The following is a 241,109-nucleotide window of genomic DNA, read 5'->3' as shown; positions in this document are numbered from 1 at the left end:
GTCGCCCTGGTGATGACGCTCCCCAATCATGACGATTAGAATAAAGTTGTTTGTTCAAATTGTGGTTACATTAAGCCTGTAATGCCTTATGGCACGCACCAAAAGGTAAAAAAGCCACTCATTTGTTGGCAGCTGTAAACTGTGGCACAATATTTGTATTTGGCATAACAGCTGTACATAGATATTAACAATCACAACTGCTGTGTAGAACACCATACATTTTTACTAAATCCTGTTCAAGTTTCATAACATACAAGTAATGCAGTTACAAGTCATTCCTGCACAGAAAGTGTTCAAGAACCACAAAATGAGTAATGGGCCTTGCATACAACCACAGTTTTACAACCATATCAAAAGTGCAAACAATCTCCTCATCTAAGCAGCATATTCACCACGAAAGCATTTGGCAATTACAGAGTGAAATGGAGTGGTTTTTCCGTTTGTCACGTTCAATAAATACGAGGTATTTAGAAAAGAAAATATTAAACGTATAGAAGAGAAATTTACGTTCACCCCAGATTGCTCATGCTGCAAAATTGCGCCTTCAGGAATGTTAAGTAGATAACACAAGTTAAGTCACATGCCTCGTTGATCTCGACGGAAATTTCATTTTGAGTTGGCAACCGCGTTAAAAAATAGCTTCCTCTTTCCATTGCCAAACATTGTGTGCGCACATTTTGAAAAATCTGCTTTCTACGTTTGTTATAACATGAATTTTTCTGCACCAATATTACGAGTAAGACAAGAAATGGAGGCAGCACTATAAAAACGTGCGATCATGTATATTTACACATGGTTGTTTGTTTTACACTCATCACAAAGGCACAATATGTACAAGCAGAACAAAACACATGGTGGAGCACTTTCTTGCTATCGTGGCATGGATGATAGAAAAAGGGCTTCCTAATTGTGGCTTTTTATAGCTGTAATAATGTGGGCATTTGTACAAAAGACTCGCGTCTACTGATGTATGATTGTTGACAACTCGATTCACATTCAGTGCTTGTGTATGTTGCGTCAACACTAACAAGCTCATCCCTTCTGTTTCAACATTTGTTCATTTTGACATTGACAAGAGCCTGTACTGAAGAAACAGAAGAGTAAACATGAGTATAAGTGAGAGTACACAGAATAAAAAGAGTATAGACTGGCATGTCTGAATAATTGTTTTAAAACCAAAGCGAATGCGAAACAAAACAATAGCTGTACCGGACTGGATACACATGCAGCACATGTATAGCGTGTATACGCGATATATTCATACACATCAAAATATCAAGTATGCAGACATTTTCTTTTATGTCCTTACGTGCGCAGCTTACTATTGCAATATATTTAATTAGAAAGAAACATCAAGTTGATTCAGTATTTGAAAAATTGGAATATTCCAGTTGATTGGTATACCTGAGCCGAAGGTACCTATATGCAGGTAGAATTTCAGCATTTCACTCGCAGCAAAGTTGAATTTCTAGCCACAGGTAGCATCTAGTTGCCACGAGTAACATTTGTTTAGTCCAAACAAAATGGCTGTAATATACAGACACCATCACAGTCCCACACGTACTCCATAGAGTTATTAATGTATAACAGCTGCCAAAATTTCGGATGTCTCGTTGCTCCATTTTTGACTTTGTTTTCCCCCAGTATGTGCCCAACTAGGTTTCCTGCCGCTGTAAGGTGCGGAAAAAGTATGTCCCGCTTATGAACCAGGATTCTTTTCCATACATCTCGGGAGATTTTTAATGTTTCAGACATTCTCGATACCTCTTCTTCTTATTTCACAATTACTCTGGAATCTATGAGGATGTCAGCTATGCTATCCATGGTAGTTGCGCATCCCAAACGTGGCACTGCTCTGACTACTCGATGCACAAGATTGAAATGATGCTTGGCATGCGTGCAGGGTTTGCGAGGAAGACAGTCAATCGTTTCACAATTACAGGAGGGGTTGTGGAGTGTCCGAGGAGTGGTCAACCTCTATCCGCTATCATCAGGTGCAACATTGAAATGCTAAGGAACAAGTTGAAACACGATCCAAGATGATCAACGAGGAAAGAGCTGCACATTAGTGAAAAGTCAGTCAGAACTATTGTAACCGTAGTTATCAACAACAAAAGTGTCATGCACTTTCAGAGGCCAACAAGAGGGCGAGAGTGTTGAGGTGCCGCCCATCATCAGATGCTCATCTTTTCAGACGAGAAGCTATTGACAATTGAAGCGACACGCTCTGAAGAGGGCTCATCTGGCAAGTGTGCACCAGTTTGATATTCATGGATCCTGGAGAAGCCCATTTTGGCAACAAACCATGCGTGTTCCAATGTAATTATAATGCGAGACTGGTGCAAGGGAAATACCCATCCATCTCAATTACTCTATCTGAGGAGTATTATAAGAAAAGGCCATTCCCTCGAGTCTTGTTTGACAAAGGCAGGGAACAAAATGGACACTCCTTCCCACCTCATCTCTACGCCAAGAGAGGCAATAGAATTGTTTATTTTGAGTACTGCCTATATATTATGTATATTATTAGCGTATATATAAATATGTTGCTTTGATTAAAAAACCAACCTGAATTATGCAACCGATGAGTCATCAGTGAGCTCATAATTTTTCCGCACCCCATACGTAATTTCTTTGCTACAGAATAGTATAAAACTGGGATAGTTGATAACAGTTTATCTTAAAATGATAAACTACAGAAGGAAACAGGAAGGCCTCTCGTGCTGTTGTCCCCTTTGTGTAGTTTTCGATTTAAAATTATGTGTTACAGACTGCTATGCCCCCATTGGTTGCAACTATCTTATTGCGAAAAATTCTAGTCCTCGATTTAAAGAAACATTTTCATTCCATAAAACACTTTTCATGCAATCTCCACTATTAAATACTGAACCAAAGTTGGCACGAGGTATTATGTACTGTTGGGGATACGGCTGTCTCAAGTCACCTGTTAGTAGTCCTGCAGCCCATATTACCTTTGTTGTACTTGAAAGTGTTGTGCCAATATTGTATTTGATGGTGGACCATATGCCGCACATGTTTATTACTCAAAAGAGACAGTCTTGCCACACCTGGATATTTGAAAGGAGGTAAACCACGAGTTGCCGATTTCAGACAACAATGTCCCCAACAGTACATAGTCACTTAGTGAGTAAATGCATTTGTACAAAAAGGAACACACTGGTAAAAAAAAATTTAACTGCCCTCCCTTAATGGGCAACTAACACGAAACTTGCTCACAGTACACTAATTAGTTTCATAAAACGAGGTACAGAAAAGTGAAACTGAGAAGAGCAACTTCCTGCATTCTAACACCAGTTAATGATATGCTCTTCTTGATCTCTCGGACATCATCATAGGCAATCCATTGCCTCAGTGGAAAGAAGGTGTTGAGAAAATTGGAAAATTGGCCTCTTGTTGTGGGCCCGTTAAAATGACGGCGATATCATGAACAGTATTTTAAGAAGTGCAACTCATTACACACACCTTAAAAGCAGACATGAACAACATATTCGATTTTATACGTCCTTTTGCGTGCAGTCAATGAGACAACAAAAACTAGATGTTGGATGCTCAACAGTGCGGCAATGCCCTAAGTATTCATAGCAAGTACAAAAAGGAAGGAAGGAAACCAGTGTTGAGCCAAACCACAGTCTCCCTAAGCTGTACACTATTCCTGTACGCATTTCTCTTTGGCACACACCAATGGCAATTCCAGGATAATTATGTTCGTGTCACGCAGCATGGATGAAACCCATTGTCCTGTTGACCATTTGCACTTTGGCACTGAGAATGATGCCTTCTAAGGAGAGATGCAGCCAGCACTACCTTGCATCAGCTTCTTCACTGCTGGTAGTAATGTGACGTGGGTTGGGGTCAACCTGTTAGTAAGAGATCCCCGTTAAAGCTGCATGTCACGTGTGTCCAATGCAAAATCTGCAAGAAGAGAGCTCTCATGCATGATGAGACTCGGTGTTCCTAAGTCTCGAGGTTTTATGTTATGCGTCAACTTCACCAGCTCGCTTGCTTCTTAGTCATCTTTTCATAGAGCTCTAATGTTGTGACTCATGACGAAAAGGTGCATAGGCTGTTCAGTTGGATAAACTATATGGCTATAGACTGTATAGTTTATCCAACTGAAACTTATACAGCTTCGTGGAAGGCAGACTCAGACCCGCCTTCCATACTGCCTTCACTCCAACTGCATAAAGATTTTACTGTTTTTGCCAAGTCCAAAAGCAATTTCGCCTGCCACTGCTCTTGTAACGACAAGCTGCGTTGGACTCTTCTTCGAAAAGCCGTTCGCAGCTTCTGGTTTGCTGTATCTCTTTTGGTTGTCCTTTTGCAACGTCTTTGAAAAAGGCCACCGTGTCTTGTATCTGCCACATGTTGCCATAGCCCGCCAGAGTTGCTGGCTCTGTCCACAAAGCGCTATGAAATGTGAAAAAAATGAGGAACAAGGCGTTTCCTCCTCGCCCAGGATCATGTGCCATTGCGCGTGCTGACACAATGCAGGCGTGCATTTGTTGAACCAACGACAGCGGGAGTAACAAACCTGCGCTTGCACGCTATTCTTGTAGTTGCTTCAGTGTTTACTGCCGCTCAACAGGTTATGAGCCCAGAAGACTACTGCGTGTTGGACACATATGGCTTGGGACTGTGGACTGCATTAGATAAAGCTTGGAGGAGCTTGCAGCAGTCAAGTTTGCAGCGGCGAAGCTCACCGACACGAACTACCAGGGTGTGGAAATTCAAAGTCATGATGCTACTGGTACAGTAAGGAACACGGACGTACGTGGAGGAATCACCAACAGTGGGTACAAACAGAGTGCAAACCTCAGCAACGAGCTCTACCTACTGAGGAAGTTGCATCAGTCACGTCTCGGTGGAGGGCATGCAAGACAGCATTCAAAGAATTCATTAAGTCAAAAGCACACACAGTAACTACAGAGCTTTTCAAGGTGTCCGTCAATTTCTGTCAGCCTATTCATATCTTGAAACAGAATGTGTCCACTGTTCATCTCTTCTATGTTGTTAGCGGCAAGCCCCGTTTTAATAAGCTTCAAATGCGCTCAAGGAATTATTTTTGCTCACTGAGCTTCGACGCTCAGAGTAGATTACGCGAACGTCAAGTTTATGTAAACGAGGTCTGGATGTTGCGCCTGCAGTGATCTTCCACTTTCTGCTCTCAGCGTGAAACAACAAATAGCTGCTACTGGTACGATCTGACTCGATGGTCCAGCGATCGACACACATTAGAGCGCGTTAAGTCTAGTCAGGCCAAGTTTGTATTGCCAATTGTAGGATGTGACGGGCAAATCGAGTTGACAGTCTACGCAACTCACTTGTGTAAGCTACATTCTTTGTGCCTTACCCTACGCGCGTGCCATGTACATAATACAGTGAAACCCGCGTATAACGATATTGACGGTAGTCACGAATTCCATCGTTATACGGGGTACATCGTTAAACGAGGGCTGAGCTAAACAGCACGTCCTCGAAAAGTCGCGCGCCACACTGCGTGTAGCAAAAAAAAAAAAAAAGAAGAAACAGATGCTAAAAAAAAAAAAACGCGAAGCTGTGTGTCATCGCAGTGGCTTGGGAAAACAGCAATCAGAACTTGTGGAGGGAACCAGACAACATAGCAGGACAACTTCTGGCAACACTACCCGTCACCATTCCGCAAGTCGGCTTCACCTAACGCCTGCGTGCTTTAGGAGGAGCTCGCTTTAGAACACTGTCGCGCAACTCGCGGGTGGAAAGCACGTGCTAGGCCTTTTGAATCATCTCGCGAATTTGAGCAGCATTGGCCAAATACGGAGACATAAAAGCGTTACCACCTACCTCTTTCACTGACAGTATTGGGAAATGAACAGTCGCTGTCTATTTTCTTGCTTGAATTTTTATTTTGGTTTAATTCTTTTGATGTGAATTTCGGATTATACGAATTTTTTCCGCTACCCCGTGAGATTCGTAGCATCGAGACTCTACTGTATCTTATCGCGGCGAAAATCGCCGCGTGGTTACGCGCACGGGACAGCGCATTTTACATCGTTATACGAGTACTCGGAACCGCGGTCTCCATCGCTATACGTGGGTCGTTTCCCCATAGAACCAATGTATATTTTGACGGTAAAATCATGAACCACCGTTTTACGAGGGATATCGTTACACGCGATATCGCTATCCGCTGGTTTTACTGTACACTGCAAACAAGGGAGGCACTGTTTCTCATTGCACACACACAGCTCGAAAAGTTTCTCCTCACAAATGTTTTCCTCGAGAGTTGGAAACTATATAAGCGGCGATAACGGGCACGTGGAAAGGAGGATCATCTCACCCTCTCCACGGTCAGCGTTCCAGCCACCAATGGCCAGGTGGGAGAAGATAGCACGCTCTGTTTGGACCGCTTTAGCACAAAATTTGAGATTTTTATCAGGACGGTGCAAAATAGCGCATTTGGTGCAGGCGTGGAATCACTGTGCTTGCTTGCTTGCTGGGTATGAGACTGCCGTGGGCAGTTTTCCATGATTATCGACAACTTCAATGACATATCTGGAGTCTCCATCGAGTTAAGGACAATCCAAAGTGACCATGTAGCAGCATTCAATTATCATTCAATTACCATCAAAACGCCTGTGTAGCAGGGGCATAAGTTACAGTAGCTTGTTTGTTACAGTAGAAAGAATTTGTAATCGTATTGTTGTGCATATGGGATACTGTACCATTGCACAAACAATTTACAGTTAAAAACGAGGACGTAAACATTTTTCCTGTGCATGCATCGTCAAGTAAGGTATGAAATACCTCTGAGTAGGCTGGTGGAGGCTGGTAGAGGTAGTCTCGAACATAGGCATACATGGGAGTGAACCTCGTATCACCAACAACATCTTCATCATCGTCTTCGTCTCTGATGTCTACCGAGCCATCAATACACTCTGCATACGTGGGTGGCGCTGCCAAGAAAATGCCCTTTTCTGTACATCCTCAAAAGTTGAGGAAATTTAGGTCAATAAATCGGGACGGATATTTGAGAAAATAGTGAACATTAAATTAAATTAAATTGAATTGAGTATATCGATATCTTGCACACACTGCAAATTGAATTTGAATTATTTCTTTCAATATCGAATATTGAGGAAAAAAACTTAATATCTAACTTTGTAAATTTTGCAACTCCACAAGAAGTCCCTCTACTTGAGATATGGGACCACATCACTCGGACAATCAACATGTTCAGTCTTCTTTATGTGCACTTTTTGGAAACTATAGATTTCCCTGTAGAAGTTTGCATACATCCATAAAAAAACCTTATAGTCACCAGGAACATATTCTGGGCACAGCTACAGTAAAACCCCATTAATTTGGACCAAATACGGAGATACACGGACCATCCAAGTATGGAATTATTGAAGAGGTTGCCGCTTGCCATTATGAAGGCATTTAAGAAGGAACTGTATGAGCGTGGTTAGGTGCGTCAAGAGGCATTCAAGCAGAAACTGTCTAAAACAGCATTCGTCGTCCAACGATAGTTTGTGTGGAATAAGAAGTGAAATCTGGGAATACCTGCCTGCAAGTGTTGTAATAACTTACGTTCAACTTGTGAGTACGGTGGAACTGGTGGATAGATATGTTGCTCTCCAAGATTTCCCAGTAGTGACCTCTGTGGGTGGTAGTGGGGTGGCCTTGATCGAAGGGGCACTGTTCCAATGACCACAGGAAGATCGACAAATAGATTGTAAGCACCTGGTATCTGTAATGTGATCTGAAATTAAAGAAGGAATATTGTGAGGAGACAACAGGACAGGTGCTAGACTTCCAACAAAAGCATTTAAATATGACACTCAGAAGGTTAAGCACTCCCAGTGCTAGTTCGTCATGCAAGATCAACACGCCCGCTTTTTCACCTTGAAGAAGGAATATTCTGTGGGTCACAACCTCGCCCTCGCTAGTATATGTTTTGCCAAACTGCACACTAAGATAGTGAGGATGCTAAAATAAATTGCGCTCTGTGAAACTCGTCCAATACAGGTACATTTTTCTATTTTTCGAGACTTTAACTTTACTCACTCTAAGAATACCTACATATATGCTACACTGCTTACGATAAAGCCTCTAAAAAACACGTCAGGATTTGTATCATATAGTACATTACATTTACTACATACATTATCTGGATTCACATCAGTGTGTCGTAATCATATTTACCCTTTTCTCATCATTTGCGCTCTATTACGTTTGGATGAACACTGAAAATAGGTTGCGAACAGCATTTCGATCGCATCAGATACTCGTTTCATAATCAAAATTTCAAATATTCGCGCAGCTCTAGTTATATGGCGTATCCCATTGGCAGAGCTGGGTCCAAGTTTTCGCCAGGAAGAGGCAAAACTGTTGCACTGGTAGTACTGGTGGAACAGGCATGGAGTATTCCATTAGCAGAGCAGGGGCAAAACATTCCCAAGACAAGAGCAACTTGAAATTAATACAAGTTACTTCCAAGAGGGACTAAATTTGCGGGAAATAATGACAATCGTACTGTAAACGTATTTCTACTCGCGATGCATTCATTTTCGCGAATCGCACATTCGGTCATTTGCCAAGTTATTTGCAAATATTTAATTTCATCCAGGGCTATTTACTTTCACGGGATAAACATTGTATTTGTGAGTACAAATTTTCAAAATTTTTTACCGGTCGCGAAATTCACAAAAATTAACGCATCAAGAATTAAAATATGTTTACAGTACATGGAGCACAGTTATAATATTGAGCATAACGTTAATACAGAACATAGCTCACACACGAAAAAAGTTAGTCAAACAATTCTTTGCTGCGCATAACTGAGGTCAGGGGATGTGACTCCACTCTTGTAGTGTTTGAGGCAAAAATACCAATGAAAATACCTTGCTGAGCACGTAGTTGATGATCAGTACCGAGTGAAATATCTCGAGTGACTAGTTCTCAAGCCTAAGGTAGTTACGATAAATTCTGCTAAATAAATGGAGCAGAATTATTTTTCAACTAACTGAAAGGTGAGCCAGATAAAGGTTATTTTTAGGGGTGTGAGAATCTGAATATGAATCGATTGGGAGAAGAAGAAAGCCAAATGCTAAATCAAATGTTGAATATTTGTGCGAATTTTACAATATATGGTTCTTGCACTAAAAGTTAGCAATTTGTAGTCCATGGCTTTAGTATTATTTTTCTGACATTCATCGTCACAAGAGGGACACAATTGTCTACACGATACGCGATATAGACAAGCCCCGTTTATCTGGATCCCACGGTATCCGGACAAAAAACCCATAACAGATTTTGCCCCATGTATTTTGTTCTCGTTTATCCAGCTTACAGACTCGGACGAGAATTCCAGGGAAGAAAAATCGAAAATGCCCTAGTTCTAGCTATGTCGTCTGCTGGTTGACCGTCTTGTGCTGAGTTGTGCAGACTGAGTAGCTGTTTCTGGGCATCCACAGGTCACTTGTGAAACAAACAAATTTGTGTCCTGCCTCAGCTTCGTAATGAACGTCCTTTAGCTCCTTTGCTGTAGTGTGTGTCCCCCTAAAATTTTGATTGTAAGGAACATCTGTAGGACACATATCAGTTTGATAGCTGACAAGAGTAAAAATGTGTCCGATACATTAGTGCCCTTTCTCACCCTGACTGCATACTGTACATGGATGAGGCAACAGTTGATGATGGATGGTGCTAGAGCCGGAATCTTGAGGAGTTGCGCGTCCCAGTTTGCGGCCCGGCCCGGCTGGATGGCCAAACCGGTGACACGGGTGAACTCGCAGCGGCGCGACCGAGATTTTCCTCCAGCCAGGAAAGTTTGGGTTTGCTGTAGGGTAGCCTGCGGGACCACAATGCGGCCAGAAAGGTTCTCAAAGTCTGCCGTGATGGCTATAGATTCTCCTGCAAGAGGAGAAGGCACATCATGGAGCGGGTAATATTTCATCAGCTCACATTTCAGGCGCGAGACTATAGGAATACAAATGCAGGAATAAGTGTTTTCCCACGTAACAATTATTTTGCTCTTTCTGCCCATGCCCTCCAACACTCATTAGACACATGACAGCAATGATTTTGGAAGCAGGGCCCAGTCTTCGTGGTACTTTGGTATCGTTTGTACTGTTTGCTAGAATGCCAGCATCCATTGCTTAGCAAAAAATATTTCAGACACATTAGAAAGTCTGTGCACATCCAGTGCAGCCACCACTCAATTTCAACTATGAGACCCCTTAAAGGGATCAGGAAGAGATCCTCAAAACCTCCGTAGGCATCTTGTTAGAATAGTGGACCCCCCACTACATGTGACATCAGGAGCAGGTGACCTACCCTGAGCTGCACCCATGCAGAATGGAACATGGAAAAAGTCATCCATTCTCCATAGAATCTCTTCATCGTCCCTTTAACGTAATTATGCAATGTGAATTGTGACCCATCATAAGTGTTAGACGTTGGGTTCCACAGATTTCTCCACAGACCAGTTTCTCACGCAACGCTTTAGTAGTGGTGGTCATCTCCATACGCCCACTATGCAATCCTGTTCCATCGAGACAATTGCTCCCACACCATGCTGCTGTGGTTAACCATCTATGTGCTTGCTAGGTCTTGTACCATTACACTTCCATCAGTTCCCCGTGCCAAAAACATGAACCGTGAGCGTACAAACTTGCTAGGTTCACCACTGTTATAGCGTGGTGTCTATTTCCCAATGACATTGACGTCATTGATGCCATTTTTTTAGGACGAGAGTTTTTTTTTTTTTATGCACTGGCACATTTTTAGTTAAGCGTGTGGATGTTTGTGGTGACTACATCGTCCAAAGAATTTGCCCTTAGAAACCTAAGGCGTCACTTTGATCTCGTTACGAGAGTCGGAAGGTCTCCTGGGTAGCAGAAGAACGCTGCTAACGTGTAGACACGCACTGTCTCTTGACGCCCAAATTGTGATATACGTTGAAAGATAACGTTGGCTCATTCACCTCAGCCATTTCCTTCTGGGTCAGGCCGAGAACTTATGGGACGCCTCTCATACTTGCAAGGCAGGACGCGATGTGTGTTGCACTTCACTTACAAGTGTAGAAAAGCCTGCGTGATACAAATTGCAAATGAAGCACAAAAAAAATTTATAATGCACACAACTTAGAAATTGCATGCCAGGAAGTGGGAGGACGCGTAATGGCAGGCATGAAAAACAGTGGGCGCATGTAGGTGACATGAACGCCAAAACTTTCCACAGGAAACTGCCCTCTAGAATAATTTGTGGAACCAAGCGCCAAATACTAATGACAAAGTATGACACGCTTTGCATAAGTATGTTTGGGCACATAGATTTCTTGGTCAAAATCAATCTGCTGGAAGTATTTTCGGTGGCATTTTGCAAAAGCCCTTGGAGTCCGCATTCCAACAACAACAATCTCTCACCAGGGCAGTATCCCTTTCGGTCTGTCCTGGCATAGAGTGAAATGGGTCCAGATGTACAGCACCAGCAGCACAGTGTCTTTTCCACACTGTTTTCAACGGGCATCTGAAAAGCAAAAACTTATTCACTGGCCGTGCTCCGTCAATGCGCGTGATGGTTCGATGTTGTGTCAGGGGAAGCTGCTGAATGCATTTACAAAGTTTGCTGAGATGTATGGCGCATTGTAAAGTACCGAAGATAACCAGTACATACAACCAGATACATAAGATATCCCTTCGACTTGAGGGTGTATGAATAGATTCACTGTGCTTTGTGGTATGCTTACGAGGTACTCGTTTCTGTTGATATCTGTGGGGCAGATGACAGTGAATGCTTTCTTGGTCTTGTGGTTGAAGGCCCATGGTTTGTCCACTTCTGCCTTGAGCCAATAGCGGATGCTCCCATACTTGCCCTCGAAGGACGTCGGAATCCCACTGAAGGCCAATAAAAAAAATTTCTTTCACACGCGGAATTGGACAAAAAAGAAAAATGTTATTTCCTCCCATTTGCTATGCAAGTCAGCTCCACGCGTACCAAAGGCAAATACCTTGTGGGTAGCTGGAAGGAGAAGTTGAACTCGTGATGCCCTTCATTGAGTGTGTCTCGTCCATCACCCGCTTCTGCAAGGACAACCTTTTATCTTGTATACCGGACAAATAAAAACCTTGCTTGCACAAAAGCTTGCAACATTCTAAATGGCTTTCTCAATACCAACACTGGCAGCCTTCCTTTTTTTCACCATTGCTAAGTACATTTGTTGCAATATATTGTGAGATCCTAAAACGACATCTCAATGTACCTGCAGCGGCAGTAACCAGCACAATCGTGCGCAGGGTATAAAATCAAAGAGCACGTACAAACTGGCCACCTTTTCGCAAAGTGCTCGCTGTATCCGAAACTTGTGTTCGTTTCTGAAAAAGAATCTGCGTGCTCCAAAGTTCCTGCAGACAAATAAGTGCTAATGCACGGGATAACCATGGCCTGTGAAAGGGCACGTTTTCCATTCACACGTTGGTAGATATGCATTATGCGGTTCCGGCATTTTGTCTAACGCTGCTTCATAGTATTGCTGACCGCCTTTTTTAATCAAATCGTTTTTTATTTTGCTCGAAACATTTTATTTGTTACAGGTACATTCGAGTTACTTAAAATCTGACTCCAAGCAAGTTTCCCCAGTTTGCAAAGAAAATGCCTTTAGTTACTGTCGTAATGTAATGTAATTTGAGTAGATTTGCTATCATGAAGCAGTGTCTCTGATCATGAGCCTATCTGCCGAGAAACAGTAATGTAAAGGTAATGACAAATGCTACAGATTTTGCTACTGCTAATGATTTTACTGACGAGTAAAACAGACATTCATATGGAAACAGTTACACAGTTACTTACCCTGTCGGCTACCTTACACTATATCGTATACAGGGTGTCCCAGAAAATGTGTCATTGATTTATAATAGAAAAACTACACCACCAAGAATCACACAGTCAACGGCATTCGTTCTTGCTAGGTCTTTGCCACCTCCTGATGCGACTGTCATATAACGCAAGTTTATTTGCGAACTGAACTCGAAAATTCGTTAAGTAAAGGTCACTATTTTACCCCACCAATATGAAGAGCGTGCCCAATTTACTCAAATTCATGAAAATTGACAGGGATATTGAGGCGCTACCCCATCGGAAAAAATAGCTGCACATCACGCTTTTCGGGGCACCAAGAGCATGGTGCTCGACGACTTTTTGAGCGTAATCGTTGTCAGTCAGACGAAAGGAGGTCGCCAACCCAGCACATAGTGTGACAGTAAAAAAAGTCACAGTAAAGAAGTGACAGTTCCTAAAATTGGGAGAGGGAAGGCATGCTACTAGCAGAACCCGTATGCGATAAGACATGCCTGTGTTATCTCTTTCTACTATCACTCTGTGGGCTGGGTTTACAACCTCCTTTCGTTGGACTGACAATATTTGCGCTCAAAAAGTCGTCGAGTGCTATGCTCTTAGATCCTCGAAAAGCATGATGTTCAACTATCTTTGCCGATAGGATCAATTATCATGACACGCTCTTCACATTTGTGGGGTAAAAAAGTCACCTTTACTTAACAAATTTCCTTGTTCAGTTCGCAAAAATTTACATAACACACCTTATGTTACATGGCATTCACATCAGGAGGTGGCAAAAACCTAGCAAGAACAAATGCCGTTGACCGCATGATTCTAGGTGGCGTAGTATTTTTATTATAATTCAGCTAAATGTTTTCTGGGACATCCTGTATAGCAATGGTCAGGAAGACCATTATGACAATCTTCAACGGAATCAGATTAGACTGTCAAATATCAAGAGTTGCGCAGAAACATGAGCATTTTCTGCTAACTAAGGGCCCGGAAACGTATCTGCGTGTCTTGCACAAGCTGGTGACTTGTTTGATTGAAGTGGGATTCGATGAAATGGGTGGACACCACATCATGTACGTGAGAATTTATTATTTTTCTACGTGTCGTAGATAGAAACCCAAGTCATGCTTTGACATAGCTTGGAGAAAGCCATGCCCATGAATGCTTGCCATGATGCCAAAGCCGGATTGGTTTTTGTATTTATTGTGCACCCATTTGCTGTAAAAGTATTTGGTGTGCAGGTTCACAGCTCTGGATATAGCAGTCTTTTCTGTTTATACGAACACAACCGCCTCAAATGTGTTATCAGTATGATGCCTTTCTTCAATGGCATCTAGTTTGTCTCAATTTCAAAGACATTAAGCATGACTTGAAACCTGTTCATCGAGCTGATTACCTGTCAGGAGCACAACATCTTTCATTTATGGAGTTTTGTCAGCTAGTGCATAATTAAATTTACACAAATGCCTTTCTGGTGTAATGCTAAGGAGGTCGTTCACATCCAAGGTCTGTAGAATATACATGATGGAAGGTATAGTGTTACAGGATCGATGCTCCCTTCCAGTACAGAAACTGTTGGAATAATGACCGTGTATTCAGTTTCTTCTAAAACGATTCACAATTGGAACAGACTGCCCCAATACTGCCAGCATTGTGTGTAATGAAAATTTATTTTCTATCTTATCTGTGTTGTGTTGCATCATTCAATTGTTGCTGGCCACTTTCTTTTTTGCAGGATGTACTGAAACACCCCCACTGTAATTCTGTAACAAATTCAATGTTGAAAAAAGGTGCATATTATTTTCGTTAGGATGCCTCACGTGCTTTTCAATGAGAACATGACGATCTAATAGATGGAATGACTCTATAGAAACTCCTGAGCTAATGAGTGCATTCTTAGACAAATGCTTATATTTGTTCTTCACCTCTAGCCCTTTTAGATACAAGGGGATGGGAAAAACGCTTATTTTGGCATAAGCACCTCACTCATTTATTCCTCACAAACTGCCTACGTGGGTTTACGGCAGAAAGCAACGAGGCTTGTGGAAGACATCATTTTACGAGACTTGGCTCTCGGGCTGTTTTGAGCTCATTTATCAAAACTGCCGATAAATAATGAGCTTGGGGGTTGATTGGAAATCAGGCAATGGCTCCTTCGTTGCAGCACATCGAGTGTCTATTTGTATAACTGGTCACATCCTTTACTACAGCGTTCCTATAATTTCTGACATCCAAGAATGCGTCAACAACCTGCCAAGCTGCAGAGTAGCTGATAGAGTGAGGATGAAACTGCGGAATATCTTGAGGCATTTCTCTCTGATAAAGACCGTGATTAGTAGAAATAATGGAGTGGCTGTATACGACTGTCTGCCATCCAACATTTCATTGAGTTTCGTGGAACACTAACTCAATGCTTACAAGGTGGTGGTCAGTGACACACAACAGAGCTTCCCACCCACACGTGTCTTACTGTTGACTCAACTCAAGTCATGCACGATATCTTTCTTTGCTGAAGAGCATCGCTACAAGTTTTTGTCACCACTATTCTCAGTGCACTCCTTCATGAATGACATTTGGTTGAAAAGCATCGTTTTTAAGGTCCTCTACATAGTTCTTTGTATGTCCGACAGCCCAGATAATAAAAACGTGACCATAGTTGAATGGCAAATTTTCACGTGTTATCGTGAAGAGGAAAAGTATTGCTTTCCACCTTCGTAGAGCACAAAAAATCGTCGCATTTATGACGTCTATAATCCATTTTTAGTGCTGAGATTTTTTTTGTCTTTTTATAGGCACCCAAAGCCAACATCTTACACGCATAAGCATCTGGACTCTAGTAAAGAGTGTTCATTCAAATCCAGACGTGACATGTTCTTTCAGGGTCAGAAGAGCGAGTTCTGTGGATCATAGTTTTACAACGATAGCAGTTAGTGCGTCGTTTCCCCGAGATCGCGGTATCTGCAGAGCAAAGGACATTTACCCCCTCGTTTCACGTTCCGCATAGAGGGCGCTTTGTCAACTGCATTAGATCATTATTTATTAGTGACGACGACAGTGTTAGCATGACAATGGAAAAGTTTGCCAAAGACACCCTTAGTGATTCTGCTTCAGACGCCACGGAGATACTGGGTCCTGCTGACGCACAAGAGCGCAAACGGAAGCACAAAGCTCGCGAAGACTCAGCTCATCGTGCAGTCAAGACCACAAACGAGAGAGCGCTGGATCCCTACATGTGTCCCCCAGAAGAAGAGGCAAGGCAAAAGCCAAAGGAGACATAAAGAGCTTCACTAGGCAATACAGGGAGAGTTGGTCAGTGTGTGATCACTTGTGGTTCAAGAATGATCTCTCACAGTGCTGCCATTGCATTGCCACGCTCTGCTTTGGCTAGAACTTCCAACTGTCGACCTTACCACCTTCTGCATGCTTGTGTGCATCGTGTCTCCAGTGGATCCACAGGTGGCCTCACTTGTCTTGTGGGTGAGACGCAATTTGAGAGTGGACTCATCGTCGGACACTCTTTGCAACAGTTTTGCGAGTTATAGCGTACCTCACCAATGCCTTAACCGACCACATGCCATCGCATATACTGCTGCTAGGGCGCTTTAATGCTGACACAAACATCACCAACTTCATCACCAGCCTACAAGATGGGCTGATGTTGCAATTCGCCACCAGAACACGGACCGTAACGGAAAAACTTGCATTGACTTAGCCTTCCAAAACTGATACCTCGTCAGGAATATCGACCACATCAGCACTCACTTCACAGATCACGAGGCAGTACTCATCATTCTAAAGTAGTTCTCCATACAGCAGCAATAAAAGTGTCAACATTCGCTTACAACAACGGTCGCTGAAATTCGTGTTACACAACCATAAACGTCCTCCAAATTTTTTTCTCAAACCAAACTGCAAATCTGAAAGTATCAAATTTTGCGTGAGAAATGATAATAACCTACCACGAATGAGTTTTTCGAAGCCTTTTGAAAATATGGGTAGTTAGTATGGAAATGCATACTTTTCAATCATTCTCTGGGCTTGTCACGCCCGGAGAAGTTACACAAATACCTCGCCACTGTCACCACATCAAACAAGGATAGAGTCACGAGTTCAATCACACAGCGACTCGCTCAGATTCTTGAGAAGCACCCGTCGCTATTCTCAAAATCCCAAACATGTACTGAATATGCACTACGCATCAGTGCCGGACAAAGAAGAGATAGACAGGTGGATTCGCTTCTCAAGGAAAACTTGATTTCACCATTCCAATGACAGTAAGCTTCCCCGAAGGTACTTTGCAAAAAATAAAAAAATAAATGGGAAGACTACCGCAAACTCAATGCCATCATGCAACCTGACCACCAGCCAATCCCCAGAACTGATGACTGATTGGATGCCTTCGATAATACCAGTACACTAGATGTCGGGGTACTGGCATGTGCACATGACAGAAGAGGACATAACAAAAAAGCTTTCGTCACTGCTACTCCTGCCATGTAATTTGGACTTGCATTGAGAAACATCACCCCCAAAATGTACTCAACTACGGTACTTTGACAGCATACCCATACGCTCTCAGATAAAAGAGCAACATCTCGAGCATGTTGCGGCAGTCTTAAAGCCCCCAGAATCTGAGAATGTCTCGCTTAAAGGGATCGTGAAAAGATGCCCAAAAATGACCTTTATCTGAAATAGATGCGCCATACTGCATTCAACACGGGTACAGTTCATGCATGACACACCACCTACGTGCGGCCATTTTCCCACTCCAAAGTTGCTCCAAGAAAGAAGGTCGCCATCTAATTTCTCCAGCAGCGGTCAGGTTGCAGCAATATCTAGCCAGGGTTTTTAGTTAGTATCTTGGTTATTCTATCTAATGCTTGGTTCATACCCCACATGGTCATTATATTAGGTATGTGTTACATATGCTTATGGAGGTTTTGAGGATCTCCTCGTGGTCCGTTTAAAAAGAAAAAATGCAAATTTGGCCCTACAGCAATACAATCTCTGCGGGGAAGCTGCTACCACATGATGAAAATGTTGCTCTTTGGCTAGCTGCACGTATATGTTTATAAGTATATGTCTGAAAGTATAAGTACACAAGCATCACCACATCAACACTGGCCAGTTGTTTCAACCTTACGGGGCTATTGCCAGCAGTGCGCAGGTAGTCAGACGCTTTTTTCCCCTAAATATGTAAGGTCCTCGGCCTGGTAGGACGACGTCATGTTCTACGTGACCACCCACTCAAACATTGCCCACCTGTGCACTACTGACAATGGTCCAATAAGGCAATTAGATTAGATTAGAATTTGAGAAGAAAAATACGAAGAAACCGACAGTTAGCAGCCTCGTGGCCACATTTCGTCCTGACGAAGGTGGAGCTTCCGCCGTAACGTAAACGTCTCCCCTAGCTTTTATAACTTTTAAGTTTTAATAAACCCTTTTTTTGTTACTTCCTCTACTTTTGTCTTCTGTCTCTCATTTATCTCAACGTTCACTATAGTTACGGAACCGTCCGACCCAAACTTCGACTTTTCAAGACGTCCGCCAAAACGTTAATTATGTATATATATATATATATATAATTCACGTTTTGATAAATGCTAAGGAAGTAAGGATTGATCCCTAAGGATAAAATAAAGGAAGGGGGTTGAGAACCACCGTATTCGCGCTACGAAAATGAACGAAGGACAGCCGAAACGCTGAGCTTTGTGGCAATGACACAAAAAAACGATGAAGGACCCCGTTTGTCGATTAATTTATCTTTATTTATTTATCACTTTCCTGTTAGGGTAGAAAAATAACTTATCTGGCAGCCTGCCCACCAATTCATAAACAGACGTGCGTCAGACTAGGCATCCACGAAAACGCTAGCTTTATATCCAACAACAATTGTTCCCAAATAGCGTCAATTTGCTCTTGGTGATCTTGAATTCCAGACCGTCTCATCCGGATGCGGTTTCGGTTTCGTTATCGCCCTCGGTTACTTGTTAAATTCGAATGCATCTTCTCCTGACTAAGGAATTACGGCTCCAGAGCTTCCTTCCCAAGAAAAAAATGCTCGGATTCCACGCACAGCATGCAAGCGTACACAGCGTGAGTCACTCCCTGATTTTTGCCTCGTCGTGGTACGATAAAAACAAACGCCCACAGTTTTAACTGGTTTTAACACAAAACGTCACACAAGCACATATGTTCACAGTAAAGGTGTTGGCCGAAACTGCGGCGTAAAAATGAAGTTGGGTGTCTGTGACCACGAGTGATGACTCACCTGACCCAAAGAGCGTTTGTCCCTTGAAGAAGTACTCAATTTCAGCGTTGTAATGTTCCGTGTAAGCCCCGAGTCTGTTTCCCGTGCTGCGGGACTCTGTCCAATGCACTTTAGCCACTCCGCGCATGAAGACGCGCAAAGCTTTGAGCTTCATGTCGCCCTTGAGGTCCACCGCACATTTGCCACTCACTTGCTGACCCGGGTAGAAAACATTCTTGAAGCCGTCAAATACAATGTCGAAAGCTTTCAGTTTTCCCATGGCGTCTGAGATTTTGTCCAGTCTTATCAGCTGTAGTCGAGTAACTCCAAGGTGAGGTCCGTTCTCACGAGATTATGCGAGAGTGGCGCCAAATTTGAAGCCGCCTGAAAACGGATAATCCAAAAGGGACGAGAAGCAGCGTTTATAATAATAATTCGGGGCCTGACGTCGCGAGACAACTGCGACGCCACAGTGGTTAATTGAGTGTGTGGATTAATTTTGCCCACCTGAGCGTTCTTTAACGTGCGCCAACATCTCCCCCTTTTAAATAGGCCCCCAAACAGATAATGGTACCCCATGGGGTTCTGTTCGTGCCAGTTCAGTGACCCATATATATATAGCTTTCAAAGATGAGTAACCAGCGCGCCTCTCTCTCCATTATCATCTGTGAGGCTCCGTTTGTTTGTGTGATCAACTACGTACATTTTGCGCTCCACGGTTCCGAAATTCAGCGTCATGACATCTCCAACATCTTCGGCTAGCGCAAACGTCAACAGATGGGCTGCTATCATATGACTCGATTCGAACCCAGGTACCTTCCAGTCACGACGTGACATGGCGAGCATGCTGACCATGTGCCACCGCCACGCGAGGCTCAAACCAATAGTACGGCAGCCCTGTCGTCGGAAACATTCCAAGATAACGAAGAATCATCGAAAGTAACCCTAGTCGGATGAGCCATCGCGCACCTGAGATTCCGGAACTGTAGCGCCGAATATCCATTCGCTGTCCGCTGCGTGGTACAGCGCGGAAAATGTAGTGCGCCTGTGATATCTAAATTGAACGCATTTCTTTTCCAGTTTGAGGTTGTAAGTATTTTGATTTTGACTCACATTCATCTAGTCCACATCAAACGACGTAAAGTTGGAGCGCAGGGCGGAGCTAAGCGAAAGAATGCAGGGAATATTTCTTCCGCATCAGGGGCGGATCCAGACCCTCGGTTTAGGGGGGGGGGGCGGTCTCTTTGTCGGAGCGCGTAGTGGGGGAGGGGAGAGGGAAATCCAATGTATAAACTGACGTTTTGGGGGGGCGATCGCCCCCCCCCCCCCCCCCCCCCTTTGGATCCGCCACTGTTCCGCATGCAAGCGTCTTTTGGTTATGAGCCCTAGCAATTACAAGGAGCTTTCACTGCCTGAGTTGCAACGCAGAGAAATGCGGTATATCTGTTTACGGCCCTCGCGGAGGATCTTGGGACCAGCATGCGGACACGCTACCGCAACGTTTGTTCATCATGATTCAAGAAATGTTTTTGAAACATATGGCAGTCCCCGTCGGACCCCTTTATTGGCGGTCTGAAGTGCGCCCATACATGCGCATCAACACAGGACGAGGGACAAAAGAAGAGGAGGTTCTTGAGTCTGAGCACAGGATGGGAGTTCTTGTCCTCATTTCGTCACCACGTTACTCCTCAGATGCAAGTAGATATATGTTACCGTTCAACAGAACGAGGGATTTCTGTTGCCACACACGCATAGTGGCAGATCCAAATCATTAGGTTTTATATTAGGTTCTCACAGTGGCCAGCAGGAAGGTGTTTGCGGGTTCACCACTACCCTCGAAACCGTACCCCTGGTGGTGCCATTTGGGAGAGGGAATTAAAATCCTCCTCTCCCCCTGTAAGTTCCCGTAGAACCACTCCCGAAATATGTTCCTGGCTACGTTACTGGGTTGCCCCCGAAATCGTACCTTTAGTAGTGCATTTGAGAGAGGGTATATCCTCTCCCCCGTGTAAGGTTCCCTCCCAAAATATACGCCAGTGGTCGTCAGTGCAGAGAAGGCACTTCCACGAAGTTTCCAAATGACTTAATAGTTTCGGGTTCTGCAAGAGCAGGTGACGTCACTGGAGCAACAGCGTGCACACATCCACTCCCTACCCTGCGTTGAAAGAGACAGCGCACCCTATCACGTTATACTTCTCAAAGCTACAAGTTAACTCTACGATACTTCCAACCAAGGCTGGGCAATCTATATTGGAATACTTTATCTATTAGTATTACGTGACAGGAGCTTGGAGAAAGTATTCGCATTAGTACTACTCAAAAATGTGTAGTATCGGTGTGTTACTTTATCGGACAGCGGACCCCTGTATGTCTCAGCTCTGGTAAGTGACAACGAAGAAAACCCGGGTAGATTCATTGTCATTGCGCTTGTGGAAGAAAGATCCAGCGGGGGTCACGAGATGGAAGAAACAAAAAAAAAAAAAAAAAAAAGATCCAGACGAGAAGGAAGATCCACGCGGCAAAAATATCCATAGGGAAAGAAGATACAACCGCTTGCGGCTGTGTATATCCGGCCGTATAGAATGCTAGACCGAAATAATTTGAGCTAGTTTGAAATAATTTAATAGTAATTTAACGAACTATAATGTTCGAGTGCGCTCGAAAATTTCGCTAGAGATTACGCATACGAATGGATGCCGTGGCGCGAAGAATTGGCGAAAGTTTGTGGTCGCGAGGGACCGACTTTTTAGAGTTCTACCCGATTACGCCCGATATTTACCCAGAGTGCGGCAAGGGGGAGGGGCGCGTTGCCCCCCTCTGGAACCAGATATCACAATAGGAAGCTCTCAACACCCGCAACGTCTGTCTCCAGAAAAAGAGGTGGTGGGGTTGCCCCCCATTTCCTGATAGAAAGTGAAAGCGTCCAACCAGAACTGAACCAGTTCCACACCCTGCGAGTATTATTTACTTGTCTAAAAAAATTGACTGTTAGCAATCTACGAAATAAGCAGAGGCACCTTGGAGTGGACATTGTTTTTTTAGCAGGAAAAAAAAAAAATATTACGCGAGGAGCGCACGTACGTGAAAACGCTGGGAAGTTCCAACGGGGTCAACGCGTGCGCTTGGAGACTGGGAGGTCCGCAGTTCGAATCCGCGGGCCGGCTGTGCCGTCTGGGGTTTTTCCTGGGTTTCCCTCAGATGTGTAATAGGCGTATGCCGGCACAGTTCCCCTGAAGTCGGCCCATGGACGCAGCTATCCTCCCCCCGAGCGGATTCCGCTCGGTCTTCCACTTCACCCTTTCCTCTCCTCCTCTCCATCACCTTTCCCTTCCCGAGAAACATGCCGCCTAATCAGGCAGGCAGACCTCTCGGGTTCCTCCCAACGACACTCCTCTTCCTCCCCTCCTCCTCCGGTCACGCAACGAAGGGGAAAAAAGATCCAAACGAGAATGAAGATCCATACGGAAGAAACCTCTATAGGGAAAGAAGATCCATACGAAAGAAACATCCATAGGGATTAGGGAAAGAAGATCCCCAGAGAAATCCCCCTGAAATAGTGTCATGTTAGTGTTCCACTTTTCCCTCTGGTTTATGGTCGAGACCATTTGCGAACCATTTGCTGCGTAATAGTGTACGTGCTGAAATAAATGTTGCACGAACCTCGCTCTTTTCCAAATCAAACTTTCGAAGGAATACACACTCCCTGCATTACCAAAGTATTATATAGTACAGAAAAGTACGTATTATTATTAATGACTATTACGTACTACAATACGCGGTTTCAAAAGTGTTACTCTATATTATAATACGGGTCCTCGTTCAGTATTACGAATTATTAAAATAGAAAAGAAACCTGTCATAAAGAAATAGTATTTTGGGAGAACGTCATGCGATGCATGTAGATAAATTCTGTAGTTGGATAGCTGGACACAGTCCATGCACACACACACGCAGAAAAAAAAAGGAACTGTCTCGCCATTGTGAAGCGGAAAAGTACACACAATACAGAGCCGAGGAATGCGAGAGATTTAATAAACGAACCTGCTACATACTGCAGAAAATATTGAAAGTGAGAGGCGTGATAACAGACGACGGCGGTGATTACATCACCCAGCCAGTATTTGCAGATGCAGCAGAGTCCACTTATTGGACCGTTGAAACTGCGAAGAGCGAACTACAAAGGAGGGTAGGGTAGGGATAAACTCTCCTAAGCAGAGTTCCCGGCGGCTGGAAACTGCCACTCAATATCTGGCACGTGGCAGATGACGGTCCAAATACAACAGTTCCTACAGCTGGCTAATCTTTCATCGTTCACAGTTTGTTCAGCCTTTTTTCAGCTTCGTATAGGATGCAGGCTAAACACCGCCATAGGTGATCTTTTCTCAAATCCCAGGAATGTAATATTTCTTCCAGCGGTCTTCCATGCCGTGTTCGCTCACTTGAGATCTCTCAATGTTTTTTGTCTCCGGTAGCACTTCTACTGTACATTTCGTTATTATTATTTTTTCGCGCCCTCAGTCCTCTCTAACAAGAATGTATATTTCCTCCACTTTCTCTGATGTAGATTAGTATAAATATCTGTACCAAGTGTTCAATGTATCGCACCTGATGAAGAGTTTATTTTCTTTCTCTTTTTTAGCAAAATAAATTATTTGAATGTCTCAATCTCTTTAAATACTTATCTTATTTATTTGCGAGTGCTAAACTGTTCCCATTTTTGCCTGTTAGTTTACATACTACCTTTTTTGGCGCAGCTTAGTGTGAAATTCATTATGCGATTGCACATGGTGATTTCAACTTGGTACTTGATTCTGTCGTCAGTAGTGTCTTGATCATGAGTAAGATGACAGGATCAGATCAATCTCGCCACTGTTTGTTGCCAAATGACCCGGACAATGATCACCATTGGCTTCTTTATTGTTACATAATTTTTACGCGGGTACAATGTCTGCGGTCCCTTCTAAGCCGACTCTTTGCCTTTTCCTTTTTTTCTTAATAGACATATACTCCCCTCTTTCTAAGCGCGCAATATGTTTTGGGAAATCCGCGTACTTATTAAGCATTACTAAAAGGTCAACACGTAACATATCTGAGTAACATATTTGAGCAGCTCCCGTGGTGTATCCCATATTTTTGTTCGCGTGGTAGGTACTTTCTTTAGGAACTTGCATCCTCCTTTCGAGTATTGTGATCTACAGCAGGTCTGTGGATGCAATGCAATCCCTGGGTGAAGTCGGCCCCACAACATCAGCAATACTCTATTAACATATGGCGGATGGGTGTCACTCTTTCGTACACATTCTTATCCAAATACCACATGGGTCGAGAATATGTCTTTCGAATAAAACGCGACAGCAAAGCTACTTTTTCTCAAGTACCTGTAACAGGACATCTACCCATTTATTTGTAACTGATTTTAGAAGTAAACGCATTTCTGGCGGATATTTTTATGCAAGATACGGGGAGTTATGCACTGCGTTTCACAGCAAACTGTATGTGAAGCGAACGATAACTTCTTGACTCGTACTGAACATATCGTGACACATACCTCAAAAAAGGTTACAGCAAAAGGGGATCTTCATAGACAAGCATGACGAAGGAATAGGACGCTTGACGTAGAAATGTAATTTATATAATATAGTCATAATAGTGACGTAACTTATGTCTCCCCATTTTGTTCGTGCTATTGTCATAAAGTAGTTTAAGTTCTGTAGAGAAATCACTGATACGTTCATGACAGAAGAACGCCAGCAAAGTCACGCTTCTTCCGGGTTGGCCTCGCTCTGCTAATTGGTGATTGGTTAATTGGCGTCACTCCAAATAATGACGCCCTGCAGACAAGTCATCTGGTTTGGCCATTTTTCAGGTCACATCCGGCGCATAGCTCGTGACATTTTCCTCGAGCGAGTACTTTCTTTACAACTTTCTAACGATGCGTTTTGCTTTCGAAAGAGAAAGCTTCGACAGTTGCAAATGCAACACCGGCACTGCAACAATTCATTGGCCTTCGCTCAATATTCGTTCACCTGCCTAGCAGAAACAAACAAATAAATTGAAAAAAAAAAAAGAAAAAAAAGCTCCGTAAGCGGTAGAAACTGCGCACCCCGCTCAGTTCACGTGATCTCTGACGCGCGTAGCCTCGCACACAGCCGTCCTGTCGCACGTCAGCACCGCGCGGTGGCCCTATTGGCGGAAGCCAAAAGCGCCGATCGCTTACCCGTTCGCTGCCTGCAGTGCGGAGAACGCTTTGTCCCTCCACCCGCTTTTTGTAGGAAAAAAAAAGAGGAAAACTGAGGAAAGGAAGCCGTTGGGGAAGAAACATCGGTTCTACGGCGAAATTTTCAAACCTTCTTGTCAAGTGTCTTCTTCAGTGCCGTCTGTTAAGAAAATCGTTGCAACGTGTGTGTGCTCTTCTATCTGCGGATTTGGCGCTGCCTTTCTGATATATATTTAGTACCGTCCCCCTTAACTTGTGGAGTGGTATAATCCCGCTGGATGTTGTGTGGTTCATTGCCGAGAGATACCTTCTTACTGAACGCTACTCGAATGACAGAGGCTGCTCTACCATCCACACTAGGAACTAAAGCAGGCGTGTTACGTTAGCGTACGTAAGTACCGTCTCTTTAATATACCGTGACGTCGCATTGCTTGTGACAGTATCGATTTGCTGAGGTCGTTTCAAGGGGAATGTGTATCACTTGAAATGTGACATAGATTTCAATGATTATGCAAAGACGTTGTGTATCGGGAGAACATCGGGCGCAATCCGCCGCCGGTTAACCTGCGTTGCCAGGGCGTAGGCTGGACCTACTTTCCTTTTTTCGTTTTCTCTATGCGCTTCTCTCTCTGCCGGGTGTCCATTCTCAATGAATGATTTTCTTCTTGCATCGTCATACAGCTGTGTCATCATTGTTTCCACCGAATTGGTGGACACCACGAGGCACTTTTTCCAGTGTTGTGTGAACAGTTGTAGAGATGACATTGTAACGGGGCTTTGTTGTCCCCGTCTGTGACGCTTTAAAAGTTGCCGCGCGCGAAACTGGTTTTCATCCGCATGTGTTGGGGATGACCAACGATAATTCAGGGTTTCCCGATTAGCTCACAGTGGTTGTCACAATATTGTGACAATATTGTGAACATACAGTGATCTGACAGTTATGGTCCCCAGACAACGGCAGAAAGGTGCTGTGAGAAGAAATAACGGTTGAGAAGCCATTCCTTTCCAGTGACTTGGTCATTCTCGCGCTTGGGTGATGACGCGATCGAAAGACAACGATCAAGTGATCAATTTGAAACCATTCGTGGTTTTCTATCAACATTGTTCCTTATACGTCGGCACCTCGTTGTGTCTTTCAAACTAGGCTATGTCTGGACGTCTGGACGATTGGAAAATGTACCGCGTATTACATTACAGCGTTTGCTGTTCATTGATTCGTCATGAAGACATTCCGCCGTCTGGCTTGTGGTTTTCCCTCAGAGGGGTAGGTGGCGCAACGCTCTTGGGAAACGCAGTGGCAGTCTGTGCTCATCTCTTATGTGTTGGCGTATATGAACTCTATGCAAGAAACTCAGTTAACCAAACAACATGAATTCGCACAACTTCAGGGAGATGATCCCATTCTTCAAAGATAACTTGTTGTAACCAGGGCCGGTGCCAGGGGTGTGCGGGACATACTTGATGCATACTTGATATTTAAAGAAGAAAGTAACCACTGGTTGAGGGCATCGTGCGCGGGGCCCCCCTATCGCCGGCCCTGGTTGTAATGTGTGTGATGGGAAATCGGACAATATCAAAAGAACGAGAATGGTACAGTTTGTAGATATCTTTCACGAGAAGCAAACAACGATTTTTTTTAACGAAAAAAGAAGCTCTTTTGGGAGCGCGTAGTGTATGAGCAACTATTAACCAGCAGCCGTTTCGGAAAGTTCGAAACAGCTGTGCAATGACGACACAGCTGAAGGGTGATGCATATTGAAGCCTTGCACGATTTTTTTTTTTTTTTGTACACGTTTGAGTTTATGTTTTCATGGGGATGGGGATGACAACAATTATATGCCACCCATGGAATTTTTTCCGCAATAACAACTTCAGTTCTGCTGTGCGTTAGTACAGCAAAGCTGCTCTATGTGATATTTCCAAGATAAGTTGTCTGATATGAATGCTCCTAGAAACTTGTAATGACTGACCCTTTCAAGTGCATCTCCTCCAAATACATAGTTTTTATTCTCGTAAATAACTTTCCGTTCACTTCCATATGCCATGCCTCAGGTGGCATTTTGTTGCAAGGTGTCATATTCACAAAATCATCTGCAACTTTACAGTGAAGATTTTACGGTCACTGATATACATTAAGAACATATATGTGGAACCTCACAGAATGGCAGAAAAAAACATTTGACCAACTGCTTATTGAGTTGTCCCCAGGGATTTCCCTGCCCCCCTAGAGTTTTGCAACACCTCCCCCCGGAATTCCTGAGATTGCCTAATGCAGCTTGGCTACCAGTGCATATTCCCATATAGACACGTATCCACGGACATATACCCCCATTGGAAGCTCAGACCCCCCCAATAGGTGAATTTCTTGGTTCATTACTGATTGCCCCATTTCAAGCTGTCCATGAAAATAGGAACCCGCAAAAAAGGGGTTCCGGATGTCCTGACCCCCCTCACCCTCTTAAATCCACCTCTATATGAGACCATTGTTGGTGTATCCAAACAAGAAAAATCTGTAAACAAGTTCAAAAAGCTGCATGTGAAAAATTTCTCCTAAGAGCTGTATTGCTTGCGTAATGTTATAGTTGTATAAATGGTTCATGACACAGAATGTTTGCAATATTCCGCAGTGATGCACTCGGGTGGAATTTTAGGAAGGCGTATCTCCGGCCCACAGGAATTTCTGTACATTCGAGAGATTGATGTAAGAGTAATGGAGTATTAGTGCTAGTGGAGACATTTTAACAGCCTGTGGAGGTCGAGAAAAAGAAATAAAGAGAGAACTAGACTTGGAGTAGCTTGTCCCGCAGTGTTTCCGTTTTCTTTTTTTCTCTCCTATCATCATGAGAAGAAAACTTTGTTTTGTACTCCTTGGCGCTCTTTTTATCGGCCTGTCCTTTTAACTGCACAGAATACGATGGAGAATTAGAAGTTAAGTTGATGCGTAAACTAAGTTACTAACTAGCAACTCGCAAGTTATGTTCCTAAGTTTTGTTGATCCAAGTTACTTGCTGCGAAATATAGTTGGGTATAATTAGGTGATGTCAGAATGCAAGACGTTTCACAACAGTTTTAATGCATCAATATGATGAAAGAAGCCATCCTTTAGGTTAGAGTTTGACAGCCGTCGTAAACAACTTGTTCAATGGAGACAGGCATCGTGACATGCACGGGAGATGGAGCTGTCATCTCATTAGTGAGTTGAACAAAAGTTTCAAATGACATCTAGCTTTCATTTACATCATGCAGCGTGTCATGAAACACTTCCCAGACGCCTTCTTGTAGTCTAACAGAGCTTTTGTCTTGCCTAGCTCGTATTGTATGTTCTTTAGAGACGAGACGAAATTGGAAAATGAAAAAAGCTCCTTCGGGACTCTACTCAAGTACAGGCCGTTTCTTCTTCCTTTTTTTTTTATTAGAGCAGCACAGATGTGGTTTTTGCGGCCAGGCGGACATTCCCTCGAAGATAGCGTGTGACTACAAGATGAGTAATTACCTAAAATTCATGAACTCTTTAATTACGGGGATTTCCAGGCAAAAACGAGCAGAATGGGAGATAACTCTCGTTGAAAGCCGTTCCTTTTTCCAAACACCCTGAAACGCTCGTTGAAATACCCGAATTTTGCTATGCAAACGAAATGAAAGGAAACTGCGACGACCGAGAGGTCCGGGCGGTTGGAGTACCGCTGAGCTCAAGGTCGCGGGTTCGATCCCGGCCGAGCAATGTGGGGAGGTAAACGTGTAAATCTACTCTATTTTTACCAGCGAAGGTGATGCGTTCCAGAGGCTCGCTGTGTCTTTTGTCCCGAAATTCCATAATTATTGGGATAATTAATGAATTTTTAGGGCCTTCTTGTAGTTGGATACTCCTTTCGATACTCAACTGCAGAAACGACATTTCTCGCTGCGTTGTTAATAAAAATTCCGTAATATACAGAAAATGTGGCTAACGGCACTTGTTCCTACTTTGCCACCTGCCGATGTGAATGTCGTGTAACGTATGTAAATTTTTGCGAAATGAAGTCGGAAATTTGTCAAGTAAATGTCACTTTTTTACCCCACCAATGTGAAGAGCGTGTCTAATTTACTCAAATTAATTATAATTGACAGGGATATTCGGGGCTATCCTATCAGAAAAAATAGCCGAACATCATGCCCTACGGAGCTACACTCTTAAAAATGAACGTCACCACATAGCACGCTCCTAGCCAACCATCATCTCAAATGATATCGTTATCTGCCCTGATTTGTTGAAAACGGGGGGCGTACGACACTTATGCTGTTCATAATTGTCACAAAAAAGGCGTACGCCTCCCGTTCAGGGAAATCAGGGCAGGTAACAATATCATTTGAGATGATGGTTGGCTAGGAGCGTGCTATGTGGTGACGTTCATTTTTAAGAGTGTAGCGTGCGACAAATTTTTCAGGGCATCCTTGTCAGTCCGACGAAAGGAGGTTGGAAACCCAGCCCACACCTGTAACGCAGAAAGAGATAACACAGGTACGGCTTATCGCGTTCGACTTTCGCACTTTCTCTCTCCCAATTTCAGGACTGTCACTCTGTGGTCTGGGTTTGGAACCTCCTTTCGTCGGACTGAGAACGATTGCGCTCAAAAAGTCGTCGCACATTATGGTTCGGTGCTACGAAAAGCATGATGTTCGGCTATTTTTTCCGATGGGATAGCTCGTAAATATCACTGTCAATTACCATCAACCCGAGTGAATTCGGCACGCTCTTCATATTGGTGGGGTAAAAAAGTGACCTTTATTTGGCAGATTTCCGAGTTCAGTTCGCAAATATTTGCATAATTAAACTTACGATACATGACATTCACATCAGGAGTTGGCAAAAACCTAGTAAGAACAAATGCCGTTGACCGCATGATTCTAGGTGGTGTAGTTTTTTTTAATTATAATTCAATGACACGTTTTCTGGGACACCCTGTATATACTTCACAGTTAAATCCCCGGGCTAAATAATTGGCGAACGGGTGCACCAATGAAAGAAGGTTCTTTTTTAAAAGTATATGTCCGGTACTACCTACAAGCTGCGCACCGTGCGAATGAGTGGGAGGCAGTCATTATTTAAATACAAATTCCAATGAGTTTCGTGAAAAACAAAACTTGTAAAGCAGGGCGCCGTTAGTATTAAAATGGGTACTACCCGTTTTGGGACCTTCCGTGGGCACCTTTTAGAGAAAAATCTGCCATCGAAGTGGGTCATCCGCGACAAAAATATGGAAACCGAAACCAATTAATTACTGCAACAAATGACCGGCCAAGGCCATAAATTCCAGCTTTACCACCATAGCAAGCTCCTAACCAAAGATCATCTCCAATGATATCGTTATCTGCCCCGATTTGTTGAAAACGCGTCGAATGACTCGTATCCTCTCCATCGAACCACCCTCGGAGCGCGTGAAAACAAATTCACGTGGGTAGCACAGACCGACGAGCCATCTAGTGAAGACAGAGATAACCCTCCCCGGCGCCTCAAGGTCATGCGCATGGACCGTTGTAAAAAAGGTGGCAAAAATGGCGTCCGTTTTCAACCAATCAGGACAGATAGCGATATCAATCGAGATGATGGTTGGCTAGGAGCGTGCAGTGCGGTCAAGTTCATTTCTAAGAGTGTACATGACGTATGCAGTCCGCACGGTTATCAGTGTTATCGAGAGACTGCAATTGCAAATGACGTCATAATGTTGGACAGTGCCACGAGTTCGGTAGAGTTGAACTACGTTCAAAGCTAGTCTTGAGGGGAAAACAAGGTCTTGAGGGGATTACGACCTTCGATCCTACTTTTATTTCAATGGGTGGCAGCTCTCCCTTTCCGATCTCTTTTGGTTTCAGTGTGTCTACCGCTTTGTCGTTAGTTCCATAAAGAGTGTCGCATTGTAGATAATTGGTAGCGTGCTTTCACTTGCCGTTGGCTCCCATGTCTTTGACGCAGTAGTACTTTGATAGCATATATGGAGGACATTCCATACTTGTGCGTAAAAAAAGCCCGCCTCATATTTTGGGCCCGCGTAATGTCAACGAATCCTCATCTGGTATGATAAATCATCTCGTTTTTCGAGGCTCAAAATCGTTTATTTGTTAGGGGTATAAAATCACCGAGCATGAGACATCTCGATAATCCAAACACGGTACGAGCTTTCTCAGGTAGCGGAGACTATCAAAAACTGGAAATAAATGCCGTAAGAAGGGCTCTAAAAGTGAAAACAAGTTTCGTATGAATGAGGGAAAGTAAGGGAATTTACGGCAGAGTCCACCGAGAGCGTAGTTGATACTTTTGCTTTTATTTCTTTTCTGTCAAAGATACAATAGATTATGTATGAGACTCAGTTGGAAATCACATCACAAACTCGCCCATTCTATAGCTCCTTGCAAACTGTTGTAGAACATCGATATCCTTCTTTTCCCTGATTTGTTGAAAACGGGGGCGTACGCCTTTTTGTGACAATTACGTAGTTATTTTAATTGTCACAAAAGGGGCGTACGCCCCGTGCTTTCCACAAATGACAACGTGCAATGGTTGGCCTTCAACGTGGAGTATATAGGAATGGCAGGAAGTGTGCTCAGCTTGTATAGTGTGTGCAATGTCGCTTCTGCAAGCAAGGAAGCATGTCAGGAAAAAAAGGGAAACACCGACATTTTCTTGTTAATAAGGACCTCGACAAAAAAAATAAAAAAAAAATAAAAAAGCTCTATATATATACAGGGTGTTTCACCTAAGGTGATAAAAAAATTATAACTAGCTACGTACTCGGAGGATTGTCGGACTTTCGGCAATTTCTTTCTGAGAACTTTTGCCACCATGGAGGAAGGCTTTGAACAATTTGTAATTGACGAAAATTTATTGTTTTCAATTGAACTTTGAAAATTGCCAAGCGAACCTCCCTTTCTTCTTTACATAAATGTGAAGAACTCCACGGATAACCAGACACCCAACCGCGAAGAAATGCGCACAGTATGGAGAGGAGGAAATGTTCTTTCTTTGGGCCGCGTTGAGCTTGATACTGGTGACAACTGACTTGTCACAAAGAACAAATGAAGGCACTTTCTCGTCTAGACGCAGATTTCTCTGCGCGCGCTTCTCTGCGAAAATCATGCAAGCGGGGCTAAACTAAAGCGTAATTTTTACTAATTTTTTCGACAATTTCTGTGGCGATAATATGCATAATTTTTCTTGAGTCTGCGGTTATCCGTGGAGGACATAATATTTCTGTAAAAAAGAGTGGGTTCGGTTGGCAATTTTTTAAGTTCAATCGAAAAAATAAATTTGCCGCAATTAAAAATTGTCCAAAACCTTTCCCAATGATGGCAAAAGTTTCCAGAAGGTAAATGCAGAAAGTTGGACAATCCTCCGGAGAGTACGTAGCCAGTTATAATTTTTTATCACCTTAGGTCAAACACCCTGTATATACAGGGTGTTTGCTCTAACGTGACCCGGAATTTTATTTAAAGCGAGCGATAAAAAGATACTTGCTTTTCTTTTATCGCTCACTTTAAATATAATTTCTGGACACGTTAGAGCAAACACCCTGTATACAGGGTGTCCTAGGAAACGTGTCATTGAATTATAATAAAAAAACTACGGCACCTAGAATCATGCGGTCAACAGCATTTGTTCTTATTAGGTTTTTGCCACCTCCTAATGTGAATGTCATGCACCCCAAGTTTAATTATGTAAATATTTGCGAACTGAAGTCGGAAATTTGCCAAGTGAAGGTCACTTTTTTACCCCACCAATATGAAGAGCGTGCCAAATTCACTCAAATTCATGATAATTGACAGTGATATTCACGAGCTATCCCATCGGAAAAAATAGCCGAAAATCATGCTTTTCGGGGCACCGCACCATAACGCGCGATGACTTCTTGAGCGCAATCGCTCTCAGTGCGACGAAAGTAGGTTCCGAAGCCAGCCTACAGAGTGATAGTAGAAAAAGTAATAGTTCCTAAAATTGGGAGAGGGAAAGCATTATCTCACCGAAAGTCGGACGTGATAAGCCGTGCCTGTTTTATCTTTCTCTGCGATGTCAGGGAGGGCTGGGTTTCCAACCTCCTTTCGTCGGACTGACAGAGATTGCGCTGAAAAATTCATCGTGCGCTATTCTGTGCGACCTCCGGAGAGCATGATGTTCGGCTATTTTTTCCGATGGGATAGCTCCTGAATATCCCTGTCAATTATCATTAATTTTACTAAATTAGACACGCTCTTCACATTGGTGGGGTAAAAAAGTGACCTTTACTAGGCTAATTTCCTACTTAAGCTCGCAAAAATTTACATAATTAAACTTACGTTACACGACATTCACATGAGGAGGTGGCAAAAACCCTGTAAGAACAAATGCCATTGACCGCATGACCCTAGGTGGTGTAGCTTTTTTATTATAATTCAATGGCACGTTTTCTGGGACACCCTGTATATATATGCACGTCTTGTACACGTAGCATGGTGGCAGGTTCGATGAAATGGGTTGGCGAGCGTTTACGAGTTTATTTGAGTGTAGTATTTATTGAGGCAACTATTTAAGCGAAAATTGTACGCCAACAAAAATGGTAGGGAAGTGCAAATTGCACGTAGAGCCTCGTTTGAACGTAAAGAAGGATTGGAGACGACGAGTATGATGGTGTCGTTCATGCAACACGGAATGTGATTGATCCAAGGTCTAGTAAAAGAGGAAACCCAATACAGTCCAATTCTATCCAACAAGGATATGCCTTCGATTGACTGGCTCCTTCAGATTACCGTCTTCAAGTTGCTCGTCCAAAACTGTTTTGTCCTATATACTTGAGTCTCACTCACTCGCTCTTTTACGAATATACCGGGTGTTTCATGAAGGTCTCCCTACTGAATAATTTGTGCGACGCTTTTCAGTGAGCACTCATTTGCATACGCTTATTATTTAAATAAATCTCCCAAGTCATAACCTTTAAATGTTACTTGGGACGCTTTTGGAACCTCTGTTTTAAGTGTCGGAACCTTGAGCAAAAACCGTCGAAAAAGAATTTGTGAGTGAAAGAATTGGTTTACATATTTCTTGCGTGAAGCAGCGCAAAATAACGAGTGGACAGAAAAGGGTACATTCGTCACCCCTGAGTGGTAGATGAACACAGGTAGCTGAGGGAAATTGCGTTTTTGTTCCCAAAGTGTCCGAAGCGAAATTTTAAAGTTTATTTAATTAATGAGCGTACGCAAATGAGCCGCTGAGTCCTTGGCCTCAGGGATGGCATGAAAAGAAAGTTTTTGGATAGCGTCACCTATTGGCGAATTGTTCAACTTTCGTGAAACACTCGGTGTAGGTTCTTGAGTGAGATTGAAAATGGAGGATATGGTCCATCCTGTCCTAGGAGGAGCTCTCAAAGAGCATTCATCGACACATGCAAACACAGAAACGGACCGACGCAACGAGCACTGAAAGGCAGTGCTTGTTGCGTCTTTGCGCTCTTATCACGAATACTTTGATACGTGTAGCCACCATTCCATTATTCAGAGATCATGTTTGTGGCTTTCACCCACAAATTCATTCGCGCTCCCCAAACTAAAAATTCTCGTTTTAAAAATCGAGATAAAAACGCAGGGCACAGGATTGGGTCGTCATAAATTCTTCTAATGGACCTAGTGAAATGCGTCGCGAAATGATTGAATTTTTTCGCTTCTTCGTCTTCTGGTCGGCTTCTTTGGAACGAAGGCCGGGAAAGTTTCCAATGATGGAATCAGATGCTGTCAGTCATCGACGATGGTCAACTGTCTATCACAAGAACACAAAGTTGTCATTGTGACGCCAAGGCTGCAACGGTGTTTTCCTATTTTTTAATAGACGTTCTCAATTTTCTCCACCGGGGACAACACACCTTGAAATGGCCTACAGTAACTGGTCCGGTTATGATACCTAAACTTTTCTATAGTTTTTTCCTAAACTCAAAAGCGTTCTTCCTCTTCCACAAAGATGTTGAAACATTATCAATAGGTGTGATGTGACGGAAGAAGAAGAAGAAAAAAGTCAGACCTGCTGTTGAAAAAAAAAGGGGGAGGGAAAACACAGGTGACAAACATCCCGAACTAGTGCAGGGAACACTTGTCACAACGGAGGGACCAGAAAGTGTCAGATGTGTTTCGCTTCTGAGCGCTTTCAATGCAACCGCTTGATGATTGAATAGCTGAGGACCCAGGAGATTTACAAGGTCAAATGGCGTCCATTACTTCTGCGACTGTCGACATACTTGGAGCACCTGAGGAGGATGTGCTCTGTGTCCTCGACAACATCGCACTCACTGCAGTTTGGAGATGGGGACTTGGCCAGTTTGTAGAGCAAACCTAATTCCTAGGAATAAAATAAAAAGAAAGCACACTGTAGCGAAGGAGCCCGACTTGCATGGATAATGGAATGGTCGGAGCTTTCATCGACCCACCATGGGTGCTACTTGCTCCATTGCAAGAACTGTATAGCTAATACACCCCCTGAATCAAAACAAATCACATCGGGATCCCTGATCGACATTCTCTCGAGCAAATACGGTGTCAGCAGTTGGCACTTAGTGTTCGCAACACAGTTGTGAGACCAGTTTTACTCAAGAAGGCTACCAGCAGACGGATTGCCTTTCGTTGATTGTGCGGAGTATCCCAAGGACCCAATAAATGAGTCATGCGTAATATGCTCTCTGATCTCAAGTGGTGGCACTCCAGCAAGACGTGACCGCTGTTATCCACAATGGAGACTCAACCAGACCCATCCTGCGCAGTAAAGAACGGCAGAACAGGAAGCCAGCTCGAAGACTGTCTCAGCAGCACGCCGGCAGGCACGGAAAATCTCCGTCTGGGTTACGGCTACTGTCTGCAAACCACATGCAGTCGACGTTGTGAATGAAATAGCACGATATCTATGTGCCTCTGTAGCGAGCCTTTTCATTACCGGGGTTACCGCAGTGGCTGGGTACCCACTGGAACCTAACCTCGGGACCGTCCTGGACAACAGCGTCTTGAACAAGAAGGGCACGATGAGAATGGGTCGCGGCAGATCGAGCGACTTTGCTGTTGCAGTAGACAACCCAACGAAGAGCAGCAGACCATCACATGTTTTGATTTCATTTTTCTTTCGTGCGTTACCGCACTGGATGGCATCGTTTGCGACGTCATTGATGAAGGGTTGGTTGCTCAGCATACGACAGTCCTCGAAACGACTCCTTGTCGACTTGAGGAGGCTTTCTGGTAGCACCCCGATTCGTCCAAATGTTTATTTCGTCCAAGTACTCACAACGTCCAAGTACTCAGCACGTCCGAAAAAAATGGACGTAGTGGGCATTGGACGAACTGAACCAAAGGGGGCAAAAATTGACCAACCCGTCCAAATAACCGTACCGTCCAAACGCTTGTATCGTCCGAAAAGGGAGAAGGATCTCCGAATGCGAGTGAACAATTGCTTCGTTTACGATTGAAGGTAGGATTTAAACATTCACACCGAAAGATGCCATGCCATACACCAAGTAAAACGAAAAACAAATGCTCAGCCTGCTCTGTTTATTTATTTTTCTTTCTCTGTTTTTTTCTCATTCCAACAACTGACTTATTAGTTGAAGGTAAGATTTAAACATTCCCACTGAAAGATGTTATACACCGAGTAAAACGAGAAACAAATGCTCAGCCTGCTCCGTTTATTTGTTTTTGTTTTGTTTTTTCATTTGCACAACTAACTTATTAGTTAGCATGGCCCAGCAAGTGGGACATGCGCTGCAGGTATGCCTTGATGACATGAGCAAACTGCTCTGTTACGTCCGTGAAGGGTACTTCGTTTCCCAGTATCATTTCCCCTGAGCTGTATTTTTCGTACGCCCATGAGAAGGAAGAGCGAACCTCTTGTATCGCCGCGTTGTTCTCCACGAAATTGCGTCGTCTCCTGTTTGGCGAAGCCCCGTTCAGCAGCAGCCGAATGCGTACCTGCAAATGGCGGTAAGAAGCATGAATACAAAGAGAACAAGCGAGGAAGTATATATGCTATATTCTATTAATTATCATGATGATGTTCCCTGCTTACCTGGTTGTGCTTACATTGTGTATGGTTGACTCAAATTCGACGAGGAACTTCGAAAACGTCATGTGGGGTTGGCTCTTCAATTTCATGTGCAGCGAATTATGCCACCCTTCGGCGTGATTGTTTGTGCGGAGATCGTCCTCATCCGCAAAATAATTCCAGAGATGAACGTTGGTAAGCCACGACCGCTCGAAGTAGTCTACGTAAAGGCAAAGTGACGCAAGTTTCCTTTCAGATCCCTAGATGTTTCCAAGAAAGATCACTAACATTGGGAAACGCGGCACTCAGCGAGAACAAAGTTATAGAAAACAACACATCGTTAACTGGACGGTCACTTAAATGGGTGTAGTAATAACGTAACACCTTATTTACAACGTCCACTGAGCTCGGGTGTAAAAGAGGCGTAAAATGGGTGTACCGGGCTTAGAGCTTTTACATGAACTGTATTTCTTTTGAAAGCACAATGATATGCTTCATGTTACCTACAGATGCATACAATAGGGCACCTCAGCAGAAATGTTGAGTCTATACTCTAAATCCTGTGACGAACATGTGCCGGTTAAAAAAGTTCTCTCAGAAAGTACAGCCGGTACACAGCCGTAACCGTCTGGAAGCAGCCGTAGCAGCTATCAAATAGCAAGCTCAACGATCCCTATCGACAAATATGTGTGTCCCGCTGAATATATGTGTGCCTCCTGAGCCGTCGCTGGACGGCTAGTGTCCGCTCCTTCGCTGCGTCGTGAGCGGTGAGAGACGTGGCACCGCGTATTCTACCGCAGTGCATTCGTCGCTGCGTTCGTGCCTGTTATGTGCGCTGCAACCTCGCCTTTGAAAGGACGACAACCTTGCTTTCTAATTACAAGTTTAATGTTTGCTTAAGGTAAGTCAACCTGGCTGTGATGCAACGTACGACGCCTGCGTTTTACTTGTGTTTAACAATCGTTCTGTTGCAGACGATGGACACATTGCAAATGGCGGCAGGAGTGGATCGGCTACATCGGTGAAGCGACGATTTATATTACAAGAGAGGCTAATTGTATTCTTTCGTTACAGGTGAACGTGGGACTGTATCGACTGCAAGGACGTGAGTTACAAAAAGCTGTAATATTCTAGCATTAACGTTTGAACAATACCAGCGTGATGTTCACTTCGGTTTCTTTACAGGTAGTGTCCTGTCTCAACGGTCACGCATATGCGTGCAAAACTGCAACTGCTTCTCACATCGAAGAGGGGTCTGGTGCCACATGCTCGGACAATTATTCGTCGGCCATTTCGTTTGGGGAACTGTCGTGTTCGTCACTAAGGATGGCCTTGGTTGAGCTTTGCAGTGCCAGCCTGGTGCATCGGAGGGGTTGTGTCCATGCAACGTGTGCTTCATATGTGTGTGTTGGGATTAGTGAACCGTGTATGCTTTCCATTCAGCCAACGATGATGTACTGGATGAAATTTAAAGGTATGTGCACGCCAATAAAATTTGGTGTTTCAAGTTCAATGTCCTTGGTGGATTTTTTCCCCTATTTTCTTCTTTTTTTCTTTTTTTCCCCGAAGCCTGGAGATCATTTTCTGTTAGAGAACTTGAAAGGCATAATGTGTCTCGCGTATTAGTTGGTACAAGTATTCCTTCATTACGGCCGGTACACTGTGGCTCCCGACGTCAGCAGCGATGTCGTACCAGTTGTCTCAGGGGGCACAGGGCACCTACAGCTTTCGCAGGCTTCCTCTTGAAGTCATCTGGTGCACTTTTTGTGAAATGTACCAGTTGATCAGGCGGCACCTATCCGTCAATGGGTTTAGAATGTACATTGTACCTATTTGAGACGTACTTGTCTGAAGTTTGGGTTTCGGGCTTTCACAGCATTCTGCAGCTTCTGTGAAGAGTCGTTGCAAGTAGTAAGCAGCAGGCAGGTCGGGAAAAATCTGCTGTGCCAGTTTATTACTCACTGCCTGCAGCATGCCGCAGCAAGCAGCGAAACCATGAAACCCAAATGACAGACAGTATGTCGCCAGCAGTACATGTCCAGCTCAATATGACTTTTTTTTTCAGAGCATTCAAGAAAACCTGTGAAGCGAAAAAGCCGCTGCTCCTTGCTCGCTCTTTCGCTGCTCCTTGAGGGCACATTAAGCTTTGGCACACTTTGATATACTGAATTATGTATGAGTAATTCAACTCCTCATTTATTGGACTGCGTACATGTACATAGATTCACAGTTTCTGGCTGCTGGCATTTGTGAGAACTATAGCATCTATCTCTCAAGTAGCACATGTATTACTTGACAACACCTTTTTGAAGGGTGTAATATTACCAGGGGTGTTAAATTACACCCTAAAGGGAGTTGTAGGTCAGCGGTCCTGTGAACTGGGTACGGGTGTGTGTTTTCTGTGATTCCCCGTTTGACCGATAATCCATTTGCTTTCATGAATACAGTCACCTGCCATTCACCCAGTGTCAGAATGGCCTGTGCTTTCATGAATGCAGCCAGGCAGTCGCCTGCCGAAAGGAGCAGAGCCTTTGGGAATTCCCCCCATTTGGACGAAATGCGCTATTGGACGGTACGGGTATTGGACACGCTGGGCAAGTTTCTCCTCGCCTGTTCATTTCGTCCAAGCGTCCAGTACGTCCGATCTTTTTCGGACGAATTAAATATTTGGACGTTGTGAGTACTTGGACGAAATAAACGTTTGGACGAAATGGGGCGTAACCGGCTTTCTACATGGCTTTCCATAGCACGGCAGCCAAATTGAGGCATTTTCCTTATCTCCACGTTTCTCGGCTACTGTCCTCATTTACTCAATTAGTTGGACTCTGCTTGTTCTTTGTTACGCTTTTTCTTCACTTGTATCGGAGACCATTATTTTATTTTTCAGCCAATCAATCAATCAATGGTAATGGTAATTGGTGTATATTTACACGTAAGGTGTGTGGCGACCCTCACATCGATACCGTCGTCGGCAGGGATTGAACAGTTGATTTCAAAGTGAGATCTCTGTTTGGCAATTTGGGATATAGAGTAGCCAGTTGGACACATCCCTGTGTGGTATAAGAGCGTAGACCCGTTTTCATGAACCCACTGGACGAAACGGATTCCGCTCAAGTATCTCCCATCTTGGTCCATTCGTGCTGGCTGGCCACCTATTCCATGAGACAACTACCATGGATGGAACTGAAACTGGCAAACCAAGCACTGTCGTTATCCATCAAAGCTACGGCGGCTACCTCGAATGGCTTCCGTGCAATACCGGGACGGGGCAAACTGTTTTCATGCGCGTTTACCCTCAGGAGTGAAATGCTTTCATCGCACGTCATGATCCGATCAAGGAACGGCAGTGTGGTGCCTTAGCTCTTGGGAGCCGGTCAAATAAGGAGAGCTGCCTCGGGCACTAACTTTCCCAAACTGGAGGTGTTCATGAATGATAGTGTTCAACGTTCCCACAGAAAGGTCCGTCTTTCGAGCCAGTTCGGGGCATGTTATCCGTCGGTCCTTGAGGATCCACAAGTTGGATGTTCTCGGGAACTCTGACACCGGGCTTTGAGCCGCCCCGGCCGGGATCGTCCTGCACTGGTGTACTGCTGTCTCGGAACCGTTTGCACCACTCAAACGCTTTGCTGCGGCTAAGTGTATCGTGGCCATACTGAGCCTCAAGTCTTGTGTGAATTTCAGATGACTTTACGCCTTCATTCACGAGAAACTGCGCGCTCACCTCGTTGTCGACCATCTTGTCCAGCACTTGTTTTGCACAAACTTTGGACCACCACGTGGTGAACGCGGAGGCCTATCGTGTGTCCAAATGATGAAAAAGAAGTAGCGCGAGCCATTTGTATATTCAGGAGCCAGAAAGTTCACTTGAACGCCCCTCGTACAAGTACATTTCCCCGGAAGTGCAGAATGAAATATAAGAGCTCCCTAATGAGAGATGTTTTAGGCGGTGATTGCTGACGAGGCTTCCGACATGAGAACAGCTTTCGTTTTCCCTCGATGTCTGGAAGTTTATGTGACAGCGGACATCCTCTTCTCGATTCTGTGCATTGTCCATTAAATGTTCCAATCGGAAACTGCAATTCTCGGACGTTGCTGCAAATGTTTCCGGCAAAAGCCATGGCCTTGCACACACACTGAACCTGCATGGGTGTTGCGAGATTTGTGCATGAAAATTGTGTGTCGTGACTTCGGAAGCTTGCTCACAGACCTGGTAAATTTTGTTACAACTTCTCCGAAGCGCCTCGGCTGGTTCGAGCAGTTTCGAAAGGAAGGGCACACGGGCGATTCTTGAAAACCAGCAGATCCTCCGGTGTCAAGTAACCATTCCGAGCGATAGTCACGCTGTCATCGGAGCTGGTGCATGGGTACGCAAAGGCGATGCATATTTCATGCTTAGGGATTTTTAAAGATTGGAAAGTCTGCTCTTCGGAACAGTTTTGCTTTTGGAGCCACGTGTTAGCTAAGGTTGGGAGCCCAAGCACTACGTCGTTATGACGAAGGATCGCAACCACACGAGGTTACTTCCCTGCAAGATTTCTATCGGCAGCGGATTGTTCGGATATCTCTCGGACCATTCATCTTGAGGGGCTTCTTGGAGCCCCAGCGCAGTCGGCGCACTTATTTGTACAAAGGAGGCCTTGATGCAGGTCGTCTTCAACTTCGCCGAGATATGCTAATTAACATTGCAAAACGGTGTGTCGCAAGCCATTTCCGGACGTGAAAGGAAAGCGAACCACTTCTCGTGCCTCTTGCGGGTTAAAACTTGATTCTCTACAAAGAGCGCGCAGTGGATCTAAATGTTGGAACGAAACACGTTTCAAATTATAGATTAGACAAATAAAAATTTTTCGTACCTTCTAAAGAATATGTTACGTGGGTCTTTCGGGTGTAAAAAAAATTGTCCCGGAAAAAGTGGTCCTGCAGGCCCGGCCAAAAGTACAGGGGCGTAGTTGCGGATAACTGATGAAACACATCACAGCCGACCGAGTGTTATCATTCGCTCTCCCGATTTGTTAAAATTGGGAGACATAGTATATATATATATATTTTTTTTTCATGTGTTAATGGAGAATGAAATGTACGCGCCATTCAGTGAGTAACATAAAAGCAATGTCATTCGCTGGATGCAGTATTTTTCTACTGTGGCTCAGACACGGGATTTACAGTTGTCCCCCGCATATTTTCCGTGTCGATGTTTATGGACAATAAAAGCTGTACACCCATTCATTCATTGTTTTTCTTTGCCCTTACAACTCTGCTTCTGCTGAAGATACGGTTCATCGACATATTCAAAATATATGTCTGACCAATAATAGGAAACCAGCGAGCCGGCCATGACACATAGCGAGCGTCAAGTCGGACCCATCTGGCAGAAATACGCAGAAGGTAGAGTGAACACTAATCCTCTCGCGTTGCCTGTACCACGCAAAATAAAATAAAAGAGCCAATATAACCGCTTTTATGTTGTGCATCTTTTATTGTTCATTATAATTAATGTTGATTAAAAAGCATCTCTCCCAATTTCAACAAATCAGTAGATGGAATGGTCGGCTTCATCAGCTGTCCACAACGAAGGTCCTGTATTTTTGGGACCTATAGCGTATGCATTATTTCCGGTCACGCAACAAGGGAGCATTTTCTCCGAAACTTGTCACCCCTATATGAACCCCCCGGGACAATCATGTCTATGATTTGTCTCGGTAGTATGAGAACTGCGTAGCAGTCAAGAAATCACTTGAACAAGATCTAATTATTATTGCTATAGCGTGGAGGCACGGCCACGGGCATACAGGAGTGTTTTCAGATGGCTGGCTGAACCCCTGTTGGAGATAACCTTTCAGATGACGTTCGTCTCGAGGCTCTATTTGAAGGACTCACTCCGGACTGGAAGGGGTAATCTCTCGCCGGATTGGCTATCGTATGCGACGCACGTGACATAGTTTCTAAACTGCTCCCTCATCCACATACACCAGTCATCTTCCCGGCTTCAAGATGCTTAAAGGAAGCATTAAAAGGTACAATTTTCCTTCCACTTTGAAATCCATTTAACTCCGTTACTCGTATTTTCTTCACCGCTGCCGTAGAAATCGGCCATTTTTGCGCTACATAAACTTGGTAAACACCATCAGAGCCGGGACTGGCTAAACCTCTTTGCATAGTTTTAGTTAGTTGGTAATTTCATTCGAAAGAGTTGACACTTACTTGGTTTCTTTGGACAACGCTCGTATCAACTATGATTCGCGCAAGTTTTAATAACCCTCCAGAAGGCTTTTTGTTATCTAACCATAATGGTAACGAAAACTAGTTTCGTAACTTTGTGGTTTTTGCATTTCCCGCATTGGTATGCGCTTTTCGTATACGGCCGTCAGAGGAGTTAGCCTTGGAAAGCCTTTCGACAGCCATGAATCCGCTGTTGTCATTTTGCGGGTATTTTTGTGGGGTACCTTTTTAGGTGATCGTTTGTGTGAACACATAGTCGTAGTAGTACGGTCGCTCCCATTCAAAATTCGTATAGTCGCTAGAATGGAAGTGAATTTTTTTCTCCAGAGGTCTAATGTTGCAGCTGCGTGAGACGATATCATCCACCGAATTTAGTGGCGTAGCCAGAAAACTATTTCGGGAGAATTTCCCCCTCGTTTCCATCTTCCAAATGCATTACCAAAGGTACGACTCCAGCCCTGTGCTCTTACACCATTATGACGTCATCTTGTGCCATTTAACGTGAGGCCTTCGAAAGGCGACCTCAAAAATGGTGTGTATACCAATCTGGAAAACTTGGAAAACAGGAAATTTTGATGTGACTGGAAGAGTCGGGGGATTTGCCAAAAAGGCAGCTCAAGTCAGGGAGGACCGCGATCGCAGTCATGGTGATTTATCCAGACCCCCTAAAATTTTGTGAGATTGCGCAATGTTTCATCAAAAGCACCTAAACACTCCCAAGTACGAAATTCTGGGCAAACCACTACGCCGTGAATCTGCTGATGCGTGAATAAATGTGCTGATGTGTGGTTGAGCGACCACGCTGCAGCAACATTGCAGAAAAGTCTTACTAATTTCTCAATAAATGATCCGTTTTGCGTTGGGTCTCTATTAAAATGTAGCAGTAGGCCGCAATTTCCCTTTTGTTGTGGTCGGAGAACTCGCCTAAAATAGCCATGATAGGCAAGCCTGAGCGATGGGCAAGAACACGTAAACAAACACAACCACGAAGGCTCAAAACCAGCAAGACGTTTTTTGAGCCTTCGTGTTTGTTTACGTGTTCTTGCCCATCGCTCAGGCTTGCCTATCATGGAATTTATCCACCAGCTAGCCTGCATTTACGCCATTCTGTCAATCGCCTAAAATAGCCAGTGAGAACCTGGAAACGTCGGGAAATTTGAAGGCTACAGTTTAGTAGACGCCCTGATAGCGGAACAATGTTATGGCCCACTCAAAGAAGGCGCCTCAAGGTGGAATAATTATTGAATCACATCCGGTAATTCTCCTCGTACATGGAGCAGGGATCGGAACCGTAGTTTTTATTGTTTTGTGTGTGTTCGATTCGCGTTCAGGCGTATTGGTTCGATTGTTCAACTCCGCAGCAGCGCAAAATGTCGGTTAGAACCGGTTCATGAAGGTTAATTTTGAGCAGATTGCCACGGGTTAAAATCAAGCACATCCTTACGAGTCTCAAATAACGCAAATGTACTCTCGTTGTTACGTTGCCGACACAGCAGTGATTAACAACAACAACAATGCGTGTTACAGATCGGCATTTCATGTGCAACGTTCCTGCACAGGAATTTGCCGTTATTTTCGCAACTCAAAATGAAAACTTGGGGTTGGTGGATGACGAAAATTGCGTACAAGGAAGATTGCAACTGCCAAACTAAAGGACAACCTCCAAAACTAAAGCAACTGAATTAACGCGATACTTAGCTTCACTTTCGCTTTCCAATTTGTTTGGCAACGCCGGCTGAATCCTAAATTTATTTCAGTTCAGTTCCGGTCTTTCTTTTTTGTTGGGTTCAGCTTTGGTTCCGATCCCTGACAGTCTTTCCGTGATATGACCATCGCCATCCCACTGATGTCGCGGAGGTGAAACACCTCATAGTAACGGGATTCTGAAAAAAATTACCCCATGACGAATTGGTCAACCTACATTTAACCACATTTACGTATTGTCATAGTTTGGTGAGATTGGCATTCCTCGGTTTCAATATCGTGCATGGTATTACCAGAAGCGAGGAGAAAATAAAAAAGTGCTTTACGTGCCTTGCCTGTGCAATACTTTGGATGTATGAGGCAACGAGTCTTTCGTGGCGGCCACGTTTTATGTTCGACTGGCGCCACCTGGCATGTTTCGATAGTTAAACCGCTCTTTTTATATGTTTTTAGGATAGTGAATGTTGGAAATATGTTTGTGCCAAGAGAGACTGTCGTAATCGACGCCAAGGCCAACGTTTTCCGAACAAGAGCTTCACTAATCGATATCCCCGGATTCTCATTCTGGTGACGACTGCATATAAGATGAGAAATGGTAGAGAAAAAGAATGTTTCCTGGGACTCGTTTGACGAGTCCCGCTCCACTGACTACGCCGGCAGAAAATACCGGCCCTTTCTTTTGCTCAAACAGACATCGAGAGTGAATCTTGTTTGGTGACTTGACCCGTTGCTTGAAACGTGGCTACCACGTGGTGCTGGTGCTGAGTCAAGCTTTTTCCTCAAGTGTATCGCTCTGAATAGGACACGCAATACGCGACAATGAATGCGAGCAAGGAGCCCCTATTGGCTAAACAGCAGGTGGTGTTCGTCAGCAAACCGAGGTAGGATAGGAGGACATTGTAAAATTTCATTACGTAGCTTTATACTTTGTACACACGAAGGACTACCGAGGAGGAAGGGGGCCATTTCACGTAGAGAGTTTTTATTCGCTCCGAAAGTGGGTGCATAATGTGCTCTGTCACTATGAAAAGAGAAAGAATCACTAAAAGAAAAAATCGCGTGCCTTCTCAAGGAACAATTCCACAATATGAACAGGGTAGTTTTACCGCGGCATCTGCTTTTCCTCGTCAAATTCGGAGCGTAAAAGTCGATGTAAAAAAGAAATGTTTTCGTCGACACCTCGGGGCCTGCGATTGAATACCTCGAGAAAAACTGATCGAAATCCCCGTTACAAAATAAATGTTTCGTGGTCCCCCAATTGAAAATACACTGCCACAGTCGCGCGCGGGAAAATACCTACTTGGACTAACACGATAGAGAATGCATGACTAACTTGATAATAAACTAACCAACGGGCTGTTCCGTCGTGTACGCCCTGCCTGCTGCCGTTGCTTTCATTCGCTAGAACGACTTGGACAGACATGGAAAAGCCGTCATGTGTTCAAACATAGCCCTCGAGGTTAGACTAAGAGGCTATGCTTCAACTAGTGACTTATATACTGCGCTTAGAAGCATGAGCTATAATAGGGCGAGCGGCACGTGGATTCTTCGGAGTGAAAAATCTCGCGCGAAACCCTGTGTGGCCACTGTGCTTAGTGGTGGAAGAAGAAGAAAAACCTCGGTTACTTGGGTTGGCAACGAAGGACAACAGCCACGTACCTCGGAGCCGTTCGGTCCGAACAAGCCGGTCACCTGCGACTGCTATTTGAATGCGAATCTTGGAAGTAACGAAGGAAGACAGTTTTCCTAACCCTTTGCTGCTTTGTACCGGCCCCGGTAGCTCGGCCAGTAACGTGTTGGCTTGCTGAGCTCTGAGGTTCGATCCCGACGCAGACTTTTCTCGGACGTCGGAACAGAACTATCGACCTAAATCCTCCACAAGTTGTTCTGATCGAAGTAGATGCAAGAGATTGCTGCAGGGACCGAAAATGATTAGACGGCCAGAGTTTGGGCACCAGGAGGAAGACGTCAAGCCCTGTGCGCCGTTCGCAGATGCCCATACGGAGTGGTTGTCTGTTTTGGGCTCAAGGGCACAACTTTGCACTCAGGGCATGCAGGTATCGTCCGAACAAAGGCTTTAGCGAGGAGTTTTGGATGGTGAGCTGGTATCGAGGCAGATATCGAAGCCATGGTTAGTCAGTGCTCGCACTGCCAAATAACACGAATTTTGTCACAGAAGGATGACTTCGCAGAAACCATGGTCAAGAGTTCACGTGGACAGCATTCCAAGGACACGCTTTCCCTGTGACGTTTTTTAGTGGCCAGATGTCATAACCGTTTCATCCGTGTCTACAGTAGAATTTGTCCGACGCCTACAGCGAGTATTCGCGACTCATGGTTACTCAGTGGGTTACTTATGGGTTTGTCCTTTTGGACAATGGCAAGTCGCTTACACCCTCTGAGACCGCCAGCTTCCTAAAAAAAGGAAATGTTGGTTTGCTCTGCCATCACCCGCAATGAAACGGGGCGTGGAACGTGTGGTGCAGACAGTCAAGAACAAGGCTACAACGCGATAACATCGACTGTCGTCTGTCGACCACTGGGATGTCACCGGCGGAACTGCTAATGCACCGCAGCCTGAAGACGTTGCTGCGTGCAATTAAGGCACAGACCTCGCGCATCGTCAGTAGTGGTCAGCAGTCACCAGTAGGCAAGCAGCAGTTCCAAGCTGGAAAGCGTTCTCAGTCGGTAACGTGTTGGCTCGCTGAACTCAAGATCGCGGATTCAATCCCAACCTAGGACGGTAGATGTGTGTAGCAGATTTCGGGCACACGTCAAAAGAACTCCAGGTGATGGAAATTATCCGCAGTCCTACCCACGTGTCGTCGAGACGTGTAAATCTACTCCAATAGTCTATCCAAGCTGGTGGAGATGGACGCAGCCAGCAATGCGACGCTAGCGACCGTGCGGCGATCGAAAAGTGCGTGGCTTTTATGCTTTTATGGGGGTGGTGTGTGTGTTCGTTTTCGACTAAATGGAAACGGCTGTTATGTGGTTATATGTGGTCAAACAATGTGTTCAAATGTGCCGCGCATGAGCTAAGACCAATTGCTTCTTTTCTGATGGATCGGGTAACCGAACGATGAACGATGGTTGGTTGCAAGTCCGGGCTCAAAACATCCGTTTCTTCAGTTAATTAGATGGGATTTTTAGACAACGGCATATCAACTTCCGAAGCAGTCGGCTTCGTTTTTTGACGGAGAATTTCGCAACCGGAATATCGAGACTCTCCCGTCAAAAATGGCGTTGAGCCAATCGGCTTTCGGATTGTTCCTGTTTTTGAAGAATGATGACAACGATTGCGAGACAAACGTACGTTTTTCCACGAGTCACGTACAGTGAAGCACTTTTCTGAATTTATTTCTCGTTTTTAAATTGGTTGCGTTGTCTACGATTGAGGCTCCGGTTGCCTTATCAGCGACAGAAAGATAAGGGTCTGGCGATGTGATGTGCGGGGCATATCCTACAACTACTTCCTTACTCCAACCATGCCCCTCCTTTCCAAAACGTAAGTTCGAGGGCCATTTTTGGACAGTCTTTCGAGTAGTGTTTGTCTTCATGAAGATCAATGATGGAAAATGCTACGTACCATATCTCTTATCGCCGATATGCTCCCGGCCATCGCTCTGGTTCTTTCAGAAGGATTGTTTGCGTCAAAGGGGTAATTTAATAGACTGTTTTCGCGGAGTTGGACTTTATTTCAGATTTCTACAGTGGCAGCTGGTCACCACAAATCTTTCTGGCAAAATGGAAATCCTTCAATACACATGAGATTTTTTTTTCTGATTGCGTGTTAGCGCCGCGAAGCAACTGTGGCTATGAGCGACAATACATCTAATAAAGTACATGACCTATAGATGTGTATGAGCAGGGAACTGTGGTAAAGTTGCCACCTGCACTGAGGTATTGGTGGTCAAATTAATGCATAGGTGGAGAGTTTGCAATTTGCCAACAACAACCCCCCCCCTCCCTTCATACACATACGTCAGGCAGTGTGTCGGGATTTCCGTGTTGTGACAATGTGAGGCAAATTTTTACAGGATTTTCACAATCACTCGCACGAAACACACAATTCGTAGGATATCCCTCGAAACGTTCATCTTGAGTGTCAGCTGGATAGACTTCTCGAAGGGGGGCATGACCCTCCCCTGCATTCGGCGCCTATGGATATAATGTGTCGCGAATATGTCGGGTAGAAATTGTGCAACAATAGCTGGGCGAACTGTAGCTCCAGAATTTACTTGCGAGCGCATCATATTTAGCGACCCACACATTCCAGTCTATTTTGTTACATAAATATTGCGCGCTACAAAATATTCTCAATTTTAAATGTAGAGTAAAAAAAATCTGAGATAGTGACTGCCCCACCCTCTGGTGGCTCTGATTACTAATAGCTAACTAACTAAATAGCTCGAGGAGGAACTTTCCTAAAGATATGCAGGCATTATGAGACCAGCAACCTGAGTTTTCCCATTTGGTTCAATGCTCTCGGGACATCCATCTTCTGCTTAGTTCCTTCCCTTAGTTCCTCGTTAAGGTCAACCCAGTACCTTAGACATTCTACAGAGGCAAAAATGAACATTTACTATCTCAGGCATTCATCTCAATTTGCTTTAAAATGAGTATGTCATTATTATATTATGGGTTAATAACGTCGCTTTCAATAAGTTTCCAGCACTCTTTCTTTGTGAAGTACAAATTGTGCTGATCCAGATCACCAATAAAATTAGTGCGTGCTTAGAATAGTGTGCCTGCTCCTCTGCTTGAGTGTGAATAGTTACGCTGTTATCTACCAGCAATAATAATAATGATGTCGTTCCCAAGAATGGAGTGAACCCCTTTCTCTTATTAATTGCCATGGTTATTTCAATTTGTATCGGGAAGTTCTTTTGGGAAGCCAGGAACAAGTTCTACAGCAGGACTTCACAGAAAGTTCAAATTCAAAATGAAGTATGATACCGATGGCACTTGGTTTTCATTTCAAACTTAATCAAAGATTGCGAAACATTGTCAATTTCCACACAGTGCGCAGTGATTCGTAGGATATTTACTCGAGAGAAGACTGGGGCACCAGTGACTGTACAGTCACAAGTGGTTGATGTACTATAAAAAGTAAATTAAGATTGCCATTTACGATGATGGATGGTTGCTGGGAAATTACGTTAAAACGAGAAGCAATAGGTGTGGGTCATTGATGAAGGATATCTCCTTTGTGTCCGTAAAATGTTTCACGCGTGGAGTTTGGTGTTTCGCTGACATATTGTACATTGCATTTGATACGGAAGATTGTGTGACATACATTGTACAAATAACAGTTAAGAGTGTGTTTGATTTTCTGCGTAAAATTATTCGTGGAGCGCGTATCAATATGCACTAAAAACTCCCGAAATATGTGTGGAACTATGCACCGAAAATCTTGAAAATATGCAGTAAAAATCGTCAATATATGCGACGTTTTTCATTATTCTTGGTACGAAAGCAATGCACCAAACGCCTATTAAAAAAAAGTGAGTAGTTTATTAGGGATAACGAAGTAAAATAAAGCCGACTTGGTTCTGCAGCACACAACAAAGAATACTTGTGCCACAGATATAATACACGGAGCTGAAGGCATTGCGTTCATGATTGGTAAAATTTGTGCAGGCTAGCTGGTGGACGAAACACCCCCAAAACAAGCAGGAGCATAGGCAACATGAAAAACGTGTACATACACACATGTTTGTGTCTTTCGTGTTTCCCATGTTCAAGCTTGCTTCGTCATGACTTTGAGTGGTGCACTGCATCATGCCGACTGAAATGCAAACTTTGGAGTGGTAAGGCAGCGAAGGTGAAGTATGGCCCATCAGTCATGCTCATCCTCAGTCATCAGGATACAGCAGCCAGAGCACTGGCTGAACACCGCATCTCACCCCACTGAAACCTGGAAAATATTCCATTCCGACCAGAATTTTCACGAAAGATGTCCCCATGCCGTCCCGAAATCTACAGAACCATCAATGAAAAATGAAGTAATGTCTCGCACCTGAAAAGATCACTTTTCATGCACTTGCACGCGAAATTTGCCACAACGTGCAAAGTGTGCATTTATATGCACCATAGAACCCTTCTGATAGGTCCCAAACCAAGACGAAAAGTGTTTTTTCATCGTCCAGATACGAAACCATTTCGAGAAAAAAACATGCATCGCACGAAAACCTGCACTCTATTTGTGTAGCTGTAAACCTGCATGCGGGACATAATAAATTTACATGTTTGGCACCGTTCCTTGATGCACAAGAAGTGCAGCCAGGAGGTTGTTGGTGAACGTGCGCAGATAGGGGTCAACTTGTTCTGTCGTCTGAATGTCACGGTTGGAGCTTGTGGGAAGATTATCTGTTAAGATGGCGATTTAGGGTAGATTTGCAGCTGTTAAGAGATATATCATAAGCGGGTGTGAAAAACATATTTCAACATTGGCTGAATCTTGCCCTCTGGTCTATGTGTCAGATAAACTAGGAATTTATCGGTGGCTCGGATGTTACTCAACTCTTGGAATTACTCAATTTGGAATTTGTTTGGAATATGAACGATGTCAAAGGCGGAAGTTTGTGGTTCTTATATCAACTTGAAACTTCCTGCCGTTACCTCCTAGATTGGATCGAATTGCATGCAGTTCTTTACACCAAGAGACGCATGGGTGTGCTGTTTTCTTTTTGTGTTGTTGTTGTTGCCTCAAAAGAGCTAAAGCCCAGGTACGCAACATTAATAGATAAATGCTGAAATGTGTAGGACGAGGTAACCCACATTAAAGAATTAGGTACTCGTAGAGAGAGCACTGAAGGCACTTTGATTATAGGAGCATACTCCTTTTGGGAAATGTCATTTGGGAATCATCTTGTGTCATCAGGTTATTGGAGCTGCTTCTATTGGCTGCTGAGAATCCTCTGCAGTTGGGATGGGCGGTGCCAAATACAAAAGCAAATCCTCACTATTGGGCGGATGAGGTGATGTCATAGACTGGTCTGCTCACCAGGGTTTGCACTCATATGTGTGGATGTCCTGACATGGAGCTCTTCTACGATCCTTTGAAGAGACAATAGCATTTGGTTCTTATCAAATTGAAGCCATTTAGCTCTGTACTACTGTTTGGACTACTTCGGGCCCACATGATCGTTCAACTGTACCATCCCTTTGATTTCCAAGTGGTTTCAATGTTACTCATGTGAGACCCCCAAATGTACCTAGCCCGATACAGGGTGTCTACCAACCTGGAAAACCGATAATTGCCAGGGAGTTTTGATGTGACTGGAAAAGTTTGGGGATTGTCAGGGAATTTGCCAAGAGGAAGCTCGAGTCAGGGAAAATGGCATACAAGTAGCATGGCGATCAATGGTTGAGCGGCCGTGCTGCAGCAATTCACCAATACGACAAGCTCGGAGGCAGAAAAGTAGGGAAACCTCATTCGTACTGATCGATATATGATCTGTTTATGAGGGATCGTAGGGGGTATCACAACGTAGCAGGAGGCACCAACTTCCTTTTTGTTTTAGTCGAAATAAACGGTGAAAAGCTGGAAAAGTCCGGGGATTTGAAGGCTGCAATTTGGTAGGCAACCAGAACTAACTTTTGTTTCATTCTGTGCACTGTGACTTGCAAGTGGTTTCAGGGTGTTCCATTTCAAAGTCCATATATTTTCACCTGAAGCTACATACAGCTCCGACTAAACCCACGGTGACTTCCATGTGGACATACTTTGGCAACAAAATGAATCCAGTTCATGCCACTGCCTTCAAAGTGGTTCCATTATATCTCACTTCGTCTTTTGCACCTGGTACGCGTACAGTATTTAATGAACCCATCATCGCAAATCAAGTCTCCGTACGAACAGCACGCACATACACATCTCCATGTTCAAGAGCAAAGGCGTTAAGAGAGATGTGAAGGTCGCCTCCACTTGTCAGCTTTGTCGACACTCGTTTTCCTACATAAAGCTGTAATGAGTGGCACATAAATTGTTGCCAAAATATTCTCCTTAAAATGACAGCGACGCAAAAAGAAGACATCACCATCTTGGGGGTTGTGCATTGCCAGTATGTAAGAAGTGTCATTTGTCTTCGTTCTTTGCAATGGACCTTGAGACCCTTTTTTTGCCAGACCTCGACTCTCGCTACAATCTTAATTTGTGGCAATTCTTCGCGTGGAACAATTGTTGCCAACCAATCACAAAGCGCCCGGAGGATTTTTCTTCTTCTTTTGGCTCTGATAGGATAAAATGATGAAGCGTATTACTGAACAATTTATTTGGTTTAGCCCCTTTTTTTGTCCCACTTGGGAAGATGACTTAAATTAAGTAGTTTTTTTTTTTACATCCCTCACATAAATGTGGTTATTTCTAAAAGATGTCTCGCGATGGTTGTATCTTACGGCAAAACATGTTCTTTTTGAGCAGAATTTCACGCGTCCCAATGTAAAAGTGCACTTCCCTTAACATTTCCTTCTACTTTCTACAGATGTGCTACAAGAAGTTACTTATTACGAGTGTACTAGCATAGGGACTGTATGATGAGGAGCAGATACACTTTGCTTTCCTGACCTAACATCCATCTCACAGTTGGTTATCCTTTTTGTATTGTTTCCCAAGTTCTGGATCACCACGTTCCTTTGGCCATATTAGAGGCTCGTGTTCACTAACCATAAATGATGTTAATTAATACTCGTGAGTATCTGAGCTGGTTTTATAAGATATAAGGAAGAGTTGGCAGAGGCACCTTGAGTGTGTCATTGTTGCTTCTGCCAAGATTACACCAGCTTGCTCGTATCCTGCGTTTCACTTGAACAGGGAAGAGTTGTTTTGGAAGGTGGGTCACACGATATGACACATTCTTTAATTTGCTCACGGGTAGGAGACAAAATGACGTTGCAGATACTAACTGCTATATGTTGGTTGAATTAAATTTTACATCCCTTATGGAATGCTGAGTAATAGCAAAATTTGGGAATGTTGCCCTTAAGATGTCCATGGTGAGAGGAGACCTCAACATCTGTCACATACAGTTCTTTTTACTGTGAAAGTGCTTGAAAACCCTAGATATTGTGTCCGCTTATCCGGAGTCACAATTAATTTGGAAAAATTAGCAGTTAGCACTCATTGCAATAGAAATGATAGCGGGTATCGGAAGGGCTCTCCTTGGTATTCATCAGCCTTCCCTTCATTCACTTCATTCACGACATTCATTAGTAACGTTTATGGATGAATCATTATTGCATAGTCCCCTCGTATTGTGACGTGTGATACCTGTATCCTACAAATATCTTTGCGAAATATTCGAGTCCCGCCTATAAACCATATTTTACAGCTCGGCCAAAATAACAACTGAGCCTCGTAAGGTCTTTAGAGACCCTCGAATTTTTCTTCCCAAATTGACTGGGAACCATATAACTTACCTAATGTGAATGGAAATGATGATTATAAGAGCGCGCAACTTTAATTATATATAGGGCCCGGAAATTTAGGCACTAAAAACGATGCAAATAGGCGGGCATTTAGACCCTCAAAATGCAAAAATAGGCACGTTGATCTGGTACGCTCTTTGGCTTTGTGTTTCAGGATGCCTCATTGAGGAAAACTAACTCATTTAATGGCTACGGTACCATAAAAGTTTTAAGGTCTGGTACACAAATGCATATCGAATAATACTTTTGGTTCTCAGCCCTGGAAGATCTTGAAAGGCTCAGAGAAGTCACATCTTTTGATCAAATGTACACAAACCCCTTCTAGCAAACCAAGGTACTGAAGGAAAGCACACGCAAAAAAGGAACAAACGGTGCAGCACTCAGCACAAGCATGAAAGGCTTTAAAAAGGGGCTGTTATGGCATCCACAATTCAACGAAGTCGACAATTATATATTACCCAGGCTCGTTGGTTCATGCTTCATGTTCACGATGGCCTGTGTGAGCAATACACCCAAACTTTTGAAACGTACGTTTGCCCTCATCTAGCCATAGCACATGCTGGCAACTGAAAGGAGAAATGATTATGACTACCTGTGGACGTAGCTCGGGTAAGCCCAAATTTTACCCCTACCCGGCAGCGTTGCTGAATTTTTACTCGCAAACTGCGAAGCTGCGAAATGCATCAGAAAATACAGATATATCATTCTGAATGACGGCTTGCTTTTGAGCGTGTCATGCAGTCAGGTTCTGTTTTTGTAGAATCTGCATGGGAAAACGATGGACGTGGTAACAGCTCGTGCAATCTGACCGGGTAGAGTTGAGCTGAAAGGAATGAGAGCCACAGGCGCCCCACGTCAAATAACATCTTTCACACATCTTATTTTTTCTCTGAAAACTGGTGCCAAAATTAATGAGTAAGTAAGGTGGTTAGTTTAGTGGGCCAAATATTTTTTTTTAAATTCCACGTTAACACCGCAAAGCAACTGTGGGCAGCGTACAGATGTGGACGGATGGAGGGAGGACAGCAGGAAAGAGTGGGGGACAGGGAGGGGGTGAAAGTACTGCGGGTTTACCCACACCACCCGCAAACGCATTGCAGGCACGCCCGCATTTTAACCGCAGCAGCACTGAATTTCTACCCATAAATATAATATTATTTTGTTTTATTCCTATTATTCGGGTGCCCATGGACAGCAAAAGGGCCTCCCTAGTGGTGCACCATACAAACATCAACGTGAGAGAAAAATAAACGATAATTTTAAGTAATTTAAGTACCGTAATTACGTAAAGATGAAACAAAGAGATTGACGCAGACAAAAGACAAATTTTAAAGTCAGTAAGGCATCAGCTGGCTTAGCTTAAGACCTGCCACGAAGGAAGCATCCAAGTTGGCATACGACGTCAAATAAGTCACCATTGAAAAGATTAAAAACCTCAGAATGAGAGTTACACACAATCTGAAGCCTCAGAGAAGGCAATTTCTCATAACTACTACCAGAGACATAAAATGTTCTGCGACTTCTAGTTTGCTTGTTTGTAAGGAGAGCGACATATAATTCTAGACTCGATACGACAGTATAAGTGAATCGATTTGGCTATGTAAATATTTGCACTCCTTTTGGACAAAAGAGGAAGTGAACTGCACGTGCAAGAGTCTTAGGAGTTGCCAAAAATTTGCATTGCACGCTCTCTAGTTTCTCAAGCACGCACGTGCGTGGGTATCTGCGGGTCAATTTTATCATTTTTTGCTCCTTTGCAGATCGTGGCAGAAGCAGAAGAAGATGGAGACAGGGAACCAGGAAGAAGCACCTAAAGACCCAGGGGCCCTAACATCCCATCCTAGCTATACGGATAAAGACTTTGAAGGTACATAAAGTGACACATAATGAGAATAAAAGCGATAAAAAAACACATTTGGACCAAAGACTGAAGAAAATAACTTTATTTTGTGCCCAACACGGCCAAATAGTCTCATTCCCAATAAGAAATATTTACACTCTCGTTGCTTTATCAATAACGCTTCCATTATCTCCCTTTCATATACCTTCTTTGTTTGGCAAAAACAAACCTTCACACATATTCTTACGCTCCCTTAGCCTGCCCACAACTCTGAATAGAGTGTTTGTACTTTGCAGGCCATCGTGCACACACGGTCTATGTGGGACTCCACGTTCCTGGCTATCGGCGTAGGGGACACCGCAGACACCACAAGCACCATCACAAAAATGGCCGCAAAGACGATGTCACTGGGGTCTCAGGAGACGCCAACCGTTCAGGTAACCTTCGCTCCTTCTTTAATTTGTCCCAAACAAATGGAGCAAAGGCTCAATAGTCTCGCTGTGTGCAGTGACTCCACCGGCGGAACGAGTGCACTTCATCCTCGGCGAAGAGGAAGATGGCCTCCACGAAGCCCATCCGCTCTTTAGCGAGATGGAGATCCTCTACGCAGAGGGTGATGACGTGGAGTGGAGAGAAGCTGCTAGGTGATTTTGTTCACCTACGAGTAGTGCCCAGTCCCACTGATGCAGGTGAATTGCAGGTGGATCAAGTTTGAAGAAGACGTGGAAGAAGGAGGCGACCGATGGTCTAAACCTCACGTATCCACCATTTCTCTACATTCTCTAATGGAGCTACGGAGCTTCATTATCAATGGAACTGTCATGCTCGACATGGAGGCAACCAGTTTAGAAAACATTGCAGGTCACTATTCTACTTGATAGGGGTCTTGTAGGATTGCTAGGGGTCTTACGAGAGCACCAAAACAGGCACAAGGCATTACACATGCTGTCAATCTTCATAGGAAGATTTGTCCTCTGCAGAGCCAGACTAAAAAGAAAAGAAAGGCAGGTTTTCGGCCTTAGTGTTGTGCCTGTTTTGCGCAGTGATGAAACCAACATATTTGTGTACAGAAAAACTCTGTAGGGCAGAAAAACGGTTGCATAGTGCTGGGTGCAGACACTGAAATAACATAAATGAGCATCCATGTGGGACTTGATTTCGGTTTCTGCGCGACTCTTCCAAGACTGCGTTGACATCGGTAGAGCCAATTCTTTTGTTAACTGCAAGTTTCATTCCTACGATTATTTTGTTACACAAAGTTTAATTTGCACGGTTTTTCTGCATGTTCATCTGGCATAAATGCACGGCGGTGTCACGTGCCCCCGGAAAATCGTTCCATAAGTAGGCAGTTAGTTACGTCTGTACACAGCCTGTACAATATGATGGCAAATCCACATACTTGATCATATCTGCGTTGTATAAAACCACCTGCCTCCGATATAATATACGGAGCGTTTCTTTTTAGTTGCAACAAATTTTCATAAAAAGGGGAGTTGCCTTAAGACGCTTTTACTTTTGTCACTGGATTACTTGACGGGGCTGCTACTAGGAAACCAGATTTTTTCTCAATTATGGGACCAATTAACGGAGATATTTTAATCAACTTTTTAATTATTGACTTTAGGGAGAACATTGCAATCGCAATATTAAAGCCTGATTGCCCCATGATCCGCTCGAACCACTGATGAAGCACAAAAGTAATCGCGGCACACGCTACGGACCTAACTATTTCAGCTCTGCCGTCTGCTGCAAAGCGCAAGTGATCAGCAAAAGATCGACAGTGGCGTCGATATCTCCGCCCTCAAGTAACGTCACAGAAAAACGTCATACGCGATTCAGGCAAACCTTATCGCGATATGTTTCACACAATCTTTGTTTTGTTTTCCTTTTTTGCTTTCTTTTCTTCCTTCATGTGCTCTCAGTCGCTTGCCGTATCAGTAATTTCATCCTGCTGGACACGGCTCATGCCCTTCACCGGTACGATAAGCGCTGATATGTAGTGGTGATGTGCAAAGCTCCTTGCAAGTAAAAAAGAAAAACAAAACAAAGAGTGTGAAACATACTGCAATAAGGGTTTGCCCGAATCTCGTATGACTTTTTTCTGTGACATCAAGTGAGGGTGGAGATATCGACGTCACTGTCGCTCTTATGCCGATCACTTGCGGTTTGCAGCAGACGACAGAGCCGAAATATTTAGGTTTGTGGCACCCGCTGCGATTACGGTTGTGCTTCATCAGTGGTTTGAGCGGATCATCTGGACATCAGGCTCTAATATCACAATTCCAATGTGCTCCCTAAAGTCAATAATTAAAAAATGTGATTAAAATATCTCCGTTAATTAGTCCCCTAATTGAGAAAAAATAACAGTTTCCTAGTAACAGCCCCGGTAAAAGCGTCCTAAGGCAGCTCCCCTATTTATGAAAATTTGTTGCAGCTGAAAAGAAGCACCCTGTATATTGAATGAGACAACATTTTGATGTAGATTCAGATAGCACAGGTGGTCTGTGTAGGGAATGTGAGGTTCATGATCCCTGTTTTCTGTACAGACCTAGTCCTAGAAAGCATGGTGAACGGCAACCAGCTATCAGCTGGTGAACAGTTAGAACGCACAAAGGAGGTGCTGTTACGGCGGCATCGGCATCAACACGAGCGACACCGCATGGACAAGGGTTCAAGGCTGCCCCTCATCCGTTCACTGGCTGACATTGGCCGCAACTCCTCCAAGAGCATGTTTGGTGCACATGGTAAGGAGACTTTTCATATGTCCCGATTTAGGTGTATTTTCAGTCGCATCGGTGGGACAGTTTTGTGTCTTGGATGAACTTCCAATGGAAGAAACATTCAGCAGACGCAACTTGCCATTCCCATCTAAAACTTTGTCCAAACCGGAGCTTCCTTGTGCAGTCTCGGTGGGAGCATGATCTTGGTTTAATGACCAATCACCACGGCACTGATGATAATACATATGCAGTAGCCGACTGACTTTTCGGACTCCCATGGGCAACGCTGACCTTCGCCATAGGATTAATACATTTTGCCACTGCTCGATTATCTGTACCAAAATGCTTACGGAGAAGCACCAACACCTATATTTTCGGTACTGCGGTGGCGATTTTTAAGACCACCATTTTAGAATCCTAGGCGAGACTGCCAGAGCCTCCTATATTGTAAGATGCCTGCTCAATCGCCCCAAAGCGGCCGTTCAACCTCCTTTCCTAACCTCCTCTGCACCGAACCGCCAGAGGCGCTCGCAACCCAGAATCGCTCCCAATGCAAATCCTACGGGGATTGTTCGTTGTGGGCACTAAAACTTGTCAAAAGACTGCCTACGACACTATGAATTGTTCAGAATCGGCTCGTATGACTACAGATAATATTTTGCAAAACTCCCGATAGTTTGATCTGCCGATTTTAAGTTGTATCATTCCGAAATCGCTTGCTGCAAAAAGCTAGAACTGAAAATAATCACTTTTTACTTCGTAAGCGCGGTAAATCATTTGGAAAACACGCAGTTTGGCAAACGCATCAGTCATCAATAAATCAACCAGTTTGACAAAGTGAGTCTCGATGACTCCCATGTCGGGAGCCGGTCATTGTTCTTGTAGAGGAGGCGGTATATGCTACTCCTATATGGTATTCCCTTACTAGCTGACTTGTGTGCATTGTCATCGTCGTTGTCCACGGGCCGCAACACTGTGTACTCGCATAAAATGTACACCCATATCTAAAACATTTTGTGGATGTCTAGAAACGCCTGGCATACATAAAATCTTTACACAGGACGATGCTCCGCATGAGAGCAACGGACAAGAACGATATGGCCAAGATGTTTGCCAGCAAGCCCCTGTCACGGAAGGCTCTTAAATTGTAAATTTATATTTTAATTGTGTTATAGAGCTGCCACGTGCCTTCATAGGATTAGCTGCTTTCTCTGACGGGTCAGTGTGAACGTCTTGTCTTCGCTTCAATCAAAACAATCTTTAACGTTTCGAGGGCCAAATCTCTAAATACACAAAGTAAAACACGTTCGTGCTGCATTACCGCTTGTTTTCAATGCGCTCCGCGCAAAGAAGCTTTCCGGGAAGGCAGCACATCTTGCGGAAAGCGCCAGAAATGGACAGGACGGACGGTGCCCATAGCTCTCGGCGCGGATGAGCTGGCATCTTACAATATAGCAGGATATGAGACTGCTCTAAAACTTCCGAACCATACCTCTAGGTGACGCCACAGCTGGGCACTTTCAGGAGTCTGGACGTCAGGACACTCTCCAGAGTTTCTGTTTGAGCACTCTGTACGCAGTCGCTGTTCATCAGCTTTCAACGCTATGGTAATGTCTGTTCAGTAAATTGTGCAACCGGAAAGTGAGTCAGACTCTGCAACGGATCTCCCTGACCGTCCACAACCGTCGACTGCAGTCATGCTGCACGTGTTGTCGCTATTGTCAAATGTTTGCAACAAACCTATGACGCTCGTACAAAGGCAAGCGGATAGCATGACTAAGGCCCCGGGTTTTCCGAGATTCCGCAAAATATCGCGGAATCTGGAATTCATCGTGGAATCCTTCGTTTGGCACGGAATTTCGCGGAAGCCCTTATTTTTAGGGGGTTGCGGTTATTTGAGGTCTCAAATTAAAATCAAATATCAATCACTCGAAGTATTCCATTTGCGAATCAAATACCCAATATTTGGATTTCCGAATATTGGACAATTTGCCGAATACGAACGACACCTCTCGAAAGTGGGCTTCACCTGAGGCTTCCCTGCATGGTGTGAAGCCTGCTTTACGAAGCTGCCCATGCTGCAGGACCAGCACGGACAGATTTTAGTTGAGCTTAAGATAGCGTCAGCCCAAGTTTATTGCGCATACTTCGCTTGAGGAATGGGTGGTGTCCCTCCTGTGTGCAGTTTAGCGGTGGGGGACTTTGATTTGATGTCCGGGAGTTTGCCTTTAGAGACTCTAAAATAATGCCTACAGCCGAGAAACAAAAAGGGCGTCCTGTAACTTCCCCCAGGCATGTATTGTAAGCTCCTTCCTATAATCTTCCTATAAAGCCCCTGTAAACTCTGTAGATGCTGAAAGATCTTTCAGCAGGTATAAAATCATTGCAGGTGACAGACCTTTGCCTTTGTCAGAGGAGAACGCAATCAAGATATCCCAAGATATCATGATACCATGATACTAAGATATCAAACTATCACAAACAAGATATCATGTATGTAATGCTGAGCCACAACAGTGCTTCCAATCTGTAATTTTATAAAATATTTTTGTTCCCACGTTATTCAAGAAAATGAAATGTTTCCCATTTCAAGCAGCCGTTGACTGCTTGCCGTGGGAAATCACGGAATTTACGAGTCGATGCCGCAGAATTTTGAATTTGCCGCAGCAGAAAACCAGGGGCCCTAAGCATGAAACGCAAGAGCCAGATGCGGCAGGGCACTTATTATAGATTTCTTTGGTGCAGCTATGGTGAAAAAATGTTGAATTTGGCGATTGTCTGGTTTTTCGGACTGTATTACGGTCAGCGTCAAATCCGGAAAATCTGTCTGCTACTGTACCTAAATAGAAGTGTAAGTTGAGGGAAGAGTTAGGATTCCCTTCATATTCGCGAGTGTGAAGATACACTAATGATAATACATTCTAGTCAAAGTACCGTTTTATCTGTAGTACATAAAATAAAATGAGTTTGGTCCCCCTGAGGTCGGAGGAATATAGTCAGTTTATGTGTGCATCAAGACCTAGACTATGACTTATGGCTAATCCGACTGGTCGATCTGGAGCAAGTACCCGAATCGGCTATGGAGAAGCAAAATCTAGCACAGAGGAACCAAATCTGAATCCACCACCAAAGAACAATCGTGCTCCAGGTAAAAGTAGGACGGAAGTCATTGGCCACATCCGGCAAACTTTACAGGTCTTTCCAACACTTACTGTTGCTTGGCCTTGAAGATGCACAAGTTACAACAAAGCTTCATTGGGGTTGCGGCCGAATCTGAGTGGTGGGGCAACGAGGAGCACTCCGTCGCGAAGCAAGTTGATATGAAATGACTAGTGAAACATGCTTTTTCCGCCGCTGAGCAGAAAAATGTGCTCCAAATCGACCAGTCAAATTGGCCATTATTATGTGATCCTCACTTTGAGCTGCAAATGCAACTGTGATATCTATATGAAGGCACATTTCATTGCAAGTTCTTCCAGCTTGATTGTTTCTGGCATGAAACAGTGTAAAATAGCAATACCTGCATTTCCTGTGAATGGTGAAGCAGATGGATCATCTTCCTCTCCTTCCTTGCATCCCAATCCATCATCCCATTCTCTGGGTCGTCTCTCCATCCCGGGGGATCCGGGAGGACAGAGGAGAGCCTCTGACTGGGGAGGCAGGAGGCCTTCTGATTGGGCCCCAAACTTTATCAAGAATTTCTTGAATGTACCTGGTAAAAAACATTTTCTCCAGCAACACTGGCTCCAGGTGTTGGGAATCTGCTACTTTTCTGCTCAACTGGGTTGCTGTCTACTAACCATTTTCTTCACTCAGCGGAACAAATTATTTTGCTGCAGTGCACTCAATGCTGTGTCAGGTTTTGCTGTGCAATTGTAGTCCTGCTCATTTCTTGATCATCAGATGTGTCAGAAAGCAGTGTAAATGTTCTCAGGTTCCATTTACGCAGAAACAGATTTAGATCATATGTGTTATAAAAAGATTCTTGATAGTGTGAATAGCATACTAACAGTTATTTGCTCAATGGTGGCAGCGCAACATTAATTACTCTTGAGCCTTTGCTTTTGGTGCACCGTAAGAACCATTGAAACTTGATCATAGAGGAGAATCCTTAAATTGAAAATGCGTCCATTCAGAATATCAGTAATCATTGCAAAATTTTGTTTGCTGTTATGTAAAATTGTGTGAGTATCAGGTAAATTCACCTAACGAACAACTTGCATAAATTCCAGGAAGCAGCGTGCACTGTGGGGGTTCTCTGTGAGCTTTCTCTCGAAATTGATTGGGTTGTGCACAATTGCTGCAACCGCATTTGACACAGAAAGGTCAACAAGAAAAAGATACCCGAACAAGGCAATGATTCTGTTTCCACGTTGACATATACGAAACAACTCTGTTCTTGGTAAAGAACGTATCGAATTTACTTAAATAATAACACTCAGTCTGAGTAAGCATTCCCAACATGGCAAAGCAAGAACACGATGTTGTGTGATGGTGCTGATCGTTGACAATCCTGCTGTGCGATGTACAACAAAAATTTTTAGCGTAGAGAACAAATGACGTACAACAAAACAAATATTTTCTTATAACGTCACGCCAAACATCAGTTGACGTGCCAATTGAGATTATGCAAAAGAGAACATTTTATGCGAAAGAATGCATTTATTTCTCGTGATTCCGGCAAGCTCTCATAATATGTATGACGTCAGATGGCACTACAAGCTATTGTCCAGAATACCTACGGAAATTAAGCATGCTTTTCTTGGAAACGGACCTCATGAGTTGCCCACACAAAAAGCTAGTCGTATGGAAAAAGCGGGACTTGTGGTGACAGATTGTGGTGGCTTTTTGTATGAATGCTGCTTGCGCTCAAAATAACAAGTGCTATTGTGATTACAAGAGTGCTTTATTTTCCTCTGAGATATTTAGTTTATTATGTATGCAGGCTCTAGTAACAACACAGAAGGCATGACCCAAAGCCCCAGTTGCAACTCTCTGCACATTCATGCCCCTCATCCTGCACTAGCTCACAGTGGCTCCACACTTACAGAAACTATGGGCAATGCCAGTTCACCCGACCTTCAACACAGGGTAAATTGCATTTTAGGAAATGTATTTTCACGTCCGATACTTTGGACAGCCAATATTTTGGATGTCTTCCGACAAACAAACTGTGCATTTCATGGATGCTGCCGAGTCTGTTTTGGTCGACACAATGTGATCGTTGAGCCTGCCTGCTATAGAGTGCATTTTTTGTGCACAAGCGCGAGTTCCTAGAAATAATAATAGCAAGCTCTCACAGCGGCCAAAGTGGCTACGAACAAATGTCATTGCCCAACTTGCAACAAATTAGAGAGACCAATAAATTTAGCTCATTACATGTGGTTTCTCAGAAGCCTGCTTAATTCATCAAGTAGCCTGTGGCCAGAGCTGTATATGAGAGATAGTCGTCAAGTTTTAATTATCACCTCGAAAAAGTCAAGTTGTGACCATGAAACTTGGTGATGGTGTTAGTCTTTCTCTACATATTCACCCTTGAATGCGACACATTTTTCCCAATGATGGATGACTTGGCGGAGACCTTGGTTGTTGAAGTGAGCATTTTGGCTGTTGAGGACGCTTCCCATGATGCTTCATCTTGACAGCCTCCTGCAACCTTGTCAGGAGAGTGATGATGTGCCTGTGATGATTTGCAATTTTTATGAGCATAATCTGTTAGCACCACACCACGGCAGTCCCAAAAAACACTCAGCATCACCTTGCCCGATGATAGTTGTTTCCACCGCTTGCTTTGCTCCTTTGTCTCGGGGTCATAGTGATACACCCAGCACTCGTCCATGGTAATTAGCGGCTAAAGAAGTAATCTGGATTGGCCTGACACAGCTGCAACATTTCCGCTGCTGACTCGATTCAGCAGGGTTTTTGAATGAGTGTGAGCAGTCACGGAACCCAGCGGGCGGCAATCTTTGTCATGTTCAAAATGTCGTGCAAGATGTTGAAAACTGATCCATGACTGATTTTCGCTTTTTCCTCTATCGCCTCGATTGTAATACGCCGGTCTTGGAGCACCAGGTTTCCAGTTCTCCACAGAGAGATGGTCTGCCACTTGGTTCTTCGTCATTCAGACTTGTTTGACCACTCTGGAAGCGTCTGTGCCACCTAACCACTGTGTCATATGACACTTCCACCAACTCAGCATGGATTGTTGCAGTGTTTTTCCCCTTCAAATGCAGAAAACGAATTACTGCACAATACTCCACAATACTCCACTTTATCAATGGGCTGCACCATTTTGTTTTGGCTCCTCTAGCGGCGTGCTGCGGTACTGTGGTGCGGGGATTTCAGTGTGTACCAAGACTGCAGACATGTACCCACAAACAAACAAAAAAATAATTATGTAACTTAATTTTTTCGAGGTGATAATTAAAACTTTATGACTGTCCCTTATAAGAAGATGAAACTAGGTTACGTGACTCAGAAAGTAATTTACATACAGGAAAAGTTACCAAACTGTAATTCTGTTGCAGTTACTCATCAAATGGAATTTAGTTACTCCAGGTAGTTGTCCTTTTAAAGGGACTGTCGCATCCGGGAACGTATGTATGATACCGATAGGATAATGTACGTCTCCGATTCAGAGTCAATGTGGCCAAATTTCTCTTCCGAAAACAGCTTGCATATTAAATAAACGAGTTTTAAAGGTTCGCATTCCATCTGCAGCCAATACGAATGGGAGCGCAGAGCGGGCGATTGTCTCCGAGGTCGTCTGCTTGGCGTTCGCATCGCAATATACTAAATGAAAAGTCCTCGGTAAATACGCTGACTTTCGCTTACCAGTGTGAGTCCTGACGTAACCATGTTGCGTGAAACACGGTGTTACGCTCCTGGCTGTATGAACATGTTCGACGCTAACCAGAAACAACATTCCGCGAGCCGATTGCAGAGAAGATGCCGTCCCCCAGCATTCCGACTGTCGGTTGGTCGGCTACCAAGATCCCTCCAGCTGCTCCATGATTGGTCTCCTCCGTGTGAAAGGGCGCCCAGTGACATCTGCACAGGAACAACGCCACCAATTCGCGTTGGGTTTTCGGCGTTATTATCAGTGATGAACGCGGAGTAAAACGGCACTACAGTTTCGGAATCGACCGGTACGGATGCGATAGTCCCTTTAAAGTAGGCCAGATATTACGACGTCTCCCACAACATATCTAAAGATAATGTTCTTCATGCCACAAGTTGGTAAATTGCACAGTGAAGTAGATGTCACATGAAGAAAAGCACATCTCGCATCTACCTTAAATTAATTGCTACTAAGCACTGATACTAAAGCCATTTATGGGGTTAAAAATCTCCACAATTGATTCAGTTACTTTACAACCTTGTTTGAGTAGGTCATGTTTTAAACACTCGCAGCTTTTAACCTTACACAGTCTTTACTCGTATTTTCTTGCTGTACGGCAGGGGTTCTCAAACTGGGTTCCGCGGGCAGTTACCGCGAGCTACTGTATTTACTCGCATATTGAACGCGTATAGACGACCGGAGCCTCTACGTCGTCGATTACGTATCGCCGCCGCACAATGCATGCTGGTGGGCACCTATGAGCCTTATCGGCCCTCTCAGCAGACGCGTTCTTCCCGCTTCGTGCCCGCCTCGTGACATCACGTTTGTAAACAGAGGGTCGTCTATTGAACGCCCCCCAACTTGGGCGCAGAAATGCTTGTACTCTTTTTGTTCCCTGCACAATAAACGCACCCCGACTTTAGTAGCACAGCCGGATCGTCTCGTGCAGCGCTAGTTAACGTATCGCGCTCGTGCGGCTGCTCCTATCGCGCAGTCAACGAGATGGGGAGTGATGAACCATGAATGCGACGGACATCGAGGTGTATTTCGTCCACGCTTGATAGAACGGAAGACCATTTGATGTGGGAGAATCGCGACGTTCGATTCCCGGGAGTTCGCTGCGGATATCTCAGAATAAATGGCGACGATGATGCAGAACAACGACGTTCGATTTCGGGGAGATCGCTGCGGATATCCCAGAATAAAACGGGAGTTAAGTGTACCTTAAGTGTTGGGTTCCAATTTTCCCCCACGTATTGAACGCACCCACTCAATGGTGCAGTGTTTCTGGGTAAAAAATGTGCGTGTTATACGCGAGTAAATATGGCATAAGGAATGCGCACTCTAGCACATTACAGTCACGGCTAAATCCCAACTGGGGTTGTCCTTCGATGGAATAAAAATAAATGTATAATGTAAAGAGACTAGGGAACACGAAGGGACAGACACAACACGAAGTCTCGTGAGTCTTCGTGTTGTATCTGTCCCTTCGTGTTTCCTAGTCTAGGGGTTTTACATTATGCATCAACTTGACCAGCACGCTTGCTTCTTAGCCATCTTTTCAAAATAAATGTGTTCTCTATGATTAGTTTTGTGTGATCCCACTTGTGTTCTTTCAAAGGTAGATCTGGCGAGCTGGGTGGGGTTTCCTCCAGTGTACCTGCAAATGTGCAGGGGTTCCCTGGGCCTGCTAAGTTTGAAAACCCCTGCTGTTTGGTACAAACTCACTTCACACCTGTCTACACTTTACGATCTACAGCGAAATGGAAAATTCCTTGTTTACGCATCACTTTTGGACAATAAAAGCTTAAACACACCCTTTCATTCTTACTAAACACATTTTACCATCATAACATAAACATAGAAAACATGACAAAGAATAACTACGAGGTCTAACTTAATTACCTGTAATTAGATAAGATTAATTAAGATTATATTAATTACTTGTAGGAAAAATACTAAGTAAAAGCCATCAAGTGTCCTCGAAAATGAGGTTCATTTCGGTCCATTGGTCAGTGTCGGCACCTTATTGGCAGTATTGTGACGAGCTGATCTCTCTCAAGGGTTTCTAGTATGCAAGCAAAGACGCCTGTTGCTCTGGCATAAAACATGTATTATGGACAAGGTGATGACAAGACAAGAGATATGTTTTGTTGGTAGTTGGACCAGTGAGCATCAGATGGTAGTAGTTTTCGCGGGGATTTGACTCGTATCATTTGATGCATATTTTGCTTTTTCTTTCAGTTGAACCAGGCCTTCATGAAGAAAATCCCACCTGGTGCACAAGCCTCAAATATTCTAGTTGGGGAAGTAGAGTTTCTAGAACACCCTATAGCAGCCTTTGTACGACTTGCTTCTGCCGTACCATTAGGGGATCTGACTGAGGTTCCTGTGCCAACACGTTTTCTCTTTATCCTGCTCGGGCCCCTGGGCAACATGGTGCGATACCACGAAATTGGACGTGCCATCGCGATTCTTATGTCAGATGAGGTAACAGTGTTTTCCTTTTCTTCTTCCAATCTCATCATTGGTCATGTTTTCAAGGTCTTCCACGATGTGGCATTCAAGGCAAAGAATCGTGACCACCTGCTGGCTGGAGTGGATGAATTTTTGGATGCTGCAACTGTGCTGCCCCCTGGAGCCTGGGACCCTTCCATTCGAATTGAACCCCCACAACACGTACCCTCACAGGCAGGTGCCATTCATTTCTAACTTGTTCAATGAGGCATGAAAAAAAGAAAAGAAACAAGACTCTTCTCATTTGCCTCTTGGCATCCAAAGAGCCAAGAGCACAGTATTTGGCAGTTTCTAAATGTGTGTAGCGCACATTGAGACACGCGCATGAGAGGCACCAGTTGAAAGTGATCTTTAGCTAGACAGTTTTCTTGCCATGTTTTGAATTCAGTGAGAATTGGAATTAATAGAGGAGAAATTTATTTCATCCAGGAGGGCCGTAAGAAGCAAGAACCATCTAAAGAACCAGCTTTTTCTCCGGAGGAAGAAGAAGAGAAAGAGCGAGAGGAGAGTGGACTTAAACGAAGTGGAAGGTGAAGGTTTTTTTTAGCGACAACTACGGAAGTAAATTGAAAAAAGTGCTCGTAAAATGATGCAGGTTATTTGGCGGCCTAATTAATGACGTGAAGCGTAAGGCTCCCTGGTACTGGAGTGACTTCAAGGACGCATTTGCCCTTCAATCGGTGGCTTCTGTGTTTTTCCTCTACTTTGCTTGTCTGACTCCAATCATCACCTTTGGAGGCCTCCTGGGCTCAGCCACTGAGCAGCGCATTGTGAGTGGCGTTTTTTTCCTTCTTAATTGGCACACACAAATATTCATCCTAAAAAATACTGTCAATACTAGACACGGGACATGATGCATCATTTTTGCTAACACAGGGCATCAAGTGACATTGCAATTGCACGTGGGTGTTAATGCGAAAGTTGGTCAACAATTATACGCATTGAAAAGAGTTAGTCATACTTACATTAGTTAGTTAGTCATACATAGGGGTACAGAGTATCGCATTCCGATTAGGCTGATCGTGTCACGCGGTTTGTCCTTCCAAGAACACGTCGTCCACCCCTCCATTCAAAACTGGTTTCCTTGGTTGCGAGCTGGCGCACTGTTTTCCCCCAGAGAAGGGGGTGAGATTGGAGTCCCATTGCTCGGCGACGCAGTCTCGCTCGCGACACAACACCAAGTCTTGTGAGACTTCGTGTTGTGTCTGTCCCTTCGTGTTCCCTAGTCTCGGGGTTTGAGGTTATGCATCAACTTCACCAGTTTGCTTGCTTCTTAGCTATCTTTTCAAAGAAATTTTACTTTATTTTCTCGTTCATCCACGGAGGTTTTCAATCCACTGAGCATTTTAGTGCACCAACCTGCCCAGCTCTATTCTGCTCTTTTCTTGGGTTATCTATATTCCCAGTGAACAGGACTGTGTCTTCTTGATTCATATTATACCCAGTGATCAGCACATGATAAGCCATGATAAGCCATGATTGTACATTTCCCTGTGCTTTCTTGTGACATATAACGGGCTTTCTAACAAACAGAATGAAAGAAAGCCATGAAAGGGCAGGTGCCCTTTATGCTGTTGTTGCTTGCAACAAAATTCTGTATGGTAGCATATAAAAAATGTAAAATGTAAACATATGAAACGAAGCATGTGCACCTTCTTCCCATTCATCACATAATGATTAAAAACCAGTCATGAATTATGAAATGGTACGATAACTGCACTGAAAACTGAAACGAGCAATGAAATCAGGTCCTGTGCATGTCTGCCATAATGCTTTCTGTGTTTTCCCGCTGTCTATATGGATGGATTGATCGTAGTGGCAACCCTAGTAGGCCTCTTTGCAACGAGAGTCCAGCACTGAGTGTGCGGACGTTCCGATTATCTTGCCGATTTCCCTGCCCCTTCTGATGTTTGCTTCTTGATGCTTTTTTCTTCATGCTTTATGTTCCTCCAGGGTTGTCGTGGCGTATCATGTTTGCAATGGTGACAACATCTTTGCGGTTAGCTTGTGAGTCTGCAAACAACGTCAGCGTATACCTGCGAACGTTCCTGACATCCCATCCTGGCAAATATTGTGTTTTTAGCTCAAGCTACCGTCTATAATGTGATTACTTGGTAAATAAATTAGGAAACCCAGAAATGTTCCCTTTTGTTCGTGGCGGACATATGCGACGTGTGTGACCTTTGTGGGACGTGCCTGGGATATTTCTGGTTTACCGGGCTGTTCCTGACTCCTTCCTGCTGCCCTCTCTTCATCTGTCCACATCTGTACGCCGCTCATAGCCACAGTTGCTTCACGGCGCTAACATGGAATAAAAAAAACAAATTAACTACATGGAATGTTTATTAAAGAATTGAACACTGCACCAGTGGGTGTAGGTCTGTCTCCTGCAGAAAGGTTGACATCTGCCGCTTGTTTCTTCCTCATCCCCAGAGTCTCTGGAAACTTGTGACTGTCATCACCACTGTGCAAACTTTTTCTTGGGCTGGCATTGAGTATATTTTGTTGCGACAAAGGGCTTGCTGGTCTTGAGATACCACGATGTACGACCTCGGTGCGAGGACTTGTTTCACTTGTGCCTTTGTGAGCCACTCTTTTACTGTCTTCTATCCTCACTTTTCCCCCAGAGGTAGAAGGGATCACCCCTTGGGTTGAAGGTGTTGCGAGTAATTTGGGAGTCGTGACCTTAGTTGTCTTCCCATCAGTAACTCCAATGGTTTGGTCCTGTAGCTCAGCCAAAAGTCCTCTCTGCTCTCAGATGTTTTTCAGTATTCTTTTGACTACTTGTACCCCTTTCTCTGCCAGCCCATTCCGACTGGAAGTGTGGTGCAAAACGCTTAAACTCGCTACCTCGTAGGCAACCATACATGTTTTCCTTCCGTACGTGAACACCTCCACACTGCCATGGGTATGGGTATGGGTCCCTTGCTACCAGAGAGAGACTGCCGAGTTTCATATGTTTCATATTTGTTCATCCCCTCCTTGCTCTAGCTTTGCAATGATTATTAGGGCCAAGGTGTCTCTCGTGTATTCTAGAGAGTATCACTTTGCGTAGCCCTGCTGGTCCGACGACTCTGGCACCCCTGAATATGATGGCTCCAACTTTGGTGAGGGTCAGTGATCTCCCTCCTTTACGGCATCATTTTAGTCTTCTTGTGGAGGTGCTGACACTGTTGGAGCCCTGGACAGTGTGTCTGGTACAGAGCCCTGGACATTGTTGCAGCACAAACTGCAATGTGAAGCTGTACTGCATCAGTTATGTGGTGCCATTGCTCCAATAGCCTTCTTGGAAATTGTGTCTGCCGTCCACAGATAAAATTGTGCAATCTATCTCAGCTTTTGTTAGTGAGCAAGATGCATTACCCACAAGTTTCCATCATGCCTACTGGCAATGCTGCAGAACTGCTCCTAATCCAGACATTCAAGTATCCACTGAGACCTTAGTGTCACATTTCTGTCCAGTCATTCAGGTTATCCTGTTGCCAGGTTGTGACCGTGCATCTCCCATTTGTTTCTGGGCATATCGCCTATACACTCTGCTCTAATCCTGGGTTTGGCCTTATGCACATCCCCAAGAAAGTCCGTCATAGCTATTTTGCACATGTCGACATTGAGAGTTAGGCTGTCTAGAACAATCTCTTGTCACGCTCCACCTTGCATGCTCCACCGCGGATGTCGTTGACATACACTCTTTCTAGACCTTTCAGTCACAGTATATTGGAACACCCCTGGGGCTGAGCATATTCCAAACTGGAAACCTGGATATGGTGTCGTGAATGTGCACACCTTTGTCATCTAAGGGAATTTGGTGCAATCCTGAGTTGGCATCTAGAGTTAAAAAGTGCTGCGCCTCAGCCAGTTGAGACTCAATCTCCTGTCTGATGGGGAGCTGGTGTACCTTGGTGCAATCATTTAGTTTCTTGGGATCCAAGCACACTCTTAGTTTACCCTTGTTTCTTGCGACACACAACGGATTCAACTACAGATTACTGCGATGCCTATTGGAGAATATTAAGGTAGTAGTAGTTCTGGCATACTAACATTTCAAGCCGGTCAGCACTGCATTTTTGTTCTTCTGAAATGGTCGTACCAGACACTCAAGTTATTTACTGCCACGTTATTTCTTCTTTGTCTGCATGGTTACTCGATGGAAAAGTACCGAGCTAGAGTACTTAAAGTAGAATTTGAAATGTAGTTAAAGTAATGCTTGAGTACTTGGTGCTTGAAGTACTCCCATCACTGGTCAAGCCTTACATTATGCTGTGAGAGTTATCATTCTACCTGAATATCATCCTTCCGTTTGAACAGACCACATTACATATGTGAATTGTTGAACAAGACTACCTATATGTTCTCGTACATTTGACTATTTGCCTGGTGCATATCTTTATTTTGCTGATGTATTTGAGGTATGTGTAATGTAAGATGGGGTATCTTGTCTGTATTGCATGTGGCACGATGGCATAGGCTGCCATGGAGAGTCTCATGTCAGGGGCTGTGTGCGGAGTTCTCTATGGACTCTTCAGTGGTCAACCGCTCACCATTCTTGGCAGCACAGGACCTGTACTTGTCTTTGAAACCATTCTCTATGACTTCTGCAGGTTTGTAAATCATCTTTGTGTTTCATCAACTGGAATATTCCTTCTCTCAATGGTGCTTGCTCACTGCTGTGGTCTTATTCAAACATCAAGTGTACATAAGAGCAGTGATTTCCCCAGAAATTCACTGCTGGGGGGGGTATGCTTGGTGAAGGTTCCATTTACAGAATTTTTCTTAGACACGGAAAGAATCGTGGCACTATGGTGACATATCTGCACAGCTTTCCCATTTTATTTGTACATCTTATTACGTTAGAACAGTACAGTATAATACAGTTTCATTATGAACGGCATTTCAACATTAAGATGCATAATCACACGACCGATAGAGAAAAAAGACTAGCACCTTGTCTCACGAAGCTTAATGAATACCTAGCAACCAACGGGGAAAGCCTTAGACGAAAAAAGCAGAATACCTTGCTTGATTGAGTTGGGCACAAATGGTTTTGATGATCCACATTCAGTTTGCGTGCCCGCACACATTTTTGCTTGTATATGCGCGCAATTAATGCATTGAACAGTCACTTTCAAATGATTTTGGGCAAATGCATGGTACGATCATCTGCATGACTGCGGTCCTACGGCCCAAGTTTGACAGTACAGGATGTAATTCGCTGCGCCGGACTAACTACCAGAACGTGTTGGTGGCCGAGCTGGGTGGGGTCACCTGAGGAATTTCAGGGGGTGTTGCAAAAGTGCAGGAGAGGGGTAGGGAAATCCCTGCATAAGAGGCACTTCTGTTTTTCAGTGACTGCCATATTTCACTTGATCATGTGCACATTGTGTTAAGTCTGTTGGATTATGGTCACCAATTTTTTGGAGATAAAATCACATTATTCGGTTAAATCCAACCTTTATTTTCCCATTCACTGGTGGGTTGAACCGTAGAAAAAATGCTGCACAGAGCAGCTTGACAGTCTTACCAGCTGCAAGTTTTAATAAAAGGCACATTTTTTCCGAAGCATTTATGCAAAGCAGCCCAAAGAGGCTTGAAGCCATAAGTTTGCTGTGCCGAATGCGAGTCTTCTTGTTCGTCGTTGTCTTCCCTCAATCTCGAGGAATGTCATCTCCATCCTACTTTTATGACAAGGATGACGAGGCTTGAGAAAACAAATTCCTGCAAGTGTAGCTTTATTGAGGTACACGCGATGGCAACATATGCTGTGGTTGATGGGGCAGTGCAACGTTTGCCTGCCTTTTACCATTTACCCAGCTTAACCTGCTGCAGTGCTGAGTAAGCTGCCATAAATATCCAAGACATAGTTGATGGAATTGCATGCATTTTCTTTGCACCCTGAAACTGACAAAACAACAATAATTTCTAAGAGGTTTATTGTACACATTGTACATACAGCATTAGTATAAATTTGAAGGTAAAACTTGCAAAGTTTCTGGCAATCCTGTCACAGCAATGAAATGACTAGACATAGGAAAAACTAAACAACTGTTGTTCAGAGTTACGTGGCACAGAATAAAAATGAAAATGTTGCGGCTTAGATAAGCATGCAGTATTTTGCCAACACAGTTGAGGGAGTCTTCTCACTCCGAGAATTGAATAACTTGCATATGCAGTCTAAAACTGGCTTCTTTATTGCCCATCACGTATATTGTATTCAGGCTATATGAGTTGAAAAATTGACGGTGCAGTGTCGAAGGCCACCCTATTTCCTCCAGCACTTACTGCAGTGATTCATTGTTGCCAGAAAATAGGACCAAACATGCCTTTCATTGAAAGCAACAATTTCGGACTTTGTAGTGCCCGCCTATTGTAGGTATTTTAGCCAAACTGGAAGTTGAAATGATGAATAATTTTGTGAAGCTTGCATCACATAAAGTGTATATGGTGGCATGTGTCACTGGGATTTGTGAACCTTGAGATAACACGGACACATACTTTCTGCACACATCCACCTGCGTCCATGCAAGGCCCTGTAAAGAACAGATCCCGACCATATTGCAGCACGTCCAGGAGCACATTTTAGATCGTGGAACAAAAATAGAGCAAACACTCGTAAATTTTGGAGCAGAGTTGGAGTACGGTGTCCAGCCTGTTTTCTTTAAGGGCAAACTATCGTAAACAATGATTATATATGATGATGATGATGATGGTGATGATTGGAACTCCATAATAAATACATACCGCATAATGAATCTACATGTGCTTCCGAATGGAAGGGCCCCGAACTTGAACTCTCACTTAACAAGCGTTATCCTCATAGTAGTACATGTATTTAAAGTTTGCTCCAAAGCCATTTTGGTAGGCTCGCGCAAGAGCTCGTGGCGGATCACGGGCGAAGCGATGCATTTAATGCGAGTTATGGGATAACAACAAGTTGAAGATCAGGCTCCTGGTTTCAGAATGGAAATTCAACTGCACTACACCCATCATCATGGAAACAGCCATGGCCAGCTTCAGGCTGGTTCAATAGTTGATCCAGGCTGCTTCTCTTTTTTTTTTTTTTTCCGGCTAGAGAACTGTTGCAGCGGCTATACTGAAAACTTGTTTGGGGGTCACTATCACTGGATGAGAAGCATATGTCATTCCTCAACCTGAGGGTTACTTGAGTTAAAATTAAAAACTTAAATTTTAAAAAAGCAGCCTATGTAGACAACGCAGTCATGTGATGAGATCATTCGGGGAGTGCTTGATGGATCGGACCAACTCAGAGGGTGATGGTACTTTCATTGGTGTACGGTGACCTTTGATCAAGTACAAGCGGACATGATTGCACCGAAACTGAAGAGCGTTCATGAACAAAACATTGCCAAGTTTTTGTGTCATTGAACTGAACAATTGCATTTTTTTTTAGTCAAATTCGTTTTTTGGGACGACTCGATTATTTTGACTTTTGAAGGAGTGCAAAAAATCACTGGGCGACTGTATTAGAAATAAGGTGCAGTAGACTCAAATTAATTTGATGGGAACACAAATACATTTTTGCAAGATGAAATTAAAGAAATAGCTAGGAAACTGCTTAACTCAAGGTCACTTTCGTTTGCCTGAGCAGTTTGAGGTTGCCTCGCGAAATGTGAGCAAAAACATGCTCTATTGCCTCCCAGTGTGCATGATATCTCATCGTTGGCATTGGGATTGGCACCGGCATTGCGACGGCTGCTGCTTGTTGTAAAGAGTAGACCAACCACCACGGGTTCCCTTGCGCAACATAAGTTGAGAACCACTATTCTATTAAAAGAGTGTTTCTCCTCACCCTGTAGTGGATGTAATGCCAGCATGCCTATTTCTTTGAACGTAAAATGCAGTCTTAGGCTCATGTTCCGCATTTCTAGCGCAGCCAGGGGTGGATTTTTCAGAGGGGGGTCCAGTTTCGAACAGCATGCTACATGCACTGCAGACAGAAATTGGGGAGTGTCCCACCCACATCTGTATGTATCAACACTTGCTCCTTCTTGCCAACACGTGTGTGACAGGCTGTCTCACAGTGGCACAGGTTTGTCCCCCCTGAGGAAGGAGCCGAACTGGCTCCGAAACGTCGGGTATCCCCGTCCTGTAACTTGGTTGGAGATTTTCGTTACTATCATAGTTCTCACCCAACCAGACACACTTGTGTCGAATATGTTCACTTTCAGTTATTGCTTTGTATGCAGGGTGATGAATTCACCTTAGTTTTCTGCCAATTTCACCGCCCCTTCTACGTCCTGCAAAGGCTGTTGAATGCGCAGGCTTTGCAAATAAGAGCAAGCTTATGTAAGCGGCTGTTATGTGTGTATGTATGCTTACATAGGATACCAAGGTTATGTAATATACTTTGAGCTTAGTTGAGGAGATGGGACAACTTGCATTGTATTCTTCTCTCCATCTCATAACCATCATCACCATCACCACCATCACATGATGGTGATGTCCTCCAAATCAAGTATTATCCTTCCAGCAAGAATAATAAAATGCATGATTTATCAAATCAGTTAATGAAAGAAAAGAGAATTAAAAAAAAAATTGTGGAGCTCTTTTACCTTTCCAAGCTCTTTCAGTGCAGTAGTCAGTGTATTGTGCCTATGCATATATGTATGCACATTTGCATGGGTCGAATTATCTGATGCAGGCTGCTTTAACGAGTCTTGTGTATTCACACAAATGGATGGGTGACTTACTGCTATGCCAGTGATCTAAAACAGCCAGTAAAGGCAGTTAATAAAAATAAACATTGTCCTATACGTGTAATATGGAAAATTGTTTGGTTTGCTTTTCAGGGAACACGACATAGACTACTTGTCTCTACGTCTGTGGATTGGGCTATGGACAGCACTCATCCTACTCATCCTGGTAGCTTTCGACGCCAGCGCCCTTGTTTGTTATATCACACGTTTTACTGAAGAGAATTTTGCAACACTGATTTCGCTCATCTTCATTTACAAGGCTGTTGAAAGCGTATGTATTAATTGTGTGAAATAGTAGAAAGTATGATGGGAATGGCATAAACAAATCGTAGGAGGAAGAAATTGTCATCCTATTGTGTTTCCTTGATAGGTCTTTGAAACAGGTGCTTAAAATATAGTTTTTTCATTGTGTATATTTTAGGTGCTCAAAATTGGCAGCAAGTATCCGATGAACATGGATACGGACCTGAAAGTGGAGTGCTGGTGTGAAGCACCTAATGCAACGACGTATGAAGGAAACTTGACGGCCATCAACTGGACCTCTCTAAGCACCCACGCATGCCATGACCTTGGTGGCATTGTCCGTGGCAACGGTTGTCAATACGTGCCAGATGTATTCCTCTTCTCTGTGCTCGTCTTTGCAGCAACCTTCACCCTAGCAGTATTTCTTAAGGATTTCAAAGTGACTAGCTACTTCCCAACGTCGGTACGATAGTTTACATCCTAGTGTAATTTTTTGCAGTTGCTGTCATATTTATCTCATTAATGTGAAAATGTTCAGGTGCGTATGATGGTGAGCGACTTTGCAGTCGTTATTTCCATCTGTCTGATGACAACCACCGACATGCTGGTCGGGCTTCCCACACCCAAACTGGAGGTGCCAGAAAAATTTGAGGTGCGCTTGTTTTCAGTGCAAGTGCTGGGAATAACTTGTGGGCAACCTTGCAGCCCACATGGGAAGGACGCGGTTGGCTGATTCCATTCTTTGGGCGCAATCCTTGGTGGACAATGCTGGCAGCCGTTGCGCCAGCACTGTTGTGCACCATCCTCATCTTCATGGACCAGCAGATCACCGCCGTCATTATCAACAGAAAAGAAAACAAGCTTAAGGTACCTTCACAACAGTTAGGATATATATATGCGTATATTTTCCTACATGATTCTTACCTCCAAATTAGCAACATTTAGAGATAATCATGGTGAAGGGCACCGAGAGACACGGTCAACCAAAGACAGTTGTTGCCGTGTCTCTCAGTGCCCTTCAGCATGAGTTCATACCGGCTTGCCTGTACGATCTTCCTTTAGTATTTTGAGGTAAATTTGCACAAAAGAAGTTATTTTGTTTCACCAGGTTTTCTGCATTTTTCCTTCTGATATCTAACCTAAATAAATCCCGGCACTAATTAGTGTGACGTACAATAGAAGTAAACCCATTTACTTTCCAGAAAGGCTGTGGCTATCACTTGGACCTTCTTGTACTGGCAATCCTAATTGCCGTCTGTTCCATTCTTGGCCTCCCCTGGTTTGTGGCAGCTACAGTGCTGGCCATGACACATGTCAACTCTCTTCGCATGGAATCCGAGTGCTCCGCTCCAGGAGAAAAGCCCCAGTTCCTTGGAGTGCGGTACGTCTTCCTGTCATCATCATTTTCTGTAAACTGTTGATTCTCAACACACTCGTTTATTATAAGAGACTAACATTCTTGCACGGGATGGACAAATATTAACATAATCTACAACGAAAGAACATTTTATTACTGGTACAACAGATGTTGGTCGTTCCTCTGCAATTTCTGGCGTCTCTATAACACAGTCGGAATGTCCGTTCCCCTGGACATTGGTCACGAGGCGTCATATTAACAAACACAATGTGTCACGAGTCATACCATACCTTTACATACTGAGGTTGAGCTTGACAAACTCTAGGGGACCAGTGATTTTTGTTTGAATTATTGCAAGTTTGAATTATCAAACATGCATCTAAATGTATGTCACAAGAGAACACTATTATGTTGTGGAGGCATACTGTTGTAGTCCTGTATGCTGAAGGATAGTGACATTGCTCATGGATACTAAACCATACTGTTCCTCACGCCACATAAATGGACTATCACTAGATTAAGATTAAGATTTTTTAATGCATCTTAAGGCGCAACACACACGGACAAGAGGGAGACACACAACGCGCCACTTGCAACTCAGTTTAATAGCAAAAGGCACATACCGTGTTTACTCGATTGCAAGACGAGTTTTTTTCCAAAAAAGCTAGTGCCGAAAATCGGGGTCGTCTTGGAATCGAAACCATGTGATTTCCGCGACACGTTTCGAGCGGGCGAGGGGACGGGGTAGGTGAGTCATGGGAGAAAAGGAGAGGGGGAAAGGAGACGCAGCGAGAACGGAGTTTGGTACCACGTGATTCGCTTAATTCGCTCTCTCCTTTCCTCGTGCTTTTGTTCGCGGTGCATTTGACTGCCGTGCTTTCGTCAGTTTCCCTTCGTCTTCGGTGCACGTGCCACGTAGTAACTAGTGTTTCCTGAGTGATGGCTCCAAAGCGGACGTTCTACTCGGCGGTCTTCAAACGGAAAGTGATAGAAGTGGCCGAAGCTACCAACAACAACGTTGCGACAGGAAGACGCTTCGGAGTTTCAGAGGCCAACGTGCGCAGGTGGTTGGGACAACGCAACGAAATATTCAACTGCTCAGGAACGTGGAAGGCTTTCGGTGGCCCGAAGTCTGGACGGCAGTCCGATATCGAGAGAGCTGTTGTCGACTACATCAGGCAACTCCGGAGCAAGTGTGTCACGGTAACAGCAGAAATGATACAACTTAAAGCTCGTCTACTGGCACGTGAGAAGAACATCCCACCGTCGGACTTCAAAGCCAGCAGGTGTTGGGTCCAGAAATTCATGAAAAGGTCAGGATTCTCGTTAAGGAGGAGAACATCCGTGTGCCAGCGGTTACCGGCTCACTTCGAAGAAAAGCTTCGAGAATTTCAACGGTATGTTATCCGACTTCGAAGAGAGCACTGCTACCCGTTGGGGCAAATCGGGAATGCCGACCAAACCCCGGTTTGGTTCGACATGCCGGCGAACGTCACAGTGGAAGAAACTGGAGCGAAAGAGGTGAAAGTGCGCACAACAGGATGTGAGAAACAAAGAGTTACAGTAATGCTGTCCTGCACCGCGGACGGTCATAAGCTCCCTCCGTACATCTTTTTTGCAAGAAAGACCCTCCCGAAAAAGGAGCAGTCCCCGCGTGGTGCCGTAATATGATGTAATGAGAAAGGTTGGATGACCTCCGAGCTCTTCGACGACTGGCTGAAGACCGTATGGTTCCGCCGCCCAGGCAGCTTACTGTGCCACCGTTCCATGTTGGTTGTTGATGCCTTCAAGGGGCATACTGGTGATCACAGCAAGGAGATCGTACGGCAGAACGGCACTGACCTCGTAGTGATCCCGGGCGGCATGACTTCACAAATTCAACCTCTGGACGTTGGAATCAACAAGCCGTTTAAGGACCAACTCCGGAAACTGTACAATGAGTGGATGGAATGTGGCGACCAACAGTTCACGCCAACTGGACGTCTGAAGCGTGCTTCGCTCAGCCAGGTGGTGATGTGGATTATGGACGCGTGGAGGGCGATACCAGATGTCATCGTAGCTCGCGCGTTTAAGAAGTGTGGTATTTCGAATGCAATGGACGGTACTGAGGATGACGCACTTTGGGATGATTCTGACAAGGAAGCTAGTGACTTTTCTGAGAATGATGAAATGCCAGAATAAAGTGCTTGTCAATACCCCTCATTTTTCTTTTTTTCCCCAATTTTTGAGGCTGTAGTCCGGGGGTCGTCTTGCAATCAGCGTCATCTTGTATTCGAGTAAATACGGTAGACAGGAACAAAAAAGAAGACCATTCATAAAAACAACCTCCCGCCCCTACTAGAAACATCGCACAACAATGCAAACAATGCATCGCAAACAATGATGTTTCTGGTAGGGGGCGGGAGGTTGTTTGAGGTTGTTGTCATAACAATATCAACTTCTGAACACCCGCTTCAATCTGCAGCTTAAGCACGTTTTGCCCCCTTTCCCCCCGTATCATAACTGCCGATACGATCCACATCTTTTGAGATGGATTACTTCATCCAAATAAAATAAAATCTCATATGTTATAGACACACATGCAGTGCAATATGTCAGACTATCACACTTGACAAATTCAACTGACAGTTGCGACATATGATTTACCACTAGTGGACTGATTTTTCGAAAGAGTCTAGTTACACTTTTTCAGTGGGCACTGTGTGAGAATTCTTTAGATGGTTGCCTACAATACAACGTCAACCTCAACATTGTACACTTTCTGCTTACTGTCACAAAGTTGTCTTCTGAGAATTTGTAGCTTGTTTCCTCATGCACTAGACTATCCTTGCGTTTGCTGACCAAGAGTGAGGGAGGCTCCGCCTCCTGGATGCCGGCCAATAGGAGGACGTGAAGGGCAGGCACTTCCCAGGCCTCTGCTCTCGCCTACGAGATGGCGCAGCGTTGCCATTGTTTCGTGTGTCGCTAGGCTTCTGCCATGGCACAACAATCTAACCAACGGCTGAACGAGGCTTAGACAGGAGTGTAGCTACCGTTGTGTGCCGCAAGGCTTCTGCCATGGCGCATCAATCTAACCAACAGCTTCGCCGTTCGTCAACCTGGGAACAAGGCCAAGCGGGAACAAGGCCAAGCGCTTGTACGCCGGTTAACGGATGGCGAAGCAGTTGGTTAGATCGGTGCGCCATGGCAGAAGCCTTGTGGCAGGCAAAACAGCGGCAGCTGCTGGTAAACGGATGGCGAAGCAGTTGGTTAGATCGGTGCGCCATGGCAGAAGCCTCGTGGCAGGCAAAACAGCGGCAGCTGTTGGTTAACGAATGGCGAGGCAGTTGGTTAGATCGGTGCGCCATGGCAGAAGCCTCGTGGCAGGCAAAACAGCGGCAGCTGTTGGTTAACGGATGGCGAAGCAGTTGGTTAGATCGGTGCGCCATGGCAGAAGCCTCGTGGCAGGCAAAACAGCGGCAGCTGCTGGTAAACGGATGGCGAAGCAGTTGGTTAGATCGGTGCGCCATGGCAGAAGCCTCGTGGCAGGCAAAACAGCGGCAGCTGTTGGTTAACGGATGGCGAAGCAGTTGGTTAGATCGGTGCGCCATGGCAGAAGCCTTGTGGCAGGCAAAACAGCGGCAGCTGCTGGTAAACGGATGGCGAAGCAGTTGGTTAGATCGGTGCGCCATGGCAGAAGCCTCGTGGCAGGCAAAACAGCGGCAGCTGTTGGTTAACGGATGGCGAGGCAGTTGGTTAGATCGGTGCGCCATGGCAGAAGCCTCGTGGCAGGCAAAACAGCGGCAGCTGTTGGTTAACGGATGGCGAAGCAGTTGGTTAGATCGGTGCGCCATGGCAGAAGCCTTGTGGCAGGCAAAACAGCGGCAGCTGCTGGTAAACGGATGGCGAGGCAGTTGGTTAGATCGGTGCGCCATGGCAGAAGCCTCGTGGCAGACAAAACAGCGGCAGCTGCTGGTCAACGGATGGCGAAGCAGTTGGTTAGATCGGTGCGCCATGGCAGAAGCCTCGTGGCAGGCAAAACAGCGGCAGCTGTTGGTCAACGGATGGCGAAGCAGTTGGTTAGATCGGTGCGCCATGGCAGAAGCCTCGTGGCAGGCAAAACAGCGGCAGCTGTTGGTCAACGAATGGCGAGGCAGTTGGTTAGATCGGTGCGCCATGGCAGAAGCCTCGTGGCAGGCAAAACAGCGGCAGCTGCTGGTAAACGGATGGCGAAGCAGTTGGTTAGATCGGTGCGCCATGGCAGAAGCCTCGTGGCAGGCAAAACAGCGGCAGCTGTTGGTCAAGGGATGGCGAAGCAGTTGGTTAGATCGGTGCGCCATGGCAGAAGCCTCGTGGCAGACAAAACAGCGGCAGCTGCTGGTAAACGGATGGCGAAGCAGTTGGTTAGATCGGTGCGCCATGGCAGAAGCCTCGTGGCAGGCAAAACAGCGGCAGCTGCTGGTAAACGGATGGCGAAGCAGTTGGTTAGATCGGTGCGCCATGGCAGAAGCCTCGTGGCAGGCAAAACAGCGGCAGCTGTTGGTCAACGAATGGCGAGGCAGTTGGTTAGATCGGTGCGCCATGGCAGAAGCCTCGTGGCAGACAAAACAGCGGCAGCTGCTGGTCAACGGATGGCGAAGCAGTTGGTTAGATCGGTGCGCCATGGCAGAAGCCTCGTGGCAGGCAAAACAGCGGCAGCTGTTGGTCAACGGATGGCGAAGCAGTTGGTTAGATCGGTGCGCCATGGCAGAAGCCTCGTGGCAGGCAAAACAGCGGCAGCTGCTGGTAAACGGATGGCGAAGCAGTTGGTTAGATCGGTGCGCCATGGCAGAAGCCTCGTGGCAGGCAAAACAGCGGCAGCTGTTGGTTAACGGATGGCGAAGCAGTTGGTTAGATCGGTGCGCCATGGCAGAAGCCTTGTGGCAGGCAAAACAGCGGCAGCTGCTGGTAAACGGATGGCGAAGCAGTTGGTTAGATCGGTGCGCCATGGCAGAAGCCTCGTGGCAGGCAAAACAGCGGCAGCTGTTGGTTAACGGATGGCGAGGCAGTTGGTTAGATCGGTGCGCCATGGCAGAAGCCTCGTGGCAGGCAAAACAGCGGCAGCTGTTGGTTAACGGATGGCGAAGCAGTTGGTTAGATCGGTGCGCCATGGCAGAAGCCTTGTGGCAGGCAAAACAGCGGCAGCTGCTGGTAAACGGATGGCGAGGCAGTTGGTTAGATCGGTGCGCCATGGCAGAAGCCTCGTGGCAGACAAAACAGCGGCAGCTGCTGGTCAACGGATGGCGAAGCAGTTGGTTAGATCGGTGCGCCATGGCAGAAGCCTCGTGGCAGGCAAAACAGCGGCAGCTGTTGGTTAACGGATGGCGAAGCAGTTGGTTAGATCGGTGCGCCATGGCAGAAGCCTCGTGGCAGGCAAAACAGAGGCAGCTGCTGCTTAACGGATGGCGAAGCAGTTGGTTAGATCGGTGCGCCATGGCAGAAGCCTCGTGGCAGGCAAAACAGCGGCAGCTGCTGGTCAACGGATGGCGAAGCAGTTGGTTAGATCGGTGCGCCATGGCAGAAGCCTCGTGGCAGGCAAAACAGCGGCAGCTGCTGGTCACCGGATGGCGAAGCAGTTGGTTAGATCGGTGCGCCATGGCAGAAGCCTCGTGGCAGGCAAAACAGCGGCAGCTGCTGGTCAACGGATGGCGAAGCAGTTGGTTAGATCGGTGCGCCATGGCAGAAGCCTCGTGGCAGGCAAATGCGGCAGCTGCTGGTCAACGGATGGCGAAGCAGTTGGTTAGATCGGTGCGCCATGGCAGAAGCCTCGTGGCAGGCAAAACAGCGGCAGCTGCTGGTCAACGGATGGCGAAGCAGTTGGTTAGATCGGTGCGCCATGGCAGAAGCCTCGTGGCAGGCAAAACAGCGGCAGCTGCTGGTCAACGGATGGCGAAGCAGTTGGTTAGATCGGTGCGCCATGGCAGAAGCCTCGTGGCAGGCAAAACAGCGGCAGCTGCTGGTCAACGGATGGCGAAGCAGTTGGTTAGATCGGTGCGCCATGGCAGAAGCCTCGTGGCAGGCAAAACAGCGGCAGCTGCTGGTTAACGGATGGCGAAGCAGTTGGTTAGATCGGTGCGCCATGGCAGAAGCCTCGTGGTAGGCAAAACAGCGGCAGCTGCTGGTCAACGGATGGCGAAGCAGTTGGTTAGATCGGTGCGCCATGGCAGAAGCCTCGTGGCAGGCAAAACAGCGGCAGCTGCTGGTTAACGGATGGCGAAGCAGTTGGTTAGATCGGTGCGCCATGGCAGAAGCCTCGTGGCAGGCAAAACAGCGGCAGCTGCTGGTTAACGGATCGCGAAGCACTTGGTTAGATCGGTGCGCCATGGCAGAAGCCTCGTGGCAGGCAAAACAGCGGCAGCTGCTGGTCAACGGATGGCGAAGCAGTTGGTTAGATCGGTGCGCCATGGCAGAAGCCTCGTGGCAGGCAAAACAGCGGCAGCTGCTGGTTAACGGATGGCGAAGCAGTTGGTTAGATCGGTGCGCCATGGCAGAAGCCTCGTGGCAGGCAAAACAGCGGCAGCTGCTGGTTAACGGATGGCGAAGCAGTTGGTTAGATCGGTGCGCCATGGCAGAAGCCTCGTGGCAGGCAAAACAGCGGCAGCTGCTGGTCAACGGATGGCGAAGCAGTTGGTTAGATCGGTGCGCCATGGCAGAAGCCTCGTGGTAGGCAAAACAGCGGCAGCTGCTGGTCAACGGATGGCGAAGCAGTTGGTTAGATCGGTGCGCCATGGCAGAAGCCTCGTGGCAGGCAAAACAGCGGCAGCTGCTGGTTAACGGATGGCGAAGCAGTTGGTTAGATCGGTGCGCCATGGCAGAAGCCTCGTGGTAGGCAAAACAGCGGCAGCTGCTGGTCAACGGATGGCGAAGCAGTTGGTTAGATCGGTGCGCCATGGCAGAAGCCTCGTGGCAGGCAAAACAGCGGCAGCTGCTGGTTAACGGATGGCGAAGCAGTTGGTTAGATCGGTGCGCCATGGCAGAAGCCTCGTGGCAGGCAAAACAGCGGCAGCTGCTGGTTAACGGATGGCGAAGCACTTGGTTAGATCGGTGCGCCATGGCAGAAGCCTCGTGGCAGGCAAAACAGCGGCAGCTGCTGGTTAACGGATGGCGAAGCACTTGGTTAGATCGGTGCGCCATGGCAGAAGCCTCGTGGCAGGCAAAACAGCGGCAGCTGCTGGTCAACGGATGGCGAAGCAGTTGGTTAGATCGGTGCGCCATGGCAGAAGCCTCGTGGCAGGCAAAACAGCGGCAGCTGCTGGTTAACGGATGGCGAAGCACTTGGTTAGATCGGTGCGCCATGGCAGAAGCCTCGTGGCAGGCAAAACAGCGGCAGCTGCTGGTCAACGGATGGCGAAGCAGTTGGTTAGATCGGTGCGCCATGGCAGAAGCCTCGTGGCAGGCAAAACAGCGGCAGCTGCTGGTTAACGGATGGCGAAGCAGTTGGTTAGATCGGTGCGCCATGGCAGAAGCCTCGTGGCAGGCAAAACAGCGGCAGCTGCTGGTTAACGGATGGCGAAGCAGTTGGTTAGATCGGTGCGCCATGGCAGAAGCCTCGTGGCAGGCAAAACAGCGGCAGCTGCTGGTCAACGGATGGCGAAGCAGTTGGTTAGATCGGTGCGCCATGGCAGAAGCCTCGTGGCAGGCAAAACAGCGGCAGCTGCTGGTTAACGGATGGCGAAGCAGTTGGTTAGATCGGTGCGCCATGGCAGAAGCCTCGTGGCAGGCAAAACAGCGGCAGCTGCTGGTTAACGGATGGCGAAGCAGTTGGTTAGATCGGTGCGCCATGGCAGAAGCCTCGTGGCAGGCAAAACAGCGGCAGCTGCTGGTCAACGGATGGTGAAGCAGTTGGTTAGATCGGTGCGCCATGGCAGAAGCCTCGTGGCAGGCAAAACAGCGGCAGCTGCTGGTTAACGGATGGCGAAGCAGTTGGTTAGATCGGTGCGCCATGGCAGAAGCCTCGTGGTAGGCAAAACAGCGGCAGCTGCTGGTCAACGGATGGCGAAGCACTTGGTTAGATCGGTGCGCCATGGCAGAAGCCTCGTGGCAGGCAAAACAGCGGCAGCTGCTGGTTAACGGATGGCGAAGCACTTGGTTAGATCGGTGCGCCATGGCAGAAGCCTCGTGGCAGGCAAAACAGCGGCAGCTGCTGGTCAACGGATGGCGAAGCAGTTGGTTAGATCGGTGCGCCATGGCAGAAGCCTCGTGGCAGGCAAAACAGCGGCAGCTGCTGGTTAACGGATGGCGAAGCAGTTGGTTAGATCGGTGCGCCATGGCAGAAGCCTCGTGGCAGGCAAAACAGCGGCAGCTGCTGGTCAACGGATGGCGAAGCACTTGGTTAGATCGGTGCGCCATGGCAGAAGCCTCGTGGCAGGCAAAACAGCGGCAGCTGCTGGTTAACGGATGGCGAAGCAGTTGGTTAGATCGGTGCGCCATGGCAGAAGCCTCGTGGCAGGCAAAACAGCGGCAGCTGCTGGTTAACGGATGGCGAAGCAGTTGGTTAGATCGGTGCGCCATGGCAGAAGCCTCGTGGCAGGCAAAACAGCGGCAGCTGCTGGTTAACGGATGGCGAAGCAGTTGGTTAGATCGGTGCGCCATGGCAGAAGCCTCGTGGCAGGCAAAACAGCGGCAGCTGCTGGTTAACGGATGGCGAAGCACTTGGTTAGATCGGTGCGCCATGGCAGAAGCCTCGTGGCAGGCAAAACAGCGGCAGCTGCTGGTCAACGGATGGCGAAGCAGTTGGTTAGATCGGTGCGCCATGGCAGAAGCCTCGTGGCAGGCAAAACAGCGGCAGCTGCTGGTTAACGGATGGCGAAGCAGTTGGTTAGATCGGTGCGCCATGGCAGAAGCCTCGTGGCAGGCAAAACAGCGGCAGCTGCTGGTTAACGGATGGCGAAGCACTTGGTTAGATCGGTGCGCCATGGCAGAAGCCTCGTGGCAGGCAAAACAGCGGCAGCTGCTGGTCAACGGATGGCGAAGCAGTTGGTTAGATCGGTGCGCCATGGCAGAAGCCTCGTGGCAGGCAAAACAGCGGCAGCTGCTGGTTAACGGATGGCGAAGCACTTGGTTAGATCGGTGCGCCATGGCAGAAGCCTTGCGACACGCGAAACAACGGTAATGCTGCGCCATCTCTTAGGCGAGAGCAGAGGCTTGGGAAGTGCCTGTTCTCTGCGTCCTCCTATTGGACGGCATCCAGGAGGCGGAGCCTCCCTCGCTCTTGATCAGCAAACGCAAGGATAGCCAAAACTTTTTCCAACTGGTACCAGTTCGAGCTGTGTTATTGAACAATCACCGGTTTGAAGTGGTCCCACTTTGTACACCACTTAGCAACTGGTCACAGGTCCAACTGTTCCCAGTTCAATAAACCACTTTGGAACTGGCCCCAGTTCTAACTAGCCCAGTTCAATAAACCACTTTGGAACTGGTCCTAGTTCTAACTGGCACCAGTTTGTTAAACCACTTGTCGAGTGGTTTCCTACAAAGTGAGCTGTACAAGAACTGAAAGAAGCAAAAAACATTTTATTAGTTTCCAAACATATTTGAATTGCATGGTACGCTGTCTTTTGTTCTGTTTCTCTTAATATTTTTTGCACATTTTCTAGCACTAGCTATTCTGAACTTCGAAACACAGAAAAATAATTTTTCTTGTCTCACTCTTTTGTGCAATAACCAGTACCCTGTGCAATTTGACATAACGTTCTTTTCCTCACATTATGATTTAAAAAATTGGACGTGCATGCAGTCATTGCTTAGATGACAGAAACAAAGTTTGAAAAACATATCATGCAGGAGTGGTCAGCAGGTGAAGGGGCTGATCGGTTCCCAGGAAGGAAGAGAAAAAATTGGATGCAATCGCAGACTCTCAAATATCTAGACTTGGCACCCATAATAGGTTCACTTTAGATGTATGAATGTGAAAGCACTGGCCATTGTGCAGTTTCTAGTCAAGTCCCTGGTATATACCTATGCCAAAACTGAATACTTCTTATTACCTTTTATTTATTTTATGTGCCCGCAACGGACAATACACTACCTCTTGAATTTTAAACATTAAAACAGGAACGTCCCAACCTCCCAAGCAATTTGTTTCGTCATTCCTAAACATCCACAAATGTAAATATATTGCAATGAAAATGAGCTAATAATGAACACAATTGAACATACAACTTGCAACGTAAACAACGAAAATTACCTGCGTTTCGATGACAGATTTCCAGTGGTTTATCCTCACCCCAATGGGAAGGTTAGTTCAGAGCTGCATGAGTTCTACAGTCTGTCATCCACACCAGCAAGGTCCTTTCGCAAAATTTGTGTGTCATCTCATTGTGCACTACACCGGTGGCAAGTTCACCACCTCACCAGTTTCAAAACTGCCACAGATTGTCAACTGCCAATGGTTGACTGCTGCATGCACAGCATTTGGGTGATGGTGATAGCGATAGGGCGACAGTGTTTCATGTGATGACCACCGAATGTGGTCTCAATTTCCAATTCGTTGGCCACTATTTGTGTGCAAGGTGTCGCATTACGGTTGCATTAGGTGTCGAGTTTCTGTGAGGCCTTCGAGACCCTGTTTGAGCTGGTGCAACTAGACCCCGAAGTGGAAAAGCATGATTTCCAGTAAATCCCACTTTGGCACGAAGTGGCACCGTTTGCTCATAGATGACTCAGCCGGTATTCCCAACTCACGCCATTTGGGCTTCAACCAGTCGTAGTTGGGCCCCAAACCGGTGCCAGCTTAGCTCCAGTTCTGACCGGGCAGGCCTTAACTGGCTTCGGTTGGCCCCCAACCGGAATAAGGTCAGCTCGCGGTTTACACCAGTTAGGTCTGAACTGGGACCAGTTGGTACCACTTGAGCTCCCAGTTGACACCAGTTGTGTTGAAACTGGCACCATTTGAGTTCCCAGCTCATTTTTTCATCTGGGGTGTCAGTGCTAAGAGGAGTAACATGGGTGAAATAGGCCAAGTGTTGTTTGCAGGGCACAGGGCCAAAGTTTTCCTTCCCTGAGTGGAATTAAACTGCAGAATCTCCTTTTGCATTTTCTTGAAACAATCCGCCTATTCCCTATATGCAGTAGCACCATCATGTCCTACGCAGAATTAAAAGCGTGTTATCTTAATAATAGTTTTAGTGTTCGAAAGGTCAGCTTGAAATCCTATACAGCGGAGTCTCGCTAAATGGAAATTGCAGAATGACAGTTTAAACGGAACACCTGGTGCAAGTTCATTCGTGCAATGCAAAAATATTCCTGCTTATTGGAAACTAAATTTTGGCATCTTGGAGTAAATGAAACTGACTTGAATGGTTTCTAGGTGCTCTTCAACTCTTCCGAGAGCGATTGCTATGCGCACCATAGTTGTAGCCTTTCCGCTTCCGGAAACCCCTCATATTCAAGACTGAACTAGAACTGCACGCCACGCCGATTCAGACTGACGCACCACTCCTTTCCATGCTGCCGCAGCCACCAATTTTTCGAGGCGTTAACGTCTGACAGTTTTACTGAGCAACTTGCGAAGGATCATTTTGAGCATTTTTTATTTTTGCTAATAAAAAAGCACATTACAACGATGCAGTTCATCGCGAATATTGAAGTAACTTTTGAGAAGGAACGTGAGAATTAGGACTTGCAGTTTTATGTTCAATAATGTGAGAGGTCACATTGAGCAAAGAAATCCCGTTTTATATCCATTTCGAACTGAGAGGAGGACACATTTATTTGTAGGGTTGGTTGGTGATGTGTTACTGCCAAGCAGACTGCCTGCCGGTGGTGGTGGTGTGTTGCTCGGGGATCATCCTTCCTGGGTTGACTTCCTGGGAACTGCACCATTACGCATATCAGGAAAACTCAGGGAAGACACCCAGACAGCACAGTTGCGCCAACACATTTAGCATTTAGGTTGACTGGCTGTATATTAGTTGATTGCACGTTGCCGCCGCCATAAACGCGGGGCTGGTGCGCTGCCAACGTCACCTACACCTATGAGACTCCGCCACCACCAAAAAATGTGCCTGGCGTGTAAAGCTCTAGATTGGACACACTCTGATCTAGCACTGGGAACGAGGCCAACCAGAAGTTGCACGTGCCCTCGTAATGAATCACGCTGTGATTAATACATTTCCAAGTGAGGTTAGGTCACTTAGGTCAGCTGACAGCGAAGCCATTGGTTAGGTTGGTGCACCATGGCAGAAGCCGTGCTGCAGGCGAGGCAACCGTCAGCTGCACTTTCATCTAAGCCTCGTTCCCAGTGCTAGGTCTGAGCACGTTCAATCTTGAATATGTGCTCCAACCTGTGATCGCGAGGAGCACCAGTGGCACAAGGTTAGTTTAAAATGGTGTCACAAAAATGGGAGCAGCATGGTGTCATTCTCACAACAAAGATCGACCTGCTGATCAACAATTTCAAAGGTTGTTTCGTTAGCAAAATGGCACTCGCAAAAGGTACGGGATTCCAGAAAACACAGCCTCATTTTTGACTCGGTGTCAGGAGAAGGTGCAGCTGCTGATGCTACTGCATGCACTGACTGGCAGGCACAATGAATTGACAGATTTTTTGCTTCCTAATGAGTAAGCACTGTAAGAACGACGTTAAAACCCAGCTCGCCTGCACCCTTGCACTTCTACTTTTGAAGCACTGTAAGACTTGTCACATGCAACAATAAACCTTGTCATTGTAAACTATGTTTGCTACAGTGTTTCTACACCTCTAGAAGCAATCAGCGGAAGCATTTAACATTCTGCACCACATCTTTTCAGTTAATGGAAGTCGTGATAAATGGAACGTATTTTTGTGGTCCCTTCAGATTCCGTTTAATGAAATTTGGATGTGGCTGTTGAGATGGTTTTACTGTGTCTCATTACACTGACTATTTTAAACAGGGAACAAAGACTCACTCAAGTGGCCATTTTCGTTTTGGTTGGACTCTCCGTATTTTTCACTCCAGTCTTGAAGGTAAGGTTTCACCCATTATGTGGTTCCTTGGTTCTATGACTCCTTTTTCAGCGCATACCAATGCCAGTATTGTATGGGGTCTTCCTGTACATGGGAGTATCATCCCTTAAAGGGTCCCAGGTAAAAATCCCAAGCACAGTTACGTGACATGACAATGACATAAGATGTTGTTTCAGTTTTTCGACCGCATTCTGATCATGTTCATGCCTCAGAAGTATCAGCCGGATTATATGTTCCTGCGTCATGTGCCTACAATGCGCGTGCATCTTTTTACGCTCATCCAACTCACATGTTTGGTTTGCCTGTGGCTCATCAAGTCCTACAAACCTTCTTCCATTGCATTCCCACTTATGGTAAGATAAGGCACAGAATACATCTCAGTTTGTTAAGACATTGTCATCTTTCAGTTGGTGGTAATGATTGGTGTTCGGAAGCTTCTCGACTTCATCTTCACTCAGCGGGAACTCAAAGTGCTCGACGATGTCATGCCTGAGCACACCAAGAAAAAGAGAGAAGAAGAATTGCAAAAAGAGGAGGCAGAGCAGACATTTGAAGAAATAAAGGTATCTGGCTTCTTGTCATTTTTCTTGTATCTTTTCTTCTACCCATTTTTTTTTAAATCTGCTTTAGAGCTCACTGCTGCCAAATGACAGCGCATCCAACGTCCAGATTGCTCTGGTCAATGGCGATATCCTCAAGGTGCCCATTGAGAAGTATAAAGAAGAGCAGGAGCTGCCCCCCATCAATATTTCGGAACAACTGGCTCTGACGGGGCTCTGGAAGTCCATCGACCAACAGAACCAGAGCCGGAACCTGCCAGGTTCTGGTGCTGCGGCCGACGGAGGATCCAGGTCGGTTGACGTCACTCCAGTTTGATCACTTGACTGTCGTGTGTACAACTCCTTCAAGTTTTTACAAAAAGTACCTCCTGCGTCCTGTGAGGATGAAACCTGTAATTACTCGTATGTAGTGCAGAAAGAGACACTGAAAAGGAACTGATAGTTATAGGCTCATGGCATACTTGATCGTATGTAGCTCCAAGTGGATATTCTACAGTCACTTTGAGCATTCTATCTGCACATATCCTTTAATCTGTCGTTATTCGCATAGATAATAATTAGGAGTAGATTTACACATGAGGTATTCACGTAGGTCACGTAGGGCACAGTCATTGAGGACTGTTCTGTGTCTTTTATGTGTATCTTTATGGATGCTAGATGTCGTCTCATTGAACAAGTCAAACACTTAATTAATGCAAGAAGAGCAATTTCAGTAATCTATGCGAGAATAGTGATAGCATACTGGTTTGTGGCGTTTCTACTTCCTACCTTTATCACATACAACGATAAACTCTATTATTGCACATGCCTTTATACTCACTGCATTTCCATATCTAGAGTAGGTGGAGTAAAAGAGAGTGAAATGAAACAGAGATGATGCGGAACAGCAGTCTTAAAAATAATGCATTTGCAAGCTTTTTTGATCTGTTTGCATAAGGCTTTGTGTTGCTTTAGATGCATGAGAAAGCGTTTGATAAAAGAGTTTTGTGGCAGGACAAAATATTGACCAGTAGCTATGAGGAGTGTTGTGTCTATTATGACTTTCAGCAGGAATACACATATACTTACATGTGAGCCTCGAACAATGTGAAATTTAGCACTTTGGTTTTGCGCTATAGGTGCCATCCTTGTAATATGTAACCAACTATTAAATGCACGTTATATCGATACATTCAAAATACCTTTTCTTTTTCATTTCTTTCCAGTGGCATTTGTTTCTAATATATCTTTGTGTAGTTTGAAAGAATTGCTATACACGTTTCACGTTTTAAAATAAATCCTTCGGAACATTTTTACTGTGAGGTAGGAGCTACATCATCTTTAACAATGGTCACAGCAAGAGATAACTGGGTACATTACATATTTCACATGCAGCAGCATGAGTATTCAAGTACTTACCGTGAACAAGTATACATGTTTGCAAGTAGATCATGCAGAACATTATTCGAGGCAGTTGTGCTCTAACATAACGCTGCAGAGACGGGGAGTTAACCGTTTCTAATCGCAGACGATTTCTAAATTGTAATACAGTCAATGCTGCATTATCAGTGTAACAAATAAATAAAAGCTTGAACTGTAATACCACAAATTTTTTCAAATTCATTCGTGTATCTCTGCTTGCTAACACATTTTTGGGTCTGCAAGTAATTAACTGACGTTGATTTGTTGCGATGGCTTTGGTATGCTAACAGTCTAGCAGGATTTTCATCTTGAGAAGATATTGGATGAAAATAGAATCAGTGACTCTTAGCACTAGCTGGTGTACTGTGAGATGGTGGTATTGTGAAGCCTCAAGAGCCGCTGATGTTTTCAACAGGCATTGTTGTTTTTCTTCTTCTTTTTTTCTGCTCAGAACAGAACTGGAAATATCAGCAGCTGCTGAGGTATTCTGTCACCGAATTGCTGCTTTTTCAGTTAACCCTCTTTGTGTCAATTCGGGTCTACTGACTTTTTTCATAATCTTACAAATGACTTATACCAGCTGTGTGTCCAGAGGAATCTTGTGAATGCTTGAAATGAGAAAGCTTGTGCTTACAAATGCTTTTTGCATGATACTTCTGCCAATGTTCTACCATTGGAAGAACAACCCCAGCTGCAGTCCACTATCCAGCTGTGCATAATTTTCAAAAGCCTTCATTCAGGTCCTGAGTCGGTCACAGAGAAACAGTGCATTTGCTAGCACTCTGTATTTTACACCAACTCTTAACTGCATATTGTGAAGATGTGTGCACAGTGGTCCTTTCATCGTTGATTTCATTTCACCATTTGATTTGTTCTAATGGATGCAATTTCTGCCTGGTGTCTTGCATTGTGTTCCAGATTTCTTCTAGGTGGCCTTTTTTTTTGTGCTTGTGTGTTTTGGCATTTACTCTGTTTTGTTTAATTTTTTTAAAATCTCTTTTACCTTATCCTCGCACCGTTGTCAACCACAAAAAGACAGGTAGGTTTGATACAAATTGCATGGCTCTGCTATCCTCCAAAGACTAATTGTGCCCCAGTCTGCTGTAAACTGCTTTGTGTCTGGTGGTTGTGCACACTAGTCAGCAGGTAGCTAGGATTTTGTGGTTGGCTAACAGTGGTGGCTAAAGTGAGCGCTTTCTGGTATGCGGGCATTTCTTTTATCATTTCTCTATTATGGCACTAACCAAAAGTGGTTTGCTGTGTCACCCAATTAGAGTTCATCTGACAATTATATTACTAAAGATTTAGCGCGAATAAGCGAGACGTACACACAACAAGCGCTAAACCTTTAGTAATCATGTACCATACACATTTTGAAAAAAAAAGGCTAATTTATACTGGGCCCATTTTATGCACAAGACAAAGCACATGATTACCGTTCGGGAGGCTTTAGTGCGTAAAAAAGAAAGAAAAAAAGATTACAACAGTGCTGATGGACGCACGTATAGCACTTTATGTTATTGTGATGGGTTTAATACAGAAGTAACTAAATTTCCTCCTATGTATACTGTTATATATCCATAATCAATTAGTAAATTAACCTCACCTATCAACATATAAGCAACCACAATGACGTTGGCTATTTTCGTTGTACTAATGATCATCATAACAGTAATTGTGTCAGAAAAAGAGTTGAAGATATATCGAACTGTGTCTGTCTCTATCAAATGCACCTATTTGATTTGGAGGGTTGCATCACCTTTTGAGGCCACACATATCTTACACTGAAATTACTGAGCCTTTTTGTTTGCAACACACATGATAGAAGTATGTGCAAGTGTTACAGTAAACTTAAGTTAATTCGACCCTGACGGGAACGCAAAATCTGAATTTTTGATCCGATGGAATGATCCGAAGGTCAAAATAAAGAATAGGCAGAAAAATGACCGTCACTTTTGTGTGATTGTCTGCTGTCGCTTGCGGTTGAAACGCGCATCTGAAAACGTGCCATGTAGAGCACACGCACGCACACTGCATGCTCTCGGTGAAATAATCTTCAGTTTTGCTTCCGCCATCTTGCGCGAGGCAGAACACGTCAACAACGTCCGACAATGCTGTTGTCCACTTCCACGAAGTCATAAAATCTTGCGAAGTGCATGTTGTATATCAGACTGTGAAACAATATGTGAAACAAAAAACTGAGAGAAAAAACGAGAAAGGCGACGTTTTCTTCTCGCCCGAGACTCTCCAGAACCGCCACCAAATGGATTGAGTTTTAGTGCATCGTACGCTATCACCTTTGCATACGTAAGGGAGAGGGTTCTGCGCAATACGCAAAGCTCTCTCTCTATGTGTTGCATGTGTGCAGAAGCACCAATGCTATGGGTTACGTGCGCAAAGGCGTTTGTTGTACTAAAGCTCGCAGTTACTGGTATAGAACGGTACTGTTCAGTCGCCACCTGAGCTTTAGGGTGAACTTTTCTGTTGCTATGTGTGGTGCAACACGGGCGACACAGGTGCCCGGTTCGCGGATGCATCGGTCGAATGATACAATGTGGACTGCTTTCACGTTTGAAATAACAATTTTTTTTATCGATAGAAACATATGGGTATTTGACAGGACCTTCGAAATCGATGGAATTAAGCTGATTATCGGAAGTGGTATTAACGCGAGTCTACTGTACCTTCTAAACCAGTAGGTGCTTGAAGCACTGCTTTTTGTCCAATCTGGTTTTGCACGCCTGTTACACTGCTGCGTGTGCTGGGTTAACGCACATTGCTTAACCACGCCTACCTTAAGGATTCCATAATAGCTCACTTTTAAGAACTGCATTTAACTTTGTCTTAGTGTTGTGCTAGTGTAATTAGCTTAAATTTGGGCTCTCTATGTATTTCTTTCTGCGTGATATCCCTCTTTGAATGAAACGTTAAGTGTGCCTCTATATTCTTAAAAGTTTTGCTTATGTATTGTTAAATCGATTGGCTGTAGTTGTTCTCAGCTAAGTGTTTTGCCTAGAGAATCTTATTATGAAAGAGAGTTGTGCAATGAGCATAACATGGTGGTTCCTCTTGGTGGTGGTAGTGTCATATTTTTTGTACAAAAATACTTTGAGTGTCATGAATAGTGGTAAAAGGTTTTGTGGGGTGTCTATGGGACATCCAAAGTGATTCCACACCATTGTAGAGACATTGTGGAGACCAAAGTCCTGTTTCATGCGTAAAGTAATTTCTAAAACACACGTCTGTGGCAGATGCAGCATTTTACAAAATTGTCTGCACAGGATAGGTCTGTGAATGACACATGCCAATCATCTCTGTTTTGCACAAGATCAGCTACCCCATCTTTTAGATGGCATTATAAAATGTTTTGGGGAACCATAATTTGTAAGCATAATTTGTATCCACAGAAAAAAGAAGAGGGGCAGCAAAAAGGATGCCCTGAATGAAGAGGAGCGGAAGAGGCTTTCAACCATGACAGAAGAAGATGACGAAGAAGACTGCGGAATCACCATCCGAATTGATGCACCCACACCGGTTCCTTCCAAGCAGCCTTCACCGCAAGAGGCAAAAAAAGCTTTTCCCAATGGAAACGAAACGTCCGTTTGACACGAGGTGAACCTTTAGTTCCCTTTCTTCTGTTCTACGGGGCTTTATTTATTTATTACCCAAATTCATGTCCTACCCACGACATTCATCTCCGTCACACCACTAGTTTCAAGTATGAAATTTATACAAAAATATATAAAAGTATATTTAAAAGATATACTTTTCTTGTGTGTTGGGGGACTTACTTGATCATCTGCAGAGATGATTGACACTCTTATTCTGTAGGCACAACTTCCTGGTTGTGCCCAAAAAACAAAGCAAAACAAAAGAAAACAAAAAATTTGGGACATGCAAGGGGTTCTAATTATATGGAATGAATTTGTCTCTCCAGACAACTGATGGTCCTTAATTAGTTTTCTTCTGTGGCTTTCTTATTTGAGCTTAAACACCCGCTTCACTTTTATTTGTTGTCCTACAGATTCAGGCTAATATTTGAGTCGTTAAATAAAGCTCTTACTTTATTTTAAGTGTGCCACACATTATTATTTGTATGTCTAAGGCTGCAGTACAGTATCAAATATTAGGACTATACTTCCTTAACAACAAATGCGCGTCAATAAACTTGTGTCTCCTCATACTTTTCTCTGAGGAGTATCAAATTCTTTTAAAAATTTTTTCTTTGCAGGATATCATTGTTGTCTGGTAATGTCCTGCCCTCCTCTCCCCCAATTTATAGTTATGTACACTTCTTGGGCACTCAAACAAACTCTCAAACATCTTGTCACCGAAGCAAGAGTGCGCCCCATATTTCTCGGATATTCTCTGTCGACAGAGGTCTCGCATTTTGTCTGAGTAACTCCACTGCTCTGTCACATTGTGGAAAAACGAAGGACGTCTGAATCACCAATGCCAAATCATCTCTTGCCGGGTGCCTTTTCTTCGCAGACATGCAAACAACAGACACACACAGTGTTATGGCTGTGTCCTCTTTCCATGCCTTTTGACATTCTTCGTGAGCGGATGTTGCGCTAAAACATGGCCGTCTTCGTGACACAGTTCCAGTTTATGAGCAGTAGATGAGACGGAAGGATTTATTTATGCTTTGATCTCTGCAAATGTGTTTCATTCGTCTAAGGACAGTGAGGTGGTGACCATGTTTTGTTTCTTTCTGTAAAAGAGATGACCTTTGCTCTGTTGTCTCTATAAATACTTTGCCAATGATGGTCTCCAATGGTTGCTTTGACATGTCCATGAAAGTGCATACAACACAAGGTGCGTAGGTCCTAGTAAAGTAAACTGCACTCTCAATGCACGTTTCATACACTAGATGGATCGTTAAGTATAGAAACTAGCAGGAATTGTTCCGAGCGAATATAGCTGTGCAAAGAAATAGCAAATTCCTCGTAGGTCATTTGGTGTTGACTGTCAAGGTGCCATAATCAATGTCTTTGCGGTAAACCTTATATAATCTATATACAGAGTAGAGGTGCAATCATATTTTCGAGTAAAGAGAAGGTTTCAGGAAGCATCAGTTGCCACTTGGAAAGCTGCACATCTGTGTAATTTTATGACTTTTTGGCTGCAGGCCATATTTTTGTGCCAAGAAATCATCGTTTGTAATTCTAATCTTGCAGAGCATCTCTCATTGGCTGACGAATAGTTTTAAAATGCTGTCTGTTTGGATTAAATTTTTAAATGCGAGCCTTACAACTAGGATTTTTGTTTTTATTCACAATTGTCTGTAGTGATTGTCACCCAATATGACTTTCTTGTGACAATCATCTTTGGGTGTTTCACCTCCCGTGTGCATAATAAAATACAGCCAAATGGTGTACTTAAGTTAGTCACTGAAAGAAGTAGTTGATCACTCACAAACATCACTTAAGCATTACAAGTTAATAGTAATTCTGCACCAGCCTTAAAGTACTACAAAGACAAAGATAATTTTTTCTGTGTTTTGTTAGCATCCGTGTTACTTTATCCATATGGTGCTGGGTGCTCATTTGCGGCACTCTCAGATTGAGCTTTTGTGACATCAATTACAAGAACATTGAAATGCCTTTACGTGGATGTACTGGATGTGTGGATTCTACTGATCTTTGGAAGAGATGTCTCTTCACTGGAATTATGAGCGAGACTGTTTTCTCTTTTCTTAGTGAAGAATGCTCGTCTATGCATCTGTGGAAACTTTGCATCGAGCAGAAACGTTGTTTATTTGTTGCAGCACTCTTAGGCAACACCATATGATTGGCACAAGATTCAACAGCACTAATTAAAGATATGTCATAAACTTCCTTCACATACAGCAACTTATTGCATTAACATTTCCTAACCTGTTAGCTGGATTTTCTACCCTGCTATATTGAAAAGAGATGTTTTTTGTGCACTTTGTTTCACGCAAATGATTTTTAACCCTGACAGATGGCACATGAAATTTTGCATTTCAGACACTATCTGACACACTTCAATTTTGTATAACATTTTATTGCTCACAAGAAGAAAGTTGTTGGGTTGCTTCGTTGGACCTGTTCCCCAACGGAACACTTCTTTGAAGAAACCTTCTGACACAATAGTCTAGTCTAGTCGTTAAAAAGCGAGCAGGCTTGTAAAAATTTGGGAGATCATCATTATTGCACTCGCGTTGGAGCAGCTTTAGGTTCCATTGGGTACGTTAAGTAGGTGCCCTGGAGCGCACATGTTTCATAGTCCACTCGCTTTAATGCGACACCCTGGAGTGTCAGACATCAAGGAGTTTTTCGTGCTCCCATCTCAAAAGGGTGCACCGAAGCAGACAACATGCGTGATCCACTGGGAGCAAGTAGCTGGTGCTGGCAGAAAGGGAGTTCTAATCTATTGGAAGGGTACGCTTAGAAGCAAAATACAGACGTACTATGTTACCGAATTCTCTGATTTCAGGAAACTATCATCTTTTTTTAAGACTACCATTGTACTTTCCTATTACTGGGCAACTTCCATATAGATGTCTGCAATCATTCGCGGGTTGTGCCCACGTCAAGCGGTCACATTCCTCGAAAATTGCTCCTACAGTAGACTTGGGTTAATACGACTTCCGCTAATTGGCTTTTTAGCTTAATTCGATGGAATTAGAAGGTCCCGTCAAATATCCATATGTTTCAAATGATACAGAAGTTTCCACATGCGAGTTTCAAGTGCGAGCGACAGCAGACGATCGCACAAAAGTGACATTGACCTCATTCCTTTTCTGCCTATTCTTTAATTCGACCCTCGGATAATTGCATCAAATATCCTTCGTTCCCGTCAGGGTCCAATTAACGCACGTTTACTGTATTACAAATTTCCATAGTTTGCGAGAAAATGTTCTAAAAACTGCTGTCGTCCAAACAAAGCCGGTCTGAGAACAGGAAGTGGTATCACCGAGAAACAAGTGTAATGCTCCAACTGTGGGTGTCTCATACTCCCAGTGGCGTATCTAGGGTGTGGCAGGTGTGGACAGGTGAACAGGGGCGCCATTATGTGGTCGGGTGTGAATGTGCCAGATCGGGCACTCAGCCTGGCACATTCGTACATTATCTAAAGCACCCGCTATTAGGGAGGTTGTAGTGTGAAACCTAGTGCGGACCACATGAAAACGCATCCCCAAGGACATCATGTTAACCATGTTGCCATGGGCGCAGGTAGCTCTAGATACGCCACTGCATACTCCTCATGTGGGTGCACCACAAGAGGGGCGCCTACTTAACGCACCCATTGCTAACATGTGTATAGAGCTGAAATAACAAAGGCCCTACCTGTAGGGGGGAAAGCAAATTCATCTCGTGGTGCAGTGAGGCTGGTTCACTTGCATGTCTTTGCGTGGACAGTTTCTCGCATTGTGAGCATGTACATAGCATATTTTGAAGCTCGCGTTTGCTTCCACCATATCTACTGAGCAGCTGTATTTAGACTTCCATTGTAACCCTTAGCAACAGTATGTATAAACTGTACAGAAGTTATGAGTGCAAGAGAATGGTGTATCAGAGCACAGGAAACGATCAAGGGTTGTCCTGTGCCACTTTGCAGTCTGTTTCATGTGATGGCACAGTATGGTGGGCAAGCCGATCAACATGCTGTACATAGTCAGTGTGGTGTTTAGCGGTAACCGTTGTAGAATTATTTGCTCAGAATTAGGTACACCCAGCAGAGGTAAGAAAAGGTGCCTCCTACCCAAAGGCACTCCTTGTTGTTTCTCCTGTGTTGAGGGAAAAGTATGTAAATGCAATAACAGTTGTGGAGTTGCACTCAATCCTTGTAAATTTTTTTTCTTAGAAACCATGTAGATTTTTTTTAGATTTTGAAAATAAAAAAAAAGTATAATTTTCAGTTCTCCGTGCACGGACTTCATTTTCTGTGTCCAATCTGTCCGAGTTATTTGTGATGGAAATATCGGTTTAGTTGCAGTTGCGGGATGGCATTCTCTCAACCACTACTTGTTTGTAGCATGTGCACAAGTTTTCAACTTGACAGTTGATGAGCCTCGTGATCAGAGGAGTGAAATGTCAACTGCACTCTCAGTCACTGATCCTCAGCCACTCTCATGTTCTATTGTTTCAGCCAATGTAACACTGCAAGACACCCAGGGTTCAAAAACAGTAAATACTGAGGTCACCCGAGAGCGAGTGGGAGTGTTGTACAGCAGACGACAGAGTCCCTGTAATCGTAAAAGCGAGCCAGGTAGGCGTTTATGGAAAGCACTGCACAGCTGACTCTTTGACAGCAGCTTTTCCAGCTGCACAGTTATTTGTTTTACATTCAAAACAAAATAAAAAGTGGACATGAATTTGTACTAACTCTATGTTACATGTGGGTGAAATTAGGTGCTCTATTTTTCGACATATTCATTCCCAGTGTTGATGCACTTGTGCAACTTGCGCGAATATCTTGCGAAAAAAAAAATCTTTAGGACATGTGCACAACAAATCATGCAAGACATTCTTGACTTGAACATAGTCTTGAAAGTTTGAGAGCTGCAAAAAATGTGAAAATATGAAGGTCTAGGAGTGTGCAGTTGGAAGATTGTGGATGGTTGTGACCCAAGAGGCGAATGATTGGTTGGCTGTCTGGCCGACTTGACAGGGAACTGTGCAAGTTAAGCACAGCTAGTGGCAGGGTTTCAACTCTGGTAACTTATGGTTTTGCTGGTCACTCTGGAGCTCAAGCCGTCCGTCTCAGAACAAAGTGGGCATCACTTTCTCAGCCAACTGTTGGGTCCCAAATTTCTTTACTTTTGGTGGACCGATCCCTGGACACAGTACAAGAGTAGAGCTCTTTCCCACTGTAGCAAATTTCTCACAAGCATTCACCTTCCTATTCTTGAGCCCCTCATGGATGATGGCTATGTCTTCACTCATCTGAACTGTGATACGGCTCCCCAATAAGCTAACAACTTGATTTCCTCGACACACAAAATTTCTTAACTTCTTATTTCACTTGTAGGCTTACCTCCGAGACATGCTTGATGAATTGTACAGTAAATTTCCAGTGGTGGAAAACCTGATGACATAACTCTTGTTTTGGCATGGTATACCATTCCGCCCTACTCAGCCTTGGATATTTGTTGGCAGTCTTCTTTCAAATCACGATCGTAAAATAATAATTGCAATTTTTTACTTTCTCCTTAAATTTTTCTTGCGAAAAAATTGCCGGGAACCACAATCGTGGGTAAAACCCCCCTGCAGGACCATTTAATTGTGAAATGTTTCTGAGGATTTGTTATCGGTATCCAATTGAACCTCTGTATGCAATAAGGGGATAAGTCGAAAAACCACAAACTGAGAAAACTTGGAGTGAATATTTGGTAAAGTAATTGCAGTTGGGTGCCCTCGAATAACGCAAATGCAGATTGTGTATGTGTCTACTCTACAAGCATGTCCTGTTAGCATCGTTCTTGGGTGTGTGACTTAGCAGAAGTTGGACAAAATCCAGGAGCATGACATATCCCCTTCTTCAATATAACACCGCACGCACAGGGTTTTCGTGCAGAAAAGAACGATTTTCGTGAGTCGGACTTTGATGGTGAACAGCGTTGATGCCCGGTAGGGTGAAGTGACTTATGTGTAGTAGAGCAGCCATGATCAGGCTTATCGTGCTGCTAAACGAGCACAAATAATGTCCTAGAAGACCAGCGTACTTAGAAGGCGACTTATTAGTTTAGCGCGCCCCTTTTTCCAATTCCAACGGTCGGTAGCGCTGCGGGCACGGTCACGTGGGGTAGGAAGAACATGTTTCTCGAGTGGAAGTCAAAGTTCTTGTCCGCAACGCAGCAAAATTTAACCTACACCATTTGTATGCGTATAGAAAAGGCGTCCGACCTGACTGTCCCCTCCCATTGACACACATGCCTTTCCTGTTTTTTGCCCTCCTCCAGCAGGTCAATAAATTGCAGTATGGTCCTAAATGTTCTTTGGCAGATACATACTGGTATATGGATGTCATTGCAGCAAAAATACTAAACAAGGGATAAGTTGATTTGTGCCCTTGCATACAGAGGATCAATTGTTGCTTCTTCCAATAAAAACATACACTGCTTTTTGGGGAACCGTTTTCAATCCTACTGTGATATAAGTTGTCGATATATGCCCGAGTTGTGCATATACAGTCATGTCTCGCTTATCCGGAGTTGAGATATCCGGATAACTCGTTATCCGGGCTACATTACCGGGAACGAAACTGCTACCATTGGATTTTGTCTCGGTTATCCAGAATTGGTTATCCGTATCCGGACAGCAAGCACAAGGACTAATCTTCCAGGACCTAGGTCATTCTGACCTGCTTATCTGGAACAGTGTCAAAGTCCTCTGTCCCTGGCATATGCTGTGTTGGCATTATTCCGGAAATGGGTCACATTCCACCGGGGCATTCTGTCACTGTTGGAGGTCACTCCCCCTTGGAGTGTGCGGACACACAGTAGAGACGGCAGACGATAAGCGGAAGATCTGCCCTGTATTCACATGTGAACGTCAGCGTCCGGGCCGTCCAAAAGCATTGCCTGCCTTTTGGCCTTTGCCAAAGACAGTTGCATCAAAATCATGTGCGTGGGACTTTCTGAGACATTACCCTTGAGGGTGATGCAGCAGGTGCTGTGGCTGTGACCAAAATTCTGTCACACGTTTGCCTACTAATTTGAAGCCGCTCACTTTGCACAAATTTTTGAAGTAACGACCTTTTCCTTGTTCCCATTTCTGGAGCAATAAAGAGGTCTCCCAAATTTTTCAGGCTTTCCTGGAAGATTGCTCGATTCGGTTATCCGGAAATTCGAAATCTAGACGAAAAGGGACGACTCCCGAGGTGTCCGGCTAATCGAGACGTGACTGTATTTTAATTGTAAGTAAAAAGTATGCGCCCTGCTTTTGTGGCAAATCTTGAGGATAACTACCTCACCTATTGCCCTGAGCATGCTAAATGGTGGTGCTCTGCAGCTCCACCACCCAGTTAAATCAGTAGGGTATGGAACACCTGGTGTGGCAGCACTTTGCTCCCCCCCCATTAACGCATCCCTTTCCATACTAGGGGCATACACAAAAAGAAAGAAGAGGCACTATCATGTTGCGTTTGGAGGAACGGGGTAAGCGGTGGCCCCTAGAGACACTACTGCCACCATCTGTACATTTTCCATGCATTCCACGCCACTAATCACTTGTCATTATGATATTGCTCAGCCCCAATTTGTTCAAAACATCAGGGTGTGACATTTTGAATGTATGTGAATGGTTTTTGATTGCAGTTGGTGGCATCACTGGAACACACATAGTCATCCCAGGCAATTCTGATCATGCTGGCTCCATTGTCAGTCATTATGCTGTATACCTGTTCCAAGCAAACTTTGTGTACACATTGCAAGTACATCAGTAGTTCCAATACTCTGCATGGCCAAGGTTTGTAACACTAGCTTATCACTCTTACTCCCTCCATGAAGGTCCGGTCTATATTTAACAGCTGTTGAAGAATCTTGGAAATCGTTTACCTCTTCCTTGTGCGCTCAACTTTTTGGTGTATATGCCGCAGATTTTGTTGAGCCAATTCAACATAAGATGAAAAATTTTTTTAAATGCAAAGTCCTCCACTACTGCGAATGGTTGAGCAGTTTTCATAATTATTGCGACACGCCCTTCCAATAATGTCAGTCATTGCTGCCTGTAGCGAGATCCTAATTGTGAGTTTTTTAAATATTTTCCCGGGTGGTTGACCACAACGGCTTTCATATTCCTCCTTGTGGTGTCTCTGCACATGCTGGTTCTAAATTGGTCGCCTGGCGTCAAGTGCTACCTGTTCTACAGGCTGACACAAAAAGCTTTCTCACTAGATTGTCTTTGTCTTGCTTGTGCTCTAGTGTCTGCCACCTGTTGACAATATATTTCTGGCTGTATGTCATATTAGCATAATGCACTTGGGTACGGCAGTTGTGGTGCAGTTAGGGATACCATCACTAGCAACATGCATGCAAAGCTGTTGGCATTGGCTCTTTCACCGCGCTCAGTTATCTCCATAGATGTGAACCGTTATTTGAACCAGTTAGCGAAAAATTTTTAGCAGTTGAGTTCCGGCTCACCAGTGGTGGCACCAATAGTTGAGTTCTGGGTTGGCTAAAAATAGCGGTTCGACTCTGCCCCTATCATGGCAGTGGTGTTGAATGGTAGCCATTCTGGAATGCTCTACGCATATTCCGTTCCTTTGATATGCTCTTCATTGTAGAACACCCTGGTTTGTTGGGCTTGTATGAGTTTAACCACATGTAATATTGACTTTATCCGGTCGACTGGTTTCTTTCCACACAGCCCACTGAGGAAGGTAGAGATATGATTGTTTTATTGGAGGTGGCGATTGAATTGTTTATATTCTCTTGCAAGCTTGGTTATAAGGCCTCACAAATTGATGATGGCAAGACACTACATTGTGGGCCATGCAAACACTGCTGAGAAATGTGAGAAACTTTTTTATTTTCAGGAAGCCCTTTCTTTGTGAAGGCAGCCACTCTCTACCAGTCAGATATCATCATCATCATCATCAAAAGCAACAGTTCCAAATAGTCCCAAAATCCACATAGATGGCCGCTGTCAAGAATCATATACTACTTTGTGATTGAGCAAGAATTTGGCAGTAAGAGAAAGTTGTTTTGGCCGGGTAAATACATTATTTACATTAAATGACACCCCATGTAAATTGCTTTTCTCTTTGCTGTTGCAGACACTAGGATATTTTTACATGTGTGCAATGGTAAATTACATGCATTGGTCCCACTTTCAATGAGTGGCTCACACCTCTACTTGCTTTGTCCTCAATATGTTATGGAAATAGATTGCCAACTGGTGTTTGCTATTTCATTTTCTACTCGAGTTATTCCAAGGTTTTCTTTGGACTTGAAGCAAATACGTAGTATATTGTGTGTCTTTTGGCGATACCAGATGACAGTGTTGTAAAATGGACAACCCTTATTTCCACATCATATTGCAGCTTCGTTGTCGATATTGCCCTACATTTTCAAAGTAACAGGCAGTGTGCAGCAACAATGCGATGCTCATGCAATGACAATGACAGAGAATGATCTAGAGAAAGAGTAATACAACAACTATTGTAAAAAAAAAGAAACAAAATGTCCCTTTGTCCAAATGATTTTGCCGAAGAAATCCTCTCTACCATTGGTTAGGGACTGGCATTGCTCCGACAGAAAAACAAGCATTTCTCCTCGTTACAATGTGAAACATCACTCGTGATTGAACTTAACGTTAACACTTGACAGTATAATAACATTTACAGCATGTATACAGTGAAAAGGCATGTAGAGCTTGGGACAAAAGTTCACGGAACACGGCACTGGCATATTTCTTCATCGGATCGGTCCCCTGCTAGTTGTCAGGAAGAGATGGAATAAGAAATCCATCTCTCAGTATGTGCGTCCGCTTCTGTTTGCTGCTAGGGTGTCGCTCCAATGGAAAAATGCGACACCCCGGTGTTGGGTGAACTTTTGTCCCAAGCTGTACACTAGAGGAAGACATCTTGTGGGCACTCGAATGACTCAGTGGCGTGGCCGGAGGTCATACCTGTGGTAGGGCATTTGAGAAAAAGGAAAATGCCTTCATGTAAACTTTCCATAGGATCCCTCCTGTGTAAAGCCACAAATTATAGCTATAATTATACGTATGTGTTACTGGAATGACCTGATAGGTCTATCAATTTTGCACAAGGGCTCTGCATCTTCAAGGTAGTTCCATTTGAGCAAAGAAAAATCAAGGATACTCCAAAGGTGCTGTTATTTGTAGGACAAATCCCGAATGCATTCATTTAGATTTTATCATATAAAACAGGTGATATCTGTACCCTCGCCCTAGAAATGCAATTTTTGCTTACTAGTCGACCGCACTGTATCCTGTAAAGTGTTTGGCGACAACTTCATTGGGCTTCAATTTTGGTAAAAAGAGAAGAGTGCGCTACATACAGCATAATTTTAAATAGATGTAGTAAGTAAGTAAGTACTAGCGTCAACATGTGTCGACCTTGAAATGCAGAAACTGACATATTGAACCAGGATTGACAACAGAGCATCACATATATCTGGAAGATGACATGCAGAAAAATAGATGTATCGCGAGGAGTGTCCATGAGAACCTGCAAGAGAAGACGTTTCTTGAGCACTGCGTTTCAGGCACAATGAAACACTGAAGCAGACCATGATGTGTTTACACCCAGTACTGATTCTTCCTGAGCACAGTAGTAGGTGGTGCAGCAAAACCTCCCGCATGGTCATTCCATTCTTCACTCTCGCTGGTCGCGTCTGAAGAAGGCAGACCATAAGCTGCAGCTTCCCGTCCCAATGGAGTCACCTTGCACGTGGGCACTGCAGGACTGATTTCAACCCCCGCGTAGGGTGGCGGCAGAGAGTCAAAGTCTCTCTGTTCGCTGCTTGTGCTAGACGGAGAAGTCGGCGGCACAGCCGGCGGAGTTGAAGCTGGAACGTCGTCCATGAGGACTGCGCGCTGAGGTTGAGGCTCTCTTTTCTTGGGCGTCTTGGATCGCTTGGCTCCACAAAGTAGAAGGACAACTACAGCTAAGACTGCTAGGAGTAGAACGCCTGCTCCTGCTGCTATCGCGAGTAGATGCTCATTAGTAAGGAGCAGAGGGCCCGGCTCAACAACTGTTGGCCCTGTTGGTCGTGCTGTAGATGTCTGTTGCTCCTTTGTTGCTGCTGTGGTTGACGGAGGTCGTCTAGGTGGTGTCAGGGTGATGGAGAAGCGACCTTGACCTGGTTGCACTCCCGGAGCGTACAGGAGGTAATCAAAACTATCTTCTGTGTCTTGAGTGAGCCTGAGCTGGCTCTTGTACGAGATGGTCTCGTTGATGACGTCTTCATGAGAGAATGAAGTGACTTGAGTATAAGTAACAGCTCGCTGGGTTCGTTTATCAGCACGCCGAATAGATCCAAGGTGCGGTGGATGGGTGATTTCATATCTGCGTAAACAAAAGTAAGCGCAGTTTACACCACTTGGTGTGTTTTTCATGCCTGCTGCAATGCACTGTTGGTAAACCTGCTTCAACAATAAAGTGTGTGTGTGCGCAAATACCGCACGCTAGAATTCTTACAAAATATCCACTTTTTGCGAGCTCATTCAGCTCACCGTGAACTAGTAGAGAACGACTAGTATAGGACGTTTGAACACATGCTTACCGGGGGTTGCTGTTAGTCTGTGCTGCCAGCTTTGACGCATCGAGGAAATCTGCAGTGATGAGCGCAGACAGGCCGGGTTGCAATACCAGCATTCTCTGTCGCACTAATGCTCTGACACTCACGTTAACTACATGGCCTACAAGCACTGCATCGGGTGCATTTGATATGCACAACACGAAGGAATCATCAGCCACTGAAAGATCGTCCTGCTCATAAGTAACTAGACCATCGTCTATGTCCCTTTGCACAAACAAGTTCACTGTGCCCCTGTCGTTGAAAACTAAACTGCCTCGTTTGGGAGGTGATGTCACATTATACACCAGAGTATCTCTGTCTCCATTGGTCCATACTCCTATCACTTCCGGTGACATAACCGCACTTGTACTACCCTGAATGATGGTCAAAGTGCTTGCGTTCACCACTTCAATTTGCACAGGAACAATGTCTACCTGCAGGACAAAGTGTGACACCCCGTGAACTCCGTCTCCAACAAACAGTTCCACTGCGTCCGAGTTGGTTGATCCATCGTGGACGACATACACATTATTATCATCTATGTCTTTCTGTGTAAAATTATGCACCCGAACTTGATTCAAAACAGTGAAATGAATGTGATTTGGTCTCTTATCCAGTTCATAGACCAAGTCTGAAGGCACATCATCCAAGTCTTCAGTGAACACATCATTACGCATTAGCAATGTCCTATAACCTCTGACGACTTCAATACGAGGCTTGGGTGTTGTAAGATGGAATGGTTGATCGTTGACTGGCAATACTTGAATGCGCACTGTTCCGTTGTATATTGAGACCTCCGGTTGTCCATTAGCGCCAGCGATGTAGATTCCGACGCCGAACAAGTCCTCCATTGTGTCTGAACCATCGTGGGTATAAAGAAGTCGTCCCTGCTTGAGCACTTCCGGGCTACAGCACCCAGTGTAATTGTCGCCGTTGAGCTGAAGCCAACCTCGGCTGGGCATTGACGTGACACAAATCCTGAGCCTCTTTGCAAAATCATCTCTCCCTTGCCAGAGGTCTAGAAGGCTCGAGACATCTATTGTGTCTACAGCGACAACGCCTCCTTCTTCAACTATTGGCGTTTCTAACCGCACTAATGAATCTAAGGATCGTGAACCTAAGTCTCCCAACGTTATCCGGATACCAAAAGTGACTCCTTTGAGAGGCGTAGCGTTGACAGTTTCGACGTCGAGAAAGATGGAGTCTTGAGCGTCGACACCTGACATGTGTTCTGTGTGTTCGTAGAGGACGAGGTAGTTGTCAACATCAGCTTGTGTAAACCGAGCGAGGGGTGTCAGAGATCCATCCTTGTTCTCACGAAGCAGGCGTCCAAGACGTGGAGGACGGACAACAACGTAAGTAACTTCGCGGCTATGGTCACTGCAAGTGGCCAGCAGGTGGTCACGTGTGATGGATTGCTGGGTTCGTGGAAGGACACTCAGTGTCTTGTTATGTTCTAGGGTGATTTCTAAATGACGAGCGTTGACTGTGAAGATGTGTGGTGAGTCCTTGTTGACCCCATCACTTACTTGGAATTTGAAGCCGCCCGCAGCTGACCCTGCGTTTAATAACCAAATTAGAGAGCTCAAGTAGACAGAAAAAAAGATCATGCGTGGTGACAACAAACACCGCAATATGTTACAGTGCTAAGGCAAATGTACTTGGTGAGCAGCAGCATTCTTATGTAATACGTGTTAGCAACACAGCCTCGCAAGCAGTGTTGGACGAGTCATGGTTTTCACTGTAACTATAGTAGTGTTCAAAGGAGCATGGAAGTCATCCTCAAAATATTTTTGTTTTTCGCTGTGGCGTCTTCTGCAACCAATAAAATGAGCTCCCACGAAAGAACGATGAGCGCGGGTGACCTACGGAGCACGCGCAAGGCTCTGTTCCGCGCACCCTTAAAGGAGCATTAAAGTGGTATCTAACATGGCCAAAAACTGCTGTCATCATGTAAAGCAGTACATGAAAAGCATTCTCACAAAATATTTTTGTCAAAAGTTGGTTCTCCGCGGTGCAATTAGTTTGCAAAATCGCCCACCGACTCTAGTGTGACGTTTGTGGTAAAAAGCCCTCTCATTCGTTGGTAGGAAAAACCGTCTGCTACGAACATTACGAGCTGTTTCTTGTTGACTTATATTCTTTATATGATTTATATCACGTTTTCTATAAAAAAAAACAAAGCATATATGCAGCTGATAAAATAAGGTTGCAATCACAAGAGTGATATATCCGTGACTTTGTGCAATCTCGGAACTCACAGTAACAGAAAGCAAGCGATCACGGCGGTATTGCGGCACCACCTGTTAGCCACTGAAAACTGTCGGGAAGCGCTGGGGTATCGCTGTACAACACACAGTTAATTTCGGGCTGCACCACTCGTTCTTCTTGTAGTGTCAGCGGTCCCAAAAAATCGTGGTCGTGTCGTTGACAGCCTTGAAATCCTCCGTTTCGGACATCATGCAGCCGGAGAACGCATGGTGTCTCCGAAGCGGCAGCAGACGCTTCGGCCTGCACGGTGTTGCTCACCTCGATCATGTGATCCCAGGTCCAATGAGGAGCGTCCCTACCACTTGTGTCACATAGTGACGCGCTTGGCGGCGCTCATCACGTGTCTATCGTGAAGGCGAAGGAGGGTGTTTCGCGCACGGGAGGTTCAGGGGGCTATTGCAGGCGTCCCAATTTCGCTACGGTTGTACTAGTTGTGGGAAAACTGTGTTCGGCCACCAAACATTCCATACCGACCAAAGACACAAACAAAGTTGTGTGCCTCTAGACTGCTCCACATGCAAAGCGCGCATCGGTGGACGAGAAGATGTCGTGATGTACCACGGGCTCCAGCACATGACCAGTGACGTCCAATGGCACAGCTCAAGCATGTATAAGTGGCACGTGAGTCAGGAAGAAAAAAACAAAGAGAAAAGGCACTTTCTACGTCACACGGGGCTCGTGTCTCTCGTCCGCGACTGCTTTCTCCGACTGTCTTTTCTCAATTTTATTGCGCAGTGACAATTGCAGAGCGAAAATATTTTGCATGGTGACTCCTGGTGGACAGCTTCACAGATGAAGAGGGGCTTCGAGCCACATTAAATGTCACTTCCATGCTCCTTTAGGAAGGAAAGGAAGTCTAGTTCGTCAGCTCTCAAAATATTACTGCTATCATACTCATTCTGCTTCCATATTAGCTCTTAAGACTGGCTGCATTAGCCCTACTGATGGCAAATGCTGGAGCTGCAGTAGGTATTTCTCCTGGTGTGCTATTGCATCTCCTTATCTCCACCGGTGTATGTAGTTGACAGACGTCTTTCAAGTTGAACACGACTATAGTTGCAGATTTTTCCAAGGTGTTATACTCTCGAGATAACTGAGAGAAGCGCAGTTAGTTGGTGGAGTTCCATAGCACAGTAAAACCTGGAGCTGGAGCCCAGTGTCTGTAGCCCTTTGTGTATCCCTCAAGGGTTTTACTGCGCTATGTGTTGTACTCACCAGTATGAACAAAGAGCACGACAGCTCTGTTGATCATCTCCTGCGTGAAAGTGAGGATGGGACTTCTGGAATCGTTATTGAGTGCCACATAGCCATTGCTGGGAGTGGATATGGTGAACGTTAGCTCTTCAGGTTGTGAGTCGTCGTCCAAGGCCGCTAAATGCTTTGCCGATATGACAGCAACTGCTCCCTCCCAGAGATCCAAGCCAGTATTATTGGCTACGTACGGCGCTTCGTCATTGACAGGGTCAACCTTGATATGAACTGTAGCCGGCAAACTTTCACGAGCACCAGGACCACGTGCGACTAACGTGAACCAATCGCGCGACGTCTCGCTGCCATCATGTTGGTAGTGGAGAACTCCGGCAGCCAATGCACTCGGAGCAAAGGCAGTAGCACTGAGCTGTCCGTGTTTCGGTGGTTCAATGACCAGAAGCTCACTGAGAAGCTCGCCAAACAGACCCATAGACACGGCAGAACTGGTGAGGACTGTCTGACCACCTTCGGCGACGGTTATGTTCCCCGCTTGGAGAAGCAGCACCTGATTGAAGATACGTATTTGATGAAATATTGCTCAAAATAGGAGAAAATGGCTCACCTGAGGAACCACGCGTATGCTCAATCCAAGTGAGGACACAGTCGTGATGCCATTGGTAACGTCAAAGAGAATGGTATCTCTGCTTCCATTCTTGTCAGTGTGGACGTACCGTAAGAGACCTGCACTGATTTGAGATTGTGCGAATGTCGAACATAGTCTCTCTTGTAGCTGTAGCTGGCCGTGCAGAGGAAGCTCAGTTACTGTGAAGGTGATGTTGCCTGGATCTACATCAGGATGGGTTACTTCCAGAATGGTTGCATCCACTGTTGCAGTGCTTCCTGACAGAAAAACAGTCATGGATGAACCAGATAGAGTACGAGAAAAACCTCACCTTCGTCAACGAATAGAGTCTTATTCTGCAGAACTTGCAGGGGTTCCCAGAAGCTGTCTGGATACACACTAAAGATGAACGTTCCCGGAGCTGAAATGGTATCTCCTAAGTAAGCGATGAATTGAAAGGCATCCTGGTATCCTCCAGTCATTTCTGGATGGTCCTCGCTCTCGTATTCCACGGCTTGACTGTCTAGATCCGCCTGGCTGAACTGGCGAGCCTCCCTTCCATGCACTAGAACAACTCCATGCCGTGGATGTGAGGTCACCTTGTAGGCAAGGCTCTCCAGTGATGCTTGTACGTTGGTCTCCACAGACAGGTTGGCTGAGGACAACTGAGCCGTTTCTCCACCTCGTACCAGCAAACCAGTGTTTCTTGAAATCTGTCCAATGTGGGAAGAACCGTTTAGCGCCTATATAGAATTCAAAGTTTGTATTTTTGGTGAACGCTTCAAGAAAAGCTTCGTAGCTAACACTCGATTATTGAGCAAAAATACTCCTACTTATCCGCAACATATTTTCCAAGTAGTACCTTGAGAAAGGGCTTGGATGCTTGGATCTCAAGTACTCCAGACGCATAATACTGTCCATCTGTTATCCACAACACAGCCCTGCTGTACTCTGGCCCACTGTGTCTAAACACTATCTTCTCTTTGTCAATGTCCTCTTGCGTAAACTGGTACACCTGAACATTCATGTTGTCTGCATGAAAGAGCATCCCGTTCGGTATCGTCCGCCTCGTGTATTGGATATCTGAGGGCTTCGAGCCAAGGTCTGCGTCTTCATACTTCAAGTCCTTCGCCGTGAGGGGTCGTTCCGAACCAGCCACGACGTGAAAGACTCTGTCGACGATGCGAACAGGAGGATTATCATTTTTCATGATGATAGACACGTGGAATGTTCCATGGTAGACTCGGTCCTCATTGCTTCCCGTCTCGTACGCAATGAAGTCAAAAGAGTCTCGGTCATTCTCAGAGTCATCATGACGATAGACGAGACGCTTTGCAGATACGTCCTCTGCTGTGAAGCTGGTAGGCGACCGGGAAACCACTTCCTTAAGATCCTGCAAAAAATATCACTTCCTAAGAGAAATTTCTGGTAAAGGTGTGTACTCTTGATAACATTGTGCCTTTGGAATAACAAAGCCCCACTATGATAGTGGAATCCTTGAGAAAACTTGCTGAGACATTAGGTGGCCATCGCTTACCTTATCAAGGAGACGAAGTTCACCGTGCTTTGGCGCATTTGTGACATTGAAGGTGACATGTGATGATTCCTCTAGTAAAACATGCAGCTTGGTGACTGGCGTTTCTTCGCCTTCGAGCAGTGTCATCTTTTCATTCAAGATAACTGCCGTGGAGTCTCGAGGCACGTGACACACCTTGAAGGCCTGCTCTCGTAAGACGACAGCTCCACCGGGGATTTCTACTCGAAAACGAAACTCATCGGCAAGGGTTGCATAGGACCGACGGTGTAATTTGTACACCAATTTGTGGTTGTCAATGTCCAGTTGCGTGAACTGGTCACCCACGTGCAAAGCTTCTGAACCTTCCTGTCAACATAAATGAGCTTGACATCAGTACAAAACACTCTGGTTTTACAACACGTTTGGCACCCTGAGAGGTGATACATGTTGAACAATTAGTCGCTGCTTGTATTGACCAGCAAAGGTATATCCAATACTCACTCTATGGCTTAGGGTAAGGCTTCCAAAGTGTGGTGCTTGTTCGAGAGTGTACACGATGGCGTCTGGTGGTGTGGGCAGAGGCTCCGTACCATAGCTGAGGTGCTCCGCATCCACAATGCCTTCCAAAAGTCCATCAATTGTCAGTTCATGGTTTTGTAAGACCTACAGGAAAAACTCCCTTGCAGCTATCGTCCAATATTGCCTGCTGTAAGCTTACCTGCAATAGCAATGACCGGAAAGAGATGAGGAACTCGAATGGAGCTCCCACAGCCTGTACACCAGAGCAGGAGGTGCTGAAACGAAAAAGGTCTCCTTCGGGTCTTCCTCCCATCGTGTGCACATATCGTAACTTTCCTCGGTTGATATGCCGCTGGGTGAAGTGAGTGACTGCCATCCAACGGCCATTGGATTTTAGCCGTTGCACGCTGCCTTGGTGAGGGGCATCTGTTACCTGCACACAAAATGTGAGCAGAATAAAACCTCCTTCATTGTGTGGCAGGAAGAACCAACCTCAAAGCGAATTTCAAGGTTCTGGTCTGGAGCGTTGGTTACGAAGGACAGGTTCCAGGTGGATATGACAGAATAGGCCCCATGAGCAAGAATGACTCCCGTGTTGTTGATCATGGACAGTGTTAGGTCAAATGCTTTCACACGTAGCACTACCGTCTGACCAGCTTCGACACCATCTGACACTCGAAGGGCCAATCGGCCTTCTGTCTCTCCTTGGTGGACATAACTGATGTGCCTGTTGTCGATGTCTTCCTGAAGGTGAAAGTACTCATTTGACCAACACTTCTGATTTTGACCAACAACTTCACAATGCGCACCTGCGTGAATGTTTCTATGGACTTTCCAATGGCATTAGAGTGCTCCAGGTAACCGTGCACATCAGGCTCTCCCAGGTTGAGGACAGTGTACACAAGCTCCGACGGACTCGTGTCGTCGTCAGCCGTCTCGAGAAGGTCCGCAGTTAAGACCTTTTTAGTACCTTTTGCGAGTCGAAGGACCTTTCCAGGAGCCACCTGCACGTTATTTTGCAGATTCAGTGGTTCGCATCGCAACAGTCTGCGAAGCACTCGAGCACTTTCAATCCCCATAGCTAAGACCACCCAAGTGTCATTACTAGAGTGCAGATAAATATGCACTAAAACTCCCAAAATATGCGTACAAGTATGCACCAAAAATCTTTGAAATATGCAGTAAAAACCGTCAATATATGGAATGTGTTTGGAATGTTGGTAGGAAGGCAATGCATCAAAGCCATATGACAAAACTTGAGCATTGTATTACGGATGACACGGTAAAATAAAGCAGACTTGGTTCAGGAGCGCACAATAAAGATGACACAGATATAAATCATGCAGCTGAAGGCTTCCTTTCGGCACTGATAAATTTATACAAGTAAGTGTTCCTTCATGTTTTATTTTTGTTCTCGTCGAAAGTACAATGATTTCGTGTGCAAAGAGTGTCATTATTGCTGCACTAATAAGGCTCTGTCGAATGTTCTGGCCATGGCTCAGGCAGAAACAGTCAGATATGCCACAAGGGTCATCAAACGAACTCCTCATCGTAGGATAAGAGCTTCCCTTTCTAGCCATGAATGCTTCACTGCGTTGATCAAAAACAAGGTACCGTTCTTTGCTGGAGAGAAAAATGAGCATTTTCTAAGCGGAGCTACTGAATGGCACGCCGCTGCTCTTCGCGTAGGGGATCTGCACATACTACAGCATTATGTAGGATAATTGGGAGGACAGCACCTATTCGCGTGGATTTCGTCTTGTACTTTTTAAATCTGTGTTCATTTTCATTCTCCGGTAATGGAGCTGAAACCGAATCTGTCTTGGATGAGACTTACAAATGAAAGATGGCGTGGCGCCGGACCCTGAGAGTGAAAGTTTAGGGATGGGGCCCTGTGAAACCTCTGGGGGGCAACAGCCCCCACACCCCGATGACCCTGAGTAGGACCCACATGCCATACACATGCAGTGAACGCACTGCGATGCCATATGCGAAGGTGCAAGCCTTAAATGCCACTGTAAGAAATGATCTAGAACATTTGCAGGTAGTATTTTGCACAGTGGAGCAGACAGGGTGAGGGCTAAACACCACATCTCACTGAAACATGGAAAGTACTCTCTTCTGACCAAGATTCTCACAAAAGAGAAACCAAAACTTCACCTGGAAATATTGCAAAATATGCACTATGAGTGCGTTTTCATGCGGGAGATACTATGATGTGCATGCATTTATATACACCATAGAACCATAATCAGTTCCAATCCACAACCAAACTGTTTGTTCATCGTCCAGATATGAAACCATATCTAGAAAAAAAACATGAAAAGTTGCGCTCTATAGTCTTTACATTTGGTGTGATACACAGAATCGTAAATGGACAGTCGTGATGTGAAGCTCTCAGATATAGTTGTATTTGTTGACATTATATAGCCACAATCCATTTTTATGTCTGCTCCTTGAAATGGAGAAACTATCTATATAAATAATATATAATTTGGGGCTTTACGTCGCGAGATAAATACGATCATGAGCTACGCCACAGTGGCCGGTCTGTGGATTAATTTTGCCCACCTGAGGGTTCTTTAATGTGTGCACACTGAATGTCACCCATGGCGAGTCTGAGCAACTTGTACCCACCCTTGGCCGAGATGGAGCCTACAACCATGGGGTCAGTATAGGCGGACACGCTATCAAATGATCCACCAAGATGGAGAAACTACACATAACGTGAGGTACGAACGTCCATTGTGCAATGACCTGACATAAAAGTAGACATAAAAGTTATGCTAGAAAAACCCATCGCTTTCTTGCTTCGCATTTTCGTTCTCTTACGGGTTTGTGTTGCTAATGTTGCATGGTAAGTTTAGAAAGATGCGTACTTTGAGAGTCACCCAATTTCTCGTGGGCATCTACGTAATAATTGACCCCATGCATAGAGGCAAGCCCTCATAATGTCACTTCTAAGGTGGATTAACCTGGGTTAGTGTTCAGATGTATACAAATCGCATTTTCAGCAGGAGCCACGTGAGCAAGTGCAGTTCTTACTTTGACTCTGGGAGCATCGTTGACCGGTGAAATGACGATATGGAGCAGAAATTGATAGCGTTCTTCGAGAAAGGCAGGTAGACGGAAACTTCTCGATCGAAATTCGAGCTCCAAAGCAGCTGAGTCCCGGTGCTCCTCGGAGCCATCGTGGGTGTAACGGACCTAAAGGAATAAGGTGTAGCTTCCATACTTTTTCCACTCATCTGGTCACATGAAAACCATCCCTACCTTATTAGTAGCCAAATCAGCCAATGTGAAAACGGAATCAGCCACATCACGGTGCCAGACTTCGATCTCGAGTATGCCATGCTTTGGCGGGTCCAGTACGTGGAAGAGAACCCCGAAATCCGAGACGCCATATTCGTTATAGTCCAGCTGAACACGAATGTGTTCTGTTGACACGAGGTCACTGCCACCTTCAGCTACGTGCAGTGGCGTCAAGGCTAACACTTCTCGTGGTGGTGGCATGAGCGATGTCGAATTGTCCCGTACGCACACGTCCTGGAAAACAGTTTTGAGCAATGTTTTTGCTTGTCGTGACTCGAACATCATTCATGAAATAACGCTTTTTATTCTCTCATCTTCTCTCCAACCACAGAGGTACCTGTCCATCGCAGATACAACGGAATCCATCCAAGCCGTGCTGTGTGCAGTGTGCTGGAGGAACACATGGAGACCTTTGGCAGGGATATTCCCACTGGCAGTCTGGCAGAATCCCTCGTGTCACCCTTACGTCGGGAAGTCCTCGCAGGACATCGTTCACGTGGATGGAACGTAGACAGCCTTCTAGTGACGTCTCAACCTGCAGGTAAGTTTCTTACTATGGAGTGATACCCTGACCCTAGAGATTGACACTAGCAGATTTCAACCACAGCCGGGCTTTACCTCACCGGACTTTAGTAGGGTTACGTTTTCTACAACTCGTAAAGAAGCGAGATAGATTTTGCATCTTGCCATTTCAAAAACGCTTCTAAAGGAATGGAGACCTCATAATCTGGCTGATGACGCTGATACATATCGTGCAACCATGAGAAATGGTACTGTGCCAGTGTGTTTTCAGAATGTCTTGCAAAGAGAAGAAATAGCAAACAGAGGTCCATTGAAGATGAACCCTGCGCTTGGGCAATCACAAAAGGACGAGAGACCAAGCAGCTCAAACCAGCAAAATACTTTTATTTAACGCAATACAAAAATTATATATATCGTAAGTAAAGACTGTGGGGAAATGAGGAGCAAAGCCACAAAATTGTTGGAGCTGCCTTAGGGAAACAGGTCAGTTATCCAGGACAGATGAACCACATCTGACTTCTTACTGACACTGCACAGACAACCGAATGTCTCCCAGTGCCATCCTTGAAACGATTTTTGTTTCTGCATATCTAACCTCTTCCCCTAAATCACTTTTGTGACTTTCCTCTCCTTTCTCCCATACTATATGTACTCGTATATGATTTTTCTGCTGTGTTAATAATCGTTAGCATACAAAAAGGCGTGCAATGTTGGAGATGTCTATGCCGGAAATGTGTAATCGGGAATCTAAACAGGGTTTGTGATATATATATTTAGGAAGTAGTAAGATTTTTTTGGCTGTTTGCAGTTTAAGGCGTAATGGGCTCGGGACTCTGGGCATCGTGCAGACCTGGTCATTCTGTGGCAGATCTGGATTGGGTTCTTTTTAAGGGTGTGGGTAAAAAAATAGTGGCCCCTGTCAATCTCTAACTCTTGCGAGAGTCAATAATTCCGGCACTTTTCACTCAGGGCATATAAATAAACTTGTAGTGATATATATGATGTGTGCAGAAAAAGTAGCCCCACATATACGTATGTAACGCATTCCCTGCTTAAGTAACGAGCTTCCACGCGGTCACGCATTTATGCGATGAAAGCCAACAAAAAATTGCATAGTAACCAAACCCTACACATAAAAAAAGTTAGCCACGCAAACTTTGGTTTCCGTGCATCCTGAATTGCCTATGCAGATGTCAACATGGCGGTCACAGCACAGTCGCCTTTAGCTTCCACTCGGGGTGCCTGATTTCGTTTTGGTTTCGTTCTGGTTTCGTTTTGGTGCACAGGTGGCAGCCCTAGCGGTTACGTTACACAACTGTGCTGACACCACCATGTCCCATTGGAAAGTCCCATGGAGAGCAAAGTTTGAGTGGCTAATGTTTTTGTTACGCAGAGTTTGGTTACCTCAATTTTTATGTTGATTTCCATCGCATAAATGTGTCGGCTTGCACCACTGGAAGTTTGTACGGTAAGCAGGGAGCGTGCTACGTACGTAAATGTGGGGCTACTTTTCTACACACACTCTGTATATAGCGACCAAATAAAACAGCAAGTCATTGGTACCTGAAGTCCATGCTGGTTGATGGCACGTGATCTTCCATTGAGGTCGACGCCACCCATGTAAAGTAACCCGGATAGATCGAAGAACTGGTTGTGACCCAAACCCGTTCGAAGTGTTTCCGAAGAGTCATCCACTGTGAGCTCTATGTGCGTAGGGCTGAAGTGGAGACTCACCCGATGCCATGAGCCATCGCTTACTGTCCGCTTACTCTCCACGCTGACAACCTGAGAAAATTCCATCTCACCTGAGCCTCATTTATGTCAAGAAAATTACGTCTATCATCTTTTTGCAAGAGAATGTCATCTGTGCATGCGTTGTTTGACATAAAATATTACTAGATGGTTAAACGCACATAAGGAGGGCACTGTGAACTTGAGTTGTAAATGCCAAGAGACTGAGCTCACCCCATTCCCCTGGTTGATGGATGCGATGGGACGCCCTTCTACAATTTCCAAAGCAACAAAGTCATCCATGGCAGCTGGACCAGCATTGTAGAGCACCAAGGCAAATTCTGACTGGGTTCGCAGTTCCAACGATATGCCGCCGCCTGTCCTAGCGCTCAAACAAGGAAAGGCTACGAATGCGTCTGAGTCAATGAGGCTAATGGCTCGGTCATGCGTTGCCAGGAACTCCTCACTGCAGACTCCCCAAGTGACATCCAGCGAAGCTTCTGGAGATGATGAAGCCATTTCCATGACGTCAACATCGTTGAACATGACGTCTGCTATGCAACTGTGGAATTGCGTTTAATCAACATAAGCACTGCAGAAGGAATAACTGCTAGAAAACAGAATACTATAGATGCGGAGGCCAACACAAATATAAATTACCTTACGTGGTGGCCTTACCCTCGAAAGTTTTCCATGTGACCGAGGAAAATGTCATCAAAGTCTCCGAGGCCTCCAACGAAGATTCCCCACTTGACGTCCAACTGCATGAAATGTCCAGGCAGTGTAGTCTGGGTCTCGTGCAGTTGGTCCACCAATAGGATCACCTCAGTTCCCCGCCTTTCCAACGCTACCTTCTCAGAGACAAGTACTCTGAGTATACCTCGTACTGATGAAAGAGTCCACTGTACCTGATGCCATATCTGATCATCGAGCCGCAAACCTTTGGAACTGAACAGTGTGGCTTCACCAGCTCCCAGTTCAATGCGCACCTTGAGGGCTCCAGCTTCCAGGGCCAATAGACAATAGTCGTCTGGACCAGCTGCCAAAAACAAGATGGCATCCGAGCGACCCGTTCGAAACCGCAGGAACACTGACGTCTCATCTCGGGCGTCTTCCAGGGGCAAGGACACGTGACTGGCACCAAACAAGGAGGCTGCAATGATTCAGGAGACATTTTCGTCTCAAGTCAATGGTAAGATGAGTTCCTTCTGTTTAGACGCAGTGTTCACACGGTTGACCCCAAGACCCCTCACTCAAGTGTTGACCCAGTGTTGATCCAGTGTTGACCCCTTACTCAAAACAGAAAACAAATGAGTACTTTTTTCGTTCCCTCGTGTTTGTGGCATCCTCGAGGGACCAGGTTGCATGTTCCTGTAAGGGAACCTTTAGCCCAGATTACATATTGTTCCCATCATGCAAATGAGCAGAATTTCTTTTGGGGGAACCCCCCCCCCCCCCCCCCCCCCCCCCCCCCCCATCTCATTATTATAACTCAGTTGGACATCTCAGTCGTTGCGTGCTGCAAATATTTGGCAGTTAAGCAATTGTCTAAGTGAGGTGTCTCAAGTGTAGTAGCTCAGGTGTAAGCTATTCTGTAGCCTGAGAAAGTTTCATTGCCAATCAGACAGAAACTGCCCCATCAAAAAATTCAATAATGAATTAGGGATGAAACCAGCATTGTTTTTACCCTTGCACGGCGTAGTGCTCGCCTCGTCCATATTAGGCAGGATGTACGTTTGTGAGCACATCTTCTGATCATGAACATCAACAATAAGTTTCAGTCACAGCAATCCGGTCATCGAGCTCAACTACGAATGACCACGTTGGTAAACATCCAGATTGCAAGCTTATACTAAAGTCCAAGCTAAAGCGCACTGGGGTGTAAAAAAACATGGTGTATCATAAGCAGGGCCCGGGACTTTATGCAAACGCATATTTTTCTGTAGGCATCTCCGCGAGTACCCTGATGTTTTCCCACACATTGCCTTTGTGCCATTAAACACATATCAACCATGCACGGAGAGCACGAAAAAATTTGTTTCTTTATGCATATATTTGCATATCTTGTCGAATTCGTAAAAGTACATATAACAGCATATATCTGCATGTCTTTACATGTTTCTAACGCATATTTTTGCTCTGGTGTGCCTTCAAAGGTTCCTTGGTAGGTCGAGCTCTGACACACTCACTTTCCTAGGAGAGCTTGTGGACCTACACACATGATGTGTCACAGCCGCGTGAGTAACTCTGGTTTTAAACAGTCTGCAGGTGATGCAAATGCTGCTAGCACGTCACCACAATGCTTTCTTTAACTGCAGGTGATGCAAATGCTTCTGAGCTGCTACGCTCAATTGCACAATGGCAGGCGACATTACGACGCCACTCCAGTGTTCGGACGCACATCTTTCCCATTCACACTTTCTGGTTCATTTCACAAACGTTGGACATGTGCACAGAGAATACGGGGGAGTTTTCTTCTCTTGGTTCGTGCTGTATGTGTAAAGTGCAGCAATGATAATGGCTTCACGTCTGAGGCAGTTGGCAGCTGAGTTCAAAGGAACATTCAAGATGGATGGATCCGTCTTGTTTTGCCTGCATGTGAGAAAGCTGTAAACACTGAAAGACGTTTTTGCGTTCAGCAGCACTTGAGGACAGCGAAGCACCAAGAGGCCATGCAGTCAACAAAAGTCAGAAAGTCAGGTTAAACTCATGGACCAGAATGTACCTTCTACGTCCATATGTTCTGATTTTGCGATGGACTTTTGTAGGGCATTCTGTGCTGCGAATATTCCCCTTTGGAATCTGGAAAATGCTGAGCTTTCGGGTATGTCTTGACAAGTATTCAAATCCCTCACGAGTGGACAATATGAAAAGGATACCTGCATCATTGCTATCAGGCTACCCTACAAAACATCCTCGAGAATCTCAGGTCACGGAAAGTGTGGATATCCATAGACGAATCAACAGACGCTTTAGGATGCTACGTAGGTTCTGTTGTTGTCGGACGACTTGGGATGGACGCACGTGGAAAGAACTACCTACTGAAAGTCGAGGAGCTTCCGTAGGTCAAAAATTGGATGGTGGCACAGCTCTTCGTAGACTGTGTTCAGAACGATGTGGCTTAGCAGCTCTTGAAGCTAATTTCTTGGTCCTTCCTGTTTCCACCAGAAAGTTGGGGCAAACTTGACTTTTGTGGAGGCTTTAGACGTCGTCTAGGACAAAGGGCTCAAGATGCATCTGTTGTTAAAGCAAAGCTCGAAGCCGTGCTTGACAGAAATAAGGGGTTCAAACTGTTGCAGTTTGTGGGCGCCATTCTTGAAGGCAAAGAACGAGATTCCGAAGCTCTGTCTACATATGGTGCAGATGAACTAGGTCATTTCAAGTTCGCAAGGATAATGTCTTGCTTCGTAGAACGCTTATTTTCCTGATACAAGACGGTATTGTCCGACAACAGGATGTCTCAAATTTGAAAACTATTGGCCATACTAAAGCCATACTGTTGGCATCACGCTTCATGAAACAAGAATTGTTGCACATATTTGTTGTGAATTGTTGCGTGGTGTATGATTCAGCCACGTGCGATGGCACCGCTTTGGCGTGAGAAGATCGTGTATCGCAGGAAGCGCGTGTTCTCGCGTTTCGGGGATCATGCGATGTGCTCACTTGAGATAAATCAGGAGAGAGATTGAGATACTTGAGATTGAGATAGCACTTGAGATAAATCCTTTTCCCACTCCAGATAAATCCTTTTTGTGCTTGTGACTGGCTAATGTGAATTACAGTCACTAAACAGGGCTACAGAGTATCACATTCATTTTCCGCGCCAAAACCACTTCCGGTGTCCGCGATTGGGCTGATCGAGTCACGTGGTTTCTCCTTCCAAGAACGTGCCTTCCATGTTGGGTCCTCGCTATCCAGAGCAGGTTTCTTGGGTTGTGAGTAGGGTTGCCACCCGGCCGGTTATTTGCTTGCTCTGCTAGTTGCCGGCAGGAAGGTGATACTGGCAGCCTTTTGCCGGTATTGGTGGCTCAATACCTTTCATGGGCTTTTGCAGGGTTTTTCCTTCAACATTCTACTACAGCTTGAATAAATCTGGAGCACAGACCCAACTCCCCAGTCGTTATCATTGTTATTCATCAAGTCTTGCATTCAGAGGGGATAAGATCAGTGGTCGTGCAAAGCTGTTTGTGGTTGTGCCGAGCCAGCTAGAATACAGGCCATATATACCCCCATCATGAGATCTCCGCCTGCAAAGAAGGGTTTGTCTGTGTCGATGCATTTTTTTAAAGTAAGTGGCAGTCCAATACGATCCAGTGCAACATTCATGCCTGTTTATAGCAATTCTAACATCAGTGATCCAGACACACATAGGAACATATGTTCCCTCGTGTTATCTTGAGCGAGCATGCTCTCTCTCTCGCTGTGTTTCGGCGTCCTCCCCTGACCCGCTTTCCCTTTCCTTCCATTTCACCTCCTCTCCCTCAGCCGGTATTTTTCACAATGAAAGGTGACAACTCTAGAGCTGGCTCGACCGCTCGATGCGCGCTATTCACCGGTGGAGAAGGGGAAGATTAGCGTCCCATAGCTAGGCGACGCAGCCCCGCCGGACCCAACATGGCGGGCTCGCTCGCCAGAATGGCTAAGTGTCGCTACTCTCTTGTGTGGGCAGAAAAAATGGTCCCGCAGCCGACGCAGTGTCATGATTGGCTCTCCCGAGTTGTTGTAATTGGGAGACGTACTCTTCTTTTATTCTTCTTCTTCATGCGTTAATGGGGAATGAATAAAATAAAACAGAAATAGAAAAAAAAAAGGAAACGTAAGTCACAATGGTGCGAATGAATTCTACACACAGTAGGCAAGTTAGCTGCCCATGCTTTTGTAATTTGTCGGAGTATCTCTAAAAAAATAGCGTTTATATTGTATGAGCAGTATATAAAACAAGAGCAAGCGGAGTTTCAAATACAATGTTTTCTTTCCTGTAGAAAAATACAAACAATAGACAAACTTTTTCGTCTCATTCTTCCTTGCGTTCCCCCTCTCCACCATTCTTTTTAAGTGTTTTACATTTTTCGTGGTCTATATGCCTCCTATTCTCCCTATAGTGTCAAGGTCTTCCCATTATTTTACTGCAACTAGTCACTAAAAAAGCTACACCTCAGAGTATCGACACTGAGTTCCAAAAGCGAGCATGCGCCATCTTGTTTTTACAAACGCGATGCATCTAGGGTTGCCACCAGGCCGGTATTATACCGGCCTCGGTATTATACCGGCCTGGTTGCCGGTAGGAAGGTAATACCGGCAGCCTTTTGCCGGTATTTGTGGCTCAACACCTTTCATAGGGGTTTTTTACTGGTTTTCCTTTCAACATTGCACTACAGCTTGAATAAATCTGGAGCACAGACCCAACTCCGTAGTCACCAGTCGTTTTCTTAGTTATTCATTATTATTATCATTGTTGTCTTGAGCGAGTACGCTCGTTTTTTCCTTTCTCTCTCTCTGTATACTCTCCACCCCTCACCCACTTTCCCTTTCCCGCGAACATTTCCTCCTTTCTTTCTATTCCACCTCCTCTCCCTCAGCCGGTATTTTGCACTCCGAAAGGTGGCAACCCTAGATGCATCTGATATCTGATGCATCCTGGAATCCTGGACACGTCCTGGTCGCACGTCACAGCAAACGTCAAGGCACACGTGACCTTAAAGATGACGGCACTCGTGATCGGCGGCCAATCCCGCGAAACCGTTTGTAAACAATGTGGTTGTTGTTTCTGCTCGACGTTTTGGATGTCTTTCGACCACAGTAATTATTTTTATCCGATAGTCTCGCAGTAAAACGCGCAGTTTTGCCATGAGGTCTTGTACTGTGGACGACTTTCAAAGATATGTGATGACGACTGCGCGTTACGACTCAGTGAGCCGATGCAATGTACTTAAACTAAGGAGAAATGGGCTAACATATGTTGCGGAAGAAGCACCGCATATTGTTTACGCTGGCAAAATACGTTCATCTATTGGCTTTATGACGACGGAAAGATACCGGTAAGCGGCAGAACAACATGTAAACAGTCACATGACCTCAAAATGACGTCCGTTTTCTATGACGTGCGACCAGGACAAGATGGCAGTTTCGCCAAAAGCACCCGCTTGAAGGTATAGTTACAAGGCCACAGCGATGGCGGGTTTGTGTCACCCCTGTGACCCTGTGACCCACGCCTTGCCCACGCGCTATGGTGAACTAGTTTTGCACGTGTTATAGAACATTTTCCCGGATATGCGCTTGTGAGGGATTCCGAAAAAAAGAAAAAGGTCCCTGGTTGTGTGGGCGGAAAAAATGGTCCCGCAGGTGCCTGTTGTTGTGACATACACGCCATAGCACTTCAGAGGAGAGGAGCACTTCAGAGCCGTATATACGGCTATATACGGCTCTTGAGCACTTTATCGCGTGGTGCCATCTATCGTGCCCGGGAGAAATGTTCCCGGCACCTTCGTTGCATAGCCAAGAAACACGATTTGGTTATACTGAACCTAGATGAAAAGTGCACTGAATGCGTGACATGGGCCAGGGGAACACAGCAGACATCTATTGACTATGCACTTGGTTGTCCCCTCTGGGAGCAACCTCCATTCCACATCAAGGATATCAACGAAGAAAAGGAGGGGGGGGGGGGGATATGTTTATTGAGAAAAAAGAAAAAAAGAACAAGGAAAGGTTAGTCAGGCAGAGACCGACTTGCTATTCCTTTCATAAACAAGAACGAAAAAAGAAAGGGAAAAAAAGAAAGAAAATGAAAAAGGAAAGAAAACGAAAGAGAAAACGATAAAAAGGAAAGAGAACGAACAGAAGGACGAAAAGGGGGAGAGAGAACGAAAAAAAAAATAGAGAAAAGAAACACGGACATACACACAGACAGATACTCAAAATGGCCTTAGAGGCTGGGTCGAGAGACCGGTGGCACGGAGAAAGCTCAAGAGTGCAGTCATAACTTCCCCCTGATTGTGCAGGACCGGGACGAGCAGGGTGGCCAAAGTGACTTTAGGGTAGCCAAGCTGTCGCAAGTGGCGTTGGAGGACGAGTGTTTGTGAGAGGTACCGGTTACAGGATAGTGCTCGACGTCGGCTTCCACACACAAGTTGTGCAATTGGGAGTGTTCGTCTGGCGCATTTTATACAGGAGTGAGGGCGTCCGTGCAACATTCATTCGAAGACGGTGGAGGAGTGATTCTTCAGCTCCATTGCAGCGGCAGGCAATAGTAAAGTCCTGCAGGGGGTCAATGAGACGTACGAAATTATGATATGAGGTAGAGTCCGCTCGGAACTGCCGGGTACGGGCACAGCGCCACCGGCGAATGTGCAGGGAGCAGACAGAGATCGTTATTAGGCAGAGGGGTGGCAGGGAGAGCTCTGGTAGATGTTGAGTCTCGTACTATTGTGTCTGCGCGGGTGTTACCAAGAAGGCCTCCCAGGGGCGGATCCAGACCCAAGGTTTGGAAAGGGGGGGGCGGTTTCTTTGTCGGAGCGCGTAGGGGGGGGAGAGGGAAATCGAATGTATAAACTGACTGAACCCCCCCTCCCCCCTTTGGATCCGCCACTGACGTGTCCCGGGATCCATTGAAGCGTCACAGAATGGCCAGTTGCCGCAAGTTGTGTGAGAGCTTGTAGTACGAGCGTGTGGAGAGTGCTGGGGCGAAGCGCGAGCAGCAGATCCAGTGAAGCCTCGCTGTCAGTCAGAACAACCCACAAAAGGAGCATTGCTGCGACAGTGATCAACTACCGACAACTACCGCGACGGTTTGAAGCGCGGGCAAAAAGCGCACGAATCTGAAAGACACGTCAAGAAACTGATGAAAGCAAAAGCGACTGGTCCAGATGGGATCCTGAATGAATTCCTTAAAGCCCTTGGGCCGCTTACAAAACAGTCGAGAAAAATATTCAACAACATACTGCAAACGAAGGAATTCCCCGAAAGTTGGAAGAAAAGTGCCGTCAGACTAACCCACAAGGGCCACGGGAAAGCAATGGATGACCTAAACTCATACCGGCTAATCACATTGCAAAACAATACAGCAAAGCTCTTCGCCAGCATCATCAACGATCGTCTGAACAAAGCATACGAACGAGCACTCCCTAAGTGAAGCCCAGAATGGCTTCTAGCGAAACAGGCGAGGAAGTGATAATTTATTCATCATCACTCAACTTATGGAACTCACGCAGAAGACAGGAAACGATTTATACCTAGCGTTCCTCGACCTTGAAAAAGCCTACGACGCTGTACCACATGGAACACTTTGACAGAAACTACGGCACACTGGACTTGAAGAAAGAATGGTACAGTTGACACGGAACTTGTATTCGGACTGCTGCTGCACATACTAATTAGAAGAATATCAGTCAGGCGAAGTTAAGCAGATCGTAGGCCTAAAGCAGGGATGTCACCGACGCTATTTAACATATTCCTTAACGCAAGAATTAGAATTGAGGAGTCACAATACATACCCACGATATGAAAGGTCTACGGACGACAACGCCCTCGCTTTTGCCGACGATATCGTGTTCCTAGCAAGGACGCGCCTGTTGAACGAAGACGGCAGAAATGAAAGGAGAAAACACAATGGATGAAGATAGGAGGGAACGAGACTTTTTCCCTCCAAAATTTCGTACCAGCAGGAAGGAGGTCATATAACCCATACTCAGTTGGGAAATTCCTATGGAAAACTGTAGCCGTACCGGCTGCAACATATGCGGATGAAACCCTCTGCTACAGCACAACCACCATAAAGGCGCTTGAACGACAACAAAGAGAAATTGGAAAGTGGATCCTCAGAGGAAACATGGCCACCGTCTACACACCAAATGAGGGAGAGAGATTCGAGTACCGAGATGCGCGGTCAAAGACACGTTGTCTAGGAAGACTCATGCATCTAGCAGAAGGCAGGTATGCAAGAAGACTCTTTTGAGCACGTAAGGTACACTGGCATCAAAACAGAATGGATAAAACGTATTGACCGAATGGACTCCAAATACAGCAGAGGCACCCTCCGTCAGACGACGAAAAACTCAATCGAATGGAATCTGCATAAACGAAGAGATGAAAATTGAAAATGCAGACTGGAACCAGCGCACTACAAAGAAACAAAGCCTAGCTCTCCACAACAGCTACAAAAGTACACCGACCCCGTTCAACGCCGACAGAGGAGACCGACAAAGCGGCTTATTATTCCAGTCCAGGACTGGCGCACTCCTGACAAGACAAAGATTAGCCCCGCTATTCCGCCACAACGAGGCATCCCGTGCATCCTGTGCGGCGAGGAAGAAGAATGTCTTATTTAGATGCCCAGCCACCAGACCTGAGGGAGAAGACATCGCAACAGCTCTTGGCTTGACGACTCCACCAGATGACGGCAGCCCCAGAGACATCGTTGAGACCACAAAGCGACCCCTGACGAACTGAGACAGACAATAACACGAGTCTTCCGACACCTCCGTTACAGGGGCACCCGAACGCACTGGATAAAAAAAACAACCAATTGACCGCGTATATAGCAAGGACACCACCAGACACAAAGCGAGGAACGAACGCGAATGGAACAATACAAGCAAGAAGGAACTAACCCGGACTGAAGAGAAAAGGTGGCATTCGGAGACAACGGAGAAAAAAAGAAGGGCCATCTACTCCGAAAACAAGACAACTCCGGCACCCGAAACCTTCTACAACGGAGACAGAGCAAGTGGTCTCTTGTTTCAAGCCGCACGGGCTCCCTCCTAAAACAGAAGCGACTCTGCGAACTATTTGGAAACGCAAACCCAGCATATACCTTATACATACACCGGAGAAGAAGAGGACATACAACACATCCTGCAGACTTGCCCGGCCCTACGCGAAGACTGAGTGCCTAATACACTAAAGACACCAGTCTCTATCGCCACCATGTTGGGCTTCGAGGCATCGCACATCTCCCAAGCCCAGATGAACGACACGAAGAAAGTCCTCCTCAAGTGGGAAAAGGCCTCCACGAGACGGCCGGCAGACCCCATCTCGAAACCGAAACCGGCCAACCCAAGCCAGATCCATCAAGTGGCAAGACGAACTCCTCGCTCCTCTTATGAGAGCTTGGAGGCGCGACTCCTTTTGTGGATGTCTGCCCTGCTGTAAAAGGGATTAGGCGAACCTGAACATTCTCCGAAAGTCAGAAATTAGAAACCGAAACTACACTCGACCCTTGTCCACCAAAAGAGCCAACTCCGAATCCCGCAACCAAGACAAGTGATGTTTTGGGAGCAGCAACAGCCGAGCCACTTAGAGCATGACTTAGAGCCAGCACGATCCCCCAGTGACTACGGTGTGCAGCGATACTAGTGACACCCCACGAACGGCCCAGCGGATGTGTTACCCTATTTATTTATTATTTTCTCAATTTTCTATACAATCTGTCTAGATCCTTGCTTGTGGTATCTGCTTTTGTTCGGATACCTGCCCTGTTTCAAAAGGGATTAAGCGAACCTGAACTGAGAACGAGTGCTCTTCGCGCAAGAGCACCCCGGACCCAAATCATTTTGCTTTCTTCTTTTTATTTTAGTGCCGGTGGATCCGGACAAAGAGGACAAGGATTCAAAGGGGACAAGGCACGCACAACCTAAACCTTTCGTTTGCAAGCATCTCATCAAGGCTGACGGCCTTGAGCTCACTCTGACAATCCCTCGGGACGCTCCGCTTGACAATACATGGATCATCGCGCTTCTCTCTCTCTCGCATGGGGTTAGTCGTCTTTGATGCTGAACTGGGACAAGATGGCGCTCGAGCTCTCCCTTGGACCTCAGTGGCTATACTTCGAAGCGAAGCTTATTTAGTAACTCTAGCTAAAAGGAATTAGTAAAAAGCGGGAGCAGTCAACATTACCTGGTCGCGGACGATGGAACTAAGGCTGAGTGAGGAACGGGCGGTGGCTCACTTGCAGGAAGATGAGGACAGGCAAAACGAACCTTCCCATGCGGGCGGAGGAATTCGTCATCTCTGACATTGCAATTAAAAATGTACCCACAGCCACCGGCCTGGATAACGTCCCAATATCGCTAATACGGGTTCTTGGACCATAAAAGTAAACGTGTTTTACAATGAAAAAATGGCTAGGAAGCAAGCGAGCTGGTGAAGATACTAGGGAACACGAAGGGACAGACACAACACGAAGTCAACAGTAAGCAAGGCCTGTGCTTTACCACTGGAGAGATACCGTCAGAGTATCGTAGAACGTGAAAAAACGACGTGCGATAACGATTCACAAGTAAAGAGAAAAACGGTTGAGCCTCAGAAGAAGTGCAGTCTCGTTTTTCGCCAATTAAACTGTTTAATGCTCTTAACCGTTTTCTCTTTAGTTATGATATATAAGGGTAAAGGGGAGAAGAACCGCTCGTCACTTCTGTAGTGATCAAAGCAAGGGTAATGGAAATAGCTCTATGGATAGGCTTCGTGGATGGCATATAACTCGGTGGACCATGACATCTTGTGGAACGAGTTGGGAATGGATGAAAACATATTAAGGGCAATCTATAAAGATAACGAGGTGGTAGTAAACTGGAAAGATAAGGATAGAGCACTCGTTTAAGAGAGATGGGCGAGAGTTGAAACAAAACATATGCGGATTATATTGTTATCACGGCTGAGAGCAGTTGGATGTAAACAACGAGATTTGGCCGAGGCAGACCAACAATTAGGGACGACACAGACAAGTAAGCCTCAAACGCCCAGAAGCCTCTTTTCCCTGAGTTGTTTGCAGTTGTTAGCAGTTGGATATCTGTTGCACAATCGGGGAGCCAACAAAAACTCGGAGTTGAGCAGGGAGAAATCGGTGCACATGATTTTTCACGTTTCAAAACAATCGACGGAGTCTCAAAATATAATACCTACGTGTCACTTGAAGGAACAAGAGGAAACACATATAGGAACTCAGCAGTTTTGACAAATAAGGCGTTGTGGGCGTACAACGGGTATGAGGTAGGTAACCCGGGGAAGGGGTATTGGTTCCAGGCTTGACATTTGGTAATCTGTCCAAACTCGGGCATCTTGCGAGCGAGAGTTGGAAGATTGTCATTGGGAGCGCACAATGAGGCGGTAAATGGTGATATCGGATGGTCCTCGTTTGAAGGGAGACAAGCAAAAAGTAAGATTAGATAGAAGCGAGGAATTTAGACGAATGGTTGTGGACCAAGAAAAGTACTATCATACATCCACCCAAATAACATAGATGCAAAATGGCGCTAGAGAAGCAAGAAGAAACTAGACAATGGGTAAGTAAGATGCAGGCGAAACCGTCACTCGGAATGTACAGGGAGCATAAAAATGCAATATGATCGGAGGGACTGTTGTGTTGTTATGTTGACTTGTTCCCCGGCACGGGGGTTTTATCGCTTTTAAAGTATGCTGTACCGAACAGCCCAATTTTTAACCAATATCGGAGGGAATTTTCCGCAATTCTAGAGGGAGCGCATTGCTGTTTCAGGCAAAAACAGTGACAAAATCCCGTGTGGCTAAATACTGCAAACGTATTTTTATTCGCGATGTATTGATTTTCGCCAATTTCGGACCGCTAAAAAATCTTGAAAACTTGTACTCGCGAACACAGCTTGACATTGATCCCGCGGAAGGGAACAGACCTGGAATCGCGAATAAAAATACGTTCGGAAATGACAGGAAGAAGAGACGTATTCAGGCTGCGCAAGGGGTCATGTCGGAAACAAGCACTGGGTTTTGACGACACAAAACACGCTAGAAATAGATAGCTAGAAATAGATACATGATTATTCAAACTATAATACAATTGAATCGTCCCAAAGGGTAAAGCCGCGTTCATCCATCCTGCTGTGTTGCAAGGAGCGGTTAGTTTGACTTTGAGAACTATCACGCAACTGATCTTCCCTCAATCCAGAGAGTCATAAATTTGCTTTGTTAGGGTCCGTCTAACTGGCCAACTAAATAAAACATCCGTTTCAATGTGTCTCCCTTCGTTCCGCAGATGAGCCCTAAATTTAGCACCATCCCACCCCTCGGAGAGACGCGTATTATTCTTTTTCGCAGCATATGGACAGAGAAGGAAGAATCTCTCGAGAGGAACGCTTCTTTCAGCCTCTCTGGATTAACCCATGGGACATTTTTCCTGCCTGCTTCGTGGCAGCCCTCAAAAGCCGCGGTTGTTTTCATATCGTCGCTAAACCGGTGCTGAGAAAGAAGAACACGAAACGTGCTCTCACCTGCTGCAGTCACGTGGTGCAATCGCAGCAGAAGGTGACAGCCCTCTCTACGAAACCCCATTTCTCCTGAAACTCATCACAAGCAGCACCTTCTTTTCGACGCAGAACTTTCACTGCAAATGCACGGGGCTTGCACTTGAAATGGCCGAACCAGCAATCCGTGTCCACGCATGTCACTGTCTGAAGGTATCGAGGAAAATGATCTTTGCCCAGATCGATCCATTCCAATCGGGACTTGCATCCCCACGGACTGCTCGTTGACGCTTCACGCCGGTACTTGATATCCATTTCGGGACCATCTAAATTTGGGTCGACGAAAAAGTCCGCGGATGCGGGTTCATCGCTGGAATAGCCTTGGATGTCTCTTGCAGACACACTTGGCGTCTTTTCCGTCGGTTTTTCGAATGACATATACCTTGCGTTGAATGCAGGGCCGAGTAGTTTCCTCAAAGCGTCAGATGATGCTGGAGGACAATCGCGGGCAACGACATCCAAACAGACCAACGCGACGACAACGCAACGCAACAGCATGGTGGCCGGCTGGGGAAGATATGGGCGAAAGGGGTGTCCAGTCTCGGGAGTGACGTTGATTGGCCACGTGGTTCTCGCTTTTGTCATTTCCAACTAATGAGGTCACAGGAGTGACCGGTTTTGTCACCCAGGGTACTTTTGTTGGAGTTGTCTCGTCGGGAAGCAGATGCCAGGGTAGTCGAAGGGCTTGTGTTGAGCGCTTACTTTCCATCATGAGTTGCAGGGAATGAACGTTCTTTGGAGACCTTCTGAAGCGCCACTTTACGCATTTATTCAAAATCGGTTGCGCACCATCACGAACACTCTCAAACTGTGCAGTCAAAATTCGATAAGTACTAATTAATACCAACAACTTTATTGTGAGATGATTAACGGGGAGTTACTCTCCCCCATAGCTGCTTGTGATTTAATTAGTAAGTTATTTCGAGGCAGTACAAATATCCTCGTTCATATTCGTTTCGTGGGCCACGTAATCCGCCAGTGTTATATTTTCTAACGCTCAAGTATTAAAAGACGAAGTTGCGGAAGGTGCGTTGCTTCTGGACTTCCGTCTTGAATGGCAGCACTTGCTCGAACCACTGTCGGTGGCCGATGGATTGACAGTCCGGCTCTAATGACACTTTCCAAAAACAAGGAAGAACTGGTGACGTCCCGGCTTGCAGTTCCACATCATGATCCAGCGACTGATTTTATAATGGTCGGAATATAGATGGGTTTTCCCTCACATTTCTCCCGAATATTCCGCTAGGAAGGTACGACTTTTGAAAACTACTCTCATTCCTTTTTTACAGTACCAGGAGAGTTCAAGTCCAGTGGATTTTGACTCCCCATTTTATAGTTTCAGAGTGCACTTTTTTGTGCCATCTCGTAATTAAATCTCGAAGCTCTTATGTTTACACAGGCGTATGTATGTTCGGTTCATCTTGTGGAAAGAGTGTTCTCTGTGACGGAACGGTAGAGCGGTTTTGGAAACATTTGACGTCAAATGTCGCCTGTAAGAAATATTCGGTTTCCCTTCCTAAATGAGGCAAACTGCATGAACGGTTAAACACGCATATATTATCTCGGGCAAACTTTAAATGGTAGACGCCCGCAAGCTTCGAAATAGTTCATACGGTATTAATAACCCTTTAATTTTTTTAAAGCGTTTTTTTGCTGAACACAATAAATGGACGGACGGGAGAGACGTTTCAGAGATTTCATAGCTCCAATCAATTGGATGCATACAATAACAAGTGGTAATTTTTCCGTGCGTAGAAAAACAAAGCTACCTTGGTGCGCTCCACCGACGATACAGGGGAACACCAGAAGCATCGCAAACAGGGCCTCGAGGGCCGCCATGGCACTAAGGGCCCCCGACGGTTCGCATCGTTGCCTCATCGGATGCCTCCTCCACCGTCAGCTTCCCGCTGCTGAGAGGTGGGCGCTGCGAGCGTCTCACGTGACTTGTCTCCCAATGGATGGGTAGATGAATAATGGCCTGAGCAGCGGCTCTGAGCCGTGGATGGATGGATAGCGGCTTTCTCTTTGCCGTGCCAGCGAGACTACAGCGCCATCTTTGGAAGTCATGTTCAACTTAAGAAACAAGGGAAAGGGTGCAGGCTAGCTGGTATAGATCCATGAAGAAGACCGAGAGACACGGACACAGAAGACGACACACGTAGGTTCTCAGACACATAAATAAATTTATTAGTTCTGAGAACCTACGTGTGTCGTCATTTGTGTCCGTGTCTCTCGGTCTTCTTCATGGATGTTCAACTTGCAAGAAGGGGTAGTAGAGGTAGAGGCAGGCTCCCCATAGAGCCCATAGTTTGAGATAATTCAGGCCACACTGGACATGCAACCAATGAAAATGAACTATGATGCCTACCTTTCGGCCAATCAGGAGTCTCTCAGTTTGGCTCGCGTTTCGGCCCGGTACTGGCTACCATCGGCTCAACTTTTACTGGTTTTCAGCCCGACGCTTGTTATTCCGTATTCCAGAACAACTAGGCAAATTTTTTGACAAAATACACATTTATTTGAAACATCGTACTGATTCAATAGTCTGACACAAATATTCACCGTGCCTACAGAGTCCAAATCGTTGCGTTCGTCGACCAAGTTCGAGCTCGAAAAACACACACACTCTACTCCCAGAAGTGAGCGATTTCACGGTGAGCCTTTCACCTTTCGTTAATTGCAGTGCGAAGGTTTCAACGAAGCGGGCAATGCTTGTCGCACGGACACCGAATCCTGTCTCCGTTGTGACTGCATTTGAAAATGCGACGGCGCTCACAAGTGTTCCTCAGGCGTCAGCTCACCACTGCATTCCAGTTCTGAACTCGAGAGACTGTTCGTACGTAGGATACTTGTGTCGGGAAACATCACAACACGCGCTGAGTCACTTTGACACACGAACATCTCTGGAACTTCGCCGAGACGCGAGACGCCGCTGCCACTTCTCTTCCTTCTGTTCTCGTAACTGCCCGCCAGACAGGCAGCCCGCGAAAGAATGCTCTTTTGAAACTTTGCCAACCAATAGCGGAGCGCGCAATGTCCTTCGGCCAATGGGTGTCAACTATGATGCCTGACGGAGTAATACCACGTGTTTATGATGTGCAAACATTTTTTTTTAGAGACGCGAACAGGGGGAGCTGTGGGGGCCTGGTAGAGGAGGTGTGCGCCGTGGGCATTTTTCTGACGGCGGCGTAGAGCACGTCGAACGATCGTCGGCGTCACGTCGATGCTGTCTTAGCCTGTGTTCTCTTCTCGGAGAGAGACGCACGAACACCTCACAGCGGGGCAGTGATTTTTCCAGGATTTTCTTCCAGGGGGGGTGTTGGAAATCAGTGTGTGTGTGGGGGGGGGCGGCATAATATGTGACGGTCTCGCATGACGTCCAACCACGTGACCATATCCTATGACGTCACGTATGATGTGACCCAGTGGCTTTTCCCGGGATTTCCGTTTTGGGGGAATAGGCCATTTACAAAAGTTCCAGGGAGCAGGGCGCGCCGGGAAATGCTGTGCAAAACGACACCGATTTGCTAGTGTCCGATCGTCGTCGGCGTTGTACTGGTGCATGCGCCGTCGCTGTCGTTTTGCACAGCATTTCCCGGCATGCCCTCCCAGGGTGCGCGCTGCTCCCTGGAACTTTTGCAAATGGCCTATCGGGATTTGAAGGAGTGGAACGGGGGGGGGGGGGGGTACAAGTGCGCTTTAGAAGACTTGCCCATTAACAACTGTGTTTCTGACTAAATGGAGCGACATTAAATTTTCAAACGGTAACGCTTTATTATGGTGAATATTGTTTTGCTGCTCTCAGAATATCACCTAGGTAGTTCAGGGTTGCGAGCATCTTCATTTCTGGTAAAAACATTCTGCGACGTTAAAGAAAAAGCAGACAAGTCACGAGAAACGCAAAAACAAAAAGAGAAAAAACGAAAACATGCACACATAACGCAGAGCAGTTCTCTTCATGTGAAGGTTTCCCTTTCATAGCCTCCTTGGTTTCCGGACCCATTTTTGAAAAGCTTTATCTATTAACTCGTGGTACTTGTCGGTGCTGCCATCAAGCGTCACCGATGTTCTTTGATGGATATCTTCACCAGAGCGTCAACATGCGGAGGAAGCAATTGCGAACGTTCTGAGCAGAGTATTCGATTCATAGAACCATTCATGAAATCAATAATTTAGTGCGAGAGCAAAACACTCGGCCTCGTTCCTGTATATCTGGCTCACAAGTACAGTTACCACACATTTAGCAACGTCATCCACCGAGTGCACCGTACTCTCGCACGATGATCCGGTGTACTGTTACTTTTTTACTCACAGCGTTCAAAACCAGTAGGCATCGTAAATATCAAGACTTGATTTGAATACTCGACAGGGCAGGCAGGTTGACACTCCCCTCAGGGGGGGGGGGTGTTAGGGGTGTGTGGAGGGGTGCTGGGAAAATCATTGCAGCGGGGGTATTTTCTCCATCATAAACACCGGGATGGTAGCAATGTTTATTATACCTTGCGCCAAACAAGTACATCAGCACTGGATAAGCGCGTATTATGAAAGAAAACCAGAACATACAAAGGGTGTCAAAGGAATATTAGAGGAGTACAAGAAGGTCGTCGTCCCTGAACTGGAGAAAACAACATAGCTAGACAATGAGAACGATGATATATCCCTTTCATGGTACCACACGTAACAGTTATAGCGAGTGCCGGACGTTCACAGGACGACGACTCCTCAAAGCTCTGTCCACTGATCCAGTGGCTTTCCTTTGAGAAACTATAGTAGATATATATATAAATATGCAAACGTAAGAAAACGACATGACACGATAACGTCACTGAGTAGCATTTTTGCAGAAGCTGTAGTTAGCATATGAAGCTTGTCCAGTTACTTTTTGAGGGCAGACAGAGCGACGTGAGAGGACTTTGGGCGATGGAGCTGACTGTTGGCCAGATAGATCGCTCTCCGACCCGGGTAAGGCGAAGGTCGCGTCATTTCTGCTTTCGGTAAGTACGTACTTCTTGTTTCGGCTCATTTGCATAGCGAAATTCAGCGAAGAATATCTCCCGTTCTGCTATCCCACTTTTGCGCGAAATCCTCTAATTAAAGAATTAATTAATGAATATTAGGTTCATGGTAATCTTGTAGCTACACATTTTCTTCGAGAGAATGGCCGCGAAACCGCAACTCCTGCGAACTCCTCGAAACTCTTGCGAAACTCCTCCGAAACTCCTCGAAACTCCTCCTGCGAAAACGGCATCTATTTTGCTCCGCTAGTTTTTTATATAAAAATTCCAGCAAGGAAAAAAAATCACCCTATATGTGGATAACGACCAGTGCTATGGTGTCGCTGGATGTCCGGCAAACAATCTGCAGGACAAGTTTCCCAAGAGTTGTGCCTCCAATGTCGACTATGAAACGAAACTGTGAAGAATAAACAGCATATCAGTGATGAAATTCATGCTGCTAAAGACACCACAAATGAACCCTGGGACATGCATCCGAACCTGCAAGAAAAGAAAACGAAAAGACAAGGTAGAGGAGAGGTTTTTTAATAAAAACGCAACAAAACGGGCACATTATTAGCCGGGCCCGTTTTTTTCCCCGGGATCAAACTCAAACATAGGCTGCGTTCCAATACCTCGCGCCCGCGAAGCCGCCTGACCCCAGCCAGCTGAGTAGACCCCTCTGCTTGTCACTATTGGAACAGGCTTGCCTCGTTGCTCACGCAAGAAATGCGTACGACGCAGCGCAGCAGGACTATGGCAGGACTCTAATGCGCTAAGTTTGTAGGACATCGTGCATAAACTGTCACCTTCACAACTAAACATGTGTTGCAACTCTCTATGCAGTTTTAAAAAACATACCACTATGTGCAACTTTACATTTAAAGCCAGTAGAAACAGCGGCCACGCTGGTACCGTCAACACGCGTCTCCATCCCGGCTGTCAGATGGTCAGGCGTATAACTAGACCATAGCTAGCCTCCTATATACTTATATAGGAGGCTATGACTAGACTGCATCGATGCGCACTAGGCGGTAGCCGACTGAATAGTGGACTTGCCGAGATTTGGAACATGGCCTACTACTATACTAGAGATCTGGACATGCGCAATGCTCCCAGCACCGGGGTAGTACTTCTGGCAATCGCCGCTTGGCTATGGGATTTGGCGCTAGCGCGCACTATTCGTTACCACGTGACTTATCGAAACCGCGGCGATGTATGGTAGGCTGTGTTGACAACGACGAAGCAGTATAAGCGAGATAATAGTGCGTGCTTAGCAACAGCCTGTGTATCCCTGCGTAGCAGACTAAAGGCGGTGGCAAGGGTGATTCCCTCTCCCCAATAATGCTATGTGGCGCTGGCAGCGGTCACTAACGTAACTAACCCGTGACCCGTCTCTCCCATAGCCACTGTATCTCTAGTAGCCTTCTAGCCACTGTATCTCTAGTATAGAGTAGGTCGTGATTTGGAACGAGACTTAACATGGCGGCACTTCCGGTTAGACCGCTAGGCAGTCGACTATGGCGGGCTATAAGTCGACTAACCGGGGTATTGGAACGCAGCCTTAGCCGCGCCGATTTTTCAACGTCGTCGGCGGCGGCAGCGGACGCCGACAGTTTTAGCCCGGCGGCGGCGATGTCGATACATCTGGCAGCGGCGTACACCTAGTCGTATCTCGTTCTTTCTTAGGCAAATTCTTAGGCTTTGTATGTATTTGTTCTTTCTATGTTTCTCCAGCCTCAGAACATGAGTTCTCTCATGCTCTCCCTGTTGCGCGGCCACTTCTAGGGTGGCGGCCGTTGTTGCCCTTGTTCCAAGTTCTAGCTGGCGAACCACAAATGGTCAGACGACGTGGATGCGTGTTATTACGATGGGAAGAGGGGTGTGTTATTACGATGTTGTGCTGCCTGGACGAATTCAGTAGCGCACTCGTCCAGCATAAGAATGATAGCACAATAGTTGCCCGCACTACCATTAGTTTTTAGTGCAATCGTTCTGGCTGTCTCACTTGCAGATGGAACCTTCCGGAATCGTTTGTGTAAACATTTCGGGATGGGTTTCACCCTCCGTCTATACCACAAAAAGCTCGTCCTGACACCTCAGAGAGAGTGAGGCCTCACCGAGGAATTTTGTCGGGATATGTCTCAAAACCACACGTACGGGACTCCGCCATCAAGTCGTACAGCAGTGAAATATGTTACTGTACAATGTACTTTGATTTAGCTACATGAGTTGGTTCGACGGAAGGGGAGGGATTGGTTCAAAATATCGTGGCTGTTCAAGATCTACCGGCGATGACGCGGTGGCAAAAACGCGCGAGCAGCAGGAGCTTTACATCCTTGTTGTTGCATCTTGAATGGGGTCAGTTCTCCTTCGCAATTAATACTATCAGGAAGCAACATCGTCGTTGTCCATAATTGTACATAATTGGCCGTATTGGGACATGCAGCCAGACCCACCAGATTCGACTTATAGCGTCCTCGATAAACTGCACTGGTGCGCACTGAGTTGCCCCGAACCCACAACGAGAAAATCGGCCGAGCGCCAGAGTGCAATCCCAAGAAGCATCGCGATTGCCGGAAGCACAGAGGAAGGCGGAAGCGGCAAGTAGCCAGATGTAGCCGTGCAAGTAGCAGCCACTGATCTCGATTGTAAAAGGCTGGATCGCGGATGGGGAGCGCGAGCGTGAGGAAACCGGCCGCCATCTTACTGTACCCACAACAGTCGCCGCAGCGATCATGGCAACTTCTTGCAATTACGGTCGTACCAACCGTACTGGCAAGGACACAGGGCCTAAATTTCTACAGGTGAGTAATTCTTTATCAAGGAATAAATAGGCGTCCATTCTGTATATTTAGTTGACCATTATGAAGTGTTTTTTTGTTCAAAACGAGCACTGGATGCAGGTTGTTTGATCGCTCTTCCGAGGTTCAATCGAGCACACTTGCATGTTACCTGGTGGCAAATACAGTTTGAGTGCATAATGTGCTTGAAAGAACATGTTATAGTACACTGGTAGTGTTGTCATCAATATATGTGCGAGCACTCGAGCGCTTTTTTGCATGCATTGCTAGCATGGTACACGGTGTTCTCTACGGAAGCGAGTGCACATTCATTTCTTTGAATTACCTTCGCGCACAAGTTCGGTATTACGTCGTAACTAGACCAATATTGTCACCTTTTTTCATGTATTGGTATTGTTTTGTGCCTTGGTTTGATTTGTGACACAGAATGCTACGTGACGGTGGTGTGGCGCGACTTGGATAACGCCTTGTGTCTCACCTGTACCGTCAGCTTGTTACGATAATAATAATTTGTAGCGTGCCGTGCTATTTGTAGCAGTTTTTAAGGCAAAAGTGGTGTCTCGTCAATACAGGTTTCGTCATGAGGGCTACCCAGTGAATAATCTGTGCAGAGTGATACGGCTGGGTGTACAGGTATGTATCACGTTCCTCATCCACTGGTTTCTACTTTACAGGAAGGAACCACCTCAGTGCACGCACTGTGGTTAGCCTCTCTCAAATTTGCACATTTTCATACATGTTGACATCAGAAACACACCTTAGGCTCCTTCACCCAGCAATATAATAATTATAATTATTTTTAGAAGAGTTCCCCATATTCTTTTTAGAATAGGTTTTAATATTTTCAATTTTTAGAAGATACAGGGATTGTAAGCCATGTTTTAAACTGATGTTTTAACATTTGTCCAATGCATTTATTAAACAACATTCATTTTTAACTGGCTGCACCCAAACCAATGTTCTGATGTATTATATTGCCTTTGTTGTCGATGCACCATAAAAATTGGAATAATCATCAATACAGGTTACTTCACAGCTGCCTCGACATACTCAAGAAATGGGTGCAGAACCTGCATAATGCCCACAAACTTTGACTACCACAGCACCTCCAGAAAGTAAAAGCATATGTGTCACATGGGATTTTTAAAGGCATTCACAGTATATAATACCTTGTGTGAACTGTTGTAGATCTAAGCAGCCTCTACAGTACACTCTCAGAAATTAAAACATGTCAGGGAACTGTGATAATCGTTTCAGTTAATAGGCATGCACATATATGCTATAAGAAGAAATTTATTTATTGAGGATGCATTTCTCTGGTACTGATGTTGTTTACATCTACCGTTGATCACATTAAATTTAAAATTCAGCATATATGAGAAAATATCAGGAGGGAAGTTGCTATTCTTTGCTCATTCCAACCTAAAATTGAGTGCTACAAATTTAGAGAGTGTACCTGTCCATTGTCATCCCTAAAATATATATTGTCATTGTAGGAAGGTCACAAAACAATAAATGTAGTCTTTTGCGACCTCCCTGCACGTTCATTGTATCCTGAAATGCATAAGTGCAAGAAATAAATGTTGAACTTGAAAAATGTATACTCTCTTTACTCATCATCAGTGATCTTCTTTACAAAAGCATATCGTGTTAGACTTTTTTGTTTACGCTTCACAGACAGGATATACGAGGTCCAAAATGACAAAAGCACAACTGTTTCAAGCTCCAAATCGTTCTGTTGCAATTTGCAGACAATACGTGTGTAGTGCAAGAGGGCCCCTGGACATCAAAGGGTAAGATGGGAGTCATTAATGAAAGTGGTTCCTATGAGAGACTTCGATGCTGAAGAAAATTGTGCAAACTGCGGAAAGTGCCATAGAAGATCTCCAGAAAGCGTGTCTGGTCTCACAACGGTGCCCCTTTTAGATGACGATGATACTGATTGGTGTTTCAGATGTGGAGCTGCATTTTTTGTAACGTGCTTCACATAACAAACATGACAAAGCCAGTGCTGGATGGACATTCAGTTTGGCACAACCGCGCCTGCAAATACGCAGAACAAATGAAGGAAGCAACAAACCAACATAGAAGGGCTGTACTTCAAAAAGAGATAAGTCCTGTGTCTCAAGCAGGTGTCACCACTTTCTAAGTAAGTTCATTGATTAAGCTTACATCACAACCTGACTAACTGTTCTAACGAGCGCGAACGAGTTGCGTGAAGTAATTATTTGAGCTGCTTGAGGGTGTGTCCATATGTGCGAGGCATGGCACCCATGTCGTTCACTAAAAGACTCTTTCTGCGGCGATGCTTGATATAAACCATACTAAACGCATACACGGCTAAAACAACGGCTGAGAGTCTATACAGAACGATATCTTTCTGTCATGCGAGTATATGAGTATATCTATTCCCGGACCGTTCGTGACGGAAAAATATTTGTCCAGAACGCAGCACAGGATATTATATACATGGTTGTTGTTAACCTCACATCGTTTCTGATTGAAATATTGGCTGGGAAACGTGCTGTAGTACAATTCCCAGCGCTGCACTGCAGTGACAGTCTAGTTTCGGAATGCAAAACATAACGTTATTAAGAATCGAAAAGCAGGGCACCTGCAAAACACTGTTAGGATACATCAGTATACTGGCACCTTACAAAATCGCGTGACGACAAACAATGATCAACGCTTGTAGCGCAATAAATACTCACAATCTCTGTTGCCTCCCATTGTTTCCAATGGGCACACACAGCGTTTTAGGGCCCACCAACATGGCGGCCCGAATGCGTACCTCTCTCCCACGAGCCCCTCTCCCATACGCGATCCAGCCTTTATACATAGAGATCAGTGGTAGCAGCAGTCATCGCTGACAGTCATCGTCAGCATGACATTCGATCGGTGCCGCTCGCCAGGTGCCTCTCGCTACGGGTCGCGCAGCCTACGAGCCACAACGAGCATAGATCTCTAGGTAGAGCATGCTAGTACCCATCAGATCCACCAGTGCAGTGCAGTTTCATGTTCGATAATGCCTCCGCCCAGGGCACCGCCAGTGTAGAGCGCCACGCACCACTGTGGTTTCGGGGCAATTCCGGAGCAAGTTTATCGAGGACGCTATTAGCCACGGCCCAAGGCACGAAAGCAAACTTGGACCCGCTCCCGCAGTGCTGTCTGTATACCCGCATTGGGATCCGCAGGGGAAAGTGAGCGGTATACACGCCCTCGGGGTGATGAAGATGACGATGCGAGCACGATAAACCCTAAATCAATGGATGCGTTCCTTCTGTTAGTTGTTGAACGTCCCCTCGTCCACTTCAACGCTGTTTCTATTTTAAAACAATGGAAATTCTGAGTGTTGGCTACGTGTCAAGGACAGCACATAGATTTATACGGCCAACGACATACGGCACAGCTGAGCTCGCGTGTGACAGAGAGGGATCACTTAGTTGGCCATTGGAGTGCGGGTAATGCGGGTATACCCGCACCCGCGTTCAACTCTAGTACATGCCAAGTGTGAAAAAATGCCAAAACGTGATGGCTGCTTGCAGTGCGTGTGGCGACCCACGGTGCCAAGCCGCTATCTTAGGCTTATCACTCGTTGTTGTAATCATTTGTAAGAAATTGGAGAAGAAGAGGATTGGAGATACTCCGTGATAGGCAAGACACGTAAACACCATCGCTCATGCTTGCCTATCATGGAGTTTGTCCGCTAGCAAGCCTTCATTTACGTCTGTTCTGTTTTGTTTTCGTGGACCGCGCATTTCAGTTTCCATTAAACGTTCGCTTCGTACAGGTCGTGGAATCATCCTTTTCCTAGGCTCAATTTTTGTTGCCGAAACCAGGGTAGAGACGTCTCCATTGGCCCTCGACGAAAAGGATTTTTCCACAGACACGGGACGCTTGAAGAGACAAGGCGCCGCTGTTTGCTCTCTTATTACTATACTGACGGACAACATCAGGAGAATGCTCAGTGAAACATCTCCATCCAGAGAAGACCTCGAACTGAAGCTTTCTTTGCTTATGGCTGAAGGAACAGCCCTGGCAGAGATGGACCGGGAAATTGGGGCTGTTGTAGAGGATGACGAGATCGACCACGAAGAACAGAGCTGTGAACAGTATCTGGAACTCATCACTCAGCTAAGTCCTGACCGTTATCTGTCTACGCCTGCCCCACCTTGCAATCCTAATAGCGATCCAATACGTTCCGAAACCCTATCGTCAGGTCTGCACGTGAACGTTCCGAAGCTCCCCAAACTTGAAACTGAACCCTTTACGGGATAGTTATCTTGTTAGCAATCACTCTGGGACCAGCTCGAATTTGGGATACGTAACAACACTTTCCGTCATCGCCAAGTTTCAATACCTCCGATCTCTCATCAAGGGCAAAGCGGAGCTCTCCATCAAAGGATTGACAACTATCAAACCGCAATCACCATCTCTCAACAACAGTTTGGAAACAGAGAGCTTCTCATCTCTGAACACATGTGTCATCGTCTGGAACTACCAACCATTCATTCCTCTAATGAGACTGCGCCAACTATATAACAGCTTAACCGTGAGGACGCGCAATCTGAAAAGGTTCATTGCCTACGGTATTGTAATCCTGACTGCTTTACTGCAAAAGCTCCTTCCCGACCACGAGCTGGAATCATCGTTGCGTCTTCCCCACCACTTGTAGCCCCAATGGGATTCAACTCATCTCATGTCACTCCTGGCTTTCCTACGGAAGGAAATGGAATGATAGACCGCAAGAAAGAAACTGCATCACAATACTGTTCTTTCCCTGAACTTTCTTCCCGTCAGTATCTGCCTTGGTAACCCGCACGAATCATCATATTCTCAAGTGCGTGCATTGTGGATCCACACAGCATTCCGTTCAAGACTGCAAGACCTCACTGACCTCCGAAGAAAAGCTCTCAAAGTTGCGAGGCAGGGTGTTGTTTTAAATGCGGGAAACCACTCCATAAGCCAAGGAATGCAGGTCTGCGGTGATTTTGTACCCACTGCAACGGCCGACATCCCACGTCCCTGTGTTGTAAGCACGTAGACGAAACTCATCCGTCATCCGTGCTCGTCAGAGTCATTTCACTGCAGTCAACGTCTCTGCTGTTGATGCTGTTGAACCATCCTCCCAATACCTGCTGGATGCAGATGCAGTAAAGGGCTCAGCGTGAAACAGCGCAGAGATATAACGTGGGTGAGCGGTTCGGAATTGTAAAATAGTTCAACTTGAAGAACACCCATGAGGACGTCTTCGTTCATCAGACGGCCATCACTCACAACAACCCACAAAGATCCTTTGATAGATCCAATGATGTTGCCCTTCGAGTCACTTTCTGCACTACAGTAGCGGAGCCCCATGTGACATACCATCCGACCGCTCCGATCTTGGAGAAAACACACAGGGAGAAGACATCTCTCCCATTTTCTCGTCCTTCGATCAGCCTCACATGGCTTCTCCATCACGTGACCCTCCCCGGACGCCGGTGTCGTTGCTAGGAGTTGGTGCACTCTCCAGAGCATAACGTCATTGCAGTTTGTGGGCTTAGGATTACGCCACTCGCTCGTTGCGTCATCGAAATTGTGGAGGCTCAAGAGATGTTAAAAAATGAACACAAATGCGCAGCGTTCGTAAACAGGGTTGAAATTTCGCGTATAGAATCCTTTAGAGCCTTCTTTTCGCTGTTTTCTGAGTCCGAAATGACACTTTAAAGAGGCAAGAAATGACGAGAAAAGTTGCTCAGAAAGGAAGTGGGCCACTTTGCATTTCATGGTTTGCACAAACGTTCTAGCTGCAACCCTCGTCCGATTTCCACGCACCTCTCCGTCGCGGACGAGCAGCCAGGACACGACGGCGTTATTGGAGCATGCAAGGTGGCGCTCTCAGGCGTCCCCATTTACACATACTCCATAAACTGAAGCTATAATCACATCCCCAATTGGGCATTACGCATCCTCATCGCGGAGTGACTGAGATGACGGGCACCATCTGTGTGTTTCCATTACACGTTCGCTTCGTACATGTCGTGGAACCATCCTTTGCCATAAAAAGCTTAATTAAAGGCCCCAGAGCTGCGTAAACGATGCCTATCATTTGCTATCAGTTGTTGCCTAGGAAATACACGCCGCTCATAGCCACAGTTGATTCGCGGCGCTAACGCGGAATCCATTCCAACTGACCCATCTGGTTCCATTTTGTTGTACCACAAAATTTGAACTACTTCCTGTATATCTTGGATGTTGATCATGCAGATTAGACGTGGCACTTTGTGTATTACACCTACGCGCTCCGTAACGAGTATCCAAATCAGTCTGTCAATGATTTGTGCGCTTACTGTAAAGTGAACAGCAAATCTGTAGATTGTATCTTGGACGCTTCAGGTACGTAACAGCTCCGCTGCATATTGAGCATTTTTTCAGTAATCCAATTTGAAAGATTGCTGCGCCAAGCAAAACTTGCGGACTCGAAACGCGCCAGCCCTGAGGCGACTCGCGCGCCTTCTATTGCGAGATTGTGGCGCCTACGTTTAATCCGAAATAAAATGTTTTTCTTCCTACTCCACGCCTTCATTTTTCCTGGTCAACAACAACAACTTTATTACGAGATGACGAATGTGATCGTCAAGGGCGATACTCTATACCTCATTAGTGGTGGTCATGCGGGGAATGAAATAAGTATCCAGCAGAGCGTTTGTATGAGAGTACGGTTCGGGAAAGTGTGGGCAATGGAGAAGAATATTCTGGTCTGCTGGTGAATATTTGCACTTTGCTTCTCATTATATCTGGTCAGTTCGTAGTGATACCCTCGAACCGCTGCACTCCGTGTCATTTGGATCTAAAACTGTGCGCGCACAACAAAGCATCGAAATTGCTTCAAAACAAATATCGTTGGCTGTTTTTGAAATTGTTCAAGTGCAAAGCAAACGTTGTTTCCGGGTACTCACAGTGAGAACAAATGTGATTTCATTCAACGTTCGCAGATGTGTTTATCGGTGTAGACATGAGCGGCAAAACACCTCCACGGATTAAGGCCATATTTCAGCTATGGCCTTTTCTTCACCCTCTGGAAGACTATACCTCAAATTCACTAATTAACTCTTTACGTAAGGAATTTCGTGCCAAGAAGAGATTGTAATTTTAAAGAGTCATACTCTCTTCGAGAGGACGTCCGCCTGGCCGCCGTACAACTCAACATCTATGCTGCTCTCGTAGCTGTTTAAAAAGGAAAAAAATCTCCCCATTGAGAAGAAAAACGGCTGTAGAAACAAGGTTTATTCGACATCTAGTGGTTGGTTTGTAAAAACATCATTTTGAGCCGTGGAACAAATCACCGAAGAACATCGCTCATAATGCTTTTTGTTGATGATGATAAACAATCTGATGGTAGTGGTCTCGAGACAAAATCCAAACACGGTTTTCTACGTGTGTCCTCTTTTCGCTCTATTTTTCGTTTACTTTTAAATATAAATATGCATATATAAATATAAATATAAAGTGCGAAATATAAATAAATAAATAATAAATAAATAGTGACGTCGGTGGTTATTTGCTGATGCCGAAGCGCAGACTCTTGTTAGTAACGCGAACTTGCCGGAGGTTCCTGGACTGCGCCAGGAGCCGAAGAAATTCCATCAGTTCGGCTGCTGTGTAGCGGCTTTCCCGACGGCGCTCTGGAAAAAAAAGAAAAGAAAAAAAGAAAGGAAACGTCAATCATGTGAATATATCGATTCTGTCTCATGGTAAAGAATTGCTCCCTGGTGCTCACCCTGAAATCGGACAAATGAACCCATGAAGTGTGTCCATGACCATTATGCATGCCCGTAAGTTCACAAATAGCAGAACTGGTCACCCAAGTTATATTGGAGAAGGAAAAAGAAAGGCGTCAACCAGTAGAGGCGTTACCACTATTACAAACGGGGAAGGAATCCTTCGTTTGAGAACGACAGCTCCTCAGACAAGGTGGTACATCTCACAGCATGAATTAAGCGTTTTCTAAATAATCGCCTAAACATTTCTAATTCTAAATAATTCTAAAGTACAGCAGGAAGGCAAACAGGTCCTCTGACACGAAGTAGAAGACACGATGGTGGCAGAGGTTTACCGCATACATCTCGTACAGCAGGAACCCTTCGGACAGGACATCGCTAGGCTGCGTTTATCGAGAAGTACTTTATCTTGACGAAGACAACCTTCTACTGTTCGGTGGGCGATTACAGTTCAACGAGGGAGCAAAACATTGAAGTTTGTGACGACCCCCCTTGGGAGTCACAACCCACAGTTTGGGAACCACTGGTTAGCCCATGTGTGAGATGCTTACTGAATTTTTAGAGGCACTCAGGCCGTAAAGAAAATGGTCTGGTGCTGCGTGACCTGTAGGCGAGCAGCTGCAAGCTGTAAGCGAGCAGCTGCAACTGTCACTCCATTGCCAGCTGATAGGTTGACAAGGACTAAACCCTTCGACGTCACGGGTCCACTGTACCACAGGAAGGAGAACAGCACCAAGAAATGCTACGTTGCGCTCTTCACGTGTGCTGTCACTAGGGCGGTTCATCTGGAACTCGTGACAACGAGTGCATTTCTCACTGCTTGCTTTTAAACGTTTCGTAGATAAAAGAGAAGTTAGTGGTACAATTTATTCCGACTTTTAAGCGGGCGTCGAAGCTCAGGACTTAAGGCACATGTTCTAAGTTATCAAGAGCCACGTCGTACAGCCCTACTTCGCAAGCCACCAGGGTCAAGTTCAAGTTTATTGTCAAAAAGCCCCTTTGGCTTATGGAAAAGACTGCCTTATACGAAGGGGACTGTGGCAGCTTAAACTCGTCAACCGTCCTACTGGCAGTGGAAGCAGTAATCAGTTCTCGTCTCCTGACGTTTGTACTCGGAGTCTCTGACACGAGTCTTTGACACCGGCGCATTTCTTTGTTGGGCAGAAGCTGACGTCTCTTTCTCCTCATTGGATCACAGCGATCGAGTATCGCACAGGATCTTCGGCGACGCTGGAGGTACAACACCTGAGGGAAGACGGTTGTCCTCGGCATATGTGGGAAATGGGACAGGAGATGGCAACGTGCAAGGTTTCCCTGCTCGATGCAGGGGAAGTTAGACGGGCCGTTACAGGTTATGACTGGGTCATTCCCGGGGGATTTTATTGTACAGCATATATGGGAATGAAAAACGATCATATTCGTTGGGGCAATAAAAGGCGACTTGAGCAACGTGCCGCCAATCTCAGACAGCTCCAAGCCCAACATTACCCCCCAATAAAAGCGACAGTCCCATCAGGATCCTGGAGTACTCGTTGCTAACATCTAGAGCGCTCTCATAGTTTCACTCTAAAAATTGTCGGTATTTGCGACTCAAATTTGTTGATTTATAAAAATGGTTTCAGTCAGAAAGGTGTAGAGATCTGAAATCCCCCAAAGCAGAATCCGTAGCGTCCTTTTGTGCTGGAGAAAGAAAGGGACAGAACCGAGGCAAAACGGGATGGAAGGAAAATGAGAGCGCTATATAATGTCGGATCCAAAATTAGTGGAGCACTAACGAACGAGTACTATGGTAGGTCGTGACAATGAACACACCGTGCATGCCAATCTGAGGAAAAAGCCAAGAAAATAACCAGCTCGGACATGGCGTTCTAATTTTAGTTGAACACAGAGCACAAGATCAACAGCACTTTAGCTACTGTCCCCTTCTTATCACCGCGCGGAGCCGAGTTGCATTCTTTGGAGCAGAACATTTGCAAAGAAGATCCTTTTTGAGAACGGCGTCAAGCAACAGTGATTTACGTTCCCGCCCCGTATGTACGTATACGGCCAACTTGTCTCATTTTAGACGTAATTTTCAATTTTAATTTTCGGAGGAGATAAATGAGGCTTTACGAGACCGATCCTGCGATACGCGTTACTTCACAGGCCGCCCCAAATTTGTAAAAGACAGCAAAAAGAGTTTGACTCACCAATTTGCTCACGGAAGTCACTTCTTCGGTTAACGTCCAGCAAGGCGGAATCTGCAATGATACAGAAATCACATATAGAGCTCGCTTTGCATTTGTTCTTGTCACCTATACTTTGCTGGTGATTTTGTTAGGGCCATTTTTTCACTATCATCGGAGTCCATCCTGTGCGTGGCAACCTCTCTCGTTAAACGGAGGTTAAAAATGCCGGGAATAGTCACGTTTTTGCGCTAAAAAAGCACATCCACATGCGCGACAATTTATGCGCAAAATAACGTTTCGGAATCCGTACAGACTCCATCATCAGAAACCTTTTTGTGATTATGGAATCTGTATGGCTTCCTAAACGTCATTTTGAATTGTCTTAGCTGTTGTGCATGTCGGTGTGCCTTTTTACCACGTGGGCATAAATAAAGGTTCCAAGATAGTCGCCCATTAAAAAGGCAGGAAATGAGTACATTAATTCCGCGGGAGGGAAGCCGAAAAAAGCAATCTCCGGGCGTTCGTTTAATTTAATTTATCATGTACGAAAGAGGCGGTTGTTTTGTCAGCGGCACATGATTTCCATTTTACAAAAGTAATTAATCCGAGGGCTGTTTAAAATCAATATATGCGACCACCATGGAGAAAACAACGTCGAGGACGAGCTTTTTCAATATGGCCCCACCTTTGGGGGACTCGTTTTCTGTAGGACATTCTCCGAAGAAATGGTATACACATTCCCATTATAAGCATTGCAATATCACGGAGGAAGGAGATTGAAAATGTTTATTATATCCTTCGTTTGTGTTTAGTTTCTTTTTTTTTTATACGTATCATATGCACTCAAAATTTTTTCTGCCTTAGCGTTTGTTCCGCTGACTTGACGAATATAAAAAGCAAAAAATATATGGCTGAAAGTGTATAGCTAAAAAGGCAGCTGGCAAGTACAGCGAGACACGTAATTGTATCACTCGATCTTTGTGACAACGAGCCCCGTAGGAACAGGCTTTCAGACATAATTCCGATGTAATACCCCGAAATATCGTTTTCTACGTGATATAACGCGAGACCTAACAACCCTATGTTTTCGTGCCGGGGATAATTCCATCTTCCTTTCGATTGTCTGCCGAGTAATTTCTTATCTGTACGGAATAAATGAGCCTTTCTTCCTTGGCTCTGTTTGCTTAGCGGGCGCGAGACGACAAGATTATTGGATCTCAGAATATAATGTGCGCACACATGGTCAACCTCATCTCGATGGGTACGTCAAGCGGAAATTAAAACGTCTCCACCCTTAAAAGGTGATTTCGAACAAAAAAAAAAAAAAAAAAAAGAAGAAAATATCATTGAACAAGCAGTACACATACACGACTAAACTGGTATAAACGGCGACAGTTCCTCCAGTTTAGAAGGGGTAGATTCTCCTATCTTGATGATGATGATGATGATAGCAGGAAAAAAAAAGGAGATGTGAACCCGCTCACTGCGGGACGAGCTACTCCACGTCTATAGTAAAGCAAAAAGAGAGAGAAAAGACGAGAGCTCTGCTTGAGTGAGCGCTGTGCACCCTGACGATGAATCGCAGGCAATTCGCTCAGCATTTTCACGACGGTCCAGGGATCTCTGAGGTTGCGAACGTGCGGTTCGTACATTCGAGAAAAGTATGTTCCGAATCTTCACGCACACCTTGGAACTGAAATGCGTTGGCCAATCGGACATTGAGTCCAAGTCTGTGAGCGGCCGGGACATCCGCGAAGGGATTTGGTAACGCAACGTCGTCTCTGCGGAATTGAATCACTGACGCTGGATAACGCACAACATACGTTTCACATCTTCACAGGTGAAATATATCTTTTGCGTGGGGCCTCTATGTCAGCAGCATGGCCGAGCGGGTTAAGGCCCCTTTTTGGTCGTGACTGGGAGGTGCTGGGTTCGAATCCTACCACCGGCTGTGCTGCCTCAGGTTTTTCCTGAGTTTTCCAAAGGCTTTCCAGACCAATGTCGGCACAGTTCCCCCTGAAGTCGTCCTAGGATGCATACTAACCCCCACATCTTCCTGCTGTCCTCTCTCCATCTGTCCACATCTGTACGCCGCTCATAGCCACAGTTGCTTCGTGGCGCTAAGAAGGAATCAAAAAAAGCAACGCCGACGTGATCGGGGATCCACTGGAGCTCGATTGTGTGACCTTTTGCGACAGCGGCATTATACGATAAGATGATGTCGTACACTATGACCACAAGGCTACTGGAGGCCACATGTGAGCGTAGTGCTTGAAGGCCGCTCTTAGAATAAGAAAAGATTGACCAATCACCAGTTGTTGCTTGGTCGGCATTGAGAACAGCTCTGCAGCCGTAGAAGATGTCCGCTGCGATAAGCGCACCGCATGGCGGACACTGGAGCCCAGGATGACGAACGCGCAAGAAGATCCTGTGGAGGATGCATCCGTGAAAATCATCGTCCTTTGTGCAATCCCGTATTCGTTATACCGGGTATATCCACGGTATAACATCAGGCTGGCGAAGGATCCATGGGGGCACCTTGGGAATTTCATGAAGCAACGGGATTACGAGCCTATGTATGCCAGAGTTAGTGTGACGGAGGATAGCTCTGGCAAGCGGGTGACGTCGATGACGGGCTACAAGACGAGTGTAACATTTCCGCCTCGGCTAAGGCTGTTATGTTGGACGTTACGAGTAAAACGTACGTACACAATCTTCTCCCGGGAGACATCCATCTTCGATCTGTGTACTACGTTGTCAATGACACTTTGTAATCTGACTTGCAACGCTGGCCATTACAGGCCAACCAACCAAATACAGATGTCATCCGCGTACATACTGACGCCACGAAGGAGAATGCCAGGTAAGTCGGACTCCAGCAGCAAGGCTGTGATGACTGCTTGCGCTACCGCTAGTCCGCATACATACCAGCCTGCCCGTTATAGTATGCGACTGCGAATTCCCTTATGTGACATCAATACAGGGTTGAAAAAAGTCCTCTCCAGTAGGCTTTTTTTTGATAAAACCCGGACATTTTTGGAGAATATATACGAGGCTAGAGACGTGACACAGAGTAAAAACAAATGTTCTTGATTTCGGGTGACCTCTCATAGTTTCTGTTTACGGAACTGCATGTCCCATCATTGTATCAGTTTCTATTGTTTTCTGAAAAGTAGAGTTCCATGCATGCGTGGTTGAATTGTGTGGATCCTACACGCCTGGATTAGCCGTCGTGTTTCGGCACACTTCAGTTACAGTGCCTCTCTCCCTGAATGGGATCAAGTAGAAGAAAGCGGGAAAAAGTTTCATCTCAAAAGTTATAAGTTAAAAAAATGTAGTTAAAAAGTTACAAAGTTAATATAGTTAAGAGCTAATGTTGCGCGTACCTGAACTTTTGCAAGCAGCCAACACTACAAGAAAATAAACGGAGTTTCCCGTGTGACGTTGAGTTCAGATTGTCCCTTTCAGATCACTTCTGGAGAAAATCTAAAAAATCCGGATAAAATTGTGTGGATAACATAAAAAAAATCCACTGGATCAAATCCATGTGGATTAAATCCAAACAACCCTGCATGAATATGACTGACAGTGTCATATGCCCTTCTGATATCCAGAAGTACTGCCACTGTCAGCAGTCCGCATGCCTTCTGCTCTTCGATATCGGATACCAAGTCCAGGATACAGTCCATGGTATTTCGGGCCCTTCTGAACCCTGCCATGACTGGAGGGAGGAGATTTCTTGTTTCCAAAAACCACTGCAGCCGGTTTAAAACAAGGCGTTCAACAATTTTGCACAAACAGTTGGTAAGACTTAATAAATTGAACGAGGGGATGTCCAGGGCTTCAGAACGGAGACAACCACGGACACTTTCCACGAAAAGAAGACCACACCGTCGGTCCAGGACCTGTTAATGAGGTTCTGAATAGCCCGGTAGGATATGCCGTCCACGCCTGGTGCTGAGAGATGCTATAGAGGGCCGAACGCAGTTCTTGTAGCGTGAGGTCTACGTCCATAGTTTCATCTTCGGTCGGGACATTAAGATCTATGGCTCGGGAAGTCAGGTCAGCGTCTCGTATTGTCCACAACTCTGTGTACCAGTTTAACTCCCTTCTCAAACTGAACTGGAAGCCCATCGTCAATCGCTTTTCTGGATTTATATTTCGCGCTACCGAAAAACGTTTTTTTTTTACCAACTGGGAATTTCTATTCATATTGAAGGAATACGTTAGTTAGAAGTCCAGCTCGATTGCCTCATACTAATTTCTTGAATAAAAAATTCTCCTTCCTGTATAGATAGCATAAACGGATATCAAGTGCGTTTCACAGAGAACTCGTATGACTCGTCAGTGGCCAAGCGGTGGCGTTGTGTGGCTGATACTTTTGGGACATCACATGCTCTCATGAGGAAGTTATTCCTACGAGAGTTGTTCCGTAGAACCGATATTATCCCCTTCCACCGAATGGCCGGCGACGCCACGTCACCGAAAGCAATTTAAAACTCATAATTTCGAAACTATTTAGGATATCGCATTGGGTGTAATAATTGGGGAATATGTTGCGCAATTCAGGTGAGGCGTCAAACTATTCATTTGGGCCCTACACATGTAGGACGTTTTGTTTTATCCATTACAGATTTTTTAAAATAAAAAAAAGCTACAAGAGCCAGTCTTTTCGAAGAGAGTGTGTAACGATTAAATGACTAATTACCATTAATTAACTCTTTAATTAGATAATTTGGGAGAAAAGCGAGACAGACACAAGTATGATGATGAATGGGGACCAGAGTTGTGGCGTAAAGGCTCCCGTAAATGAAGACATAAAGGAGACCCGTGTCTTGCGTATTCTCGTTCACAGCCATTCTAATCCGGAAAAATCCTATTCTAATATTACCAGTTTTTTCCGAAGGTCTCGAGAAGTCCATTACAGGTTAGTATCTTTTCTGAAATTAAATTATCCGCACTCTGATTCCTGTTTCGGATTCAGAGAGCAGCTTTCAACGGAACTTATCCCAGAAAGAGTATATTATTTCGGATTTCGAGAACAAGCTCATCACGCTAGGGATCTTCATCGACTAGACTAAAGCACTAAATCGTGAAGGGCTTCTTATGACAGTATGGTATTCGAGGTATCCCGCTAAAATTGATGCGCACTCAGACTGCTCATTTGCCAAAAGAAAATGGTTCGTCACGTCTCTTTCTTACACTCCACTCTTTCGGAAATTTAACATAATACCTGTATTACCGTTTGACGATTATTTACGGTGCGTCAATTAAACAAAACAGCTCCATTTCGCTCAATTTAGCTAAACTCACAGCCAAGCCGATCTCATATTCTTTACGTAGGAACCAACTAAATATGGTTTACAGCTGCTATCACAGAATCTACAACTCATTAATACACATTCACAAAATAACGGTACTATTCATACCGGTCAATAAGATCATTCTACGAATGACTAAGATCTGTATGTATTTCATTGTGTTTATTACCGTTTCGTTACTTTATACTATTATATGAAAATCAATTAGTTGAATGTTATATTAGTGCACGTTATTGCTTGGTATTAACTCGAGTGTGATGAAATATTGATTTGACGTCTCATTGTAATTGTATTATAAAACAGAGCCTAATCTTTTGCTGCATGGGAAGTTGTGAAGGTACGGTTTCGTAGCTTGTTGCCTGTACCTCGTGCAAAAAAATTGGTAAATAAACCTTATTATTATTTGAAAAATAAGCGCGTGCCGTGAAATATTCATCCTCGAAAGCAAATGAGCCGGTATATATAATAACGGCAAACGGCATCTATGCTAGGAAAATCTGCAAAGGATAAAAAAAGAATGCCACGTATATATGAAGTTTGCCTTTGAAAATTACACAGGAGAGCAAATAGAGAACAGACAGCTTTCAAATTCCTCGCGAAAGGCAGAATATCTTGGAACCGGGTCCCAATTCACAAACCAATATGCCTGCAGCCCATTGGGAAATATAGGCTGCACGGATATGACCTGCTCATAAATTTCCCTTAATGAGACACATCTAATGAACCTGTCAATTACCGTCGTAAACCTATATCTAGGCCTGAAGAAGACTGCTGCGTTGTGCGGCATTGATGGACCTCTGTGCGCGCCATAATGTTTATATCGAGTAAAATATATGTAACAAGAAGCAGGAGGAAAATTTTCACAAACCGGATTCTAGTGTCTCTGGCAAAAGACGGGCAATTTATATCAATCGCGTTGCGGGAAAAGCGACCTCTGTGCGCGCTATAACGTTCATATCCAGTAAAGTAACAACTACTTAACTACTTGTAGCATTATGATCAACTCCGTGGGAGGAAAATTTTTATTAACATCTAAAATTTAAAATTTTCATCCGCACCTGATGTGGCGAATTTCCCCATTCATCGCCGTAATTTATCTGTTGTCGGCTCCCAAATGCACCTTTATTCATTTTATCTTAGCAGACCTCTATCTTCATTCTGTGTTAATTGGAAGGCGCTTGCAAAGGTAGATCTTCTTCGTCCTATATGCTGTCATCGTCCGGATTGGGGAAATAAGGAGAGAACAGTGGCGGTGTAGTGGGCCCTGAATGAGCTTGATGGCGACCCTCCCGCATTTTTCCCATCAAATTTCGTGGCCTCTGAAGCGTTGCAGTTCGGGAAACCACTTTCAACAAATGCAATGGATGAATGCAATGCGCATAGTACTTTTTGTCCCTGCCAGTGACATGCACCTTATCGGTTCTTGCACTGGTCTAGATCAGTGGCATTCGACTCACAGGTAGCCCCACCCGCAGTGGCTTTCGGTCTTTTCATGACGGCGACAGTGCTTGGTTTGTCAGTTGGAGTCACCTCCACGGTAGCTCGCCCTGAATGCCTCCTGCAACAGCTGCTGTTGTTAGGTGAAACACCGGCGGGAGCTGTGAGATCCAGATGCCTTCAGCAGACAACCGTGGTCTCCATTCTGGCTGACTGTCTCTTCATGTAGACTGACGTGTCGTCCGCCGGATTTTCACCAAGAGAACACAACTGCTCAAGATCTTGCAAAGAAGGCCACGCGTGCATACGACATTATATGGGGTGCATGTAGGGTGCGCTCTTTCTCAGTGTTCAGTTGCGACGCTTTACTCTATAATTCTCCAAAGTACCCTTGGGTGTCCAACCCAAGCCGCAAAATGTACTGAAAGTCACGTGTCTTATCGATGTTCCTTAGTTTCACGAGTTTGTTCAAGGCCTTCCACTTACCCGTCCACCCCTATTGCACCTGACTTTCAGTACATTGTGCTCCTTGGGAATGCTCTTTGGCGTCGTGTTTGGCGACAGAAAAAAATAAAAGAAACACCTAACGTCTTTCTGGCTAAAGTTAGCGTTTTATGCTATGCCTGCATGGTGACGAAACCAACTCGAGGACAAGATTCCTGCTTTGATTGGGAAACCCGTTTTGAATGAAGGGGCGCCTATCTTATCAGTAGTGCACTCAAGAATCACTATGGGCAAACAATACATAAGTTGGACAGATCCGGTCCCTTGTTTACTACTTCTGTGCGTCAACCTTGCAATTTGGGACAGAGCATTGCATACCTTTTTCTGGAACATTTGAGAGCATGAGAGCAGAAGACTAGCGTAGATAAGGAGATAGCGGTGCTGGCACCAGGCCGTGCGCAACGGGATTTTCGCGTACTCACGCAATGTTTTTCTTAAAATCTTGCATGTGTACCTTTCGCATGCCAATGCGAGTACGACACCGTAGGACACCAATGTCATAGGAGTGTCGTCACGATGACGTCACACTGACACTGAGCAGCTAACCGACGATTTATAATGCGGATAATAAATTCAAGTGGGCGGTGCATGAGGACAGAAATTTACCAATTAACTGATGGTTGGTGAGCTCACTAATTGCCAGTATTTTTAACGAATGAATGTACCGGTTCTTATAACGGCATGCTTTTAGTCGTCTCGCACTTTCTCAGGAGCACTTTGGTTGGGATTATAAATAATTAACAATTATAATTAAGGAATTCATTAAATAGCAAAGTGAGGTTCCAACTTTGTGGAATTTATTTTTAGGTACATTCGGAGAGCGTTTTATTTCCCGATATTTCGGAGTTTCTCGTCGTTTTCAAACAGGAGCTTGTGGCGGCCCGTAGACGACGACGACGACGCGCCTCTGCTGCCGCGCGCTACTGTGCCTGACTATGCCATAGCCTGACAGCCAGTTCAACCGGCACCGTCCTAGCGTAAGGCCACGTCTATCTGCCCGCTGGGACATTCCATCGTCGCCGGTCAGGACTCACGTAGAGGAACACCACCTCCTCTACATTTGGTGACCCGAACGTTGTGGCGTGTCGCAGAGAAAAGTGGACAGGCAGACAGCAGGGAGGCAACAGCATATGGCTGCACTCGGCTCGCTAAGAACTGGAGCCGGTGAGCGCGCGTCAACGTTTATTTTTGGCGTGTATCTTCCGGTGGCGCCGACCTGCGGCCGCTACAGGGCTCCCCCCCCCCCTCAGAGAGGAGGCGACGTGGAGCTGTGGACCAGTGTTGCCAAATCTGGGGAAAAGTCGCTAAATTTAGCGGATTTCGGGGTCCGTTTAGCGACAAAATTTTGTAGTGACTTTCTGACATGTTCAGCGACTTTTTAGCGACACAAATATTCCTTCATGAAGTCAGGAAGAATCGTGATTTTCCTGTCACATTTCAGTGGCCGACAAGCTCTAGCGAAGAATAATATGAAATTGCGCCACTTTTCGCTGGCCCTAACCCCTCAGGGCCAATCACCTGTAACGGAGATCTCTCAGCGTGCTCCCTGCAGCGTGCAGTGGTGCAGTTTCGTTGTTGTTCTTCGCAGCGCTAGTTTTTTTTAGCTGTTTCCAGTTTGCCCCATTTCTGGCGCGCCACGTGGCCTAGACGCAAGTGCTTTCCAAAATACCTCTTAAGTAACATCAGAAATACCGCAAGAGCTGGGTGATGCTGCCAGTATTCAAGGGATAGCTTCGTCCAGTCAAAGACTGACACAAGGGTGCTGTGCACCTATATTGCAAGCGTGAGATTTATGCGAGGTTGTCAGACAAGCAGGTCGCAAAAACACGAGAAGGCATCGGAACTTTTCGTAAGCAATAAACAAACCATGTTCAGTGCCTCCGGTGACAAAACGAGAAAAAGTTCTGCAGAAGATGTTCAAGATGCCGAATTTCATTTACTTAAGATGCCGAATTTCATTTACTTTCTATCATTCTTATCCACTCATGCCCATTTTTTCATGTTCTGTCTTGGCCATCCACTGCGCTCATTCGCTGAATCATCTTGGTAGGGCTGTCACCATATTGTTTCATAACATGCAACGAGCAAAAAGGGCACAATAGCGGCAGCGACTTTTTTAGCGACTTTCAGTTTCAATTTTAGCGACTTTTCGGGGCGCCACTAGCGACTTCCTGCGAATGGGATTCGGCAACACTGCTGTGGACACGAAGCGGAGCTGCCCAAGTAACTTTGCGACGAGGCTTCGGAGGAGATAAGGCTGGGGTGCGGGGGCGGCGGCTTCAAGGTAGGCCGGCTTGAGGCGGTCCAGCGCGACGACATGGCGCTGGCCCGCGATGTCGATTGTGAAAGTCTTGCGGGTGCGGGAGAGAACACGGTAGGGACCATTGTAGTGTGGCGAGAGCAGTTTCCGCACAGCATCATGGCGCAGGAACACGTGAGTGCTCGTGTTGAGGTAGGGTCGAGGAAAACTTTGGAAGGGGGCGGCGACCTGGAGGGAACCGGCGCCAGGCCACGAAAGAAACTCCGGAGCTATTGGAAGTACTTGGCCTGGGGAAGAGAACGCACGCCGTTGGCATCGCTCCAAAAGTTGCCAGGAAGACGCAGTGGCGTCCCGTAAACAAGCTCGGCTGCGGGGCAGGAGAGGTCCTCCTTGAAGGCCGAACGGATGCCCAGCATGACGGCTGTTGCTGAGAGCTGATTGTTGCTGGGTGAGTGCGTTGCTGAGTGGGCGACAGTACCGCGACCGGTACGGGAGCGTGAATGCTGGTTGTCGCCAGAGAAGTGCCGGGGAGGACCATCGTGAAGCAGGTGGAGACCGGAAACTCAGCTTACTGTGGTCTCCCTGCGGATCCCCTGTGGAATTGTGGTTCCAGTGCGACTTGCCTGCTAGAGGGTGGTTCGCTGATCGTTTGCCGCCGAAAAATTTAGGATGGTGAATGGCCGAATTACGCCGGACATGGTGTTCGTTGTTCGGGTCACCAAATGTAGAGGTGGTGGTGTTCCTCTACATGAGTCCTGACCGGCGATGATGGAATGTCCCAGTGGGCAGATGGACGTGGCCTCTAATATGGGTACCGAAAACCAAGTAGTGCGTGATATGGACGCTCTCAAACAGCTTCACCTCATCCGCATGTGGTTCGATAGGGCCACCAGAGGACGAGGATGAGATATCTGAGGCTGTCTTGTGGATCTCTGATATGGGCACCGAAAACCAAGTAGTGCGTGATATAGACGCTCCAAAACAGCTTCACCTCATCCGCATGTGGTTCGAGAGGGCCACCAGAGGACGAGGATGATATATCTGAGGCTGTCTTGTGGATCTCTGATATGGGTGCCGAAAACCAAGTAGTGCGTGATATGGACGCTCTAAAACAGCTTCACATCATCCGCATGTGGTTCGAGAGGACCACCAGAGGACGAGGATGAGATATCTGAGGCTGTCTTGTGGATCTCTGATATGGATACCGAAAACCAAGTAGTGCGTGATATGGACGCTCCAAACCAGCTTCACCTCATCCGCATGTGGTTCGAGAGGACCACCAGAGGACGATGATGAGATATCTGAGGCTGTCTTGTGGATCTCTGATATGGGTACCGAAAACCAAGTAGTGCGTGATATGGACGCTCTAAAACAGCTTCACCTCATCCGCATGTGGTTTGAGAGGACCACCAGAGGTTGAGGATGAGACATCTGAGGCTGTCTTGTGGATCTCTGATATGGATACCGAAAACCAATAAGTAGTGCGTGATATGGACGCTCTCTAACAGCTTCACCTCATCCGCATGTGATTCGAGAGGGTCACCAGAGGACGAGGATGAGATACCTGAGGCTGTCTTGTGGATCTCTAATATGGGTACCGAAAACCAAGTAGTGCGTGATATGGACGCTCTAAAACAGCTTCACCTCATCCGTATGTGGTTCGAGAAGACCACCAGAGGTCGAGGATCAGATATCTGAGGCTGTCTTGTGGATCTCTGATATGGGCACCGAAAACCAAGTAGTGCGTGATATGGACGCTCCAAAACAGCTTCACCTCATCCGCATGTCATTCGAGAGGGCCACCAGAGGACGAGGATCAGATACCTGAGGCTGTCTTGTGGATCTCTAATATGGGTACCGAAAACCAAGTAGTGCGTGATATGGACGCTCTCAAACAGCTTCACCTCATCCGCATGTCATTCGAGAGGGCCACCAGAGGACGAGGATCAGATACCTGAGGCTGTCTTGTGGATCTCTGATATGGATACTGAAAACCAAGTAGTGCGTGATATGGACGCTCCAAAACAGCTTCACCTCATCCGCATGTGGTTCGAGAGGACCACCAGAGGACGAGGATGAGATATCTGAGGCTGTCTTGTGGATCTCTGATATGGGTACCGAAAACCAAGTAGTGCGTGATATGGACGCTCTAAAACAGCTTCACCTCATCCGCATGTGGTTTGAGAGGACCACCAGAGGTTGAGGATGAGATATCTGAGGCCTGTCTTGTGGATCTCTGATATGGGTACCGAAAACCAAGTAGTGCGTGATATGGACGCTCCAAAACAGCTTCACCTCATCCGCATGTCATTCGAGAGGGCCACCAGAGGACGAGGATGAGATACCTGAGGCTGTCTTGTGGATTTCTGATATGGATACCGAAAACCAATAAGTAGTGCGTGATATGGACGCTCTCTAACAGCTTCACCTCATCCGCATGTGGTTCGAGAGGGTCACCAGAGGACGAGGATGAGATACCTGAGGCTGTCTTGTGGATCTCTAATATGGGTACCGAAAACCAAGTAGTGCGTGATATGGACGCTCTAAAACAGCTTCACCTCATCCGCATGTGGTTCGAGAAGACCACCAGAGGTCGAGGATCAGATATCTGAGGCTGTCTTGTGGATCTCTGATATGGGTACCGACAACCAAGTAGTGCATGATATGGGCGCTCCAAACCAGCTTCACCTCATCCGCATGTGGTTCGAGAGGACCACCAGAGGACGAGGATGAGATATCTGAGGCTGTCTTGTGGATCTCTGATATGGGTACCGAAAACCAAGTAGTGCGTGATATGGACGCTCTAAAACAGCATCACCTCATCCGCATGTGGTTTGAGAGGACCACCAGAGGTTGAGGATGAGACATCTGAGGCTGTCTTGTGGATCTCTGATATGGATACCGAAAACCAATAAGTAGTGCGTGATATGGACGCTCTCTAACAGCTTCACCTCATCCGCATGTGATTCGAGAGGGTCACCAGAGGACGAGGATGAGATACCTGAGGCTGTCTTGTGGATCTCTAATATGGGTACCGAAAACCAAGTAGTGCGTGATATGGACGCTCTAAAACAGCTTCACCTCATCCGTATGTGGTTCGAGAAGACCACCAGAGGTCGAGGATCAGATATCTGAGGCTGTCTTGTGGATCTCTGATATGGGCACCGAAAACCAAGTAGTGCGTGATATGGACGCTCCAAAACAGCTTCACCTCATCCGCATGTCATTCGAGAGGGCCACCAGAGGACGAGGATCAGATATCTGAGGCTGTCTTGTGGATCTCTGATATGGGTACCGACAACCAAGTAGTGCATGATATGGGCGCTCCAAACCAGCTTCACCTCATCCGCATGTGGTTCGAGAGGACCACCAGAGGACGAGGATGAGATATCTGAGGCTGTCTTGTGGATCTCTGATATGGGTACCGAAAACCAAGTAGTGCGTGATATGGACGCTCCAAAACAGCTTCACCTCATCCGCATGTGGTTCGAGAGGACCACCAGAGGACGAGGATCAGATATCTGAGGCTGTCTTGTGGATCTCTGATATGGGTACCGACAACCAAGTAGTGCATGATATGGGCGCTCCAAACCAGCTTCACCTCATCCGCATGTGGTTCGAGAGGACCACCAGAGGACGAGGATGAGATATCTGAGGCTGTCTTGTGGATCTCTGATATGGGTACCGAAAACCAAGTAGTGCGTGATATGGACGCTCTAAAACAGCTTCACCTCATCCGCATGTGGTTTGAGAGGACCACCAGAGGTTGAGGATGAGACATCTGAGGCTGTCTTGTGGATCTCTGATATGGATACCGAAAACCAATAAGTAGTGCGTGATATGGACGCTCTCTAACAGCTTCACCTCATCCGCATGTGATTCGAGAGGGTCACCAGAGGACGAGGATGAGATACCTGAGGCTGTCTTGTGGATCTCTAATATGGGTACCGAAAACCAAGTAGTGCGTGATATGGACGCTCTCAAACAGCTTCACCTCATCCGCATGTCATTCGAGAGGGCCACCAGAGGACGAGGATCAGATACCTGAGGCTGTCTTGTGGATCTCTGATATGGATACTGAAAACCAAGTAGTGCGTGATATGGACGCTCCAAAACAGCTTCACCTCATCCGCATGTCATTCAGAGGGCCACCAGATGACGAGGATCAGATACCTGAGGCTGTCTTGTGGATCTCTGATATGGATACCGAAAACCAAGTAGTGCGTGATATGGACGCTCTCAAACAGCTGCACCTCATCCGCATGTCATTCGAGAGGGCCACCAGAGGACGAGGATCAGATACCTGAGGCTGTCTTGTGGGTCTCTAATATGGGTACCGAAAACCAAGTAGTGCGTGATATGGACGCTCTCAAACAGCTTCACCTCATCCGCATGTGGTTCGAGAGGACCACCAGAGGACGAGGATGAGACATCTGAGGCTGTCTTGTGGATCTCTGATATGGGTGCCGAAAACCAAGTAGTGCGTGATATGGACGCTCTAAAACAGCTTCACCTCATCCGCATGTGGTTCGAGAGGACCACCAGAGGACGAGGATGAGATATCTGAGGCTGTCTTGTAGATCTCTGATATGGGTTCCGAAAACCAAGTAGTGCGTGATATGGGCGCTCTCAAAGAGCTTCACCTCATCCGCATGTGGTTCGAGAGGACCACCAGAGGACGAGGATGAGATATCTGTGGCTGTCTTGTAGATCTCTGATATGGGCACCGAAAACCAAGTAGTGCGTGATATGGACGCTCTCAAAGAGCTTCACCTCATCCGCATGTGGTTCGAGAGGACCACCAGAGGACGAGGATGAGATATCTGTGGCTGTCTTGTAGATCTCTGATATGGGCACCGAAAACCAAGTAGTGCGTGATATGGACGCTCTGAAAGAGCTTCACCTCATCCGCATGTGGTTCGAGAGGAGCACCAGAGGACGAGGATGAGATATCTGTGGCTGTCTTGTAGATCTCTGATATGGGCACCGAAAACCAAGTAGTGCGTGATATGGACGCTCTGAAAGAGCTTCACCTCATCCGCATGTGGTTCGAGAGGAGCACCAGAGGACGAGGATGAGATATCTGAGGCTGTCTTGTGGATCTCTGATATGGGTACCGAAAACCAAGTAGTGCGTGATATGGACGCTCTCAAACAGCTTCACCTCATCCGCATGTCATTCGAGAGGGCCACCAGAGGACGAGGATCAGATACCTGAGGCTGTCTTGTGGATCTCTGATATGGATACTGAAAACCAAGTAGTGCGTGATATGGACGCTCCAAAACAGCTTCACCTCATCCGCATGTCATTCAGAGGGCCACCAGATGACGAGGATCAGATACCTGAGGCTGTCTTGTGGATCTCTGATATGGATACCGAAAACCAAGTAGTGCGTGATATGGACGCTTTCAAACAGCTGCACCTCATCCGCATGTCATTCGAGAGGGCCACCAGAGGACGAGGATCAGATACCTGAGGCTGTCTTGTGGGTCTCTAATATGGGTACCGAAAACCAAGTAGTGCGTGATATGGACGCTCTCAAACAGCTTCACCTCATCCGCATGTGGTTCGAGAGGACCACCAGAGGACGAGGATGAGACATCTGAGGCTGTCTTGTGGATCTCTGATATGGGTGCCGAAAACCAAGTAGTGCGTGATATGGACGCTCTAAAACAGCTTCACCTCATCCGCATGTGGTTCGAGAGGACCACCAGAGGACGAGGATGAGATATCTGAGGCTGTCTTGTAGATCTCTGATATGGGTTCCGAAAACCAAGTAGTGCGTGATATGGGCGCTCTCAAAGAGCTTCACCTCATCCGCATGTGGTTCGAGAGGACCACCAGAGGACGAGGATGAGATATCTGTGGCTGTCTTGTAGATCTCTGATATGGGCACCGAAAACCAAGTAGTGCGTGATATGGACGCTCTCAAAGAGCTTCACCTCATCCGCATGTGGTTCGAGAGGACCACCAGAGGACGAGGATGAGATATCTGTGGCTGTCTTGTAGATCTCTGATATGGGCACCGAAAACCAAGTAGTGCGTGATATGGACGCTCTGAAAGAGCTTCACCTCATCCGCATGTGGTTCGAGAGGAGCACCAGAGGACGAGGATGAGATATCTGAGGCTGTCTTGTGGATCTCTGATATGGGTACCGAAAACCAAGTAGTGCGTGATATGGACGCTCTCAAAGAGTTTCACCTCATCCGCATGTGGTTCGAGAGGACCACCAGAGGACGAGGATGAGATATCTGAGGCTGTCTTGTAGATCTCTGATATGGGCACCGAAAACCAAGTAGTGCGTGATATGGACGCTCTCAAAGAGCTTCACCTCATCCGCATGTGGTTCGAGAGGACCACCAGAGGACGAGGATGAGATGTCTGAGGCTGTCTTGTAGATCTCTGATATGGGCACCGAAAACCAAGTAGTGCGTGATATGGACGCTCTCAAAGAGCTTCACCTCACCCGCATGTGGTTCGAGAGGACCACCAGAGGACGAGGATGAGATATCTGAGGCTGTCTTGTAGATCTCTGATATGGGCACCGAAAACCAAGTAGTGCGTGATATGGACGCTCTCAAAGAGCTTCACATCACCCGCATGTGGTTCGAGAGGACCACCAGAGGACGAGGATGAGATATCTGAGGCTGTCTTGTAGATCTCTGATATGGGCACCGAAAACCAAGTAGTGCGTGATATGGACGCTCTCAAAGAGCTTCACCTCATCCGCATGTGGTTCGAGAGGACCACCAGAGGACGAGGATGAGATATCTGAGGCTGTCTTGTAGATCTCTGATATGGGCACCGAAAACCAAGTAGTGCGTGATATGGACGCTCCAAAACAGCTTCACCTCATCCGCATGTGGTTCGAGAGGACCACCAGAGGACGAGGATGAGATATCTGAGGCTGTCTTGTGGATCTCTGATATGGGTACCGAAAACCAAGTAGTGCGTGATATGGACGCTCTAAAACAGTTTCACCTCATCCGCATGTGGTTCGAGAGGACCACCAGAGGACGAGGATGAGATATCTGAGGCTGTCTTGTAGATCTCTGATATGGGCACCGAAAACCAAGTAGTGCGTGATATGGACGCTCTCAAAGAGCTTCACCTCATCCGCACGTGGTTCGAGAGGACCACCAGAGGACGAGGATGAGATATCTGAGGCTGTCTTGTAGATCTCTGATATGGGCACCGAAAACCAAGTAGTGCGTGATATGGACGCTCTCAAAGAGCTTCACCTCACCCGCATGTGGTTCGAGAGGACCACCAGAGGACGAGGATGAGATATCTGAGGCTGTCTTGTAGATCTCTGATATGGGCACCGAAAACCAAGTAGTGCGTGATATGGACGCTCTCAAAGAGCTTCACCTCATCCGCATGTGGTTCGAGAGGACCACCAGAAGACGAGGATGAGATATCTGAGGCTGTCTTGTAGATCTCTGATATGGGCACCGAAAACCAAGTAGTGCGTGATATGGACGCTCTCAAAGAGCTTCACCTCACCCGCATGTGGTTCGAGAGGACCACCAGAGGACGAGGATGAGATATCTGAGGCTGTCTTGTAGATCTCTGATATGGGCACCGAAAACCAAGTAGTGCGTGATATCGACGCTCTCAAAGAGCTTCACCTCATCCGCATGTGGTTCGAGAGGGTCACCAGAGGACGAGGATGAGATACCTGAGGCTGTCTTGTGGATCTCTGATATGGATACCGAAAACCAAGTAGTGCGTGATAACTTGAAAACTTGGCCTATGGAAACGTGGACTATGGAAACTTGGCACCTCTGGTTTTTACTATTGCGGCAACATCGTGTGAAAGTGATTGCCAGTTGTGGCTTGGTTGAGTTGTGAGCGTAACTTTCACTTAGTCTGATTCATCACCTGCCAGTTGTCTTATTATTAGTGAGTTTTATTGCATCGTACGCTATCGCATTTACGTACGTAAGGGAAAGCGTGGTGGTTCTGCGCACTGCGCGAAGCTTTCGTTTGAGAGTACGCAGAACCATCAACTCCCTTACGTATGCAAGCGCGATAGAGTACGGCACACTTCAAGTCTCTATTACTCTTTAAGTCTATTAAGTCAACTATTAAAGTCTCTTGGTCTTTTGTACCGACGATGGACAGGTTTCTCCGCGACAACACACGCATTTCCGGATACTTTCGTCCAGCGTAAGAATAAAATGAAGTCGCACCTATTTGAGCGAACTTGTTCTATAGGTGCATTCTTTTCGTTTGTACCTCCTGCACCAGATCTGAACTGGGTTATTTGCGTGCTGCACTTTCCTGTTGAAAAGAAGGGCATTACTAATAAAGTTCCTTTCAGCTGGAAAGTGCAGCTCCCGAAAACCCGTCTTGCGTGGAGTCCAAGGTAGTGCAGTCCAGTGCAAGTGAAAAGAATGCGCTTTATATTGGTACGTCGCACTGCAGCTCAATCAGTTCCATTTGGAAGTTATCAGGAACGTTGTCCCGCGGAAAACGGTGACCAGAAAAGCTCAGTATCCTGAACTCGAAGAATCTTTGCGTCGATTCACTTGGGAGGTCACCAAGCCTGCGACTGATACGGTCTGTTTCTGGTGCCATTGATGGCACCAATATTACAAATCGGCCATGTTAGGGTTTGGTAAGGAATTTTGGTTAGGAATGTAATATCAATCAAGTAAAAATCAGCCACGCAGGGGCAAGTTTAAAGAGTCATCAGCGAACACGACGAAAGTAACACGGAGATGGAGACAGTGACCGTCCAACTTTCAACCTTTAATCGTATGATCTAAGGTTGGTTAATCATAAAGGTAAAGGTTGGTTTCGAATTAAAAGTCGAAAGTTGGACGTTCCCTGTGTGTCTGGGTGTTTACTTTCGTCGTCTTCGCTGTATCGATCGACCGCTTGTCTCTTATTTGGAGAGTCACCGGCTGGTCAATGACAACAGTTTTCTATCACTAACCAATGTAAGAAACTGCACAAGTACAGAGCCCACTTATAACGCCACGACCGTTCATAAAGCTTGGGACGATTTCTTTTTTGCTCAGGGGCCACGCGGGCCGCGGCACCCCCAATAGTCCCTCCAAAGGTAGCTTTTTCTTCTCCAACGGTCGTGGTCTGTATAGGAGTTTCTCCAACTTCAATTGGCGATTAATTGAACGCACCTATCTTTTGGGTCGAGTGACCATCATTTACAAGTACTTTGTTGGTGTACATTAGTATAGTATATTAAAAATAAAATGTACGCACTTTGATGTTCTACTGGGAACAAGGTACATGGATGGAGTAACGTATCTCACATCATTTCGCGTCGATAGAATCAAGAGGAGGTTGAAACCGGAGGTTGAAATCAACCGGAGGTTGAACACACTCGTGCCTTCACTATATTCATTTCTCACACACCGAGCACATTTAACACCGGGCGGTGCCCACTTGCTGGTTTCGTACACACCGGCAACAGAGGCGATCCTTCTTCAATCTGCCCAATCTAATCTGGTCTCGTCATTTATTGCATTCACACCATGCCTTCCTTATAAGTAGTAATAGAAAGCGCAATTTTCCCTCCGTTTCTAAGCTGTTCATTTCTTCTGCATTGATATACTAAAACCACACAGTGGGGATTACGGGTTTTGCAATCCCATTGATTGGATTTGCGTGAATCCTTTGAATCTTAGTCGTGTTCAACGTGCATCGCCCCAATGACACCGCTCAAATATCCAGAGGCAAAATAATTCATTCATTCCTCATTGAGTTTCATCAGGTCCCGGAGTCTCAGATCTGACAAAGCCACACGATGGAGTCTTATTTGTCGTTCCTATTTTTAGAATATGCCTCAACCAATTAAGTAAGCAAGCACCTAAAAATGGACAGCAATGTGTATAACATTTCCTAATTTAAAATCAACGGCTGTCATCGTGTGACTGAGAGGGGGCCTTCATTCTGAAAGCCAAGTGTCCCTATTTTCCCTCGAAAATCAGTTGACCGTCTGTCCTGTATGTGAACAATTTAGCGGACTCACCGGCCTCAGGTAAGCTCATCCCGTGGGCTGTAAATGTCCTCTCCAGCAAACACAGCACGGCGCACACAACCACAGCTCCTCGCATCTTGGAAGAGTCTACGACACTCCATCTGCGAGTTCCTTTTAAAAGATCCGCGTGACGTCACTAGGCGAAGGCCACACCCACTTCAAAGCGTTGCTCCTATTGGTGCAACGGAATTCTTATCGACGTTGCCTCGAGTGTCGCTTCATGAATGAACGGGCCATTTCGGAAACGGACGTTGTAGTAGTAGCCGCTTTACTCAAACGAGAAACGTTGAGGTCCAACAGTTGGGTTACGGGGCCTGGTTCTGGAAAAACCCAGGTGGTCTGCGATTTTTCACACGGCATGAGATTAGACGTATTCGGTTGGTTAAAGTGAAGAAGATATACCAACGCCCACATGATAGAGGAAGATGGACTTTCAATATCGCACTCTTTTTCTCCTGATTTTATGGATAGGGAATCTACAGTCGTCCAGGTTAATAACGGGTCAATAGAGGTGATCGGGTCAACAGGTCATAAAGGTCACGCGTTAAATGGCACAACAAGAAAATATGATTTGCCACTGAGTTGTGTTTGAATATTCCGAATCCCTATATTTCGTAATACAATAAAGCCAGTGTTGTCTCAGGCAGATGTGTGGAATAATTAAGAGTCCCTGAGGTGAGGTGACAAAATGTTTAATTTCTAGCACTGGTTCTTTTACGTTTATTCGCTCGAAGGCGCTTCGAGCCGTGTATTCGCTCTGAGTCCGAGCGAATAAAGGGCGAAACACATGTACGACCCGTCGTGCGACGAGTCGCACAGTTTCGTGTCACGAGTTGTCGCGTGCTGCATCAGCAGATGTCGCTCTGGACCGCTGTGTTGCTAGAACAGCGCGGCCTTGAGATACACTCGCTTACACTTTATTGAACAAAACCAAATGTGCTCACTCGTAAAACACAGTAAACGAGAACAATTCATTCCTTATTTCACGTGTATTTCAAGGCGCAACACGACGAAATCAGCCACTGTTTGCATTCAGAACGCACACTGTCCGCCATTTTTTCTCGGACCCATCGCGTCTACCAGAGAGGCAGCATCATTGGCTGCTTGGTTCATGACGTCACTACATCCGCACGACAACCTCCCGACGGGAGACATTTCGTCGTACATGTGTCTCACAGAGGTCCTTTAGCATAAACGCCTAGATCATTCACTTCTTCCTTCCTTGCATAGTCGGACGAAGAGTTGGTTTCGCTCTTGGTATCTCTGACGTGATATACCTAGGAGTCGTATTTGCGGAGGACATAAATGGCCTCGTCAGTTTTTCTAAAAAAATGTAATAGAAAACGTCGAAACTGGGAGGTACCCGGGTTCGAATTCCGGTGCCGGCTGTGCTGTCAGGGGTAAACTTAATTACTTGTAACGCGTTACGTACACTGAGTATGATCCATCTTTCTGGGGCTAACGCTTTATAGAAATGGACGCCAAGGAGGAGGAGAAGCGAACAGAAATGAGTCTTTTCAAAAATAAACGTAATCCGTCACACTGAATTTTTCTTCCTACCGTTCTAAGGATCCTTCCAAATGTCGATTTATGAACAGTTTTTCGTAAAATGCTTCGTAAATCCAGGGCCTCACTTTTTCTTTTTTAAAATTCTCGTTGGTGTCACAGATTGGTACGTACACAGGGCGACACTTTGGATACTCTCAGCTAACGACGAGATTGCCGATACCATTTGCAAGGTTGATTAAATCACAGAGGACGTCCATGACGGTTGTATGTATTTCCAGCACGGAGCTTCTTTCATGCTATTACAAAGTTGAATTTTTCTATCATTCTACCGACTTAGGTTGAGAATGTAGACAAAGTTCTCTCGCCACGTCAGGGAAATATCGTTGGAGCTCTCGGAATGATGCGTGTTACCGTGCAAGAGTTCTCGGGAAAAACCCGAAACAAAGAAAACAGGAGCCTTGGAGATTCAGCTCAATGTGATTGTGGTTGGTTTTCCTCCTCTGTGTGATCCAGCACAACTCGAGAACCCGCTTGTAACAGAAAATCATATTTTACGGCCCACACAAGGACAAGAGGGGAACGGGCTCTATAGATAGTCTTTGTCAAACCTCTCTTTTCACAAAATGTGATACGTGCCGTTAGGACTAACGGTATAATTAAATAATAAATAAATAAAAGTACAGTACGTCTGACAACACAATCCGCTGACTGTTGTCAATTTCCATCGTCGGAGGAACAAATTGGCCACCTGACCCGCCGAGACAAAAGTTGTTTAAAATAATTGCGCATTCCATCCTATCTGAGATATATATATATTTTTGTGAGAGCTCATATTTCCCAGTCAGTGCCTTGGTGACTAATGAGAATATTTGCCAATTAGAAAGAGAAACCTGAGCTCTCTTTTCTTCTTCCCACAGAGTTCCTGCGCATTTGCAAGGTGGCCGTTGTTCGCACAGTACATTTTTCGCTACTCCAATTTTGGACTTGGAAATAACACGAAGAAAACACTCAATGCACCGCTTGGATGGTAAAATTACCCGGCTTCCCTCTAAAACGAAGCCTGAAGAAAGCGTCAAAGCCAGGGTGTCCGAACCGAAAACCAAAACCTAAAACCGAAAAAACAAAAAAACAAAACGCTATTTTGGTGCGAACCGGAACAGAATCGAAACCGTATACGTTTTTTTTTTCGCTCTGGACTGAAACCGAAGAATTTATTTAACGGTTTTCGGTCCAAGAAAAAACTTGGCCGGTTTGGACTACGAATAGGCGAATGAGACTGACGTCGCGTGGTCTGAGGTCGTGTCACGGGTACTTTACGAGGGATACGGTTACGGTGGAATGTATGTCGATATACGAATGGACGTCGTCCTTCCACGTCGTCCTTCCAATGGATGTTCCACGTCGAGAAAGCCTATTTGAACAGACATTCTTTCTTTGTTTCAGTATTGTTTCTGTTCCAAAGTTCTTAACTGGAGCCAGGACCGGTTTACATTTTGCAACATTGATTTTTTTTTCTGGGAATGCATATGCCCACTAGAGGTGGAACCGGTTAAAACCGGTATGAACCGTTATTCTTTTGCTCCGGAGCAGAACCGGTACGAAAAACTTTCGGTTTGACACCCTGGTCAAAGCCCTTCTTTCACTTCCGTCCACACGCGTGGACCGTGTATTAATGGGCATCCGATTTTTCCACGAACACTTCATACTAGAAATTACATCGACGTTCCGAACAAACACGGATTTCCGACAATTGATCGTGGCGCTAGAAACGATACATTCGTGCTAAATCACCGAGTAATTTATCGTGTGCTTGTCTCGTCCGCGTTCATCCCATATCTTTAAATCAACACATTGTTCTTATCTTGTCGTATCGTAAGTGGTTGAGACGACGGGGTTATGGTGGAGGTAGTTTAAGGATGTCAAACATTACGTTCTCGAGAAATGGAGACACGCGGTATACGCCGGTATCCGTGGAATGCGCGGGTATTAACACAGTCCCCAAATGAAACTCATTCCCAAACACTGAACAAAAAAACTGAGAAAGCCCTTCGTTTGTGCTCAAATATTAGATGATTCGTTGTGACTTCTCTGATAAGTCACAGACAAGAAACATGTGAACCCAAATTCCCACAGACATATCCGGCACACAACGGTACAAAAACTGCGCAAATGGTGCAACGGCTATGACGTATCTCGAAGACGCTTATGTGGGAGTATCTCGCGATATCCCACTCGTTACACAATATGGATGACACCGTGAAGCTGTCGTTAGCCCGGTACAATGGACAGATAAGAAGACGCGTAGCACAAAGATGTCTTTCCTGAACGAGGTGCATTTTGCGACTGAAAAACTAATGGATTTTCCTGGGGTCCAGAGACCTTCAAGTTCGAACAAGTAGAACAAGAAAAGCAGTTGAGACACAGAAAAAAAAGGGAAACAGTTTCCCTTCCATTTCACGGGGGAGTTCCTGCCTCCCTCCTCGTGGGGGTGTCATGACAGCCATTTGTTACAGGATGCTGCAGCCGTCCAGCTACAGACCAGGTTCTGCCACGTACACTTTTACACCTTACCCCTCCAAAATGAGCATGTAAAGATTGGTCATGTTAGAGGATGTTGGCGAATCTGAGGCTTCGAGGGAGGGGATACAATAGCAGAGCCTGGTGATGGTTGTGAATGAAGGACAGCGTAGGCTGCCAGAAAGCCCCGCAATCTTTACTTCACTTCCTTATGTAGCATAATCCGGGGGACAGAAGAACATACGCCCCCGATATTACCAAAACAATGCCAACAAGATAACATCGTATCAGACGGTGCATCACAACATTTCCCCTTCCGGCTCATTTTTGGTCCCTGTCGGCATCTTCACAGTGTCGGTCCGTACGTACCCGACCCCTTCCAGTGTGGCTAGCGTACCGTTCTCCACATGTCATCTCGAAGGATAGCGAGGTCCCCTTCTTTCCGTGATTTTCACTTCCGGTCCGACGTTAAATGGGCTGACCGCAGCTCTAGAAGGTATTCCTTTTGCCAGAAATTGTTCATTAAGCGCCGCCGTCGTGTGATGCGATGGTAAGTGGAAACTGCCTGCGTGGTTTCAACCTCTGGCAAAGCTGTCAGCCTTTTCCGGATAAGGAAGTGCGCTGGTGTTAGCACCACAGGCTCGCTGGCATCTGCGTGAATATAGGTCAAAGGACGGGAGAGGACCGATGCTTCGATGTCCACCAAGACAGTCATAAGTGCTTCGAAGGTGAGGCTTTGTTCATGAGTTCAACAGTTCAACAGTTGCCGCTTGCGTGGATCCCTGTCGTATGAATGTGTGTATGAGTGAGCAAAAATGTAAGAGTGCAAGGAGGATGAGTGAGAGAGAGTGACTGGATTGTCCCTTCAGATGACGCACCCTGGAAGTCGCTGAGAAGGTGTGTTAGCTTAGCTCAATTGGTAGAGCCCTGGACCGGCAATCCAGAAGATGTGGGTTCGAGTCCTGCAGCTGGCTAACCTTTTCAGTGATTTTCATCTTTCATCGTGAGGCTTTGTATTCCGAAGTGAACTGTTTACTGTACCCGCACCGTCAGCTCTCACCATACCCCACCAGGGGGCTCGCTGCACAATGAACCGCCAGGTTATGCGATGTTTGGTACAAAAGTCCCGCGTTTCCCTTTTGCGGAGAATATTCCACATTACTAGAATGTCCTTTGCAGCTCTTTTAAAGGTGAACGCGTTGTCACCGTAGAAAGTGCTCGGCAGGCCGCTTGACGAACTTGCGCAGTGCTAGGAGCAACGATTCGGTCGGCAGCACGAGTTGTTGCGCACGTAAATAACAGAATGTAGGATTTTTCGTGTTGTCCGCAGTAGTCTTTACCAACAATGGACAAGCGTAGTCAAGCCTCACGACGTTATGGGAATGACTCTGGTCGACTCGCTCTTTCGGGAGGGGCGCAGAGGGAGCACTGGCAGGTTCCAATCGGTATCTACGGCAGATAAGACATTTGAAAGTTGCCCATTTCACTACTTGTCGGGCGCTAGGGTCTTTGTATTTTTCGCGAATATCAGGCCGCGTAGATTGTAGTTCGTAGTGAGCTGCGTTTACAATCAGCGTGGTCAGCTTACCGTCTTTTGGAAGTATAATTGGGTGTTTCGTTTCCTCTGAAATATCGGCGTAGTGCAGACGTCCCTTTAGACTCTTTGACATCCATCGTCGTCTATGTAAGGGTGAAGGTTGACGATCGGTGAGCCTAGTGGTACCTGACCTTCCTGTTCTAGATGACGGATTTCGTTCGTGTAGCATCTGATCCGAGCCTGCTCGATCCATTGGATTTCCGCTCTGTTGATCTCAGCAGTGGTCAAAAACGTCTCGGAGACAAGAAGTTGTCTCTGACAATTGTTTACGAACTGTGGTAGCCACGCTGTGGCTCGAAGTAGTTTTGCGTAGGTGCTGAAACTTGACACTGTCATCAACGGTGGTGGTGTAACCACGGTGGCTATAGCGATGACCTCTTGTCGTCGTTTTTCTACTTGAAGAGACTGTAGGTTTTGAGTGCTGTGTGGGGGGAATATGTCAGTCGCTGGTGACTGTACGTCAGACACTGTATTTGCAGCGAATGGCTTCCAGGCATTGGCAGTCCCGGGAATCCAACAGAGCGTAATTGATGAATCTGTCCAGAAATACACCGGCAGCCTTTCAATAATGACGTCATTCGTGCTCCAATCACTGCTCCCATGAGTTTCTTCAGCGGTGCAACACGAGGTTCACACTGACCTGCCCGTAGTTGTCTTCTGCCTGGAGGACTCGCGTCGGTGAATAGGTATCGCGGAGGGGTTAGGGCTGGTAGGTTTCTCAGCTCCACACTCCATGATCTCCATCTCCGTCCCAATCCAATCCTAGCTCCCATAGACGCTGGCAAGGGTTCGTTAGTGGAATAAACTGTCAAACTCCAGCAGAAGCTGTTTGAAAAAAAAGAAAAATGGACGAAGACCATATAGTGCATTTACAATTTGTTCTTCTTTCTACGAATAATCCAAATAGCACGTCCCTTAAGGCAGATCTATTAGGTGAACACTTTTTCAAAGTGACCAGTTCTGCGGGGTACGCAAGTAAGTTCTTATAAGTACAAAGAAGAGGATGAACGAAATAGGCTTTCAAGCCCAAAGACAAAAGAAGGATATAACTGTGAGTTTACGATGTGGGAGCTTGAGACGGTATTGTCGGGCTGCAAAGCAACAGCTGTAGGGCCTGACAGTACCCATTGAGAAAATTACGAACTAGCGCTCAAGCTTCCTCACGAGACATCCTCCACCGAAGCAGAGCTCGCCGCCATCAATGAAGCCCTGAAACTTATATCAACGAGGCCTCCAAACAACTGGACTGTGCTTACGGACAGCATGGCGGCGCTGCAAATATTATCTTCTCCTTGCTCCAAGATCGTCACAGACATCTGCTCCCTGACCTTTCCCCCTTTCTTTATCTTTAATAAACATATCCCCCCCCCCCCCCCATTGTAGATGATACAAAAGCCTCCTCCACTGCAAGCTCTGTTGTCATTCTTCAACAGGATTTGGGCGGAGGGCAAAATTCCTAAGAATTGGAAAATAGCAATCTGTTATTCCGATTCTCAAACCCGGAAAAGACCCTAGCTGTGCAGAAAGTTATCGGCTCATTACTTTGACAAGCTGCATTAGTAAAACATTGGAACGGCTTGTTAATAACCGATTGATATATATTCTCGAAGGTAATAAAATGGTCAACAGCTTTCAATGTGGGTTTCGTCGTAGCCGATCCACACTCGATCAGCTGGTTCGTCTGGAAACACAGATAAGGGAGGCTCACGTAGAGAATCAGTACTGCTTATCTGTTTTCGACCTAATGAAGGCTTACGATACGACACGGAATTTTGCGAGACCTCATAAATTGCGGAACTGGATGAAACATGTACCATTGCATGCAAGACCTTCTTTCTAACCGAACTTTCCGACTCCGCCTCGGAAATACATATCAGATCTGTTTGTACAGGAAAACGGAGTCCTTCAAGGCAGTGTCTTGAGCGTTACGTTTTTTGTCTCGAAAATCAATTTCGTTGCTCGTGTCATCCCTCCCACAGTGCAATACTCATTATATGTAGATGACCTACAAAGAAGCTTTCGCTCGTGCAACTTTGCTATATGTGAATGCCAAATACGGGTAGCCATTAATCGCCTAACGAAATGGGCCGATGAGAGTGGATTTAAATTTCCTTCAGAGAAATCTGCTTGCGTCTGTTTTCATCGCAAGCGTGGACTGCCTCCACAACCGAACCTGCTCCTTAGTGGGGAAGCTATTCCACTGAAAACAGAACATAAGTTCATAAGCTCACATTTGAGGTCTATATTCAGCAAGTAAAGTTGCGTGCGCGGAAAGTATCAAATATTCTTAAAGTTCTTTCCCACAAAACATGGGATGCAGACAGGACATGTCTCTTACTTGTGTACAGATCGCTGATAAGTTCAAAGATGAACTACGGATGTGTAGTCTATGGTTCTGCTATAAATCGTCCACACTGAAATCTATCCTGTTCATCATTTGCAACTGGCGCATACCGTACATCCCCAGAGCAGAGTTTGTATGTCGAAGCAGTTGAACCGTCTCTAATGTTTAGGAGAGATTCTTATATAGCAAAAACTTTCTCACTAGCATCAGCTAGCTCATTTCCAGCAATCCCAACGTAGCTGGGGACCCAGCAAAAGTGTACGTCATGCCCTTTTTCAGATGGCTTGTGAAGACGTACAAACAGATTATAGAAAAGAGCATTTTTGTTTTGCTCTTTTGATTTTTCATTGCCATCATTAGACTCCTTGAATATGTGTAAATCGCAGCTTTCTTTTTGTTTTCACTGGATAAATCAAATCAGATCAAATCAAATCAAAATATTTTTATTTGGAGCTCTAGATACACATGATAGGTGTGGGACAGCGAGGACAAGGCCTGTGCTGCTGTCCCGAATATGATAGAACACAGCAAGAAACGCACATCTTGTGGGCCTCCCGCGTTATAACCAGTTTGTAGACGTAAAAAAAAAAAAGAAGAAAAGAAGGTCTGATATCTGCATCAATTACACAGTATTACGTATTCATATGTCGCAAAAATAACTTTGAGATACCACAAAGGCATAATTAATATCACAAAAAGAGAGAACAAGGCTGACATCGATCGTATCACATCTCCGACAAAAGGAATTGTCTAGTCTAGTCTAGTCTTTTTAAAAGCTGGAAAATTATATAGTCTATAGTCTAGTCCCTAGTCTATATTGTAATGGGAGTGCGTTCCATAGCTTTGGACCTTTGTACCCCAATTTTTGTAGTCCAACGTTAGTCCCTTGTTGTGGCCACTCTGAGATACATATAATATCTTCTTAAACTGTAAGAGCAGGTGAAATACTCCAACTGAACCACGCAGGAAGTATGCTTTGAATAAACCGTACGGTGCATGAATAGTAGCACCTTATATTTGAGTAACCTAAAAATGTTCATGACGGACAATACGGAGAACGCAAAGGAAATCGACTCTCAGTATTAGTCTCAAGGCGCGTTTCTGCAATACCAAAAGAGGTTGGAGAACACTCCGATAAGTTAAGCCATAAATTTCCAACGCATAATGCAGATGTGAATGAACTAGTGCATAATAAATTTTAAGAAGAATATTAATAGGAAATAGTGACGCCACTTTCGAGAGCGCCTGAAGGCCTGCCAACATTTTTCGTCTCACGGCATTAAAATGGTGTTGCCATGTGAGGTGTTCATTTAGTGTCACCACTAGAAACTTAACCGAGTGGACGCGAGAAAGTACATGGGAATCAAAGTGAACTTGTAGGTTTTCTAAATCTACTGACCTCTGAGCTGGGTGGAAGACCACAAAATTTGATTTAGTGAAATTTGGTGCTAACCGGTTCAAGGACAACCATAGTGATAGTTTGGATAGAATCCTATTTGCTTCTCGATATAAAGTTTCTGGTGTATCTGCGTCAACGAACAGATTGGTGTCATCTGCATAAAGGGTGCAGTCTGTTGATAGAAACTCAGGGAGATCATTTACGTATATCAAGAACAGAAGTGGGCCTAAGATCGACCCCTGAGGAACACCAATTGTGACTGGACTTTTCCAATCGTGACATATTGCTTTCTACCTACGAGGTGCTATCCTGCGATAGGTGCTATATCCTATCGAGTGCTAAGAAGACCCCATATAACTCGGCCGTGAAGGCTAAGGCTCTGCACATCACTCATTTCGTTGACGGCTGCAGCTGCTACCCCATTTCTTGATTTAGAGCTATCTGTGTAAAATCGGCCAAGTCCCTATAGCTGCGTTTTATTTCCGACAACTCCCGTTTTATAACAATGGAAGTGGCAGATTTTTTAATTGTACTTTTCTAACTTGAAATTGCATCAAATTTCTTTTTTCCTCCATGGTGCAATCTCATTTTCAGGAAGAATGATATGTTCTTTCATAAGCTCAATTCCATACTCTTGAGCAGAGAGTTAACCACGAATTGCAAAACTTGGAATGCACCTTGGCTTGTTTTCAAATAATCTATTCATGCGATCATTTTCCAAAATACCTCGACAGGGGTGGTCTCGAAGTGAGAAAGTTTTTGCTATATAAGAAGGTTAAGAATCTCCTCCTAAACATTATAGAGACGGTTCAACTACTTGGACATACAAACTCTGCACTGGGGATGTACGGTATGCACTGGACCCAGGAATGAGGTTCCGGAAAACATCCAAAGAAGGGCGGACGACGAATGCACTTTTCCATAAATACCGCCGAGCAGTTGAAGGACAGTTGAAGGCCGGGGGAACGACGTAGCATTCGCTCATCGCCGCTTCCTCATCATATCGGGATCATAGTCTGACACGATTCGACAACGAAAACAGCACCGGGGATTTTCACATTTCGTAGTGGAAAGCACCCGCGTGGTGGACAATCCGTGTTCACGTCCTTGGCAATGTTATGTTTCTATTACTATAATACGTTTGGTACCCCCCCAAACGTGAACACCGAATTAAGTAAGAAAGTCACACGTCTTCCCAGCTGTTCTCGTTCTTATGCTTGTCTCTCTAGTCCATCCGTAGGCACGGATATTCCTTTCCAGTTCCGATCAAAACGGACGCCATGTTGAGAAACGCGAGTCCCACGCCGTGCACAGCTCGCTGGCCACTCCCCCGATGGCGGCTAGCGTAGTCGCGCGTTGACGCCGCGCCGCGCTTCGCCGAGTGTCGTCGAACTATGAACTCACCAGCGACAGCTCGCGATGCTCGTAGATATGCCCCGCTCCGTCGGACTCTAAACCAGCCTTTAGCATTCTCTCCGGCCTGCACGAGTCAGTTGAACAGGAACCCAGCTGAAGAACATGGAAAGGCGTGAAACAATATTCTGCCCTACGTCAAACAAACGGAGGACTACGTATTGACATTCCAGGGAACAGGAAATGGCTTTTTCTGACTCAGACAAGGCAAGTGACTGCGTAGACAGATGATCTTTTAGCGGTTACGTGTTAATCATGGCTGGAGCAGCTGTCTCCTAGTTTCAGTGGAAACTGACCGCAGCGCCTCCTTGTGAGATTCACACGGGGCTAGGCGAGAGAACCCCATTCTAGTACACTTTACCCAAATGGACCTCCCTCTAGACTGAAAGTGGACGAGACGTCCTCGGGAGTCGACCAAGATAGATGTCGCACACCAGTTGCATTTTTTCTTGCGTTGAAGAACCGGCGGCGTCGTTGCGCCGATGCTGTCTTATCGCGTGGACCCGTACATCGTACCTTTGCGTACGTAAAGGAAAGCGTGGTGGCGCTACCCTTTACGTACGCAAAGGCGATAGCGTGTGCTACATTAAAACTCTCTTAATATGTGTTCTCTTCTCGTACGGTAAAGCACGGACACCTCAGAGTGGGAGCATTTTCTCCATCATATACAAAGACGGTAGCAATATTGTACTTTGCGCCAAACAAGTACATCAGCACTGGATAAGCGTGTATCACGAAAGAAAACCAATATTAATATTATCATACTATTTAGAATATTACAGAATAAGAATATAGAGAATATTAGAGAAGTAAGGCACTTGAAGGAGGTCGTCGTTTAAGAATTACAACAGGGCTCGCTTGAGGAAACAATATAGCTAACTTAGTGCAGTCAAAACGATGAGCCATCCCTTTGGGGATGCTTTTCGCCGGCACACACAGAATGCACTATCCACGCACTTTTCGAGCGCAGAAAGAGCGACGGGCGATACACGTGAGAGGACCACGTGCTTTGGAGCGATCGAGCTGATTGGTGTAGGCGTGTTGGCCAGATAGATGCGCTCGGAAATTGCGCACTTCTTGTTTCGGCTGGTTTGCATAGCGACATTCAGCGTCGGATATTTCAACACACGTGCGCGTTCAATAATTTCTTAAACATGCTTTCAGCGAGGCTTTCAACGAGGAATATCTTGCTATCTCGCTTTTGCGCGGAATCCCCTAATTAAAGAATTAATGAATTTTAGGTAATTGATGATTTTGTAGTTACTTGCTTTCTTCGAGAACATATTCGCCTGACCAACTCAAGAACGGTATCTATTTTGATCCGCTAGTTTTTTCTTAAACAAAAATTCTGCAACGAAACAAAACCCACTGTGTATGGATAAGGACCAGCGCTATGGTGTTGGTGGATGACCGATAAACAACCTGCAGGAATTGAAATGACAAGTTTCCCTGGAGTTGTGCCTCCAGGGTCGACTATGAAACGAAATTGTAAAACATAAACAGCGTATCAGTGATGAAATTTTTACTGCTAAAAACACCACAATAAATGAAGCTTGGGACCTAAGATGCAAGAAAAACAACAAAAATATTAGCTATGGGAGAGATTTTTTATTGAAAATGGATAAAGTGGGCACGTTATACAGCCGCGCCGATTTTTCAACATCGGCGGCGGCGGCAGCGCGCCAACAGTTTTAGCACGGCGGCGACGGCGAGGTCCAGGCCTCCGGTGGCGGCGCTTTAGCGCGGCGGCACACACCTCTAGCATAGTGCGCTGATCTCTATGTATAAAGGCTGGACAGCGCATAGGAGAGGGGCTCGTGGGAGAGAGGTGCGGCAACCGGCCGCCATGTTGGAGGGCCCAATGGCGCCGGCTGCTCCCACAGGAAACAATGGGAAGCGATTCGATTTGGAGCATTTGTTACTCTTTAAACGTTCCTCATTGTTGATTAGCACGCATCTTTCTTAGGAATCAGTGTGCTGGTGTATTCCTACCGTGCTTCGGCAGTGTGTCTGTAGTTTTCATGGTAATTACGTTCTTTTTCTTCTCCGCTTCCTGTACTCCGAATATGGTGTCGTTAGTTACGTGCACGGGAAGCATAAAAATAGAGGAATTTAGTGAATGACAACTTATAAATTTAATTCCTTTCGCTTAGAAAGGGTTTGCACTGTTTGTTATTGTAAGGTAGTTTCGTTTGTGTGTGGTTTTCGTTTGTTATTGTGTGGTTCGTTAGGCGCTGTATATGGTTCTCGTTTGGCCTTTTCCATAATCCATTGGTATTCGTATTGTGTTCTACGAGTGTGTTGCAGTTGTTCAGCTGTCGGCGCAGTTCGTTACAGAAATTCGAAGCGCTGTGCACGAAGAGCGCATGCCGTAACATGTGCTGCAAGAGTGATTGCACTTGCGAGGTTAACGCCGCAGTTTACTTCCACCCTACCTCACAAACGGCTTGTTTAGAGTGATACCCAGTAACATTGGATAAAATTGCACAGTAACATCACTGCGAACATGACATGTAGAATTTATAAATTAATATTACAACACTCGACTTCTACGGCCATTAGTCATTGTCATTAATTGTTGGATACTATGATTCTTGAGAGCTTCTTTCGTAGTCGTGGTCTGTCATTCACGTTTTCTGTGTGCTCCTTTGCAAGACGGTGAAGTCGAATCTTGCCATAGCAGTTAGCTATAAGCTTTATGAGGCGAATGACGTGGTTTTCTTCTGGAGAGCACTCGAACATGTGCTCGTAGAGGGTAGGGAAAACGTTGTGTCTCAGAGATGTGGACCTAGAACCTTGAGTGCATCAAAGGCTTCCTGTGTGAAACCTGGTTCGCCGTGTATAGAGCTGTACCACGACCTAAGTGTCGCCTGGTGTGGAAGCGAAAGGTTAAATGTCTTCCTGACGTACTCGTATGCCTTTGCTGAATAAAACTGGAGAGTGAGCGCAAAGCTACGCAGTGACTGGGGATACTGCCCTCTGCTTACTTTTCCAGCTTTCTTCTGTAGGGTGCGCAGTACTAAATCTAGCTGCACATCATACAAGGTGCCACGAAGCATGTCAGTGCATTGACTTGATACGAGAGGTTTCTTCTCGAGATCTTCTATAACACTCTCCGCAGTGAGTACCTTTTTCTTCAGTCTTCAGACATTTTCTTCAGAGCGTTTCAGCTTCTTCTTCACGTTGTCCAGTGCTTCAACTGTGACGTCTATCTTCCTTTTTAAGGTCCGTGATCTCTCTTGCACTGTGTATGTGTGGTCAGCAGCAAGGTTATGTGAGGATCGGACTGGCTGAGGTGACAAGACCCCTGGACCTGCAGCCCACGATGGCCCTGGCTGTGAAATCTCATGGTTGACGTCCTGCTCTACCTCTATGTTATGTCTTGTTGGAGGTGGTTTTCTTGGCTGTACCCTCTGTGATGGAAAGATTAATTAATTATTTTTAGAAGCTGTTGTTCATGTGGGATAAATGACAACATTTGTTAAATTCAGCATTTATTTCCACATTTCTTGCACATGCCAGGAACTGAGGTGAAAACCTAGAAATTATTATTTTTCCTTCATTTTTATTTATTTATTTTTGCATTGCATGAAAAATACCTAACGAGCTAGTATATGTATTGGTTCCTACAAGCTCGAATATTACGCCACAGGACCCTGACCTTATACTAGGACTGTCGTGAATAATCAAATCAGGGACATGACTCTGCATTTCTAGGTAGTGAATGTAAAATTACATTGCAAAGAACCATAAAGCAAAAAGTAGTAGTGTCAGTTCAGTCCAGCAAGTGCAATGTGAGTTCGAAAAAAAAAAGTGTCTTACAAGTCTCCATAACTTTGCACCCAGAGCACAGTGCACAAATTCAGAGCTGTTGTGATCACCACCAGCTAAAACTGAGAAGTTGTGGAACATCAATATAACAGAATTTTTTGTTTGCAACCTATTTCTTGCATTGTCATGAGCCTTAAAGATGATGACAGACAGCCTAGCAGGGAATGTAAATTATTTTGTACCATAAATTTTGTCGCCTACGTTTTGTTGTGTCATGTATGTTGACTGATGTTTCACTTCTGAAGACTTGTACTGAGCTTGTTGGATCAACTACCACATTCAGAATTGCTGCACATTACACAGGTTCCCAAGCAAATTCTAATGTGTTACTATTGTGTTTACTTTCAGGAGGTGCTGTGGAAAGTCAAACTTTGTAGGCACAGCATCACTCTTGAGTCGCGCAGTTTGCCCTGTACGATCGAAACAGGCCTCCTCAAAGTGTCTGCTGCAGAGCACCGAAGATTTAGATGGGGCCCAATTTTTGCGATGCATCTTCTGCACCCACTTCTTCAGCACGGCTGGGCGACTGTGAGGGAACCTGTATAGCACAAGCACGTTGTGTAGAAAATACATAAATAGAGCAGCCAAACATAATTTCTTAGTACCTAACGGCACCAGCGAAGTAGCAGTGCGAGCAAGCGCGAGTGTCACATACATGCGATACGAATAAACACTGTTTTTCCTCAAAATAAATAGCTTACCTGTGAAAAGTTAACCCCTTTCGTCTGTCCGTTCGTGAAGTGCACTGAAAACTGCAAGAAGCTGGCATGGCATGCCCTCTAATTTAAAGGAAACAAAAAAATTGCGGGCAGCCGCGCTTAACTAAATGCAGACGACAGTACGTGTTGGGCCCACCAATATGGCGGCCGGTTCCACGCTGTGGACACCCCTATGCGCGATCCAGCCATATACTATTGTTAGCTTCCCCCGGAGACAGAATGGCAGAGACTGGTCGATTAGGGATTACTAACTTTAATTAAAGAAAGGAACATCATACAGAGACGTCCAGGGCACGTCTACCCCACCCTGAGGTGTCTTCCAGTGTTGTTTGCCGCTCGTTCGCATCGCTTGTGCGTTCGTAGAACCAGTTTCGGTTTCGTTTGGTTCTATTACAATTCGGCCATCCTATTCCCGATCGTCCCGATCGGACGGATTGTCTTCTGAATCACTGTCAAGGTCATCTCCCATCCATCTTCTTAGTTTATCGATAGGTGCGACACCAGTGTAGTAACGGCTTGTCCGCTGATTTTCTGGCAAGTCTTCAATGCGGTAGCGGTCATGAGGTAGCACCTCGGATACGATGCAGGGTCCCTTGTATTTCTCGGACAACTTTGTTGATTCTCCACTCGGAGGAGGATCTCGCTGTACGACAACCAAATCGCCTGGCTGAAGTGCATCCGCCATTCGCCTTCGCAGATTGTACGCTTTTCTCTGTTTACCCTGGTCAGCCCGGATATTTGCAAGTGCTGCTTTTCGGCGCTGCAGTATGTCGTCATCAAAGGTCTCCCTTAGGCTGTCATCAAGCAGATCGCCGTTGAATCGTCTAGGACGAAAGTTGAACAAAAGTCCAAACGGCGTTCTTCCAGTCGCCTTATGGATGGTGCTATTAACTGCATACTGGACCTCTAGCATAACGTCATCCCAGTCCTTCTTGTCGGTGTCTCGACATGAGCTAGCCAATGAGGAAGTGATTGTACGGTTCACTCGTTCAACTTGACCGTTTGCTCTTGGCGTTGCAGTCGACGTTTTAATGTGGCTGATACTGTGTTTCTTACAGAAATCTTCGAACACTTTAGCAGTGTATGAGGAGCCTCGGTCTGTAATGACACGATGAGGGGCGCCAAAAAGACCAACTATGTCCTGGAGAAACTGTACAGCTTGTCCTGCAGCTGTGCTCCGCACTGCGCGTAGGACGGTGTACTTTGTAAATCCATCCACGGCTACTATGATGTAGCTGTTCCTTCTCTTGCTACGAGGAAACGGTCCCAAATGATCCATGTGGATCGTGTGGAAAGGTTCGTCGACCTTTTCGATAGAATGGAGGTAGCCCGGCTTCTTGCAAGAAGGCACTTTGTGGTAGAGGCATTCGAGACAGTAGGCCAATTACCTCTTGACATACCTCTTCAACCGCGGGAACCAGTACTTCTCCTTTAGCTTCTGTAGAGTCTTATCAAGCCCAAAGTGTCCCAAGTCATCATGGCATCTTTTACGACCTGCCATCGGGCGTGACTAGGTACCACCCATAGCAGTTTCTCTGGTTGATTCTTCTCGTTCACCTTTCGGTACAGTCTTTGTCCCTTCAGAGCATACTCAGAATGCACTATAAGGTAACTTTTCGAGAGATTATCTCTCTTTTCTAACTGTGCCTTAAGGTCTCTGATTCTGGAGTCGGTCGCCTGCGCGGCTACTAACCAGTCGTCCTCGGTTATCATTGTAGTCAGTATCATTCCATTTACGGGCTCCAACGTCTCTGGATCTCTGGTAGGCGATCTACTTAATGCGTCCGCATGGGCCAAAGATGATCCCGGTCGGTGCTCCGTGTCAAACTTGAACTCCTGTAAGCGCAACCACCATCGTCCAATGCGTGGCAGCAAACTGCGCTTCGTCATGGTGCACCGGACTGCATTACAGTCAGTCACCACGGTGAACTTGATTCCAAGGACACAGACGCGAAACTTCTCTAGAGCCCAGACGATTGCCAAGGTTTCGAGTTCATGAGAATGGTATTTTCTCTCTTCCGTTGTGGTTCGTCGGCTAGCGAAAGCCACAGGATGAAATCTCTCATCAGTTTGCTTTTGCATGATAACTGCACCCAGGCCGTCCTCGCTTGCATCAGTATGGACCTCAGTTTCTGCATCCTGAGCGTAGTGTGCGAGAACTGGTCGTTCTGTGATGGCTAACTTCAATGCTTGGAATGCTCTTTCCTGATCGTCAGTCCATTCCCAAGGTACATTCTTCGCCGTCAGTTTGGTCAACGGCGCGGCCACGGTAGCGAATCCCTTGACGAAGCGTCTGAAATAGCTTGTGAGTCCAAGGAACTGTCTCACGCGATGAACATCGTTCGGTCTCGGAAAGTCTAATATGCTCTACAACTTCCGTCTTCCAGGCCGAATACCACTGGCAGAGACTTCGTAGCCAAGATAGTCTACTTGATCTTGAAGAAAAGAGCACTTGCCCAACCTGAGCGTCAGTCCTGAGCTTTGGAGCACTTTCAATACTTCTTCGAGATGCTGAAGACCCTCTTCAACGCTAGTGGACGGAATAAGGATGTCGTCCATATAAGCCAGTGCTATTGAATAGCGTAGAGGCCCCAAAACACTGTTGACCATTCGCTGAAAGACTGCTGGAGCGTTCGACAGTCCAAAGGGCATTCGGACAAACTCATAATGACCATCCGGGGTCACAAACGCCGTCTTCGGCTGCGACTCACTTGTCATTTTGATTTGATAGTATCCCGATGCGAGGTCTAAGCTCGTAAAGTAGCACTGTCCTTTCAGCCTCTCTAACTGATCATCTATCAGTGGCAATGGGTAGCTGATTCGATTCAGTGCGCGGTAGTCTACACACAGGCGATAGTCACCCGTCCTCTTCCGCACGAGCAAAATGGGACTCGCATAAGGAGAAGTGGAATCCCTGTACTTCTCAGTTCCTCTACAAGTTCCCTCACTACCTCTCGCTCAGATGACGACAGTCGATATGGTCGAAACGTAACGGGAATATCAGTTGTGAGCTCCAATTTAATTTCCGCTGCATCCGTGCAACCAATCTCAGACACCTCCACGGCAAAGCAATTTCGGTACTTCTCAAGGAGTGTTAGCAGGTTGTCACTTTGCTTCGGCGGTACACATGGTCCGATGTTGACCTGTGAAAAGTCTACCAAGGACCTTTCACAACACAGGGTAGATTTCAGTTCTTCGACCGGTTCTCTTGTTTCTGTGCAAGAGTCTCCTCTAACCACCACTTCGTTCTGACGTATATGCAAGTCCCGTGCTGATAAATTCATCACTGGCACACAGCTTGATTCCTGCGGCGGACAATCGTGATGTGATTCTGTTCGGTAAATGGATGTCCTATCAATAAAGGTATTCTCTGAGCGTCATCTGACACTATATACACATCTACTTCTGCAGTTGCCTGGTCTACTTCAAGGGAGACGCGTGTTTCCCAGAGAGGCACGATCCGTCCTGAGCCGTAGCCGTTGATCGTATATGGCTTGTTAAGCTTCTCGTATTTCAGCCGCATGCGACTGGCGTCACTTTCACGAAGTGTAACGCACTGGCTACCCAAATCAAGGTATGATCTAACGCTGTTCCCATTTACCTTAGCTTCCATAAAGTACTTTGCGTTAGACGTCTCGCTGTGAGCAACATCTTTACCCTTCGCAACGCTAGCTTTCTCTGGGCACTCCTTAGGTAGATGTCCAGGTTTGTTGCAATTTCCACATCGTTGCTTCTTCGAAGGTTGTGGGCATTTCGAAGAAATATGGCCAAAATCATTGCAGTTGTAACATCGCGGACCTTTCTTCGTATCGGAAGCCTGAGTTTGCGACGCTTCATCAGAGCCAGTTACATCTTCTCGCTTTTTCGTCGGCAGATTTGCTTGCCTTGGGCCAGCCGTAGACTTCATACCATTTAGCCTTTCTTCGATGCGCTTCAAAGCACAAAGTAGGTCCTCTGGGCGGTTAAACGTGCTCGCTCCCAAGGCTCGGATGCTGTCTTCTTCACCAAGTCCTGTTATAATGTATTCAACACAGGCGCGGTCATCAAGCTTGCAACGTTGCGCTTTTGTCAGTTTGTCGTAGTAGTAGTCCCCGAGGGATTCATTTTTAATCTTCCTTCGGGACTCCATTTCTCGAAATCTGCGCTGAGCACTCGCGGTATCGGGGAATGCTTTGCAAAGTTCTTCCTTCCATTCATCCCATGTGTTGAAGGGTGATGGCACCCCATCGTACCAAGTTTTTGCGACACCTTGAAGTTTCAGCAGAGCGTAACAGCATTTCTGTTTGTCGTTCCAGTCGTACGCTCCTGCCAAGTCATCAACTTTCCGAATCCATTCCTCGGCTGTAAGCGAAGTGCTTGTTGTTGGGTTGAATGCCGGTACGAGCCTCCCCCTTTCCGCAGCTAGGTGTCGGGTAACCGGATCACCCTGCGTAGTGCGCTCAGTTGCATTCACGCTGTTTACGACTTCTCTAACAGCAGCCTGAACTGCAGCTTGCACGGCTGCGACGAAATCAACAGTCTGCAAGTTCATGTTGGATGATGTGACTCCCGAAGCTGCTGAAGGATTTCGAACGTCGTCATGCACCTGTGAAACGTTCGAAGTCGGTCCTTCGGCGCCGCGTCTGCTGTCGGGTTCAGAGTCCACATCCGTCTCTTGTGTGCGAGGTTTCCCTTTTGATGGCATAGTCCAAGATAATCGCAATTAATCGGAACGTACGTACAGTTTGGTGACTTGTTGATCCCACTTCTGAAATGTTAGCTTCCCCCGGAGACAGAATGGCAGAGACTGGTCGATTAGGGATTACTAACTTTAATTAAAGAAAGGAACATCATACAGAGACGTCTACCCCACCCTGAGGTGTCTTCCAGTGTTGTTTGCCGCTCGTTCGCATCGCTTGTGCGTTCGTAGAACCAGTTTCGGTTTCGTTTGGTTCTATTACACTATAGAGATCAGTGGCATAGAGGTGTGCGCTGCCGCCGAGTGCATAAGTTTATAAGCTTCGCCGTCGCCGCCGATACCGCAAGAGCTGGCGGTGGCAAGAACCCATACAAGAGCCCGTACACGTTCTTTGTATTGGTTAAATCCGAAATATAACTCTGCTTTTTCCGACAGCCGTCCATTCAGAGCATGATGGCAATAATTTGTACTTAAAAGCTTGGAAACTTGATGTTTGACACACTATAAAACGACGGCATGGTGTTCACGCCGCACTTTTACATAACGCGGGATGGGGGCGGAGAAGGGCACGAAGCAGGCATAGAAACCACACGGAAGGGCATAGAAATCACAAGCATATGATTTCTCCTTATGTCTCCTTATGATTTTTATTGGTCACGCCGATAGAAGCAGATCGGCGTGGCGCCGCCGTCGCGGCCGGCACAAAAATAGGAGGTGCGCCGCCGCCGACAAAATTGCCCTCGGCGCACACCTCTAGCATCGTACAAGGTACAAGTTTGGCGCCACCTGGCGGAGAAGCAGTTAGTTTTGGGACCGAAATATTTTGGATTTGTCATGTGCACGTGAAGTAAAACACACACACACAAACCGTCGCAATCCCTGATGGTCGAGTCAACGACCTCGCACGTTTGAACTGGAATGAGCCCACTATTTTGGCTGTTATTGTCTCTCCAAACTGCTCTGACTTTAGAGGCGTACCGTGGAGTGAGCTTTAGATAACAGAAAGTAGATGGCGCCGCTCTCGTCGGCACCTACGCGCCTGGGCAGTCGTTTTGCCGGATATTGGCCTACCTCAGTTCCTGATCCTCTCTTCCTTCTTTTTTGCGCGCGCGCTTTTCAAACGTCGCAGACATCGTCGTGAGATCTGCCGTCCTCTCCGACTCCATCATTTGTCATTTGCGGCATTGGCAGAACGGTTGGTAACGTGTCTGTCGACTGAGCTCAAGGGTTCGAATCCGGCCGAGAACACCAGCGTAGGACAGCTCGTCTCCTGGACAGAGCGTGGGCCATGCGCTGAGATTTCTGCGCATGTTAAATAACCCCCAGATGGATAAAATTCACCCATTGATCGCGACCACTGTGGATGGATGGATTCGTAGCGGGACCCCTGGCGGGCCTCTTCGTAACGAAGGTCCAGCATTCGGTAGCCCGAGATGCGGACATGCTTATGATCATCGCTTATGATCATAGTTGCCCAGCGACGTAAAGCCACGAATTATCATTATTATTTATTTGTTACATTTATTAGACTGCGACGTCTCACTGTCGTGAGGCAGTGGTTGTGAGGAAGTGGTGGTGCGTGCCATGCCAAATAACCTTGTTTGTTATGACCGGTTATATAATATACGTTAATAACGAATGAACTTTAGTGAAGTCAAACAAAATTATTCGCAAGTGTTACACGCTCGTAAAATTGATCAACGCTGTTTAGTTATATTGCTCCAAGGACGCTATGCATTCCATCAATACTATATAACTGCAGTCTTTATAGTAAATTATATCACAGTTGTCTCGCGATGTAATGCCCCGAGTTATTATTATAGCAAATTAATTCGATACAGTAGTACAATATCAGTAAACGCAAAACCTGAGTACAGTTACATTTAATTGCAATCAACAAAAAATGAACGAAAGTTACAGTAGACGTGAAATAATTGTAGGGACCTGCAGCTGGGTCCATTGTTTCAGCTGCATAGAATAGTACAGTCCATGGGGTCTATCCAAGACCACCACAGGTAATTAACCTCACTGGCCATTTCCAAATTTTATTTAAACTTTGGAATAAAAAAAATATTATATCGAAGGAACGTTTATGCATGGTTATGTATAGTGCACACATAAATAAATACCTTGATTCTGCATGCACGTATAAGGTGGAACATTCTTAATTATGCGCCTACTTGTTGCCAGGAATGTGTACTATTTGTACCACTGAGACAACGTATTGAGAAAACTAGATTGGGATGCTCCAGACCAGAATACAGCAAGTTCTGTGGATAAGGGACAAGCGGAAAATGCCCCCGGAATGCTCCAGCGGAAGATGCGAACAAAAGCATTTCTTCTTACAGCCGCATATTAGTGCTGAACGTCATGTCTTCTCGGGTAATGCTAATTGCGGGAGATATTTTGGGACGTAGCCACAAGATATTCCTTAGTGGACGAGAAGGGACGCATTCAAACGCAAAGTCGATATTCCTTCACCACACAAAAGCTCAATATAATACGAGCTTTTGCCCACTGAGCAGTGTTTTTTCTTGTGTGTGAGTGCTTCTTCCACTAGAATGTTCCACGGGCATTGCAGGAAACAATCTGTGATAGTACGATGGGTTTGCAGGTGGATACACTTCTATATACGGCATCCTGGGAATAGCTGCAAAAATCAATCACGTCTAGTGGAAGACGAACCCTGAAGATGACTTTCGTCACCTACCTACCTACCTTCGGCACCTACCCGATCTCCAGGCTCTTGGCTGCTGCTTCCGTCGATTTTAGGCCTACATGCTTGGTCCATGACACGGCGACCTAGCGGCATGCAGGCGTCATTCATGGTGTATATGACCGCGCCATGTCACAGTCAGAAGGGAGCAGATGTCACCCTTCCAACAGAGAGCGTATATATGTCAAATAAAGTTTTATGTCTCTCAACTGTGGGAGAACACGAGCTCTTGCAACCGTTTGGAGGTAACCGATGTTACACTACTGGAAAAAGTTTGGGAAACAAATTTGATCAAGAAGCCCAGACCGTCACATTTCCATACGAAGAGAGTGCATGTTATTAAAAGTGTAGAGCGTTTCTGTACACGAGTCTTGACCGGCAAGGGATGCGGAAAAAATGGTTCCCGGAGAAAACGTGCTCGGAAGAAATGTCCCCCAAGAAAATGTACATCCCCTTACAAAAATGCCAAATGAGTACATATAGAGCGGCAAATGGCTCTCTCTCTATATATAATAATTTCAGTAACGATCAACGAATTTTACGTGGCAGTGACAGGCATGGGTTGTAAGCTGTCAAGCGTTTGTTTCTAGCATGGTATAATGTATCAGTTGCGGTTGCTGTAATTACGTACGATGACAATTATTGAACCAAGTTATGTGGTGTTAAACAATTTTTGTCGAATAATCTGCTAAATTGCGTTCTGCTATGTGTGACTTGGAATGTATATGTGGAGACCATATTCATGCAATGCATTACTCGAGGTAAAGAAGATAAAGAAAAGAGACTGCTGGCTTGCCCACGCAGACTTGGCACGGTAGACCTTATTTTTGTTGTCCCGATCGCAACGTGCTCTCTGGTATATAACACACAAATAACAGATTTCAGAAACGGTATCCATGTGTGGCGTTCGCAGTGCATGCAAGAAGGATGAAATGCATGCTCTTCGGCTACCGGCACTGGAATTTTCACGTGACACTGCGGAAATGCATGAGTTCCACCGAGTGCTGTCCAGAGTGCGGTCCAGACGCAAGTGGCACCATCTGCCGCCAGCAACATCCGCTCGGTACACCACACATTCTAGTCCACTATTATTGTTCTACTCGATAACATTATCACGCCGGTTTTTGGGCTACACCTTTTTTGTGTATTCAAACTCGGTCCCTCGAGCAAAACGGTTGGTACAAGTTTGTGATGTACTTTCGTGCCGCTTTATAATGCAAACGCACAAACTGACACGACGACGTCCGAACCATTTACCTTAAAACCGAGACGAAAAACACTTGTACACCCTTATACTGTGGCCAGGAGAGAAACACGAAAAAGTCATTCCATCCTGAGACGAGCATCCTCTTCGGGCTGTAAAACGCTGATGCGCCCACAAACTCTATAATGAGAAGAGAACAAAATCCTACCGATCTCAAAAACCTAGCTCCCGGGATCTACATTCCGACACTGTCCAAGCCCTCGTCCCTGTGGGAACGACATCGCGTCACCCAGAGTCATTCCATTGATCCAACTTGAAAGTAGACGCGGCATATCTGGCGAACTTGTTCCAATTTATAATCCCAAAAGTGGTGACGAGTTAGCACGAATGGGAAAAGACCGGGAGACTGGGTGTGGGCTCTTCTACCCTACAATTACTTAGGGTGGGTGGGCTTCAAAAGCTTCTCCGCGTCATTGATTTTGTCCAGGATGCCGTCCATCAGTTACACCGAATTGAGAATACTCATTGTGCTTATGCCGCGAACGTTACCTGTTTTAATCTACAGATCTTTCAAACTGCCGCATCTTAGACAATGACGATATATACTGTGGCCACTCCGTCGTCGCTTGCTCTCAAAATCCAACCTGCAGATGGGAAGCTTCTCCAATCTGCATGCGCAACACATTTTCCACAGGGCATTCACTTGAACGGGCACCGGTTGCGCACCGTCTACGAGCGAGCGCAATTATTGCGTACATCCCGGGTTCGTACACCGTGCACAATGTCGTTATTTTCTAGTTTTTAGGACAGTAACAGACAGTGTCCTGCTCTAATGTCCCTTTCCCACTCCTATTAAACTCGCATCTCAGGCAAATTTTTTTCAGATTTTCAGTGTCCATCTCTCTGCCCACGCTTAAAATATATGTATATAAAATATATATATATAAAATATATATATATAAAATATATTAAATAAACATGGCCCCCTTAGCATCTGCGCTTCATATTAGCTTAATTTGAACACATATTTCTTGGCTGCACATTAACAATTGTAACCGTGACCTACCGGTGCCTTTGAAAACCAAATTCTCATTGTACACCTCTCTGTGCCCACGCGCAAAAATAAAGGGCATGATGTGCTGAGCATGTGAGCTTAATATTAGCTCAATTTGAACACATAATTCTTGGTTCCACATTGAAAATTGTAAATGCGGCCCATCGGTGCACCTCAAAGACAAATGTTTGAGCGTCCGTCTCCCTGCCCATGCGCAAAATAAACATGATCGGTTGAGCATGTGCGTTAATATTAGCTCAATTTGAACACATAATTCTTGGTTGCACATTGAAAATTGTAAATGTGACCCATCGGTGCATCTCAAAGACAAATGTTTGAGCGTCCGTCTCCCTGCCCATGCGCAAAATAAACATGATCGGTTGAGCATGTGCGTTAATATTAGCTCAATTTGAACACATAATTCTTGGTTGCACATTGAAAATTGTAAATGTGACCCATCGGTGCATCTCAAAGACAAATGTTTGAGTGTCCGTCTCCCTGCCCATGCGCAAAATAAACAGGTTGCTCTGTTGAGCATGTGCGTTAATATTAGCTCAATTTGAACACATAATTCTTGGTTGCACATTGAAAATTGTAAATGTGACCCATCGGTGCATCTCAAAGACAAATGTTTGAGTGTCCGTCTCCCTGCCCATGTGCAAAATAAACATGATCGGTTGAGCATGTGCCCTTGATATTAGCTCGATCTGAACACATAATTCTTGGCTGCACATTGTAAATTGTAAATGTGGCCCATCGGTGCATCTCAAAGACAAATTTTCAGTGCCCGTCTCCCTGCCCATGCGCAAAATAAACATGATCGGTTAAGCATGTGCCCTTGATATTAGCTCAATCTGAACACATAATTCTTGGCTGCACATCGTAAATTGTAAATGTGGCCCATCGGTTCATCTCAAAGACAAATTTTCGGTGTCCGTTTCCCTGCCCATGCGCAAAATAAACATGATCGGTTGAGCATGTGCCCTTGATATTAGCTCGATCTGAACACATAATTCCTGGCTTCACATTGTAAATTGCAAATGTGGCCCATCGGCGCATCTCAAAGACAAATTTTCAGCGTCCGTCTCCCTGCCCATGCGCAAACAAAAACATGATCGGTTGAGCATGTGCCCTTGATATTAGCTCAATCTGAACACATAATTCTTGGCTGCACATCGTAAATTGTAAATGTGGCCCATCGGTTCATCTCAAAGACAAATTTTCGGTGTCCGTTTCCCTGCCCATGCGCAAAATAAACATGATCGGTTGAGCATGTGCCCTTGACATTAGGTCGATCTGAACACATAATTCTTGGCTGCACATTGTAAATTGTAAATGTGGCCCATCGGTTCATCTCAAAGACAAATTTTCAGTGTCCGTCTCCCTGCCCATGCGCAAAACAAACATGATCGATTGAGCATGTGCCCTTGATATTAGCTCGATCTGAACACATAATTCCTGGCTTCACATTGTAAATTGCAAATGTGGCCCATCGGCGCATCTCAAAGACAAATTTTCAGTGTCCGTCTCCCTGCCCATGCGCAAACAAAAACATGATCGGTTGAGCATGTGCCCTTGATTTTAGCTCAATCTGAACACATAATTCTTGGCTGCACATTGTGAATTGTAAATGTGGCCCATCGGTGCATCTAAAAGACAAATGTTTGAGCGTCCGTCTCCCTGCCCATGCGCAAAATAAACATGATCGGTTGAGCATGTGCCCTTGATATTAGCTCGATCTGAACACACAATTCTTGGCTGCACATTGTAACTTGTAAATGTGGCCCATCGGTGCATCTCAAAGACAAATTTTCAGTGTCCGTCTCCCTGCCCATGCGCAAAATAAACATGATCGGTTGAGCATGTGCCCTTGATATTAGCTCGATCTGAACACATAATTCTTGGCTGCACATTGTAAATTGTAAATGTGGCCCATCGGTGCATCTCAAAGACAAATTTTCAGTGCCCGTCTCTCTGCCCATGCGCAAACAAAAACATGATCGGTTGAGCATGTGCCCTTGATATTAGCTCGATCTGAACACATAATTCTTGGCTGCACATCGCAAATTGTAAATGTGGCCCATCGGTGCATCTCAAAGACAAATTTTCAGTGGCCGTCTCCCTGCCCATGCGCAAAATAAACATGATCGGTTGAGCATGTGCCCTTGATATTAGCTCGATCTGAACACATAATTCTTGGCTGCACATTGTAAATTGCAAATGTGGCCCATCGGTGCATCTCAAAGACAAATTTTCAGTGTCCGTCTCCCTGCCCATGCGCAAACAAAAACATGATCGGTTGAGCATGTGCTCTTGATATTAGCTCAATCTGAACACATAATTCTTGGCTGCACATTGTAAATTGTAAATGTGGCCCATCGGTTCATCTCAAAGACAAATTTTCAGTGTCCGTTTCCCTGCCCATGCGCAAAATAAACATGATCGGTTGAGCATGTGCCCTTGATTTTAGCTCAATCTGAACACATAATTCTTGGCTGCACATTGTAACTTGTAAATGTGGCCCATCGGTGCATCTCAAAGACAAATTTTCAGTGTCCGTCTCCCTGCCCATGCGCAAAATAAACATGATCGGTTGAGCATGTGCCCTTGATATTAGCTCAATCTGAACAGATAATTCTTGGCTGCACATTGTAAATTGTAAATGTGGCCCATCGGTGCATCTCAAAGACAAATTTTCAGTGTCCGTCTCCCTGCCCATGCGCAAAATAAACATGATCGGTTGAGCATGTGCCGTTGATATTAGCTCAATCTGAACACATAATTCTTGGCTGCACATTGTAAATCGTAAATGTGACTCATCGGTGCCTCTGAAAGACAAAGTTTCAGTGTCCGCCTCTCTGCTCATGTACAAAATAAACAGGTTGATCTGCTGAGCATGTGCGTTAATATTAGCTCAATTTGAAAACATAATTCTTGGCTGCACATTGTAAATTGTAAATGTGGCCCATCGGTGCATCTCAAAGACACATTTTCAGTGTCCGTCTCCCTGCCCATGCGCAAAATAAACATGATCGGTTGAGAATGTGCCCTTTATATTAGCTCAATATGAACACATAATTCTTGGCTGCACATTGAAAATTGTAAATGTGACCCATCGGTGCATCTCAAAGACAAATGTTTGAGTGTCCGTCTCCCTGCCCATGCGCAAAATAAACATGATCGGTTGAGAATGTGCCCTTTATATTAGCTCAATATGAACACATAATTCTTGGCTGCACATTGAAAATTGTAAATGTGGCCCATCGGTGCATCTCAAAGACACATTTTCAGTGTCCGTCTCCCTGCCCATGCGCAAAATAAACATGATCGGTTGAGAATGTGCCCTTTATATTAGCTCAATATGAACACATAATTCTTGGCTGCACATTGAAAATTGTAAATGTGACCCATCGGTGCATCTCAAAGACACATTTTCAGTGTCCGTCTCCCTGCCCATGCGCAAAATAAACATGATCGGTTGAGAATGTGCCCTTTATATTAGCTCAATATGAACACATAATTCTTGGCTGCACATTGAAAATTGTAAATGTGACCCATCGGTGCATCTCAAAGACAAATGTTTGAGTGTCCGTCTCTCTGCCCACGCGCAAAATAAAGAGGTTGATCTGCTGAGCATGTGCGTTAATATTAGCTCAATTTGAACACATAATTCTTGGTTGCACATTGAAAATTGTAAATGTGACCCATCGGTGCATCTCAAAGACAAATGTTTGAGTGTCCGTCTCCCTGCCCATGCGCAAAATAAACAGGTTGCTCTGCTGAGCATGTGCGTTAATATTAGCTCAATTTGAACACATAATTCTTGGTTGCACATTGAAAATTGTAAATGTGACCCATCGGTGCATCTCAAAGACAAATGTTTGAGAGTCCGTCTCTCTGCCCATGCGCAAAATAAACATGATCGGTTGAGCATGTGCCCTTGATATTAACTCAATCTGTTCTTGTATGCACATTGTAAATTGTAAATGTGGCCCATCGGGGCATCTCAAAGACAAATTTTCAGTGTCTGTCTCCCTGCCCATGCGCAAAATAAACAGGAACGATTGAGCATGTGCCCTTGATATTAGCTCAATCTGAACACATAATTCTTGGTTGCACATTGTAAATTGTAAATGTGGCCCATCGGTGCATCTCAAAGACAAATTTTCAGTGTCCGTCTCCCTGCTAATGCGGAAAATAAACATGATCGGTTGAGCATGTGCCCTTGATATTAGCTCGATCTGAACACATAATTCTTGGCTGCACATTGTAAATTGTAAATGTGGCCCATCAGTGCCTCTGAAAGCCAAATTTTCAGTGTCTGTTTCCCTGCCCATGCGCAAAATAAACAACATCAGCTGTTGAGCATGTGCCCTTGATATTAGCTCAATTTCAACACATATTTCTTGGCTGCAGATTGAAAATTGTAAAGGTGACTCATACGTGCCTATGAAAGACAAAGTTTCAGTGTCCGTCTCTCTGGCCATGCGCAAAATAAACGACATGAGCTGTTGAGCATGCGCCCTTGACATTAGCTCAATTTCAACACAAATTTCTTGGCTGCAGATTGAAAATTGTAAATGTGACTCATCGGTACATCTGAAAGCCAAATATTCAGTGTCCGTCCCTGTGCCCGTGCTCAAAATAAACAACAAGAGCTCTTGAGCATGTGCCCTTGATATTAGCTCACGGTGCGCCTAAAAGCCAATGTTTCAGTTTCCGTCTTCCTGCCGATGCGCAAAATAAACGAGATGAGCTGTTGAGCATGCGCCCTTGATATTACCTCAATTTCAACACAAATTTCATGGCTGCAGATTGAAAAATTGTAAATGTGACCCATCGGTGCATTTCAAAGACAAATTTTCAGTGTCCGTCTCCCTGCCCATGCGCAAAATAAACAACATGAGCTGTTGAGCGTATGCCCGTAATATTAGATCAATTTCAACTCATATTTCTTGGCTGCAGATTGAAAATTGTAAATGTGACTCATCGGTGCCTCTGAAAGCCAAATTTTCAGTGTCCGTCTCCCTGCTCATGCGCAAAATAAACAACATGAGCTGTTAAGCATGCGCCCTTGCTATTAGCTCAATTTCAACACATATTTCTTGGCTGCAGATCGAAAATTGTAAATATGACTCATCGGTGCCTCTGAAAGCCAAATTTTCAGTGTCCGTCTCCCTGCCCATGCGCAAAATGAACAACATGAGCTGTTGAGCATTCGCCCTTGATATTAGCTCAATTTCAACACATATTTCTTGGCTGCAGATTGAAAATTGTAAATGTGACTCATCGGTGCCTCTGAAAGACAAAGTTTCAGTGTCTGTCTCTCTGCCCATGCGCAAAATCAACAACATGAGCTGTTGAGCATGCGCCCTTGCTATTAGCTCAATTTCAACACATATTTCTTGGCTGCAGATTGAAAATTGTAAATGTAACCCATCGGTGCATTTCAAAGACAAATTTTCAGTGTCCGTCTCCCTGCCCATGCGCAAAATAAACAACATGAGCTATTGAGCATGTGCCCATGATATTAGCTCAATTTCAACACATATTTCTTGGCTGCAGATTGAAAATTGTAAATGTGACCAATCGGTGCCTCTGAAAGCCAAATATTCAGTGTCCTTCTCCCTGCCCATGCGCAAAATGAACAACATGAGCTGTTGAGCATGCGCCCTTGATATTAGCTCAGCTTCAACACATATTTCTTGGCTGCAGATTGAAAATTGTAAGTGTGACTCATCAGTGCCTCTGAAAGACAACCTTTCAGTGTCCGTTTCCCTGCCCATGCGCAAAATAAACGACATGAGCTGTTGAGCATGTGCCTTTGATATTAGCTCAATTTCAACACAAATTTCTTGGCTGCAGAATGAAAATTTTAAATGTGACTCATCGGTGCCTCTGAAAGCCAAATTTTCAGTGTCCGTCTCCGTGCCCTTGCTCAAAATAAACATCAGCTGTTGAGCATGTGCCCTTGATATTAGCTCAATTTCAACACATATTTCTTGGCAGCAGATTGGAAATTCTAAATGTGACCCATCGGTGCATCTGAAAGCCAAATTTTCAGTGTCCATCCCCGTGCCCACGCTCAAAATAAACATCAGCTGTTGAGCACGTGCCCTTGATGTTAGCTCAATTTCAACACAAGTTTCTTGGCTGCAGATTGAAAAATTGTAAATGTGACTCGTCGGTGCATCAGAAAGCGAAATTTTCAGTGTCCGTCCCTGTGCCCATGCTCAAAATAAACAACATGAGCTGTTGAGCATGTGCCCTTGATATTAGCTCAATTTCAATGCATATTTGTTGGCTGCAGATTGAAAATTGTAAATGTGACTCATGGGTGCCTCTGAAAGCCAAATTTTCAGTGTCCGTCTCCCTGCCCATGCGCGAAATAAAGAACATGAGGTGTTGAGCATGCGCCTCTTATATTAGCTCAATTTCAACACATATTTCTTGGCTGCAGATTGAAAAATTGTAAATGTGACTCATCGGTGCATCTGAAAGCGAAATTTTCAGTGTCTGTCTCCCTACTTATGCGCAAAATAAACAACATGAGCTGTTGAGCATGTGCCCTTGATATTAGCTCAATTTCAACACATATTTCTTGGCTCCAGATTGAAAATTGTAAATGTAACTCATCGGTGCCTCTGAAAGACAACCTTTCAGTGTCCGTTTCCCTGCCCATGCGCAAAATAAACGACATGAGCTGTTGAGCATGTGCCATTGATATTAGCTCAATTTCAACACAAATTTCTTGGCTGCAGATTGAAAATTTTAAATGTGACTCATCGGTGCCTCTGAAAGCTAAATTTTCAGTGTCCGTCTCCGTGCCCTTGCTCAAAATAAACAACATGAGCTGTTGAGCATGTGCCCTTGATATTAGCTGAATTTCAACACATATTTCTTGGCTGCAGATTGAAAATTGTAAATGTGACTCATTGGTGCCTCTGAAAGCCAAATTTTCATTGTCCGTCCCTGTGCCCATGCGCAAAATAAACAACATGAGCTGTTGAGCATGTGCCCTTGATATTAGCTCAATTTCAACACATATTTCTTGGCTCCAGATTGAAAATTGTAAATGTGACTCATCGGTGCCTCTGAAAGACAACCTTTCAGTGTCCGTCTCCCTGCCCATGCGCGAAATAAAGAACATGAGGTGTTGAGCATGCGCCTCTTATATTAGCTCAATTTCAACACATATTTCTTGGCTGCAGATTGAAAATTGTAAATGTGACGCATCGGTGCATTTCAAAGACAAATTTTCAATGTCCGTCTCCCTGCCCCTGCGCAAAATAAACAACATGTGCTGTTCAGCATACGCCCTTGATATTAGCTCAATTTCTCACACATATTTCTTGGCTGCAGATTGAAAATTATAAATGTGACCCATCGGTGCCTCTGAAAGCCAAATTTTCAGTGTCCGTCTCTCCCATGCGCAAAATAAACAACATGAGCTGTTGAGCATGCGCCCTTGATATTAGCTCAGCTTCAACACATATTTCTTGGCTGCAGATTGAAAATTGTAAGTGTGACTCATCAGTGCCTCTGAAAGACAACCTTTCAGTGTCCGTTTCCCTGCCCATGCGCAAAATAAACAACGTGAGCTGTTGAGCATGCGCTCTTGATATTAGCTCAATTTCAACACATACTTCTTGGCTGCAGATTGAAAATTGTAAATATGACTCATCGGTGCCTCTGAAAGCCAGATTTTCAGTGTCCGTGCCCCTGCCCATGCGCAAAATAAACAACATCAGCTGTTGAGCATGTGCCCTTGATATTAGCTCAATTTCAACACATATTTCTTGGCTGCAGATTGAAAATTGTAAATATGACCCATCGCTGCCTCTGAAAGCCAAATCTTCAGTGTCCGTCTCCTCACCCATGCGCAAAATAAAGGACATGAGCTGTTGAGCATGTGCCCGTGATGTTTGCTCAATTTCAACACAAATTTCTTGGCTGCAGATTGAAAATTGTAAATGTGGCCCATCGGGGCATTTCAAACACAAATTTTCAGTGTCCGTCTCCCTGCCCATGCGCAAAATGAACAACATGAGCTGTTGAGCATGCGCCCTTAATATTAGCTCAACTTCAACACATATTTCTTGGGTGCAGATTGAAAATTGTAAATGTGACTCATCGGTGTCTCTGAAGGGCACAGTTTCAGTGTCTGTCTTTCTGCCGATGCGTAAAATAAACAACATGAGCTGTTGAGCATGTGCCCTTGATATTGGCTCAATTTCAACACAAATTTCTTGGCTGCAGATTGAAAAATTGTAAATGTGACTCATCGGTGCATCTGAAAGCCAAATTTTCAGTGTCCGTCCCTGTGCCCATGCTCAAAATAAACAACATGAGCTGTTGAGCATGTGCCCTTGATATTAGCTCAATTTCAACAGATATTTGTTGGATGCAGATTGAAAATTGTAAGTGTGACTCATAGGTGCTTCTGAAAGCCAAATTTTCAGTGTCCGTCTCCCTGCCCATGCGCGAAAGAAACAACATGAGCTGTTGAGCATGCGCCCCTTATATTAGCTCAATTTCAACACATATTTCTTGGCTGCAGATTGAAAATTGTAAATGTGACTCATCGGTGCTTCTGAAAGGCAAACTTTCAGTGTCTGTCTCCCTGCCGATGCGCAAAATAAACATGAGCTGTTGAGCATGTGCCCTTGATATTAGCTCAATTTCAACGCAAATTTCTTGGCTGCAGATTGAAAATTGTAAATGTGACTCATCGGTGCCTCTGAAAGCTAAATTTTCAGTGTCCGTCTCCGTGCCCTTGCTCAAAATAAACAACATGAGCTGTTGAGCATGTGCCCTTGATATTAGCTGAATTTCAACACATATTTCTTGGCTGCAGATTGAAAATTGTAAATGTGACTCATTGGTGCCTCTGAAAGCCAAATTTTCATTGTCCGTCCCTGTGCCCATGCGCAAAATAAACAACATGAGCTGTTGAGCATGTGCCCTTGATATTAGCTCAATTTCAACACATATTTCTTGGCTCCAGATTGAAAATTGTAAATGTGACTCATCGGTGCCTCTGAAAGACAACCTTTCAGTGTCCGTCTCCCTGCCCATGCGCGAAATAAAGAACATGAGGTGTTGAGCATGCGCCTCTTATATTAGCTCAATTTCAACACATATTTCTTGGCTGCAGATTGAAAATTGTAAATGTGACGCATCGGTGCATTTCAAAGACAAATTTTCAATGTCCGTCTCCCTGCCCCTGCGCAAAATAAACAACATGTGCTGTTCAGCATACGCCCTTGATATTAGCTCAATTTCTCACACATATTTCTTGGCTGCAGATTGAAAATTATAAATGTGACCCATCGGTGCCTCTGAAAGCCAAATTTTCAGTGTCCGTCTCTCCCATGCGCAAAATAAACAACATGAGCTGTTGAGCATGCGCCCTTGATATTAGCTCAGCTTCAACACATATTTCTTGGCTGCAGATTGAAAATTGTAAGTGTGACTCATCAGTGCCTCTGAAAGACAACCTTTCAGTGTCCGTTTCCCTGCCCATGCGCAAAATAAACAACGTGAGCTGTTGAGCATGCGCTCTTGATATTAGCTCAATTTCAACACATACTTCTTGGCTGCAGATTGAAAATTGTAAATATGACTCATCGGTGCCTCTGAAAGCCAGATTTTCAGTGTCCGTGCCCCTGCCCATGCGCAAAATAAACAACATCAGCTGTTGAGCATGTGCCCTTGATATTAGCTCAATTTCAACACATATTTCTTGGCTGCAGATTGAAAATTGTAAATATGACCCATCGCTGCCTCTGAAAGCCAAATCTTCAGTGTCCGTCTCCTCACCCATGCGCAAAATAAAGGACATGAGCTGTTGAGCATGTGCCCGTGATGTTTGCTCAATTTCAACACAAATTTCTTGGCTGCAGATTGAAAATTGTAAATGTGGCCCATCGGGGCATTTCAAACACAAATTTTCAGTGTCCGTCTCCCTGCCCATGCGCAAAATGAACAACATGAGCTGTTGAGCATGCGCCCTTAATATTAGCTCAACTTCAACACATATTTCTTGGGTGCAGATTGAAAATTGTAAATGTGACTCATCGGTGTCTCTGAAGGGCACAGTTTCAGTGTCTGTCTTTCTGCCGATGCGTAAAATAAACAACATGAGCTGTTGAGCATGTGCCCTTGATATTGGCTCAATTTCAACACAAATTTCTTGGCTGCAGATTGAAAAATTGTAAATGTGACTCATCGGTGCATCTGAAAGCCAAATTTTCAGTGTCCGTCCCTGTGCCCATGCTCAAAATAAACAACATGAGCTGTTGAGCATGTGCCCTTGATATTAGCTCAATTTCAACAGATATTTGTTGGATGCAGATTGAAAATTGTAAGTGTGACTCATAGGTGCTTCTGAAAGCCAAATTTTCAGTGTCCGTCTCCCTGCCCATGCGCGAAAGAAACAACATGAGCTGTTGAGCATGCGCCCCTTATATTAGCTCAATTTCAACACATATTTCTTGGCTGCAGATTGAAAATTGTAAATGTGACTCATCGGTGCTTCTGAAAGGCAAACTTTCAGTGTCTGTCTCCCTGCCGATGCGCAAAATAAACAACATGAGCTGTTGAGCATGTGCCCTTGATATTAGCTCAATTTCAACGCAAATTTCTTGGCTGCAGATTGAAAATTGTAAATGTGACTCATCGGTGCCTCTGAAAGCCTGATTTTCAGTGTCTGTCTCCCTGCCCATGCGCAAAATAAACAACATGAGCTGTTGATCATGTGCCCTTGATATTACCTCAATTTCAACACATATTTCTTGGCTGCAGATTGAAAATTGTAAATATGACTCATCGGTGCCTCTGAAAGCCAGATTTTCAGTGTCCGTGCCCCTGCCCATGCGCAAAATAAACAACATCAGCTGTTGAGCATGTGCCCTTGATATTAGCTCAATTTCAACACATATTTCTTGGCTGCAGATTGAAAATTGTAAATATGACCCATCGCTGCCTCTGAAAGCCAAATCTTCAGTGTCCGTCTCCTCACCCATGCGCAAAATAAAGGACATGAGCTGTTGAGCATGTGCCCGTGATGTTTGCTCAATTTCAACACAAATTTCTTGGCTGCAGATTGAAAATTGTAAATGTGGCCCATCGGGGCATTTCAAACACAAATTTTCAGTGTCCGTCTCCCTGCCCATGCGCAAAATGAACAACATGAGCTGTTGAGCATGCGCCCTTAATATTAGCTCAACTTCAACACATATTTCTTGGGTGCAGATTGAAAATTGTAAATGTGACTCATCGGTGTCTCTGAAGGGCACAGTTTCAGTGTCTGTCTTTCTGCCGATGCGTAAAATAAACAACATGAGCTGTTGAGCATGTGCCCTTGATATTGGCTCAATTTCAACACAAATTTCTTGGCTGCAGATTGAAAAATTGTAAATGTGACTCATCGGTGCATCTGAAAGCCAAATTTTCAGTGTCCGTCCCTGTGCCCATGCTCAAAATAAACAACATGAGCTGTTGAGCATGTGCCCTTGATATTAGCTCAATTTCAACAGATATTTGTTGGATGCAGATTGAAAATTGTAAGTGTGACTCATAGGTGCTTCTGAAAGCCAAATTTTCAGTGTCCGTCTCCCTGCCCATGCGCGAAAGAAACAACATGAGCTGTTGAGCATGCGCCCCTTATATTAGCTCAATTTCAACACATATTTCTTGGCTGCAGATTGAAAATTGTAAATGTGACTCATCGGTGCTTCTGAAAGGCAAACTTTCAGTGTCTGTCTCCCTGCCGATGCGCAAAATAAACATGAGCTGTTGAGCATGTGCCCTTGATATTAGCTCAATTTCAACGCAAATTTCTTGGCTGCAGATTGAAAATTGTAAATGTGACTCATCGGTGCCTCTGAAAGCCTGATTTTCAGTGTCTGTCTCCCTGCCCATGCGCAAAATAAACAACATGAGCTGTTGATCATGTGCCCTTGATATTACCTCAATTTCAACACATATTTCTTGGCTGCAGATTGAAAATTGTAAATGTGACTCATCGGTGCCTCTGAAAGCCTGATTTTCAGTGTCCGTCTCCCTGCCATACGCAAAATAAACAACATATGCTGTTGAGCATGTGCCCTTGATACTAGCTCAATTTCAACACAAATTTCTTGGCTGCAGATTGAAAATTGTAAATGTGACTCAACGGTGCGCCTAAAAGCCAATGTTTCAGTGTCCGTCTCCTCACTCATGCGCAAAATAAACGACATGAGCTGTAGAGCATGTGCCCGTGATATTTGCTCAATTTCAACACAAATTTCTTGGCTGCAGATTGAAAATTGTAAATGTGACCCATCGGTGCATTTCAAAGACAAATTCTCAGTGTCCGTCTCCCTGCCCAGCGCAAAATAAACAACATGAGCTGTTGAGCATGCACTCTTGATATTAGCTCAATTTCAACACATACTTCTGGGCTGCAGATTGAAAATTGTAAATATGACTCATCGGTGCCTCTGAAAGCCAAATATTCAGTGTCCGTCTCCCTGCCCATGCGCAAAATGAACAACTTGAGCTGTTGAGCATGCGCCCTTGATATTAGCTCAACTTCAACACATATTTCTTGGGTGCAGATTGATAATTGTAAATGTGACACATCGGTGCCTCTGAAGGGCACAGTTTCAGTGTCTGTCTTTCTGCCGATGCGCAAAATAAACAACATGAGCTGTTGAGCATGTGCCCTTGATATTAGCTCAATTTCAACACATATTTCTTGGCTGCAGATTGAAAAATTGTAAATGTGACTCATCGGTGCATCTGAAAGCCAAATCTTCAGTGTTCGTCTCCTCACCCATGCGCAAAATAAACGACATGAGCTGTTGAGCATGTGCCCTTGATATTAGCTCAATTTCAACACATATTTCTTGGCTGCAGATTGAAAATTGTAAATGTGACTCATCGGTGCCTCTGAAAGCCAAATCTTCAGTGTCCGTCTCCTCACCCATGCGCAAAATAAACAACATGAGCTGTTGAGCATGTGCCCTTGATATTAGCTCAATTTCAACACAAACTTCTTGGCTGCAGATTGAAAAATTGTAAATGTGACTCATCGGTACATCTGAAAGCCAAATTTTCAGTGTCCGTCCCTGTGCCCATGCTCAAAATAAACAACATGAGCTGTTGAGCATGTGCCCTTGATATTAGCTCAATTTCAACACATAATTCTTGGTTGCAGATTGAAAATTGTAAGTGTGACTCATCTGTGCCTCTGAAAGACAAAGTTTCAGTGTCCGTCCCCCTGCCCATGCGCAAAATAAACGACATGAGCTGTTGAGCATGCGCCCTTGATATTAGCTCAATTTCAACACATATTTCTTGGCTGCAAATTGAAAATTGTAGATGTGACTCAACGGTGCGCCTAAAAGCCAAATATTCTGTGTCCGTTTCCCTGCCCATGCGCAAAATAAACAACATGAGCTGTTGAGCATGCGCCCTTGATATTAGCTCAATTTCAACACATATTTCTTGGCTGCAGATTGAAAATTGTAAGTGTGACCCATCGGTGCCTCTGAAAGCCAATTATCCTGTGTCCGTCTCCCTGCCCAGGGGCAAAATAAACAACATGAGCGGTTGAGCATGCGTCCTTGATACTAGCTCAATTTCAGCGCAAATTTCTTGGCTGCAGATTGAAAATTGTAAATGTGACTCATCGGTGCCTCTGCAAGCCAGATTTTCAGTGTCTGTATCCCTGCTTATGCGCAAAATAAACAACATATGCTGTTGAGCATGTGCCCTAGATATTAGCTCAATTTCAACACATATTTCTTGGCTGCAAATTGAAAATTGTAAATGTGACTCAACGGTGCGCCTAAAAGCCAATGTTTCAGTTTCAGTCTCCCTGCCCATGCGCAAAATAAACGACATGAGCTGTTGAGCATGTGCCCTTGATATTAGCTGAATTTCAACACATATTTCTTGGCTGCAGATTGAAAATTGTAAAGGTGACTCATAGGTGCCTCTGAAAGACAAAGTTTCAGTGTCCGTCTCTCTGGTCATGCGCAAAATAAACGACATGAGCTGTTGCGCATGCACCCTTGATATTAGCTCAATTTCAACACAAATTTCTTGGCTGCAGATTGAAAATTGTAAATGTGACTCATCGGTGCCTCTGAAAGCCAAATTTTCAGTGTCCGTCTCCGTGCTCATGCTCAAAATAAACAACATGAGCTGTTGAGCATGTGCCCTTGATATTAGCTCAATTTCAACATATATTTCTTGGCTGCAGATTGAAAATTGTCAATGTGACTCATCGGTGCCTCTGAAAGCCAAATTTTCAGTGTCCGTCCCTGTGCCCACGCTCAAAATAAACATCAGCTGTTGAGCATGTGCCCTTGACATTAGCTCAATTTCAACACAAATTTCTTGGCTGCAGATTGAAAATTGTAAATGTGACTCATCGGTACATCTGAAAGCCAAATATTCAGTGTCCGTCCCTGTGCCCGTGCTCAAAATAAACAACAAGAGCTCTTGAGCATGTGCCCTTGATATTAGCTCACGGTGCGCCTAAAAGCCAATGTTTCAGTTTCCGTCTTCCTGCCGATGCGCAAAATAAACGAGATGAGCTGTTGAGCATGCGCCCTTGATATTACCTCAATTTCAACACAAATTTCATGGCTGCAGATTGAAAAATTGTAAATGTGACCCATCGGTGCATTTCAAAGACAAATTTTCAGTGTCCGTCTCCCTGCCCATGCGCAAAATAAACAACATGAGCTGTTGAGCGTATGCCCGTAATATTAGATCAATTTCAACTCATATTTCTTGGCTGCAGATTGAAAATTGTAAATGTGACTCATCGGTGCCTCTGAAAGCCAAATTTTCAGTGTCCGTCTCCCTGCTCATGCGCAAAATAAACAACATGAGCTGTTAAGCATGCGCCCTTGCTATTAGCTCAATTTCAACACATATTTCTTGGCTGCAGATCGAAAATTGTAAATATGACTCATCGGTGCCTCTGAAAGCCAAATTTTCAGTGTCCGTCTCCCTGCCCATGCGCAAAATGAACAACATGAGCTGTTGAGCATTCGCCCTTGATATTAGCTCAATTTCAACACATATTTCTTGGCTGCAGATTGAAAATTGTAAATGTGACTCATCGGTGCCTCTGAAAGACAAAGTTTCAGTGTCTGTCTCTCTGCCCATGCGCAAAATCAACAACATGAGCTGTTGAGCATGCGCCCTTGCTATTAGCTCAATTTCAACACATATTTCTTGGCTGCAGATTGAAAAGTGTAAATATGACTCATCGGTGCTTCTGAAAGCCAGATTTTCAGTGTCCGTCCCCCTGCCCATGCGCAAAATAAACAACATCAGCTGTTGAGCATGTGCCCTTGATATTAGCTCAATTTCAACACATATTTCTTGGCTGCAGATTGAAAATTGTAAATATGACCCATCGCTGCCTCTGAAAGCCAAATCTTCAGTGTCCGTCTCCTCACCCATGCGCAAAATAAACGACATGAGCTGTTGAGCATGTGCCCGTGATATTTGCTCAATTTCAACACAAATTTCTTGGCTGCAGATTGAAAATTGTAAATGTAACCCATCGGTGCATTTCAAAGACAAATTTTCAGTGTCCGTCTCCCTGCCCATGCGCAAAATAAACAACATGAGCTATTGAGCATGTGCCCATGATATTAGCTCAATTTCAACACATATTTCTTGGCTGCAGATTGAAAATTGTAAATGTGACCAATCGGTGCCTCTGAAAGCCAAATATTCAGTGTCCTTCTCCCTGCCCATGCGCAAAATGAACAACATGAGCTGTTGAGCATGCGCCCTTGATATTAGCTCAGCTTCAACACATATTTCTTGGCTGCAGATTGAAAATTGTAAGTGTGACTCATCAGTGCCTCTGAAAGACAACCTTTCAGTGTCCGTTTCCCTGCCCATGCGCAAAATAAACGACATGAGCTGTTGAGCATGTGCCTTTGATATTAGCTCAATTTCAACACAAATTTCTTGGCTGCAGATTGAAAATTTTAAATGTGACTCATCGGTGCCTCTGAAAGCCAAATTTTCAGTGTCCGTCTCCGTGCCCTTGCTCAAAATAAACATCAGCTGTTGAGCATGTGCCCTTGATATTAGCTCAATTTCAACACATATTTCTTGGCAGCAGATTGGAAATTCTAAATGTGACCCATCGGTGCATCTGAAAGCCAAATTTTCAGTGTCCATCCCCGTGCCCACGCTCAAAATAAACATCAGCTGTTGAGCACGTGCCCTTGATGTTAGCTCAATTTCAACACAAGTTTCTTGGCTGCAGATTGAAAAATTGTAAATGTGACTCGTCGGTGCATCAGAAAGCGAAATTTTCAGTGTCCGTCCCTGTGCCCATGCTCAAAATAAACATGAGCTGTTGAGCATGTGCCCTTGATATTAGCTCAATTTCAATGCATATTTGTTGGCTGCAGATTGAAAATTGTAAATGTGACTCATGGGTGCCTCTGAAAGCCAAATTTTCAGTGTCCGTCTCCCTGCCCATGCGCGAAATAAAGAACATGAGGTGTTGAGCATGCGCCTCTTATATTAGCTCAATTTCAACACATATTTCTTGGCTGCAGATTGAAAATTGTAAATGTGACTCATCGGTGCCTCTGAAAGACAAAGTTTCAGTGTCTGTCTCTCTGCCCATGCGCAAAATCAACAACATGAGCTGTTGAGCATGCGCCCTTGCTATTAGCTCAATTTCAACACATATTTCTTGGCTGCAGATTGAAAAGTGTAAATATGACTCATCGGTGCTTCTGAAAGCCAGATTTTCAGTGTCCGTCCCCCTGCCCATGCGCAAAATAAACAACATCAGCTGTTGAGCATGTGCCCTTGATATTAGCTCAATTTCAACACATATTTCTTGGCTGCAGATTGAAAATTGTAAATATGACCCATCGCTGCCTCTGAAAGCCAAATCTTCAGTGTCCGTCTCCTCACCCATGCGCAAAATAAACGACATGAGCTGTTGAGCATGTGCCCGTGATATTTGCTCAATTTCAACACAAATTTCTTGGCTGCAGATTGAAAATTGTAAATGTAACCCATCGGTGCATTTCAAAGACAAATTTTCAGTGTCCGTCTCCCTGCCCATGCGCAAAATAAACAACATGAGCTATTGAGCATGTGCCCATGATATTAGCTCAATTTCAACACATATTTCTTGGCTGCAGATTGAAAATTGTAAATGTGACCAATCGGTGCCTCTGAAAGCCAAATATTCAGTGTCCTTCTCCCTGCCCATGCGCAAAATGAACAACATGAGCTGTTGAGCATGCGCCCTTGATATTAGCTCAGCTTCAACACATATTTCTTGGCTGCAGATTGAAAATTGTAAGTGTGACTCATCAGTGCCTCTGAAAGACAACCTTTCAGTGTCCGTTTCCCTGCCCATGCGCAAAATAAACGACATGAGCTGTTGAGCATGTGCCTTTGATATTAGCTCAATTTCAACACAAATTTCTTGGCTGCAGATTGAAAATTTTAAATGTGACTCATCGGTGCCTCTGAAAGCCAAATTTTCAGTGTCCGTCTCCGTGCCCTTGCTCAAAATAAACATCAGCTGTTGAGCATGTGCCCTTGATATTAGCTCAATTTCAACACATATTTCTTGGCAGCAGATTGGAAATTCTAAATGTGACCCATCGGTGCATCTGAAAGCCAAATTTTCAGTGTCCATCCCCGTGCCCACGCTCAAAATAAACATCAGCTGTTGAGCACGTGCCCTTGATGTTAGCTCAATTTCAACACAAGTTTCTTGGCTGCAGATTGAAAAATTGTAAATGTGACTCGTCGGTGCATCAGAAAGCGAAATTTTCAGTGTCCGTCCCTGTGCCCATGCTCAAAATAAACATGAGCTGTTGAGCATGTGCCCTTGATATTAGCTCAATTTCAATGCATATTTGTTGGCTGCAGATTGAAAATTGTAAATGTGACTCATGGGTGCCTCTGAAAGCCAAATTTTCAGTGTCCGTCTCCCTGCCCATGCGCGAAATAAAGAACATGAGGTGTTGAGCATGCGCCTCTTATATTAGCTCAATTTCAACACATATTTCTTGGCTGCAGATTGAAAAATTGTAAATGTGACTCATCGGTGCATCTGAAAGCGAAATTTTCAGTGTCTGTCTCCCTACTTATGCGCAAAATAAACAACATGAGCTGTTGAGCATGTGCCCTTGATATTAGCTCAATTTCAACACATATTTCTTGGCTCCAGATTGAAAATTGTAAATGTGACTCATCGGTGCCTCTGAAAGACAACCTTTCAGTGTCCGTTTCCCTGCCCATGCGCAAAATAAACGACATGAGCTGTTGAGCATGTGCCATTGATATTAGCTCAATTTCAACACAAATTTCTTGGCTGCAGATTGAAAATTTTAAATGTGACTCATCGGTGCCTCTGAAAGCTAAATTTTCAGTGTCCGTCTCCGTGCCCTTGCTCAAAATAAACAACATGAGCTGTTGAGCATGTGCCCTTGATATTAGCTGAATTTCAACACATATTTCTTGGCTGCAGATTGAAAATTGTAAATGTGACTCATTGGTGCCTCTGAAAGCCAAATTTTCATTGTCCGTCCCTGTGCCCATGCGCAAAATAAACAACATGAGCTGTTGAGCATGTGCCCTTGATATTAGCTCAATTTCAACACATATTTCTTGGCTCCAGATTGAAAATTGTAAATGTGACTCATCGGTGCCTCTGAAAGACAACCTTTCAGTGTCCGTCTCCCTGCCCATGCGCGAAATAAAGAACATGAGGTGTTGAGCATGCGCCTCTTATATTAGCTCAATTTCAACACATATTTCTTGGCTGCAGATTGAAAATTGTAAATGTGACGCATCGGTGCATTTCAAAGACAAATTTTCAATGTCCGTCTCCCTGCCCCTGCGCAAAATAAACAACATGTGCTGTTCAGCATACGCCCTTGATATTAGCTCAATTTCTCACACATATTTCTTGGCTGCAGATTGAAAATTATAAATGTGACCCATCGGTGCCTCTGAAAGCCAAATTTTCAGTGTCCGTCTCTCCCATGCGCAAAATAAACAACATGAGCTGTTGAGCATGCGCCCTTGATATTAGCTCAATTTCAACACATATTTCTTGGCTGCAGATTGAAAATTCTAAATGTGAGTCATAGGTGCATTTCAAAGACAAATTCTCAGTGTCCGTCTCCCTGCCCATGCGCAAAATAAACAACGTGAGCTGTTGAGCATGCGCTCTTGATATTAGCTCAATTTCAACACATACTTCTTGGCTGCAGATTGAAAATTGTAAATGTGGCCCATCGGGGCATTTCAAACACAAATTTTCAGTGTCCGTCTCCCTGCCCATGCGCAAAATGAACAACATGAGCTGTTGAGCATGCGCCCTTAATATTAGCTCAACTTCAACACATATTTCTTGGGTGCAGATTGAAAATTGTAAATGTGACTCATCGGTGTCTCTGAAGGGCACAGTTTCAGTGTCTGTCTTTCTGCCGATGCGTAAAATAAACAACATGAGCTGTTGAGCATGTGCCCTTGATATTGGCTCAATTTCAACACAAATTTCTTGGCTGCAGATTGAAAAATTGTAAATGTGACTCATCGGTGCATCTGAAAGCCAAATTTTCAGTGTCCGTCCCTGTGCCCATGCTCAAAATAAACAACATGAGCTGTTGAGCATGTGCCCTTGATATTAGCTCAATTTCAACAGATATTTGTTGGATGCAGATTGAAAATTGTAAGTGTGACTCATAGGTGCTTCTGAAAGCCAAATTTTCAGTGTCCGTCTCCCTGCCCATGCGCGAAAGAAACAACATGAGCTGTTGAGCATGCGCCCCTTATATTAGCTCAATTTCAACACATATTTCTTGGCTGCAGATTGAAAATTGTAAATGTGACTCATCGGTGCTTCTGAAAGGCAAACTTTCAGTGTCTGTCTCCCTGCCGATGCGCAAAATAAAGAACATGAGCTGTTGAGCATGTGCCCTTGATATTAGCTCAATTTCAACGCAAATTTCTTGGCTGCAGATTGAAAATTGTAAATGTGACTCATCGGTGCCTCTGAAAGCCTGATTTTCAGTGTCTGTCTCCCTGCCCATGCGCAAAATAAACAACATGAGCTGTTGATCATGTGCCCTTGATATTACCTCAATTTCAACACATATTTCTTGGCTGCAGATTGAAAATTGTAAATGTGACTCATCGGTGCCTCTGAAAGCCTGATTTTCAGTGTCCGTCTCCCTGCCATACGCAAAATAAACAACATATGCTGTTGAGCATGCGCCCTTGATACTAGCTCAATTTCAACACAAATTTCTTGGCTGCAGATTGAAAATTGTAAATGTGACTCAACGGTGCGCCTAAAAGCCAATGTTTCAGTGTCCGTCTCCTCACCCATGCGCAAAATAAACGACATGAGCTGTAGAGCATGTGCCCGTGATATTTGCTCAATTTCAACACAAATTTCTTGGCTGCAGATTGAAAATTGTAAATGTGACCCATCGGTGCATTTCAAAGACAAATTCTCAGTGTCCGTCTCCCTGCCCAGCGCAAAATAAACAACATGAGCTGTTGAGCATGCACTCTTGATATTAGCTCAATTTCAACACATACTTCTGGGCTGCAGATTGAAAATTGTAAATATGACTCATCGGTGCCTCTGAAAGCCAAATATTCAGTGTCCGTCTCCCTGCCCATGCGCAAAATGAACAACTTGAGCTGTTGAGCATGCGCCCTTGATATTAGCTCAACTTCAACACATATTTCTTGGGTGCAGATTGATAATTGTAAATGTGACACATCGGTGCCTCTGAAGGGCACAGTTTCAGTGTCTGTCTTTCTGCCGATGCGCAAAATAAACAACATGAGCTGTTGAGCATGTGCCCTTGATATTAGCTCAATTTCAACACATATTTCTTGGCTGCAGATTGAAAAATTGTAAATGTGACTCATCGGTGCATCTGAAAGCCAAATCTTCAGTGTTCGTCTCCTCACCCATGCGCAAAATAAACGACATGAGCTGTTGAGCATGTGCCCTTGATATTAGCTCAATTTCAACACATATTTCTTGGCTGCAGATTGAAAATTGTAAATGTGACTCATCGGTGCCTCTGAAAGCCAAATCTTCAGTGTCCGTCTCCTCACCCATGCGCAAAATAAACAACATGAGCTGTTGAGCATGTGCCCTTGATATTAGCTCAATTTCAACACAAACTTCTTGGCTGCAGATTGAAAAATTGTAAATGTGACTCATCGGTACATCTGAAAGCCAAATTTTCAGTGTCCGTCCCTGTGCCCATGCTCAAAATAAACAACATGAGCTGTTGAGCATGTGCCCTTGATATTAGCTCAATTTCAACACATAATTCTTGGCTGCAGATTGAAAATTGTAAGTGTGACTCATCGGTGCCTCTGAAAGACAAAGTTTCAGTGTCCGTCCCCCTGCCCATGCGCAAAATAAACGACATGAGCTGTTGAGCATGCGCCCTTGATATTAGCTCAATTTCAACACATATTTCTTGGCTGCAAATTGAAAATTGTAGATGTGACTCAACGGTGCGCCTAAAAGCCAAATATTCTGTGTCCGTTTCCCTGCCCATGCGCAAAATGAACAACATGAGCTGTTGAGCATGCGCCCTTGATATTAGCTCAATTTCAACACATATTTCTTGGCTGCAGATTGAAAATTGTAAGTGTGACCCATCGGTGCCTCTGAAAGCCAATTATCCTGTGTCCGTCTCCCTGCCCAGGGGCAAAATAAACAACATGAGCGGTTGAGCATGCGTCCTTGTTACTAGCTCAATTTCAGCGCAAATTTCTTGGCTGCAGATTGAAAATTGTAAATGTGACTCATCGGTGCCTCTGCAAGCCAGATTTTCAGTGTCTGTCTCCCTGCTTATGCGCAAAATGAACAAGATGAGCTGTTGAGCATGTGCCCTTGATATTAGCTCAATTTCAACACATATTTCTTGGCTGCAGATTGAAAATTGTAAATGTGACTCATCGGTGCCTCTGAAAGACAAATATCCTGTGTCCGTCTCCCTGCCCATGGGCAAAATAAACAACATGAGCGGTTGAGCATGCGTCCTTGATACTAGCTCAATTTCAACGCAAATTTCTTGGCTGCAGATTGAAAATTGTAAATGTGACTCATCGGTGCCTCTGCAAGCCAGATTTTCAGTGTCTGTATCCCTGCTTATGCGCAAAATAAACAACATATGCTGTTGAGCATGTGCCCTAGATATTAGCTCAATTTCAACACATATTTCTTGGCTGCAAATTGAAAATTGTAAATGTGACTCAACGGTGCGCCTAAAAGCCAATGTTTCAGTTTCAGTCTCCCTGCCCATGCGCAAAATAAACGACATGAGCTGTTGAGCATGTGCCCTTGATATTAGCTGAATTTCAACACATATTTCTTGGCTGCAGATTGAAAATTGTAAAGGTGACTCATAGGTGCCTCTGAAAGACAAAGTTTCAGTGTCCGTCTCTCTGGTCATGCGCAAAATAAACGACATGAGCTGTTGCGCATGCACCCTTGATATTAGCTCAATTTCAACACAAATTTCTTGGCTGCAGATTGAAAATTGTAAATGTGACTCATCGGTGCCTCTGAAAGCCAAATTTTCAGTGTCCGTCTCCGTGCTCATGCTCAAAATAAACAACATGAGCTGTTGAGCATGTGCCCTTGATATTAGCTCAATTTCAACATATATTTCTTGGCTGCAGATTGAAAATTGTCAATGTGACTCATCGGTGCCTCTGAAAGCCAAATTTTCAGTGTCCGTCCCTGTGCCCACGCTCAAAATAAACATGAGCTGTTGAGCATGTGCCCTTGATATTAGCTCAATTTCAACACATATTTCTTGGCAGCAGATTGAAAATTGTAAATGTGACCCATCGGTGCATCTGAAAGCCAAATTTTCAGTGTCCGTCTTCCTGCCCATGCGCAGAATAAACGACACGAGCTGTTGAGCATGTGCCCTTGATATTAGCTCAATTTCAACACATATTTCTTGGCTGCAGATTGAAAATTGTATATGTGACTCATCGGTGCCTCTGAAAGACAAAGTTTCAGTGTCCGTCTCCCTGCCCACGCGCAAAATAAACAACATATGCTGTTGAGCATGTGCCCTAGATATTAGCACAATTTCAATACATATTTGTTGGCTGCAAATTGAAAATTGTAAATGTGACTCAACGGTGCATTTCAAAGACAAATTTTCAGTGTCCGTCTTCCTGCCCTTGCGCAAAATAAACAACATGAGCTATTGAGCATGCGCCCTTGATATTAGCTGAATTTCAAAACATATTTCTTGGCTGCAGATTGAAAATTGTAAATGTGACCCATCGGTGCCTCTGAAAGCCAAATTTTCAGTGTCCGTCTTTCTGCCCATGCGCAAAATAAACAACATGAGCTGTTGAGCATGCGCTCTTGATATTAGCTCAATTTCAACACATATTTCTTGGCTGCACATTGAAAATTATAAATGTGACTGATCGCTGCCTCTGAAAGCCAAATTTTCAGTGTCCGTCTCCCTGCCCATGCGCAAAATATACAACATGAGCTGCTGAGCATGTGCCCTTGATATTAGCTCAGTTTCAACACATATTTCTTGGCTGCAGATTCAAAATTGTGAATATGACCCATCGGTGCCTCTGAAAGCCAAATTTTGAGTGTCCGTCTCCCTGCCCATGCGCAAAATAAAAATCATGAGCTGTTGAGCATGCGCCCCTGATATTAGCTAAATTTCAACACATATTTCTTGGCTGCAGATTGAAAATTGTAAATGTGACTCATCGATGCCTCTGAAAGCCAAATTTTCAGTGTCTGTCTCCCTGCCCATGCGCGAAATAAACAACATGAGCTGTTGAGCATGCGCCCCTTATATTAGCTCAATTTCAACACATATTTCTTGGATGCAAATTGAAAATTGTAAATGTGGCTCATCGGTGCCTCTGAAAGACAAAGTTTCAGTGTCCGTCTCCCTGCCCATGCGCAAAATAAACAACATGAGCTGTTGAGCATGTGCCCTTGATATTAGCTCAATTTCAACACATATTTCTTGGCAGCAGATTGAAAATTGTAAATGTGACCCGTCGGTGCCTCTGAAAGCCAAATTTTCAGTGTCAGTCTCCCTGCCCATGCGCAAAATAAACAACATGGGCTGTTGAGCATGCGCCCCTGATATTAGCTAAATTTCAACACATATTTCTTGGATGCAGATTGAAAATTCTAAATGTGACTCATCGGTGCCTCTGAAAGACAAAGTTTCAGTGTCCGTGTGACCTGTGTTACCTCTGAAAGCCAAATTTGCGATGTACAGGGTGGGTGCTATAAAAGGTCAGTCACAATTTCGCGTGTGACGCTATACGTAATTGACAGACAGACTTCTGCTGCCACACAGTGAATAATTTATCGCAGGGGATCCTACGAAAAAATTGTGGTTACCAAGCACTGCGTAACAAAATAAATACGGCCACGCAAACTTTCGTCTTCATGTGTTTCCTATGCTCTATACCAATGGATGGAGTCGAAAGTTTGTGTGGCCGTTTTTTTTTTGTTTGTTTGTTACACAGTGCTTGGTAACCGCAGTTTTTTCGTAGGTTTCCCTGGTATCAATTCGTTGCTCTGAGGCAGAGGAAGTCTGTGCGTCTAGGAGGTGTCGTGTCAAGGAGGTATACGTCTTGCACGAAAATGTGACTGACCTTTTAGAGCACACACCCCACGCGCAAAATAGATTGATCTGCTGAGCATGTGCGCCTAATATTAGCTCAGTTTGAACACCTGTTTATTTGTTTGTAACACCTATTTTCCGTTTGCATATTGAGAAATGTAAGTGTGAGCTGTTGGTGCCTTCGAAAGCCAAATTTTCCGTGTCCGTCTCTCGGCTCACGCGCTAGAAGCGGCCATGTATTATATTGTAGACGGGTTTAATGGCCAGCGTACCAGTAAGGAAGTATGAAATGAAGTGCCTCAGGCCGAGAGTATTACCTTAATGATACACATTTACAAAACTTTTGTCTTTGTATAATACGCCAAAGTATGTGTAGCGGGCCGTGGACGACGACGAAGATGGCCACGCGCCTGGAGCACCGGCCTCAGCTCCACCGGCGCGGCCATGGAGATAGGCCACCGTCATCGCCTCTCCGTGGCATACCATCATCGCCGGTCGGGGCTCATGTAGAGGAACTCCACCTCCTCTACATATGTATTCCCCGTATTTCATTTCGGCCTTGCCAGTGGGCACTGGCCATTGCCCCTGTACGTCTCAGCCATAGCACGTGCTTATAACAAGGGCTCATCTTCAGAGGAAATGGGCTCACTTCATTGCACGGTTCCATTTCCCCCTCTGTATTTGTCGGCACACTTGGTGATAGAGAGTATCTCGTCAGGAGTCATGCATACATGATTTGTACTTGCCATGTTTGGCCTGCTGAGGGAGGTGAAATTCCTCATTTTTGCTCACACTTCCACCATGGAAAGAGAGTCGCACCATTCTGAATAGTAATTTTTTTCCTCGTTGTTCACGATGTACCGGGGCCCCACGTGCAAGGCCGGACGTCATTTTTTTTAAATTACGTGTTAGCGCCGCGAAGCAACTGTAGCTGTGAACGGCGTACAGACGTGGACAGATGGAGAGAGGACATGAGGAAGGAGTGGGGTGTTAGTATGCGTCCTAGGCCGACTTCAGGGGGAAATGAGCCGACATTCTTGTGGAAAGTCTTGGGAAAACCCAGGGAAAACCTGAGGCAGCACGGCCAGTGTCCGGATTGGAACCACTTCCCAGCCTCCGCGTGGAAGGCTATGATCCTAACTGTAAATGCGAGCTGGTAATGCGAAATATCCACAAGACGTTCCTTGCTTCGACCAAACAGGCCAGCACTGGAGGATTCACTTTTACAAAATGTAATCATTAAAGACACCCAGCCAGTAATGCATACATTGTTTCATGCAACCGGCACTGTGATTTAAAAAAAAAAAATGTTGTGCACACCCTGGGCTTTTCCAAAAAGTTGTGTATTCCTTGTATATATGTATTATAATGTATAACCATAATGTATTATAATACACTGATTCAGAACTATTATTGTATTAGTATTATAATACGCGTTTTTGTACAGTATTATGCGGTTGTGTTATAATACAAAAAATAGTATTACTGCCCACCCCTGGCACGCGCAAAATAAACAACATGATCTGTTGAGCATGTGTGCTTCATATTAGCTCAATTTGGATACTTATTTTTTGGCAGCACATTGAAAAATGTAATTGCGACCGCTCGGTGCCTTTGAAAGCCATATTTTCAGTGTCGTCCTTTCAGGCCATGCGCAAAATAAACGGAGTTTTCTGGTTTGTATATGTGCTTATTAAACCCAATATGCAGACTTTTATTTCTGCACATATAAAAATCTAAATAAACGTTCTGGATGCCTCTTAGAGCCTAAGTTTCAGTGTTCTTGGCGCAAAATAAACAGGGTGACTGACATTGTCTTTCGGCCTCGCATAGGAAAATCCAAGTCTAAGCTCTCGGTGCCTCTTTTGTAAACGTAATTCCCTGATGTGTAGGTATATGCGGTCTGTATAGCTCAATACACCGACCTTTATTTCAGTATGTTTAAAAATGTAAATCTAACCACTGGACGCCATTTAGAGCCAAACTCTCAGTGTCCTTCGCGCTAATAACCAGAATGATGGGTTGTGTACGTGTCCTTAATATTATTTCAATCTGAACACCCAATGTTTTTTTTTTAAAGAAATCCAGTGTTGCTGATACGGAACTACATCCGAAGCTCTTTTCTCTGACAAACCCTAATCAATGATGCACAACATACGTTTCGTCCGCAGAAGTGAAATATATCTTTTGCAGAGGACCGCGTTGGTGAGCATCACCGGCTTCTCTGTCAGCAGCATCCACTGACCTCTATGTGTCGAGATCAGTGGCAGCATCATTCCCAGCAATACGGATGTGACTGGGGATCTACTGGAGCTCGATTGTGTGCCCTTTTGCAACAGCGGCATTACATGATATGATGCCGCACACTACGACCACAAGCCCACTGGAGGTCACAGGTGCGCGTAGTACTTGCAGGCCGTTCTTGGAACCAGAAAGGATTGACCAGTCACCAGGTGTTGCTTGGTTGGCAATGTACTGGATGGCATTGAGAACAGCGTTCAGCTCTGCAGCCGGACGTCTGGTGCGCACATTAGACATGGAGCCCTGGATGACGAACGCACAAAAGGATCATCCGTGAAAATCATCGTCCTTTCTGCATGCCTTGTGATATATGTTCCAGCGTAAGAACTAGCGCTGGAGCAGTTCTCTTATTCGCTACACCAGTTATATCCACAGTAACATCAGCCTGATCCATGAGGGGCAGATTGGGATGAGCAACGCTTTGTGGTGCGGAATTTCATGAAGCAACGGCCTATATAGCCTATGGATATGACGCCTATATATGCCAGAGGATATATGCGACGGAGGAGAGCTCTGGTAAGCGGGTGACGTCGATGACGGGCTACAAGACGAGTGGAATGACGCAGGGCTTCAACATTTCCAAGTGTAGGTATATGGGTGGTTCCCTCGACTCGGGGAAGGCTGTAAAGCTGGACATTGCGGTCGGAACTCCGAGGCACAGCTTCACACTTTTAGTCAGGACCCGCTGCAGAATAGTTTCAGCAGAGGGGGACAAGCAAGTCAAGATAGGAACGTGATACGCCGGCATCTGTAAAATTATAGCGTCCTCGATAAACTTGCTCCAGAATTGCCCCAAAACCACCGTGATGCGTGGCGCTCTACACTGGCGGTGCTCTGGGCGGAGGCATTATCGAACATGAAACCGCACCCCGCTGGTGCGCCACCTAGAGATCTGTGCTCGCAGTGGCTCGTAGGCTGCGCTACCCATAACGAGAGACACCGATCGAATGCCATGCTGACGATCACTGTCTGCTGCTACACAGTAAATCATTTTACACCTTTATTCGCTCAAAACAGGCGTATTCTCATAAAAACACCCTTTTCTACCCTGCAGACTGAAGCAAAGGGTGCAAGAATAGCATTACTAAAAGTGCAATATTGACATACACCACATTTTATCCAATGTCGATCATTAAGGCTGTAAAGCGATGTATTGAAAGATGTGTTTTACGTCCAATACACCTTTTTACACCACATTTCAACTGGGAATGTGGTGTTAAAAGTGGTGTTTTAACTCGTGACAGAAACATTATGCTGGTTTCACAGCTCCGCGCGCTTAGCAACTAATCACACTATAGACGATAACCTGAGTTAAAAACACAGTGTTTGACAGGGAAGGATGTTAGGAATTTAGCTGGTATCTTGAACTCGTTGCAGGCGTACGTGTCAATTGTAAAAATGCGTTTCCGTCACCGTTACAAACGTTTTCCGTCCCATTACACTTAACGAACGTGCCCCAACAAATTGTATTTCAGTATATGGTCTATCCGATACGCCAATATAGGCTAAACTTCGGCACTCAGCTGTGTTACCAAGCTAACGAGGCGTGCCTGCGACCTTTTGAGTTCCTGTTTAGGTTGTACGATGGAACCACGGCTTGAAGTCTGTTGTGTTCAAGGTGGTGTTTTATGAGGAATACGCTTAATTAAAGGGTGTTTTAGAAAACACCTTTCATTCGGGTGTAAAGGCAACACCAAAAAGGTGTGCGCCATGGGACAAGCCAAGGCCACCAAAAGAGTGTAAAAAAGTTTACTGTGTACTTGACCGGCTACACCTGGCTACTTACCGCTTCCGCCTTCCTCCGTGCTTCCTGCAATCGCGATGCTTCTTGGGATTGCAATCTGGCGCTCGGCCGGTTTTCTCGGTGTGGGTTCGGGGCAACTCAGGGCTGCACTTCTTTAATCGAGGACGTTCTATCGAGTATGGCAAGCCGCACCGGGGCGCACCGGTGCAGTTTATCGGGGACGCTATTAGGGATGAATGGAAGACCGAGCAGAGCGCGGCACGTCAAGCCCCAACCAGTACCGCAAAGGTGCCGAACCACATTCAGTCTAGCACCTACACGATCTTTTAAGAGGCGGACTTGACCAAGAAACCGATGGTGGCTCACTCTTCTGAGGGCGGCCCCCTTAATATTCAGACGGAACCTAGGTATACCAGCTTGCGAGCAAAAAATAAGTACCCTGTCTTCTCCGGGGAGATATCCATCCGTTTTTCTCAGGTATAGTAGTACATTGGCATTCTGTATGGTCTGGCTTGCAGTGCTATTGTTCTCGCTGAGTCAGCATGTACGTATGCGGATGACATCTGTATTTGTCGTCTCCCAGTGCGTAAGATAAACGGAATTAAATGCTTACTGCAACAACAACAAATAAATTAATGATAATGAATGCAGACCTTTATTTCTGCACATATTAAAATGTACACCTAATTCCTCTGTGCCTTTTAGAGTCAAATTTTCAGTGTCCTTCGCGAAAAATTAACGGAATTATTTATATATGTGCCTGCTTCGTACACATGCCGGTAAGCCACAGTCGTCACTACGGTATCGGACGAACTTCGTAGGACTGTGTGCCGGCCCCCATCAGGCACATCTTTCTGATAACCACCATCAAAAATATTTCGTGGTATTCCATCGTTTCCGTCACGCGACAGACGAAAGAGCCTGTCCTTTTTTATTAATATTTACGTCACTCATAAGTTCGCCGTTTGTTTCGCCAAGACATAACGTGCAGAACGCCAGCTGGTTAGAAAAAGGTTGAAAGAAGCCGGGAAAACAGCAGACCATGTCTCCAAAAGTGTTTTCGAGCTCAACACGTGCGGCGCAATAATACTTTCCAAGTGAAGCTCTTTCGCCCACCATAACATTTGGATGACTCCGGGATACGGTACTGTTATGGGTACAGGAATCAATTAGATGCGCTTCGTAATTGATCCTACGGAAATTATCACAGCGCCGCGCATGACTCTCGTTTCAGTCCAGCGATTGCACTCCTATCGGAATTGCTAATGGCCACCATACTGTCTTTTTTTGCTGGGGAGGGGGGTGACCCGAGTTCCAATCCCGGCTGTGTCTCTCTTGCTTACGAAGTATAGGCCACCCGATAATAAGGATCCCTTCCTTTTACGGAAGCTTTCCAACTCCTGTGGAAATTTTACTACTGAACCTGTGAGACCACCCGCCGCGGCAGGTCACATCAAGGTGTGTTTGGGAAAGAGTGAATCGTCAGCAAAACAAGCGCACATTGGCGTTGCCTTCGTGTAACTTGGTGGTTTTCGCGTTTCGTGAGGTTTCCTTCGTATCCACTTTGTGCAATGGCATCCATAATCGAAAACAACGCATGAGATCGGCGGCTACCAACGCACATTGCTTGCTTTTGCCAACGACGGGTCGCGACATCTGGCGTTGTGACGTAGATTGTTTGCAAACAGCCAGTCGTCTATCGGGAAGCACCCCAAGCGAAAAACGCTTTGCCGACGGTCAAGAAGCGTACCTTAGGTGCAACTACGTCCGGCTTTGACTGTCACTCCGTGATTGACTCTTTGACTGCAACTGCCCCTGTGCCCCAGTGACGCACAGTTTCAATGTGTACTGCGTGCAGCCACAGCAAATGAATGCGAAGTAGCAAGTCCTCGTAGCTGTGACCAACTTATCCGCGTATATATTTTAACTCTACATATCTCCCCCCCCAACGTGCAGTACGTCTCCGTCAGCAAAGGCACACGAACCGAGCGAATCTCTCCGGCGATTTAGGGCGATTCACCAAGGAGCAAGTGGATCTCCTGTTCAGAATGCTTTCTGCACTCTGCTGACAAAGCCGGCTCTTTGAAAGCAGTCATTTCCCATACACTTCGCCACCGCCTGATGACCGCGTTATTGCAGATTTCACGATGAACCAACTCGTCATCGGCGTCATGCACTTTGCACAGCTTACACATACCAGGTAGTTGAGACTTTGGAAGCTCTTTAAAAGCCCTCCAGGAGAAGAGGAACGGCTTCACTAATCCTCCACGTGCCGAGATCACCGAGAGGAGAGCCACGAATTCCTTTCGACCCATCAGCCTGAGCAGCTGTTCGTACAAGATAGTACATGGGGTAACTCGGCCAATAATCCTGGCGCTTGCCGTGGTACAGGGAACATCCCAATGAAGGCTACTGAGGGATGCTTATCTGTGGTGGAAACCCAAATTCCAGAGCAAGAGGGACTGCACACCTCTTCCCCTCCTGTGCCACCATCATCTCTCCCCTCCCTATTTGGTCCTTCCCCCTTCTTCTTTTCAGGGTGCAGACTGACCACACCTTCACCCAACATCCCCCCTACAAGATCGTACGACGTTAATCCTCGCTTGACATGGTTCCTAGAAACCCGTCGTCGTCTTCTGCATGCATCGTCCCGTTTCTGGTCCTGCACGATGGGCAGCGCACTCTACCTGGTGTCTGTATGTATGTATGTGGCTACTTAGGCCAAAGAGCGCCAAGTCATTGTCTCTACCTGGTGTCATACGCAGAAGAGGAACGAGTAAATGGTCACCCCTTGATATCAAAGCAGGCACACGAGACAGGCATCCATTCATGACATTCAAGCGCCTGGTGGAAGGTCATTCTCTGGTGGATTCTGGACCAGAGGTGCGGACCATGCCCTCACCCTTTTTTCTTGCCAGCAGATGTTTCTCCTCACCTAACGTCACCTCAAATCATCTCTGTCTTTACACTGCAACAATAACTTTATTTCGCCCCCCTCGTTTCCCCTTGGCCTGGACTTTCTAAAACAGAACTTGAACGCATAGCACATTCCAAGCCATCGGTCCCTGCCTTGATCTATTGAAAGCGGGAGGTCTTGTGACACATATACGTAATTATTATCAAAAGTGTGTGGGGGGGGAGGGAGGGGTCTGAATTTTATGATCACAAGGTGGTGGTGGTGACGAACCGGCTTGCCGTTGTTGGCCTCACGCATGTGGGCTGCGTCACGACTGTAGCCAGGATGAGATGATAACAGATGAAGGAATGATGACGGCCTAAATTTAAGATCACAAAAATGCGTACGCCCCGCGCTTTCTACAAATCACGAGTGATTATTCGTCGTTTGTAGGGTTTGCCTTCACCATTTACCTCCTGATGTTGCGTTCTCGTGAGGGTTCACCTATCAGTACATGGGGTGGGGAGGAAAAAGACTGCAAATGACCCTACTGTATAGGGTTCCTCGGGGGCACGTACCAAAGGCAGTTAATATCTTAAAATACATTACAAAGATCTCTGCAGTAAAGATATCTACACAAAGACACATCTCGCAGGGAAAATATGAGCAGCTCAACGTGAGCTGTGTGGCGTTCTTCTCTGGCGCATGGTGCTGGAAGTAATTTTTACCTCCCCGCATTGCTACTGTCCCCGACCGGAATTACCTCTTTTGCACTAACTAAAGCTAATATTCTTCATTAACCAATGTAGGCTCATTGTCCCACGTGTTGATTTTGCAAGTCTGAAAAACTCTATGAACGAGGACAGGAGTGTTTTATTTATTTATTTATTAACCCATCAAGAGGCCGTGAGTACATGAAGGAGTGGGTATCGGTAATACCAAATACATCGCAATAGTGAAATTACAATGAGGCATTGTACTATATAAAAAAGGATTACATAGAGCAATAACGAGTGTTGACTCAACAAGGATCTATTGCAAGTAACAAGCAAAGCCGTTCACACAGAACCGTCCTGCGGAATTCTAGCTCAACCTACACAGCTTTCCTCTCCGCACAGATTCCTTAGTTCCATCTTTACATAAATAATAAATACGTATCTCCTAGAATGCACAGGTTCTGGACATCAAAGAACAGCTCGCATCAATGTTCTGCGCTTGGGGGGGGGGGGGGGGGGAGATATGTTTGTTAAAAAAGAAACAGAGGAAAGGTTCTAACCTTTCCTTCACAGACCACCGACTTGCTTTTGAAAAAAGGGTATGAAAAGGGGGTAACCGGCTGCATCGATAGAAGAAAACGATATCATCGGTTTTGAAGAAACGGTATCATCGTATTTGAAGAGTAATTTAAGTAGGAAACACATTTAGCAACACGGTTGCATTTTAATCCGAAATGTTGTCACTTGAGGCGGCAGACTTTCCGTTACTACAATGAGGAAATCTCCGAACCCTCACTTGCAAAAGCGATTGTCAGATGAAGAGGATCTTAGAATTTGCCAAGTCGCAGCCTATTAACAGTATCTGTTCTCCGGCTCCCACATTTCTGATATGCTGGGAATCTGCACGACCTTCCAGCCTAACCTGTACTTTGCGCGTGTGACCTTGCGCGCCGAGTTTGCATGTTACAAGACGCGGATATGCCGGTAGGAGATGGACACACACGCGCACACACGTCCGCACAGGGTATAATGTAACACCCAGGGGTGACAGTTTTACCACCAGGGAGTAAGATATTCTCCCTTAAATGTTACACCCTTGCCAACAGGGTTTAATATTTTTGGACTAACATATATGTGACAGCCCGTTACAACCTCACCTTTTTTGCTAAGAGTGTAGTTCATCTATAGTACTGTGGCACCATCTGGTAGCCTACAGAATACGTCTTACAGGGAGGGGCGCTCGACTGAGCGTAGGTGAAATTCACTCAATTTAATTCCATTCACAAGAGAAACTTACCGGGGCAAAGCAGCAATACGGCTTATTTGGACACTGTTTCCCAGTCCAATGTCCCAGCATACCCCGCAATAACTCATTTGCGTTCCCTGACTTGCCCTTCTCGACAGAAAGCAATTGTGTATACTCAGCACACATGATCTGTTGCGATGCTAAAAGAGCCGCTCCAAATGACTCGGACGCATTGTCTTGCAATGCGCATGTCGGGATTCTATGACACGAGGCCCACCAGCAAGCCGCATGTATTTTACGGAGTCCGTCGCCTAGAAAACCGACGGTGCGGAGTCCAACAAGGTTAAAATCCGGGCGTGTTGGTGACATTCTAATCGTTAACACCCCGTTTGCTGTTGTCCGCACTGGGGTTTTAGCGATTTGTGGAATTGAGTCTCCTTAGCCAAGGATCGACCCTACTTTATCTTTCAGGCTCCCAATCCGAACACTGCGAGCCATGGAATCAACGGTACACCGACTTGGCCTTCAAGTCATTTTCGGTCGCGCGCTGCTCAACAATCATCATTCGTACAATGCGACGGAAAACACAGAATGTACCTTGTTTCACTGCTCTCGATGCAGTCTGTATCGATCGTTGTTTATAGAGCACGGTCGGCTGAGCTAAAGTGACTGGCTAAATTTTCTTATCGTACTTCCACATTTCTTCGCGCACAGAGTTGTAAGCAAATTGCCTCCATACACCTCTTCCCTACCCCTTTCCTTTGGTTTACATACACCTCTTCCCTAGACATCCTCACCATTTCAAGTCAGCAACGTGTAATGCACGGCGTTACGACACAGCGTGAAAAACGTGTGACGTGGTTCTTGCCACAAGTAGTTTTGCGAATTGGTTGTAGGAAACAACAACAACAACATATATATTGTGATGATGAAGTGGTTTCTTGTAGGTTCTGAATTTCAGTAAATTCTGCGAGCAGCATTATTTGGTAATAATTAGGCCGTGCTTTCAGGTGAAACGTAGAATGATGAGATTCGGAAATGTTTTATCGTAGCACTTTTTTCCGCAGGCTACTGCAGGACGAGTTAGCACATTATGTCAAGAAAGAAATAGTTCCGACGACATCACCGGTTCCATGAGGAAACAGCGCTGCAGGAAATGGGAAATACTTGGTGGAAAACATACGGGAGCAAATTGGTGGTCAACTATGTAATGGTTCACAGCGAAAATAACGGAAACGAAATGGGTATAAGAGAAATGATAACAATCTTTGGGGCATGAAAGTGGTGCTTGGCCAAACTCACGGGGATATACGTATACGCGCTGCGCTTCAAAATATTTTCCCACTTAATACCGAGTCGCAGGAAATTTCCCGTCTGTCTGTCAGAGGATAGCCACAATAATAACGTCCAACTGTCGGTGATCACGTGACCTGTCTCGGAACGGCGTCGCTCCTCTGTAATGACACTTAATGACATAATGATGTTCCCCCCGCGCGTACACAACATGAACGCGTCCATAGGGAAGTTCTGTCCTTGGAGTCTCACCTGATCCGTGAAACCGAAACGTGTTCCAATGACACGATGAGTCGCATTTATGAAGAGGGTCATCAAGCAGCGGTTGTAACTCAGGTACAAATACATGTTGAAGGCTATCTTAGGGTGCCTCAAAAGTACAAAACATCGCGGTACCCAATTTGACGCACTGTTAATGCCTCTAATATCTGCAGAGTATCTGCTGATTCGGATAAAGTAGGCATATTCTGATCGTGCAGTAGACGATGAACCGTATGAAAGCGATCTTCACAGCGGCAAACGTCTGAGAACCCCACTTGAAGGTGTCTATAAGATGATTCCGTGTGCTCCATCACAGGAATGAGTGTTGAGGATAAATGGAATTTGAAACACTTTCAATGCAATGAATGTAATGCTCTGGATGAATCGCCTGTCTTTTCCGTTTTGTCCCCACATACTGGAAGAAATGTTCTGCAGCTGCTGTGTCATCCATCCATTTCACGGTAGCGTACAAATACTTTACTGAGCAAACACCAATTGATGCTCTTTACATAGAAATAAACTAGGGAATACTAAAAAAGGGATCCATTAAGTTCCACAGCGAGCTCAAATAACTAGATTAATTATATCTCTGGCAGAAACGTTGTCCGCATTTCCGTCCCGTTAATTGCTGACAGGTGAGATTATCTTACGTAAATGTTCACTGCATCATCCACTGTCCCTGTGGAGAATTTGGACGAAGCATTGAGTGTACGAAACAAAGTATTGACCCGCCGCCATCCCTGCATTCTCAACACATTAAAACAATAATCCCAAAATGGCAGCGTGTATCCCTCCCCATTTATCTTTGATCGCCGCCATTTTCTTGTTGTTGGAAAGGCCGTGCCCTATCATTACGGGGAGAGCGAAAGGGAGAGGGATATATGCCAGCCTAGTATATCCCGTTCCGTATGCGTCGGTCTATTTTATTATTTATCTTCGCCGGCCACCTTTTCGAGGGGCAACTTTTCCAGTGCTCCTGCCCATCCTTGTTTCCAGGGGTGTCGGCCACGTCCATCTACGCAAGTTTTACGAAAATTCAAAATATATCGTGCTTAGAACTGGTCTGCTTGTGACAGAAATCCTTTTGCTCCCTGCGTTCTCTAGTACCGATCTGGAAGCAAGTGACAAACAAGCTAAATTTCTTTTTGGTCGTGTCGGTGAAGACCGCATTCAAAGTATGTGTATCAAACTTACGGTGGCTCAAACGTTGCAGTCTGTGTCCTCCCCTGACATTTCCTTCAAGTAAACGCTTCTTGCTTGAACGAAGCGTCCAACCATGTGGTGAGTGAATGTTGTTGAACCGTGAACATGTTTCGATGAACCATTTTTCACCGACGGTTATTTAGGCGATATTTGGAAGCAATTGCAAGAACCACTGACGCGTTTTCCCGGCCAGATAATCTCCCGTATGACAGAACAGTAAAAAAAGCTTCCTCTATCTCGAACCGCTTCCACGGAACAAATGCAAGTTCAATGCTGGGTCAATACAATTTCGTTTGCACTGTTTTAGACGACTTCGTTTTAGAAGTCGTCGCCACGTGTTCATATTCCTATGAAGACGTCCTTGGGGCGCTTAAAGCCGCCATAAATTCAAAAAATTCTCGACGAGAACAGCGCAGAGCTAATATAGTTGAAGTTATTCGCCACATTTTTTTTTAAATAAAAACGCAACTTGACCATTCCAACGAAACAGTGATTTTTCCAACGTTCCATTCTTCATGAGCAAGTTTGTCAACCTATGATTAGCGAGGCCTCCCGAAGAAAGAAAGAAAGAAGATGTAACAAGAGTGTATAATAGTAGTGATTTGGATGGTGCCTTGCTACCGCGTGCGTGCCTTATAAATTAGACGGGTGGTGATAATTATTATGATCATTGCGGCCCGCAAAGGTCAAACGTGGCTTAGCGAGACGACTAATGAATTCTTGGCCCACATATTCAGTAGGAATGACGCTTTGAAACTGACCGCTTTCTTTGGCCGTTACTTTTGATCAAGAATTTTGCTTTGAACGGGCCAAGTATCGGGTTTTATCCGAAAGAGACTTAAATCCGACGATGAACCCGAAATTCTGAAAACACGTCATTCTTGGTAGCTTTTGGTGCCTTCTAGATGGGCGAGGATGTCGATTATCGCTCAGCGAAAAGCCATCGTTCGTTAAACTTGGGAAAGAAGACCTAACTAGACGCTTTTCCGAGAGGAGCCAATAATTGGCTACCTGGAACTGGGTCCTCGTAAATCACCGGCAAAGCGTTCAATATACATCAAGAGCGCAAACAAACGGTTCCTTTGTTTTGGGGCTCAACCCTTCCTAGAACTTCTTTTTTCTGTAGTTTTTTTTTTTTTTCAATTACTAAATTATTTTTCTTCCTATTAGCTGATACAGTGTGAACCATCATGTTTGCTCCTAATTTCGGAAGGGAAATTTAAACACCTTTCTTCCTCTGAAAGTAGGATAGCCATATTCTCAAGCCTCACGTTTTTGTGTATGTTCTAGGTAACATTTTCTCTCAATGAACTCTGGTGGAACAGAATATTCTTTTGAAAACGATTATAAGGATCCCGCCAATGAATGACACCTGAACGCGCGGCAAAAATTTATTTGTCTCTGGAGAAAAGAAACTGCTGTAAACGGTATTCATTTCTTACAACTGTGAAAGAAATCTTTGTAGTGACGTGTGGTTTCATTTCATGAAACACAACGGGAACTTCTGTTGTTTAGAAAACGCTCGAAAACGTGGAAATAGTAAGTGGTCCGTTGTTGACTAAGAATTATGATGAGAGTGGCACTGAGTGAATGAAAGCATGGATGTTTGACCTCGGCGACCCCTTGCAGCCGATAATGACCGGGTAGGCCGTTTACACTGGATGCTTTATTAGCCCGACCCGCCTCGCCCGGATCTCCTTCGGTATCGCGTGAATGATGGATCTTGGAGCCAGTTCCGAGGAGTGGAATGCAACGACATTCCAAACAAGAGATCTCTTGTCACATTTGTTGACGTCGGTTCTCTGTCGATTAACGCCAAGGCAGCATTCGTTCACAATCAGCGACAAAATTACGTTTGTTTTTCTGCTAATCTCTGGTACACTGCGTTACTCTCGAGTAATTTTTCACCCCAGGTCATAGTCATGATTTAGTTGTTGTTGTTGTTCGAGTAATTTTATAACGCACTACGATCATAGTGTTTAGCCGGATCGTCATCAGTGTACAGTGGTGCCACTGGTCGTGCGCGCGATTGATTTAATTTGATTATGAAGATGGAGATTTCGGTGCACGAGATTGTTCTTCGCCGTATCCTTGTGTATTGAACATTTCTGTCCTGTGCTCGGTGTTTGACACTTTATGTTTCACTAGGTATTTCATTGCACATTCCATACATGAGTTCATGAGTAAAGCTCGCGTTTGCGTAAGTAATATCTCGAATTTTTTATCTTCAACTTGGGCAGGCAGAGAGAGACATGACGTCCTCGACCTCACAATCCCGGGTGTATGAGAATCTTTATACCGCTATTATTGGTATAGTAAGGTCCGTCTTTGTGGTCACCTTTAACGAGGTAAGAAAAACGCGCTGCTTGACGATACCGAGTCACATTCTGGCTGGAATAAAGCTACTTGAGTATGTGTGACACAATTGCAGTTTCTTTCTATAGGACAAATTCTGTGACGTCGCAGGTGCTCGTGTTGATAGAGTGGTCTTGTGTGGACCATTTATTGCCTGTCGTAGTGAGCCCGACTCGGGGTTGTCTGTGAGGGCGTTAGTTAAATTCCTGGTAAATGCACACCACAAAGTTTATCGCTCTGACATTTATTCTGGCGAAAGAAGGCTGTGTTCGGAAGATGAATGCGTACCACAAGGAAGAGGAGACAAATATCTTGGCCTTTATAATAATGCAATGGCTACTTTTGCGTCTCATTCTATTTATGGGGCAAGACCAGTAGACGGAACTGCGCACTTTGTAGTCGCACAGAAACAGTAAAACATGCAATTTTTGAGTGTAAAGTGCCTGCATACCTGTGGTTGTGCTTCAAAAAATATTTTGGATTAAGTAGTCTAACTTTTGAACAAGCTGTGGGGATCCATATCGGGCAAGTAGTTAAGAAGCAGCAAAGATTCTATCTATTGGTCGCCGCAGAAATTGTCTATCAAGTGTGGCTTAATAGGTGTAGGGTTGTTCATGGAGGTGATTGTTGGAGCAAGGCGAAATTTAGGAATATTGTGAGCTATTATGTCCGCATGTGGCTTGGGAGGGAAAGGTTACGTTTGGGGCCGCAAAATTTCTTCAAACAGTGGCAGTGCAAAGGCTTCAGGGTGGGGGACGGGATCATCAAGTTCCACTTCAGTGAGTAAGTATGAATGAAATTATGTTTCCCGAACATTTGAAAGCTTTCCAGGGGAGGGAATTGGTAAGATATGTGAGGTGGTTTAAATGTGAAGCACAGTGGTGTTGGCACTCCTCGAGAGTATACGATGGGATGCTGCACTTCAGTGCGATAGCAATGTGGCATTGTTTTAGAACTTGTCTCAGTTGTTGACTCAAGGGTAGAAATAGGCAAGATAAGAATAACAAGTGGGGTAGCAAGCAGGATAAATGGTTAGGGAAAGTTTAGGAAGATGAGTACACAATCTTCTGTGGCTCATCTCATAGAGTCAACAATACAACAACTTTTGCGTCTCAGATGATCGATACCTTTTTCGTTGTGAGTTGTGCAGCCGATGTGGTTAGTCTTCAACATAAGTCCATGCAACAGGAGTGAGACAACGAAAGCCTATTTGGAGTGCGATGTCAGTGCCACAGTTGTCCAGTGTCCAAAAATGAAATTCATGCACGGAAAAACATGAATCGAAACTGTTTCACGCTGGTGTGCCAAAAATTGTGGTTCATTAATGAGCGATCAGTTTGACGAATGGGTTCACCCCTTCCCCTGCTGGAACCCGATTGCCTCGCGTACGAAAAACACTATTTTTCAAATTTACGCTGGGTATTCGAAAATGCGTGTTCCATTGGCCGAAGGCAAAAAACAGAAATGCTTCAAACATTTTGTGCGCATAATTACGCGGTGTAATAAAAGAAATAGTTTGTATGTATGTATGCATGCCTTTATTTTATATCCATTAGAAACGAGGATCAGGTACAAAAGGGAGAAACCCGCACATGAATTTCGCTTGTGGACACTGACATCGCACTACAAATAGGCTTTCGTTGTCTCACTTCTGTTGCATGAAGGCTCAACTTATGTTGAAGACTAACCACCTGGTGGTTTGTGTTACAAACACACGGGGAAAAAAAGGTCAATGAATTCCAAGGTTTGTTACCGGTTTCAATCGACGTTCGCTATTAATTGTTGCAAACAAATATATTGATAGAAGGACTATCTGAGACTATCAGGACTTTGAAAAGGTTAGAACATTGTGACCTCGTGTGAGAAGTATTCTCAACGACCTCAGAAGAGAATATCGAACCGTATCACATATATGCGGATAATCCCTATATATGAGGGTTTCATCATCCCTCGCGCACTACTTAGCCGTCCGCTTGGCACCCTTCCCAACAGCATCGGCACGAGCAAGGACGATGTCAGCAATGTGCCCCAGGGGACCCTTGTTCGGACGTCGGGTTGAACGCCTCTCATACATTTGGCGGTAAAATCCGTTTATTTTTCTCTTCTGTTTTTTATTTGAATAGTAAGCCGACCTCTGTCTGGTTGAGCTTACTTTTTTTCCTTTAATAAACCTCCGTATCCCCCCTCCCCACCTGGTGTTCTATTTCGTCAATTCTGACATTCGTCCGTTAACGGTGTTTTTTTGCCAGCGCCAGAAACACACCTCTGTGGAAAGTGTCAGTGGTAAGTACTGGTACCGTTAGTGTTGTACACTAAGTCAGAAGGCAATTGAAGAAATATAGGACCTAAAGCCGGGTTAATATCGGACACTATATGTTTGCTCAAGGAATATTCAGGCACCGTTGGGATCACTAATCGCTTTGTTCGCGTAAAGGGTCTGAAATTCATCAAGGTCTCACTCCTACTTGGTCCACAAAGCCGTAGAAGGGCAGTCAACACCGTAGTTGAAGAACACAAAGAAAAAAAAAAGAAGACACTGAAGACGATCGTATATTTCTTATGGTACAAGCTTTCGGACGGAGTCCGAGGTTGCACCTGATGAAGGACAGACATCGTCCTTCCGAAAACTTGTACCATAATAAATATACGATTGTCTTCAGTGTCTTCTTTTTTTTTCTTTCTTCTTTGTGCTCTAGTATATGATCCATGAGCTCTGCAACTAAAGCTGTGGAAGGAAGAGTTGAGAGACGTTCAGATGAAAAAAAGAAAAGAAAAAGGGAATTGTTTTTTTCTGTTTTCTTTCAACGGTGGTGGTGGTGATGGTGAAAGGGCTCGCCGTTGTCGGCCTCACAGAGGTGGGCAACGTCACGACTGATGGGGAATGTGCGTCCTGGGCCGACTTCTAAGGGAACTGTGCCGACATATGTCTGAAAACGTCTGAAGGAAACCAAGGAACAAAGACTATAGCGCTATTGGGTGATACGTGCATCGGCGAGCGAAGAAACGGACCATCGAAAACGTATTTACTCATTTTTCATTTATTTTTTATTTTGGGTCTCCAGACACGATTGTCAACATTGAAGACGTAAACGAGATAAAAGAGTAAAGCGAATGATGGTAGAACAGAAACAAGACTCCTATGGCACGAAGACAGCTATACTGTACCACGCCTTTTTTTTCTAAGGAATGTTGCTGGTCAAACATTCTCTTTAGATGCATGTTTTTTTTTCTCGCAAAACCCGTTTTTTGTTTTCTTTTTGTCTTGTTTTTTACGGATCCGCTCACCCAGGTGTTCATTATCGATGTCATTAATTACCCGTTGCTTTTCCGTTCTGTAATGGGCGATGTTGAAGCTCCGTGATAAACTTTTATGAGCATCGTGTTTACGCTGCCCTTTATGCGCTCCGTGCCACAAATGGGCGACTCATTTTTCTAAATCGCATTTCTTCTTTTTTATTCCGTGTTAGCGGCGCGAAGCAACTGTGGCTGCGTACAGTACACGTCCTGGGCCGGCTTCAGGGGAAGTGCGCCGTCTGGAATGTCTGAGATAGCAGGGCCGACCGTCCCTGCAGTATGATCAAGGAGCGGGACCTTTCGCATTTACCACCATCCGTCGACAACTTGTCTTCTCTGTGGTCACTCCTAAAACATTACTTGACCGCGTAGAACGGCAACCAACATCCCGCATGGCGTCCTTCTGCCCCCGACTTGTTGCCTTTCTGTGACACGTACACTCGAAATACAGAACCGCGTAGCACGCTGTGCGCCAACCATTGCCACGAATGATACCGTTATCGCTTTTGATTCCAAGAGAGAAGGGGGCGTACGCCCTTTTTTGGCAATTTGGATATATGATAATTGACAGAAAAAGGCGTACGCCTCCTCTCTCTCTCTTCAAATCAGAAGCAATAACACTGTCGTTCGTGGCATTGGTTGGCGCACAGCGTGTTATGCGGTCAAGTTCTGTATTTAGAGTGCATGTATTTACGATAATTGTCACAAAAAGGCGTACGCCTCGCGCTAGTAGAGTAGAGTAGAATACACTGTTAGAAATGAACCTGACCGCATAGCACGCACCTAGCCAACCATCATCCCAAATGATATCGAGATTTATCGAGAATGATATGAATATGAATATATGAGAACGATATGATGAACGATAGATATGATTCGAGATGATGGTTGGGCTATGCGATCGAGTTCGGAGTGTCGTATATAGAGGAAAACGGGGTGAAGTCAAACGCCTCGCGCTTTCAACAAATCAAGGTCTGTACAATGGTCGGCCTTCACCGCATGTGCCAACAACAGATAAATTAATGATGATGAATGGGGAAATTCACAACATAAGGTGCCAACCATTGCAGCGAATGATAGGATTATAGCTTCCCAAGCAGCACAATGTACTGAAAGTCGAGTGCAATAGGGGTGGACGGCGTCTGTCTTATCAATGTTCTTTAGTTTCACGAACCTGTTCAAGGCCTTCCACCTACCCGCCCAACCATATTGCACTCGACTTTCAGTACATTGTGCTGCTTGGGTTCTTTCGAAGAGAAATGGGGGCGTACGCCTTTTTGTGTCAATTTTGATAGATAACTGAGACAAAAAGACGTACGCCCCCTCATTTTTCGAATCAGAAGCGACATTCGTGGTTGTCACAGAGCGTGCTATGCGGCCAAGTTCTGTTTTTACACTGTTAAAACAGAACTTCACCACATAGCACGTTCCTAGCCAACCATCATACCGAATGATATCATTCTGTGTCATGATTTGTTCAAAACAGGGGGGAGGCGCCTATCTGGGACAAGATAATCTGTCCCAGATAGGCGCCTCCTCCCATTTTCAACAAATCAATGCACAGAATGATATCATTCGGTGTGATGGTTGGCTAGGAGCGTGCAATGTGGTGAAGTTCTGTTTTAACAGTGTAGAGTGTACACTCACATTGTTTGCGTCTAATACGCGGTGTACCCAGGTGGGAAAAATAAATCCACATAAGCTCATGATCATTATTAATGACGCACGTGTAGAGAAGAATTTTCTTACGCAAGGTTGCTCGTTAAAAGTTTTCCTAAAAACAGCAACGGGATTCAACAGTTTGATAGCGTGACCATAAATGTTGTTTCATGTGAACCTTCCAACCATTTTGTCCGAAATTTTATCGGCGACACATCAGAGCCTCCCTCTTCTGGCGACTCATTCCGTAATCACTATGATTAAGGCCCTAATCATCAGTGCCGCCGTGGTGATAGGAAAACTGATGAAATGATAGGGGGCCAGAGTGTGTATAAATAAGGAGCTATTATCGCGTAGCAATTTCATAAATTTTCTATAATCACGGCCCCTCTGATATTGAGTCGAAAGTCGCACAGATGTTATGGACGCTTGGAATAGTTTTGCGAATTTAAAGAACATTGTCTCGGAAAAAAGAAAAGAAGTAAACTGCACAAGAATGAGGCGGTGAAAGAGGATATAACTATGCGATGATAATATAACTATACCTATATAAATATAACTATATGGTACTTTAAATTCTCGTGCCCACAGAAAGGTACCAGGAAAACCTTCTGTGCATCGGTGTCTTTGGACATCAATGTGTCAAATGTAGGCTGCGTTATATTTTGCAAGTTATATATATAGTTAAGTTTGGAAGTTATATTTTTGGAAGTTATATACTTTCCTTCCAGGACCCGCTAGGAACTGAAAAGCTATTGTGGTCAGGCCCTCTTTGATAGCTTTGAACGTGCGCTTGCCTAAGCAAACCTTTCAGTCTGACAGCCAGAGTTTAACTGTACGAAAGCATATCCTGAAGGGCTGCCCTTTTTGTTATATTATGGGGAGAGCATTACGATGACAAAGCACTGTTTAGATACACGTTGATTTTGAACCTAAAAATGCTCTAACATGGCGGTCCTCTTGTGCTCGCACCATAAGCGCTTATTGACCGATCCTTCGTGGAGGAAGAGCCACTTGGCCGTGCTCATGATCACTGTTATAAGTAAAGTGTACATTGTTGTCCCATACGCATTCAAACTCAAGGTCGCAGGTTACATCCCAGTCGAGGGCAGTCGCTATGGACGGTAAAGCGTGACGCCAGTGTGGTATATCGGAACTTTTTCAGAAATGTACATTCTT

At 45.2% G+C, this 241,109-nt stretch overlaps 5 protein-coding genes and 2 long non-coding RNA genes across 21 annotated transcripts; 2 read left to right on the top strand and 5 right to left on the bottom strand.

Annotated features, from left to right (window-relative positions):
• Positions 1-203: 203 nt before the first annotated feature.
• Positions 204-19,448, bottom strand: LOC135389163 (arrestin domain-containing protein 3-like). Its single transcript, XM_064619207.1, has 8 exons — positions 19,124-19,448; positions 12,014-12,086; positions 11,753-11,900; positions 11,430-11,532; positions 9,659-9,915; positions 7,591-7,762; positions 6,805-6,953; positions 204-3,878 (listed from the first exon to the last, which is right to left on the bottom strand). The coding sequence occupies exons 1-8, from the start codon at positions 19,380-19,382 to the stop codon at positions 3,822-3,824; spliced, it is 1,218 nt and encodes a 405-aa protein (XP_064475277.1). The 5' UTR covers positions 19,383-19,448; the 3' UTR covers positions 204-3,821.
• Positions 19,449-25,308: 5,860 nt separating this feature from the next.
• On the top strand, positions 25,309-106,556 carry LOC135389157 (electroneutral sodium bicarbonate exchanger 1-like). 11 transcript variants are annotated; one of them, XR_010421577.1, is made up of 28 exons: positions 45,922-46,136; positions 56,448-56,554; positions 56,824-56,964; positions 57,036-57,171; positions 57,228-57,388; positions 59,074-59,271; positions 62,792-62,962; positions 64,193-64,338; positions 68,333-68,578; positions 68,633-68,779; positions 69,035-69,135; positions 69,201-69,375; positions 73,073-73,206; positions 77,413-77,590; positions 77,741-78,025; positions 78,101-78,214; positions 78,268-78,429; positions 78,765-78,943; positions 91,811-91,883; positions 91,935-92,003; positions 92,060-92,236; positions 92,291-92,446; positions 92,514-92,734; positions 97,252-97,456; positions 101,963-102,082; positions 104,918-104,972; positions 105,132-105,282; positions 106,352-106,556. XR_010421577.1 is itself a non-coding variant. In XM_064619190.1 (25 exons), exons 1-24 carry the CDS (start codon positions 46,075-46,077, stop codon positions 97,448-97,450), a joined length of 3,738 nt encoding a protein of 1,245 aa, XP_064475260.1. In that variant the 5' UTR covers positions 45,922-46,074; the 3' UTR covers positions 97,451-97,456; positions 106,352-106,556. The 11 variants fall into 11 exon arrangements, 9 of the variants coding, with proteins under 9 accessions (XP_064475265.1, XP_064475264.1, XP_064475262.1 ...); XR_010421578.1 differs by lacking the exons at positions 101,963-102,082; positions 104,918-104,972; XM_064619190.1 differs by lacking the exons at positions 101,963-102,082; positions 104,918-104,972; positions 105,132-105,282.
• LOC135387637 (uncharacterized) lies at positions 36,960-37,628 on the bottom strand. Its single transcript, XR_010421248.1, has 2 exons — positions 37,357-37,628; positions 36,960-37,259 (listed from the first exon to the last, which is right to left on the bottom strand). It is a non-coding gene; the product is annotated as an uncharacterized LOC135387637 (long non-coding RNA).
• Positions 38,115-39,681, top strand: LOC135387636 (uncharacterized). Of its 2 annotated transcripts, XR_010421247.1 has the most exons (3): positions 38,115-38,233; positions 38,307-38,806; positions 39,398-39,681. It is a non-coding gene; the product is annotated as an uncharacterized LOC135387636 (long non-coding RNA). The 2 variants fall into 2 exon arrangements; XR_010421246.1 differs by lacking the exon at positions 39,398-39,681 and having other exon boundaries at positions 38,307-38,839.
• On the bottom strand, positions 106,321-136,019 carry LOC135389156 (chondroitin sulfate proteoglycan 4-like). 4 transcript variants are annotated; one of them, XM_064619185.1, is made up of 20 exons: positions 135,807-136,019; positions 121,675-121,919; positions 121,445-121,617; positions 121,001-121,328; positions 120,599-120,820; positions 118,851-119,048; positions 118,475-118,747; positions 118,247-118,408; positions 116,011-116,205; positions 115,694-115,945; positions 115,401-115,634; positions 115,184-115,345; positions 114,704-115,048; positions 114,029-114,559; positions 113,498-113,879; positions 113,167-113,444; positions 112,569-113,109; positions 109,068-110,640; positions 108,072-108,850; positions 106,321-108,010 (listed from the first exon to the last, which is right to left on the bottom strand). In XM_064619185.1, exons 1-19 carry the CDS (start codon positions 135,913-135,915, stop codon positions 108,082-108,084), a joined length of 6,972 nt encoding a protein of 2,323 aa, XP_064475255.1. In that variant the 5' UTR covers positions 135,916-136,019; the 3' UTR covers positions 106,321-108,010; positions 108,072-108,081. The 4 variants fall into 4 exon arrangements, with proteins under 4 accessions (XP_064475255.1, XP_064475254.1, XP_064475257.1 ...); XM_064619184.1 differs by having other exon boundaries at positions 106,321-108,850; XM_064619187.1 differs by lacking the exon at positions 135,807-136,019 and adding an exon at positions 134,005-134,139 and having other exon boundaries at positions 106,321-108,850.
• A 13,068-nt stretch (positions 136,020-149,087) lies between these two features.
• On the bottom strand, positions 149,088-171,392 carry LOC135387635 (uncharacterized). The gene is made up of 3 exons (XM_064616746.1): positions 171,290-171,392; positions 151,788-151,838; positions 149,088-149,502 (listed from the first exon to the last, which is right to left on the bottom strand). The coding sequence occupies exons 1-3, from the start codon at positions 171,372-171,374 to the stop codon at positions 149,375-149,377; spliced, it is 264 nt and encodes an 87-aa protein (XP_064472816.1). The 5' UTR covers positions 171,375-171,392; the 3' UTR covers positions 149,088-149,374.
• A 13,828-nt stretch (positions 171,393-185,220) lies between these two features.
• LOC135389785 (THAP domain-containing protein 1-like) lies at positions 185,221-186,973 on the bottom strand. The gene is made up of 3 exons (XM_064619816.1): positions 186,906-186,973; positions 186,251-186,446; positions 185,221-185,490 (listed from the first exon to the last, which is right to left on the bottom strand). Exons 1-3 carry the CDS (start codon positions 186,971-186,973, stop codon positions 185,221-185,223), a joined length of 534 nt encoding a protein of 177 aa, XP_064475886.1.
• Between the last annotated feature and the right edge of the window lie 54,136 nt (positions 186,974-241,109).

This window comes from Ornithodoros turicata, chromosome 3 (assembly GCF_037126465.1).
Source record: "Ornithodoros turicata isolate Travis chromosome 3, ASM3712646v1, whole genome shotgun sequence".
In the NCBI taxonomy this organism is placed as follows: Eukaryota; Metazoa; Arthropoda; class Arachnida; order Ixodida; family Argasidae; genus Ornithodoros; species Ornithodoros turicata.
This window is presented reverse-complemented; position numbering and strand designations above follow the sequence as displayed.

What these genes read in the sequence shown, in the direction of transcription:
- LOC135389785 (XM_064619816.1), bottom strand. Translation starts at nt 186,973, where the DNA reads ATGCGAACGAGCGGCAAACAACACTGGAAGACACCTCAGGGTGGGGTA. An exon ending in GACGTGCCCTGGACGTCTCT is followed by an intron (nt 186,447 to 186,905) that starts GTATGATGTTCC and finishes TGTGCTATACAG; the next exon opens with GTTCCCTCACAGTCGCCCAG. An exon ending in TTCCACAGCACCTCCTGAAA is followed by an intron (nt 185,491 to 186,250) that starts GTAAACACAATA and finishes TTTCCATCACAG; the next exon opens with AGGGTACAGCCAAGAAAACC.
- LOC135387635 (XM_064616746.1), bottom strand. Translation starts at nt 171,374, where the DNA reads ATGCGAGGAGCTGTGGTTGTGTGCGCCGTGCTGTGTTTGCTGGAGAGG. An exon ending in GATGAGCTTACCTGAGGCCG is followed by an intron (nt 151,839 to 171,289) that starts GTGAGTCCGCTA and finishes GTATCATTGCAG; the next exon opens with ATTCCGCCTTGCTGGACGTT. An exon ending in TGACTTCCGTGAGCAAATTG is followed by an intron (nt 149,503 to 151,787) that starts GTGAGTCAAACT and finishes TTTTTTTTCCAG; the next exon opens with AGCGCCGTCGGGAAAGCCGC.
- LOC135389163 (XM_064619207.1), bottom strand. Translation starts at nt 19,382, where the DNA reads ATGGGAAAACTGAAAGCTTTCGACATTGTATTTGACGGCTTCAAGAAT. An exon ending in TCAACAGAAACGAGTACCTC is followed by an intron (nt 11,533 to 11,752) that starts GTAAGCATACCA and finishes TTTGCTTTTCAG; the next exon opens with ATGCCCGTTGAAAACAGTGT. An exon ending in CCGAAAGGGATACTGCCCTG is followed by an intron (nt 9,916 to 11,429) that starts GTGAGAGATTGT and finishes CTCCTCTTGCAG; the next exon opens with GAGAATCTATAGCCATCACG.
- LOC135389156 (XM_064619184.1), bottom strand. Translation starts at nt 135,915, where the DNA reads ATGAGGCAACGATGCGAACCGTCGGGGGCCCTTAGTGCCATGGCGGCC. An exon ending in GTTGTATCTGCGATGGACAG is followed by an intron (nt 118,748 to 118,850) that starts GTACCTCTGTGG and finishes ACTGTTTTCCAG; the next exon opens with GACGTGTGCGTACGGGACAA. An exon ending in TCCGGTCATTGCTATTGCAG is followed by an intron (nt 115,346 to 115,400) that starts GTAAGCTTACAG and finishes TTTTTCCTGTAG; the next exon opens with GTCTTACAAAACCATGAACT.
- LOC135389157 (XM_064619190.1), top strand. Translation starts at nt 46,075, where the DNA reads ATGAATGCGAGCAAGGAGCCCCTATTGGCTAAACAGCAGGTGGTGTTC. An exon ending in CAGCCACTGAGCAGCGCATT is followed by an intron (nt 69,376 to 73,072) that starts GTGAGTGGCGTT and finishes ACGATGGCATAG; the next exon opens with GCTGCCATGGAGAGTCTCAT. An exon ending in GCGGCCGACGGAGGATCCAG is followed by an intron (nt 92,735 to 97,251) that starts GTCGGTTGACGT and finishes TTGTATCCACAG; the next exon opens with AAAAAAGAAGAGGGGCAGCA.